Below are 210,709 nucleotides of genomic sequence, written 5' to 3'. Positions count from 1 at the left end.
TTTCTCAACTTTCTCTCTCACTCCTCTGTTTCTCTCCCTTTCTCCGTCTCACTCCTGTTTCTCCACTTTCTCCGTCTCACTCCTGTTTCTCAACTTTCTCCGTCTCACTCCTCTGTTTCTCTCCTTTCTCCGTCTCACTCCTGTTTCTCTCCCTTTCTCCGTCTCACTCCTGTTTCTCCACTTTCTCCGGCTCACTCCTCTGTTTCTCTCCCTTTCTCCGTCTCACTCCTCTGTTTCTCTCCCTTTCTCCGTCTCACTCCTGTTTCTCTCCCTTTCTCCGTCTCACTCCTCTGTTTCTCTCCCTTTCTCCGGCTCACTCCTCTGTTTCTCTCCCTTTCTCCGTCTCACTCCTCTGTTTCTCTCCCTTTCTCCGTCTCTCCTCTGTTTCTCTCCCTTTCTCCGGCTCACTCCTCTGTTTCTCTCCCTTTCTCCGTCTCACTCCTGTTTCTCAACTTTCTCCGGCTCACTCCTCTGTTTCTCTCCCTTTCTCCGTCTCACTCCTGTTTCTCTCCCTTTCTCCGTCTCACTCCTCTGTTTCTCTCCCTTTCTCCGGCTCACTCCTCTTTTTCTCTCCTTTCTCCGTCTCACTCCTGTTTCTCAACTTTCTCCATCTCACTCCTCTGTTTCTCTCCCTTTCTCCGTCTCACTCCTGTTTCTCAACTTTCTCCGTCTCACTCCTCTGTTTCTCAACTTTCTCCGTCTCACTCCTCTGTTTCTCTCCTTTCTCCGTCTCACTCCTCTGTTTCTCAACTTTCTCCGTCTCACTCCTCTGTTTCTCTCCCTTTCTCCGTCTCACTCCTCTGTTTCTCTCCTTTCTCCGTCTCACTCCTCTGTTTCTCAACTTTCTCCGTCTCACTCCTGTTTCTCTCCCTTTCTCCGTCTCACTCCTCTGTTTCTCTCCCTTTCTCCGTCTCACTCCTCTGTTTCTCTCCCTTTCTCCGTCTCACTCCTCTGTTTCTCTCCCTTTCTCCGTCTCACTCCTCTGTATCTCTCCCTTTGTTTTCTCTACCTGTATCTCTATCTGTCTTTTTCTTTCTACCGTCTTTTCATGTGTAACTTGCCTCTAACTCTCTCATCTGTCTGCACTGTAGAGTCGCAATGTTTACCAGCTGGAATGCACAGACTTGATTGGCTGAGTAGTATCACGTGGGATGGCTTAACTTGCATGCAATTGGTCTGTGCGTTTCTCATCCGCTAAACCACTACCGTAAAGACTACAAAAGCTGCGCTGATTACAAATAGAAGCGCCCCGTCAGGTTTTAAATCATAACCTTCTGTTTTGGCTGTAGGTCCGGGTCCGTACGGGACGGCTTCTGGGTCCGGACCCGGACCGCGGTCCGCCTGTTAGTGACCTCTGCTCTATATGGTCAAGTCGGCCTAACATTTCTACAAGTCAACACTTTGAGTTTTCTCAATTCCTTGCAATAGTTGCTCTGACAGCAACACAGTGTTCAGCCCAACAATCAACTAGACAAGCATCTCTTTTAAGCAGGTTCCTCCCAGTCCAACAAAGATTTTCTGTACAAACTGTACTTCCAGTGTTCCAGTGATAGATATTCAATGTTGAGAGCATGGAGCAAACCAAACATTGTCCCAAATGCTCTGGCATATAGTTGCTCGAGCCTTCAAGCACCAGTGTCCCTCCAACACAGCAGACTTCCGTTCCAGGCTTTGTATGCTGCTTTAACAGCTCCAGAAGTCTGACAGTCATCCCATTGTTGCTTCACATAGCCCAGCTCAGGTTAAACAAAGAAAAGCTTGTCAATTGTTGATTCTACAATGTACTGTCCCTTTTAATGGCCCTGCGCCAGAATGTGAACTGGTTCTCAAGAACACCTTCAGGGAAGTAAAAACAAAATTTGGCACAAACATTCACTTGAACTCAAGGATGAACGTTTTAGATGTTGGTTGTTATAAGTCAAAGATCAAGGTCACTGTGACCTCACAAAACATATTTTTGGCCTCTTGAACTTGAGATCTCAAGATTGGCCTGATGAACTTATTTGGAGTTCAAAGGTCAAGGTCACTGTGACCTCATAAAACCCTTTTTTACCTTGTGAACGTCTTGTTTTATCAAGAGAATCCTTTTAAATTCACACAAATGTTCACTTAGAGTCCCAGATAAACTGATCAGTTTCTGCTGATCAAAGGCCAAGTGTAAAAACTGTAAAAACAATGTGGGTAGTCATAGTTCCTGGCACAAATCTGAGCTGACTACAGTCGCTGCTCTCTGCAAAGTGTCAGACTGGAATTGAATCCTTAACCAAATCAATTTAGTTTGAGACTATAACTAAATGAATTGAGATTGAATGTGGAGATGAAAGATGGACACCTGACTCTCTTAAAATCATAATATTTAAACCAAAAACAATAATATTTATGATTCCCACACATGATGCAGGAAAGGTCAAGAACACTTGAAGCTTTTCCTGTTCCCATTGGTTCTTAATGCTGTTGACATCCTCAGCTAGCTCGGTCAGCAGGGTGCTGATCGAGGACAGCCTCAAGTCGCTCGCAGATAAGTGTTTATTTTGCCACTTCATCATAATATTTAAGCCAAAAATAATATTTATGATTCCCACACATGATGCAGGGAAGGTCGAGTACATCCCAAAGCCTTGTAATGAAGTATTAACTTTACAGATGGTGTAGCTGATTAGTTTTAAAGAATAGAATCTGAGAAATCATCTTAAGTATGTTGGTTTGGTTTAAATGTGCTACTGATTGATCCTCCGGTGTAGGTGAAGATTCTCTCCCAGCTTCCTCCACAATGATTTAGTAACAGTTGTACTTAACCTGTGTATTTCTACTTAATTCTCCTCCATTACACTCATCTGGCAACAATAGCTATAGAGACTTGTAGTGGAAAAATGACTTAGTGTAGTGGAAAATAACTAAGTGTGGTGGAAACCTATTTTGTAGTTGAAGAGTAACCCTTTGCATACCTGTCTAAGACTTTTATGACCTGAAACGTTTATGACCTGAAACCTGTATGACCTTTCTATTACTTGTTGACTGTCCAAGAACCTAATGGAAACGTATGCAAATCAGTTTTCTGTATCTTGATTCCAATTCAAACTGCGCCTACATAACCAGTCTGAACTGGCTCTGACAAACAGCCTTAGTTCTCCTATATAAGATCCTTGCATTTGACTGTTCTCCATCTTCACTCTGAGATCCCTGTGACTCTCTGTGTTAATCCTTTCTGCAGAAAGCCCCTATTAAAATACACGTAGATAAATTTGGTGTTCCAGCCTCTTGTATTTTCATCACAGACTTTAAATCCAAAACAGCTTCATTTCTTTTATATGATTATTATGCGATATCTCGGTGGTTGCAGTCAGTAGTGACGCTCTACTGCTGTCCTCCATGTACCAGCAGCATGTTGGGTCCTGCTGTCACTGCTAATCTTTCTCAGGAAACAGAACACTGTCTTCTTAGTTAGTGCAGCGCCCTCCTGGAAAAACACAAGACAAAAAGGAGTATATTTCAATGAGGCAACCAAAAGAGAGTGTAGAGCGGGGACACTAGGACCCAGGCACAATTTGGCAAATCAAGGGAGAACATCTCAGCAGTTAAAAGGCCAATTGAGCACAGGTGTATGTCAGCATTCATTCCTGCTCCGGTGATCATGCCTGTGCACATGTCCTTGGTAAGCCAAACAAACTTTTGTTTTAATCAGAAAAGTCTGATTGTTGGGGTAATGTAGGGGTGCAAATGTGCCCTGAGGTATTGGAATTTTAATGTAAATATTGAATGTGTTGAGGTTTTACTATTTATATTGTTTCTTTTGTAAAGGGTCATAACGGTCCAGAACAAGTTGCAGTGCAGGTATGAAACTGCATTTTACCTTTAAAATGTTAGGCGATTAGACTGAAAATAACATGTGCTGTTTATTTTACAGGCAAAGTGCTGGTTGCTGTTTATTTTATGTTTATTTTATATTTCCTGTATTTTAAGCATAGTGTTGATCTGCCTTTTTGTCTCTTTTAGTGCTATAGCTGTTGTTGGCCCCCAGTCACAGGAGTGGCTGGTGCAGTGGAAGTTCACTTGTTGATTTGTGGTTTGCTGTGGCACTGGTGTGTTTTCTGTTGGGGAAAAAGGGTTTAATGTGTATAGTTTTTGTTACTCACGATAGCATACTTCCAGTGCACTAGCCTGCTGACTGGTGTGCCACACCACTATAGCAACTTTTAATTAACTTTTGAATAAACCAGCCTGTTATGGCACTTTGACCCACACTGACTGTTGGCTTTATCATTGAAGTTCACCTGTACTGACATTTAAGACTAAACAGGAGTCACAAGAGATCTAAACAAGTTGTTGAAATCTAATGAGCCAAAGCAAAATGATCATAGAAAAGAACTGGCAGGGCCTCAGGTTTTACTTGCTGCTGTTCTTCACTCTGTTTGTGAGCATCCTCTTTCTGGCTCTGTAGCTGTAAAGCCTGCGGGTCCCTCTTCAAGTTCTTCATTTTCACTTATCACCTCTTCCTGCTCCTGGAATTTCTCCTGCATGTCCTGGAGCTCTGTGGTTAATTCTTCTACTCCACTCCACTTCTCCTCTGACTTTTGAAGCCTTTTACTCTTTATCTTCTCATCGTCCAAGTCCTTCTGCAACTGCCTGATCTCATTTTTAGCGTGGAGGTATTCACCCTCTACTCTCAGTAGACTTCTGTGTTCCTGCATCATTTGAAGCTTTCCCTGTTCCCATTCGTTCTTCATGCAGTTGCCATCCTCAGCTAACTCTGTCAGCCCGGTGCTGAATGAGGACAGCCTCAAGTCGATCGCAGATGAGTCTTTATTTTTGCAGTCAATCTAAATGGACATAAATATATAAGTGTTTTTTAGCTAAACTGACAATCGGCTGATCTAAGATGGCATGCAGGCTAATAGGGAGTTCGTAAACCCTTTACTTAGACAGGGCTTGGTTGCGCAAAGCCTTAATTTCTACTTTATGCTGACATCTGAATTGCTGATGTCAAACCATTTACTTACCTTGTTTCATGGATTTAGATTTAGAAAATCAGTGAGTGAAAAAGTTGAGTTAAATCGTGTCCATAAAGTGACACTAAAGGTTGTTGCCGTTTTGTGTATTTTTCTTACTTTCACACAAATCCGATGGAAAGTGCAAAACTAATAACACGCTCTACTCTCAGTAGACTTCTGTGTTCCTGCATCATTTGAAGCTTTCCCTGATCCCATTGATTCTTCATGCAGTTGACATCCTCAGCTAACTCTGTCAGCTCGGTGCTGATTGAGGACAGCCTCAAGTCGATCGCAGATAAGACTTTATTTTGCCCCTTCATCTAAATAGACAGAAATTTATAAGTAGTGTTAGCTAAACTGACAATCCCACATTTACAGTGAATGCATTAAAAAAATGTCCATCAGTTGTCAAAATAAAACTAGCTAGAATAACAATGAATCTGTCCTGAGAGAAGGTAAACCCATGATGACAAAATCTAACATGGCTTCTTCCCCCTCCCATGACGGTTGAACAAAGGTGTACAGTATATGGTCTGAGGAAGCAGAGTAAATGTAGGTGTTTTGGGCCACTTCTATTTTCTTTTTTTTCAAGAGTGACATGGAGGCGAAATTCTCAAATGCCCTGAAAACCTGTTTTTAACTCATTTTAATCCTTTTTTACTATTAAATATTCAGTTAATCCACAAGTAATCATTCACTTATTTGGAACTGACAACTAGTTCAGCACAAAATGTTGCTCAGTAGAACACGTACCTCTGCCAAGGCCCAGCAGTCCCCTCACATTCATCAAGCAGCACAAAATTGCACACACTGTCAGTTCTCACCGAAAATATCTTAACATTTTATCTGTATTTCTGAAGCAAATAGCAGCAACAGTAATATTTACGTGTTAAGTGTTTGCATCTTGTCGTGGTCACATAACTTGTTAATCAGCTAATATCTCTCCTCTGTTCCTTTTTAATGTCTAGAGTCTCAGATCAATGCAGCAACCTCTCCAGTAACCCCCTCAACAGCAAATTGTAGCTTTAAGTTATGTCGGCATATGAGCCTTTTTCAATGTTCCCCTTTTGAAATTTCAGCACCTGCCCCTCTAAAAGTCTCTGCACGGCCCTGGTGGATAAATGCTTCACTTCCTGTGCAAACCATGCACTCATCACACATTAGGGTCCATGCCATCAAGTGTAGACCACAGGATAAAAATGTTATGTAAATCAAATTGTACATTACATTTCACTTACAATAAGTGCATTCAACCATGAGGGTACAAACCCAGAACAACAAGAATCAAGAAAGTACAATTTTCTTCAAGAAAGCCAAACTACAAAGTGCTATATTTAAGTGCTACTAAATTTTTAGTTTAAACTAAAGTTTTTTATTCAAGGTATAGTCAGAAGAGATGTGTTTTTAGTCTGCGGTGGAAGATGTGTAGACTTTCTGCTGTCCTGATGTCCATGGGGAGCTCATTCCACCATTTTAGGAGCCAGGACAGCAAACAGTCGTGATTTTGTTGGGTGGCTAGCTCGCAGTGAGGGAGCAACAAGCCGATTGGCAGATGCAGAGCGGAGTTAATGGGCTGGGGTGTAAGGTTTGACCATGTCCTGGATGTAGACTGGACCCGATCCTTTCGCAGCACGGTAGGGAAGTACCAATGTTTTGAAACGTATGCGGGCAACCACTGGTAATCATCATGTATCTACAGGAACGGGTTGTTGCAGTAATGTTGGCAGTTGACTATCGAGTGTCACACCCAAATGAGGCTTACTTGCTGTTGCCTGTAGGTGATGCTATCACTACATAAAGACTAATAGATCTGATCAGGTTGGATGAAGCGTGAGCAATTTGGTGCCTATTGGACAATGTGCAATGGAATTACAACAACTTAATTTCCATGCTGATCAGTAGGTGGCGCTATCACTATTACGAAGGATCAACCTTTGCTTCACCTCAATGTTTACATGGTTTGATGAAAAGTCACAATTCCGACTATGAAGGTCTTCTGAGCTCATTTAAACTGTACATTGTATTATATTTATTGTAAACCAGCCAGGAGCAGTGCATCAAAGTATAAAACATGTCACCTCCTGTTGCCAGCAGGTGGCGCTGTGACGATGAGTCAATATTGACATACGGATCTGGTCAGGGCAGGACTGTGAACATGTGAAAGAGATTTGAGGCTGATTGGACAATGCACAGAGGAGTTAAAATAAATCCCTCTTTTTTGGCGAATCATCCAACTTTGACAGCACAGCAGTCTTTTCATGTAAGCCACAGTGTGAAATGACACTCACTGAATTTAAAGTTGATCTGATGAAAGCTCGTTCCAATTCAACATGTGTAAATGGTCAAAAATGGCCGACTTCCTGTTTGATCTAGCATATCGATCCAAGAGAGTTTTTTGTTTGTAATGATATGACACATGTCACTACCGATTTTTATACATGTTGGTCAATCTTGGTGCCGGGGCTGCACTTTAGGGGTCACTATTCAGCTATTTTGCCACGCCCATTCCATAAAACCATATGAATGGCTTCTGGGGCTGTTGTTACACAAATGTAGTTTGAGGGAGATTGAACAAAGTACACTTAAGTTACAGCAAAAAGACGAGGAGGAGTACATCAAAGTGTAAGATTAATTTAAATTGTCAACTACCCAAACAATATACAGCATAAAATCTATACAGAGAAAAATGTTATATTTATTGACCAAAATCTAGGGTTGAGCTTGTTGGGCCTTTTTTCAGGGTTGTTTATAGAGAGTTGGGTAGATTTTGTGTGAAGAGAGGACATGGAGTACACATTACAGCAGTTTTTTCGACTTTAAACCACTAATATATCATCTTAGGGGTACCAATTTTTTTCTGTCCAGTCATAATACACGTGTATACCGAATTTCGAGAAGATTGGTTAAACCAGACGGAATTGCGTCATTTTAGGGGGCGCTGTTGAGCCATTTTGCCACGTCCCATTTCCAATTACTCCAGAATACATACATTTTCACCAGGCCTGACGCGCCCGCAAAGTTTGGTGAGTTTCGAGTATGATCCAAAACATAGACATTTTTAGGGGCTTGTTTCCAACACTGAGCGCTGCGTCCTAACACTGTACAACTCATTTGTTTTCTCAAATACGTTTCAAAGGAAATGGTGTGTTTGCCCAAAGACTGTTCACTGGAAACAAAATATGTTGTGGTATATATGTTGTACAATGCAACAACTTCTTAAGTTAACTGGAAATAACATAATGTTGCATGACACTGATGGGACCACATTTAGGTCAGCCAAAAAACTCAAACAAGCAACTTCGTGTGTGTGTGTGTGTGTGTGTGTGTGTGTGTGTGTGTGTGTGTGTGTGTGTGTGTGTGTGTGTGTGTGTGTGTGTGTGTGTGTGTGTGTGTGTGTGTGTGTGTGTGTGTGTGTGTGTGTGTGTGTGTGTGTGTGTGTGTGTGTGTGTGTGTGTGTGTGTGTGAGTGAACAAACTGAATAAGAATTTACAGATGAAGAGATACATTTCCATGTGGCTTTTGAATCTATCAATATCTTTTAATGAAATATGTCCATCATGCCTTATAATATATACTACTGCAACACTCACAAAGTAGTTAGAAGATTTGAATATTGCATTGTGAGTCGCAACCTAACAATGACTGCTTAACGTCTACTAAATGAACTCAATATTTTTCACAACCTAAAAGCCCTCAACAAATGGCATGCACTTTAATGCACAGAATCAGATAAACAGTAACGGGAAGCATTCTCGAGATGTAATCTCACGGGAGGAAACTTCTCACATTTCCTTTTTGCACAGTGTCATATGGGTTTATCTGTGTGTGCATGTTTGTTTGCACGCACTCTCGTGTTTAGGTTTCATACACGCTGGATAGATGAGGGAGTTTATCTGAACAAGCTCTGATGCCATTTGTTTTAGTGAAAGGACATTTTAACGATGGACTGAAACCTGAGCACAAACACACAAAGCAGTAAAGGAACATCCGAGTAGATCTATATATCATATCTTTCCATGTACAGAGAAGTCTTGCCATGGTTGAACTGCAACTTTGAGTGCTTTTCCATTATCCATAATATTAACTGTGTACATATGCACTACATGTAATACAGGTTCCCCTGGCTCAAAGTGCACTTGTTTTTAAATATTATGATATTGCAACAGATAATCTCTACACATGCTTGAACAATGTCAGCAACCAGGAAACCACAAGAGTTCTCAGTAAGCTGTTTGTTTGCTTCAGTGCTGCATGTGCTATGGTCCTATGCTTGACCTCCTATGTTAAACATTTCAGAGCCAACCTGACCTACTTACACATCCTAGTCTGCAGTGTGTCACCAGCTCTGTCAAAGCAACAAAAAACGAATATCTGAATTACAGTAGATTTCAGTGTAAACAGGTGTTTGACTATAGGCCTGCTTTAATCTCAGCTCCATATATTGTGATAAATTTAAAGCAAATTACCTAAAACTAAAATGTATTTTGCAGTCCAGGGAGGCAAACAGGGATGGAGTTTACAAACTTTCTAACAAATACTCATTATGAATCAACACAGTGGTATGTGTGTGTGTTGGCTCTGGATGAAGACACACAACACCTCACTTCCAAGGAAGGACTTGTGTTTCTGGAATTCAGAGAAGCAACTGGGCCCAGGTCAAAAATGCAGGGCCAGTAAACAAAAGTGAACATGTTTTCATACCCAAACGACAACATAGGTGATGTGATCTGTGAATGTGTAGACAAATCTTGGAATGTGCACATAGATATTTGGCTGACAAGGCTATATGTCCTACTCCAAGAGCTGGATGAAAAGACAGGTGATCAGTTACAACCTTTTTATAAGCAGTCTATGGTTACAACTCAGGTGGGCCAGGCATTTGACTCTTGTTTTACACCACATTTTTGACTTCAGGCTCTCAACACAACCTCCATTTGTTCTGTACCACCTGTAGATGCAGATGTGTATGGAGGTTGTCATGACGGGAGAATGACGGGTCTCCACTTCCTCCAGAAATTAAGCTAAAATATCCCTGATGCTACTGCTCAGAAAGAGTCTGAGCAGTAGCAGTCAATCATCTCAGCTGTCAATCATGAATTTTCGCCTTGTTTTTGTGGCATCAAATAGCTATTTAAAATATAACTTGCATAAACATTTGACGTGCAATTTGACTTTTTAGTTTGGTCCATGTTCCATTAACTTACATAGAGTAGGCAGGGTTGATCACCTATATTGGCTTCAATTTTGAGGAGCTGTCGTCCATCTTTATATACAGACTATGGTAATTACCCATATTTGAATTTGCATAGAGTTATTTGTTTTAGTTACTGATTAACTAGATGAACTATTTAGTTTATTGATTAACTATCTAACTAGTTAGTAAGACCTCAGTCACTATACAATCAGTAAATCATTATGTCACACAGAGAAACTAACATGCCTAAACTCTGTGCTTTGGGGATTTTGGAATTACTCAAATACAAAAAAAATCACCTTCAGCTTTCTGCCCCATTGTCCCTGCAATCATTTTTATTTTGCATTTGGTGCTCTACCGAGCTGATAGTGTAATAAGTGCTCACACAGAGTCTGTGTTGTTGACACACACTGAGAGCCACTTGAATGTTGCCTTTACCAGAGTATATAACCACTAAATGAGTCACAGATGAATTATCCTGCCCTCCCACCACTAAGGCCTTTCATCGGCGAAAATGACTTTGCCATTTCCACTGAAGTAACCACATCATTTACAAACTGTATACTGCATTCATTAGCAGCACATGGAGGAAATGATGTTGGATCCTCTGTTAGAAGCGACTGCATTGGTTTACCCATGCATCTTTATGTCCCTTTGTTTTATCGTCTCATGCCATCTGATCTTACATCGCTCGTCCTTCACTTTCCAGTGAAGGACGGAGCAGCTACTGTCCCGGCAACAAACCCTCGGGGAGATCGTGTGTGTCGTGACATTCCCTCCCCCCATAAAAAAATTAAATAAATGACGCCTGACATGTAATAATTCTTATTCACACGTTGTCTCATTGAGTTTCAAGAAGTAAGCCACTGGTCTCTCACAACCATCCTCCCCTGCTTGAAACAAATCGGCTCCCACATCGCAGGCATCCACTGCAAGCTGAAATGGCAGACGGAAATCTGGAGCTCTAATCACTGGAGGACTAGACAACATGGCTTTGACCTGAGCGAGTGAAGATGAAGCCTTCGTCACCATCAAGGTCATCTACAACTTTGTCTCCTATCGACACCAACCCAAATGGCTTGGCTGGACCAAACCTGTCAATAAAGTTTGGGCACTGACTCTTCTTATGGCCCAAATTGTGACAACAATGGCACTGGATCTCCATCCTATGCATGGTACTGTGACCTGAGGGTGGAAAAGAACCCCCTTCCCGAGACGGGCATGATTGGAAACGAGGGTTCATTTCTGCAACTAGAGGGCGACATGCCCCATGATCACCTGGCCTCCCTTTGTGGGTGGTCTTCCCCCTGCTTCTCTTCAAGGGGCCTTCTCCTCCCAATCAGTCCCCCAGATTGGCCGTGGGCCACCTTGTAGCAATCAGCCTATTCTGCTGGTCGCATCACGTTCATTTAGATAGTCCTCCATCTCCCTTGGGACACTGACTTTAAACAGTTCCAGTAGCAGTAAGTCTTTCAGTTTAACATTGTCAAAAGCACTACAGGAATTAACCCACCGATCGAATGCAACCTCCTGTTTTCGTCACAAATCCAAATAAGATATACCCTGCTGCCGTCTTAAGTCATGGAATGAGCAGTCTGAGCAGTCTAGATCTCGGCCTGTCTCAATCACTTGATGATAAGGACACCCCTCCCTTTTTCAAAACTTCCCTGGCATGTATGACTAGGTAACCGATCCCCCTAGCCTGACAGCCATGCCAAACAGCCAATCAGGAGACTGTGTGACTGTGTGTGACACTACTAAAACTCAACAGATTACTCAACAAGGACAATAAGAAAATGGTGGGTGGCTGTAAAAGTTTTGTTTTAATGTCAGGGACATTATTGGTATGTTTTTGTGAACTTAGTTATTGTCAAGTACCAGGGGTATGACGTCTGGGTTATGGGATGTGATAGATCTCCTCTTCACTCTAATTTCAGCTCTGGGATGTGTATTTTATTTTACTTTACAATCTATCCTCACGATGTGGCCAAGTGGTACACCAACGGCCTGCCAAAGTCCCTTCACACTTACTATATGAATATCTGTCCCGAATTCCCCATATTTTTGTTTTGTTTTGTTTCTCTTAACTCGCAGCATCAGCATCTTTGAAATCCATTGAAGGAAACATTGTTTGGAGGATTGGGTTTATTTAAATTTTCCTATTAAACAATCCAAACATCTTCTTGGGCCAGTGGTATAATTTATATTATTGCTGTGGAAAAAGAGACTAAAACCACTCTCATATGACATATGACTCCAATATTTACTGTTCACTACTTACTGGGCAACTCCCATTTTTATCATCAACTATAAATGGTCGGGCAAATAGATCCATAGACCTGGAACACCTGCACTGGGCAAACATTTAAAACCACAATGATCAGCAGATCCCTTTTACACTTCACGTAATCAGTGCCAAGAAAAGTGCTTTACGCATCAGTGCCAAGAAAAGATTCTTAATGTAATTTACACTGGTCGCTCATGGACTAACACTAAATTATACACGTGTTGGGCTCATAAAGATGTTACTAATAAAGATTGTAAAGTACCATGCATCTCTACTGCATTGCTCCTTAATGATTTGTCCTGGCTCAACATTGAAACCTGTTTGAAACGCACCTTACCAGAATAATGTAAGATCAAAAATGAGTGGGTGGAGTCCTGCTCAGGGGAAAAATGGAACCGATTTCCCAGTAGCCCAAGGGGAGGGGGGCCCTTAAAAAGCCCAAATGAGTAAAATAAATAATGAATAGTATTAATTTAATTCAGTACTTAATGAAAATGGCTGAATAAATCTATTGATTGACTGAAGTTTGTATCCAAAAATAGTGGAGGCTTCCTGAAGTCACCTGTCTCACCCCTGCAAACAAATGGTTTAGTCCTTGCTGCTCGTTTCTTCTATAATCATAAGAAAAGTGAGTGGCTGACTACTCGAGAAGTGGTGTCTAATCAGGACAGCAAACGTAAAGTGAGGGAATCAGAAAAGAAAATAAAAATAAAGGAAAGAGAAAGAAAACTACCAGAGGGCAGACACTGCTGACAGATGTCTTTCCAAAGAAGGGTGAGTCAAACAATGAACCAGTTTATTACATCACACTGGCTGTGTGTGTGTCGCAGATTCGCAGTTGTATGATGTTCATGTAGCTGAGGGGTTTAATTTGCCTTTACTGAGAGCTAATGGTAAAATAAGAACGTGGACTTGAACCAGGACGACATGTCTTTTATTTTTCTGCACACAGTCAAGTCTCGGTCCCATACAGCTGCACTGCCAATGATGACAGGAAACACAAATTCACTGACCAACCTTTCACAATAAGGCAACTAAATAAAATAGCTTACATTCAAACTTGGTGATGTCCTACAGCGAGTTTATACAGAGGGTTTATCTTGTAAATTGCCATTAATGTGTCGGGGTGTGAGTGAGTGAGTGAGTGAGTGAGTGAGTGAGTGAGTGAGTGAGTGAGTGAGTGAGTGAGTGAGTGAGTGTGTGTGTGTGTGTGTGTGTGTGTGTGTGTGTGTGTGTGTGTGTGTGTGTGTGTGTGTGTGTGTGTGTGTGTGTGTGTGTGTGTAACTTTGTGTGTAACTTTATAGAGATCTATTTGGGGGTGTTGCGATTGTCTGTCTTTTGGTTTTAGTTAGGTGTATTTTACATGTTTTATTACACGTTTTGTATCACCAGTTCATCAAACATAACCTGATTTTATGTTTAAAAAAATATGAACACCAGGGATGAAAATACAACAGAATATCAAAGTATGAGAAGGGGAAAATGTGGGGGAAATCAAGCCAGTAGGTCTGTTGGTGCCTAAAAAATTGAGGACTAGGATGCATTTAGGAAAATGTATTAATGGAAAAGAATCAGTGAGAGCAGCAAAGTAACAAGAGCAGAACTTAAAAGTTTTTCCCGTAGTTGTGTGGTTTTTGTTGTCAGTGATGTCTGATGATGTTGTTGTGCTACATAGAAAGAGCGTTCCTACTCTGAATAAGCATCCAAACAACAGCTGAGGGTTGTGAAGAGGCAGCCACCTGCTGCAGTGTCCTCCCACCACTGCTGCAGCATCTGGCAGAGAAGTCAGAGAGGCGGAGGAGATTCGATCTGAGGCAGCAGAGACGATCGACTGACCTGACAGCAGACAGGACCTCAGCGGTAAGAAAAACTTGTTTTTTCTTTTGTTCAGGGGAAGACAGAGACGTTAAAGTAAAGCATGTAACTGTAATGTTTTGAGTAGTCTTTCACTGTTTGAGCAATGTAAATGCTTTCATTACTATAGATCAGTGGTCACCAACCTTTTCAAGCCCAAGATCACTTTTTAATTTCCGAATGTAAGCCGAGATCTGCCACCCTGATAGCTTCCAAAAAACCCACTTAGGAGGGTCATATTTATTCGTTTTTGCAATTTCTGTTAAAGGCTGAATGTACAAGCATAAATATACACAAAGAAAGGCAGTTGTGCAACTTTATCTATTCAATGCACAATATTCACATAAATATCAATTCATATTTACAGCATCTGTTCAGTGCACAATATTTAGCTTCAGTTCAACAATATGTTCTGCAGAGGAGCTGCTACTGTAGCACAATGTTTTTACATAGGCTTTGCCTTGAATATGGCCATAAATATGACTATTTCCTTGTATGAAAGTAGTTCTGTGTACTCAAATAAATACCAGTACTATACAGTATGCATCTTCTGCTCCTACAAATATTTCACAGTAAAAAACACTTTATAAACAAAAGAATGGATTCCATCAACAGAAATGCCGGACTTCTTTTATTTTGAAACGCATACAGAAAGTGGTTTTAATATTTTAAAATGCATGTTTGTGACATAATTTCAACAGGTGAACATTAAAACTCAGGTAAAAGATAATTGTCTCTGTTTATTCTTCAGTGAAACACAATGTTTGTCTGTCTATGACACAAATGTATTTACAACACTTCCCGAACCCGTTTCAAAGTGAAAGCACTCCAACGTTTCACTTTATGAATCCATTCATTTGTTCTATCGGGGCTTTGATTGTTATCGACAGACCGGAAGATGCACGTCTTCATTCCGTAGTGTCCTGGTGTTTAGTTTAGTACATAAACCAACTTGTTTTGAAGACAACTCTGCCGTGTGAACAACAGAAAACCGACACACAGCTGATAGATCGGGATCGACGGGTTGGCGACCACGGATTATATTGGATGGTGCGTGTTTATTCAGTTGCACAGAAAGGTTCACAATAAGGTGCAGGAGATCCCATTAAGCTGGATCTATTTTTTTATCATGACGGCAATAAAAATGTTCTAAATATTACCTTTGCATTGTCAATTGAGGCTACAGACATGTGATGTTCTTATTTAGATGATGGAATAAAGAATTGGATCAGTCCCAGTCACTGTCAGTTGCAACTCCAGCTGAATTCATCTTGTTAAATGCATGGAAAAAAACATTAGAAAAGCTGAATCTTTATCATGGAACCAGATAAGATCTAAAGTGTTTCTCAACATCAGTTTCCTGCCACATGTCAACACTCTGCAAGTTTCTGTGTTTTGCAGCATCATTTCTTTTATTTCTGTCCCAGCAGGAAGAGGTGTAACCACAAATGGAGCCGCAAAGCCTGACCAACAGCACGGGGGGCAACTCCACCAACTGCTCGTCCATAGATGACTTCCGCAACCAGGTTTACTCCATATCCTACACCATCATCACTTTGCTGGGCCTCACTGGGAACGGCTTAGCCCTGGTGGTGCTGATCAAAACGAACCGCCAAAGTTCCCCCTTCCACGTCTACATGATTAACCTGGTTGTGGCTGATCTGCTGTGTGTGATGACGCTGCCACTGCGAATTATCTACTATGTCAGAAAGGGCCACTGGAGCATGGGGAATTTCCTCTGTGTCTTCAGCTCCTATGCTCTCTATGTAAACCTCTACTGCAGCATCTACTTCATGGTCGCCATGTCGTTCACGCGTTTCCTGGCCATTGTCTATCCTGTGAAGAACCTGCAGCTGATGACAGTGAACCGTGCTCGCCAGGTGTGTGTTGGCATCTGGGTGTTTATCTGTCTTTTATCGTCTCCCTTCCTCATGTCAGGTCAATATGTAGACTCGAACACAAATACAACCAAGTGCTTCGATGCTCCGCCGGGTAAAATCGGTGATAAACTCAAAGTGCTGAACTATTTGTCCCTGGTGATAGGCTTTGTCCTGCCATTACTGGTGATCCTGCTCTGCTATGCCGGCATAATCCACACCCTACTGTCTCGCTCCCAACTGTCTCGCACCCTCTCTGCTCAACAACAGCAGCGGGCCATGGGCACCAAAGCCATTCGAATGATTGTCATCGTCTTGTTGACATTCACGATCAGCTTCATGCCTTACCACGTGCTGCGCACTGTCTTCCTGTCCCGGGATCACTCCAACTGCTCGGAGAGGATTCAAATGCAGAAGTCTGTCGTGGTGACACTCTGCCTGGCTGCTGCCAACACGTGTTTTGACCCACTGCTGTATTATTTCTCTGGAGAGGGTTTTCGCAGCCGCTTTTTCTCCTGTGCTACTCGGTCACAGCCCCAGAATCTGAAAGAAACCACCCGAAAGTCAATTAATTCACAACAGACAGGAGGTCGTCAGACATCAATGTCGGGATATGTTACAGGACAGAGTTCAGGATGACCTGTTGCCTCATTAGTCCTCAGGGAAAGAGTCAAGAGGAACAGATGTAAGATAACGTAAGACAGAAAGAGATTTAACAAATTTTACTTCGTCAGCTCATGAACAGAGTATTTATACATTTCACTTACAAGTCTCAGGAGACTGAGAATAATGTTCTAAAGAGGAGAGATTGTTAGATAATTATTATTATTATTATTATTATTATTATTATTATTATTATTATTATTATTAGGATACTTACCAGTATTCTAATGTCACTATTGTTAAATGACAATTGACGTAAACAGTTTATCAATGTATGTAATGTATCTTGGATTATGTTGTAATATTTCTTTTTATTTGGATTGCCTTTGCCTTGAATGGGTGGTTAGAACTTTTTTCCTACTTCTTCTTACATCATCTTTATTTTTATAAGTTTTATTTGTGGCATTGTTAACATTGTTTCTACCACAGCTGTATTTTTTATCATCAGTGTTTGTTATTGTGTTCATGTCACTGTTTTTCACTGCCTTATCTATTTAACCATCCATCCATACCACTTATCCTTTGAGGGTCCTTTGAGGATCCCTTGGCAAGTTATTTGTAATTTCCCTTTTTATTTTATGAGGGTTAATATAATTCCTCATGCTTGTTATGTTTACTTTTAACTAAATGGGATTGTTTTGTTTTGTGCTGCTGATTTTTGTTCACTCTGTATTATTAACATTATATAACAAACCTTTTATGTAAAGTAACAAGCTGGAGGAAAGTGTTGGGTGCATGTACTCTACAGGAATAGTTCAGAAAAAATTGTTAATTTGCTTTCTTTGCCATATTTAGATGTGTAATTGATACATATCACTCAGTAATATGAATATGAAGTGGCAGCCAGTGGCTGTTTAGCTTAGCACAATGATTTTAAAGAAGTTAAAATCCTTAAATAGCATGTTGTTTATCTAGCCCTATTCTGTATATAAAGTCAGACCAACTGTTTCCACTTATTGTTCCATGTTAAGCTAATTGACTGCTGACAGAAGCGTCATATTCATGTGAGTGGTAACAATCTTCTCATCTTACTGTATGTAAAAAAAGTTTAACTGCTGTGTTTCTCTGAACTGATCTTTATAATGACTGCCTTAATATGTAATGAAATATATGTTAGTTCCTTATATTAGGTCTGTATATTAAAAGCTGCAACTTCATTCAATATTTCTTTATATATGCTGACAATTATGTTTTATAGAGCAAAACACAACAAAATTGAAGCCATTGAAGCATTTAGCTGCTCGTTTGCCGCAAAATCTGAAAAATAGAATAGTTACCAGATTTTGAAGTTAAAGTTGGAGGGCTTCATGTAAATTATCTTTGCTGCATTTTTTCTTATCAGACGAATATATGGCTTTAAAATCCCTCATCAAGATCAATAAAGTCCGTAGCCAGAAAGGCTTCTTTTCTGAACAACTCGATTCTTCACACATTAGCTGGAGCTGCATTTCTAAGTCATTTTGATAATGCTGCCATCTCCTGGTACATTGGATTATCACAACACCATTAAAATACATTGACAAGGGTAAAGGTCCATCCTCAAACATATCTCAAAAAGCTTAACAAGTTAATGGTAATAATTTATCAAGTATAGGGTACCAAAATACCAATTATTTCTCAATGCTACTGACAATCATAACAATTTACATGAGGTAGCTTTACATTTTAATACATTACCTTTATGATTCAACTGTCATATGAGCAAAAAAAACTAAAACTTTTTACAGTGAAGCTGCAGAGTGGAAAAACACAGCATGAATAAAATCAGCTTTCAGAAATGGAAACAGTCAGTTCAGTCTGACTGTATGATGAGTTTTACACTTTGTCCACTGAGTGTCACACCAGCACATATTTATAATAGCAGCTTCCTTAAATGATTCAGCACTGATCATTTTCTCCAATGCTGCTCGCGTCTCTATTTCTCAACGAGCTGCTTATTTGATTCCTCGAAGTTGTGGTGAACATTCAGCAACTGAGTTTATGCTGAATGTATAAGATATACAATAGTTTTCAAAGATATGACCTGAAGCTATAAAACATTTGCAGAAAAAGACGTCAACTTGCCCTCGCCTTTCTGTATGTCACAACATTCAGACCCACAGTTAGCTTCCAGGTTAATTAGAAATACAAAATAACAGTGAGAAGAGAGGTCAACCCTGCCAGTTGGAACATAGAAGGCCACTGTATTACCACTTCATAAACAGATAATATCAAGCACATGATCGTCTCCCTCCTCCGTTTGCACAAGAACATCTTTGTTTGGAGCTGCAAAGCAGGGCTATCTTAGAGATGGGAATTTGTGGTCGCAGTGTTAGTGTACCTCATGGCGGACATACTCTCCATAAAGGAAGTAAGGAAAGTCCCTGCTGAATTCCCACTCGTTTGTTTTTAAAAAGGTTATAGACAACAGTGCTTCCCATTGCATCGAAGGAAAACCACTGATATTAAAATACTTTCATTCCTCTCTGCTCCACAATCTCACTTCCTTCTGAGATTTGGTTTTGGCATTGATCAGTTTTTGGGAAACATCAAGGATAGATCTTTTTTGCCTTCGGGGTGAACAGGTTGACCTTTGCAACATGTGTAAATGCCATGTGAGTTAAGAAACAGCAAGAAACATCTCAGAAAGAGTCGCTTTCATTGAAGCCATTCAGCCTTTCTATCATCTTTTATATCCACACTGTGGCCTATATACGTTGACAGCTGACTTCTTTGTCTTAGACATTTCAGATTTCCTTTATATGTGGATAACACATATAAATAAGCCTGTTTCTGTCAATACTGTCTTATTATACGTTAATTTTTCTTTTTAACTTTTAGTCTTGTAGTATGAGTCAAGCCTGTAAGACCTTTGTTCCTACATTACCAACAGTGCCACTTTACAGTCTCTTTCATTTCATTTGATTGATTAACAGCTTTGTTTTTCTGCTAGCTAGCTGGAATTGACTTAGTCTTGTATCTTGAAAGCTGAAGAGGACATCATACAAGAGCATGCTATGTTCTATTAATATTAATAAATTGACTTTGACATGCAACATGACAAATTTCCTTTTATGTTACTTATTACAATACATAAGTTTCACTGATTCCAGCCATTTTGGCCATGTGGTGTCCCCACAACGAGCTGCTGACATTTTATCACCTAATAAAGTAGATTTAGCGTAGAGAATATAAAATATAATATTCACTTTCTTGCTCTGCTTTGATCTCCACCAACTCCTGAGGGAAATATGCAGCGCTTTACCTTAAATGCACCACTGTGTTCACTAGGAAGCTGTTAACTTTATCATTGCTCTCTAATGCTGTGACGTATACTGTTGGTTTAAAGCTTTTCCATACTGAAAACAGCTGTGTACGACTGCTGGAGACGGCACTTGTGAGAGGTTAAACAACAATAATAAACTTACAGACCTTAAAACCCAAACTACATGAATGGCAAAGCAATGGTCTGATAACCTAAATTATTTTAGGTTATCAACATTTTAAGAACGTGAAAGAAAAATTCCAGGATCTACCCCTTGATCCAAAATTAAAAAGGCCCAGACCCCCTCCCTCCACTGAATTTTGTGGAATTCAGGTTAGAAGTTTTTGCATAATCCTGCTGACAAATAAACCAACAAACTAAAAACAAACATAACCTTCGTGGAGGTTATAACCTGTGAGATGTTTAAAAAGGTTCTGATGGACAATCCTCCATCAGTTACCTCACTATATACTTTACCACAACTATTACTACTACTTCTACATTACTACAATACACTATATATATTACTATAATCATATTGATTGTAGCAGCTTTAAACATGGAAACTATTCAAGTCTCCAGTTGCTCTCATGAATTACTTGAGTTGCCACTTCTTCCCAAATGGAAAAAAGAGCTACAGGAGGAAATAGCTGATAATTGTCCATTTCTTCATGCTCGTCGCAGTCAAGCTCCACAACAAATCTGATATTTGATGCAGCCTGAAACTGTCTGGTATATGAAACCGTGAAGTGCAACATTAGATCTTGTGTCTGTTTCATTTAGTATCCCTAGGTAAAAAACTATGCGTGCCCGTGCACATCATGTGACAACATTTTTGAATATGGCCATTCGACCCACATCAAAGGCCCCATGCAGATTGCATTTTCTTTACTTGCAGAGTTCCGAGGGGAAAGGTGAAGCTGCGGGGGTTATGGTTGTTGTTGAGGCCAGGTTAGATGAAAGTGAGGCAGGCCAACAGCGCACAGATGAGTTAATACCAGTCTGAAATCTGAAGCCAAGCTATGTCAAGCTGTGAGTCGGACATTTGTCGATCAGTCGTCCGTTCCACTTTGAAAACACACAATAACTCTCCCCGAACAGCCTACTGTTTCAAATCATGTGCTACCTAACATACCAACTCCCTGCTGCTTTAACCCTGAACTTGCTCACCCTGCAGACGAGGGACCTCTCCTATAGAGCCCTAACACAGAGCTTGTGAACTGTGCAACAGGGTCCACTACCTTGATTGCGTATTCTCCTGAAAGTATTTTGGCCATCGGTGTATTTTTGTCTGCGCTGTGACGCACACACAGAGAAAGGCTCTTCAGTTTGCCTAACTTTTGAAATGTTATCGCCACATCACTTCTCCAAGTTATATAAAGCCTTCTGGCATTTGTAAAAAAAAAAAATAGAATGCTGCTTTTTACAGGACATATAAACAAGAGTGCTTTGATTCAAAATCATTGAACTCTCAAAAACGAGGATTAGGTTTTGTTCTTATAATAAAAAACGATGCTGCATTTTCCAATCCCTACAGATAGAAATGTATTTATGTTCTGGTGGTTGAAGAAAGAAACTGCTATCAACATACAGTACATATGTTATAGTTACATTTTTTTCTCTGCACAGAAAAAATTATATCTGTCCCATCCCTCGCTGCGTTTACTCAGATATTTTTCATAAAACAATGTGGTCTTTCAAATTAATTTAAGCTGTTAATGTGCTGCCTCCTGTGGTTACAATGCAGCTGTTCATAACGGCAGCCATAAAATTGTCATTCCTCTCCTCCAACATCTTGCCAGGGGTGTTACGTACGAGAGCTTTTCTTCTTTTCTGAGCGAAACGAACAAGACTTCTCTAGAGAGTTTATGTAAAAATATAAGTGAGCAAAGAAAGCTGTAAAGAATGTCGGCAGCACCACCCATATACTCCAACGAGTCTGAATCTCGTGCAGCGTGTCCGAACACAAAGACCTGAAAACTGCTCAAAGACCGGGAGAGTCTCTGAGGTGCACATGTTGTTCCTTCACGATTTATCCACCCATGCAAAGTAATGTAATCTAAATGAGTTTCATCTTAGTCCACAGCTGGGGTTTCTATCTTTCCATGATACTAGATGCACAGTAGGAGAGGAGATAAACACCAAAACGGCAAATGGACATATTGCAGAAACTTTAGTTTGGGAATAACTATCCCAAAAAGTTAGTCTTTCTCTGACAACAGAGGCAGAAAAACTTGTAAATCAATGAGTTGAAAAAAAGAGGATTTAGAGGTTTATTGAAGCAGTGAGCGGGGAAATTGAAGCAAGGGAAGCACTCATACTGGTGATGTGGAGTGAAACTGGGTCATTCTGTTGATAGACGCGTTAAATGATTCTGTTCCTGGGTCTCTTATAAATTCTTCATTGCCTGCAGTGAGACGAATTGGGCTGTTTGGAATCTCTTTATGTCCCATGATGAGTTGACTGCAGGGGGCTGTATGTATACATAGTGTTTGAGCTGCAGTTACAGTTTATCAGGACCAAGTAGACTCCTGTAAGAGAATAGACCCCTGAGCGAAGAGGGTTGGCTGTAAACACCGGAAAACACAATTCACCTTCCTCTTCCAAAAAATGATTGTGATGAATTGTCTTATATCTTATGGAAATAGTAATTTTGAGTTAACAGCAGATTCATCATTTAATGGAAATGTAGTATCAACGCCAAATAAAAGTGGGAAAAACCTATTTTTTGTCTTGTACAGTTTATTGGGCTTTTGGGAGGTTTATAGTTGATGGCATGAGATATTTTTTTACCCTAAATGTTACATTTAGTCCTCCAGTTTATATGAACACTTAACTTTCTCCAACCAAAGAAATATGTCATGTTCACTGGAACAACTTACAATATGTTGTCAGAGTCAACCGTTGGCAGGTTTTCCACCAGTGGGTCGGTGGTTTGATCCACAGCTACCCTTTGTCCTTATGATGCCCCTGATGACTGTGCTGTTAATGCCATTATTGTGCAAACAGGATGTATGAGCAGAGTTGTGCGATACACAGAAGCAGTATGAATGTGTGCATGACAGAGTGAACGTGACTTGTACTGTAAGGCATCTGAGCAGCCATCAAGACTAGAAAATATAAATGGACTATATGGAATATAAAATATAATGGAATATAAAACATTTATAACAGCTAAATACATTTTATAAAATAATCTTTCACTACCAATCTCTGATAAAGAAAGGAAAGTATTTTGATTTAGTGTGGCTGATTAAATTGGAAGGTAATTACAACAATATAGTAAACAGATTTTATGTATATAGCATTTTTCAGTCTTATCGCCCACTCAAAGCACGTTATTATGACTATTACATGTCATTTGGCAGACGCTTTATCAACATCTATGAGGGGCCACTTAAGCCCAAGGACACTTCGGAATGCAGAATACTGAAAATCGAACCACCGACCTTCAGGTTGGAGGACGATCACTCTACCCCTCAGCCACAGCTGCCCCAGTACACTACAGTTTTGCCATTAAACTATTTACACACACATTCATACAGTGCATCTATAGCGCTTTTTCTATCACACGCCATTTACACATACAATAATATTCAATACACGGTCAGCACAGCCGTCAGGGACAATTTGGGGTTCTTGCCCAAGGTCACCTGGGCAGACTGGAGGAGCTGGGGATCGAGCCACAGATATTCTGGTTGGTGGATGACCCACTCCAACTCCTGAGCCACATCAGCTGATGGTTAAGAGTCATATACTGCTCCGTAATTACACAAGAGCAGGTTATTGTAACTATCTGTTTATTGTGTACTGCTGAAGAAGCAATGAAGCCAAAGTTCAGAACTTGAAAGTGAATAAATATATGGTAAATATAAAGAGTGGTTTGGAGATAAATGTTATTATTAACAAGCATCATTATCAATTTATTAATAATCAATAATAATAAATCATCACAACCATAACACACTTAATCTATACACGTTTTTTGAATGGTTGAAACAGGTTTAAAACATTGGGGGGCCCAAATAATACATTTTGTGGTGTATCAGGATGAATGAAATGGCTCTTTACGAGCCTGTAAAAACTGGCTCATAGGGGAGTAGTAATTCAGGAATCTATCTGGGGGCTGAAGTCTAAAGTGCTTTATAGGTGCTCAGTGAAGTCTTAAATCCATTATGTACAATGTTCCCTATAGATAGAGGTTAAAGAAGTTTAGAAATAGTAGAAATAATGGGTTTGCTCTCCATATTGACTTTTTACCGAAAACTATTTTGACTTCAGTTCCTGAAACACATGATTTCAACCACCTATAGAACACACCGTTTTTATTCCAACTGGATGTATTTGATTTAGCCTTCCCTCTGCGTTCATATGCATTCATACATTCAGTCTACATTTGACTCTTATGTGAGAATCTGTCAACTTTTATCATCAAAGGTGCAAGTAGGAGCTCTTGAAATGTGCCCTTGCATGAGAGAGTTTAAGGACAGCAGCGTCTGAGTCCAAAGGGCTGCTCCCCCAGTAAAGGAAGCAAAGCTCACATTCACATTGTCTAGGTTTAAGTATTGTTTTTCTTCTGGCTCCGAGTTTCCACATCGCTCATAAATTCAAGGATGGCTCTAAAATAACAGATGTTTTGGCCTCGACTGTAACAACAGTGTAAGACTGTCAGTGTGTTTCTTTTGTCTCCTCATATCTGTGTTACATAGCAATGCTACATTTATACATTTACCCCCAAAACCTTTGAAAACTAAAATCCTGGTCTTTGAGATGCTAATGGTGAAAACAGTATGAATTGAAAACTGACAATGGCTATTGTCTCCAAAAGGTTCATCACTAATTCAACAGAGGAAACCTTGAATTATACAGTACCATTCATTCACATTAAGACAAAACAATAAAGTGTACAGCAAAGCTAACATCCATAATATGTCCTCATCATACTTCCAGACACTGTTGCCTGCACTAGACAGTAGCCAATAAAAAAATCATCCCCACTATGTTTACAGCTGACAGGATTCATGACATCTGGAGTAATGCCCAGATATTTTCTGTTTGTTGAATCAAACTCTTTCCTGAAGTTAATTTGACCCAGAATCCTGAAAGAGTCCTTTAATCATCTGGTTGGAACCTCTATTTCATCCATTACACAATTTGAAAAGTTATTTCAGAGATGAACGTCCACATATGATGTAAAAGGAAACAACACCCCCCATGCTCTGTTTATTTGTCCCTGCAAAAGTCTTTAAAAGATTGAAATGATTGTAATCCTGCTTTCTCGAGGGACAGGGTGGAGTCTCACATGCTCCATAGGATTTTGATATAATGTAAACACTGCAGGCTTGAAGCAGTGGGTCATTGCATGAGGCAATAGAAAGCGCATGTAGTGCTGTGTGACTCTGTGCTGGTGGGTGAGGGGTCACTGAGGAGGCCCGCAGGCAGGCGAGAATACCAACAGGGGTTAATGTTGTTTACTTTCTTCTTCAAGTGGCGATTGTGTTTGCTTCCACCCATCACATGACACCTGGTCACAGTCTCCTCATCAGGGCCGTCCTCGACCCTCCACTTCCACTAACACACACACACACAAGCACTCACTCAGATGCACACAAAGGGACGCTTGTTATCCCGAGTGTACAGGAAGCCTGTCCTCCGCATTTGAGTTGACCGAAGGGGACCAAAAACATGATGCTGGCATGGTCCTGCATGTGCCCCACACTGAGCCGGAATCTTCATCAATACAGGCCATTGATGCAGCACTCAGTTCCTTTGATTAGATGACAACAGCAGCTCTTACTCTGCGGCCATTATTGGTGCAGTCAACACTGAAACACAGAACATGGTCACGCTCATTCAGGCGTTTCCACTTCCTTTTTATGTCTTAAATGCTGTGTAATTAGTGATTCATTTGTTGTCAGTGAGGTTTGGAACTTGATAGTTATTTGCAGCACACTCTCATGCACATCCTGAATGACATGGCACAAAGCAGGCTGCTAAAGACATATTTTCTACAGTCCACTGATGCTGCAGCTCTCCATAACCCACCATATCCATCCCCACACCATATACGGATATGAATGAATTATAAAACCATCATATGTTGCCAATGCCCAACCTTGCGGAGAATTTAGGCCTGTGGCCACTTGCAACCTTGCAGTGTAAAATCCCCCTGAAAGATAAACCTGTAAAACTATCAGTACAGTCAATTCCTGCTATTTTAAATGTGTACTTTTTAAGCCAAATGATGGAAAGACAGTGCATATCACTTAAAGAGAAGATAGTGTTTCATTGAACCTCTTTTAATAGCTCAAGACCTTATGATACATCAATGAACTTAACCTAAGGCTCAGCTCTAATTCTGAATGTAACATTTAGCTGCAGAGAACACTGAAGAATAGAGTAATTAATAACACTAATAGAAATAATACTTAACTATATCACTGCACTGACTCATTTTCCCAGTCACTAAATTCAGGCTCAACACGAATAAACAAATAAGAATTGTATCGTTAAATACTATCTTACATTAAGGAACATTCATTGCTGCCATTTATATAAATGCATCCATGGTTTCAAGCCCCAAGCAAGTCTTATTAAACATCCATATAATCCGCTAGCATAGCATTCAGTAACATCCACAACATTCTCATTGCCCATAAGCATGATGGGAGTAACACTACTGCACATATACAATGGGCAGCATTCACTCTGAAGTAACATAAGGAAAGACAGAGACTTTTCCTGGGCAACAGATTTCTATCCGACTAAAAAGGCATAGTCATATAAGAAATCAAGGAAAAGGATGCTAAGGATTCTGCCATATTTCTCTTTGGTTCACCTAGCATAGATTTTAATGTTGTTACCTTGGCGATCCACACCCATAAATTTGTGGCCCAGAGCTCTGAAGGGAAGGGTGGGTTTGTCTGTTGGGTTCGAATATCAACAGTCGTTCTCCAGAATCACTCCCTGCTGCTTTACAGGCTTTAATTGATGTCGGGTAACAAAATGTTATTTGAAAACATCAAATAAAATGTTCCTCATAAATTTTAAAATCCCTGTGTGGCAAAGGAACCTCTAACTCAAATCCTTTCTCCTCCTCCTTTTTCTGGCTCGGACTATGGTGATGATGTTACATGGTGATTTCAGGGACCACGAGTCAGCGGAGAGCAGCAAAGATAATGCAAATGAGATATCCAGCTGGGTCGTTGAGCCAAAAGAAAACCCCATCACAGCATCTTTAATGAGAAGCAAGGGCATAAAATCTGACAGGATCGACTGGAAGGCAAAGAGTGTACTGATTTAAAAAACAGACGCTGTTTCTTTTCTACTGGCTCTGTCGACCTAAAATCCCAACAGGTTGCTTTGACACCATCATGTGATACATTAACATGCAAAAACCGGCAATCAGAGGAGACATTTCACATGTTTTCCTGAATTGTGCATATATAGATGTTCAGATGTCACGGTAGAGTCTCACAACAACTTTTCTATAGTCTACCTTGTTGTTTACACCAGATTGCTTTTTTTTTTATCTGACCTTTCTTCTCTCGTTTTCTCCCCTTTAACATCCTTGTAGGTATAAGATTAATCACTGTAAAATGTCTGTGCCGAAAACGCACGTGTATACTTATCTGACCAAAAAACAACCGGCAGTTTTGTGTTTCCAATTACGCTGTCTGCCAGCCAGTAATGGGACACATGGGGGCTTCATTAGGAGAACGACTGTGAGTACCTCTGTTGCATAAATGACCCCTGATTTGCATGTGTACTCGAAAGCACTGCAAACACACTGGTAGCCACAGCAGACAAGCCACTTGTGGGCTCAACATTCCTCACTAGCGGACACACACACGCACACACACACACACACGCGCGCGCACACACACACACACACACGCACACACACACACACACACACACACACACGCACGCACACGCACACGCACACACGCACACACGCACACACACACCATCATTCAAGTGGAGGGCTAACGACTTCAACACATCTTTGTCTTTGAGCATCTGCCAAAAATATCCTCGAGCATCGCATCTGTCCAATGTGTGCTGTTTGATAGCTTCCTGTGGAGCATCAGAGCAAAAACTATTTAACACAGACAGACACATACAAGGTGCTATTGTAGGTCAACAAATATTAAGCTTTTCCAGATCTGTAAGTTAAATAGTTATATAAGGTAATATGGAAAAAAGAGATGAAATCAAGTAGAAAAACAAACTCAATCAGAGATCATAAACTCTTTAATGTGCAAGAAAACAACACAGAAATTCATTGCTTCACAGATGCTGCAGCTTAACGTGCATTGTGCCTGCAGCTGATGACCTAATCAAATGATACTTTCCAATCAGATTTACCAATAAAGAAGTACTTGTACTTTTAGCCCAGAATCACCATAATATAATAAGAATAAGCACAGACTTGTTTGGGAACATGGGCACCGGCTTATCTTGATGGTTGAAACAGGCCTGGTCACATTCTTGTCTGAGTTAGGACTTCTTCTTTCCTGCTGGGTATACATGACTCAGGGCTTTTTTGTGCTGATTCACTCAGAATCTCTACAGGGTCATCCCAGTTGGGCTGTAGGCTTGGTTGAATGCTGGTAGCTGGTTGGACCACTGGGTGACTGTGCCTGATGGGTGTCTGTCAGGGTGCTCAGCCTCAACATAGTCTGGTAATCTCTGACCGGCCCGTTCTCCCTGGGATTGATATGCTGGAGAGGTGGCAAAGCAAATTTATTCATGATGATTCACTACCGTTCAGTGTGAAATACCATCTTGAGGATTACGATCAAGGACTCCTCATCAAGGACTCGTCCCCCATTTAATGTGGCCAGGATCCATCCCAAACACAACATTCTGTGACATGGTCGAGGCTGAGAGGCTCAACAAATCCATTACGATACAAGTTAGCAGAACCCTAACAATTTGTCCACATGATCATCTTAGACTGGGGTGGGAGGATGATTGGTTTCTGTTGTGGTCATTTTGCTACACCCTCCTCCTGATCAGTGGACAACGTTTGGGATTTATTTGTCGATTTGTTAGAGTCATTTGCATTTTAGTATTTTCCAAATAGGCTGCCTCAGTGGGGTGATTGTCAGGGGTTCATCTGTGCTTTGAGAGATTTGTGTTTTGCTTATGAAAAAAAGGCAGCTTTTCAATTTCCTAAAGACATGAGAACTCCCAAAACCTGCCACATCAGACTTTGACAGAGAAAGATGGATGAACAGAAAAGCCCCTGCTGGCACTTGCAGCCTCCCACTCAGCCTGTGAAAGTGGGGGATACAGTATGCAGCATATTCCAGTGAACTCATAATACAGGTTTCTGTGTGCAAGGTTTCGTACTAGAACTGGGACCCAATGGCACAACTCGCAGAGAGAGTTCAGTTTTCAAAAAGAAGTGGTCTTCATTACAAGGCAGGGTTCGGTACACAGGAAGTCAAAATCATCAGGCAAAGGTATTCGAAACGTGAGGCAAAAAAATTCAGGCATACGTGGTCGGAAAAACATTAGACAAGACAAGACTTGGTGAGATCGCTGGACCGCTGCGTGCAATACGAGACGAACTGGCACCAGGCAAGGGGAAGCACAGAGACTTATATACACAGGGAAGGCAGGGGCAATTGAACACAGGTGGAACACATGAGGACTGGTGCAGACAATCACAAGGGCGGGAAACAGGACAAAGTCAGGAAGTCAAGATGGAAAACACACAAGGAGCAGAAACTACAAAATAAAACAGGAAACAGAACACAGAACACAGAGAGAAAACATAAATCTAAACACAGAATGAAACACAGTGGGGAATCATGAAACACAGGAACAGGTCAAATACAAACATTAACACAGGGATAGACATGAAACACAAGGAGGTAATAATCAAACTGAAAACGCTCTTTATAAAAGAATAAATAGCTAAGAGTCATAACCATGACACTTAGGTCCCTAAGACTGGCAGCAAATAGTGCAATCAAAAGCCCTGAGGATGTTTCATCCAGAATTTGAGTTTATTATAATTTTTTCATCAGTACAGCTGTGTATCGGCATGAAATCTTCAGTCGGGGAATACAGCACACACTAATGCTTACAGTTCCTGAAGTATGGCTATAACGTGGAGTCCCGCAGTCCATTTCTAGTCCCTCAGTCTCTCCCTCTTCCTCTGACTCTCTCAATCTGTCTCACTTTTTCAGTTCCTTCACTCCCACTCTGTCAGCGACTATTGACTTCTTACTTGTAAGTGCTAAAAATGGAGAAATTAACAGTCAGATAAGGAAATCTTTGTGTGACATTTATTCTCTGAAGGAATAAACCACATATAAGAGGAAGAGTAACTATAAAGTGTGGCTGTGAAACACCATTTAAAGATTAGATTCAACATTCCTTCTAAAGATAAGTACATGTCCAGCAGTGGCAGAACACATTATCTTACATGTATGTGGGAACAAATTTTTGGGTATTGTAAAATGTAATATTTTCAAAGTATGAACAACTGAACAACATCACACTTCCAGGCCCTTGAATCTATCTTCCTATATCCACTACTGCTATCTTTGTGCATCAGCAGTTTCCTGCATGTGGCCTTATAGGAGAGGAAGTATCCACCTATCCTGACGCTGACACTAGCTGTATTTTACTCCATATTGTTAGTAAACAGGGAAATCGGGAAAAAAAACCTTTGCCCTGACGCTAACATTGTGCTCCTTGCAAACGTTGCTCAGCCAATAATAAACCGGAATACGTGCAACACGTCTTCCAGTTGTTGATGTCAACTGGAAGTCACTGTTCCTGTTCCTGTTCCCAGGGTCAGGGTGGGAACTGTTGCATATTGTAGGGGGGTTGTGAAGGGCGAGTATGACTGGTGTCCAAAGAGTTTTGGGGATTATGACTGAACTGCTGTAAAGGGCCCATATTGTGTAAAATACATTTTCTGGGCTTTTACTATCTGTAATGACTTGAAGGGGGTCAGTAGGGAGCCTCAAAGTATGAAAACAGTCACTTCGCAGACTTTTTCACTCAGTCCATTCTAAGAAATATGTTATCAAAACGTCTTGTTTCGTACTTCCTCCCCCGTATGATGTCATTCCGGATCGCACTCGTCTCTCAGCCCCACCCAGCCGGCACCAGTCCAGCCTCCGAACCCACCACCCCCGCTCCCCATCACCTCCACCACCACCACCACCCCTCCTCCCCTCCACACCGAACGCGACACCAAGCAGACATGTTGCTGAGCTAGCAGCTAGTTAGCTACCAGAGGCTAACCACAACAAACAACACTGAAGAAACACTGCAGCGTGGAGGGATGCAAGGAAGATAATGTGTCCGTGCACATTCCTCCTAAGAACGTTACTGTTCGAGACCAGTGGTCATCGGTGTGCTCAACGTAGACGTTACTCATTACTCGGGACTGAAACTCTGTTGTGAAACTCTGTTGTGAAACTCCGTACTGTAACTCGGGACTGAAACTCTGTTGTGAAACTCTGTTGTGAAACTCTGTTGTGAAACTCCGTACTGTAACTTGGGACGTTACTCCTACATTGGCCGACAGTCCTGCTAAAACTTGAACAAACATGAGGACGGTGTAAATTACCGTTCAGAAACATCCTGTTGTAACCGACTGTAAATATGTGGCTGGTCTTCTATAGATGTATCCAAACATAACAACGTGACTTTCATCTGTGGCTACCAGAGAGATCATGATAGGCCTGGTCGCGTCACACTCAAAGTGCAGTCAGCCAATCAGAGGAGGGGCTCAAGAGGCAGGTGAAAACCGCCTGTTCTGTCTGCAGCTCCAGAGAGAGGCAGAAGAGAGGACATGGAAATACACTTTGCAGCAGTTTTTTCTTTAAACCACTGTAATATCATCTTAGGGGTACTAATACCTCAAATTACATCCCAGAAAGGTATAAAATATGGGGCCTTTAAGGGGAAGCCTCTCAAATACAACCCCTCCAAAGAATGAAAGTCCCATTCACAACATCGGATGCTTAACGGAACATGGGCAAAGATTAATTCAAATTGTCAACTACCCAAACAATATACAGCGTAAAAAATCTATACAGAAAAAAATTGTATATTTATCGACCAAAATCAAGGGTTGAACTTGTTGGGCCTTTTTTCAGGGTTGTTTATAGAGAGTTGGGTAGATTTTGTGTGAGCCAGCTGCTGGTTCAGCAGTTGAGTCAGCCCTACTAACGTAGGACATCATCATAGAGAGGCTCGTCACTCGTCCTAATTCACATATCAACCCAGCCGCTGGGATGCTTCTCTTTTGGGTTTTAAGTGACTGCAGAGGGAACCATGAACTGCATAATTTGAAGGCTTTTTGAAAATTAAGTTTTTAAATGAACAAACTTGAAAAATTGCTTAAAAGAGTATTGCATATAAGTAATTTAACTGTTCACCGTATGTAGTACATGTTCAGTCTAAAATAAAGCTGTGGCTCAAAAGTAGTTGACCTGTAACCAAAAGGTCAATGGTTTGATCCTGACCTCCTGTCCAGTCTGCAGGCTGAACTGTTCCAGTATAAGACTCAAATACCTAAATTTAAAAAATGGATGACTGGACTGTGTATGATTGAAGAATGTGAAAGAAATGCGCTATATAAATGTAGTCTGTAGAATTAATCCGATTTTACAGTTTCAAAACATGAAAATCAGCTTGCTCTGAGATGTAAAGCAGGATGTGTGAGCCCTTGCTGAGGATTGGAAGGTGTTGCTTGGAGGTGTGGTTTCTGTCCTGCTGCCGTTGGACCTGAGTGGATTGGCTTCTTGTCCGGCTCTCCAATCAAGAGGAACATTCAGGTCTGACAGACGTCCAACGTTGGATTTGCTCTTCATTCTGGGCAGCTGTCATCTTGCCAGCCTGTCAGCCTCTTTCTTTGTGTACCATCAAGTTTGGAGATTGTTACATTTTGTGTGACGTTGGTTATTAAACAGCACCAGTAGACACACCCTGGGGACTAGGACAGATAGTAGTAAGATGAACTGATTCCACAAACTCACCTAGAGACAATGAACTGCAAGGGCTGTTCCATTATTCCATGTTTTTTATTTTTTGTTTTGTATTTTTATTCGGAAATAGCTAGGTCTTGTTTGCATTTTGGAGTCCTCTTTTGGTTTTACAGCCCATCCTTTTCCCCTCTCTAAATTAATTCACTTGTTTTTAACAACCAATTTAATTTGGTTAATTTTAACCAACAACATCTGGTTTTATGGTGCTTCCCTCACCTCTCATAGGTTGAGTCATAGCATAACCTAATCTGTGAGGTAGATCCAACATTCAAGTTCATTTGAAACAACATTTTTACGTGCACATCTTGTTTTGTTAGATTAACCCAGCATGTGGTCGGTCCAATACTTACCCAGCAGTGTACTTTAAAACAACCCATATTGGTTTGCAATTCTTAGGGTGTTTGCAAAGGTTTCCTCTGCAATACCCACCAGGTTTCCGCCTGCTGCCAAATACAACAGCAGTCTCTCAAACAGTAGATGGGAAGCAGGGGAAAGTATCAGCATGTTAATGGTGCTTTCATAGCTGGGTCAATTTTTATTCAACTCATCGTCTAATCCTATTGGTTGTCTGCCTTTATCCTCTAGAGCTCAACTTCAAATTCAACCACACAATGGTCAGTCCAATCCATCTCTTCATTTATCCATCTGCTCCAGAAGTTTAGGGCTGGACCCGATCCCAAAATGGTTGTTGCATGCTGCAACAATGTTGCCTCAGGAAATTGCCTAATAATGTCACCCCCTACCACAACATAGAAACCACAACATTGTGTAAACTGTGCTCTGAGAGAGAGAGCGTAACTAATGTTGAGCCCACAGTGGATGGTAACTGCATCTGCTTGGCCACACATTGAATATGTAACTTTGTGTAGTTTTCAGAGTATCAGGGAAATGGGTTGACCATACTAAAACATGGCATCTCCATCTTCTGTCAGAAATCCTGGTAGTGAGCTAGGTAAGTACGTTAGTAAAGTTTATTTAATATTGCAACTTTCATAGAGCAAGTCACCATGAGTCACAAGTTAAAATTTGATAATAAAAGAAACAGAAAAAGCATTAGCACACAGTGAAATAAATCAATAAAATTGGAAAAAGAAGGCCAGTTTGAATAAATACGATTTTGGCTTCTTTTGAAGGCATCCACAGAGGCTTCAGATCTTATGTCAATTAGAAGGGTATTCCATGTCTGAGCGATGGTGTCAAATGCTTGATTACCATTTTAAGCCCTGGCCAGAGGACCTAAGTGACCTGCTGACATAAGGTAGCAGCAAGTCAGAGATGTTATAGGTGCCGGGTCATGGCGTGCTCTATATGTTAAAGTGAGTTCTGAATTTAAAGGGAAGCCAATGTAAGGGATATAGAATGGGTGCGATGTGGGTCATCTAGCTGGATATGATGCAGCAAGCCTTGCTGTCATGACATCCCAGTGGCAACAACCACAAATTATTTAATGTGGGCCAAAAAAACAATTCCCCATAAATGTTTTTCAATGACAGAGATATGTCTTTAAAACTGATGACTGTTTAAGGGGTAGAGGTAAAGACACTCCTAGAAGAAACTCGTAGTCATATAGCAAGCTTAGAAGACACTGGCTACTTTGTACACTCCTCACAGCTGGACACTCACAGGATGCTACTTTTTAAAAGTTACAGAAAAGGTTGGACATTGTCTTTCCTAATCCAAAGTTGGAAATGTGGGGGAATATGGTTTTTTTTACTGTTTTAAAGAGACATATCAGTAATGTGAATCCTTTACACTACAACATTTTCTGAATACTTATAGATCAGTGGTGGATCTAGAATTTTTCTAAATCAGGGGCCATAAAGGGGCCCATGATATGTACAGTGTCCATGCACGATTCCTGATTCAGTAAGGTGCATATTTAAGTCATTATTTATTTACTGTTAGCTCTATAGCTCTGAGCAAAGCCACACATCATTGAAAAGATTTTGAAAATTGTTCCTTGTTCAAGCACATTGTGTTCTTATAATAGCTTAGAAAATAAAAACTTTTAACAAACTGTCATATATATTTTTTGAATTGTCAGGAGGTGAAAAAGACTACTTACAAGACATTGGCGCTTAAGGGGCCAGTCAGATTTCAGCTGGGGCTATGGCCCCCCTGGGTCTGCCCCTGCATCTGCCCCTGTTATGACTCCAAAGAAATATGCACATTATCAAATGATTAGGAATCCACAAAAGATGCAGATCCAGTCAATGCCATACACCGTGAGAGTCTGGCATATCCAGACCTTGCACACATCTAGGAGCTAAAGATGGAGACAGAGCACAACTAGCCTGTGGGCATACAAACATCTCACACATTTTTCTGTGGTTCAGAAAATGATGACGATGATCTATCCCCAAACTGCACTTAACCAAAGATTACACACAAAGATATCTGGTTGAATAAGTCAGATCCTTGTTCAGCAGCCCTCTAGCTTCACAAAAGAAAACCATTTTTAACCAGAAAGTGTCACCAGAGCCAACACTCAACACCAGAACATCTGATAATCCCACATGCACCAACCTGTATCTCTCAGACTTTAATCCTTGAGAGCTCACTCATTACCGGGCACCGTGCCCATCATATCATGTCCCTGTCACAGGGCTTTCCAATATTTCTTTGCGCCGCACCGTGCAAGGAGCCGGTGAGTGTATGTGCACAATAGTGCTGATGAGCCGCAGATGACAGGATACCTTGTATGAATCACTCAAGCAGAGAGGAGAACTGACACAGGAGCGGAAAGGATCATGTACAGTGAATGTGTGGACTTGACATGTCAACACACATGCATTGGAATTTAGACCGTCCGGAGGGAACGGACTGACGTAGGCTTTCCACAGCCTTCACCATCAGTGATACTTGAATGCCGGCCTGCTTCTTTATAAGTCAATGCGCTCCAGTTGTTTATTTCTCATCCGTGACTTGATGTCATGCTGCTTTAACTTCCAGTGGCCTGATGTGGCAAAGCTCCAGTGGAGAATAAACTCCACCACACTGCAGACAATGGATGTCCCAAAAACATCTATGTGATGTTTATTGTATTTATAAGCTAATACATGTGGATTACAAACAAATATTCCAATGCCTGGGACATGGAGCTTATGGCAAATGGCATACAAAACGGTCTCTGCACAAATCATGCATTTTGTGTGAATACATCATAAAGAGTTCTCATGTCCCTCTTTTGTTTGGGAAGACAAAAAACATATACTGTGTTTGTAATGTCCACAGCTCAATGCCCAACTGTTTCCCTATGTTATGTTGATTCCTCTTCTTTTTCCTTTGACCTGTGACTGTGTACTTCAGAATACTTTGCTCGAATAAGCGGATTTTAGACATGCACTGAACTCCGGATTATCTCCTGACATTCTCTGGAGGGGCTTATGTGGAAATGCAAATGTCCAAAGTGAGAGGCTGCGGACAGTCTACCGAGTTTCTCCGGCCTGCCCCTAAGTAAAACTCCAAAGGAATACACGTGTCTCAGGATCAAAAAGCAGAGCCCTACACGTAGCAGTCACTGATGATGTGCTGTAAAGAAAAAGATTTGTGATCTCCCCAGAGGAATTTTAATATTATGTTGTGCCTCTGCCTGTTAAGCCAATGTCTGACTGGAGAATCTTCTGCTGCGTTGTTCATGTGTGAAATTCTGCGGACATTCTACGGAGCTAATGTCTACAGAGCACTTATATGACTCCCTAACTTGTGGTAACTTGCAATTGCTAGTTATTAGCAGACACAGGGACGCAGGGATGCTGCAGAGGAGGAGCAATCCCTTATCTTGAAGATAATAATTGGTGACAAAATAAGTTTTAAAATTGTGCTCACTGACGAAGGGCAGAGGCTGCTCTTCATCACTGCCAATGTAAACTGCAAGAGAGTAGAATGAACACTGACCAAGTCTGCACAGAACCTTAGTGAGAAAGAACAAGAGAACATTGTATTCAAGGCCACGTGGGCAATCACTCAAAATCCTTGTCTGGAGGAAAGAGTAAAAATAATGCTACACTGCACCTCGCAGCAGAGTGCATTGGAGGAAATCCTTGGAAGAAGACCCACTGATGTGAGAAGAGTTGGCAGAGGAAGAGGAAGATGGCCGTGCCTGATGCACTTCTGCCAGGGAGAATAGCAACTGAGACTGAAACAGGAAGCGCAGGACAGTCGTCAACTGAAACTGTCCTTGGCCAGACTGTGTTCATGGTTGTTGAAGAAAATGTCGAAGATCCTTCCCATTCAAGAAGACTGTTTCCTTGAGGTTACATGAGTTCATCCAGATTTACTGAGGCAGTTTTCTTTCAAATTTCAGAGCTCAAATATGTAAGAGTTGAGTTTACACCTACAGAGCCTCCTGTATAATCGACTTTACATACAGATATCTACAGCTTTGAGAATCAGACTCACAGAATCATAAATAAACGTAATACAGACATTATGGCTTCGGTCCAAAGGGACATCCGCAGCACAGAGCAAACAGACAGCTGCAAGGTTGCAACACTGGATATGTGTGTGTGTGTGTGTGTGTGTGTGTGTGTGTGTGTGTGTGTGTGTGTGTAGAAGCAGAGCAGGATGGGTGGTGATGGTTCGAGGAGTCAAATCACATTAAAATGTGTCTCTTAATATTTTTGTTCTGCTAACCCTAACCCTGCTTTCACTATGTGCAGCATTTGAAAGTCACTTGAATGCTTCCTTTAGACATGCACTTCACTGGATAGATATGTGAGAACACTAATGTGCGAATCAGTTGCTCTGGACATTTTCCAAAACTTTTCGTGCCAGCCTCCTAGTAAAATTTCCGAAAAATGTCCAAGTGAGCCAATATGAGAATGAGGAAGGACATTTTCTGGCAGAATTCACGGTGAGGGAGTGGGCCTGTTGATGACTTCCCTAACACACACAAAAAACTAAAATAATACAAATATCTCAGAATAAAGTAAAGGTGTCATACACAAAAAAGACACAAAAGAAGATGGTAATTTGGAAAGACAACAAGACTCGAGAGCTTTTGGTGATAAGGTCCGACACTGGTGTTGATGTGCTGTAAACAAAAACACTGTCCGAAGCGGCGTTCATACATCGTGTCCTGCCTCCTCCTCCTGCTCGACTCAGGCCCCACCCCTCACCTGAACGTTCCAGACATTTTCCTGTTGTTATGAACTTGTCTTACCGGGACAATCCCTACTGCCATAATCATATGTGAAAGGTAAATGTCCGGACCCATTTTAGTGGACATTGTCCGTTCATGTCTGAAAACGACTATCAGAAAGAAAGAAAGAGGTGAAGAATTCTTCAAGACAAATATGAGGTTTATCATGTTTTTTACCATTAAAAATAATGGTCATACCCGTTTGACCTGATTAATGCGTCTTTTCTCATTTGTTACAACCATCCTCCATATCAAGCTTTTCATATCCAGGTAATTAAAATGCAAATACCATTGAAGCTTATGCAGCTTCTTAATATCAGAATGTTATTTTAAACATTAATTTTGCAGCTCCTGTTGTTGACAGGCTGTAGAACAACACATGTTCGATTTGTAGCCAAAAGAAAAAAAATTCTCACACTTTTGAGTCACTGGGAAACATTTACAGCTGGTGCTGCTCAGCCTCAGCACATTGATGGTAAAAGTTATGTTTAACCGATACGTGTCTGGCAAGAGTCTGACGGCTAATGATTCCTTAAATTTTCTCCCATAAACCAAATCATCGGCCCGACTGTGACCTTAAAAGACTTCATTATCCCTGTGCTGAGATCTGTTTCCATGAACTCATATATTCTTTTTTTCAAAGATTCAAACGAAGAAAAACAGTCTTGTTTTGGGCCTCGATGCCTCTCGACCTTCTACAGTCAAGGTTCAAAGGTTTTCTTAAGCCTCTTAAAAGTTCAGTGATTTTGTTTCGACGCATGGCTGACCATGTAATCCTTTATTCAAGGAAAACATGAAAATGGGCAAAATTGTGAGCTGCACATGACAGCAGTCATACGGAATACAGAGACAAAGACAAAACTGAGATTGGATTTGAGTTCCAGGTAGTCCCAATTTCTCTGAATTGTAAAGAAAGTTCTAATGACTTCCACAACAACTCTGAAACACCCAGAGAGTCATTACAAGTCGCAGGACAACATCTCTGCGCCCCAGGGAGCCGTGTGTTGTGGACAAAGGCATCCTATGCTAGAAATGTTTGTCAGGTTCCTCCCTCTGGAAATCAGCCTGACGATGGAGCCCGTCCTTGTTCTTCAGAGTTTAGCTCAGTACAGAGTCATGAAGTGGGATCATATCTGCAGGCTCTTGTTGTCAGGGCGTGGTTTCGGGTGAGAAATAAACAACGTTTTTCCCATCATGTCCCTTCTTTATCAGACACAACTGTACGTACTGTAACGCAATGTGAGTCTTTCCTGTGAGGGAGGATGAAGAGTACTTACATGTCATGATGTTCCAAATCTGCCAAGGCCATGTAGACTCTCCCCCATCTCCCTCTCCCATAAACACACAAACACACACACACACACACAGTCGCGCGCACACACAGGTGCTGAGAAACACGTTATTGAGTTGTGAGGAGATAATGTGTATAACTATGTGTATAATGGTGATAATGTCTGATTAACTGCTTAATAATATGGGACTGTGTTAATGAGGATAATGATGCACCAGTAAATAGCTGCCTCCAAAAATAGAGCAGCAGAGGATGGGTGTCATTAAACAACACCCCACAGAAAGGCCCTTTGTTTGGTGTGTGTGTGTGTGTGTGTGTGTGTGTGTGTGTGTGTGTGTGTGTGTGTGTGTGTGTGTGTGTGTGTGTGTGTGTGTGTGTGTGTGTGTGTACACCCGCTGGGTTAATGGCCGAGTGACGGTGATGATGTGAGAGTGGGGATGTTTGACTGATTGTTCCTGTTTTTGGCATGTTTGGTGTCTTTGTTTGCACATCTGCATGTGAGTGTGTCACAAGCACTGCATAATTAAATGTCTTGAGTGGTTTTTTTTACTCTGGCAGTACTACTGAATGAAGTGGAAATGATTCAAGAAAACATATTTAAGAATTGTTGTTTTCTGTAGTACGTCTCTTGTGCTGTCATATTCATGCTATACGGTGATTGTGATGGACTGTCTGACAGCTGATGTGCAGGAAAATGAATAGACTCAGACGTAAGCAAAAAAAATGTCTGCAAGCCGATAGATAATCCTCTTCTTCTTTGTTCGGTTTATTGGCAGGTGGCAACCAACATCAACGTGCATTAATGCCATTATATTGATAACCTTTATTATATAGCCCCTTTTAAAACAAGAATACAAAACATCAAAGACACATATAAAGTAAGTTGTAGCTTCTGAGTGCTCTGCGATAACATCAAATTTAACACTTGCAACAACGTTGAAGACGAGAAAAGGTCGATGAGGAAGAAATTGATATGGTATAGATATAGTAGATGGTGGTAATGCACCTTGACGTACAAGGAAGTAAGGAACGTTGATGACTAAACCTAAAGAATGTGACATGAACATTCATATTGTAGGAGTTTATTAAAGGCAGATGTCATTGTGAGCGCCACTGTGGTCAGTCATTACCAACAATACCGTGAAATGCTGAACACAAGTAATATGCCATTGATCACATAGGAAATACTTAAGCCTATACAGTATATTCAGTTACAGAGAAACTACAGACTTCCTGTGTAGAAGAAGCCCTCTATCATTATGAGATACAGCAACCTGATACAAATGATTTACTGCTGTAGGTGATCCAGCCTTCACATATGGTTCAGACATCATTCGTGTGCCAGTCATATTTACATGCTTTTCAATAAAAACCCTTTTCAACAGCAAAAACTTAGAAACTAAAATGGAACTCATTGACAATGTCAAACCTCCCAAACAAGGTGTTTTATACAGATATAAAGGTTTGTGTGTGTGTGGGGGCGTGTGCGTGTGCGTGTGTGTGTGTGGGTGGGTGGGTGGGTGGGTGCGTGTGCGTGTCCGTGTGTGTGCCTGTGGTTCTTGCTCTTTTGATCTTACATCCTGCAGGGGTATGAACCCTGGAGGCTGAACCGTTCCCATGACAGCATCAGCATCCCATGTGTATAGGCCTACGTCATAAGCAGAATAACCAAAGAAGTAATTAATACAAAGGAGGAGAAAGTTAAAAAAAATAAAAGAAGAAGAAAAAAGTCCATGTATGCATTCGAGTCGCGTCCCGACAGCGGAGAGGGAAGGATGCTGTTGCCTGGGACGTGATTGGCTGGTTCAGCAGCTTCCCGGCTTGTGCCTATAAAACCCGTGCGCTGTCCTTTCCGTGCGTCAGAGCCCAGGCAGCCGGGAGCAGGAGGACACCCACAGTGGACACACAGTGGACACACCGTGATCTTAAACAGCAGGAGATCAAAAATACACCTCGTTTTAAATCCAGAAAGCGCAATCATCCAATTGGTGGAACTGAGCTGGAATATTGGATCGGAAAACTTTGGCAGTGACCACAGAACGGCCCCGCAGGTGGGTAAGTCCAGAAAACGGATGCAGTCAATGACCTTAACTTATTCATACACCTATCTATCTATCTGTCTATCTTGGTTTGAGTTTGAAGAAACCAGTCTGTTGTTTTTTTACAGGGTAAATGAAAAAGTGTTTATGGTTCTTCTTTCATCTTTACGCATGCATCGTGTCACAGTTTCAGTTGACTATGAACCCAGAAACTTTGCGTGTGAATTTGTGTTGTTTTTACCACAGAAAGTGATTGTCTGGTTGCCCACTTGTTGACCGCATTCTAACCTAGTTAGGGGCCCTGGTGTTCAAATGGAGGGGCTCAGCTTCTCTCACACGCGTGACAATGTCGTTTCCACGCGGTTACGCAGAGTGAAGGTCAGCTTCATGCTCATCACAGCCTGTCAGTGTTGATAAATCTACTGCAGTCCCACCAGTCACAGTTTGCAGTCCGTCCATTTCACGCCCTGCAGGTCGTTGCCGAGCCGCCTCCCGCTGCGCATCTGAGGGGCTCAGCAAAAACTTGGCTCACAGTGGCCATACATCGCTGCCCCTGACAATAACAGAATCACTCAAAGCTGTATTCACTCCACTGGCTTTCTTTATTCCCGCGTAGACAGGGATTTATTTAATCCTTTCACAGCAGAGACCACTAAATTCAAGGGAACTGGCAGAAGAGCTGTATTTCACAGTGTGACTAAGAATACAAAAATCTTAAAATGCAGCCATAAAATCAAACTGTCACATCAGGGCATTGAGATGTAGTGGAGCTGAGACTAACCTGGTATTTTTCATTTAGATTTGATTTATAAAAAACAAAACCTCATTGTTGTGGCATGGGTGTTTGCATTTTCACTTGCATGCAGCAGTCCCCCCTTGTGAGTATGACGTGATCCAGTTAATCCACAACATGGACAGAATAAGAGGAAAACTGCAAGATCACGATAAACCACAGAGCTGAGGCAAAAACATTGTCAATTTAGATCCATCGCGCATTTGCGTCACAGTAGACGTTCGTTGGTCTTGTGATTATGTGCAAATAAAAAAAATGATCCTGTAACTTTGGATGAGCGCTCTCTATCAGCATTTTCCAATTCTCCCATCTTATCATTGTTTTGCAGCCAGTCATGAGAGTGACCTGCAGGCAGGACCTCCAGGACGCTCTTATGACTCCAACCCCCTCAGCTGTCACTCTTTCCCCTCTTCTGACTTGGCCTTTCCTGTGCTTTCGTTTTCCTCCCATTGTTCCTCTAAATGCTAAAGTAGATCAAGCTGGCATTCATCCCAATCGTGGCCTCTTTTATCGTCAGTTTATCCCTGTATTTCTGCTTTTTTAATTCTTTTGCAATTTTTTTCAGAACACACTTGTCATATGTCCCTTTTCCCTCGCTTTCCTCCCACACATACATGCACATTTTATGACCACCTCTAGTAACCCCTTCACTTTTACTCCACCGCTTGCCAACTTTCCTCCTCCTCCTTCTTAGATCCGGAGCCAGCGGAGCTAAAGGTCGGAGATGGTTGCTAAAGTAGAACCTATTAGATTAGGAGGATCAGTCCAATTAAACCTCAGCTTTCCAAATACATCAGAGAATCCTGCTCTAACGCGGCCTAATGAGCAGCCCTGTTATACAACACAAAGAGATTATTCAGATGACAGAGGGGATATGTGTGGATGATGGCCAAATTTTTCAAAACTGATTTCTTGTGATATGTGTGTGAGTTCATCCATGTGATTTGATGTCTTTGTGTGTGGACAGAATGAGCCTCTGTGAGCCGAACACAGTCATGAATGCCTGCTTTGTTTGACAGCCTGTGTGCAAAAGCATAAATATATGTGTATGTATGTCTTATAAGCACATTCTTATATGACTATCAAACAAGTTAAAGAAAGTATTTGTTCCTTTCCCCAAACCATGGTGTCAAGAGGTTTGCACATCTGCTCAGAGATGGGCTTGTGGGGTTGTGTTCGCATATTAAAGATGTTGTGATGACATTTTGGGAATGTGAGGACATTTTGGTCAGTATGCACAACTTCAAAGTTTAAAGTCTGTTTGAGGGCTAGAGCTTGGATTTAAGGTTCAGGCTAGGATTAGTTTCAGGTTTGGGTTAGGCTAAGGGCTAGAGCAAGTCATTTAGTTGTAATGGTTGAGCTTAGGGTTGGGGAATGCAATATGTCAACAAGTGTCCTCGAAAAGACAGAAGAACAATGTGTGTGTGTGTGTGTGTGTGTGTGTGTGTGTGTGTGTGTGTGTGTGTGTGTGTGTGTGTGTGTGTGTGTGTGCGCATTTTCTCACAGAGGACCCTAGCTTAGCTCTGAGCGTCTCAAGAATCATGGGGACCCCCCAGAATGCCTCCAGGCGTCTTTTGGAAAAATGGGCTGATTGACGATGGCAACAATATCTGTAGACACATGCTTAGGGAGCACAGCCACACATACAGACACACACACACAAACACACACACACACACACACACACACACACACACACACACACACACACACACACACACACACACACACACACACACACACACACACACACACACACACACACACACACAATGGACACAGAGGAGCTGTTCCTAAATGCAGTCATCACTCTTCCATTGCTCTCCTCTCTCCCTCTCTTTCTGCTCATTTCTCTCCCTCTCTTTTGCTTCTCCGTTACACAGAACACGCTCTCAATATTGCAATTGTTATTTTATAGAAACTTTTGAACATCTGACTCAGAATTATTTTAACACCTGTTGATTGAGGACCATGCTCACTCGTGTATTGGGATCAAGTTTAATCTATTTGAATCAACTCTGTGGTACAGACAATGAAATTGTGCGCCTGCTTTGATCATTTACATGTTAGCTCTCCACGTGCAGAATCATGCTCAGTAGTTTAACAACTTCAGCTCCGTCAGAAACATAATGACTGGTATAGATTAAGAGATAACATTCTTTTGTTAGTTTTTTTAGTAAATGACTGATTGAATGAATCACATGTATTAGCAGCGTATTCATCAGGTTGGTGGTTGGGGGACCAGACACCAGAGTTCACATCCACAGTCCTGTCTGTGGTTAAGTTTAGGCAACAAAAGCACTTTGGTTAAGATGAGGGAAAGTTGGTTAAATGTAGATAAACTACAATCTTGCTCTAAACTTAGGGGTTAGGGTTAGGGTTAGGGTTAGGGTTACTTCAAGTAGATTTTCTACCATAAGATCAGAAATGTTGGCAGAAAACAAATGTAATGTCTGTGATTGTCGATTGTTGATTCGTTCAGTATCAACATATTTGCAACTTGCCAAATATTAATACATTATGGTTACAGTTACATTATGTTGCCTAGAAAATATATCTTTGCTGTTACAGTTTAGCTGCATAGAAACATTATTTCTATGGGGCACAGGTGCCCTGGGGTTTAGATGCTTTTATTCTTAGATGAGGCAGAACAACGTGGCTGGAAAGCAATAGTCTGCCCTGTGGAGGTTGGCTGCAGGGGTTTCATTGGAACATCCACCATCAGGTTGCTCAGAGATCTGGGAATCTACGCACAAGCCCCACACCAGACCATGAAAGAAATATCACAGACTGTAGAACAATGCAGCCAATGGCTCTGGATCAGGAGGAAAGATCCCAACTGGGCCCCAAGGTGCTAGAGACATGCACCCAGGTCTGATCAAGCTTTGGTGGGCCTTAGAAGAGGGTGTCTTGTGATTAAAAGGCTGAAACACATTATGACGCTAAGTTACACAACTGAAGACATGTCCCTAGGCATTAATTAGGGCAGTAGAACATACAAGGGATATTCTTCATCTTGTCCTATGTTCTAAAATGGGAAAGCGTTTAGTTCAAAAGGGATTGAGAATTGAGGTTATGATGTCTGATCTACTGAGCGGGCCACATGGCTTCCATAGTACTGCCAAACAAGTCAGTAGCCAGTCATATTTACCTTTAGCCTCTGCGTACCCTCAGGTTCGGCCTGTTTAGTTGATTACAAGGCCAAAACACTTGGTGACGCTATGGTGCACATCTGAGGCTATGTTATGCTGGTGACGCTAACACCTTATATGGATAGTCACCATCTTGTCCTGTTCTAAAAAAAAGGTTAAAAAGCTATCATAAAACTGATATTTGATATATTTTTTGTCAGTCTCCCCCCGTTTGTTAGTGACCCTGACAACACCCACTTAAAAAAATAAACAAAAGTAAAAGTCATGGTTGCAGCTTTGTTCCACTGTTGTTTTGACCTAAATTCTAACAATTTTTTCTTTATCATCAAAGCCATCAGGATTCATCCCGTCGGGATCATGAATGTCTGCACAAAATTGTGTGGCAATCAGTCCAATACATTGTGAGATAAAAGTGCAACTGTTTGTGTGTAACGTGATGGTTTGTCTGCTTCCTCTGCAGGACAAAGAACCTTGGACTTGGTCACACGTTGTCAAACCTGGAGCAAGACCCAGTGTCCGGATGGGAATGAGCACGTGAATGTGTGTGTGTGTGTGAGTGCCTTTAAGTGTGTAATTTTTCGGCTGCCACGTGCCTTTGAGTGAGCGAACATCTTGCTGCGTGAGTGTGAGGCGCGTGTGAAGCTCGTGTGAAGATGAGGGCCCTCGCTCTGCTGTGTCTCCTGATGGTGGCGGTGGTCGGGGCCTCCAGGTTCGCCCGCGACTCCCAAGGCGGCCCTGAGGCTTCAGAAACCTCCAAGAGCAACACATCTGTCCCGCTGCCTCCACCACAGCCAGGCCGACCGCGGGGCTCCTTCCCCCCCATGTGCATAAAGCCCACAGAGATCAAACACGCCTTCAAGTACGTGAACACCATCGTGTCCTGCCTGATCTTTGTGGTGGGGATGATCGGCAACTCAGCGCTGCTCAGGATCATATATAAGAACAAGTGTATGAGGAACGGACCAAACGTCCTGATTGGCAGCCTGGCACTGGGGGACCTGCTTTACATTATCATCGCCATCCCTATCAATGTGTTTAAGGTAGGTGTGTGTTTTCCTTTGTGTCTGTGCACAAATTGAGTTTACACTGGTATGAACAGAAAACCGCTGTATGACCACATTCCTTTATCCCACATTGTGGATTGTACTCTTGATTCTCGGAATTCTGCCTGCAGACGTTAAAGACTTGCTGCTGCAGTTATTGGGGCCAGTCAGTTTGATTGACTGCTTCGTGTTGTCATTTAAATACTTTTACCATCCCTGGGTTCTGATTTAGTGTCAAAATATACATGTAGCATAAACACAATTTTCACAGTGAGTCAAACAAAGACACTAAAAGATTTATTCTGCTCAATGTACCCTGCAGCTTCATATTTTGGGAGGATAAGGTTGCACATTGTTTCACTTCCACTTGATACCAGTATATCGTGACTTGAGGCCTGCAGTCTTGTGCACAACACACAATAATGAAAACTCAAAAAACTCACAGTAGTCAAAATGCTTGAAAAAAGATTGAACATGGCGGCACTAGTCTGTGCAGTGTTTCCTCTGTTTGTATGTGATGATCTCTGTCAAGTCTTTTTGTCCTACATCTACATTTTATAGCTACATCAAGTCATTAGATTGAATACATGTCTCTGTTTGTGAAGTATAATATGATGATATACAGCTTTTGCTGATGATATGAAAATCTAAATTAGGCATTTTACGCAAATGTAAAAAAAAAGAAGTAAAAAAAGAAGTTTAAATTAATTAAATTTCCCATCCAATGGTCTGTAACTAGTTTAGTATGTCAATCTAAAGCTATTCCTTCTGCACTGCACTATCACAGTTATGGCTGAGTCATTTGCAACGCATTTCTTGGCATATCCTGTGGTTAGCTGTGGTTTATTTATGACCTTATTGCTGCAATTTGTCTCAACTTTTCGCCAGTGTCATGTGGTTTTGTTTATTTACGTTGCACAATTCTGGTTGTGGCCATTAAACAGATTGGGTTGATTAGTGAGATTACATAAGTCTCATTTTTGCTTTTATTTGTTTGTTTATGTTAAAACCATGCAATACCAATGGACTGAACACTTTTTATTGAATTAAAACACAAAAATATGAAATATTGGAAATATAATTTTTTTACTTGGAATTTACTTGGAATTTCGGGCATTTTTGTCAACAGCCCAAATTGTTAAGTTAAGAGAGTAAATTAACTATATCTAAAGCTGATCATAAAAAAATGAAATAAGACAGTACAGACAAAACTGTGGATTTTGTATGAAGCCTTCCAAAAATCGAATGTGTAGCCTTTGTTGTTGAAAACATTGTCCAAATCCTGAACTGATTCCATCCTCCTGGGGAGAAGGACGCTTACGGCAAGGAAGAACACATTCTTGTTGGTTTTGGCTTTAGCTGCTGCAGCAATAGTTGAGGACATGATGAACAGATGATCCTTCAATGACCCTCAAAGGTCACATAGGTGACACTTCTCAGATTTCTCTCACCACGAATGTCTTCCCTCTCTGTCTCCTTCAATTATCTCTCTCTGCAGCTGATAGCGGAGGACTGGCCGTTTGGGGTGTACGTCTGTAAACTGGTGCCGTTCATACAGAAAGCTTCTGTGGGAATCACTGTCCTCAGCTTGTGCGCCCTCAGCATTGACCGGTATAGACCTCTGCCCTATACACAAAAAACATAAACACTAGTGTTGAACGCAGCTAATGCTTGTGTCTGTGTTTGTATGCTGTGTGTGCGTGCAGCTACCATGCAGTGACATCATGGAGCAGGGTGAAGGGGATGGGGATCCCTCTGTGGAAAGCCGTGCAGGTGACTCTGATCTGGCTGGTGGCCGTGGCGCTGGCCGTCCCCGAGGCGCTGGCGTTCGACATGTTGGAGATACCATACAGAGGCAGTAAGCTGCGAGTCTGCCTCCTGCACCCGGAACAAACCATCAGCTTCATGAAGGTATACAACACTTTTTTACCGACCTAAATAGTGTGTCTGTTTCCATCCAATAACTACTAAGCACTCAAGTAATGATGCAGTAGGAACCACTGAGTACTCATGTAATACTGTAGTAATAACAACTGAGTACTTATTTGGTTGCACTGTTATGAGTAATTTCACAGAAATGAATTGATTTAAAAGGAAGTGATGAAACTGGATGTGAATTGATATTTTTAAGATTAGAAAATATCTTGATTTGATGAATTTAAAGGCTATTTGATTAAAAAAAGTTGATTTAAAAAAAAAAAAATCATGAACACAATTACACTTTCAGGAAAGTGGTGGTTGAATTGCCAAATTGATTTGATGAACTTTTCACATTTTATACATTTTATAAATCAGCTGGGCTGTGTCTCTTTGTACTGTGAATCATTCATCAGCCACCGGACCCGAAGGATTTACACCGGTCACAGCGACCAATGTTACTTCCTCCTCAGCTGAGAGCCCAAAACTCAGCTAGTCTGTACCCATGTTATGTTTCAACGCAGAACAGAGAAAAACATTTTTGTATGAAGAAACCAGGATTTTACTGCAGAGGGCCTTGGAGTGGAGGATAGAGGGCTCCAGTAGTCGGAGGAGGAGGAGGAAGGCGAAGCGGAAAGTGACGGACAGCAGGACTGAGCTGAGCAGGGAATGAGGGAGTGGAGCTGGCAGTGCGAGGCCTGGGCTGGAGGGAAGCTTAGCGCTCTCTGCCTCTTGACAGTGTAAAGTGGACAAAGACAAGATGTGGAGGGTTTATATACTGCTTGACTTATAAGTAGATGGATTGCAGGTGTGATGGCCGATCGCCAGTCGAGCGACCGGAAGGGAGTGAGGAGCATCACGTGGACAGCACAGACACACACTGTACACACACACACACAGCGAGACATGAGACACAAGGGAAGCGGAACAAACACAAGGGAGGGCCCCGGGTCACAGCTGTGACCAAGACAGCCCACTGATTAGGATCTCTCCACTAACAAAAAAAAGGGTTATGTTCAGCCTGCACCTGATGATGTGACAATCAAATACACATGGGAACAGTTCGGTTTGCTTCAAAGCGAAGCGCCAGAGGGCCAGCCAAGTAATTGGTGTGTTTCTTTAATCAGGATTTCCTTCTTGCCTCTCGAGCTCAACTAACACATACTGTACAGTAATGAGTCAGTCTAATGAATGTAATGCAATACATGTACGCTGCATGCAGTTGATCTGAATGAAGTGTTTGTGTTCACGAGACGGGGCAGTGAGAAACTAATGATGTGTCAAATGTGAAGAAACTTCCTTTACTTTATTGAAACAAGAAGGGTCAAGAGGAACTGCAGCACAGAGCGGAAATACAGCGTCCTTTCAGTGATAAGAAAAAAGCAAGAGAACAAGTCTGAAGTAAAAAACAGACCACATTTATTTATCTATTTATAATAGAGCAAACATTTCCTTATGAACTGGTAAAGAAAATATTTCTGTATTATTAAACGCTTTTTGTCCTGTAGTTTGCACAAAAATATTGTATATACAATTGGATAGAACTGAAGGACACATAGGAAAAAAAGTACGTTCTTTCAGTGGAAAAAGGAAAAAGAAAGAATTGAAACAAGTCAAATGAAACAAAGGAGGAAACACATACATAACAAATAATTTTGACCAATAATTGAATAAGAACAAGATTTATTTGTTTGTTTATATATTTATAGTAAAATCAAAACAAACACTTTTCTTTTTGACTATTGATATTATGGATAAAATAAAGTCCCAGTAGGAAAAAACTGATAATTTAAACAATTTCTCTGTTTTTGACTTTTTTAGACTTTGTCCTGCAGTTTGTACAAAAGTATTTTTTATAGGAACACTTAAAAAACAGTGATCAAAGGGTTTGTGGATAGAAAACATACATAGCTATTTTGTCCGCCTCCTCTGTGTACGTGTACGTGTTGACAGGATGATTTATATGTATACATTGGTAAGAAACCTCAGTAACAGTTATATAATGCAAAACACATTCGGTACAGTGGAGACTCGAGGCCACATTAAATCTGCATGTTTTATTTATTGATGGACATTAAATGACTGGATCTTTGTTTTTCTCCAGTTCTACCAGGACGTGAAAGATTGGTGGCTGTTTGGCTTCTACTTCTGCTTCCCCCTGGCCTGCACAGGAATCTTCTACACCCTTATGTCCTGTGAGATGCTCGGCCGTAAAAAAGGCATGCGCATCGCACTCAATGACCACATGAAACAGGTATGTAAACAAAAATAGTCTGGCAAGCACGTTGTGAATCATGTAGCCATGATCTATGGGACCTGACGGCTTCAATATTTGTCTTTCTCTCTCTCTGTGCGTAGCGGAGGGAAGTGGCGAAGACGGTCTTCTGCTTGGTGTTGATTTTTGCTCTCTGCTGGCTGCCCCTTCATCTCAGCCGTATTTTGAAGAAAACAATCTACGACCAAAATGACCCCAACCGCTGTGAACTGCTCAGGTAGGCGTGCACATACAGCAGGCGACACAAATACACTGTGAACTTCATGAGAACCCATTGTTCTTTCCTCTGTGATTTCTTGTGGTCTTTACTGTTAACTTTGCACTTTTCCCTGCCAGCTTCCTGTTAGTGATGGATTACATCGGCATCAACATGGCCTCCCTAAACTCCTGCATTAACCCGATTGCCCTCTACTTTGTCAGCCAGAAGTTTAAAAACTGCTTCCAGGTATGAAACAACTGGTATAAACACGGAGGTAATGCTTTCACCCCTGTCTCTTTTGTCTGTTGGTTGGTTTGTCACATGGATCCAGGATTTTTTTTTTACTTTCTTACATTTCACCGATTTCCCAGGAAGCAATAAATTTATCAAATGAAGAAAAAAAAGACTCTGTGGACTGAGTGTGTCCAATTTGGTGCAGATGCCCAAAAAAATCTGGATCTAGCAGATTTAAATGTGGTTTCATCTCCAACAACGGAGATTACGATTTCATGATCTGTATTGTTTTGTTGGACTTTAAGGCTGGATTGAATTTAAAAGGGCTGTTGGGTCTTGGCGGAGGCCTGCGCTCCACTCAGTGCCATTTTAGTTATAATATCCAGTCGACAAAAACACACAAGTAACTGCATGTCTGTCTTCTCCTGTTGTAGTCTTGCCTGTGCTGCTGGTGCTACAGAATGTCTCCCCTGGACGAGCGAGGTTCGGGAGGGCGCTGGAAGGGCTCCTGCCACGGGAACGGTCTAGACCGCTCCAGCTCCCGCTCCAGTCAGAAATACACAAGCTCTTCATAAACACACACACACATGCACACACACAGGCAAACACACCTACACACACACACACATCACTGTACCTCTTCTCTCGAATCCGGGTTCATATCAACTTCCATCACAGAGAAACAGCATCGCTGCCAACAGATTGACGATCAGATGTGTGCGAGGAGGGAAGAATTGAATGAGGTTCTACAGGATGCACATCAGACTGAAAGACTCTGAGGTAGAAGCATTCACCCAAGGACTGTTCCTGTTCAGGCTGCAGCACTATACTGCAGAAACTATGATGAAACCAGGGCGGCATAGATCTATTCATACTCCAACACTGAGGCTTGTGCAGAGGGTTAAAAGTCTCTCAGTGGACCGTCACAGTAAATACAATTATAAAAAATGTTAATTCAAGCCACATGTAAATTGATGTACATTATTTACCTGTAGACTGCAGACGTATAGTTATATCTATAGCCGTAGTGCTTCATGTATGATTAATAGCCGAAGAGTACTAACTGTTCAAGCTTTAATACCTCACGGGGAAAGATAGAGGGAAACTGTGACCCGAGAATCAGTAGCCGATTATCTGAAAATCATGTGCGTTTTCTCACTGCGCCATGCCCATGTGCCTTGGTGACATCATACCCAACCAAAATGGGCCCCACTGTGTATCCTACAGTAATGTGGAGAGCCAAACAGCAGAAATCCTTCATCTGGAAATCATCGCAGTTTGAGTCATCTGGAGGAAAGCTGTTGTCCTCGAATGCTGACAAACACCAGATGATTCCCATCGTGTCACAAAGAAGAGGTCAATATTAGCTATATTATTATTGCAGTACTCACGCTGTTGTAAGTGGTTTCCACTATGTATAAAGTCTTAACTTGTCTCTTTACAATGTAGCTTCTATTTTTCTAAGAAAATATCACAAAACACGTGGAGCTCGTTTCATCTTTCCAACATGAAGTGTTCATTTACTATTTTCCAAATATCTGACCTCCGTCAGTGAGTGGTCAGGTTACACGAGCATTCGTGTGGCCGGAAAATTACTTCTAAGAGCTGCTGCCGGAACACAATTCCTATAATGGACACGTTTTAAAGCTTTAGGAAGGAAAAAATACATTTTTGTACAGCTGGATGTTTTTGAAAAGTGAATGTTTTTATCAGAGATTACATTATGGTCATAGCATTTATTTAGAAATATGTAGTTATTTCCTTCAGTGTAGGGACCAATCAATTTAGGTCAAATTCAGGGACAGATTGAATGTGAGCGATCGACATAATCTGTGAATGAGAGAGTTTGTCATAAAGAGATGTGAAGTATGTGGGGTCCAACACAGGAGGACTTTAGGACGCCTGAGATTGCTGAGCAACTCAGTCGTCACTTACTCGTGACAAATCTTGTGATACCAGCATCAAGAAAATACTTTTTACATAAATTAGGGCTCTTTAAAAAGAAAAAACTGCAGTTTGTGCCTTATTGTAAATCAGCCGTCTATCAGAGTGTTATCATTCAGTAAAACCCACATGGTACAATTTATTAAAGGTGAACTTTAAACCTAAATGAATCACAGTTTTTCACATTGGTAGAAGTGACCAAGGCTGGACGATATGGCAGAATTTATATCAAGATAAAAATGTTCATATCAGTCAGTATCGGTAATTTCACAATAAATGTCACATTATTATTTCTTTTGAGATTAAAGACGTAAAGGTTGACAAACAGAGAATGAAAAACATTTTACAAATCTGAGGTTGATTGTGTTTTCTCAACACAATATATAAAAACACATTGAGCCTTTGTTATATTGCTTTTGATGAAAATCATTTTGCGATAATTATTGATATATTAGCGATATAAACATTTATTTTTTGCCCAGCCCTATATAAGTGACAGCATACAGCCCTCCTGATGATATGCACATGATAAATCCATTTAATCTGGTGCTGAGATTGAGCTTGTTTTTTGAAATTTTGCATATTCAGTTTATTTTGACCAAACTAGTGGGTGAATGTATCCTCTTTTAAAACCAAAGTTATGCTTAACAACCAGATAGTGTGTCAAATGACACCGAAGCTTCTTATTTTTATGTTGTTTTGAATATAGACAGTATTTTTGTGTGTAATATATGAATGTTCAAACATAATATTCCTTTTGCTACTGTAATAAGAGTTTGCAGCAGTGCTCAGATCAGCTGATACAGTAGCAGAACATTAACTCATTGTGTGTAATTATCCTGTGGGAGGTCTGAGCAGGTTTGTGAGCATCGTTACAGAGGGACCTCCAAGAAACATTTAACAAGTAATTTGATGATAAAATGTGAATATTGGCCCTGGTGTTTTGGATTACATTTATATTGTAGCCCACTTGTTTGATGAGAGTATGCAGTAATAAAACATATTTTATAGCATATGTGTTGTTAAGAGTTATTTATTGAACACGCAGAGGAGTGAATGGATTTGTGTTGATCTCTGGTCACTGGTGGTGTCTGGTCTGGACATTAAATGACATGTTACAAAATGTATCTGTGGGTGCATGGTGTTTGGAAAAAATTTAGTTCTCACTGACTTTTCATGTAAATATTTAATGCCCTGTAAATACTAATCTGTTGTTTTATCAGTCGTGTCACTGTACTTCTTTTGCAAATGCTCAAGACTCTGAGTATAGTGATCCCGGTGAGAAACCAGTGCACTCTTGACTCTTTACAGGAGTGAACATAAACAGTCATCTCTGTTATTAAGAGCCTGTCAAAGGTCCTGTCCTCCACAATTTTCTTTTTTCCTTCCTTTTTCTTTTTGATGAGAAGTTACATTTGGTTTAAATCAGATTTCAAAGAAACATCATCTAGAGAAAACATGTCAGATGTGCTCAGGCCAGAAAAAATTCATGGATGGGGATCAAAGTTGTAAATTGGGCCCCTGATCCACTTCTAGCACCGCCTCCCACCCATCCTTATCTCAAATACTGACACGGTCACAGGTATTATTTATTAATTAATACCATGAAGCGGGGGCTCCACTACAAACGTTTTAATTGCCAAGTACCTGACAAATAAGTAACTCCTCATCCTCCACCCCCACATCTCTCTCTTTGTTTTCTACAGCTCTCCCTCCCTGACCCTCTCCTGCTGCACATCACTTGTCGGACTGTTCAGCTTTCCCATGTGTGTTTACACAAGTATCTAGCCTCTCTGTTTTATTTATACTTCCGGTCCATACGGTCTTCATGCCTCAGTGCAAATTCTTTTGAGGCAGCAAATGATCCAGCGTCAGTCAAAGATTCAAGATAAAAAACTGTCCACTTTCACGATTAAGTCAACAAGCCCTCTTCTGTGTTGGGAAAAGCATAACAACCCTTTTTTCCTGCGCATGACCATGTATTGATTCAGAGTGTGGACGCAGAGAAGAGGAAGAAGGGTTTGCTGTCAGTGTGTGTGAGAGAGAGAGAGAGAGAGAGAGAGAGAGAGAGAGAGAGAGAGAGAGAGAGAGAGAGAGAGAGAGAGGGGGCAAGGAGGGGCTGGAGGAATGAATCCGCTGTACTCTGCTCTACAATGAAATGAGGTTTTACTCATTTGAAAACTGCTGAGAACATTTCTCCCAAATTCCAAATTCAACAGATGCAGCTTTAAGACAAATCTGGGGTGGTCTATATACATATTTTATGTCATCATGTCTTGTCAGTGATATGAGTCAGCGTAAACTGTCATACACCTTAGCATAACCCTCGCATGGGCTCCGTCACCCTCCCACCAGAATAAAGATCTTATTTAGCAGTTATCTTGGTTATCTCTGTCAATCTGCTTCTTGGAACTGAGCTGTGGAGCCTTGTGTCTAGCTGTCTGAAGTAATACCAGGAAACGCCTCACGTTTCCTGGTATCGACATGACTTGGGGCCCAAGGTCCAGGTTGGCCCGGGGGGGGCCCTTTCAAAAGGTGCAAAGGTCTGTGGTTGACCCAACACTGGGATTAAGTTAGACAATTTATGTACCGACGTGTAGAAAGCACATTTAACTGGTCGTAACTTGTCACCCTGTTGTTCTGTGGAAACACTTGACCGGTCAAATGTGCCAACCACACATGTGCCATGAACTGACTGTCAAAATGTCACCAACTGGTTAAAGTTGAGCAGAGTGGCATTAAAAAATAAATGTAAAAAAACGTCAGTCATGATGATGGTGAAGCTAACATGCAGTGTTTGATTTATTTGCCTCATAATGATTGTTTTTATTTATTTTTCAAAGAGTCAAAAAGGTACGTACCTCTAATAAAACGGCTTTAAACTAGCAAACACGTGTGGTAAAGTTGAACAGTGGTAAAGTTGAACAGTGTGACCAGTGTGATCAGTTATTCAATTAATTAGTTTTGAATATTTGCAGGCTTCAGCCCGAAGCTGCTGTGACAGCTGAAGCAGCAGGAGGGGGTCAGGGAGGGAGAGCTGTAGATAATGAAGAGAGAGATGAAGAAGAGGAGGAGGAGGAGGACAGGAGCCAACATGTTGCTGGGAGAGAGCCAGAGTCTGACAGAAAACAGAGATACAGCGCTGTATATAGTGTTCCCTTAGTTATTTGTCACAAGGTAATTGACAGTGAAGTATTTGCAGTGGAGCACCGAGTAAAAAGGGTTTATTATTTACATGTCTGTGATGTATAAGACTGAAGTGTGTGTGGATGAAAGGCATGACTTGGAAAACTTTGCCCTCTGTTGATTCCTACTGGCTGACCTGATTTCCGTTCATGTCACAGATTAGTTGTTTGATTGAGTTCTGCTGTCTCTTGGAAAGTGAAGCCGTTTCTTGGAACAAGGCTAGGAATGTTATTTATTAGTGGTTATTTTATTTCCTCATTTTGCCCCAGAGTCATTTATAAAGATCGGATTCTGAGGTTCAGTGTTCGTGTTATACAGAAAACTAATTAGGGATAGTGCAGAGAACAATTTTGTTGTGGTTTTTCTCATAACAGCTCACAAACTGCGCAGAACGGACTGCAGTCATAGCTGAAGATCATTCGAATGTAGAATAATTAAATGAAATGAAATTATAAAATTCTATATTTGAAAAAAGAGAGAAAAATGGAAAATTCTTTTATGTAATTCAGTTCAGAGGAATTCCCAGTCAGACTGGTAAACACACTGAAGTTTCACCAATATGTTTCAAATAACAACCCTTCCCCGAGGTACTAAATTCTGAGCACCATGACACAGAGATATTTTGAACAAAACCACATCTAGCGCGGCGGCGCAATCCATTTGGTCACAGCAGTGATCCAGTTTCCTGCTGCTGCCGTAAATGCTTGATTTTCTGAACACATAATGATTTGAGTCTTCTGGCCATGTTTTTAGACTTTTGGTCTCTCTGTCCTGCTGCCAGCATCTTCCAATTTCATGTGTATTTGCAAAAAAGGTTTGAAATCATTTTCAACACTTATACTGGCTGTTTAAGTCCTGTCTTCATTGCTGATCCCAGGATACCTGTTACATGTGTGTGACTTGAAATGAAAACAACACACTCTTTGTCTTACAAGTAAAAGTTGATTCCTAAAAATTGTAATCTTTATTCACTTCAGTAAACTCAGAGGTTTTGCTGCTCTCGTCACACTCTTTCTGGTATTAGATGATCTAATATCACCAGAAGTGACAGTGGCTAATGTAAAATCAAACTGGGTCAGGTCGCTGACTTGCTGACACATGTTCAGCTTTACTACAAGTGTACTCTTCCAAATCAAGTTTGATTTATTGAATTCTCTGAGTTTTCACTTAGGTTGAGACGTTTTCAAATTTACATTTATAACTAAAACCAGTACATTTTTTTATATTAAAGTAACATTTTGACATTTTAGGAAACAGCTTCACATTTGCCTGACACCCCGGATATAGAACAGGACAGCAGAGTGGCACAGGTGAAACGTGCTGGGCCCATATCCCAGAGGTAGATGGATCAAAACCATCCTCGACTAGCAGCAACTAGCATGTTTCACACCAGATTCAGACAGATGTGTTTCCCCATTACCAGACCAGCTAAGCTAACTCCCTGCTCCACACGAGGGCGGTACCAATGTTTTTGTCCAACTCTGAATAACTACTTAATGACCGGTTCTGAAAGGAGAACAAGGAATTAGTGCCAACTTAATTTTAAATGCCTGAGTAGATATTACCTCCCATAGTGCAAACGGTTTGTCAGAGGAGATTCCTGGCGTCTTTTCCTTCACACTGGTCCGTCCCCAAGACGCAGCGCTGCATGAACATGAGACTGACAGAGGGATATGATTAACCAACTCATTATATACACTTCTCTCCCTTCATTTCCCCTCTCTGTCTTCTTGGCTCTGTGAGTCCCACGCACCACATTCCTCTGCTAATGGGGACATTCTAGCTTCCACTTCTTTCGTCATTCGTAACCCATGGTTTCAAAGGACAGATGAAAGCAATTTGGTGTTTGAGAAACTCCACACTTTAGCATTGGACATCCCTCAAACAGTGCTACATGAGTCGTACAAAAATAAGGCAGGAAGAAAACTATAGGCTAATTGCGCTAATTAAACAAAGAGCTCCACAGAAAAGAACTGGATCGGCTACAAACAGAATTTAAAAAATAAATAAATCAGACATTACTTGACACTGAATCATGGAATGTGAATGGAAATTGACAGGTGAAAGAGCAAATTAAAGGAAATTTACTCAGTTGACATGTTTAATAAAAAGCAATTAGGGGCAGGGGGATAAATTACTTTATTACTTGAAAGCAGAGAACACATTTTACAAAATCAAGGATCCTACAACAAACAAGATATGTAACAATCAGTTATAACTGTACAAAAACAATTTATATGCACGGTCAAAAACAATCTGATTCATACCTCCGCCAAGGCCTCCCTTAAAATTCAATCCAGCCTTATAGCTAAACCAACAAAACAATGCAGGAGATGAAACCATAATCTCCGTTGCAGGAGATTAAACCACATTGAAATCCCCTCGATCCAAAATTTTATTTGGACCCACATCAAATAGCTCAAACTCATCAACATCAGCCCACTGAATACGCCTGATTGTTTTCATCAACATCCATGAATTATTTCCTGCGGAACTGGTAAAAATGGCACAATGAAGGTCCTATCTCGCAATGTAGAAGAGAGTGGAAAAGAAAATCCCCAAATCCACCCCTTTGTCCGCATCCGACCCAAAATGTAAATATTACACCAAGTTTTGTTGAAATCTGTTCAATAGTTTTGACTTAATCCTGCTGACAAACAAACCAACAAACAAAACCAGCTTCTAATTTGTGACTCTAGGGCTGAAGAAATTAAAAACCAGACCACAGGGTTTTTCCACCATGAAGAACTGAAAGATTGAGATGAAAGATCTGCTGAGCCACATAATGATGCTCTAGGATAAAAATAAACTTAAATGTGGACTTTATTGGAATCAATTACTGAACTAAGATTATAAGATCCACATTCTGGAAAAAACATTTGAAATACCCACGGACAATAAGTCTAGATCTGACCGATACAAGATAACCTTGGCTGAGCATGGGTTGTATCACTGAGGCCAAATATAGAAATAAATGGAGCCACATCAAACTCATTTGGAACAAACAGGACTGTAAGATAAATCCATCACTGTAGCAAAGTTTATCGAAGCGTTTAATGAGGACATCATTCAGAATAACATTGCTGGTATAAAAATTCTAGGTCAAGAACATAACATTTCTTTCTAGACAGATGACACTTTAATGTAACAGGATGTATAGGAAGGAACATCCCAATAGATTGAACACATTTATAAGAAATTAAGGATAATTCAACTCATATTAAGCTTACATTAGCTTGACATTGAGTCATTAAATTCACAATTTGTTTAGCGTATTCCGTTTGTTTCAGACTCTCCCAGTTGAAATAACTGGAAACAAATTAAAATGTGGGATAATTTGCTATGTGGTACAAGGAAAGATCATATATTCGCCCAGTTGAGGATAATGTTTTGTTAATGTCCAATTCTGATCAAGTGAGAAGGAAATTAAAGAGAACTTGTCCAGGGCAGCTTCAACTCAGGCAAAGTTAAATGATAAAATCTAATGTAAACATGTCACAACAGGATCAACTAATCTCATGGTTAACTGCCCTCACTGTGTTAAATAAATAAATTGCTCTCCTGACCTTGACTTTTGGATGTGAGCTAAAAGAGATGGGATAATCACAGCCTCTCCCCATACTCTGTACTTTAAACAAGGGACACTGCGCAATTTCCAGATGTTGAAAAGCTTAACATTCTTTTAAGTTTTCCAAACAGTTCTATGTTTAGAGTCAAAAGGTGAAACAACATATTGAAAGGTTTTATTCGAGCTTATATGACAGATTTATATATTTCATATTATTCCAGGACTATATGTGGGAATTCAGGAGATTAAAATAACACCGACATAAAATAAAAATGGGAAAGGAGACATTCCAGAGGAACAAAATATTGTGAATTTCAGCAGTTTATAAGGCTCCACCTCATGGAGAGCACTAAACTTGAAGAGTCGAAGTATGTTTTACCACACATGCTCACTATGTGTCTCTCAGGAGACCAACCGCCACCTGCTGTTTTGGTCCAAATCCACTCTAATGGAAAACAGGAAGGTGAAAGTGATATGTGTTATCATTATCAATGTTTTGTTTTAAGATGTGTGACGAGTGGTTTTCCACCGAGGCCGTAGTCATGAAGTGAACATTTGGGGGGGACCAAACTCTCACATCTCATTAACACACGAGATGAATTTTCAGGTATTTTGTTATTTAAGTCATCTTTTCTCCTCCCCTCTCCTCCTCTCCTCCTCCCCTTCTCCAGTCTTCTCTTCTCTTCTCTTCTCCTCTCCTCCCTCATGCATGGACAACCCCACAAGCAACAAACTTTGTATAAAGCAAGCATTTTTATCCACTCCCATGTTGATAAGAGTATTAAAAGTTGAAAAATATCCCTTTAAGGTACATTTAGAACAGATACAAAAATTCCGATTAATCGTGAGTTAACTAATGACAATCATGCAATTAATCGCGATTAAATATTTGAATCGATTGACAAATTGACAAATACATGTAGGCCAAGTCTGTATATTCGGATTAGACTGGTATGATTTCCTTATTTGATTGCAATCATCCCCATTGGTTCCTTGTCTCACTCACCTCCTTGTCACCTGCTCTCCCTGCAGCAACCAAGTTATCTCCCTCTTTACTCTAAAGAGGTGGGGTTTTTGGCCATTATGTTCCCGGAATGAATCATTTAAAATTTCTGTTCTGAATAGCAATGATTATTAAAGTTAAATCAAGAAGCATTGACTCATTATCACTGTTCTCAACTCACTTATCTTGTTTTTAGAGACCCAAAAAACATCCGAATATCACCGGCACCCTTTCTCTTTGACATGATGACACTCACTTAAATCCTTGATAAAAACAACAATGTTAATATTTTAATTTATGGGTTTGTTGGTACTTACTGTTGGTCGCTGGGTGAATGAGTGGCTGCAAATACTCCCGGTGCAATATTAAATTATTATTATGACTACTGCCCTGTTTTCCCCTTTCGACTCATCCCAGCTGCACTGACCTGATCAGAAGTCTCAACACTGGGGCTCATCCAGCTGCTGGAAGAACTGTGACTAGCCTATTGTTTTGGTCCTCAATACGTTTTGTCATAAGATTGAAACAGAATTGTGTACGATAACCCTTACAGAGATTTCATTTAATCGGGATTAACATTTTATTTGAGCTTCTACAATTGACATCTAAATATGAACAGAAATATATTAGGAATATTGGGTTTAGCTGCTGGAAAAGCCATTTTATAAAGCAAAGGCTTATGCAAAACACCTAACTATAAGGACTCTTTATTTGGCCCTTGCACAACCAATCATTTTATCTGGACTGAATGAAATGATGGGCTAGCGTTCCTGTTTTGGAGGGGGTGGGACGCATTGGTTATATATTTTCCAGGATTACAAACCCTAGCTTTATATGAGAAACCACCCCCTGGATCAGTGTGGGAAGATATCTTACTAAAGATGATTGTGTTAACTGCTAACATTCAACCCTAAATTATAAAAAAAATAATTTAATGAAAATAAATATTATAGCATGGGTCAAATGGCCGAGTAATTTAGCGGTGTCGTAAAATCGTTCCATGAAATCCCACAAAGATTTTGTTGACTTAGTTTAATGTTTGTGTCACTAATAATTACAACAACTCGTGTAAGATAAACACAAGAACACACATTTATTATACATCAAAATCATTTGAGCGGATTAAAAAAAGAAAACTGTACAACTGTTTGAACGTGACCTGTGAACTAGTTCAATAGGTGGACTAGTAAACAAAACATGAAAGGGGAAATATCAAAGTAAGTCATTTTTTTTAACAGTTTTTTAGATGTCCACAGTCGCACATACGTGATGCTCTTCATTCCATGGGTGGCTCCTCCCTCTCTTTGAACGCATTAACTCTCCCCTGGAACAAAATAAAAGAACATGTCGTAAGTGTTGGAGCTGAAACAACACGGAGGGTGTTACATAAACTCTTACAGTCTCCTTTCACAAAGGGACCAGTTTATAAAAGCAGCCATATGACCCAGGGTTTCTTCCTGTATCCCACATGAAAATAATATTATTCCATATGTGAAAATTAAAGTTCACATCTTGCTTGTCTACCGCTGCAGGGAGGTCAGAGCCCGGGTCATATTCTGTATAAGGAGCCCTGTGATGAGCCTTGAGCTGCTGACTAAAGTCTTCCATATACTGTGAAACATCAGCTGTCATCCAGTAAACAGACTGTATGATCTGTAAATGGGTCAAAGCCGAGCAGCTGCAGCTACTTAAATGAAAATTACACTAAAACGGATACATATTTAGAATTATGTGTACTTTAGCTTGTCTGTTTGAACTGAAACTGGCCCATAACTCAATATCAAGTCATTGCAGTACAAGTGTGAACTGACCCAAATGCGTCCTTGGTGCATACTGAGATCTGATCACTCAGAGTGGAATGTATGCGACCATATTCTTTTGCTGTGTGAACACAAATGTGTCCTGGGCCACATGGATCCACAAAGATCGCCTACTCAGCTGACATCCTCTTATCTCTACAAACAGATTCTACGTGTGAATTTCCAGAATCTGTAAGCGAGGAATAACATTTTCAGGGTGAGAGTCTTCTGGCTTCTGTTTCTAGTTTGACCAATTACGTTTGAGCAGGCTTTGGTTACTCACAGGTAAACAGTCCATGTGGAGAGCAAAAGAGACGGAACACATTGACCGAAATACATCTGCTATCTTTTTATTTTATCTGCATTCATATGCAGATAGCTGTTGATAGAGATGAGCCAAAATGTCATCTGGACCTAAAAAACCTACAAAACATTTTGCAATTTGTGTTTTATGTGGAGAAACTGGTTTCATAAAAGAAGCTTGGAAGCCCCAAAATATTGGCTTTTGCCTCCAGAGGCAAATTCATCGTCAGATGATAGCTGATGGGTTCCAAGATTGAAGTCCTCTGACCCACTACAGTTTTACAATAATTCCAAAGTATCTTTACTAGGGCTGTCAAAATGAACGCGTTAATTTTTTTAACGCATTAACGCATGCACAGAATGTGTTAATGCATTCTGCACATCGAGGCAAATTACTCCGCTGGTCAACAAGAGATTCTTCTGCTCTTTTCTAATCACTCACACTTAGAGCAGATTTTTATAAAAACCTGCTGAATTAATATTTATGTTCCTGGATAAACAGGACAAGGCAAGAAGTATTTCTCGCCTGTCTGCAGCTGTGTGTCAATGTGTGTCTGTCCTGATCCGGAATCAGCGCGAAACATGTTTTGTCTCTGCATCGATGCAGTGTCGTCCGCATCGCGATGCATCTAAGAATCGAGAAATTTCCCCACCTCTATGATGACCACATAAAGACTCTAGAATCTTTTTTTCATAACAGAGCTAAGTGCGACTCGTGATTCATTCGACCCTCCTGGACACCGGTGGCATATGTGATTAATGGCATATTGAGCGGGGAACTGAGATCCGATCACAAGTTGTCATAGGAGACACATTCAGGATGAATTTCAATACAAACTAAGAGCTGAACACTTATGATTGGATCTCTCAGGATGGATGTTAATAGCAGGTCTGAACAGGGTCACTGTTCCATATGGACACACAAGCTTACCTGGAAGGTGTTGAGAACATGCTGACAAACATCATTGAGGTCATTCAGACCTCTCCGCAGAGGCTCTGTGGCTGCAACGCCCCCTGAAACACACAGCAGATACCTCATAATAACACCACCACCATTAATTAAATGTAAGTACAAAATGAGGCGTGACATATTTTAACATCACTATGTTCACGAATTATTTTATTTATTTGCAAAAATGAACGAAATGAATGAAGATTAACGACTTCCAAGCGTGTGCCCGTTTTCCCTGCGGTCATGGTGGGGAACGATAAATAACAATCAGTAGAGCACAAACCTTCCCGAAGGCCAATTCTACACATGTCTGTGTATAAAAGGAAAAAGGAAGAACAACATAATCATCTGCACCAAATTGTACAAACTCACAAATCTCAACATCATAAATGTCAGATTATTTTAACATCAAGATCCAGAATTTTTTTTCTAGCAGTGTGGAGCAATTCTGTGGGCCATGAATCACATTTGGAGAGGATGTCCCAAAGTGCTGCAGGGAGAAGGTCTCTACAGGCGGAGGAACAACTAGGTCCTCATAGATGATGCCTAATGGGCGGACCTGCAGAGGGTCAAGGCCAACAAACACCAGAATCACCACTCAAAGCCGTCAGGAACCCATCTGACTAGGAGATGAAGGTGGATCTGAGGAGGAGACTTGCATTTCTCAAACAGGTGGCAGTAAACTTATGTTGACCACACATGGTTCTTCTATCCAGGTCCACAAAACCATCGTACTAGTTGAAGTCACAGTGCCATGGGACGACAGATTATCGATCTCTCACCAACTGAAGAAAGCCAACAAGACCCGTGTCGAAGGAGTGAATTCTACAATACTCCCCGTTGAAAATGTTACACCTTCCCAGCAACAACTGAAGAAAGGCGAGATAGTCATGGCAGCTGAGATCAGCTCAAGAAGCCTTAGGGCACAAGAGACCACAGTTGGAATCCTTCTGCAAGTGAAAGCCAATTAAAGCTGCTTTCAGACATGCACCCAAGTTCGGACATTTTCCAGTGGGGGCCTGTATGTGAGAATGCAAATATCTGAGTCAGTTGCTCCAGAGAGCTTCAGGAGCTTTTCCTGCCAACCCCCTAGTTGCATGTCAAAGCAAGGTCATGTGAGAAAACAGAAGGAGAATTTCTGGAAAAGTCACAGTTAGCAAGTTGGTGAGTTTATGACATTTCTAACACGCAACAGACACAAAACTGGAGAAATTCAAATATCTCAGGATGAAAAAGAGGAGCCATAAATGTAGAAGACGCCAGAATGTATACGTCATGTCCTGCCTCCTGCATGCTCTACCCAGGCACCAACCCTCACATAAAAGGTCCAGACATTTTCCTGTTGTTGTGTCTGACCCAAACAATCACTTGACACCAGAAAATGTCCAGACATTTTCCAGATTTCATGTCTGAAAACAGCTTATGTCATGGAAGCCATGCAGGCTGAGGGGCGAAATGCTTGTGTCCTTTTGGACATACAGAAAGGTCTCCAACAGAGTGAATCTCCAACAGGTCTCTGCACGGCTACCACCATGGGACAGCCTCAAGCGGAGGACATCAAACAACATCCCTTACACCCAGCCCAGGCCCCACTGCCTGCGTGAGCGGCTCGTGAAGCAGATCTGCTGCATGCAGCGGTTGTCTGTTGTTCACAGCGACAGTGAGGTTTCTTGTATGCACTGTATTTCGTTGAGTAAACGTAAAGCTATATACTCAACTAAATGCCAGGACTCTACATCATGAGTTTAGGTTACGGTCCTGCAATAACAAGAAAAACCTTCTTAAAACAAATGAATGGATTCAGTCAACAGAAACGCTTTTACTTTGAAAAGGGTACTTGAAGTGTTGCAAATATTTGTGTTGTGACATATTCAACAGAGAGACATTAAAACTGTGGTGAAAGATCTTTTTCACAGTTTATTTAGCTGTGAACCAAATGTGGAGAAAATTGGCAAGACCTGGATTCTCTAGAAGTGTGAACAGGGCCTGAGCCGACATTGTGGCCACTCTTATCTGATAACATGGCCACAAAATGAAAAGCAAGATACGCCACGTCACACACATGCCGCTCATGCAGGCAGTGTAGTCTGGGCTTTAGTAGTTTCTGCAATGTCTGCTTGTAGCAAAGCATCTCAGATTTTTATTCCACCTGAGAATTGTCGAAAAAAAGTCCTTTCTCATAATATTAATGAAAGTGAACATTCTTTGATCTGCCTCTCAAACCACATCTGCACCAAAATTGAACTGATTCTTCCCCAGCCTGTGCTCAATTCCTAACACCAAAATTTTTTTTTTTTAAACTCAGGTAATAGCACAACTTCCTTGGTGGAAGTAATTACAGCTGAAAATGTCAACGCACAGTAGGAGCCTGGGTTTTTCCTGGTGCCTGAAAGGTAACTGTGTCTTGCTGTGATGAAGCAGTTAGGAATGATCCTCCAGGCATGCTGAAAGTTAGTTCAACAACAACAAACAAGTTGTTTTCTCCATCCTGCAGACTCCTTTCATGTGATGCGGCTGCTGCTTTCTGTTGGCACTTTGTTGTTTTCTAACAAGGCAAGTCGTTATAGTCTGTGGACGAGAGCAACAGGGTATATGTGCATGTGTGTCCCAAACTGGCTTTTCCTGTGCCGCTCAATGAACAAAGTGAATGCACCAGACTCTAATTAACAAGTTTAAGTGTTTGCAAGACGGTCCAGAAATAATAATTCTCAAGCTGTCGGACACACAAAAATTGCACGCATGAACAAGCCTGGTATGTTGGATGACGTGATGGCAGTGCGAATGGCTTCTCTCACCTCGTGTCTGAATCCGAAAGTTGATCTTGCTCTCAGAAGGGTGGGTGATGGTGTAGCCGCAAAAGTCCACATCCACACTAATGAAACACAGGAAGGTGAAAGTGAGATTTGTTATCATTATCGATGTTTGGCTTAAAATGGGTGGAGGCATCATTTTCCCACCATCAATTAATCCCAGCTGACCTCTCACTGACAGAACAAACAGAGAGAGAGAGAGAGAGAGAGAGAGAGAGAGAGAGAGAGGAGGAATCACAAACACACTTATGAGTCCATTTTTTATGTGATTATCATGAAAGGTCGGAATCAGTTGCAAGGAGGGGAAACATTCCAGCAAATGGAAAAATCCGTCACAGTCTTTGCGCTTCAAATGTGATACATGCGACAGAGGGAGGTGGTGCAAATGTTTTTGATGGAGTAAAAGAGGTCAAATGTAATGACCGTGACGTGACAAGCAACGGTTTGTTAAAACACTGACTAACTTTTTCATGATCATGTATCTGAGGGAGTTGCCCAGTGTATGGTCTTCCTCGTGCAGCACAAACGTCACACAGCCCTCATCAGCCCCATCAGCTTGGACCTAGAACACAAAATAACATTGATTAAAACATCACACATCCAACCCTGAACAGGATGAACACGAACACACACACACACACACACACACACACACACACACACACACACACCATCCTTAGGAATTAGGAGAATTGGTCACACTGAGAGGAAACTATTAGGCAATGACAATAAATACGTATCTGACTGATGCACAGTGACAAGAGTCAGTTTAGCAGATTGAACTAAATGCTGACAAACAGAGGCAAGGCTTGAGCACGACTGCCCCCTAGTGGACAAACACTGAGTCAGCTATGGACTGAGAAGGAAGCAGATGTCTGGTAGATAGACTGATTCACTTAACAGATCAATTATAACTCGACATAACACCACTCACCATACGTGTCCATAGATCAGCTTGTATTTGAGAAAGGAGGTTTCATTTTGTTTAAACTTTAGTTCAGGTGGAATCCAAGTCTTCTCATAGTGTAGCTCCCCACGTGAGGATTTTAAACGTGGTCAAAATGCTGCTTTAACCTGAATTTTTTTACAGACCGTGTTAAACAACAACAATACAATGTTAGCAGGAGACATTATTTGTATTAATACATAAAAGGATTTTCGCTTGTTACCATCTCCAGCACTGGTTTCTTTTCGCCTTCTGCAGCCATGCTTTCACATTCCCACTCAGCCAGTCAACAGTAATGAGGCAGCAGTTTCTCCCTGATCGCTGTCTGACAGGCAAGAGGAGGAGCAACGTGAGTTTGTACCTTGGCCAACAAAGGGTTTCTGTTCTTTAATATTGTTCTAAACATGTTAGAGTTATGACCGTAAACAAAAAATATTCATAAGTATAAGAACATTAGCATGAGATGCACAGTAGTCATTGATAGAAGTCAATAGTTTTTAGATATGTGGAAAACCTGATCTTGTCTGAAAGAAAGTCTATTCGGTGTAAGTTTTTAATGAAAGAAAAAAGATTAATCTGGATGACGGTCTGGGCTGACTTGACAACAATTGCTTGTCTGTTTATTGATCTGGATGTAAAAGATAAAGATGATCCTGGCGTAAGCAACATTGACAGATAGAGCAGCTATTTGATGCAAACATACAAAAAACTAACCAACATATATTTATATGTAAAATAAAACATTTATTATGGTCATTTCTTCACCAGAGATGTGAATCGTGAAGTAATGTATAAGCGCCTATTTATCAACCGTAAGCTCAACAGAAGAGCGATGTTCGCCTGTCAGACAAAAAACAGGGCTGAAGTACCCTGGCGTCGCCATAACGGAACGTCAGCATGAAAACATGTGACGTCAACACTACATAACAGGAAGTAGAATAACTTGTATTTCTGGAAGTGAAGCGAGCATAATAGAGTGAGACGGGTGAGAGAGGTGGTACGAACTACATTACCCAGCAGCAGAGTGATTGGCTTCCGGTGTGGACGGTTGGGCGATTTTGCAAACCAGAAGTCACTCGGAAGGGATTAGCTAGCTCGCTAGCAGCGGGAACGTCTTTAGATGTCGGAATCTGCGCTAAATGAGCGGCTTTGAACAGGGTTGACACATCGAGGTATCGAATTTATTATCACACTTCACTACGAACTGCGTTAGCTTCGTATACAGAAACGTCACGTGTTGCTGTGTTAAACACTCATCTACCGTATTATTTACATTGCTCAACAACATCATTAGCTAGGTAGCGAGTTTTCCTGCCACCGTTAATCTGTCTTTCGGTTTCATTTCTCGTGACTGTTTGCTGTCTACTGGACCTTGTAGACAGTGTTGATTTAGTGGATACTAGCCACTGAGTTTTTCATAAATGTCTGTGTTTCTCTGCTCCTTCCTGCTGGCTAACATCTAACATCTATCTGCTGTCAGTGAGTATTGGAGCTGAAATACCAGCTGTTGCCATGGCAATCCTGTTTGCTGTGGTGGCTCGTGGAACCACCATCCTGGCCAAGCATGCATGGTGTGGTGGGAACTTCCTGGAGGTGACTGAGCAGATTTTAGCCAAAATACCCTCCGAGAATAACAAGCTGACTTACAGCCACGGCAGGTAGGACGAGTGCACACGTCCATACACACCTACACGCGCATCACACAACAGTCATGTGACTACTGCGGTCTTCCATCTTTTCAACTTTAAGTAAGTTACTATCCTGCAGATTTGTAACAATGCTGGTCTGATCCCATATGTGGGACAGCAGTGAACATAAACACATCGCTGTTTACCTAACCAATCTGTCCATGGACCAGTAATGTCCAAAAGTTGAAAATATTTTCTACGTGGACTGGTATAATAACATGAGTGATGAGCCAGATCAGTAAAAAAGAAATCACAGAAAGGTTCAGCCATGGGAATTCACTATGTTAAACAGTAAAGTGGCATCACATGCCTAAAGGACACAGTTCGGTGTGTCCTTATTCAAATAACTTGGCAGCAGATAGAGTAAAATACCCGTGCCATTTAGATTTGCAGCCTCTTTACTGCTGTTTACTTCTGGTTTATGATCCCTGAGACTTTTTATAGTGCATATAAATTATAGTGCCTATAAAACCGATTAAAATTCAACTGTTTGCTTTCAATCGAATATATGTCATGTTGACTTTTTTTTCTTTTTTCTTTCCCAGCTATCTCTTTCATTACATCTGCCATGACAGAATCATATACCTGTGTATCACTGATGATGTAAGTATACAATTGGAAAAAAGGCCATCTGTAAATGATCAAGGTCCCTTGAAATGACAGAAATGGGCAGGATTTAATCAAGAAAGTCTATTTATAATTTAGATGTGAATATATGCCCCAGCCACTTTGAGTAGTATACAAGTATACAACTTTACTGCAATACAAGCAGTGTCACTGCTGTCAGGACCTGCAGATTGTATGAAAAGAGGCCAAATAGGTCTTTTATTTCATCCTGATTAGATTAGTGCAATTCATTGTATTCATTGTGGAGCCATAAAAATACCTCACGCCTTCAGCAGGTTCAAAACACACTCGGCTTTTAACGAGTACTATAAGACAAGATCACATCACTGTTGTCTTATCCTCTCCTCAGTTTCAGACGTGGTTTTAAGATTTTGCTGATCACCTTCAAAGCACTTCATGAAGATCACCTTTAAAACACTATAAAGCACTGGGGGCTGAGTCAGATAGATTGCTAAAATACTGCTCCCTTAAGAGCCATCGCAGAGCGTTCGGCAGGGCTTTGTTGGCTGTTACTAAATCCCGGCTCAAGACAGAGTGAACAGGCAGTTTTGTTCCTCAGCTCTGGAACTTCCTGCCCGAGGATCCAATGCTGCAGAATCAATCATATTTTTAAATCCCTTTTACACAAGCCATTTATTAATCCTAGCACACAATTTTTAATTACCTACATTTTTAAATCTATTTTATTGTTTTAATGCTGTATTTGATTGTTTTATTACTGTATTATTTCATTTCCTGCTCTTATTATCCCTGACTGAAATTGTTTTAATCCTGTTTCAACATATAGCACTTTGTAACTATGTTTTGAAAAGTGCTGTATAAATAAAGATTATGTTTACTATTATTATTATTATTATTATTAGTAGTAGTAGTAGTAATAGTAGTAGTAATATTAGTATTATTATTGTAGGGTTCAGCCAATCTTAATTTTTTTTATATTCAAATATTTGGCCTTAAACCAAAGTTACTTCAACAGTACACTCAAATACATTGTAACAATGTCGAAAAAAGCCAATGTTTGTTTCACTAGATCGTTAGATTAGTGTGTAGATTAGTGTGTGTTTCTGATTTCTGTATATTTATTTATTTCTTTCGTGTCAAAGGACTTTGAGAGATCACGTGCATTCAGCTTCCTCAGTGAAGTCAAGAAGCGTTTCCAGACCACATACGGGTCTCGAGCACAAACAGCGCTGCCGTACGCCATGAACAGCGAGTTCTCCTCAGCAATGGCAGCTCAGATGGTGAGTATGACAAGAGTCAGCATCTGCAGCTCTGTGACTTCTTTTCTTCTGTAGTCTATAATATACAGTTTCATCAAGTACACTTTTCATTTTCTTATCTTCCTCAACTTCTCTCCGTTTTTATTTCTCTGTAGAAACACCACTCGGACCCACGCGGATCTGATCGTCTCACCGAGAGTCAGTTGCAAGTGGATGACCTGAAGGGCATTATGGTCCGCAACATAGGTCAGCTGCTCACGGGTGTCTTCATACACAGATGCCTCATTTAAATTGAGTTATAAGATGATATCAGATTTACTTGTCTAATGTGATTATTTAACTCAATCAGAAAAAGTTTGTTGTTTAGACTGAAATTCCACTGGATGCACGTGATGTGGAGGAATCATTGACCTCTTCATCATACTGTGCCAGCGCAGCCCTGGTATTCGTGGCCATCATGCCCAAAGCAAATGTTATGGTTATAACTAAAATAAAAATATTACAATATTTTAATACACAACATTTTTTTGAAAGCTGTAGGACCACTGTCTTAGCTGTCAGTCCAATATACACCACAATTTGACACAAATCTAATTACGCTGGACCTTTTGTGCTTCCCAAGTTAAGCTGACTCTGTCTTTTTACAGACTTGGTAGCTCAGAGAGGAGAGAGGCTGGAGTTGCTGATTGACAAGACAGAAAATCTGGTTGATTCAGTGAGTTTGAATCCCATGGTTTAGTCCTATTTGATACATTTAATTTGGCACTGATGTTATTTTTCTCTCCGTCCTCTTTCAGTCGGTCACATTTAAGACGACGAGTCGCAACCTTGCACGAGCCATGTGTATGAAGAACCTCAAGCTGACTCTGGTCATTGTGCTGGTGAGCGTGGTGAGTACGAACAGTAATGATAATTGGTAAGAAGGTTATTTGCTACAAGGCAGTGTAATTGTTTAATCCAAGGGGGGTGGATTATTAATTAAGCGCCCTTGTGTTGAGAAAATGCACAAAAGTGGAAACAGTGCTTACTTTAAGATTGACTGTTGGAGTCTCTCCTGTATTGCTCACTATGTGATCAATCAGACAGTTGTGCAGGAAGTGAACTTTGTCCTTGTGCTCTTTTCAGGTTGTCCTTTACATTATTGTCTCTGCTGCCTGTGGAGGCCTCCGCTGGCAGACTTGTGTCAAATGAGAGGAGAGTAGGGACAAAAAAAGTGGGAGATAGAGGAAAAAAAAAAAGGACGAGGAGGGGAAAGCACCTGTTCAACTCTGCCTGCTAATGGACACAAAAGGAAACACAGCTTTCCTTGCTTTACCCCTTAAGCTTCATCATCCCTGGAAGACACATGCTGCTGCTCCTCCTCCTGCATCCTTCCTTCCCCCCCTTTGATGGTGTGCACATTGACTTGCCTGCTGGAGAGGGAGTCCCACTTCTTACCCACACTTATGGACAGCAGCTGTGTGGCCGCAAACTGATGTGGAACAATAATCTTGTCTTATTCTAGTCTGATATGTTCATCCTGTCTTATGCACTTAGTGGCCTCATGTATCAGTCTGTGATACTGTCCTGCACCGATCTATGTCCTTTAATCCATTGAGACTAATGCCAGAATCACAATGAGCAACAAAGATAGCAGAGATTACTTGGTTATTTTCCTGCATTTAATTTGATGACAATGAGAGATGTGGGACCTGGAGGTAGCAAGTTACATTACTGTGTCTGGTCATATAACTGAAAACTATTTTCTGTTTGTTTGACAAAACTGATGCAGTATACAGAGATCCTGATTTACATGTTTTAAGTACCAAGCACAGTAGTATCTTCCTAATGGCTGTACAAAACCAGATATGATCATACAAATAAACATTGTACATTTGATTCATATTACTGATTCTAAGACCTGAGGGTTCAGTCAAGACCGATTTATTGAGAAAGTTAGTTCCTTTTTTCCCACCAATGGATTTGAGGCTTGATTTGCCTTTTTACGTTTTACTAGGATTCTCAGTGTGCCCATATGTTCTTTCTGTTAACACAATGCACTTTTTACATTGTACATAAATTTGCTTCCTGGCATCATATGGTTTATATAATCATGTAATTATTTAATTATTGTAAATTCAGATTTGAAATAATAAACTCTGATGATCTGTACAGATGGAAAGCTAAATGTATGGCTTTTATTTCCACTGGAGCGAAATCTTTTATTATATATACATCCGCCAAGGAGGTTGTGTTTACGTCTGCATTTGTTGATTTGTTAATCATTGACACACTTTATTCATTAAGTTACAAACTGTTTCTTCAAAATCAATGTTGTAAATACTGTTATTTTGCTGATGTTCTCAGTTACACGCAGCATCTATTGCACACGTCTGTCCTGGGAGAGGGATCCCTCACATGTGGCTCTCTCTCTAGGTTTCTACGTTTTTCTTCACCTGTTAAAAGGGTTTTTTGGTAGTCTCTCCTTACTCTTGATGAGGGTTAAGAACAGAGCGTGTCACACCTTGTCAAGCCCTATGAGACAACTTGTGATTCGTGAATATGGGCTATACAAATAAAATTAGATTGATTGTTAGTTCGCAGGATTTGCGCAAAAACAACCCAATCGATTTCCATGAAATTTTGTGGAGAGGTGGGGCCTAGGGAGGAAGCTAATAATTTTGGGTGAATCCAGATCAGGGGATGCATTCAGGAAAAAAAAAATAATAATCTCACTTTTAACGTCGCAATATAACGTTTTAAAATTTGTAATCTTATTTTTTTTACATTTTCGTTGATTTCTCAAATATGAATCCATGGATCTTGATGAAAACAGTTTAGGGGACTGATCTCTCTGAGTGTGTGCAACCATGTGCAGATCCACATAAAACTCCACATCCAGTGGTTTCAGAAGTGGTGTCACGAGAGGCCTGTTGGGCCTGGGCGGAGGTTTACTCTCATTCCAGTAGTAACTCAAGCGTCGTGTGTGTGTGTGTGTGTACAGTGCGATCAGTGCGCTGTTTGATTGACAGCTGACTGCCTCGCTGAGGGTGCTGTGAGAGAAAAGGTGACACAGGTGAAAGTGTTTGCTCATCACCCCCTGAGCAGCGGCGCGCTCCCGTCAGTGCTGCGCGCTCCCCTCACAGGGAAACCATGATGATGTTTAAATGGAGAACTGTGCAGAGTCACTGAAGTGGGTCTGGAAGCTGCGTCCGGCGGTAAGACCGTTTACACGTTCACCCCCCCCCCACACACCATTCACCTGTTTACTTGACGTCCCCCAAAGGGTTCGCGCTCCTGTCACAAATGAACCCTTTTTCCTGCTCGCCAGATAACCAACATAAGCTAATTGCTACGTTTGGTCAACGGCTATTTGCTGTCCTCCATTTTTGTTGCTCAACCGTTGAAAGTCACACAGGTATGTTGGGAGTGTTTGTGTAGCCACTGTGTATGAAGCCATATTTAGGAATAAATGTGAGCTAACACAGGGAGGCTTTAACATAACAATATCTTGATAGCACATCTATTGTGCTGTAAAGTTGTTGTGTGGTCTCTTGTCTCTAAAACCATTTAAGGGCTTATCTATGGAGGAGTATTTTCATTGCTATTTGTAGCTGTATCCTATGTTTACTCCAGATCTAATTATAGAGCAAACTGGACTGGAGGAGGCCTCACTGGGATTATCTATCACACTCCTGGACATGCCAGTTGTTTACCAAGTGTCTGCATCACTGTTTCATGATCACACATGTGACCATGTGACCAGTTTGTTTTTCACTTGCCTTCAACATTTCTTCCTTGCCAGAGCTGACTGTCGCATATTCAGACATTTGAAAGACAGCGCTGTGTCATTCTTGTAACCAGGCTCATTGTTGTGGTTTTGCCCCCCCCCCCATCATGCTTTACAGAGGACAGCCTTGTCCCCGTGGTATGCTGGCTGGAATCCCCAAGTTTGACCCGCTGCAGTGTGGGGCATCTCTGTGCTTGGTCTTTTGATGGCCGCCCCGACTGCACATTACTGCTCACTGTGTGATACTGACATGTCCAGTCATCCATGCAAAGGCAAAGAGAGGCCATTCAAGTTTGTCTGCACACTGCCTGAGGGGCTTCACAAATGGTTCAGTTGCATTGTTCTGTTGTTCTCACTCTCGAGTTTTAAGTGTGCAATTCAGTTTGAAGGTTGTAGCTGGAATTGGGATTTCCTAAAGGTAAACAGACGTACTTTGTGAGACCCCATTAAGATCATTTTGAAAATATCATTTTTTTGTTTGACAAGGTAGAATTGTTATGACTCCCTAACCACATAGTCGAGGGTTCTGCTTCTTGGACTGGAGAGATGAGAAGCAGATTTTCTAATATTTGCTGAAAATGGACATCACTTCTATGTTCTTATTTAAAAATCTGGGCTTATTTGATAACTAGATACACTCAATTACAGATTGTACTTTGATTCAATTCTTGGAGGTGTGAGGAGACGGTGTGCACACTCTTTACTATGATTTACACCATGTCTCCAGTCAAGATTAGACTGTAGTTGCCAGGGTCAGGGGCCTTGTATAGATTAAGCAGAAATAGCGTGGGTCTTAGGGGTCTTAGACTGTGGTAACGTGTACAACTTGAGGCTGTGTCATTAGAGAGTGACGTTTTCAGTGGAGAATTTCAGAGAACAGCTATACTGACATTGGAGTGTGTAATACCATCTAGGAATAAGTGATTTTCAATGCAAGCTGTAGTTGTTTTCTACAATGTAAAGCAGTCAGTGAAACTCTGTAGGCCTCTCGTCATTTTGTTCCCCATTTCGCTTATCCCTTGCTTAAAAGCCACCTGATCCATTCCTTCATAAAAGAGGGACTTTGGCTGCTTAGCAACAGTGAATGCCAACTCAGCCTGGCAGGCCGTAGCCACTCCCCCTGCACTGGGCTCTGCATGGATAAAGTAACATGTTGCTCTCCTCCTCGCTTGCTCATTCTATAAACGTGGGAGGGGAAGGAACTCTATACTGAGTCGGACCTTGACGTGCTTGCAGTGTGCAGGAAAGTCAGTGTTGGTGTGGACTTCGTACTTGAGATAGTGCTGATCAACTGCTGCAGTAGGCTTGCTTGACATGTTACCTCAGGGAAGGGAGGAAAAAGCACGCCTACACAGAGGGCACCCTCATTCAGGCTCTGATGTTACTAATGCACGGCTGACTCTGAACACGAGGAGGACGGAGCAGCGAGATGGGGGCTGTTGGTGTCCTGAAGCAGAGTCGCATACCACTACCTACTCAGTTGGCTGGATTTAGCGCTTTGGAAGGAGCCTAGTAATGAGATTGTCTCTGAGAGAGTAAAATGAGCCGGTTGAACCTGCAAAAACTGAGTAATCTGAGTTGATACAGCAGACAACACTGCTGACCACAGAGGCATTTCTACCTTCCTCACTGCCATCAATTAATGAAGAGGACAAGAGCAGAGGTAGTAAGTTACCTCATACTTATAGTCCTTATTTCTTGTGTGTGAAACTTAAATGTTAAAGACATAAATTGTATTGTATTTTTCCTCCTGTTTGTCTCTGTATCTGTCGGCTCAGTGCCTTGTAGCTTAAATCTTGCGGTTTTATTTTTCCAGAAACATTGACATGGTTTTTCCTAGGTGCAGATCTTTACATAATACAGCACATCCAGTCACGATTAAACCAGTGGCATCGCTGCTCTGCGTCAGTGTTTTACGGGTGATGTACAACACTGCAGTGGTCTGGGAGCGACTGTTCTTTCTAAGGTTCAGTGTGCACAGCATTTTGACAAGGCTGTGTACACAAGGCTGATTTTAGAGATTGTAATGTAAGGTACGGTTTGTTTTTACATCACCCTAGTATTCATTCAGATTTGGGCTGTTGGCCATGTTGATAAAATAAGAGCTGCTTTGAGCTTAGCCACAGTAGATGATAGGAATAAGGCAGGTTGATATATTAATGATATATTTTGGCAGGTTGATAAATAAACACCTGCTAGCTCTTGTTGTATATTTATATATTCAAAATGGTCATTTTGAGCCAGATGTCATATAGAATAAAGAAGCAGTCAGAGGATATTCTAGCTCAGGATTTCTTGTATATTGTGGTTGAAGTTTTTACAGGCACAGCCCCAACCATTGTTGAACATATTTATAATCAACATTTTGAAGTCTGCATGTTTGGAAGTGATGCCAAAAATGGACGATACATAACTATGAGTTTCGAATTAATGAATATTGTTTCTAAAAGAAATTCCTCAATTACAGATTCTTGTTTCAGTCGATGCTTGTGCTAAAGGTGTCATTTGTAGGTTCTGTTGAAAATTCTGATTGTGGTCAATTTGCTAGTAGAAGTAAGATTGTAAAGGTGGCTGAGATTTTGACCAGAAAGAGTCAATGAAATAATAGTTTTGTGCATCTAAGGCTAGCCCTCTTGTATTGTCAGGTCTGTGGTGACTACATGTGTATTTTCCTCTTTAACTATTCAGTCATAGTTTAGGTATAGCCTTGTTTGCCCCTCTATAAATAGCTGAAGACAGTGTTTTGTTTTTACGGCCAGGTAGGGCTGGTCAATAAAACAATAGCAGTATTTTATTGCAACATAACTTCCATCAATATAACAAAGGTTCAGTTGTGCAAGCACAGTTAGGAGATGTAACACAATCAACCAGGAGCAAAAGACAGTATTTAAACTTAGAAATAATAATGTGACATTTACAGTCATAATTATCAATATCGATTAACATGAAATGTTTTATCTTCAAATAAGAAACTGCTGGATTATGTTTGGATATTACTTATATATTGCCAGAAAAACATACAGTCAAGCCTAAAGTAGGCAGGCTATCATCCAAACATGGGAACACGGGCATAAGATATTGCATATTGGTAACTGTCCTTCTCTCAGATTGCTGTTCTGTGTTGTGTTGTGTTGTGGAACTTGGTATAAGTGTCCTGGGAAAGTCATAGTCTCTAATCCTGTCCAATGTCCATCCTTCTATCAGTATGCGCTCTGTCTCATACATAATGTTTCTCCCATCACTCAAGATGTACAGTGTTATTTCATTCATTATAATGGTGATTACAACTAGGGCAGATGGAGCTGTGAAATTGTATATGGCCTTTTTGCCATCGAATTATATTTAGATTATTTATTATTCAGCATAGGTTTCCCTCAAATGTCAATGTTTTGTTCTCATGTGGATTAGAATGTCTGTGGTCTGCATAGTGGAACATTTTCAGGCTTTCTGTGACTTGATACCTTACACTCTGTTGGTTCGTATCACAATAGAGCTTTTGTTGTCGTTGTGGCTGGAAAGCTTATCAGTCCAGTCAGCTTAAGTTAACACAACAGTACACAACAAAGCAGTTAAGACTGCCATTTATTTCTCATGTGTAGCACAAGTTGTCTCAATTCAAAGTAGAAACATGACAGCTGGTCCATCATTATATTTGAGCTTTAATGAAACCATCATTTAGTAGAGGCAGCAGTGAAAAGAGTGCAATGGTGATAGTGATATTTTCTACTCACTCTTGGCTGCACTGTTGCGAACACTTCATAGAAAATAAAAAAAGGAAGCATGCAGGTACTTGGGTAACCTGATACAGACTTAATAAAAACATCTTGCAGCATATAGCTTGGAGATAATTTAATAGACTTGCCCTTTTAAATGAATTAAATAAGGTATTTACAAATGGTGTTTACACATTTTTAACCCTTTTTTCCTCTTCACAGATGTTCATGCCTGATCTTCAAATTCAAGGGCTAACATTACTGCTCACTGAATGTGAGGTTATTTAGAACTTAAGTTGTAACTCTCAAATGTCTAATAAGACATTCACCATGTCCACTGACCAAGTCAAGAGCACAGTTCCTGTGCCACACAGAGGCATGCAGCTAGGCCTGTCCCCTAAGAGTCATTACAGTAACTCATCCATGTCCCCGTCACCTGACTCCGAAAGTAGTATTTCCAACATGAGTGACAGAGAAGCCGGCAGCTCCCCTGACATCAACATGCTAGAGTGCTGCCTGAGTGAAGGATCCTTTGTGGATAACCTCGACAACAACACATTACAACAGGATGTGTTCTGTGATGTAAGCACAAACCTGAATCAAACGTTTATTGCCACACCTGTTAATGACAGCATGAATTTCTGGAATAAAAACTCCAATGGGATGAGCAGCCAAGAGACGGAGTTGGAGTACCACACTTTAAGTATGAACACAGAAGATGACATTAACACTGAAATGACGTCTCCAGACTCTGCTGCGAGGGAAAGCCACCTGAGTTCATGTGAGATCTCCCGTAGAGGCTCCACTGAGAATGATTGGCACTCTCTGAGTTCTTGCGAAATGGTGATGAGGAGAAACAGTTTTGGTCTGGAAGACCAATCACTCCTAATAGTCTCATCCCTGGATGGGTCATCAATCTCTCCAGCTGATGGCCATGCAGCATTTCCCACTGAATCTAACCTACTGTCAACCACTCTGCCAGACGTTTGTGAAAAATCTACAGAAATGGTCATGGGGGAAAACGCTGGCCATCCGTGTCTTGGCGTGACTTTCACTCAGGCGGACAACTGGGAGCTACCCGCTGAGGAAAATGATATAGCAACATGCAACGCTCTTGTAGCTCTACCAAGTGAGGATGAAGGATGTCTTTTCATGACCTTTGTCTGTGAACCATCCTCTGCAGATAGTGGAAAAGAGGTTCATTTTAGTAGTGTTGAAGCAGATCTGTTGGCCCATTTCCCTGGAGCAAGTACACCAGAACAAGGGAATACCTTTGTGTCCACTCTGTCAGCTTTGCAAGAAAATTACAAGGATATTAAAATGTCTACTCCAGTACAAAACATCGAGGACAAGACACCCAGGCTCCCCTCTTTTTCAGAGTCTCCCTGCACTGAAAATGCAATCAGTCCAGGACTCCAGCCTGTGAAACAGCCGACAGTCTCTGTGACTCAGAAACAACGATTGGTTGCAGGACTGTCGCCTTCATCCAGCAAAGTCAATAAACTGGTAATTAAGAAGTTTCCAAAGTCAGATTTTGGTTTCGTGAAATTTAAAGTTGTGACAAGAGCTGTACATCAGATGGTAGTGCCAGGACCTGCTTCACAACATAAACCATCACAGGTCAATGTGACCAATAAACGGACTGAATCACATACAGCAGCAACTGTCCGGATTAGTCCTGCCAAGATAAGGAACAGCACTGCAGTCATCTCCACCACCACTAAAACAGTTAGTGATACTCAGAAACGAGTAAATACAGGAGCTGCCAGCTTGGGTGTGAAAACGATACAGTCATGTGGACATAATGCTGTAGATGGCCAGGACAAGAGTAGAGCGTCCCCACTGGACCACCGCACAGCTGCCAACAAACATGCGTCAGTAATCCAAAGCAGTAATGGCAGCTCTGAAACAGAACAGGCAACATCATGCCAAGGAGCAGATACCTCAGCAAAGCATACTGGCAACCAGACCTTCTGCTTCTCATCCTTAGAAAAATCCCCTGATCAAAGTGGCAAAACTGATCCCAAACCAGCTCCAAAAAAGGGTATGTCAAACAAAATCCAGGTCAGGTCGGGCTCAGCTTTAGGTCAGGGCAAGCCTCTTTTCCAAAAGACACGGCCTCGCTGCTCATCGGAGGGTTCATCGTCAGCTACTCGGCCGCCCAAAGAGAAGAGAACAATTTTAAGGGTTTCTACCAGCTTTACCATTCCTAAAGCTGATAAGCACCTGGGCCAGACCAATCCAGGGAACCTGACCTGCTCCTCCCAGAAAAAACGGGACGTACAAGCTGAGGCCACGAAGAGAACTGCTGAAAGCGCCACTAGATCGCTTAAGAAGATCAGCCTGGTGGTAAGTGTGGATGTACAATGTAAAAAAAATTTAAGATTTATTAAGAATCTATTACTTATTTTCAACTACTGTTGATTTTATTTCCGTACAACTTTTTTCTTTTAGACACAGTAGCTCACACAAGATTTGGTTTGAGCTGATAGGGATCTGTTTCTTGTGGTATGAGCCTTCAAAGCGACAGAGCTGGGTGACCAAGTGACCGTTTACTGTCTTTGCAGGCTGAGTCCAGTACATCAACATCAGCTGGAGTCTCAGGGGATGAGAGCAAGGGCAGATTTCAATTGCGACCATCTCCTAGACAAACAAGAGCAGCACCACCAGCCATCTGTCCCAGAGCAGTCACTCTGTCAACCAGGCAGAGGCAGGCAACCCTGACACCCCAGTCCAGGCAGACGGGCATTGCAGGTGGGAATCATCATTGCTGGACAGATTAGAATACACAGAGTGCTGAATAATATTCACAGCTATGATGGATGTTCTTCATTTGTCTCATAGAGGGAAAATTTGACCTGAAAATGTCTGGAAAGAAACACTGACAGTAGGTCACAGTCTCATGGGTTCTGTGACCTGCCATTGACTCAGCAGGAAGCTAATGATTTCCTAACACTGTTGTGTAAACGGAGCAAATTGCGTAAGAAGTCTATTTAACCCTGTGTATAATGGAAGCATACAAAGCATAGTAGAGGATCGGTCATAGATGATCGTTACTGGAGGGCCGTCTAGGATTAAAGGGAACACCAGAAGTACGTTACAGCAGAAATACAGTGATGTCATTAGATAAGGCTTTATAGTCTATTTTTATATACTTACTATCTTGTGTCCAGCATTTCAGAAATAATGAAAATGACGTATACAAAAATTACTTCATTTTTAAAGCTGTGTTCCGCCAAGCCAAGCTGTGAACTTGAGTGATTCAGGTTGTAGTAAAGTTGTCTCCCCATCAGGGGGTGACATTGAGCAGTTTTTCCTCATAGCCCTCCTGATGAGCTCAGCATACAAGTTCAGCAATGTTCCACAGGAACAGTGTTGGATACAGATGTCACCTCCGGTCTCTTGTCCTGATCTTGGGGATAAACAGCCAACTCCCTCTGTCCTACTGCTCTTCACAGTAAGAGGAGTCCTGGGAAAGGAGGGGGACTCTTCCTCTGATAGGAGGCCATCTGTACGAGTGGAAAAGGCAGGGGAAGGAAAGGGAGGTTATGAGCCTCACCAATAGTGATTAAGTCAGAGCACAGCATTTGAAAGAAGCACACTGAGCACAGTAAAAAGTTGTAATCTCCTCTGGCGACAGAGACAATCCACTAGGATAACTTATTTTTGCTTAAATCGCGACTTTTTCGCTTTTACTTACAATTTTTGATATTGGATAAATGTCTCTAAAAGGGGGGTTTCATAGGTTTACTATTATTATTGTTAAATGACCCATGCAAATCACTTTTACTTCTTTATTAGGCTTGAAGTAATTTGAAGATTGTAAGGGAAGTGTGTGCTTGTACTTGATGATATTTGTGTTCCATTGAATCCCAGGTAATCAGAGAGGAGACCCATCCCTTGGAACTACCTCAGCACCAAGTGTTAAGTCCAAGCTAAATGGATCCCAACCTCCTCAGACTCCCACTCGTCTCTTTCATATGGGCCCTCCGACTACTCCTGCTTCTAGACTACCACGCAAGACACCAGAGCCATCCAGGAGCTTCACTGAGGCCAATAACCATGGTGATCTGGGCGAAGGTGCTGGCAGCACAAAAGGTGAGCCTAACAAGGATTTTGATTTTTAGAAATGCAATGCTCTGTCCCAACAGGATGCAGATAAAAAGATAAAATGAGTTTGATGCAAACTGTTGTCAGTGGTTAGGCCACAGTTTTCATTGTGGTTTATACGGACACATCTTTTCATGGAGGGGAGGGGCTGGTGATGGACATGGCGACCCAGTTCAGACCTGTCAATCTGCCCTGAGGCAAATCTTACTCCAATTTAGTGCCTCCACATCTGCCAAGACGCAGCTTGGCATCTTTAAACATTTTTCAAATTTCTTCAGTAAACGAGAACCTATGAGATATATCAAGAAAAATCTGAAGAAATAAGCTGAACTCCAAGACACGCATGACACTGAGCTTTGAATGGTTCGAACTTTGTGATGTCAATTTATTTCCTGACCTATAAAAAGAAATGGCACTGTTTGATGGAGGACACATTTCTACCCAGTCGCTTCAATAACTTGCAGGCCTGTGATTGGCTAAGAAGAACCTTTTTTTCCAAACTGGGGGTTGTGTGGTTGTCAAGGCAACGGGTTTTATTCCACTCTAGTTCACACACAGCGTTGCCTGGAGGAGAGAGAGCAGACACACTACAACTGATATTGTTTGAGGCGATAAAGGTTTTCTTGTTTTCTCTTACACATTGACCAACAATGGCTGGTTTCACTGGACTCCGAAGCTGCACTTGGACTGAATTTCCCAGTCATGTTTTTAACAACTCCTCTTTGATGGCATACGGCAGTGCAGCATCCAGCTGTGATCTTACCCTCATGACATGTCTGCTCATTGGATCCTATCGCTTTTGTATCATCCCTTTGTTAGCTGTATTTAATGGAAAAGATAGAATGCTTTGGAGAAGTAAGTGAGACTGAAAGATAATTCACAACTAGGGTTTCCGTGGTGATGCGTTTGATTTAATGAGCTTCTGGATGTCCTCATCCATTTTGTTCAGAGGACATTAACATTTGTTTGACATGCTAGATGCTCATTTAGTCAGTATTTTTAAATTTGATACTATATTTGCAGCATCTTATTATGGTAAATTTTAGGCAGTTTTTTTTATCTAATTCATTATATTTTTCCTTAATGTCTATTTTTAGTCACTTAATTACAAAAGCAAGGACTTTTTATTCCTGACCTGTTGCTCTAAAAGTATTGCTTGTTTAACTACAAATAATCAGTTAACATCTTTTTTTTTAGGTAGACGAACATGACTTTTTTACAAATTACTTGTGTTGACTGACTGAGGTCAGTGGTGATAGCAGACGTATGGAATGCAGAGTAAAAGAGTTTAGGTAACAAATTTAAACACTTTTACAGTGTCATGTGCTCCACTTAACCAGCTCTTCTCTACTTGACCCATACAGTTCCTGGAGGAGCTGCATATAAACAAACCCCATTCAAATCTGTTGTGCTGAAAGCAAGACTCTTCTCAACACCTGGAAAAAACACTGGACTAAGTGAGATCCTAGCTCTACATGCACACACACGTCCACATTTTTTATAAATTCAGACTTGGTATTACCCTTATCATAAACTATACAAGATGGTGCCTCTTATTTTTTTTGCTGGAATTCATTGAGCATAGATCTTTATCATATTTAAATATCCTTTTTTAATTCCCTTTGTAGAGTAACTGAGTGAGACCTCATTGATTTTTGCATCTTGTATCAATTCCTCACACCATGATTAGGAAATGGCTCTGTTGAGTCTCCCTTGGTTTGAAAGAGATTAAACCCTCCCAAAACCCTCTTCAAAAAAGAACTACTGTTAGGTCTCGATTATAGTGGTAAACTCATTTAATTTAGCCTGTTTGATGTTGATTTAATTAAATTACTTCCATCTTTGTTGGCCCTTGTTTAATCAAACCTCTGTGAATTAGGTTCTGACTTAAAAGCTGTCTGCAGTTCAGCATTTTTGGTCATTTGACAGCGATCCTGCTACATTATGGGTCAGATTAACACTGGCTTCTTTTCTCACCCGGAACTTCTGCTTGTAACAGCTTTGACCACAGCATGCAAACCTGCTGCTTCCACCAGCAAAGCAGCTTCAAACTACACAGTCAGTCCTCTGAAAAGGACGGCTTCTGCAAGACTTGTTCGTCTACCTTCAGGTGGAGCTGGTAAGAGTTTTCTCTTTGTTTTTTTTCCAACACAGTTCTAATATATCAGTTTGACTGGATTACATGCCTTGACTTAAGAGGTGAGGACTACACAAATATTGTTTATGTAACTGTCTCTAATAGTAGTATAAGAACAACAACAATTTAAAATGTTTATTCAACCGTGATTGTTAAAACAAAAGCCCCATTTAACAATCATCTAGTTTTCTTAATAGACCATATACATTGTGACAGACAATGTTAATCTCCAAAGAGCACTGTCCTCTTCCTTATCATCTTTGATTGTTTTACTCACATCTTTTTAGAAAAAATAATATTTACAATAAATAAAAAATATAGATAACATTTTAAACTTGTTGAGAATGTTTAAATGTATTTTCCACAGAAATGACAAATGAACTATTAATGTTATACTGTTGAGTATTGTACAGAACTGATGGTGATCTAGTAAATCAGATGTGGTTTCACTAATTTAGAAAAGAACATTCAGGTTCTGGTATCCTTGGTGTTTATTGTGCCCGCTCATTTTTTCATTTATTTGTAAACATAATCTCACTAAAGGTATGTCATACAGGCATTGATCTGTGTGCAATGTTATCTTGACCTTAGTAACTCCCTGCTCTACACACACGAGTCTTGATTCATATTTTTAGGCCCTTTTTAAATGTATTTTTGTCTCTTACAGTGTCTTTACACTCTGTTTTACTGAAATCAGATGAAAAATAGGCTGTGTTATATAACGCATAATTAACCTGAACATTGTTTTGCGTCTCGAGGCTCACAGTCATAGATGAGGACACATTTTTTGAGAGAGCTGTGCCAGCTAAGCTTTTTAAAGCATCAGACAAAACCTTGCCTTCAGCACACCGTCCTCTCTTGCCATGCCACTGCTGGTGACACAGGGAAACAGAGTAAGCTGGAGTAAGCGATGGGGGTGACATTAAATTCTCACTGGCTGCAGTGAATCTGTTAGCTCCTCCCATGCCCTTCTCTCACATCCCATCCCCCTCTGCTCCATTCCTAGCATCTTGGCTCTGCTACAGCACCGCCATCATCAAGCCTGGAGATGCTGTTTTGCTCTGCTGTGAGATTAATGTGTTTGGTGAATAGCTGAAGCCTTGATTTACCAAGAGGATTAAGGGATTTCTCCTTTTTTTTTTTAATTCCCCCTGCACCTATCAGATCTATCGGGCTGTTCCACAAACCGCTGGTCAGCCTTTCAACCTCTGTGTATTCCAGCCTTCACAGCTTGGAATTAAAATTTGATTTGGAAGACTTGCCATGCCTTCACTTTTTTCAAGGACTTCTCAATGGAATAACTCTTACTGCATTTTAGTGCATTTTATTGATTTATCTATTTTCTGCCTTTGCTCGTCCGTGCTCCTGCCATAATGCATTCACTGAGGCGCACCATTGCAAGTGGTTCATAGTAGCATCAAGCTCCAGCGTTTGGGCACCGATAGCTGTGATCATTATATTATTTTTAGCTAAATCTGTGACTGCCTTTGTTGAGAGATGTTATGGTCTCCGAAGCTCTCCCTGTCAAACATCCACGTGCGTCTGACAGTGAAGGGTTTACTCCGAAACATTCATCTGCTGTCAGGATGCAAGAAGAACACTGTGGTTTTCCAAGCAGGTCTGTGCTTTATTTCAAATTATACATTTTTGTGGTTTTTGCTCAGTATGATATTCATGCCAATCAGTTGTTGCTTCTAATCTAGACCTGAGCTGTTAGCTGTTTCTGAAATCTATTTTGAGTGTGGCTATTTACTAGTAAGGAAAGCAGGAGGTTCATCTTTCATTTACCTACCTTGGTCACTATCACGTGTGACCCCAGCCCAAAGTAATTAAGGAAACAAATCCTCAATTCAAAAACAACTTTATTTAAACAAACATTAGAGTTTCACCCAATTAACACATTTTCACATTTGAGGCTGGTTTGCTTTATATTCGTGGCCACCTGTCTTTTTCTACAATCTTTTTTTTCTACCTCAAAATGGATGTTGCCTTGCTCTCTTGCTTACTGGAACACCCAGTACTCCTGTTTCACCCTGAGAGGTACCAAGGTTATTTTGGTTCTTGGCTTCTAGATTGAAACATGGGAACCTTTTTGTGATTGTTAAACAATATTGGTCTTGTGGCTCCCAAATTATTTAGAGCATTTATCTCCATTTTTGAATGGTTATGACCAATTTTTTGTTTTGTTTTAAATTTTACATATGAACCAGAATGATCTCTTGCTTGTGCAAGATAACATTATGTAACATAAGATTTATGTCATTTTAAAAAATATTCAAAACAGAGACTCCCAGTAAGATTTCCTTGTATTTCTGCTTTGATTAATTGTAAAATGCCCCATACATCGGTTAAAATAAGACGTGTCCAGTAAATACTACTCTGATGTTGTCTAAACCAAGCACTGAAACAAATGAATGATTGTGTGGGGTCTCATCACCCATCATGCTTTGTGCTATGATGTGACATCTCCTTACAGCAGCAGAGCTCTGTGCTGTGCAGGGTGTCACTTAATCACTCTGTATTTCATATTAAGTACCTAAGTTGAACTAGTGCAAAATGATTCGTCAGGCCTGAGAGGAAGAATGAAATAAACATCTGCCATGTAATCTGTTCACATACTGCTGCAGGGCCAAGTTGCCAAGGAACAGCAGTCAAATCGCGAGATGGCCTGTTTGCTTAACGAAAGTCGGTTTCATTTAGTGTAGTGTAGAGCTCCGTGTTTAGGAAAAAGCAACCACATTACAGTTAAAAGTATGAGCCAATAATTCCAAACCATACTGTTTGTTTACTTAATTGTGAATATGTGTTTTCTGACTAGATTAGAATTAACAGGGCAGTCCTCAGAGGAAATGATTGAATTAAACAAATACAGGATCCTCAACGTCTTAGGTTTTCTCAGTGGTCAAGAAGCCAGAAGCCTTCATTGACCATTTTGAATTATTAAAATAAGAGAGAGCATACATTTTTAAATCAAGCCGACATCTCTTCCTCTATATATAGCCTACTATATGGACTTTAAAAGTGATAAAAGCTAAAATAGCTGTGACTCCACTTTATTATAATGAAGGGAGGCAGGGAAAATGCAAACGCAGATGTCATTTTTCTGTAAGTTTAAAATGTAAAAAACCATTATGGTTGATGAAAAATCTAATTGCCATTACATATGGTCACAGTTTGATATGCTGTTTTCTAGCAACTGCTTAATTTGACCATCATATCAAGTTTCACCATCACATATACAAATGTGACATTTTCACACCATGATGTGAACCCCTCTGTCACTCTGAGGAGCTTGACTTTGGTCTGTGTGCAGGCATGTGTGTGTGGTACATTTTAGCTGTGATACTGCAAGAATACACTGGGGGGCATCCTAATTTAGAGAAACAATTTAGGTCGGGTTCCCCTCCTAGCTGCAGAGTCATTAATATGAGGCTCTGTGTCAGATTAAGAGCTTCTATCTTAACATATCATCAATATGTATATAATGTAATAATTAAAATGTTTGATCAAAGCATAAACATACAAAAATGACATTAAATGGCCCATTAGCCTACATTTTAAGTAAATTTTAAATCTGAGGATACAGTCAGGACATTGAGATAGTGATCTGTTTTAGTTTTTTTTGGTCTCAAGTCCATATTTTCGTTGGAAAAATATATAAAAGTAATTCAATGTACAATTTTGAGCTACAATCGAAAGCTTGAGACTATGCACAATATGATTTTAAATGTTTCACGAATTTAAGCTTTAAAATTCATAACTTTTGAGAGCTTTTCATTCAATAGTACAGTAAATCGTGTTCCTTGTTTCGTCAGTTGTACTATCAATGTATTTACAATGCAGTATTCATATTTTGTTTGCTTTTAAGGCGGTGCCTTTCTTACTGAACAGTTTACTTTGTCAAACAGATGGCACCAGATGAAACCCGTGTGGAGTTGAAGTTCACCTCCAGACATGGAGCTGTATAAACTCTAACTAAAACTCTAACTAAACTAACTAAAAGTTAGTTTAGTGGACAGGCAGCATGTAATTATTCAAAAGAGATGCTTAATTATCCTGTTGTCTCATAGAAAGTGCTAGTTTTACTACTAGACTCCAGATTTAGCTTTTTAATCTGTTTCCCCTTACTGCTTCAGTTCATTTTGTCAGCCTTACCAGCCATGAGTGTTGATATCCTCTGCAGTATTGTGTTGCCTTGCTCAGGACAGTGTGCAGAGAGCTGTTCTCTCAGCAGCTCCAGGATCAACTGTATAATACACAGCAAAGAAAATTCCTCTGCTTAGACTCAATACTATTTTGAAAGGCATCTTAGTAGCCGAAGCATTATTTAGCTCAGAGAGTTGTGTAGATTTCATAGTGACATACTGGGGTTATTCTGGGATGATATGAGTTCCTCAGTTGATACCCTGCTCATTGCATCTAAATTTAACTAGATGATGTTTCAGGTTTGGCAGTTCATACAAGAAATTATTATAAACACCATGGACATGAGTGTGGAGTGTGTCGTGTAAAGCACCAAACAGAGCTGAGTATCCCCACAGGCTGCTGCTAGTAATGTTTATTCATGTCATTAAAGCTGGTAGTACTAATACTGTATTTCTCAGGCTATCCTCACTGCTGTCACAGAACAATCACTACACCTCATAGTCAAGCTTTTATCTCAGACAAACAACCTTTCTACAGATTTCCTATATCAATGATAAGACCTTTATTCGCTTGTCTCCAGTGTAAAGGTGCAATGTATTTGTAAAGCTATGATGTAAATCAAAACTACAGCAGCATGGCTTTGCTAAAACTCCTGTCCCCTCTACCCTGTATCTGCAGAACATTAGATTAAATTAGGATATGAAAAGCTAATTATCTCTAGAGGATCCATTTTTATGTCTTGGCTGTTGGTGAAGCAGCACTGGGAATCATCAGACTGACTGATTGGACACAACAGCTCTGAGCTGCAGTGTCCTGGTCTTTGACACCGGTTCTGCATCTGTGACACTGACATAATTGTATGGTATGGGTTGTTCTGCTGTTGGACCAGCTGCACTGGTTATGTAGGGTGTTATGATGATGATCAACATAATTACAGCAATCAACACATGTCCTTTCACAGTGGACAAGAGCAAACCCAAGGCCACCTCTCGCCAGCAACACCCTCAGCAAAAGCCATCCCAACCGAGCCGGAGTCATGGGCCTCCGGATGTGGTGCCACCGAGTGTTGCCAAAGGTGAACGAAAAGACCAGAGCACCCAGCAGCTCAGAGGACATCTCGCCGCCAGTAACTGCAGATTTGAGGCACTCACCATCGTCCTACAGCAAACTTTGACTGAGGTAAGAACATTTACCTCAAAAAAAGTACTGCTAATAGAGGCACTGTATGAATGTGTGTCTGTGAATGGGTGAATGGCAAACTGTAATGTAAAGCGCTTTGAGTGGTCATCAAGACTAGAAAACGCTTTATAAATACAAACCATTTACTTGAATACATATTTTTTTTTACTTTTTTTGTCACGTTTAAACGTCATGCACCTTTTTATGTTTAGTGAATAATTAAATAAAGATGATTTACTTTACACTTTTCTATTACATGGGATCACATGCATCACATATTTCCCCCCCATTATGCAGAACATTCAGGTTCTTAATTTTACAGGAAATTACAACTACACAGTGTAAAAAGAATATTTAGTCTTTGATCTCAGATACACATTAAAAACAGCCATACACTGAAGGTTATTCTTGATCTCAAAGTCTGAATTTATCTTTGAATAACTACAATGGATTATGTTGCAACATCAAATCCTGTGTGTTGATACAAGAGAAACCAAATGACATTTCTATTCGCAGCAATAGCATTGAGAGTGATAGTAAGGGTATGAGAGGCTACACACAAAGACATAATTGAACGAAAAAGCTCAGTTGTTGCCATCCACAGAAGTAATCGAGGAGAAATTTGCCTTCAAGTCTTTTAATTAATTCTCTGATTTTGAGCACTTCAGTAAAAATGTGTAATGCATCATACAAAGAGCTGTAATGATCTAGTTAAGTCTTCAGTATGTCTGATATCTACATTTATTTCACTTTTCATGATTGTTTACCATATTCAGATGGGCAATCTTTGCCATGACAGTTTTTAAATATGGATATTTAAGAGTTATGTTTGTTAGTGATTGTTTTTTTTTTTACAGCAGTGCCATGTGACTGGCTTCCAGGAACTAGATGCCCCGAGGGATTATTTTTCCCACAGTAAATTACAAACAGGCTTATCCCATCAGCTACCCCCCACCTTACCCCAGCAACAGTACATCTCACAGTATGATGCACTGTTGTCAAAGCCAAATTATGATGGTTGTGGATGACCATTAAGTGTCCGTGCATCAGCAGCCCTACAGTCTAAATATAAATTAATTATACAATTTAATTACGTTGACTTAATGTACTTAGTTAAACATATCTACAGTTTCATGTGAAGCTAGAGGGGAAAAAATCTGAATCTCTGTTGCCCTGATTGAGTAAATCAAATGTGAAAAGCTATTTCAGTCCTTCCAGTAACCTTGGAAATATTTTTTACACGATATGTGTTGTCAGTGGAACAAGTGGCTGGTGGCTCAATCAGTGTGTTCCAAAGTTCTTTTAAAAAAGTAGTGCACATGAGCTCTCTGCAGCCTAGAACTATCTCAGCTGTGATACACAAAGTCACTCGTGCATTATTTCCTTTGGCCTAGATTGCAGCAGGTCCCTTGGCTCCCAGCTTGCTCTGAGTTTGACACCAGACACATCTCTTGTGGAAAGCTCCAGTTGTGTGAGAGTTCATATCAGTCCAGTTTTGGTCTCAGTGATCGTCAGTGAATTCTGTTGTCCGTTAATTTCTACTGCCATTTGCACGGCCCATTGACGACAAAGGTAAAAATCGGTGCTATTCTGTTTATGTACTCAAGTGTGTAACTTATGTTGACATGTGCTCCTCAGGTTTTCAGGAGCCAATTTAGGCACATTTTGCCTGTTCTAACCAGTAGGAACTTGTTATATTTTAGACGAGTATGGAGGGAATTGATTAATGGTTATGTACAGTCCTTCAAAACAATGCTGGACGGAAGTTTGTTTAAATGAACCAGATGCTGGCCCATGTGATGTGGTGGCTAGTGTTTGAGATGCAGTGTGTCATCTCCAGTCCCTGATGTTAGACTCGCCTCCCTTTTTTTGGCTTGCAGGGTTGTGAAACTGATTACATCAGCTAAAATTAAAAACACTGCATGTCTGTTCCTCTCTGACGACCTCACTGACACAACCTTAAATACAGCATGTATTACTTCGCTACACCCCCACTTGGAAACAATGATTCTATTGGACATAATTGGGCACACTCAACATTGGCTTCATTCAATCTCAATAGATAATTTCAGAACACAAAATGTCTAAATCTGTGTATCAGGTGTATTTATGGTTAAGGGTTTGTATATAGCGCACAGTGGTATCAGTGTCGGATAAGTGGCAACTTGTCAGGCCAAGAATAGGAAACTAGATGTGACCATCACAGTATGAGAATGTCCCAGCTGTTGACCTGATATGGTTATGAACAGCAGTCAAACACAAATCCAGGACTACACTGAGTGTAGACAGAGACACTGGACCTGGTTTGTTCTCTCACACAGATAATGCTGTGAAACAAGTTGCACTAAGTATAGGAATGTAAGCACATTCTAAATGACCAGAAAAATGATACACTCTCTCTGTGCTACTGGCTTTCTAATATTCACAAGATCTCCAGGAAACTGGAACCTGATCTGATGCAATTAGTCTGACATGAAGTGCTCTTCTACAAGTGACATGATATTGTCATTATTTAAACTAGGGCTAGTTTAGTCTTTGCACCATTAAAGTGATTATTGATGCAGCCACAATGCACAGACAGGTGCTCATTTAAAACAGATACCTGCGAATGATCAGTTTACCTGTGGATTGGGAGCAGTTGCCTTTCAGTAAGATCTCTTGTAGAAACCGAACATGATCCCAGCTTTGATACAATATACTACACAGTTTAGTTTCAGGGAAAAAGATCATCAAAAAATAATCATAAATGTATCTGTGGTTAATTGATGCCTATACATTTTTTAAATCTGGAATATTAGTTGGTCAAAAAGTGTCTCATCATATTCCCCTGTTGTAGTGTCATAGTCTTACTGACACAGAAGCTGGGAATGTGATCTGTCACAGTATTGTATATTGTAATGGAGAGGTTACGTCATGCAGCCTTATGGTCTGACTGTATAGTAATGGTGCAGAGGGTAAGGGGGGTAATTCAATGTAGGAATGGATGAGTGGTTGGGGGTTGCTGGTAATGAAACCTCTCCATGTATCCCCTGGGAAGGTCACTGCACAACATAAGTCCCACTCCACGAGCCTGATGTCTGACAGGTCTGTGCAATTTATCTGTTTGCTCCACTCATATCTGCTGTCTTAAAGTGACATCACCTCGCTGGAGAGGAGGCTGTTCTTATGCGCACTGTAGCCTGCCCCTTTTGTTTTTTTAGGTGTATTACGGTAATGCACTCTGCAGTCACTCTACAGTCAGGGAAGCGGCTTTTTCAGTCCTGCCTTAGATGTTGTCAGAGCAGTCTAGAAGGAGGTGTGTGTATGTGTGGAGGTGAGGTGGTGTGTCCACCTGGACCACTGTCTGTCCTGGAGTACTGGGTCTCCATAGCTGGAGGGGGAGACTCCTGCACCCAAGCCTCAGTCTGAGGCTGGATCATGGGCTGTTCTGGCAGCAGAGCGTGCCTTAGTGCTCCCTGCGCTGCAGAGAGGGTAACTGGCTTCTACAGTGTTCTATTCTGCAGTGAGGTGTATATAGGTGCAGACCTTGTTAACATTAGGACAGGGTGGAATTTATTTTGTTAACTCATCAGCGAAGTGATGTTTGGCTATTTTTTTGTTCACACGTTTATAATTAAATAATGCAGGCTGTATGATTCACTCTGTAGTGTACGGGGTTGTTAATGTAAATCAGCATAGTAACAGAGGTAGTAGACCAAAAGTAAACAGTTTTTGGATAATCTATGCGTCAGTCTGAAGTCTATCAGGAGCACTGCAGCTGCAGTCTCCTCTTTATGGCTAAACTGAGACAGTAAAGAGGTAAGGCTGACAGAAGGCATGGGTTTGACTGAAAACATGAGTTGAATAATAAGTTTTATTTTAATCCCCCTACCCTTATCCTTGCTGATGGTTTGGTTCTTTGTTAGCTGCTGCTCTGCCTTAGATTATTTGCATGTGGCAGTTAAACACAGTATCCTAGCCAGAAAACTGGATTCATGCGATACTTATTTGTTAGGGTGTTGCCCTGACAGAAACTTCCCTTCTAAAAGTTAATTATATTTTCAATTTCATGATGCTGCAGCTGTACTGAATGTGATGACTTAAGTTGTGTTGTGTTAAAACTAAGACCCCTAAACATTAGTAAAATCGAGGATCTATAGACATGTGACAAGAAAAAACCTGGTTCGAGATTTACAAACCCACTTAGGGCCACATCTTTCACTCTGTGTAATGAACGACCTAAGTGTCTTTGCTCAGATCAATGTAATTTTCCCATCCTGCACCTTCATTGTTTAATGCACTCACACCCATCGGAGCAGCAGTGGGTGTGTAGGTGAGATCTTGAGGTGCTGTCAAGCACACTGTTTCTGCATTTAAATTTTGAGGTCTAAGTAATTTGCATGCTTGATCAAAACAACTCAACTCACTTTTTTTTAAGGACGCATTATGAAAATAGTAAATGTCTACAGGCAGGTGCACAATGTACACACACTGTTGTTAAGCACACGGATGCTCTTACTTGAGTACAGATCTCCAAGTGTTCTCTCTTACTCCCTGGCAAATATGCGCTTACGATAGTAATCCACGAGGTGCAAATTCACCAAGCTTTTTAAGGAAATGGAAAATTGGCCAAAACACAACCATCATAATTTTAGAGACTAAGGACAATCATTTTGAACCTTTTATTTTATTTTTTTTAACTTATTTTCAGCTGTTAAACTAGCGACAGTGGATTTAGACAAAGCCTAATTAAAATAGAGCCCTTTTTATGTTGGGTTTTGGTTTCATCTCATTCACCACATAAGTGAATTATTCAAAGAATAAAGGTTCTAAGGATATATAATTATTATGTACTGGTACTTGAGGCGGTTCTCAGGATTGTTTAGGATGGATTTTAGGATTAGATGTTTTAAGTGGTCTGGGAAGGTTCTTGGGGTCCTGTAGTTCTTGATAGTTTCATGAGGTTGTAGTATCAATAAGTAGCTTTCAGAGATCTCCAGATGATTAACAACATAAACGATGTGTTGGACAGTGTTCCTCACCACCATCAACAAACTGTTCATCCCTCCAGTAGAGCTCAGTGTTCTGAAGGCTCCTGGTAGAATGTTATTTTACTAACACTCTTTGGTTTCTTTTCATTTAATTCTTCCCCATCTGTATATGACTGTTCACATTTTTCTCTGCAGCGTGATGAAGCCACTAAGCAGTGCAGGGAGCTGTCGCAGGAGCTGGTCAACCTTCGAGGAGATCTAGGTAAGTAAGGTCACCTTGATCTCACACAAGCTGTGTTTACAGTGGTTATCAACGAAGTATAAACTCCTGCTACAGGGTTTGATTTAACTACATCTTTCGTGTTTTTGTCCTTTTGCGTTACTCAGTTTACATGACTAAGTAAAGAAACATGTTGGTTTTGATGCTATAGACACTTAGTGAAATGCATTTTTTTCAGTTTTTCCAACTCAGCTGTTGGGTTTGTCACTGGTATGTGGTTGTTTACTTGGTGCCCTTTTGTGGTGGCTGTGAGCTGATGCAGTTATTGATCTGAGTCATTGGTGCTTAAGGCATTATTCCACCCTAAATTTAATCAAAATTCCTCTGCACTGGCAGTCATGCTCTTCAATTGGTTAGATGAGGAAATGCAATCTTTATTTCATACCAATACAATAGTCATCAGTATTAAAGAAACAGTGCACTGCCTGACAGTGGTTTGTGCTGTTAGAGGTTCCCTTGTTTGATTTCGCTGGGATCTCATTTCTGTTTCAGGTGAGGACTTACTCGTGTTTGCTTTTACCCACCCTATAGATTTTCGTGGGGGTCTTCCTTCACTTGTTACTTAATTTGTCCTCTACTGAAAATCTATTTGATGAGGTGTGTGTGTCTGTGTGTGTTTTAATCGCTGCTGCGTGGTTACGGCCTGTTCCCCAGGGAGTGGCAGACTGACCTCTGACCCCACACAGGAGGGGCTCCCACTGGTGGAATTTCCCCCCACCTGAGGCTTTGTGACGGCTGGTAGACAGCAACACATGTTTTATGTCTAAGTGCTGTCACACAGCACATGCAGACAAATGTAAACTCACACATGCACTCACACAGCAACTTTCATCTGTGTTACTTGAGCGCAGTAGTGTTGAGACTCCTCCCCTCCCTCACAGCCTCGGGACTTCCACATGACTGCTCTTATATGCTGAGCTCTGTTATGTCGGAGCTTTAACACATTCTTCACCTCAGGAAGGCTGTAAGACTATACTGCCCTTAGATAGACCTTTTTGTATAATGTGTAGTAAAAGATGTATTGAAGTCCTGACGCTTTCTCATAAGTCTGCTTTTAGTTTATTTACCTTCTCCTGCCTGCTCCCGGATTCATCTTACTACTCACACAGCAAATATGGTCGAGGCTTTGGCCACAGCCTGAAGTCTGATTCAACAACACTCCTGTCATTATTCCTCAAATGTAAAATTACAACTAAACAGGGGCGATGGACCTGTTTTATTATCTGTGATGTTTCCAAAATCCCATCATCCTGCTGCCTGTGGGTTAAACTATATATTAACTGGATGCTCCTTTTTTGTGGAGTGGATTTAGACTCGAAAGGCTCATATGACCAGATCTCTGTTACACATGGTTGTGGAATGCCGGGCTCGGTTTGAGCTGTACATGCCAACGCATGATAGACAGTCTCCACATTAGCTTGGCCTCTGTCCCTGGATCTACTGCAGTTATTCCAGTCTGGGTATAGTGGATCTTAATGCTTAGAATGCTTAAAAAACTAACACAATGTGAAACTATTTGTGTGTGAAAGTTTTTCCGCATTGTAGATCAATGTGTTTCTCATTACATGGGGAAAAGTACCTTTATTTTGCCATGATTAGTTGTGAGGGCACTGAATGTGTAAATCTACCTACCATACCATGTAGCCTAGCAGAGCAACGTCTGGATTCAGTATTTTGCACCTGCTATTGAAGTTATATGCAGTTCTAAATAGTTGGGGTTTATTGTCAAACCTCATACAATAAACCCCTGATTTGTGGCACAAATCAGACTGTGACTGAGGCCACAGAGTTGCCAGCTGCTTGGCATCAAGTGTTGGTTCGCAGCCACTTAAACTAGTGACATGTTATGGAGTTGGTCACAGAGCAGATATTAGCACATGGTGATGGAAACAGTTGTGAAATGGTGAGAGCAGTGTCCAGGACTAAAACCAAACTTAAAATTGGCAAATTACCAGCTGTAGAAAGAAGATAAAGAGAGTCAGATTTTAAGAAATATGTTACCTATAACACCAGATTTGTCACTATCTCCATATTTATCTATAAATAACTGTATTGTGGCTATAGTTTAGTGCAAGAGACACCTCGCTTTAGGTTTGTCATTCCTTTTGGAGGTCATTTGTGTTTCATGTTTATCAATGATGACTTTGCTATACAGAGGCTCTTCAGTGGACATATCAGATTTCTTGCACAAGCAACTCCTAGTACCTCTTGTCCTCTGATTTATTTTTGTTTGTATTTAATATTACAGTCTAGATGTGGTAATTTTGTGACTAAGATAAAATGCTATCTCTTTTTTTTCTTCAGTTTGCTCCATCCATTCCTCTGAGTGTTTGGAGAGGGAGAAGGAGGCGCTGCGTCTTTCTTTGGATGATGCTGTGCAGAAACTGCAGGAGCAGCACCAGAGAGATGCGGCTGAGCTGGAGCAGAAGCTTCAGGCCTTCTACCAGGCTGAGTGGGACAAGGTCCACATCACCTACCAGGAGGAGGCTGACAAGTGCAAGACTCTCATGCAACAGCAGGTTTGTTACCACTTTTGTTGTTAACACTTTACAATAGGATTTTCTATGTGTAAATTATGTATGTTGCATTATTTTCTCTTGCCTCTGAGTCTATATCAATTTAATCCAATTAAAATAAGAGGCAGATGAAATTGTGAGACCTGAACGTACACATCTCGTACACAAGGCTCCGCAGGTGCTCTGTAATGTTGCAGTCCTCTGGATTGTCCACTCGAAATACCACTGCACCTCGCCTCCTTTTGCCAGATATCAGTCTCCATAATGGGAGTTATATACGTGGAATGTATTGAACTTAGACCAGACCAAAACTGTAAATACTTCTCAAGGAATTCTTAATCCATCCTGCAGTCATGTGAAAGGACTTGGGGGGAAAGGTAGGTATGTATATGTATGCATGTGTTGTAAGGACTGTATATATGGATATGTGTTTCTGTGAATGGATCGGTGTTTGTTTATGTGTGTATGTATACATATCTGTACTCCAGCTAGTCGTGCTGCTGTATAGATCGGTGTTTGTTTATGTGTGTATGTATACATATCTGTACTCCAGCTAGTCGTGCTGCTGTATAGGGTCAACAAAACACATTTTATTGTCTAATTCTAATGTGTTATTTTCTGTTAACCTAGAAAGGCCCCATTAGGGATGGGCATTGGAGATAAACTGTTGCTTCAATTGATGTGATGCATTGCATTCAATTTGCAGTGCAGTTGTCTATGTATTAAATTTCAACAGACTTTCTCTGCTCTAGGACAAAATGCCAGGTACTTCCTAATGATCAGCAGTGCTGTGGGTCAAAATAACATGTATCGTGTTTTTGTTTAAAGATGGGAGAGCTTAAGGCCAATCATGAAGCCATGAAGTTGGAAGTACAGAGCAGCCACGCAGAACAGCTGCAGTGTGTTAAACAGCAGTATGAAATATCACTGGAAGGTGAGTGGACAGGACTGACACCAAGTATTCAAACTATATCCTCTTATTTATTAGAAACTGACTCCAGCTGTGATTAACTTTGGATATACTGCCTCACTTAACTAATGTATGTACAGTATAAAAATATTTGTTTGCGTCATTACATTAAATTGTGTTTAACTTTGACCTTTGTTGTACAGACTTTTCTGAAATGTTTCAAATGTCCCAATACCTGTAAACTTTTCAGAACACAGGAACGTTCACATTCAGGAGCTGCAGTCTTTGGACAAATCTTTGAAAGATGCAGAATCTTCTCTGTCTGTAAGTTCATTTTTTTAATGCCACAAGAATAAATTATGATTTGTCACAACTAGTACATAATAACTCAACTCGGTGACTTTGTGTTCCTCCACAGAGACAGATTCAAGAGCTGACCATGGAGAAAAATGGCCTAATAGAGAAGCTAACAGCAGAGGAGAAGAAGAGGAGGGCGCTAGCTGAAAGGAGTCTGGTACTCTTATCTGTGTGCTTATTTTAGCAGAGGTCCACTTTAGTAACATCGCATGACTCTGAGGTTGTTTATCCCTGGGGTGGGAAAGCCATGACGCCAGTGATCCTCAAACAGATAGTTATCATCAGAAGCAAAAATCAATGCAGGTTTTCTTGAAAGACTTCATTCTTCAGTAGTTTTCTGTTAAATCAGTCAACCATTAACCTTTCTTTATCACGTAGAACGGTGTGAGCTGCAGCAGGTTCAAATCTGCTGCATCACTCTGCTGCCTCTTCTCACTGTCCACACTGTGCGTTTAAATTTCCCAGAATGCTGTTGTACAGCCAGGCTGCGACTCCTCATCACTGTTGAGTGGCCTGTCTCACATACTCAGCATTCTGGCCTAAAACGAACAGCGCTTGCAACAGATCAATGTTACATACTGACTTTGTGAAAACTAATGGTAGTCAAACATCATTTACATGTTTGTAATATGAGTCATTATCCACAGTTTTAATGTCCCTTTGAGCCCTGGGCATTAAATATTTTGTGAGTGATGCATGGCTCCTTCTGATGTGAGGTTCTGGATTTATGACCACATGACATTTATGCTGCTTGCTGTATTAATGTGCTCATATAATTGACATCATAATATTGAACATCTTGACTCTACAGAAGGACTCCCACACCCTGTATCTGGAGCAGGAGCTGGAGAGCCTCAAAGTGGTGCTGGATATCAAAAACAAACAGCTCCACCAGCAAGAGAAGAAGCTGATGGAAATTGACAAACTGGTGAGAACTGATGATTTCTGGGCATCAAGACGAGCACTGCTACTGATATTAACAACAAAAATGTTTGGATCAATCAATCATTCTCTTTCTTTTTCCTCCAGATGGAGAAAAATGTGAAGTTGGATGAGAACCTGAAAAAGGTCCAGCAGGAGAATGAGGACTTCAGAGCTCGCATGGAAAGACACGCTGCGTTGTCAAGGTAACCGTTCACCAGATGAGCTAATCTGAAGTGATGGAATCTACTTTTCTCTGACTCCTTATGCATTAATAATCTTTTGAATGACTGCATTCAATTAAGTGCTGTGCCACAGACCACCATTATTTTCCCAAAACTATTCATTAGTGATACACTGGGTTTCACTGGGTGACATGTTGCTTCATTATGGTGCACTGTAGCTTTATTTGACTTTTGACTAATGTTCAAGTCCTACATGCTCTGTCCTGCTGCTGTAAATACTCACTATAGAACCAAATAACTGGTGTGTAGCACCTTTCATACCTGTTTCTGATTCAGACTAAACTCAAAAGTCTGACGGTCCAAACAAAGTAGTGGGAAAGCGGCAGTCTGACCCCAAATCAAATCATTACCAATATACTGTTGAGCACTTTGTTCTGTCTCCAGATCATTTCTAAAGTTGAGTGTTGTGTTGTGCTTCACAGACAACTGTCCACGGAGCAGACGATGCTGCAGGAGACTCTGCAGAAAGAGTCCAAGGTTAACAAACGTTTGTCCATGGAGAACGAGGAACTGATGTGGAAGCTCCACAATGGAGACCTGAGTAGCCCCCGCAAGGTGTCCCCCACCTCCACCTCCCCCTCCCCCTCCTTCAGCCTCCAATCACCTCGCAGCTCCGCCTTCTTCTCCAGCCCCCCTGTCTCACCCAGATAACGATGGCCCCCTGCTTCCAGGAAGCGGACCATCACTTGTGAGATATCCCTCTCAAATATGGAGCTGTGTTTGTTTCCTGTCCGTTTAGCAACACAACAGCCTGACCCTAGCTCCTACAGGATTGGATGAACTCTGACACTTTCTGTGCAGAGACGCTTGAGACGTTAATTATTTAAAAAAAAGATGTTGCACAGAAGCACTTATAAGCAAAGGCGTCCTTGCTCTTTGCCTTTCACTTCTGAAACTATGGATGAGGGAAAAGGAAATCTCAGGACTTCTATGTAATCGAACACTATTTTTGTTAACTTTCCTTTCATTTCCTGAAGCTCACATACAGAACATGCTGTAAAAATGTATACGCCTGTGCAGATACAGCCCTGGGGTGTGAGAGGGGGCTTCTGTGTCTGTGGAGACCACAGCCATGTCTGAATAGAGGACACTGTCCCTCCTCAGAGAAAATATTTCTATCCTAAATACATATGCCGTTGCTTCTGTTAGATTCCTGCACCATTTCTCACAGCTTAGTGCTTAAGGGCAACAGATAACCTGTCATATTACTAACGTCCCTCTGTTAGTCACTCAGTACACCAGTGCTGCACATGCCCCTATCTAAACAGAGGAATGATCACACTCACATGCAGGCTGTTCTGCCCACAGTGTTCATTATCTTATTTTGAAAGGTCAGGATTTGTCTATATCCACAGTTTAAATATCATCTCTGACCTCAAACATCTTTTTTCATGTATGTTTATTTGTTTGATTGTTTGACTAAGGGACCAATTCAAGTCTTTGTGCATGTGTTTTGAGTCGTGTCAATCACCCGTCACTGAACCTTCCTCCTAACGCAGCTTTAATTCCAGGGTCTTTGCAAATAGTTGAGCAGAATAAGCCTTGTACATGTCAGATACACTGCATATTGGAAATGTCTCAAAAAGAGTATTTTGTGTGGAATTGATATTATTGGTGTGTTGAACCAGTTTGAAATATGCAAATAATAAAGTCTTGTATTAAACTTGAAGTTGGGCCGTTACATAATCTCACAATTAAAAAAAGAAAAAGCTACTTTTATCTGCATATGTTGTTAATTTATTCAGACTAAGCTCTGCAGGTTTGTCTTGAAGAGGTTACATCACAGGAATTTCCTGAGGCTGAAATACCCAAACTCAGCAGGTTTTACCTCAGCGGAGTTAATATTAATATTCAATCAGTCGATGCTCGAAATGTTTCACTAAACCATACAACATTCACATCTAAAGTATATCTTTCTAAATCATAACAACCAGCAATGATTCAGTGCAGCAAGTGTTGCATTGGACCACAGTGAGTTCTGGGCCTGCACATCACATTCCACATATGGAGCGCATTAGGACGTCAGCCTGGTGCACTGCTCAGCTTTAAACCAGAGTCTGGAGTGATTTGTTTTTGTGGACGTCCCTTCACTGTTGCACTGCTGCTTTGAACCTTAAAATTAAGCTACAACTTCATGCTTTTAAAAGTTAAAATTAACTCTCAAGTCAAGTACAAAGCAAATCTTTATTATTACCATGTGAAGTCTAAAAATACATCCATTCTTAAGTACATGTCGATTTCATGTGGTCGCACTGTTTGGTGTGTTACAATTAAATCTGAACAACATGAGGAAAACACTTCAACATCAAACGTAATACTCATCGTCGGACTATTTGGAGATGATGTTGACGGTCACGATCGTCTCACCGTGCCGGTTTTTGGCTTTACAGACGTAGTTTCCAAAGTCGATGGTCTCCATGTCCTCCACGGTCATGACACTTTGGGAAACCCGTGTGGTGTGACCCATTCCCCGGTTAACCAGCCGCCAGGAGGTGAGGATGTGAACGGGACGAAGGTCCTACAGAATACAACAAACATGGCCGCTGTTTAATCTGCTATCGAAAGTCAGAGCAGAGAAATAAATCATCAATGATAACTGGAATAACAGTTCATCAATAACTCAACAAACTAACTTTAAAGGTCTGACTGGTTATTCATCAGAATGATCATCACTGTTACAACTTATATTACAACTTACAGCTAATCACCTTGTGTTACTTAAATCATATGAGACAAACTATGTCAATCACAAACAGTCGACCTCTCAGGAGTTACACATTCAGTGGTTATAATTATCTAGTTGCATTCTTATAAAAATATTTAATTTGGCTGTGGCTCAGAGCGGGTCGTCCACTAACAAGACGGTTGGCAGTTTGATCCCCGTCTCCCCCATTCCACATGACGAAATGTCCTTGGGCAAAACACTGAACCCCTAAATTGCCCTTGACAGTGCGTGAGTGTTGTATGACAGATGCTGCAGACACACTTTATGAATGTGTGTGTGAATGAGTGAATGGCAAAGCTGTAAAGCTCTAGAAAAGCTCTATATAAAAACTGCCCATTAACCATTGATTCTGTCTTTAACTTATATCAACTTAATTATACTGGATCTGCAAAACACTTCCATCCAGTAAATATTGGAATAGAAACAACAAAAACCACAAAAACCTGAAATCATTTGAAGATGTAAAGTTTTTAAATCTTTCCAGTTAGTATGTATAATCTCTTATCAGTGGTTGATAGTTGGTCGTCTTGGGTTTATACCATCTGACTTAGAGTACTGTTCGTCTCACCTGACCAGGATAAGACCACAGGAAGCTCACGTCCACCTCGGGCTCCCCCAGCACGGTGCACGTTACGTTCATGTTGTCGCCTCCTCTCACAGACTCTGGAGACGACTGTAGGCTCACAAACGGTGGACCACTGGGAACTGTCAGCACACGAAAAGGCAAAGGAATTCCTTATCATGTCTCGTTTACACAGAGAAGTGTATCTATCCACAGTCTGTTGGGAGTTATTGTGATAGCAGCTGGTGAAAGCAACATGTAAAAGTTGATGTCATATTCAGATGTCAAACTTGATGCTGATGTAGTCAAACACTTAGTCGTCATGGCAGCTGAATTTACCCTAAATCAATTTCAATTCCACTTTGTCAAACCAAGACTGTTTCCATTTCAGCTGGCATGCGTCCACATACACTGAGCAGAGCAGCGAGAGGTGACGAGGCCTCTGAAAGCTCTGAGGTACAACCTTTTTCCTGGAAGCTGACTAAGCAGTGCGAGAACTTGATTCATGACTTTGTGAAAACGCCTCTCACAGTGGTTCCTGGTACTTTTGGTAAAGTGACAAGTTATATGGTTGTGTTTGCCAGTCAAAGGTTCAGGTAAGCTGTTGGGGCTAGCATTACACTGTGTGTTACTGTATTTATGAGCACATTGAAGTGTTGTGTGATTGCTGTGCTCCTACCCTCCACGTAGAGGAGCTGGTACTTGGTGGAGATCTGAGGGGTCCCCTTGGCCACAGCCTTGCAGTAGAAGACTCCCCGGAGCTCCGGATTGGGCTTCTGCAAGACGAAGCCCCTGGTGGGGTCGTAGGTCACCAGGGTCTCATTGGCTGGGATCTCCTCCGGAGGGACTTCTCTGTGCAGGGTCACCTTGGCCCCTGGGTCGGTCACACGACAGGGCACCACAGCAGGGATGACCGGGCGCAGGTACACAATCTCAAAGTGGATGGTGGAAGGGACGAAGAGGTTGTCTTTGTCTTGTCGGACAAAAAAAGATGCCAAACAATTACTGGTACATCAATGCAAATAGGTTGCACATGTATTTCTTCCTTCGTTATTGTGTAAAGATGCAGCTTAATAAAAATGGTTGGTAAAGCAGCAGCAGGAAAACATCTGCTGATCACTGACACTCCAACAGACTGAGAGTGTTGAAGGCTGATATACTACAGACAAGTTATGATAGAAGTAGCTTTCATTCATTAGCTTCCAAACTTCAGGCCTGGTCCTCCAGAGTTGTCTGAGATGGAAATCCTTGAAATCTTGGTGTCACTTAACTCTGATTTGAACTGATACAGGTCTTGAAATGTTTATATTTCTAACGCAGTCGTTACAGTGAATTCACTGTGTTGGCATTGTGAGATATTCACAATCTGCCAACATCTTCAGCAGCTGTGTATTGATACAAGACAAGACGTTAAACCTCAGTCGACTAACTCATTGTAAAACATAGCTCAGCTTTTCAGTGGGATATACTATGGGTTTCAAACAGAAACAGATGTTCTACAGCAGGGCTGATCAACCATGTTTCCTGGAGATCCACATTCACATATTTTCACTGCAGCACCGTAAGACTCAAATGACCAATAAGTATTTATATATTCTACTTTAAGAAATGCTTTCTCTGTTTATTGTTAACCCAATAGTGATTGGGCTTCATGGGAGTAAGTGACCTGATGTCTGAATTTGGATTTACTCCCATAACCTCCCACTGGAGTGTCATGTTATGGCAGGTCTTAACCATCAGTGGTCAGCATTGACTTAATTCACCCAGACTGTTTATGGACCCTATCAAACACATCACACCCAGCAGTCATGTCAACTACATTACCAGTAAACATAAAAACTTTAAACTATCCTGAGCACATAAACATAATAATCATATAAACCAAGTCAGAGCATAAAATCAATATTACTAAAACAACTACATTTAACTCTGACACTAAATAGTCCCATGAGCCTTTGTGCTCATACTGTCCAGTCAGAGCAACCAGCTAACCGATTGCTATAATATTGTCACTATAAAGTTGATTTTGCTAAAAGATTCATATCTAGTTGCTCCTGTGCACATCTAGCAGACCAAGGGGCTCATGATTATTTATTTGGAGTCATGTTTGAATCCACCTGATTAATGTTAATCTCTTTTTAGCTCTGTTTTTGGTCTCCAGCAGCTCCACAGAGAAATATCGGACTTCCTGGCAGCGACATGTGCTGTTGTTGTCCCCAGCTTCTCTCTGAGTGTGTCTGTGTGCAGGTCGGTGTGCAGCAGGTTGTGTACACAGGGTTTAATCTGAGCGTTCTTGTGTGTGTTATTGCTGGACATTACAGGCTGTACGTTTCAAAACATTGAGCTTTGAAGCTGAAAGGCTCCACAGAGGTGAGGGGCTGTGCCGGGTCAGGGGGGTTTGACACCATTAGAGCCACTGTTTACTTGTGCAGCTTTAACACTACATCCCTCATTGACTAAACGTGATGTGTACATGTATTTAATCACCTGTGAAGTAGATGTATGAGACGTAGGAGCGGTCGTGGTCCTTCTCGCACTCGGTCCCATCACACATTATCAACCAGCAGCTGTAGGCCCCTGTGTCAGCAGCAGAGGGGGACGTCAGGATCAGCTGACTGTACTTGTCACTCTGCTTGATGCTGGAGGCAGGAGACAACAACATTAGACCCTTGCATTCACGTCAGCTTATGGCTTGACATTGAGCTGATGTCTTGGTGCAGCACCTGAGGCGTGAGTCGTTGAAGGTGTCCAGGTAGGTCGGGTAGGACCATCCGATGTTGCTGCCTTTGCAGCGCAGCTCCATGTTCCTCCCGGGAGTCAGAGTCGTGGTTGGACCCAAGCGAAGGAAGCGGCCTTTATCCAAGACCTGGGTCAGCAGGGACGGACCTTTGGCCCCTCCATCCTTAACTTTCGGGGGTCGCGACTTCACCCGTTTCCCCCCCGGCCTGATGCGGTTGTCCCCTGCCTCTTTTCTTCGCTTGGCTTGTTGGCAGTCACCTGGATACACCGAGGCAAAGGAGAAGAGTAAAAAAACAGATAAAAAAATGATGTGTCAGAACATTAGCATGTCTCATTCCTTGCAGACTGGAAGTCGGCTCTCAGTAAACTGCTTCCCCGTGTTTCCTCCAGCTGCGACAACAGGAAGTGTGAAATCATTTTTACTGGCACAAAATGTCCAGAACAACCTTTGTTTCAGACTGTTTTCATCAGTGGGCACAGAACACAGAAACCAATGGGAGAAACTCCGCACTGTGGACTTTCAGGGTTTGTTGTTTTATTCCTGAGTGCAGCCTTACTGAGCACTCGGAGAGAAGGTCAGCAGCCAAGGCCACTTAATTAGAAACGCCTGTGGTTTGCCTCAGTTCCACTGAGTTTGAGTAGTTCTGCAGAAACACTCTGCAAAAACTTCATGCAAACCTTCAGCAAACTTTACATGCATAGTGGAAAAATTCCATACAGCAGATGTGTGGTATTTCATCTGCCTGGAGACAAAGAGAATGACTGACAAAGTCTTTATCTCGGCTATTTTTAGGGAATGCACCTCCCACTCTACAACCCCTCACAGGATTTACACAACGTCAGATTACCTAATCTCCCCTCTACCTCCAGGTTACACTCTCATGATGAAATCAACAGATTCACTCAGAAATCTACGGGGCAGACATGGAGACCTACTCACCACTGTGGAGCTCCAGCCAAAGCAGTGCCAGACAGAGAAGGACCCAGGACTTCATGGTGTGCTGATGGGATGGCCAGTGGCAGTGACAGCTCTACAGGGGCCGTAGGGATGAGGGGAGGCTTGCTTGGTGAAGTGGGAAAGGAGGTCAGGCTCGGAGCGTCGCTGGTTCTCTGCAGGCTCCAGCTGCCCTGTTCAGATTTCCAGCTTCATCCTCCTCTTCGCACGCTGAGAGGAAAAAGGGAAAATAACTTTTAAGAGAACCTTCTGTTTTCTCTCTCCCCTCAGACCCAGAGTGGAGGTTTTGACACATACACGGGAGCCCTCTGCTGGTTCTCTGTGTGAACTGTGCTGCTTTTTAAAAGGTAAATCCACACAGACTGAAGCGGCTGCCCTGGAGGGCTTCATGCCTTCACACGTGTTGCTCACCATCCCAGGCAATGATGTCACTGCAGGTGTTCAGATGCTCTTTACGAGGAACATGCTGTGACATAACTCAAGTAACCATCGTTTTTTTCATACCTACATCATTGTTCAGGAATGCTGAACAATAATTTTCGAGTTAGCAGATTTACTGTTTCAGAGGAGGGCGGTGCGGTGGTGATTGGCAGTGTCACTTCACAGTGAGGAGGTTCCTGGTTAGAATCCTGGTTCTGCTGGCTGGTTTCTGAGGGTTTTTCAATTTTCATGTTCTCCCCATGTCTGTGTGTGTTGTCCATAGGTGTGAAGGTGAGTGTGAATGGTTGTTTTTCTCTGTATGTTGGCCCTGTGATACAGAGGCGATCTGTTCAGGGTGTACACCGCCTCTCAGTAATCTTAGCTGGGACTGGCTCCAGCCCTCAAAGGGTAAGTGGTTTAGATTATGGATGGATGATGGATGGATGAATAACAAAGACGCCAAAAACAGGATGTCAATCGAACAGCTGCATGTTCTCAGGAAATGTTTGCTTTCTATCTGACAATGAGATTAAGCCACTGGCTCATGCCACCCAAGTGCAAAATTGAGTTCTTTGGGCTGGACAATATTACTCAAAATAATCAAGGTACTAATCTTCAATATTTATAATTATCACAATAAACGCAAACAACCGTACAAGATGATATTCACCATCTTGTCCTATATTCTTTAATGATTATATTAAGCTTAACAACTGATTTTTTCTCCTGATTAAAGGTTGTGGTTTTGAACTCTTCCTTATTGGAAGAGAGTGAAGAACACTGGACGAACGGATGGATGGATGGATGATCCAGAGAATCTGTAACCAGTTGTAGGAAAAATGTGTGATACTATGGAGGACGATACATGACTTAAGTATAAATAAATGCATAAATAAATAAATATATACAGAAATAAATACAGTCCTAACCTTAATCTCATGCAGGATTGCGCACAGCCCCGGGGCCTGTGTGTGTGTGTGTGTGTGTGTGTGTGTGTGTGTGTGTGTGTGTGTATAGGCTTGGGCATTTACATATGGACACAGAAATACAGAAATAAATAAATGTGGAAATAAATAAATGAGGAAATATATTTAAGACATTTATTTATACATTTCTGTATTTATTTCTGTATATTTATTTATTTCTGTATTTGTTTATTTATTTCCTTATTTATTTATGCATTTATATATGTATTTATTTATACATTTATTTATACTTAAGTCATGTATCGTCCTCCATATGATACATGACACAAACCCCAAATTACTATTTTGTCAGACTTGGTGGTCTATCAGATGTGAGTGATAATGTTCCTGATCTAAGGTAGAAGCAGGAAAGTTAAACACTTCTTGTGACAGGCTCACGCTGTCCAACTCATTTCCTGATATGAAGTTTTGTAGTGTGTCTTAAGTAATTGAAAAGTGAAAGTCAGCAGTGTGTGAGAATAAAGACCTCAGCTCTCCACTACCCGGGTCCCAAAAGCTCCTCGACTAAGGGGGTCCACTAGGACTTGGTGGCAACATTTAAAGAGAGTGCGTCTTCCTGAAGTTTGGTGGAGAAGTGAGCTGCTGGATTCAAATATGTCAGGACACCAATGACAATATTCAACTCCTGCAAAGAAGTGATATGCAATGACTGATGGGGAAATAAAAGTGCCAGGTTTTCTAAAATTCCCTTTTTTCCACAATTGGTCATAAACTTATTAAATCACCCCTCCTAGGTGAAAGAACGCGTGATGTGTTAAAAAATCAGGAGGTATGAGCAAGAATGTGAAGTGTTTTCTGATTGGCCATGTGTTGCTGCTATCGCCATAGCCTCTGTCCACCAGCATTCTTTCTACTACAGGACAAACATGATGAGACGCCTTTTTTAAGGGTGTTTTTTGAAAACATATTTATTGTATTTGTCTGTGCAGTTGGTACCGATGATACTACTTCATGACTACTTCTACGTACTTTCTCCTGTTACTTCACTGTTAATGTGGAGATTCAGTCTGGTAGAATACACACCTCTGTCTTGCTTTTTTATTTATTAAGACCAGAGCTCACTGAGCCTTTCAATTCATAGTACAAGTAGAGCCCAGGTGGCCCCTGACAGCCCAGAGGAACTGATGCCGTCTCTGAATCTTCCAGAACAAAAAGTCAAAACACAGACTCCAGCCGTTGAAGTGAGACACTGAACACAGAGAGGAGAAACCTGTGGAAAAAATGCCCATTTCATTTCAAATATGCTGCAGAAGAAACATTAACTTACTTAATACTTTCACTTGTAATTCATTTCTGTGCCTGTTGTTAGTTCAAATAATATCAAATAATATCATGAAGGTTATATCAACAGAGAGTCTGCGTCCATGTCAAAATAACACAAAATTATCAGACAGAAGAAAACACAGTGTCGTGATCTGACAGAGTGAATAAAAAGAAACTACTAATACTTAATGAGTAAAGTTCTGTCTGGATAGCAATCTTCATATTGGGATTTAACAGTTCACACATATACGACACCCGAGTAAGAGTAACAAAAAAAACCTGTGCAGAATAAAATCCACCACACCAGCTACAGAGATCTCAATAACTACAGTGAATGTTGCTATGATGTGTTACAAAGTACAGTATCTACACAGGCCTGTATTTACCACCAGCTTTTGGCCAAACGTTCAGGTCCCAGACGTATAATCACGACATGTTAAGTGCCTACAAAACTATTGTACATTGGTCTAAATGCCTCAGTGTTCTATGATCTTTTTTATACAGATATCACAATTTCACATTTATGCATATGAAACATCAATGCACACACCAGTTCTAATATTCTATAAATAACATTGGCCCTGTTTCTGCCTTAAACAAGTGCTTTAACCAATATTACGTACAATACAAATATATAAGTGACGTATCAAAATCTAGCAATATTCTGGACCTTGGAGAGGATCGCACAGATTTCACAGAGTAAAAACTGACAGGAAAGACCAACAGTGTGTCATGCATTAAAAACTGGAGTCCGTTATGAAACAGAGAAGTGCCACTGCAGTCTTCAGTGCTAAAGGTAATGAACGTCCCTCTCTGGTGTAAGTTCTGTGCTGCCTTCATGCTGTCCATGAAAGAGGGTGTGACGTACAGGATGGGGTCTCATCAGGTTGACCGTCACCCTGATGCAGAATACTGACACTGCCTTTCTGGCGGGCTGAATGTGCTTGTGACTGAAGCACGCACGGGGAAGCAGTATATACAGGTGCATGAAGGCAGAGCTGCTGTGTGCTTTTATGCATCTGTTGCCTCGCAGAGTCTGTGACCGAGCTGGTAAACTTTAACACTGGCTCGTCTTCTCTGGGGAGAGGAAACGCTCCTGGTCTTTTCCTGCCGCACCCACACCATCCTGCTTCTCCCTGCTGCTCTTGCTCTGTTCCTGGGTTGTGTTACCGCTGGTTAGAGAGCGCTGGAGTAGGCGCTGGCGCTCCACACTGTGCCACATGCCATAGCCAAAGTAGATCAGGAAGCCTGAGGAGGGGAAACGGAAAATACATGAGGTGATAAAAACACAGGGTATTGATAGAATAGCTGTTCTCTGGAAATAGGTGCTAGCTGAGAGTGAGATTCAGCCACCGGCTCATCTCCCCTAACACAGCCGTACACATTGTCATCAGACTGTACAACTGCAGTGGACACATGGAGGGTGGTCATGCTGACCAGTCATTACCCCACTCTTACCCCCACCACTCTGTATTAGACTGATTAGAATGAAATTTTGCACAAAAAACATATTCATTATCATCCTGCACCAATATGTTGTCGATTGCATTTGCACAAATGTATATTCCAGTATTTAACTGCTGGGTTGATTGATAATTGTTTTAAAATATTTAATAAAGTTATTACTTCCACCAAGGAGGTTATGTTTTTATCTGCGTCCATCCAATGTCTGGATTGATTGAGTACAAAAGTTCAAATCCAAAAATGACAGGAAACCTCAGAAGACAACAAAACTACAGGAAGTCTGTTTATCCATTAAAATAAGCACATGTCCCAAAATGTCTACGGCTAAAATGGCTGTTCATAACTTTAAAAGACACTCACCCACAGCCATCCACACAGAGAAACGTATCCACGTATCTCCACTCAGCTGAACCATGAGGTAAATGTTGACAAAGATGCTCAGAATGGGCAGATAAGGCAGAAGAGGAACCTGTGATGATGAGAAGTACAATATAGCAAACAACATGATCGATCAACCTTGTTCCACGATGTAGGACTTGGAGTGAAAACTAGCAGATGTGGCTTCTACACACCATGAAGGAGACCTTCTGGCTCGTCTGAGGCTGCCTGCAGACCATGAGGACGCAGCCGCTGAAGATGAGGAGACACACACACAGCAACGCCAGGATCCACACCTCCGCACGTAGGATGCAGCTGATGTGGTACGTGGTGAGATAGCTGACCACGCACACAACCGTCACTGTGGTTGAAGAAGACACGATGACACAGAGAATCAAATGTTAAACAGGCTACGTCTTTTCAATACATCGTCAAAAAAGAACTTGAATATGAGGCTGTTAAAGGCGGGCTGCCGACCGAGCACACAGATGGACATGTTGACCACACTGGAGGAATGTTCAGAGGGTGCGACAGGCGGGTGCAGGACAGTCTGCATGGTGGAGCTGCCACTCTTCAACATGTGGAGGTGGGACTCGGACTCGGTCAGGTCTGACTCGCCCTCTTCAGACGAGAGGTAATCCCTCTCACCTACACGCCCCTCCAGAGATCCCTCCGGCTGGTACCTGGACAACAAAGGTTAAAGGTCATAAATTGCTAATGTTCAAATGCAGCATTACAGATGACTCGTGAGTGAAGATTGTCTCGTCTGTACTTCTGCAAGGAAATTATATAAAAGATGGACGACATGACTGCTCTTCAAAAGTGAAGTCAAATCATTCTTGATGGCCCCCTGGTGGCTATCAGCAGTATAGATCAGAAACCCCACCTCCTCCGTTTTTGTAGGTAAGACATTGACCAAACTAAAAAGTCAAAGTAAACCTCAAATCAATTTATTCTCACGTGTCCAAGTGCAAATGTTTCCAGTATTTTTTTTAATTTGTGACTTGATGCCATAAAAACAGGGTGACACGTTGTGACGCGATTGGTCGAGCACGTGTATCTGCAGGACCTTGATACTGTGGCTCTGCACTACAATCACTGATCTGCAGACTCTGGTCCCAAATGTCATTATAGCCGGATGGCAGTAACTGTATTTGGGATATTTTAGCTGTATTTTTGTGCAGAGGGAGGAAGTGGAGTCCATCTTTATATAATTTGTATATCTGAAGTCTATGGTGTAAATCAATGTCAAAATACTACCTCAATATTAAGAGGTAGTAAATACCTTTGTCTATTTTTGCAAGGCCATGATTTTTGTGCATGTTTGGCACCATGCACCTCCAGGAAGACCTGGAGTTTGGAAATCAGAAATCTCAGCCATAAAATTCTGACCTTAAACTTAGAATGGAACTCAGCATAGCCTGAAACGCTGCACTGCTTTTTCTTTCTTTTTTTATAGCTTTGGGTCTTTTTTTTTAACTTCACAAAACAAGTGAGGCCTGTGAATCTGGTTCAAACCAGAAAAAGGAACACAGCGACAGTGTCTGCTGTGGCTGTGGTGATGAATCAGCCTGGTGTTACCAACAGAGGTGCACAGCAAGTACAGAGGTAGGCAAGTACACAAACCAAAGTAAACACCTTCATTCAGTCAAGCAGCCACTTCACATTCGTACAATGGAAGCATTCACAGCTCTTACATCACCGGTAACTGGGCATCATACCTGTGGGCTCAGAGAAAAGCTCAGGAAAGCTATTTCACAATACTGTACAAATACGTTTTCTTTCCTAATTTGTAGTGGCTTTCTATAAATGTACCCACCTGAGGATCAGTACACAAACAGCGACCAGCGAGTAGGCCAGCAGGGTTCCAATGGACATCATGTCAACCAGGGCTTTGAGGTCAAACAGGAAAGCCATGATGGCTGCAGCCAGCAAAAGAAATAAACACAAAAAGAATATCAAATAGATGAAACTAGATTTTAAATACTAGAACCAGAATTTTACATACATAAACAAAAGTGCAACAATAATATTCTTGCCAATTACAAAAATGCAACATCCAACAAATGCCCATCAACACAAACGGATGCAAATTAAATTTCATGCAGACATATTTTCACAAGAGACAGTGACGAGCTGACAGCTGTAATCGTCTCCATACCATGTGTGTTTTGATGTGAGACACTGTGGCCTCTCATGTATAACAACACATGACTCCAGTATGGAGCTGATCTCAGCAGTGCAGCTCAAACACAGAGCAGCTGCGTCTCACACCATTATAATCAAACAAAAATATCAAGGAGAACTCTCTCTGTGCAGTGCTGCCAGGTGTTCAGTACATGGCCTGCGGTGGTGTCCAACCATCCCAGGGTTCACATCTGCCAGTCCCTTCCCCAGGTCATTCACCCTGCAGGTGTAGAAGCCCCAACACCTCAGTGCAGTGAGCAGGATGTTACTATGTACTGAACGCCTGGGTCCTACTGAGCAGGAAGGCTCGTTCTGCACTGTATGAGCACCACCACAGTCACCACCGACCACAGTGTTTGAATCTCTCTCTATGTGTGTCTATGTGTGTGTGTCTTATGTCTTATCTAGGTCATAATGCCTTAGATGTTCACATAGTTTTTTTTATATTTTAGTAATAATAATTAACGAGAGGGGAAATTGGTCCATTGATCCAAACAGAGCAGACAGGAAACATTAAAGCCCGCCTCCTGCGAAGCCAGAAACATACAGTAATGAGGTAGTGGATGTTGCATTAGGGATTAGGATACACTCTGCAAGTACTTTTACTTTTCATACTTTATGTTATGTTTATAAGAAAGTACTTAGTTACTTTACTCAAGTAGAAAAGTCAATGTGGTACTTTTACTTGAGTATATGTTTGTCTCTTTGTACTTTTACTTCAGTAAAATGTTTCAGTACTTCCTCCAACACTGTTCAAGTATTCTGAAAGTACCGTTAGATCCATAGCAGCTCTGTGAAGCTGTGCTCAGTGGATTGGCTCTTATAGGTACATGCTACAGTATAATTTTCACAATGACAACGCTAACATAGTGATATGTAGCAGGAATAATGTTCACCATGTTCGCCAGCTCAGCATGATAGGTAACATTTTGTAGTACAGTTATTTTGACAAATTCGGGATGAAAGCTCAAAGGTGAACCAAAATTATTACAGTTAATCATGAGGTGCCAATAGTTAGCAACATCTCAGTGTGAGCCTATGGTGGACCAACTGACTAACTGACTTTGCATTCTTAAAGGTGCTGCTGCTAGCATGGCTACTCCACTTCACAGCACATGCTTCCAGGAGCTAAGTCTCTCGTTTTTATTATTTAGCCAGGTGGACTAAAGTATTTGGCACGAGATAATTCTTAAAAAAAGAAATAAGAAAACACAACATCCTCAATAATGACTGTAATGTTTTTGTCACATGCTTTTGAAATCATCATCACTTAACATGCAGCCATCACCACCTGACGACGTGTGCACAAATATAAATTAAAAACCCAAGCAAGGCCACACCACAACCCCAATTGGAGGCGAGTCCTGGTCACGGGAGCTTACCCGCAGTGGTACCTGCCGCCATGGTGGCAGCCACAGGTGACTGGCGCTTACTCACTTTGGACATAAATTTGAACAGTATACCGTCTCGTGCCATGGCAAAGAGAATGCGCGGCAGAGGGAACATGGAGCCCAACAGGCTAGGGAGAAGAGGGTTCATGGTTAAGATGAGGGCATTCTGGGAAAAAAAAACATGGCACCTGCACAACTGTGAAAGAACAACACGTCTACGGCAGGAAAACCTCCCATGAAATGAATAATTCAAAGCAGAACATTAATAAAGTAGTTCAATTTTAAGATGACTGTAGTTTAAGAAATTTAGAAACCAACAGATTCCTCTGCGTCTTTCACAGTTGATTGGTGGAGAAAGATTAGCATCTCACTTGGACGCTCCCCGGCTCTCACCTGCTACTACACCGGAGGTCATAGTGGCAATAAGTGGGGTCTTCGTCTTAGGATTGATTCGGGCTAAGGCTTTGAAAAGCACCCCATCCTCTGCCATAGCATAGATTACACGAGGCATAGGGAAAATGGAGCCCAGCAGGCTGCGTGAAACAGCAGAGACATGCAAGACCAACACGTTAGTCAAGAGCGCCAAACACAGACACACAAAACACAGACACACAAAAACACCACACATCAACAATCACATCTTTAAAGCTTAAGAGCATGATTCAAATCCATGAATGTCTTTCTTTCCTGTTGGCAATTGTCCTCTTGAATCATAATTGTTACCGTCCAGTCATATACATCAACTTAAATAGATGCAACACTTGATGGGGGAAACTAAAACATCACTGATGTCTTTCATCGTCTGTTTTTCTTGTTTGAAAGTAAAGTTCCAGTACATTTTAAAGGGATTCTTTGGAAACTGTCTTTTTGCGAAATAATTAAAACTGCTGGAGGGCGGCCAACTGCAGCGACGACTAATGCAAGATTTAACCGATTCGATTTAATTGGCTGGAGAAATTTGATAATATGTGTCGATCATGGGACGAAGAAAGTGACTGACATCCACCAGGGTCTGTTGACAGAAAACTTAATGGGAACTAAAACCCTCAGGAAAGAAAGATAGAACTAAGATGCACCAACATTTAGAGATAAACTTGCCCACATTATTTATTAGAGATGTTCAGATACAATTTTCCCTCGCAGATAACGATTCCAATACCTGGACTTTGTGTATCAGCCGATACCAAGTACAGATCCGAAACCAGTGCATTTAAATACAACTTATATAACGTATTTTAACAGCTGTATGCTACTAACCCTGTATGGAGGCTTTCATTGTTATATGGCATATTACTAGTCTTGTAATTGGCAACACTAGTGCCACCCCTCAAAATAGAAGTCTTGCATATGATATACGTCAGTGTTTTACTTGTGGGACTTTCCAGGGTGAAATATTGCCATATTACTGATATTTTAGCTAGCTCTGGCTAATGCTACACTACTGGATATCACTTTTCTTCACCGCTCTAAAAACAGTACTTGCCAGTGGCAGTACAGCACAACTGCTTTTCTGGAGTGGCGAATATGAAGTAAGTTGCGTGAAAAGAAAATTTCAGTTTTATCTGGGTGAAACTACTAAACTTTAAAGACTTAGTGTCAGATCGGTACGTAGATTTACGTACTTGCCGATGCCTGACCCTGTATTTTTGCCAGTATCAGAGGGCATTTCTGATGCTGGTATCGGAACATCTCTATAATTTATGATACCTGAATTATATAAAATACATTACAAAGACATGAAGGTATCTCAAGGGAGAATTAAGCGCTGCACCCACTACGCCCCACTTAGCAACAGGAATCAATCCAATACCAAGACAATGACATAGATACATGGTCACAGTTTAGACCAGATCTCATCACCATTATCACCATCTACAGCATGCACAGATTAAAGTAATACATTCTGCTGACTCAGTGAAACTAACATTCAAATGATTGAATCTGTCGTGAATAATGATAATTGGTTCTTAACTCAGTTGACAAAAACAGAACTGACGGTTACCTGGTAGAAAGGGCACAGAGTGAACCCACAGCCACCACATATTTGGCGGGACCCCACCCCACATATTCAAAGGCCATGGGCAGAGGGCTCTTCTCATCCAGCAGGTAGTAGGGCATCATGAGGGTGAGCGCAGCTGACACGCCAAAGTACGCCAGGAAACACACGGTCAGTGACACCACGATGCCGATGGGAATGGCCCTCTGCGGGTTCCGGACTTCCTCACCTGTCACACACAGACACACAAAAGCATTCACATTCAGCTTCTAATGAACGCAGTCAAACTAAATCACAGGCTATGTAAGGCTCACCTGTTGTCGCAATGCAGTCAAATCCCACAAAAGCATAGAAGCAAGTGGCTGCTCCAGCCAAAGTCCCACTGAAGCCGTACGGCATAAATCCTCCAACTCCATAATCACTGCTCACGTTGGCCGTGACTGACAAGTTCCTGAAACACGTCAACTGCTATTTCATAACGATATTGAATATATTTAAGTTACAAACTTCCTCTTTCTTCTTTATAGAAGCACGACACTGAATTTTAAACATTTTGAAAACTTTCATTTGATCAATTATAAAAAAATATAGATTTTTTTGGGCTATTAATCAATTATACAGGTGTTATTGTTGGCAGATGAATATATTACCTTCTTACTATGGTGACATTTATAAGGGATTCTTCAGTTATCTCCCAGTTGTATGTGTCTCCTTTGACAAAGCCGGAGATGATGACGAATAAAAGTACGAGCACGTTGACTGAAGTGAAAACTTTATTGACCCAGGCTGATTCCTTCACCCCAAATGACAGAAGCCCTGAAGAAACACAGAGACGAGAACCATGACAACACGCTGATGCTGAGCAGCTGCAACCATCACCGTTTTAACTTAGTGTATTATCATCCTAACATTTGCTATTCATACACATTTATTCATGGCAAAAAAATAACATTACATGCAATGTCATAGGTAACGCTTGTTTGTAAATCATTGGAAATTTGCACAGCTACAAGCAAAACTGATGGAACTGAGTGTAATAAATACTTTATGAAATTGTTTAAAAGGATTAACGTCCTTGTGAATTTGTTGCAGTGTCTTCCAAACACCAGTGGGTTCTTCCCCGGTCACACTGATCTAATGCATCCATTGCATTGGCAGGCCAATTGATAAAACACATGATTACTACTGATGATCCAAAACCCTCAGCTGCTAGACTGGAGCATGTCTGTGGTCTGAGGTTGTAAAGAAACTGGCGGTTCACAGCTGTGACTGTGGAAAAGAAGGCACTGCTGAAGACGAGAAGAATGATCAGGGTCTTTTTAAAAAGGAGCGTGCGCTCCGAGTGGACTCACAAAGCCCCGGCCTCCAGCATGCGCGTGCCTTGCCCCGTTAACCACCTACTCAACCAGCTCTTTGTTGGATTATGCCAGCTTTGGCTCATGAAAGTTGGCTATTTAAAACAAGATGTGACAATCCTAATTTGCTCTCTTTGTCTTCAGCGTGACTGCATTTTATGATTCTATATTTTGCTGCCTTACCAGAGAGCAGCAGTATCAGGCAGACGGCAAAAAAGTCAGGGTACTGAGCCAGACCAGGAGAGTTCATGCTGAAGTAGGTTTTACAAAATATCTCTATGTGTCCTCCGATCATCTCATCGAACGTGCCACTCCAAGCTCTGGCCACCGAGGAGGTACCTGTGAGGAGAACAAAGACCAGCCAGCATGAAAACACAGTATTGTCTTAGAGTAACATCGGTATCATTTTCAGTAACTCACCGATCACATAGGAGAGAATTAGATTCCAACCAGTGATGAAGGCCCAGATCTCTCCGACAGTCACATAACTGTACAGGTAAGCAGAGCCTGTTTTGGGGACGCGGGCCCCAAACTCAGCGTAACACAAGCCGGCCATGACGGAGGCTAGGGCGGCAATTAGAAAAGAGATGACAATGCTGGGGCCGGAGTTTCCTTTTGCCACCTCGCCGGCCAGCACGTAGACACCGGCGCCAAGGGTACTGCCCACTCCCAACGCAATGAGGTCGACGGTTCCCAGGCAGCGGCAGAGCTTGGAGTCTTCCAGGTTGTTCAGGTCGACCACTTTCCTGCGCACCAGGGAGCGGCCGAATGACAGAACTTGCTCCAGCATGTTGATGCCTTCTAAAGGGGGAGAGGGAGAGAAGAACAGACTGGAAATACTTGTGCAGCTCGCCTACTAATAACAGTTATATAATCTATAGTGTGTGAGTCTTCTGTAAACCGTCCTATCCACACATGCTGTTTCATGTCCCCTTCCACAAATGATTCTGTAATTTAATTGGACGAATGAAAATGTGCAGTTGCAAAGTCCGGCCCTCTGCGCTGCAGCGACTGTAGGTAGATCTCATCCGGTCATCACTTCATCTTATCGTTCACATTTGCACGTTTGAAAACATTTAATAGAAGGTAGAAGAATTGTGAAATCAGAGGTGTTTGAGCTGTGTTTGACTTGGCTCTACCTGCTTTGTGCAGCTTGTCAGAAAATATTTGTAAAAAATGTCAGTTGCATAATGAGAGAAGACACAAAATAAGGTGAGGTTAGGGCTGTCGAGAGGAATGTTAACCCTACAAACTATGACATGCATTTAGGAATGCTGCCAAGCACCATAGTGTGGTAAAGTTCATACAGTGAGTACCCCATTAAAATCTATTGTTTGGGTTTATGGCGCAGATCTAAGTACTCAAAGGGCTGCATTCATTAAAGCACCATGAATGCAATAAAGACATTCCAGCAGGTCTCTTTACTAATTACATTAAAAAAAAGATCATAAAAAGAGAAACTGCAAAGTCTCCTTTGTCTCTATTGTCTTGGGTCTTAAAATGTCTCTTTTCATTCATAGGATTAGTGGTGAGGCTGCCTAAAATATTTGCATGAATACAATATCATTAAGGATTGAAATATGTCTGCTCTCCCATGAATAGTTTCTAGCTGCTTTTGAAGTTAAGGCTCCATCTTTGAACCTAAACTTTGATTTTCTTGACCGTAAAAATTACACTGACGACCGTCCAAAAAAGCCCTGATCCCCATATAAGTGTGAATTATTAGACCAAGAGAGATGACAGCTCATTACCATGACAATGTGGGCTGTATTACAGCGTCTCCAAGAATAAGGTGGATTAAAACTGGACATCACAGAGAGTCGAATAAGATTTTGTCCGTTTTTGAAAAATAACAAAACACACTTGAAGTAATTTAGTTTGTCAGATTTGCTGTGAAAATGCATTCCAGGCTTGTTATGTGCTGTGACCAACTGCAGATTTCACACTGTACAGTGACAGCAGCATGAAACACATATCTAACACTGAACATACCACGTTTTTTTTCCTGCAGACTGCAGATTCACATTCAACCAACAGCTACTGCAAACTGTTACATTTCTAAATCCATGCACAATCGCTGTAGTAAACATGTTAGACCCTATGTTTTACATTAGAAACATACACCTACCTGTTGATGACTGTGTGTGGATATGACTGAAACCAGATGGATGTCAGACGTGCTTTACTTCCCGCTTGCTCCTGCAGGAAGCTCTTCAGCTGATCAGATGCTCATGAAGCACAGGTAAAAGTCAAATTACATCAAAGGATCCCATGAACTGCAGCCTCCTCCACCAGTCTGCTCCACACTAATTGACTATGCTGGCATGCACAGCAGTGTGCAGAGCAGTATTTTTACTCCTCCCCTCTATGTCCCCACCAGTGTTTCTTCATAGGATCAGCCCTCGCATTGCCCCTACACTCTCGCCTCAGTCAGGGGAGTGACGTCCCCTGAGGGGGACGTAAGGGGGGAGAAGGAGGGGACCCCAGGGAAATGTTTGTGCAGGAGTGTTTCACCTCTTTGGTTATGGTTTGGAGGAATATTACTGTGTGGAGGCAGCAGTGCACCATAAGATCTCACTATGGGATCACAGAGCAGTGCAGAGAGAGAGGTTGACGATAGAAATGGTGGCTTCTAATGTACACTCAGGTCAAATACATCCCAGCTGCCCAGATGCTTACTGACTACTGATAAATGGTTAGGCAACTGACAATGACAAACATTGAGGCAGATCACTGTTTACCCAGTGCAGTCCACAGGAGTGCTGCTAAAAGCATGGGTGCTGATTGGTCAATGGAGGGTGGACGGGCTATGGTGCTGTGGGGGGGGGTTAAGTCCCCTTAATGGAAGACAGGTATTGCTCAATGTCCCCTGAGCTATTGGACCCATGGACATTGCAAAATCAATAACACGGCTCACCACCAAAAGCCCGGACTCTCCATAGCAACTTTTGTTACAGGTTAGAGTGCCTCTAGTAGAAGAAAAAGTCAAAATGTTTCTGCCAAACACTGCCTGCGAATTACAACTGAGGCTGAGTTTGCAGCAGCGAGTGCTTCTGCCAAGACCAGCTCAAACCAGCTTAAGACCTCAGTGGGAAGGTGGCAGCTGGCCCCGAGAAACACCGTCCAATCCACAGACCGGAGAAGACACAGCATGGCAACAGCCAGTTCCCTCTGTTTGTCCATCCAGCCGACCGGCCAAATATCATGGCCGATCGCCCACCAAATCTTGGCTGCAGGGGCTGATTATCTGACCTGCATGCTGATGGCAAAGCAAATGCTTTCCTTGGTGGTGGACTGACTCAAGACACTAATGCTGACACACTACCTACATTTAATACAAATACAGCCAAAGGTTTACACCGAGACAATATGGCTCCTATCAAATGACTGAAAATTTAAAAATTAAAAATATCACATTCGTCACATTTTAGCTAGTCCTTCTTGTAAGAATCTGCAGGACATCAATCAATCAGAATCAATTAATCCACTTGTAAAACAAATATAGTTTGAGATAGTCATTGCGAAAAAAAACCTTTGCATTCCAACTATGACAAGTTCTCTGAACAAAATTGACTATATAACACTTTTACATTTTTCTAATAATGCTTTAATATCCTGTATCCTGTAATATAAAATACTTACTTTTGGAAGGAGCATTAAGTGTCTTAACATGCAGGTCGTCACTGTAACCATGGAAAGGTGGACAGAAGTCACTGGCTCACTGTATTTTATTGTTGACCTGCGCTAATTGTGTGAAGCCAATTGAATGCATTTGCCCTCCAATGGTTGAGTGACCTTGCTCCAAAAACGTGGATATGGTCAACAGATTGAGTGGTGTTTGCCTTGCGGACAGCGGGGTTGCACGCTCCAGTTAACACTGGTGTCACCAGGAAATGTTAGAGTGAACAATTACAGATAAGTCAAGACAGCAGGAGTGACCTCTGCGTTAAAAACAGACGTTGTTGGGACAGGAGGATACTTAGACCTCAGGTAACTGGATGAGCGATACACTACAAGATGAGCTGAAGGGCAAAGCCACAGATAACCTGGAACAATGAACAACAATAACATCCAATCCCTCCTGTGGATATTATTGAAGAAGAAACTACAGGCTAAATTAAGACAGTGGTTTCTGGCCATTTAAAAGGGAAACTAATTGAGATTCTGAGCTTGAAGTCATAATGTTACGCAAATATTTTCGTAGTCATTTAACTAGGATAACATCAGTAGATCCGTCTGCCACCTGTGTTAAAATGGAATTGTGGAGCATCTTGTTGAGTTTTACTTTGGTATAGGTTTTACAAGCAAGGAAATATTTAGTCTCCTGTCACATCAGCACCACATTATCAAATGTATCAGGAGTTTGAAACGAATGTGCAAGAAACTGTGTATATTCTGAAGAAAGACATTGCCTCTTTTATGGAGGAGATCATGTTTGGTAATCATCGACTGTTAGGTTATCCTTGTTTACATCCGGGTTCTAACTCTAACTTCATCTTCTTCAGTGTTACTAAACATAAAAAGTACAAAGACAGACTAGTGTAAAAGAAGTAATTTTATTTTGTGCTCAGAAGACCTGGATGAGCCCTGGTTTAGCTCCTGAATTTAAAGTCATGGGACAAAGCCTCTTCATATTACATTTGTGCCTGAAGCCTGAAGACATTACCTGCTCTTAGTTTGACTTAATACTCTTTTTATTAGTTCGGAGGATGAAGCATTATCTATGGACGTATTGATCGTAATTAGGGAAAGTTCCCTCTCCCTGCTCCTCTAAAAGTGATTTCCTGTCAGATCCTTGCATGTTTTTGTGTGGTGGGTCTGACTCTGGGAAAAAAATACTACATTTCAAAAAATTCTAATCTAAAACCATGACATTTCATTGTTTAGGAAACTAGGGGTCAAACATTTGAATGTGGGTGAATGGCTTAGATCTTGATCTTGATATGTATTGTGTATATATCTGGCAACCGAAACAGATTCCTTTATAAATGACCAAGAATCATTAGGCCTGTGGGCTATTTGTGGCCTCGGGCTGACCTCTAAAGTCTCTGGGGATATAATGACTCTTTCAAAAGTGAATTCCACAGATAAAACATGGGTTACAATAAAACTGGCTGAACTGGCTGCACAGGAAATTTCACTGGTTTAAAAGTCTAAACAAATATTTGTATTCAAACCATCCTTCTACCCTGTCACGTTCATTTCAGATCTTTTTTTACCCTTTTATATGAGGCAATTACTCGTACGACACATGTACCAGTGATAAAACAGACACAGTATGAGCCATAAACTTATATCACTTCAGTCATCACAATCATATATGATCTGGTTTCTCATCTAAGCAGGGGAAAGGTATTTGATCCAAGTGATCAGAGCTGTTGTTTATAATAAATCGTGAATACAGAACAGTAAGGCATCAGTAAGTCAATCACTTCTGCAAAGTTGAATTATTCACTGTTATTGTTTTTTTTCTGTCTACAACAGATGGTTGCTCTGCTCAGTGATGTGAAAAGAAATGCAGAATCAGATTTTTTTTTTTTAAATATGAAGTTCAACCAAATACTATGAAGATGTCAGAGGAACTTGATAAAATAAAACATGGATATACACACACAAAATGTGCGCGCATCTAATTCAAAATCATGTGGATTCATGTGTCTGCACAGGGGAGCCTCTCAAAATAGCTCCACACTGTGATGATCAGTGACATATGCTCAGTGCCAGAATGTACAACACTGTATCGACTTAAATAACATTTGAAACTCTCTGCTGACCAACTGAACATCTGGGGCTGGTTGTCTAAATTATACCAGGGGCACGTTCAATCTAAAAACAGTGTGTATTGGTTTTGTTATGTTTTATATGGTTTTCAGAATTAATAACATGTTGTTTCCCTGAAATTATGTAAAAGTACTATATAGTAAACCCTATCAGCGTTTCCCACAGAATTAATTCCATCTATGACGGTAACAGGGTATATGTACACATGCATGAAGGTCACTGTCACGCACAACAGATTAAGAGTGACAGGTACACAGGCTGAAGAGTGAAAGACAAGTTCTTACGTGAGAGAATAACCTGCACTGCTTGCCACAACTGAAGCTATGACGTCTGACTGCATGGATGGTACAAAAGTTACGGACAACAGCGCGATGTAGCGGGACAGCTCAGGTGAGCACGCTGCAAAGCTCTGCTTACACCAAGTTAAAGATCTCTTTTATTATTATGAGGTGTGTAAAAAAAAAAATTGGTTCATGATGAAACTATGGACAATTTAGAATATGGCAGGTCTTTTTACTTACCTCCACCTCAGCACTCTGAGACAAATCTATGGACTCACTGGCCAATCAAGGGGTAACCACTGCACAGAGCAGGCCACAACAGTTAGGCCTGCGGGGCTACACACATACTCATAGAACTTGAGTTATATAGTGACTACTATTCGTATTTTGTGCATGCTCCATTCAACCAGATAAGCTAAATCCATTATTGCCAATGTTGATCATGCAATGACCTATAGCCTGTTACATTGACGCTAATCATCAGTCTTTAAATATTTGCGTCACAACGTCATAGGTGGTTGCAGCCAATAAATAAGACAAGATCTGCTGATGTCAAAGCACATTCGAGGTCAGAGCACACACAAATAGAACAGTGTGTAACAGACTTTGAAGTACTCTTCCTCTAGTCTGATGGGTGTGACAGATTTTTTACCCAATCATCAACCCTGCGGCACCAGGTGTTCAACGCACAACCATTTCCAATTTGTCAGGGGGGAACACGCCCCCTGCCTCTGTAAAGGTGTTTCCTACCTACAGTATACTGCTCCAGAGGGCAGGACCCATCCACCATGCTCAAGAATCCCGAGCATGAAGCTAGTTATCACATTATAATGTGAATTGATTTCTGAAAAGATAATGACAAGTATGCACCGTAACAATGTGAAAATATCTTGATACAACACAAAAATATATTTAGTAACAAAAAAAATCACTCTTATTATAAAATTCACATTACAAGATACTGATCTGTTTTTTTTCATAATGACTGACTCTTTGATGGTCACAGTCCATTAACCTTTTAACCATTTGAACCATACACTCTTTATAAAAATGGATGACATGACAGCTCCCAAAAGAGAAGCAAAATCATCTTGACCTCTAGTTGCAGTGTAAGTCATAAACCTCCTCCAACTTAGTGGATGGGGCACGGGCCAAACTAAAAAGTCAAAGTTCAAGTCAAAATATTGACTTTAATTATGCAATGTTGTTATTGGTAAGCACCATCAGCTTTCTTAAAAATAATTTTATTGTGACTGGTCTGCTATTGTTTACTCTTCTATGATTTTAGTTGCAGCTGCTAGGGAAACCAAGGGGAAACAACTTAAAGAAAATCTTTGTTACACTCAGACTGCTGTCATTACCAAGTGGTTTTAATCACGTGTAGATGCATTCTGTTTTATTCATGTGGTGCTTTTACTTGTATCTTGTTCATTTTTTAATCTTTGCTGTAAAGCCCTTCTAATGCAATGCTTGTGTGAAAGGTGTATTATTATTATTTGGATTCAGCTTGTACCCCAGGTATGAATCTTGTCTTAATTTGACTACTGAAATAAAAACCACAGCCCTTACACTTCATCTATTTATTGTTCTAACAGTAAAAACCAGTAAAGCCATTCTCTTCACAAAGTTACTCCCACTATCACTAGCTCCTTTGAAACTAGCTTGATTAGCATAACAACAAACCACTTCCTTACTGGATAATGTGCTGTGAGGCTTGTCTCTCTGAAATGAGTGAAGTCAACATCTGGGATCTACTCACATTTGGGGAATATTTGATAGTAAACATATGTGGTCAGTAGCCTGAGATGACCTTTAGCATTTAGCTCAGGCTTGGCACCGGGCGGGCTCTAGGACCCTGCGGTGTGGCGAAGACAGGTCAGCCAGGAGCAATGTTATGGTGGTTTTTACCTTTTTTTATTTACAGTCTGTGTTTCCACCTGAGCGGCTGCAGGAACCAGATGAACCATTGAGTCTGAGCCACGACCCACTGACCACCCCGCCGTTCACATGCTGCACTGCTGCTAGCTGCGGCTCTTCTCTCTGCTGCTGATGGAGCACATCCGACTACCGAAGGTAAACCCGCGGAGCTCACTGCAGTGATTCGACACCATGTTACCACTGAGCCTCAGTCACACAACACGGACCTCCATGTGGGCCCGCAGGCCATTCAGCTTTAATGTGCATAATTAATACAACACAAACAGTATAATGGGAGACTGGTGTGTCGGGCCACGTAGGCAGCAGGCTCCTCCTGCAGCTATCAGCTACATGTCACTGTGTGTGCGTGTGTGTGTATCAGTGCATCTGTGTCACAAACATATGAGTCGTGTGCTGAGCATGTTTGATGCCGATCCTCCTCCTCTAGGTGGAGAATGTCAAGCTGCTGGACAGACTGTCTCCCAGGAGGAGCAGGGCGGGGACCCTCTACCTGACAGCCACACACTCCATCTTTGTCGAGAACGAGGCTGGAGTGCGCAATGAAACATGGGTAAGCGTCAGCTTAGGACACTGCAAATACCCTCTGTGCAGCTAAGCATCATGATGCCCACGTTAAGCTACAGTGGCACACCATACACAATGTACCTCCGCTGAGACCCGACAGTCCCTTTATGAAACCACTCTTAAAATTCACAGCATCCAGATTTCTAATTGGATCTACACCTAATTTCTCACACTCATAAATACCAGCTTCCTGAACAGGCCTGGTTGTTTTCATCCAGATCCATGAATAATTCTCTTTGAAATCAACAAAGAATTCAAAAAATGCCAAATTTGCAATGTTAAAGAAAGTGAAAAAAAAATCCCAGATCTGCCTACTGATCCGGATCCGCAACTAAATTGAATGGGTTCCTCCCTGACCTATACCACATCCATGCACAGTTTCATGGAAATCCGTCCTGTAGTGTAATCCTGCTGATTATCAGACAAAGAAACAAACAGATGAAATCATTTCCCCCTTGGTTGGGGTAATAAATCCTTCAGTCCCATACATGTTATTTCTGGCATTTTGCCGGCGACAGCCAGTGCCTAGAGGTATTTTGTTTTCGGGTTGTCCATCTGTCCGTACGAACATCCGTCCATCTATCCCATTCTTGAGAACGCAATATCACTGAGTCATGTCTTTAGTTGCTATTGTTGGAGGAGAAGAAGTTGTGTTAGTCATTGTATGATCAGCACCGCACTGTCATTTAGGACAAAGCTGTTCTACATTCAAACTATTCATTGGAGGGTTGTTGAAACACAAGTCACGCTTACGAGTGAGCGCTGTCCAGCTTAATCCTAACAGTCAAACAAACAAACACAGATGAAAACATAACCTCCTTGGCAGAGGTATTATTTCTATCATAATAAAAAGTATTTTCTTGTCTTTGTTTGATCTTACTCCAGGTGCTTCACAGTTTGGTGTGCAGTGTGGAGAAACAAGCTGCCACGGCCTCAGGATGTGCTCTACTCATCCACTGTAAGAACTTCCAGGTTCTTCATATTGTCATCCCTCGAGAGCGGGAGTGTCAGGATGTTCACCTGTCGCTGCAGCGTCTCTCCCAGCCAGGTGAGCTGTGGTATGACACCAGCAGAGGACTGGTTCTGGGATGTTCTTACATTAGAGCCCAGTCAATACGTCAGAGGATCATTATTATTGTGGCTTATTTAGAGCAACACCTGTGCTGGATTAAACATCCTGCCTCTCAAATAATCTCTTTAGTTATTTTCAGAAGTTGTTTACTCCATAGTATCTGTGTGAACCTCAAAATTCAGCACTGTTCAGCCTCTACGTTTCCTTTCTCTCTGTTTTGCAACACTTCAGTCTTTCTAATTGCAAATTGGAGCTTTTGCTCATCAAACTTAAACTGAGAGCCTGTGTTGTGTGTTGCAGTGAGTTACGCTGAGCTGTATTGCTTCTCCTACAAGCCCAACGTTGACGAGAAGGAGAGGCGGCAGGAATGGGACTTCTTGGACCTCAAGGCTGATTACAGCAGAATGGGACTCCCCAACTCTCTGTGGAAGCTCTCCCCCATCAATCGACACTACAAGGTCACTGAGCTGACATCGATGACCAGTTGCAGCTTTCCATCCAAATATGGACTTCTCTATCGTACTGAGACTATCTCTCAGCCCAGATACATATTCCATATGTTCAGGGAATGACCCCCACCTGACAGATAACATGGATAATTATTTAAGACACACCGGTAGAACTTGCACGCACCAGTATATAAATCCCAGGTGTGCGTGATTACTCAGATTTTTCGATCTCCACTGAGCTTTTCAGACGCGGGTTCAGCAGAGATTGGAGATACAATTTAGAGATCTATTCACAAGACAGACAAGCATTTAAATCTGCTGCCTGGTGCAGGTGAGAGCTGGCCTTCGGCTCCTCTCAGGGTTGCTGTCACCTCTCGTGTGTGGGTCGTTGACAGGAAAAAGGAGAAAAGTACTGTGAAGCTCTGGCAGTCATCCAGCACACCGAGGGCATATTGTGTGGCGGTGCCCGCTGACGCGCTCAGGTGTATCCCCGTTATGGAAACTGCCATTGTTTGGGGAGTTGGTTTTGCAGTTGTCAGTGGCAAGGATTTGGTTGCCACCAAAAACCTGTCACTAGCCTTGCGTCTGGCGGGCTAGCTTCACTGGCCCTTCACCCCTGTGGTTGCTGGCCTTGGCGTCTTGCAAAGCCAGCGACGCTCCAGGTAGAGCCTTGCGCCGGAGCATAAAATGGCTGCAGACAGTGTCTGACCCTCCTGCAAGCTCAGGGGTGTGTAAACAGTGTACGTTTGTAAATAGTTTCTTTGTAGCACTGGCTCATCGGGTACACGATTAGAGCACTGGTAATATGATTGGGATTCTGAGACTGCTCTGCTTCTTCGCGAGTTGTCTTACAGAAATCCCTGTACATATGAAATATTTATCTGGGTGGAGAGATAGTCTTGATATAATAGAGAACAACGGTTACAATGTAACCTACAGTTCTCGGTTGCTCACTTTTTTATAATGTCATGTTTTTAAAGGTGAGTGACACTTACCCTGCTGACCTCTTTGTACCGGAGTCTGCCTCACCTCCGATCATCGTAGGGAGCTCCAAGTTCAGAAGCAGAGGCAGATTTCCCACTCTGTCGTACTACTCCAAAGAAAATCATGTAAGTTGACAGCGTACATTTTCTCTTTATTTTCCATATGCTTCCCACGATAACTAATACTATGATTAACACAGGAATGGTATGAACTGAAGCTCATGTATTTGGTTTAACAATATCACTGACGGGGTCTTTACGTGTGGACTTTGCATGCTCTCCCTGTGGGTGTGTGTAAGCTTTCACAAAAGTTCCAAGTCAGAAAGTGAGATTTTAAAGTCATAAAGCCCCAAAGTGAACATGAAGCCACTGCTGTTGAGTCACTGATGCTGCCCGCAGATGTTTTCTAGCCATTTTTAACTGTTAGGCCATAAATATTTATATCCCCTCATTCCATTTTCCAACTACACATCCGATATAGACAGTGAGCCTGAAATGGTAAATGGTCTGCATTTATATAGGGCTTTAAACCACAGGTTATATTCATCCACTCACGTACACATTCATACAGCACTCCTCAATAACACACAAACTCAATACTGATGGTCCATCACAGGCAATTAGGGGTTCAGTGTCTTGCCCCACCTGAGCCCCAAACTGATATTGTACTGATGGTACAGAAGAATCACCAAGACTCTGGATGTGGTTTCTAATTTCTAGTCACAAGGGCAGTTTATCCCACAATATTTGATATAAGATATACTTTTTGTATGAAGCACAACATACGGTTTTAATAAATTTGTTCCCCATGAGCAGACTACTTGTTCTGTAGCTGTTTGTCTAAGACTGACCTATGATCAGGTGGGTCAAGAGGTCGGTGTTAATATTGTCACATCACATCAGAGGCACATGATAATATTTATGAGGGGCAAAGCGAGAGACAAATGTCCAGTCAGCGATTACTTACAAAATATGCATCATTGCCACCCTCTACAACTCGGCTACAATGATTCATATTTGTGTATTTGTATAAATGCTAAGCCTGAACATTCATCATTTGTCCTATTAATCCCTGAATGGGCAGTTGGGAGTGCTTTATGTGTGTAAGGTCAGATTCCCAGGGTTGATGGTCCTGGGTGTGGATGTCAGCTCCTACAGAGGGACTCCACTCGAGTTCATGAGCCAGAAGGGAGAGTCATGCAACAACCTCTGGCTTTCTCCCTTGTGGCTCCTAAATGTAGATGCGAGAAACTGTGGGGTTGATTCATTTAAATCAAACATTCAGGGAAAGATAAAGTACTGTGAATTTGTATTCGTCCTGATTCTCACATATTGAATTTTTTTTTTTTTTTTGCTCTAAATGTCGTGGAAAACAATAATTTGCTTAAAATCGACTGCCGGGCGTGTCAACATTCCTGCATGAAATCTCTTGCCTCCTCCCAGGCTGCCATCTGCCGCAGCAGCCAGCCTCTGTCAGGTTTCAGCGCTCGGTGCCTAGAGGATGAACAGATGCTGGAGGCCATCTTGAGGTCCAATCCCCGCAGCGACTTCATGTATGTGGTGGACACCAGGCCTAAGGTGAGCCCTTTGTGCCCTGCGAAAATGCAAGTCATACAGTACGATGCTGTGTGTTCAGGTGGGCTTTATTTTCCAAACTGTGTTCAGCCAGCTGGTCCTGCGCACAGCAAAAGTATTTGAAAACATCCTGGTTGTGTAAAAACTGAACCATGGTCAAAATTATATAATGGAAACTTGTGTGAAACCATACTTTTGTATAGTTTTACACTTTTAACTGCCAATCTTGTGTTTTTCTAGCTGAATGCGATTGCAAACCGAGCTGCAGGAAAAGGCTACGAAAATGAAGACAACTACTCCAACATTAAATTCCAGTTCATCGGCATCGAGAACATCCACGTTATGAGAAACAGCCAACAAAAAATGCTAGAAGGTAATTATCATGTTCTCACGCTGAGTTTAAATTTATGTCCTGTGGAAACCGTTTGGAGACAGATGTGACAGATGTGCATTTTATCACTGAGTCAGAAATGTCCTCATATCACACATCTCACATCGCAGTGCCTGTTTAAATTTGCTGCTTCTTCCATTACTAGAGCAAGGCAGGACCCATGCAACCCCTGTGGCTTTCATATGCACTCATGCAGACTGAACTGTGCTGCAATCAGACCTCAAATGAGCCCACAGGAGAATTTCTGGGTATTATGCCGGGGTGCTCCGAGGAAGACTTTGAATCCATCTGGAATTTATTTCAGAGCTATTTTGGCTTCCCAGAGTGGACAATCCGAGACCTTATCCCCCAAAGAGAGAAAGAGGGCGTGAGAATGATGTGATTTGAAGTCTGAAAAGTTATAGCTGTTCTTAGTTGTGATAACTCTTTGCCCCCTGGTAGCACAAGGGAAGTCTTAAAAGGCTGGAGACACAGCGCCTGCCCTTCAGAGCATGCCGGACTCTCTCTACCCCATCACCCACTTCAATAAGATTTAGAAGACCCCCCCCTGGCAGCATTAGCGCAAACATTTCTCCTGAGTGGAAGTAAACTCTTGTGTTACAAAACCAGAGGCTGAATGAACCTGTTCACCTGGCTGCCCTCCTGTCAGTGGCCTCACTGTGCTTTTACAGGTCAGCAAACTGATGCATTGTCAGCGAAAACCACTTTGTCACCTCTGTGAGCGCCTTAATGAGTGAGGACACAGTTTGAATTCTGAGTGTTAATGTGATAAATTGTCCAGAGCAAATACAAGTCCAGCCGCGCAGAAATGGTTTCATGTCATTCTGCCTCCCCGTGAACTCGCAAATATTTATGTTGAACCCTGAAGATGGAAAAATAAATTTAGGCTCTGCTTTCTACAAGATAAGCAAACATAATGCAGGGAGCCTTATGGTATAGAAATGGATTTGTATTTAATTATCTTTCCTGACTTGTGTTATTGTGTTTGAGTATGGCTTTATGTTGCATTAGTATTTTTAAATGCACAATAACAAGACTATGACTGCAGCACACTGCAAAAATATATTTAATGTGTACTTTTTTTTTGTTTGGTCTATGTCCCATCCACTAACACGGTGGAGACAGTGTTTTCTATGGCTCAGACTGAAATGGCTAATCTAAGCAGGCACATGTTTGTTTATCATGATAAACCATCTTTTTGGGGGCATGTCAGCATGTTCTGGTGGTCCCTAAATTCATTTTGATTTATCTTATAGGGACCATGAATGTCTCTAGAAAATTCCATTGCAAAATTAATCCTAAAAGAAGTTGACAGATATTTCAGTCTGGATCAAATGCGTGACTAAATTAATTGACAGGGGTCCAAATTATCCATCACATGAGAATCTGAGAGGAAGTTCGTTTTTGAAAAACCGTGTGACCCATATTTTCCACACAGATTCCCCCATGAATTCACCGTCATGGATGTTGTCTTTATAATGAAAGTGAACGTGTGGTTTAATAAAGTCCAGAGATCAGGTATGCTCCATGTTTCCTGCCAGTGAGACAGCTGTGTTGTGGTTACAGTGTGTGAGCTGCGTTCCCCCTCCATGTCCAACTTCCTGGAGGGCCTGGAAGGCTCAGGCTGGCTGAAGCACATCAAAGCTGTTTTGGATGCAGGCATCTTCATCGCCAAGGTCAGTCTGGAGGTTAATCCCTGCTGTCTGCTTCACCACTGCACTCAATATTAGCTTAGGTGTGTGTGGGTCTGTGAGTGAGTGTGTATTGTATCCTTCACGAGTTGTGCCGAGACAACTTTTATTGAAGTCTACTCAAAAAAAGAGCACAATTCCCCTGCTGCCAAAATTGACTGTAGCATTGAATTGTTATACAACTACTTGCTCTCAGGCTCCACCAGTCAATTACATTAGATAGTAAGTGGTTGAGGTCAATCAGTTCAACTGAATATATCGTCCAACAGAAAAGGTTCTGGTATCTGGGTCACCATCTCAAAAACTGCAATTCACCAGAGGGATTTTTATGACCTATGAAATACAAATCCATCGGCCTAGTTTCCCAAACTTCAGCAGCAGAGACTCCCGACCTTTCTCTGACACCGTTCTGTTACATCCATTTTCATTATTGAGTCATACACATGAGTCTACAGCTCGTTGTTGCATTTTTAACCAGTACTGGAGAAATTATAACATCTCAGGTATGAAATTTAAGAGTATCATATGTTTATTAATGGAATGTTGCCATCCAGATTTGCTTCCTAGCACTCTTTCTTGCATTTACTGACACGTTTGCGATGTTTGCTAAGGCAGGTTGTCGCCTCCCACTGTTCATCAGGGGAATAGCATAAAACCAGTGGCAGGAATTTGGCGTCACATGTGTGTTCATATACAACATATAGGGCTGGGCGATAAAACAATATAGATAATTATAGCATTATAACTTTTCCTCGACAGAAATTTAAGACATGTCGATATAACGTCGATAGAACTCATCCCGTCCATGTTTTGACAGACAACATGAACAGCCAATGATAATGACGTCCAGTTTATTCAGGAACATAAATATGAATCATAATGGTAATGGTAATAATGGTATATGTCTTATATGTGATAACAAGTTATTTTGCTTTCTAACCATTGTTTATCTTCACCACCCTGAGTTTCTTTTGGCACTGACTGTGTATGTGTGTGTGTGTCACAGGCTGTAGCAGAGGAGGGTGTCAGTGTCTTGGTTCACTGTTCAGACGGTTGGGACCGTACAGCCCAGGTGTGTTCAGTGGCCTGTGTGCTGCTGGATCCCTACTACAGGACCCTCAGAGGACTCATGGTACGTACGGAATCTTTCCCTTTGCTAGACTGTGACTGTCACATAACCCTGTGGTACACACTGTATCATATAAATATATCGTAGTTGGTAGTCGTCCTCACTGGGCCTGCGAGGCTCGTTTCTTTGATCAGCTGGATTTGTGAAGGATAAGATGGAATCCAAAAAGAGCCACTCTGGAAAGTAATTGGGAATTGCCCCTGAAGTCAGAATAAAATGAATCCACACAGAGGGTGAAAAGGTCCAGCCATTCTTCAGGGATTGACTGTGCACAATGTCTGATCCTTTAGTCATGAATAACTGAAATTAAAGATGTTCAAAAACTGTCATCTTCCCTCTGTTTTTTTTGCACTTAGGTCCTCATCGAGAGAGACTGGGTCTCATTTGGACACAAGTTCACCCACAGGTGTGATTCTAAACATTAGGCGATCTGTGGACGCTTTGTTTTGATCTAACTGTACCCAACTCATCTCCAGGTGCAACCACCTGGTCGGAGACCCTAAGGAGGTGTCTCCCATCATCGACCAGTTCCTGGAGTGCGTGTGGCAGCTGATGGAGCAGTTCCCCTGTGCCTTTGAGTTCAACGAGAGGTTCCTCATCACCATTCACAGCCACATCTACTCCTGCCAGTTCGGCAACTTTATTGGCAACAACCAGCGGGAGAGGATCGAGCTGGGGTGAGATTTAAACCTGCTGCTGCTGCCATCAGTTTCTTTTCCTTTTCACAGCTCAGACATCTGGTCTGAGGGAAGAGTGACGACTGAGGACAAGGGACAGCTAGTAGTATTTTATGTCACTGGGCTTGTACAAGTTAAGACAACTGGAAACAAAACAAAATTAACTGATTATATTGTCTTAATCTACCATTTGTCTCACAGAGTGCGTGAGAGGACTCACTCTTTGTGGAGTTATCTGTGGATGAACCGCACAGACTACATCAACCCTCTGTACAGGCCGGACCACAGCCAGACTCAGGGGCTCCTCCGGCCCTCTACTGCCCCCTACTGCTTTAAGTAGGTTGTCACTAACAGCAACTAAACCACAGCTTAGTTGGAAATCTGGTGTACACATGTTTGTAATACAATTCTGAGTTAAATACTTGCCCTCTGATTGTAAGAAAAATACTCACAATCTGAAAGTGAAGCTTCTGTAGGGGTTAAAAGGGGCTTAATCTCATACGTAAACTTGCTTTGTATAGATTTTGGAGAGGCCTGTACAATCATTTTGACCGAGGGATGCATCCACGTCAGTCTGTAGAGGATTACCTTCGGGCCATCCAAGAGGAGACGCAGCAGCTGGAGGAGCAGCTGACCTCACACAAACAGGTAGGACCAGCGCTGTCGCTTCTTCCTGCTTGTCCCTTCTCATGAGAAAAAGAAACTGCTCCAGTGGTTGTCCTGCTTATAGAAAATTACTGTTCTTTATGTTCTACGTTCTCAATAGAAAATTGCTCAACTGGAGCAGGAGCAGGTGTGGAGAGTCACCCAGAAGACAACCCCCTGTGATAAGAGCCCCACAGCGTGGGCCCTCCTTGATGATCTAACCATGGCCAACACCCCTCAGGACTACACTGGGGACTTCATCACCAGCAGCCCTGGTCATCTGAAAACACCAGACAGCAGCCTGATCCTCCTGCCGCAGGACCTGAACAAAACATCTGAAGCCAACCTCTCAAACGGCAGCGACCAGGAGTCTGGGATCGCTGACCTGAGCTGTCGCTCACCTCTCAGCGAGGACAGCACCAGGGATCCAGACTCAGATGAGGCTACCTACTCTGCTGCCTGAGCAAATGTAGCATGTGGTTGGAGGCCACAGAACAAACTCCACCTGTACATTCACCAAGTCATCTGGGTATTGGCTAACATCAGTGAAAAGTCTTGCACTGGGTTACACAGCTGACTTGCACTTTTGTTTGCATGTTGTGCGGTGGACTCTTCCTTTTGCCACTTAAATACATAATAGTTAAAGTTGTCTGCTGTAGCTGAAACATTTCATTCTTACGCCAGGGAAAGAAATTCTGAAAGTAATAGCAAAGTTGAATATTGTTCAGTGTCATGTATGTTGTTTGACAGCAAACTTGGCCCATCAACATAGATGGTTAAAAAAGAGGTGATGCTGATGTCATCTAAAAAAGAGTTTCCTTAAGTTAAAAGCAAACTAAGAACAATCCTGAACATTTGTCTCTGTGTAACATGATTGGTGTAGAAGTGTGACTGCTTTTTACTATGGATTTCCATACGTCATTTCATCATTTTGCTTTACAATGTAAACACTGTAAAAGTTAAACACTGCTTCAGTAGTAGATGACAACAGCCTTATTTCCAACTAGGAAAGCATTGTTAGCTATAAAAAAATTCAATTTTATAAAGCAATAAAAGTCAGTTTGCACAGCTCCAATTAGAACAAAATGCTAATAAATTATTAAATAGAAGTCAAACATGATAAAAGGGATGAAACACGGACAATAATGTAATAAACAACCTGTGGGGAGAAAAACAGCAAACTCAAGGATATATAACGTGAGAACAGCATATAAGCTGCTGTCACATTGTTCTAAAAGATTGATCTCCTTCTCCGTAGTGTTTTGATCATTTTGTCCGACCCCTGTTCTAAATGCTGTTGCACATTTTGTTCACTGCTGCTCATAGACAGTCTGGGTTCAGGATTTCCATCTGACCTGAAAGACGAGCCGTGATGCTCTTCGACACAAAGTTGAGTTTATACGTCAGTGTCGCCATGTTTCAGTCCCACAGTTCATGTTATAAACGCACTCCGCACACCACAGTGACCTCAGCTGGTGTTTGTAGTCATTACACTATAATAACCACTGGTTAGTTGTGGCTGATAAGCTCTGAATTTGTACTGAACACAGTGACCAATCTAAAAACACTTTCAACACCAGATTTGTTGTGATCAAACCAAATGTTTTACCAAAGGGAATCAACTGTCTGCAGGTATAAAGTGGAGTCAAGGATAGAACTACTGAACAGACGAGAGCATGTGAACATAAATATTCTGCCGTTTAGTGAAGCAGATTAGTGACTGTTTTTTTAATATGTGTGCCATTTGTAGAATTAGGTGTAGAGTTAGGATTAGATCTAGTGTAGTACACATTACTGTAGGTGCACTCCAATACTGCAAACGAACAAAGTACAGGTTATCCAGCGAGGCATGTTAAGAATATTTTTGTACTTTTGACCTATTTTTTTGACTACTGTAATCTTTCTTTGATGCATGTTGTTTTTTATTTGTACAAGAGTTTGACCTTGTATAAAAGAAAGAGCTTTATATTACTGTGTGTGTTTGTTCGGGTGGAGAAAGAGCCAAATTTGTCAAAATGACCTAAATGCAAAGTTGTATCTGTTGTGTCAATGTTCTTGTGGTAATTAATAAATAAATAAATATAATACTATCAGTCAAATAGTTCTATTTATTCATTGTGACCATTTATTCAAATATTAAAAACACATGTTCTTATATATATGTCCTGATATCCAGCCATGCAGATCATGTTGGTTTTATTTGAAGTTTCTGGATTATCTATTGATCACACTGAAAAGTGTTTTTGTTTGTTTTTTGTCGTTTTCAATTCTGCTTTTCTTCTGACCAGCTTTAAAGTCAAACAGGTAAACATGTGAGCGGCACAGTCTGACATGATAATAATGAAATGTTCTATTTACAACAGAAGTCTGGCTGCTCTACACTGCCCTCCTCGTTCCCTTTGTTCTGCTCACATCTGTATTACTGCAACTTGGTCTTTCTTTATCTGTACAACTAAAAATGAACTCAGTGTATTGTTGTAATTGTCATAATTAGGACTAAAACAGCTTATCTGGTGTTATCAGTTAGGTTGAGTCAGTAGCAACAAAAGCTGTCCCTCACTACAGGTTCAATCTCTGTTGTTGATGAACATCTGCCCAGCTGTTCTGACCTCTAGCTTCCAATTAGGTAATTAAGGGGAAAATTGAAAACTTGACTTTCTCTGCTGATCGACTGAATATTTTGTATAAACACAGTTTTAAAAACGTTTTTTTAAGTTACGTTTTTAAGTTAAGTTACATAAAACAATATCAAAAGACTGAGCCATTGATAACAATAGAAAATGCAGTGTATAATATACAATACACACATGTATACCTACAAAAATAAGAAAAGGGATAAACACACAAGTGGTTAATCTGTAATTAAAGTGTGTATGTTCTCACAGAAAGATTGTGCTTTTTAAAGTTTGAAACAGTTCAGATAACTTTTGTATGGTCAAATATGCTAGAAAAAGTTGGGAGTTTTTAGGACATTTGCTAAGATGATGAAATTATTATTTCCCCAAACCCTGCCTTTATGCTCTCAATTTAAATACCCAATTTTATGTTTTCATTTGATAAAGTGTCATATGCTTTCTGAAAGCGTTCCAACTTGTATGAGTCAAATTACAGTAAATGGAAATGTGGATTTAATATTGGAATCATATAAACAAACACATTAACATCGAAATGATTATCAAATGAACGTCCGTCATCTCTGCTGATACTCACACTCACGTGGAAAGCGAACATACACGCACAGCACGTCGGTCTTTACGTGCTGACGCAGTGTTGTAGGCTCGGCTATGATGGCAGCCGGGGGTTGACATCGATACAATACTCCATATAAACTATTTAAAAGTTAGCGGAACAGCCCCGACACAGTAACGTAGCACAAAGTACGAGTCTCCAGATAGCACACGCTTTAAACACACAGCCGCCCGGGCTGGGGAACGGTAAGTGATCCAGGCTCCTGGAGCTTTGCTGGAGCGAAGTGGCGCCCACTGCACACACACACACATAGAAATACCTGTGTGTGTATATATGTGTATGTGTGAGTGACAGTGTGTGTGTGTGCTGCTAGTCGTGTCTTTCACGTGTTGCACACACTCTTCTCCATGTGTCGAGCCGCCGGTCCGCTGGAGAAGTGCTGCTGAGGGGGGAGCCAGCCTCCGACCTGAGAGCCTCACTGTCCGGCTCATGTTCAGCAGCGCTCAGCCTGTAGCATGCTAACTGCTAACTGCTAACTGCTGAAGGGGAAGGGGCCTGTCTGTCTGTCTGTCTGCTTCTCTCTCTCCCTCTCTGTCTTTCTGTCTGTCTCTCTCTGTGTCTGTCTGCCTGTCTGCTTCTCTCTCTCTCTGTGTCTCTCTCTGTCTCTCTCTCTATGTCTGCCTGTCTGTCTGCTTCTGTCTCTCTCGCTCTCTCTCTCTGTGTCTCTGTCTGTCTCTCTCTCTTTTGCTGTTCCTCTCTGTGTGTCTGTCTCTTTCTCTGTCTGTCTGTCTCTCTCTCTCTTTTTCAATGTCTCTCTCTGTGTCTGTCCCTCTCTCTCTCTCTTTTGCTGTCTCTCTGTGTGTCTGTCTGTCTATCTCACTGTCTCTATCTCACCGTGTCTCTCTCTGTGTCTGTCTCTAATGTGTGTCTGTCTCTCTGTCTCTCTGTCTGTCTCTGTGCTAATGTGACGAGTTCATCTAGCACTATATAAAAGTGTCACAGCTGAAAGGAAGAGCAAACGGCTCAGAGACTCATTTATCCTCTTCACTACCCTCAGCATGTTGTTTCCTGCAGTTCTTATTATAAGGTTATCTATATATTGTTGACCCTGTGTATCTGGAGATCATGTGTTCAATGGCTGCCACTATTGGTCAATCACAGGTCAACACACACACACATACAGGGATCAGTCTATGAACTGACCGTCTATCTCTTTTCTCTTTGCATGGTGAAGTGGCACTATGCCCGCAGCTACTGTGGATCACAGCCAAAGAATATGTGAGGTTTGGTCCAACAACCTGGAGGAGGAGCTGAAGAGGATCAGACATGTCATCCGAAAATACAACTACATCGCTATGGTGAGAGGCGCCCGTAGACACAGTTAGTCTGACACAACGCCGTTTGATACATTTTCGTCCATTGTCGATGGACCAATGTATCGGTCTCACGGATTTTGTATTGGCCTATCACAGATGTATCGGTATTTGCAGGGGCGGACTTCTTGGGGGGAGAGTTTCCCCCCCCATCCAGAGAGTTGTCTCCTTCTATATTATTGCGAAGATAAGAAATGTGATATGTGATATGATGCACTGATCATGTTTACAGATTATAAGGCAGTAACAGGTGCAGGGTAAAGTATATAAATTGATATGCGTTGTACCATATATGACTACTAGCTAATTTACATTAGAAGTCTCCTGCCCAGTGACATGAGGGCAGAGACAATAAAACATAGAGCAATCCTATCCTCTCTTCTGCAAATGGCCAAACAGCCGACAACCTCTCAATCCACGGTAACGACATATATTATGAGGAGTTAGTATTGGCTGATATCAGTATCGGGAGTTTTTTTTTAACCACAGTCCAGGAGTTCATGTTTTCACCCCTGTCATTTGTTTGTTGGTTGTTTGTTTGTAAGCAACTACGGGAGAAATTAAATACCAAAAGGCTCAGTTGAAGGATGGAGTATGGTTCAGGGAAGATGCCATTAAATGTTGTTGCAGACCTGGATCAGGGGGAGGATGCAGGAATCTTTGATTTCACTTTCCAGGGATAGTCCCAGGGTGTGGATTGTTATGAAAAGAATCCGGCATGTCTAGGGGACTGATTTCTATGAGTGTGTGTGCAATTTGTGCAGCTTGATTGACTCTAAGGGGACTGTTGGACCTTGGTGGAGCTCCAGTGCCGTTCTAGTTTACTCCACTGTGCATAATATACTGTCTCTTTGCAGGACACAGAGTTTCCCGGTGTAGTAGCCAGACCAATCGGAGAGTTCCGGAGCAACGCTGACTATCAGTACCAGCTACTGCGCTGCAATGTGGATTTGCTCAAGATAATCCAGCTGGGCCTCACGTTTATGAACGAGCAAGGGGAATATCCTCCGGGGACATCAACGTGGCAGTTCAATTTTAAGTTTAACCTCACGTAAGATGATTTTCCTGTCGCGGTCACCTCTGATGTTGCAGTCAAACATATCCAGAATTTTAACCTGAGATTAGTCAAAATTTGCTTCAAGTGCAATGTTCTGCCTCTGTGTAGTCAAGTAGAAAACTAAAATTTGCTAGAGTACAGAAGTATTTCAGCTTTTTTTTACACTAACAAAACACAAGCCAACATTTTAAGCTATCTCCCGCCTTTCCATTTTTATCTTGTGTGTTTATAATATGAATACTAATTGTGTGATGCGTGTTGTGTCTCATCAGAGAGGACATGTATGCACAGGACTCCATCGAGCTCCTGACCACTTCAGGGATTCAGTTCAAGAAGCACGAGGACGAAGGCATCGAGACGCTCTACTTTGCAGAGCTGCTGATGACATCGGGGGTGGTGCTCTGTGATGGGGTCAAGTGGCTGTCTTTTCACAGGTATTCTGCTTTGGCAATGAATTTGTTTTTGTATCTCGACTGCAACATGTGAACTCTAGAAGCTGCCCTGTCAGCAGCCACACAAGAGAAGATTTTTTTTTTTGCTTTGCTATAATAAGAGCTAAGATGTTACGCAGAAATATGATTGTTTTGCCACAATTAAGAAAATAACTTAAGATGAATTTACTGTTAAAATTGCTGTTCAATTACCAGTATTTATATTTACAATCTGCTGCTTAACATCTTCATTTCGCACTCAGTTTCCCACTGTGTCTCCATGGCAAATTGAGGCTAAAGATAACCAGGCTCTGGATATTAAACAAAGCTTAGGTTTCAAACATCACTGTCATCTTGTTCAGGTATTTAGAACAAACTTTAACAAACAGGCTCTAATGTCATTGTTGTTTATATTCTTGGTTTTCTTGTTGAATCTGTATTTCTTTAATTTGTCCTAATTGTGAATTCAGTGTTGATCTTTTTGGAAAATCGCTCTGTTGTGGATGAACTTTCTTTTAACCACTGTTGATACTAGTTGTGGTAAAAGTGATATCTGATCTTTGTGTAGTTATTTGCCCTTCCATGTGTCTTGGTCTGCCATAAGAAAAAGAACCTGTCAGGCTGTCATTTATTATCTTTGTTAGACGTGAAAACCTCTTGAATCCCTCTGCTGTGTGTGTTTGTAACATGATGTTAAATTGTGTGCTTGTGTTGGTGTGTGTTGCAGCGGCTATGACTTTGGCTACCTGATCAAGTTTCTGTCCAACGCGAACCTGCCGGAGGAGGAGGTGGACTTTTTCGAGATTCTTCGCTTGTACTTTCCAGTCATTTATGACGTGAAGTACCTCATGAAGAGCTGTAAAAACCTGAAGGTACTTTGATAGAAATTACAGCAGTTTTATTAATACAAAGCTTGAGTGTGGCCCTCAGCTTTTCCTTTGACTTCAAGCGTTGATCTCGTGAGTCAGTGGCTGTGTTTTTTTTGTTTTCAGGGCGGACTTCAGGAAGTAGCTGAACAGCTGGAGCTGGAGAGGATCGGACCACAGCATCAGGCCGGCTCCGACTCGTTACTGACAGGCATGGCTTTCTTCAAGATGAGGGAGGTGGGTACATGCACTCCTTTACATTAATCTGACGACATTGTGGTCTCATGTCAGAACTGGAATGGCACTTAGTAGAGTATATACCTCCACCAAGGCCCAACAGTCCCCTAAACATGTCTGATTTGTTCTCACCGTGTTAAAGAAAGTCCTGGATCTGCCCCCTGATCTTGACAAACTGAATGTGTTCTTTCCTGAAAGTTTCGTGGTAATCCATCTAGTAGTTTTTGAGTAATCTTCCGACTACTAGACAGAAAAAGATATGACAAACAAACAGACAAAGACATATCCTCTTTGGCAGCGGTAAGAAGCTCCCTGGTCACTCTCTCTCAGTCTAAGCTCGAAATTTTATAGAATTGTAGATTGTAGTTTTGTTATTTTTCCACTTTTTATTCACTGAAACTTTACACACTCGTCAGAGTCAAGTCTGTGGTCTGATTGTGTAATGGTTAAAATGTTATGATCTACAGCGCAAACAGGAGCGCACAGTAGTGTGAGCATGTGGCATATAGCGCAGCAAATAACGCTGCACGCACCAAGTAAGAGATCTCTTTGTAATTATTATTATTATTATTATTGTTAAATACTGTGATTAATTTATTAGTATCATATGGAATGAACATGTGTCTGTTCTAAGTGTCACGTTCTTCTAACATTGTTTTCTACAGATGTTCTTTGAGGATCATATCGACGATGCAAAGTACTGTGGTCACTTGTACGGGCTCGGCTCAGGCTCCGCCTACGTCCAGAATGGAACAGGAAATGCTTACGAAGAGGAGGCTAACAAGCAGCAGTCGTGACATCACACCGAATACGATAAAAATGGAAGATCACAAAACTTATATACATCGTTTAGTGAGCTGTTTCTCATAGGTTCTGCTCATCTTAGATTATGATGGTCAAAAGCCAAAAGTCACAGCTGCCCTCACCACGTGCTGCTGTGCGTGTGTGTGTGAGTTTTGGTTTAGTTACATCTGACATGCTTGAAGAGATGGGATTTTAGTTTTCCTGAAATGTTCTGTAGAAATATTTTGCACTTTAAAAGCTCTAACCTGATTTTATATGGAAAGCTGAAAATGTTTCCGATGTCTCTCTCCTCTTTGTTGCCTTGTTTGTGTTCCCGTTTTACATCGCGAACATGTGAATCTTTACCATCATAATAATGGTTCTCACCATGCTCAGCCTTAATACTAGCTGCACTCTTATCTTTTAAAAGTTTTAATTTATTGCGCTAGTTTTCTGACACTGAACACTACACGTCACTGCGCTTCTTCTCTGTTGATGAGAAGGGGAGTTCTTCTCTGTGAGTGTGTTTACGTGCACATGAGTAGTTATTGAGATCTTTTTCATTTGTTAATAATATTGTTGACAAGCTCTAATCCCACTGGGACTCCTCAAGCTGGTGTATTGTGCTGAAACAAGTTTCCTCTGTTGTTGCTGTTTTTCAGTTTTCACGAAAAAGCTCAGAATAGTTGTATATTAATATATGTAACAAGATGCATACGGTGGGTTTTCATTGAGGGGAATGTTGAGTATTTTTATTTGTGCATGTAAACACCCTCATTGACACAAGCACATATGAACATGGAGGAAATTGCCTCTCGACCAGATCTATAAAAACTATGAAAAGGCATTAAAAGAAAAACAGTCAACGTGCTGAGGCTTCCCTGAACTACTCTGCTGAGAGTAAATTTTCATTTTTAATTGAAGTTAAGGATTTGTAGAGTTTTAGTGTTGTAATAAATGAAGAAAAACTATAACTTTTACTCATTGGGAGGAAAACTAACATTTGTTTTTAACGTTTCTCTCCAGTGCAGTTCATTTCACTTGTAGTTCTGGCCTTTGAATTTTGTTCTTGTTGCTTTCCAGAGTCATGCTTCTTAGACCAGTCGCATGTACTAAAACGTTTGAATAAATGCTGTGTTGTTTAATAGTATCCTGAACTTCCATATAGGTGTGTTGAAGTTGTAGGTTCACGACTTATTAACCCGCCTCAGCGTCGAAGCAACTGGGACACTTATCTTTCTCTCTGCAGCACATCTCACACTGCAAAGGAGTAAAAAGAAGAATATGCAATACAACAGGATTGTTTTCAGATTATTTTGTAAATAAAGGCTTGAAACTTTTCTACCATTAAAAAGGCTCTCGACCGTTACATTACTCCGTGAAGAAATGAGAATAGAGAAGAAGAGCTTGTTTTATTCTTGATAAGGCATCACAACTTTACAGTACATCGCCTCACACATCCATGTTGTCTCGAGTCAGACAGACAGAATAGAAAAATATAAATCGACACCAACGATCACCATGAAGCTTTTTTTTTTTAAACAAGCATACATTCTTTAAACTTATGTTTTGTTTTTAGTTTCCAGCCGGGGAAAGACAGAATCGTCAAAAGGTGAAAATACTGTACAGAGTGGCTGGAACTGGTTTCTCTTGTTCTTTTCTGAAGTACATCCACAATGTTGTGTGTAACAAAAACACTCATCAGTATCTGCTTTTTGATGGTGCTCTGGAAAAGGAAAAGTGTTGGACCAACTTAAAAAATGACTGCAATTGGTAACACACAAATTGATTATGTTTTTTCAAATTAAAATGTGCGATTGTGTGTGTATAACTTAAAGCGGAACAAACTTGATTCCTTTCTGTGTTACCAATTGAAGTATTTTCTTATTTCCATGTGAACAGATCTGCAGCACCATCACACCGAGGTTTCTTTTCGCTGGCAGCCGGTGAGCTGACCCCACAGAACCCCCAACAGTCAGGCAGGAGCTTTTTCGTCCCTCAGGTTGACGTGTACCGAGTGTCCACCAGGGGTGGCTGGGTGGAGGTTTAATGTGACGGCAACATCCTCACTCATGCTTTAATCATTCAGAAGAGCCCTTCATCAAACATGTACTTACTAATGACTTTACTTCTTGTTTTTGTTTTCAAGCAAAAAGGGGAAAGCATCTCGTACAGTTCACTACAACAAATAGTGTTTGCGTTGACATCCTGAGATGAGAGCATGCATCATTTCCACAACACAACATGTCGGGTGGTAAAAGAGAAATTTACAAAAAACGTAAAAACAAAGACTGAAGGAATGTTTTTACATCATATCAACACCATCACTACTGTATAATTAATGTGCAAATGTTTGGCAAACTTATAAAAGCATTTACTAATGTGCGAAGCTATTCAATTAACATAAAACTGTAACATACAAAAGCTCAGCTTGATTTACTAGTATACAAAGTGCAAAACATCTCTTCCTTTAACACTGCTCTGTGCTTATTCATACAGAAACAAAAGAAAATGGGATTGTTGGAATGCAGTTTTCATTTGAATCCACCCAAATGCGTCCAGATAGCAGCAGATAAATTCAGTAACCGTGACACTGATGATAATACGTGTTTGTTTTTCGCGTTTAAACCTCTCAGAAGAAGGGGGCGCAAAATGGAAATCAACAAATGCCGGCGATGTCACCAGCACGTCCTGTTCTGATAGGCACAAACACAGAAGGGGTCCAGCAGAGACCTGTGGGACGAAACACAAAGATATTAATTTCACATCTTCATATGTGAAGGATTCCTCTTTAAACGTAAACTTAGTTTAATGCCCTAATCAAGGCAGTTTTTAAATCCAGACTGAAGTCTTCTTTTTTATTCACAAATGGCTTTATCTAAACTATTTTACAAAATATAAGGGTCATACCATCATTGTATTTTATTCTGTTTTTATTCATTTATCATTTTACACATTTCTTTCAATTTTATCTGTATCTTTCCACTTATTTGAGATGTTTTATGAAGAATTTATCCTTTTTATTTCATGTACCTCTTTTAATCTCTTAACCTAACCCATCCCATCCACACCAAACCTCTGCATATCTGGTTACCTGCCTGTTTGCACTGCTTTATACTCATATCTAGAAAATGTGCACTAACTTATACATACATATTCCTATAGAGTATACACTTTGGCTTTATACTTGCATTCTCTTGTGTATATAGTTTTATAGAAATGTGTTTTACTTTTTATCTGAAGCTCTGTTTAGTTTGTTTTATTTAAATTTAATTATTGCTCTATTTGCACTGTCCCAACACATTTTACTGCAGTGTTTACCCTGTGTTGACAAAAAAAAAAGAAACTTTATTCTACTCTTTTTAATCTGTTTTATTTTGCCTGAATTTTTCTTTTAAAATATGCTTTTTTATTTTGAATTTGTGTCTGTGTTCTTTTTAGTGTCCCTGTATGAAATGTGCTTTATAAATCAAACTGCCTTGTCTTGAATTGAAGGTTCCGACTCCAGCTGGTTATGCCTCGTGCTCGATGGTCATCCCTTGGTTGCTGGCACCTAAACAGACACACAAGTGGAATGAAATTATTTAATCTAAGTTTTAAAACGTCTTATTGTTTGTATGTAGTCAAGCAGCTGAAGAAAAAGACACCCTACCTTTCCGTTCTTTCTCCGCTGCACTGTCACTGTCTGTCCAGGAAGGGGTGCTGGCGAGCAGTCGACTCTGGCTCTCCCTCAGAGGTTTGGAGGGGAACTGGCGGCCTTCTGCTGCACTGGAAACACAAACCTCCATGAGCAGAGATACAGCCAGGAATTCTGGGTCCCCAAATAACCTCCTCCATCTTGGAATACATGCTCCTAAATCCTGTGATCTGAAGGATTGATTTAGAACTGAAGGCCATAACTACTGCATCATTAAACTGACAGGTTAATAAACCACCAGGGGCTGCCTCCAAGTAACATGTGCACACACTGTTGTTTTCCCACACAGAACTTGAGTTGACGTTTGAAAAGTATGAGTGAATGTGTGTGTTTTTGTACTCACCCCTTGTTGGCAGGGTTGGATTCTGTGGGTGAGGAAGGCTGCTCAGGGTCCGCGTTCACCAGACAGGACGGGAACGAGCAGCCGTCACCTAGACTGAAAAAACAACAGAAAGAAAAGGAGGAGGTTCAGTTCGGTGTTTAAACAATGAGTGAATAACTCCTCAGTTTATATGAGATTATATAGATCAGTAGAATCTTATGAGTCAAATTTTTACCTTAATTTTTAATAACGAGATTGTGAGTTTTCTCACAAACCTTTGTTTGTCTGTTGGTCGGTTGGATTTGTTTGCAGGTTTATGAAAAAACTAGTGGGTAGATTACCATTAAACTTGGTAAAAGGATATATATATATATATATATACACATACATATTTGTCAGGGAAGAACCAATAGAATTTTGGTGCAGATCCAGGTCAGGGGACAGATCCAGGATATTATTTTCACTTTAGATTAGATTAGATTAGATTACACTTTATTGTCAGATTCTCTTCTGAAATGTTTTCGTGCATCCCGAGATGTCCATTGCCTCACATCAAGACAAACATATAATTACAGAACAAAAACGATTTCTACAAACATTATAAACAAGCAGGTGACATTGCATCGAACATTTAAAAACAAGTGGCTACAGTGCAATTCCTTCAACATTCAGTGCTTCGACTACACCGGAACTCTAAGGCCTACTTAGAGCTCAAGCTCTGATTTAACAGTTTGACAGACTGAAGAAAAAAAGAGTCCTTCAGTTCAGTCGAGCCTCTGAATCTTCTGTTAGATGGAAGAAGCACTTTCTGTAACGTATAGTGAGATTTTCAAGATTGTCCTTGATTTCCCACAGAACAACTCATGGATCTTGATGAAACAAATCAGGCATATTTAAGGGACTGATATTCTGTGTGCATTTTGGGGCGGATCCAAATAACAATCTGGTTCTAGAGAATTTAAATGTGGTTTCATAAAGAGAATGTTGGGTCTGTGAACTCTAGTTAAATATGTAACAAATAACTGCCCCTGAACCTTTCCAACTCTAACTGCACATTAATAGATGAGTTTATGTCTTTGTCAGAGCAGATGGAAGAGAAATGAAAGAACACGTCTGACATCATTTTTATACTTATTTCAATCAGATATTATCCTGCAGCGTTTCACACTGACAGCGCTGCCAATCTAAGAGACCATATAATTCAAATCTCAGCATCTCCACAGGTTACAAGTTGGATTTCATGCTTACTGATCTAAAATTAGTCCCAGCCACACTGCAGAGTCGTGGCTCTCTCAGCAGAGCCTCCAGTCTCTGACCTGACTGTCCTTCAGTCTAGACTCGATATTACACATCTCCGGGCTTAGAAATTGTAAAATAACCTGCAGGAAGAAGTTATGAATAATTTCTGGAAAAACAAACTTGCTTTATTAGGTTTGTTTTCTTATGTTGTCCACCTTGAATCTTATTCTGCCTCTTTTTTAATCTTATAATCTTTTTATTTGACTCTTTGACTATTTTGACTCAGTTTTCTTTCGAGTATATTTGGCAGATGACCTCACCTGGAGAAAATGGGAATAGGCCAGTACTTAGCTTCATCACCAAAGACCTGGCCGAAGTTCTTACTGCAGCCCAGACTGAAACCGTTCTTGTCTATGCCGTGACGAAACACCGGCGCCCGTACAGCTTCTGAGGGGACACACATGGAGAGGAAGAGTCAAGATAATAATATAATATAACAATACCTTTTTTACATAGCATCTTTAAAACACGGTTTACAAAGGGCTATATATATATATATATATATATATATATATATAAAACATGGCATTTTAAACTCATTCATTTTACCCATACATGCCTATATACTTATATATAACAATCTATATAGGTATGTATGTATATATATGGATACATCTATTTCTATATCTCCTCATACTAATATAATTCTCTTATACATCCTCATGCAATATTCGTGTGCCATTGCGCATTAGGTAAATTTCTCCACCAACAATAGGTCCATAGTGAAAGGTATACAGTATATCATGTTGATATTCTTAGTATTTTTTATTAGTTTTTTATTCTTATTATTATCTTTTCTATTCTCTTGTCCACCTCATTCCGACTATCTGCTGCTGTAACAAGTGAATTTCCCCAGTGTGGGATTATTAATATTGTATCGTATCGAATCTTATGGCATCGTATTGAAATGAAACGTATCCTACTCTATCCTATCGTATCATATCTTGACAGACAAAGCAAACACAGGACACTCTGGGGTTATAGCAAAAATACCTTCAGAATAATAAAAACAATGAATAAATAAAAGCAATAAAAAGGACAGCACATAAAGACACATAAAAGCAATAATAAATAATAATAAAAAGAGTAACAGCAATTAAAGATAAAAAAGAGACAACATCACACAAGGCCCAGTCTGTAAACATGGCTTTTAAGACGCGATTTAAAAGAATCCACTGAATCTGTGAGCCTTATTGTTTATAGAGCTTTCACCGCGGCTCATTCAGACCACTGAGCAACACATGAACGTGAATGAATGAGGCAGCACTGAATGAAAGTGCCATTGTGGTACAGGTGCAGCACTTCTCGGACCTGTTCCTCCGGGTGTGACTTCTCTCCCTGCCGGTGTCCGTTACTAAGCTGCTTACTGCTCTGAGCCTCGTGTCTTTGCATTACACTGTAACAGACTCCTGCATATGGATAATCCACCCCCCTCAACACACGCAGACAAAGTGCGCTAGTGTTCACACATAATGAGAAACTGCTCCATCTGATGAGGGCCCACAGAGGCTCGTCAAATCACTGCGCTGATGAGGACGGTGACTGACGGTGGGGGAAAATGCAGTGACACATCCTTCATCATTAGTAGGATATTTAGTAAACAGTGAGCAGACTGGAAGAAGATACTCAGGCAAACAGAGAGAGCTGCTGTCCAAAGGCACGCTGCAGCTACTGATGGAACACACAACAAACACGGGTCTGAAGTACGCCACCTACCGAGAGTGGATCTGTTCTTGCACACGAGCCAGCAGTGGTAGATGAAAAGAGAGGCGAGGCTGACCGAGAACATGGAGGCCGAGAAGAAGAGGAAGAGGATGTGGAACTTGGCCTGAGTGTCTGGGAGGCCGTTCTGAGGGGGAGACAACACATCAATCACTGATACGCAAACACACAGTCGACACTAAAATGAACTGTGGGGGTGGAAATCTGGGCTCTGAGCTGGATCTGACACATTTCTACTCAGCTAGTCTACCAGGGGCTTTTTAAATCACTTCTACTTTAGTGGCACTAACTAGTTGTCTGGTTCATACCAGGTACTCTCTCAGACGGAAATGTGCTCTACCTCCAGCCTTGTGAAAGAAAAATCAAACACCACACAGCATGAAACACAGAATACATGATATGTCACAACCACATTAACATTTCATTAGAGATCTGTGCCGACACAACATAAGTTATATTTACCATCCAAAATTTAATGAAGTATTGAAGATCTGTAGCAGTAATAAAAAGGCAGTAGAGCAGCGAGTACGCCAAGAACAGCATGAAGTACTTGTAGTTGGAGAATCCCACACAGTTGTTCACCCTGAAGGAAAGAAGGAGACAAACAAATGGGGAAGAGTTGGTGTCTAAATATTAAATATAAAAATCACAATATTCATTGTATCTACTCAAATGAAGTATAATACTTAAACCAAGTAATTTCCCCTAGTCAGTACATTGTATCTGTATGTTATTACACTTGTTAACTAGAATGGGATTCTATACCTCCGCCAAAGTTCAACAGTTCCACATGGAACCACATTTAAATTCACTAGATCCAGATTTTGATGTGGATCTGCACCAACCCTCATTTATATCAGTTCCCTAAACATGTCAGATTTGTCTGATTCTGTAAGAATTTTAAGAAAATGTTGAAAATGTCCTATTCCAAAATGTAGAAAAAGACAGAAAGTGAAAAAAACTAATCCTGGATTTGCCTCCTAATCTAGATCCACACCAAAATGAAAAATGTCCCTGACTCATATCACATCCTTTTACCAAGTTTTGAGGTAATCTGTTCAGTAGTTTCTACGTAATCCTGCTAACTAACAAACAAAATGAAAACATAATCTCCTTGGTGAAGGTAAAAATAGAAGAAGTATCCACACATTTGAATCTGAGCTCCCTTCAGTAACTTTCCAGTTTGTGAGAACACTTTTATTGTATTTATGATAAGTGTTTTGTGACCAGCACCGATCCTGTTCTGTACATCTGCATTTGATTGAAACTTGGTGGAGCTGTGGGTTATGGGCCAAGGAAAAACGATTTGATAATGGGGACAGATCCAGGAATTTATTTTTACTTTTGTAAACATTGCAAGATAGGATGTTATCATTATATTATTACCATCCTTTATATTTATTTGAATAATGCAGAGATCTTTATGAAAAAAAATCTGGTACACTGTATGTGAAGTGGTAATATCTATGAACCTCTGACATTGTAAACAGTTTACAGACATTTCTGTAAAATGGCGGATCCCAACCCATGAATATGCAATATGGTGATAAAGTGGCCGACCAGCAAATCAAGTATGTGCTCTCTGAGTATATTTAGATGAACATGGTTACCAACATGTTTACAGCAGGAGAAGAGTACAGGCAGAAAACAAATCCTGGAACCTATTGTTTTATAAATCAGTAGAAAATCTGTGTGACAACTGATTCTCATGTTCAGTCATCTTTTTATTCCTGGTTCCCCCTGGGTTTGAAAACCAGACGTGGTGCAACAACAACATGACAACGAATGCAGACGAACAGAATGAATGTTCAGCAAGAAGAACTGGAAGCAGATTTGTTTTGTCTCCCTCTGCTGCCAAAATCTGTCAACTGGCAGGATGAGATGTTCAGTCCTATCCAGTCAACAAGCTGTTTGTCTATTCCATGTGTACAAGCACTGTTAGTTTGAATGTGACCGGACAGTGTGAAAACCACACATCTGAATTCTGAGGTGTCTCAAATAAAAAAGTATATCGGACAACACAGCATGTGAGTACAGCGGCACAGTGTCACTGATCTGAGTTTTAATCATGTGAGTGTCACTACGTACCAGGGGCAGTGGTGATCCATCTTCAGGATGCATCTGTAACACAGCAGGGTCAGACGTCAGTGTAATCGAATCTCCCTCCCTCTGCCAGAATGCAATACATCGTGTTGTGTTTTCTCTAAAGGTGCATGAGCAGAGAGCCGTACTTATCACACACTGAACAATGGTGACATCGATCAGGCTTCAGCAGCTGGCAGCGGTCGCAGAAACGGATTGCTGAAGGAGACACAGCCAGGTCAGTCACACAGCAGCAGCAGCCTCTCCTGACACCTGACCCCGGACTAACAAGCTGACGGGGGGGAACTGAGCTGCTGTTCTGCATCTGCACTGCACTGTACTGTACCTCCAGAGTTGGTGCGGGTGTAGATGGGCAGATCCTTGGCTATCCTCCTCAGGATCTCCTGCTGGGACTCTCCACGATCTTCACGCTCCAGCAGCTCCTTGTCAGAGAAGGACAGGTGGAACTATGTGGGGCAGAACAGAGAGAGAGAGAGAGAGAGAGACGGAAGACAAACAACACCTGTGATTTATCAAGAGCTCGACTGGTGAGCAGCAACATTTGATTCTAATGATTTATCTCAAACAGTCAAACATGGATAGATGGATGGATGGATGGATGGACAAATAGACAGATGGACGGATGGATGGATAGATGGGTGGGGCATATGAACGGATGGACGGATGGATGAATGGATGGATGGACGAGAGACGGATGGATGGATAGACCGATGGATGGAATGGATGAATGGATAGATGGGTGGGCAGGTGGGCAGACAGACGAATGGACGGACAGAGAGACAGATGGAAGGATGAATGGACAGAAAGATTGATGGACAGACATTTGGATGGATGGATGGATGGATGGGTGGGGCATATGAACGGATGGATGGATGGATGAATGGATGGATGGACGAGAGACAGATGGATTGATAGACCGATGGATGGAATGGATGAATGGATAGATGGGTGGGCAGATGGGCAGACAGACGAATGGACGGACAGAGAGACAGATGGAAGGATGAATGGACAGAAAGATTGATGGACAGACATTTGGATGGATGGATGGATGGATGGATGGATGGATGGATGGATGGATGGATGGATGGATGGATGGATGGATGGGTGGACGGATGGACGGACGGACGGAGACGGACGGACGGACGGACGGATGGACGGATGGATGGACGGACGGATGGATGGAAGGATGGATGGATAGATGGGTGGACAGATGGATGGATGGATGGATGGATGGATGGATGGATGGATGGATGGATGGATGGATGGATGGATGGATGGATGGACGGACGGATGGATGGAAGGATGGATGGATAGATGGGTGGACAGATGGACGGATGGATGGACGGACATTTGGAGGGATGGATGGATGGATGGATGAAAAGATGGATGGATCGATGGGTGGGCATATGGACGGATGGATGGAAGGACAGACGGACGGACGGAAGGATGGACGGACAGACATTTTGATGAATGGATGGAACAAAACTAAAGAAATCATAAAGAATAAACATTTAGGCTCCTTGTGCACCAGCAGATAAATGGAGGCAAAGCAACCAGAGCTGCTATTACTTTCAGCCACTTTAGGCCATTTATGATCAAACACTGGAAACAAATAACTGATAACAAGCAGAACAGCACCCATGACATTTGATTCATATTAAAATCCCAAAACCTCAAGTCATCCACTGATCACATCTCATAAACAGTATAAGCTTTCAGTGTGAGGTGTGTATGCATGTGTGCTTAGTCTCAATGGAAAGCAAAAGGAAACAGTGGCTTTTCTTCAGAGATGCATGTGTGTGTTCAGCCTGCTGAGCTGAAGTGCTGTGGTCAGGATCAGAGCCATTAGAGTGCAGCTCCGAGCACTTCCACCGGAAAGTATTATTAGTCTAAATGCAGCGTTCAATCACTCTGCGAGACTGCATTTGTCTGTACCCTGCCTCATCGCCCCAGACAACCGTTAACACTGCGTCACCGAGCAGACACACTTACCTCCTTCAGGGGGTTCATGGGCCTGGTGAAGATGGTTTGCCAGTACGCCCACACAAACATGATGAAGATGGCATGGTACACCAGCAAGAACACCACTGAAGCCAGGAAAAACGAGACATAAATAAGTTGTTTGCATTTAACCATTTATTTACAGTTTGCAGGTTCATCTAATGTAACTAACAAAATGTATATAAGTGTTAGATATCAGGCCGGCCCTCTGTATACACAGTGGATAAAAGCCTGTCTTCAAACATATAACTTCAGTATTGAAAGATAAATCTGATGACCCACTTCCTCTTGATCCTGCAGGTCCAGTGGCTCAGGGCTTGACAGATGTAGAACAGCTGGAGACACTAAAGTCAAAGTTAAACAGCATCACAGAACACTTACCCTTTTTTCCTGTGTCTTCAATGGATTCTGAAAAATAAAAAAGACACAGTCATGTCTGTGCTGAACTACAGACGGTGAAACACTGTGGAGGCCAGTGGGGAAAATCGAAAGTTTTTCTTTTAAACCCTTGACACGGGCAGCGCCTCCTTGTGGTGATGTATGTGTGCTGCATGACAGTCAGTCTGAATTCAAATCAACTAGGCAGAAAAATGCTGACACTGCAAACCCTGACTATTCCACACCATTCACAAAATCAATACACGTGATCCCTGTCCAACAGCTCCACACATTGTTCCTCTCATAAATATTTATATATATAAGAGTGCAAAGTGAGGACATTTTGGCCAGTCCTCATTGTCTCACTCTCTGTCAAAGGTCAGTTTGAGGGTCAAAAACAGTTTTTGGGGTTAGAATTAGGTTTAGGTCAGGGTTAAATATTTAGTTGTGATAATTAAGGTTAGGGTAAAGGGCGAGGAAATACTTCATGCCAATGATTGTCCTTACTTAGATAGAAGTTCAATGTTGTGTGTGTTTGTGTGTGTGTGAGACAGAGGGAGACAGAGAGAGAGAGAGACAGAAAGAAAGAGAGACACCTAAAGATCTGGACTCAGACATAAGAGACGAGTGAGACCTGTTGGAAGATTAGCTGATGCTGTTTATATTGGTCCTGATGTCTAATCAATAGTTAACTGAAAATACACAACCATCCATCTTCCATAATTAGGCTGTAAAGCAGCACGTGCACACACTCACACACTCACACACACACACACAATCATACACACACACACATTGTCATATGTCTCTTTTGAGGACATTAATTTGACCTCTGTTCCCAAAAATCTGATTTTTAACAAGTAAGGACACATATCTTTTCCCTGATTGGACGCGTTGTCCCCAAAATAACTGGACTTTAGTCTAAAATGTGTCCTCAAAGGTAGCATATGATGGATTCGCACACACACATGCACACACACAGCAGGAACTGTGGAAAGGTGAGCCAAGGAGCTGAATCAAGGCATGCAGCCAAAAATCGTGTGCTGCACATTGCCAACATAAAAACCCCAGAGTCCGTCAGTGAAGCTTAAGAGTGTGTGCGTATACGTGTGTGTGTGTGCGTGTGCGTGTGCGTGTGCGTGTGCGTGTGCGTGTGTTTGAGATTAAATGCATCTGCAAGGATGTATAATCTGTCTATGAAAACGTATCAATAAGATAAATGCCTTGAAAACACACTGACTCCGAGACAACGAACACCTGATCTCATATTTTTAACAATGTCGGTCGTACGAGGAAAAACATTTGGTGCTTAAAAGAAAGTGGGTCAACCACAGATGGCTTGGGGTGAATTATGTAAACCAGACAATGGGATTAACTGAGCTGCTGAACGAGAGGTATCAGCTGACGATTCTTTCACACAACTGTCTCTGTGTCTGTCTGCGGAACACATGCTGTCCTGCATGCTGCTGCTGTTTTCATCCTCCATCCCATGTGACTCCAGACCATCACAATTTAGTTTTTGTTCTGCAGGACGCAAAACAAGAAGGGCAAAAGAAATCCCCTGATCAAGCACTGCTGTTGTTTTTGTCGCCCCGCAGAAATCAAAGATGTCTCGATGTCTCATGGACGCCAGCAGACAAAGAGGTGACTCTGGGGTCGGATGCTCTCCTGACCTCTCTGCTGGACAGGAGTGGGTTTGGATTTTTGAATGGGAGGCAAGACAGAGGCACATTTGTACCATGAGTAGAAATGTATAAATTAAAGCCCCCATGGTTCTCTGCAACAACAAACTCCACATTATTGATACTCACATGGTTTATTCAGAGAAATAAAACTGTATTAACTCCAAATAGCCCACAGCCATTCAGTTGTGAGAATTATTATTATCTCCCTGAACAAGGACCTGTTCGAAATCCCCACCCCTTATTGCATGTTGTGAATATATTTTACAGTTTTTTATCTATTTGTGGTTATTTTTTGTCTCTTTGTGGCTGTTTCTCTTTCCTGATGGACATTTTGTATCTCTTGATGTTTGTTTTTTGTCTCTATTGGCTTTTCAACCTTTTTGTTAACATTATAATTTGGTATTGTTTTACTTCTCTTTGTGGCCTTTTTATGTCTCTTCGTATTAATTTTTTCTTATTTTTTAGGTTTTGTGTGTCTGTGGTAATTTTTCTAAATCATTTTGTTGTTTGTGGTCACTTATTTATCTCTTTGTGGTTATTTGGTGTCTCTTTCAGGTTATTCTTCGTCTTTTTGTTGTTTTCTATCTCTGTGTGGTCGTTTTTTGTCTCTTTGTGGTTGTTTTTTGTCTTCATGTTGATGTTTTTTGTCATACAGAGGTTCCAGTCCAGATACTCTGAGTGCCAAGTAAACCGGCTGGGTTCCATCCATGATGTATACCGCCCTCTGATGGGCGGGGCATGGAATGGGATCAATCAGATCGTATGCCATCCACGTGACCCCATCTGACCTCACCCCTGCTGGTGCACCCATGCAGTAACATGGCACTACGCCCCCTGCAGCATCCGTACCCCTGGCTGATCAGATTTAAAGACAAACTTGAAGGTGTATACTTTGCTTCCCCGTTAGGTTGGGCTATAGTTGAATAAGAGAACACACAGTCTGAAAATGGAAGACTCACTTCCTGTTTTTATCTCTGTTAGGTCTCATTAAAACCGTCTCTCTTTCATCCCCCTTTTTGACGGAGGAGATCTTCTTTCCCAGGGAACTGACAAGCTGCCAAATGGAGCAGGGGAGTATAGGCTGCTGAAACTCCTCTGAGACATCCTAGAAACCATTACTCACTATCCAGGTCAACTCTGTTCACCGCTCACCGAGGGGGGTTCACCGTCTGCAAACACACCGTCCAGCGTACAGAGCAGCCAGAGCTGGAGTGTGAAGGAGGGGAGGCAGGGCCTGACTGAAAATCCATTACAGTCAGACCTCTTGCCAAAAGATAATGCTGGTCTTGTTGTGGTGGCGGATATAAATTAAGATAATGAAGCTGGGCGACTATATGAGCCTGAGGCTAATACAGTAAGTCCTCCAGATAGTGCTGATGGGATGGTAGTGGTGGAGGCAGATAATGACTGAGACACTGTGGTCTGATCTAATCCCATTCTGCACAGCTTGTGATACTGTGCCATAAGAATATAATCAGACCTCCTTCACAATAAAAGCAGACGGTCACATCTAATTCTGACATGATTTGAAAATAAAGAAAATATGCTAAACAAATACACACTTCCCCATAACAATACACTCAACTGTTATTGTCATGTGATCGACACTGGGGACACACTGCATAAACAACAAGCCAGACGTAAAAAAACAAAACAATCTGAATCACAAACTGCAAAAACAGAAACATCCCCCACCCCATCATCACACACACACACACACACACACACACACACAAACACACACATGCGCACACACACACCAGTTAGAGCCCCTACTACACACACATGCACACACGCAGCCTGCTCATACTATAACCCAGACAGCTGATCTCTTACCTATGCACAGCTGCAGGACATATGCGTAGTATGACCAGGCCACTATGAGGGCGATGAAGAGGACTGGGATCCAGTACAAAACTCTCTGACAGCCCCGCTTGATACTACGCGAGCCCGACGGTGCCATAGTCTAGGAGCGGATCATTTCTCGTGCGCATCCGCGTGTTCCTCCTCTCCCTGCCCTCGCTCAGTGTGTGTGAGTGTGTGTGTGTGTGTGTGTGTGTGTGTGTGAGAGTGTGTGTGAGTGTGAGTGTCTTCCCGTGGACTGTCACTGCACCGTAGCTCCGGCTCTGATCAGTATAATCGGCAGCACAGACGCAACATCCCACCACCAGCAGCCTCCCTCCCTCCCTCCCTCCCTCTCTCCGCTGCTGCTGCTGCTGCTGCCTCTGCTGCTGCTGCACCGCTCCCCTCTGATCGTCCTGCTCAGCCGCTGGCACAGACTACAACCAAACATCAGACAGCACTCTCACACACACACACACACACACACACACACACACACACACACACACACACACACACACACACACACACACACATTTACGCACACACGTGCACGCACACACACAGGAGTCATGCAGCGCCCCCACAGGTTGCCATGACGTCCGCGGGATGCTGCAAGCCTGGCACATTTTTCAGCCGCCAGCAGATGGGTTCAATAAGTTCATACTCACCAGTGTTCACACAGCAGGGTCTGTTCACGCTCAACACACACACATACACACACACACACACACACACACACACACACACACACACACACAGGTTTGCACATCCTTTCTTTGCAATGACTTGTTTGTTGTGGACAGCCTAAACATAACTTTATCATGCCTAACCCTAACCCAAGTCTAATTCTAAGCCTAACCCCAAAAGCACGACTTAAACCCCACAGCCCCAAATTAAAGATCAGCCAAAATGTCCTCAATCCGAAAGGTATGTGCTCAACATGGTCTTCACGAAGATGTAAGTATAAGTAGCCACACTGCAGATACACAGAACTGTGTTGCATGTTAGAGGAGCTCTGAGTGCAGTTATAGCTCTGCCACAAGTTTCAGTGTTTCTTACACTCTGTCCTCGTTACTTGTGTCAATGTGATGTGACTGATTTAATCAGATTATTCACATGTATATAATGTGGTTCCAGCAGGTGTCAGGGTTGGTGCTGACAGCATATGGCAGTGTGGGTGGAGGCCTGCAGGATCCACCTGCTTCTGCAACTTTCACACCCAACTGCACCTGCAGGATCATTCTGCCGTCCTGCGGTACATCCTGCAGCCCTCCTGCAAGGCTGCAATCTGTAGCCGTTGGTTGCTACCATCACATTTAACTGAAACCTTTCTGATGTTTGATTGAAAATATGTTTTACATTTTCTGTTTGAATGTGAGAAAACGGTAAGATGGGATTTAACACCTGTTGTCTGTTGTTGCTTGTGTGGGTGGCATTCTGCAGCAATCTGACACCGTGCATCACAATGTGTCCATGTCAGTCTTTAGAGAAAGGACAAAAGGGAGTCGCTTCAATGAACTGCTGAGAATAAGTGCGACTACAGTGACTTAAACCGACAACTGAACCCTGACATGACAAGGACAGTTTTAATTAGAAAATAAATAGATGTCATCGACTACATAATGACTAAAAACAGCATTTAATACAAAACACATATAGGTTAAAGACATGACGTAGTCAAGTATACACCTCTCTCACTTTTCACATTATTTATTGTAATTGTCCTGTTATTTTAAGTGTGACTGTCTGAAAGGAATCTAATTCTATTCAAATTTATTTTCTGCACCACTGGCATGATTTTAAAATGTTCTGTAATCCTGTAGAAAATGCAAAACAGATGTATTTTCCAACATTATATAAAAACAAACTTTGTATTGATGTGTGGGTGGAACGCTGCAGCAAACTGGATACACACATCACAGTATGCACATCTCAGTCTTACAGAAAGGACAAATGGAAGACGCCTTAATGTTGTTTTAAAACTACTGAGCAACTATGTGCAACTACTGTCAGTGACCAAAACAGACAATATAATACCTCGAAAAGGAAAACCATCACTGTTGATTAGAGACTAAATATATGTTTTTTATTACATATCAAACTACCTACACACAGGTTTAGCATGTTATTTATAAAAAAGAGCCTTTAGTGACTTTTTTAGTTCTGATTTGGTACACGTTCCAAAGATCATTAGAATTTACACCAGTGTCTTTACAATAATAATAATAATAATAAAAGACACTGCTAAGTTGCATTGTGGGAGTTGTAGGATCCAGTTTCTTTTGATTTTCACCTACATCAGGGACAAAAAACAGCTCTGCTACCTCAGTTTTTACTGGAGTATCTATTTCAGACGGTACACTGTTGTCCTATATCGCATGGATTGTTCAAATCAATAAAAAGGGGATACTGTTTATCAAAACAGCAATGAGTGGATATGTTGAGCAAACAGAAACGAGCATTCATTTTTCCTGTCACTTAGCTGAAAAAGACACTTGCATCACTGAGGTTTTTATGTACAAAAAAGACAAAACAATTCTTAAATACTTAACCACACAATGTCTTGAAGTGATTATCTAAACCATTAAAAGCACATGGTACTGCTACATTACTTAGATAAATAGGATCAACTGTTAAGGACTTTATGGCTACAAGTAAAAGGCGTATTCACAAATAGATCTCCGAGTGGCCCGGTGCCAACTTTGGCCTAGAATGAAAAGATGAAATAAAACTTTTCTTTCTATTCCAGGCATCTGTTCCAGACTTCGTAAAGAAGCCTCTGTAGGTGCAGGATCAGAGTATATACGACTGCAAATGATTAGCCCACTGAATTAACCATTCCAAGATAAAAAGTCCCTGATTAGAGTCTCGTACACCCACACGGCCCCAGGTTCCTGATGATTAATACTGTTAATGATTCGCCTTCTGGTTAAGGATGAAACAGCTAATTTTATTCTACAGTGATCCTGCCATCAGTCTGCAGTGGTTAAAAGGAAAGAAGAAGAGGTTTGTCTGGTGAGGGCCACTCAGTTTATCAGCTGACTGGTGTGAAAACAGCAACTGAACAAGCAGTTTTCAGCATGTGTGTAGTAGCAAGAGCAGAAAATAACAAGGAAGCCAAATATTTCATCTTATGTTTTATTGCGCCATGTCATCATAAATGCTTCTGCGCTGTAACATCAGCCATGGAGGCCTAATCTAAAAGAATGACCTATGGAGAGAAGTTTCCAAAACTCTTTTGGAGGTAGACTAACTAATCAGAACATTCAATATTTGAACAGCAGAAATACAAATACATTGGTCTGGTTAATATTAGAGCCTGTAACATGTGGATATCTTCAGTCTATTTCAGTACATGATTCCACCCAAAGCAAACACGGGACCAGGAAACAACAGTCATGAAGAATTCCTCAGTAACGCACAGTGCGAGTGTAAAGAAGATCAAGTGTAAACTCTTCCTCACAGAGCTTAAAGGGAAGGTCATGTTACTCCACTGCTCATTAAAACCAACACTAATTTAAGCTGAGTGTCCCGAGAGCGGAAACAAACATATGGCTTTGATATTTTTCTTTTTGCATATTCATAAAGAGGTCATCCCTGCCAGTGGCATAAAAATAGCTCTAGTGTTTACTAGCCAAGAAATGATTAACGCTGTTAGCTGCCTGTAGTTAAAGAGTGGAAAACGCCACAGACGGGGTGCGTGCTTTCAGGCCTGCTGGCTCTGAGGGATTCCTGCAAGATCTTTAGCTGCAGCGCTTTGGGAGAGGGGGGGACGGGGAGGAGGAGGAGGTGGAGGAGGAGGAGGAGGAGGAGGGGTATGAAGGGGGGAGGGAGGTGCTGCTGTCCTAAGCTGATCTGAGCAGGGGGCTGCAGAGCCAACAAACAACGCACACTGGAAAAGCAGCAATAAGATTTTAGGATAAGGGTTTAGATAAATATGTAAAATCTGTGCTAGAAATCTTACAACCAATAAATATATTTACATGTAGATAATTCAATAAATAGTTCTGAACAGGCAAACAGTGGTTAGGCACCCGTAATTAGTGCAATTTAGAGTCCTGCAGCACACCAGTTCAATGGATGTTCTCATTATGGGTCACTTGTGTTTGTTAAAGCACTTGCAAGAGCTTCACATTAGCTCGACCACTTCCTGTTTGTGCCACATCCTGTTTATTTGAAAACTTCTAACTCAATGCATTAAGACGCTGTAGCATGCATGGACCCTTTTGCCTGATAGGAGAGGAGGGAGGAGGCGGAGGTTCATTCAGTTTGTAAGACATGCTGCTGATGAAGGGATCTTTACCTGGGGACAAAACAGAGAGAAAATGTGAAGTCAAGTGTGTTCGAGTGTAAACCAACAGAGTGTTGTTGGGAAGGCAGACTGGGCTGCATCATTTTTATCTCTGCAGGCAGTTCTTTCTTATTTTACACAGCAGAAGTTAGATAGAGAGGAAGTAGAGTGCGAAAACCTCCCTGCACATCTTAATCGTAGCGATCAGTGAGTTCAGCAGCAGTTCTGCAGAAGTGCACAGAAACAGTATCAATCCGTCAAATGAGTATCATCTGTGTGAAGAAGTTAGCAGGCTGGTTACATAATGGAGGAAATGCAAAAGTTGCATCATGACAGAAGGAAAAGTTGAAGCCATTGGGAATATCAGTGCTTTCCTCAGACATAAAGTATCATAAAATTTGAAAAAAAGCTCTTTACAGTGTAGAAGGAAAAATTATCCAATAAAAAACATCAGCAAACCAGAACAGCTCAGAGGATGCAGAGGTCAGAGGTCATGAACACCATAACAGGGGAGCATTGATACAGACTCATTATCTCTAAAACTAAATCTCTAAGTTGTCATTTTTAAACTTTTAGGTCATGTTCTGGTGCAGATTAAAGAAATTACATATAATGTGTTAATTACTATGCTTAGAGGTGCTGTTTCTTCTGAACAGAGAAAAACTAGACTCTGTACTAGAGAGGTATCGATACCAGCATCAGAAATGACATAGATACTGTTGAAAATGCTGAATGAGGCATCAGCACACACATCTATGTACCAATCTGAACTAATACCATGTCTTTAAAGTATATTAGTCCTCGCCAGATCAAACTGTTCTTTTCCCAGAAATTACTTCTTCTCTGCTGCTGCAAAACAGCAGTTACGCTTTACTGTCATTACTGGTACTTGGCTAAAATGTCAGCAAACTGGCAATAGTTCATGCTGGATGTGCACTTGAACAGATATTTAAATGAGTAATTGTTGTGTATCACTAGCCCTATTTATTCATGCTCTTTTTCAGTTACGGCTGTCTAACTAGATAATAATAAAAGTTCTATAGCATTCATTCTCTGTATTTGTTTGTTTTTCAAAGGTTTTAATCTGAGTCAGGTCACACAACAATGAGAGCAATCATCACTTCCAAACAGGATTAGTAGCAAACAGCTCTTAAATTTATTTATATATACATATATACATTGAGGCTATTTTATTTCTTTTCTTACAAAATTCCCAGATTTCTCAAACGAGACATTTTCATATTGCATCCCGAGAGATTCAGATCCAGTCCTTTCCCAAGTGTTACGAAGGCAAATTATCGAGCCCTGCGCAGAGAGGTGCATTTCCTTTGAAACATTTATACGGCTTTAGACTGCACTGCTCACTGCCCATGTATGCAGACTTAAGCTGGTATCTGGTGGCAGTTGATCAGGCGTTAATATTACAGTGTAACTTAATGCTCCGGGCCGAGGAGAGCGTGGGCCTCAAATCACATGTGAAAAGACTGACTGTATCCTGCAGTATGTGTGGCTGGAAACTGTGCTAGAGAATTAAAGCTGATTATTTACGCCTCACACTGACAGTGACAGAAGACTTTTACCTATTTGCCTGAAAGCTCCTTCTTCATGCAGGACTTGAAAGACATGAACTTCTCCTCCACTCTGACACCCTGCGAGCATGTGTGTGTGTGTGTGTGTGTGTGTGTGTGTGTGTGTGTGTGTGTGTGTGTGTGTGTGTGTGTGTGTGTGTGTGTGTGTGTGTGTGTGTGTGTGTGTGTGTGTGGGACAGAGAGAAAGAAGGAGAAAGATGATTAGACCATTTTCCTGATGTCCCACTAGGTGGCAGTATGATTTCACAAACATCACTAATCCCAGACATTGAGGTGAGATGTGTTTCAGTAATAAAAAGTGGCAGCAGTGTAATTTAGACATGATGGCATGGAGGTGTTTAAGTGTACCATTACCTAAAGAAAAAAAGAGACATAAGTAGTGCCTACTTAAAGTTGTAATTAAACAGGAAACATGGTGTTTGTGTTGGTAATAGTTGCTTAAGCGGACCTAATTGTGTTAAAGCACCCTGTTTTGAAAACAAACATGCATTTCCGAGCTCAGCGTAGACCCACATTTGCCTGTTTGTCCTTCTTCAGATTAAATCTGACGTGACTCTGCAGCCATGAGTCCATCTCTGAGCTCTTTTTGGCAACTCTACACAGATTACACATTGAGAAATAGCCAACAGAAAGAATGAGAACACGTCTGAGGCTGACGAGGGAGGAGGAGAGAAGGTCGAGCAGGTTCTTCTCTCCTGCCTCCTTCATTAAACTGTATAGATAAACGGTATTCATGCTGTCTCACCCCTTTGCCACGATGCAGCCGGTTCTTCATGACGCCGATGAACTCCTTGTGGCTCAGTTTGTCGTCGTGATCCTCGTCGAAAATCTTGAAGACGGTGTTGACCAAGTGGCGGGTCAGCTTGATGCCCGTGGCCACGTAGACAGCTCGGGTAAACTCCTCTGCAATATGACATTAAAAGACACGATATAAGAAGACTTTTTTAATCTCTCTGCTTGCAGGCACCGGGTCAGCGTCACTCAGTTCATGGATATCTTTGAGATCAGAATTAAATCATAAAACTGTGGCTACACCTGCTTTTTACAGGATGAGGACTCACAGACACCAAATATTGTTCCTGAGTGAATGGCAGCTTCTGAGATGCAAACCAACTTAAACGAATGAAGTGGCTCTCCATTGATCGGTGGAGGTCAGGAAGGTCAGTTCACTTGGAAGGACTCTGAGGCTGTGAAAAGAAGTGCATCATGTCCTCTGTGGCTCTGAAGGAGCTTTTCCAAGTTTGACAAATGACCCTGATGATTCAATCAGATTCTTTTACACTTGACAAATAAATGATGAAAATAGATGCACCATACCGCCGAGGAGTCAGCGCCCCTGTGGACAAAGCCAAGTCTATAACGAAATGGTTTCCATTTGGTGTGGAAGAATGTGACTGTTACAGCCCTGACCCCAATCCAACCCCTACAGGAGGGACTGGAACAAAGACTGAACTCCAGGTTTTATTGTCCAACATCAGTTGGTGTTCAAGGCTGAATGAGATCAAATCCTTCAAACCAGGTTTCAACATAAAAAAATTTAAAAAAAGGTTTTCAAAAAAGATGCTGTTTGTAGAGTATGTTCCACAAACACAAGTGGGTGTAATATTCAGGTGTCCACATACCTTTGGCCATGTAGTTATAACATGTTATCACCAATACTTACTCAAAGTAAGGGCACAACCGTCCCCTTAAATTCAATAAGCTGCACCAAATTACACACCCTCAGTCCCCTAAATGTGTGAGATCTTTTCATTGAGATCCATTCATAATTTCCTAGGAAAACTATAGAAAAAGAAAAAAAATACGCCTTATCTGGCAATGTTAAAGAAAGAACCTTTGTCCAGATCTATGGCCAATTTGAATGTGCTCATTCTTGGCCCATGTCCAGTCCTTCCACCAAGTGTCATGGAAATCTGTCCAGTAGTTTTCGTGTAATCATACTGACCCTCCAACAAATCAACAAACCAACAAAAAAAAATAACGAACAGGGGCGAAAACATAACCTCCTCAGTGGACGTAAAAAGCCCGCACCAAAGAGTGGGTCTCAATATGAGGAGAAAAATAGTAAAACACTCAAACTATCCAATGACTCAAATTTATTTTTGCTCTGTTCGTCTTTACCTTGACCAATGGAGCGGTTGGCGAAGTTGTACATCTGCATGGCGATTTTAAAATCCTCCAGGTTGTTTAAGAACTGAAAGAAGGACCTGAACTCGTCAAAGGTGATTCCCTGCGGAGAGATAACAACATGAAAACTACGTCTTTATTGATGAAACATTAACCTTGTGAAATGTAAAGTGCCTCATAAAGCAAAGGGTCGGAACATGTGTCAACACTCCAGCTCAGGATGGTTCTCCGATTCACACCATACATAATAATATGCTTGCTTTCATCCTGCGGGGGGGGGAATCCTTTATGTGTGTGTGTAGCCATCAGATAGATAACACACCCAAACACTTAAAGTATACACTGCTGGATTTTCCCTGCGCCGTATGGACACGCTGGGCTGTCAGCAGCGGGGGGGAGGCGGTCGCTTTTGGGAAGAGGTCAGGCTGTTTTGCAAACTTTTCTAAAGCAGATTAACCTGATACTTGCACAAACAAAAACAAAAAGTGATGAATCCCCAAACATCTCAGGCCTGGCTGATGACTCCAACACGGAGCCCATTGATGTCCACTCAACCGTCCCACAGCTACCAGTTCCTCCTCCCGCCAGGGCCCCCGCTGAACAGGCGGCGCACACAGCCGAACAAACGGAGCAATGACTAATCTGTGACGCTTTGCTGTTTGGACAAGGTGAGGGCCATAAAATATCTCTCAGCCTAATGATGAGACCCACTTGATTATCAATGGAGATCTAGCAACAGGCTACTCGAGGAGGATGAGGAGGTGCTGGCGTCTTTTCACACGGGTCAGCGTGACGAGAGGAAGAACACATTACAGCTCAAAATGAGGATGCTTCACTCAACAGCTTATTCACACAGTGGTAAAGAAAAGAAACAGAGCAGTAAAATACTAATAAGCTACTATAGTATATATATGTGAGTGTGTGTATATATATATATATATAAATAATTCTGTTTCTATGTTTTACACCCATCTGTAGCAATATTAACATTTATTTTTCTATTGTTTTCTATATGTTTGTTAAAAAATAGTTCCGAATTTAATGGAAGTGTATTGCAATCACTTGTTTAAAAAAATATGTGCTTTGTTTTTCTGAATGAATGAGATTATTCAGAGAAAAAATTCAGCTCTTGTTTTTTCTGAATTAACAAAATAGCCTACCTCAAAATATAATTGAGTTACTTTGAGAGCATTAAAGCAAGCATGTTAAGCCTGTGTAGTTCGATTCCTTTTATTTTGGTTTGGGTTAGAGACCTTGGAAGATATTTGTGTCTTTTTATTTTGTTGGCTTTGTGCAGGCACCTCAGGACTTTGGGACTGTTCAGACAGAAAGTAGAAGGAATTTGAGTCAATCATCCCCTAAAATCACAAGGTGTGAGATTAGCTTTGGACAGAGCCAGGCAAACTGTTCTTCACACTTTATGTGTCATGAGGGGAGTGTGTGGGGAACCAAGAGGGTGTTTTGGGGCTTTTTATTGGATTACATCTAGAATAACACAAAGGGAATGTGACGGAAAAGCAGCGCACCTTTTCATCCGGCATGCTGTGTCGCACGTTCTCCAAGTATCCGCTGACGTCGGCCACGTTGGTGTAGCGAAGGAGGATCCGGGCGAAGTCTTCCTCGCTGATAGTGGGCATGCCTTTGGAGTAGGAGAGGAACTCGATCTCAAGCACCTCTGTCTGCAGGTTGTCCATGAACCTGGAGGAGCGAGACGGGCGGCAGCTGCTGAACTCACATGCACAAAGCAACACTAACAAGACTACTGAAGGTTGAGCTGTTGGGAGGTTATACATGGGGTGAAACAGAGAGAGTAGAATGTTCTCAGGGACATCATAATCAATAACAAAAGGTTTCTCAACTCACTTGTAAAAGTCTTCAAATTTCAATTCAGCTTTGCCTTTTTTCCCAAAGAAATGCACCAGCAGCGTCGTCTCTGTCTTTTCATCCACCTGCTCAGAAGGACCAAACATTAGCTGCCTCATCACCCCTCATAGCTTTAAATATCCACCTATATTTTGATTTGTAAAATAGCAAAAACAATTCACAAAAATACAATGCACTATGCATTTTGTCTACAGCCAGGATACACTGTTGTGTCAGCTAAACATTAACAAAGACATTTATTTCAACCGGCTGAAACTTGAAGTAAAGATGTTAGTTAATAGCCAGATTGAGCTTTTTAATAATTACTCAGAGTTAATGGTTAATTTTCAAACAGTGGGCCAGCATTTCTCTAATTTCTTCACGATACAAACATGCAGCAGATTTATTACACATGCTTCCCCCTGTGTTGCAGATGGTGTTTTACATTAGAGGAGCTCAGTGAGCTCTCCTGATAACAAGAAGACAGATGCACCAATCATATGCATGTTTCACTGTGGTTGCTAACAGTAAAGAGAGTCACATGGTACAGAAGGAGATGCTGTGTAGTATTACTGTATAAGTGTAATAGTCAAAGGTGAAGAGGCATCTTAAAAGCCGCTTCACTACCTCGGTGAGATCAGAAAATAGGACTTGACTTGTGCCACGTCTGAGAACATCCCACATGCCCCGGGCCTCCGCATGCTGACTGTCTCTTTTAAGAACCTGTGGCAGCAGTTGAAGCAAAACTATTAGAAGACAATTTACATCTTGTTAACAGGATAAGGGGAATGAAAATGGATTGGAAGGTAGAGTCAGGGTGAGGAGACGGAGACACGTAGCAGAGGACAGGCAGACAGGTGAGCATGCAATCCACTGAGACAACAATCTGACATCCATCTGTATGCTCAGAAAACAGAGCAGAAACAGAGCGGGGCTGACACCAGTGTCTGTGAGGCCCATCAGCCCTGACATGAGCCTGCTCTGCAGCGATGCATGCAGCCTCTTGGCAGGACGACGAGCCAACACAGCTGACACATGTCCAAAGCATGCAGGTCGTCGCAAGATCTGAGGCGTGATTCCTGCCAGGTTCACAATGCATCTGAACCAACCCACCAGCAAATGCAATACTTGTCATCCAAGGAAATGTTGTGAAAAAGATTCTGATATTCATTTTTTATTGGAATTTTAGTCTTTTGTCCGCGTCACATTTCCTGTTCGATGCTGTCTGGAACAATGAAAGCCACTCTGTGCTATTTTCTCTCTGAGGTCACGCTCCTGCTCTGGGATTAACCAATCATCATTATTATTATTATTATTACAGTTTACACTGCTCACTTCATTCTCTCAGCCGCTGTGGGTGTAATATAACTACAGCTACACTCAAAAACAACTGTCAACAACACATTGCTTGTAATTGCTTGCTTGGTGTCGACGCTGCTGCGATAAAAAGATCACAGACCATCTGTCACCAGAGAAACACTAGGATTTCTCACTCCCAGGTAAAAACCAACCCATGCTTATATCACTTATTCAGTCTCACTGCCTCGATGTCAAGTGTCGACATCACCTCACTGAAAAAGGTCGACACGTGTTCTCATGTACTGCTTCACTTGGTTTCACAATATTTATTTATCTATTCAGTTTTCTTTTTATTTCATCTCTCGAGCCCCGAGGGGAAATGTGAGAATGCTGATAAAACAGCTTTTCCTCTGAGCCTCGTAGCTTTTCACCAGAGAGGGGGAGATTTACGACATGATCCCACAGCTAATTACAGAACAACTCTTTAATGCACCACGCTTGGTCCCGTGAAAGGATCCGACACACTTGCAGGCAGAAGATAGTGGGGGAAAGCCCAACCGCAGCACTGAAGACATGCCTGTTATGTGTTATTGAAAAAAAAAAACTGACTTTTGAACTTGTTGCTGGCGAGGTACCTACAGTACGGTGGGAGGAATCAAAACAAAAGAGACACACCTAAAGGCACAGCGTTCAAACAGTGCACTGAAAAGGTGGCTCTCTCCCTGTGTTAGCTGTAGGCACCTCTCTGTGTGTGCTGAGTGCTCTTCCCACCGCTGCGTCTCCTCTCTGACGGGCACCTTCATGGTCAAACCCATCTCAAAAGGAAACCCGAGCCCAAATACCGCTCCTCAAGAAACTGTAAAAATAAAACATGGGGGTCCGGGCGAAAACGTTGTCAGTCTTCAGGTAAGTGGAATCTCTCTCCCGGCGCTGACAAAAGACGAGTACATAAATCATCTGCGCTGCGGCCCCTCCACACACAATTTGTCAGATAATGCTGAAGTAGTGATGCATTTCAATTTCACTGAATGTGAATGAGGCTGTGTGGCGTTAACAGTGACAAACACGGGAGATGTCAGCCCCTGAGACATGTGTGTTTTTTCACCATGCAGAAACATTCTCAGGTTAGAGAGACCTCATGCCAAAAACACATGCAACAAGCAGAACAGTTCATTTTCCTCCAGGGAAAAAGAACAATACGCACAGTGTGCGGCTGGGATTTGCGTTGACCGTAAAGCTGCAGGATCTGAAATGCAAAAAAAAGAGGGAAGGTGTATGCATGACAGAAGATCCATTCATAAATCACAACGTATTGTAGAAGAGGAACATGGATCCAGATGAGTTTGTAATTTAAAGTCGTCAAGTTTAAACCAGGATTAATCCTCCTTGCCTTAAGCTTTCATGAATGCACCCAGTCTTCATCCTCAACTTGTCTTCTTGCAAGGCATCATTATACTTCCAAATCTAGAGTACCCATTCTAATGATCTTTTTGATGGTTATACGGGCGTCAGATTAATTCAAGACTGTCCCGAGATGCTAACATTTTGTCCCTGCAGAGTAAGCTCCTCCATGTTGTGTTTGTGTGATAAGACCTCAAAGAGTCGCTCTTATCGCTCCGTTCAGCTCTGCCTGTATACATCCACCTGCACGCGGCACAAGACGTCCCTGCAGAGATGAAAGCCTCAGACATGTTTTACCCTGTATGACCACATTCACCCTACGCCTGTCTTCTTTCGAGGAAACCGCAAGTGTTGCAAAAACTGTAGTCCTCTGCTTCAAATTCAACATTCAGGGTGGATGTCTGCATTTGAGCAACTAAACAACATCATCACCTTATTAACTTGATATAAAAAAAAGATCTTATTTACAAATTTCAAGCAGACACAGAAAAACCTGAGCATTCAAGTCATGTTTCTGACCCTATTCCCTCTGCTTTGGTCTCCACCAGCTCCAGACACAAATATCTGCCTCTTTAGCTATGAATTGCTCCACTGTGTTGAGCAATTAATTGAAAAACAGATATCTGATGCTTCTTGGTAAATCTGTTCCTCTTCAGCTCTCCATGTGTGGGCAACCAAAGCCTGCTCAAACGTGATTGGACAAACTAGAAATGGAAACCAGAGGCCTTCTGGTCCCAAAATCTTGTCCCTCGTTTACAGATTCTGCAAAGTCACGTGCAGAATCTGTTTATAGAGATTTCCCTAAATCTCTATAATCCCTAAATCCCTAAATATGTTTGACTTTCTGCCCCTGCAAGTTGCTAACTTTGTCTCTGTTGGTTTGAATTGAGCCTTTGATTTGAATTTGTCAGAGCCTTTTATGCTGTGACAGTTGCTGCTGCTAGAAACAAGGTTGATGAGAAAACCTTGCAGAGTGGAAAACCAAAACAACAGAGCTGAAAGATGCTAGAAAGTTTCTTCAAGAACTGCAACATTACACACATTCATTTGGTCCATTGTAAAGTTCTGAAACTCATACCTTCTGGTCCAACCTTTGCATGTCTTCACTCACTTCCTTCCTGTCCTTTTTCTTGCGGAAGATTTCTTCAAGCTGGAGTGAGGCCGACACGTTATTACGCAGATTGTAAAAAGCAATCAAATACATTTCAATATAACTGGTTATCAAGAAGTGGCTCATACCACCAAGAACTCCATTTTGTCCACCATCTCATTCCCATCTGCATCGAACATGTTGAAAGCAATCTTGAAGCCTGCATGGGGCTCTGAGATCACACAGAAATCAATTTCAAAGTCACCTTTATAATCTGCTTATAATATTTCAAAAGTGGGTTGAACTCTTTACTTACTTGTTAAAATGCAGAGCAGGAAGAGGTACTCTGTGTAACTGATGACACCTGAACAAAAGAAAGAGAAACAAAAACCAAGATGTTCCCTTTTCCACACAAGACGGCATCAAATAGCATTAAGGACAAGCTGGTTACAGATGTTCAAAGTCATGCGGCCGAGGTGAATAAGCCGTCCACAGAAACAGTGCACGCCTGCAGACAAGAGTAATCTCCTCGCTCTCACTGATAACATCTTAAAAGGTGCCTTCTCCTTCATGCTTGGTGTTCCTCTCACACAAACACAGGCTTTACAACTGAGCTGACCTATCTGGACACAAACCCAAACAAATTTGAAGCCCACGGCCTCTGATCGTGTTTGGGTAACAAGGTGTAATACATTCTCAAGTGATCTGTCACTGATTGAGAATGGCCGATTCAGGTTCTGTGTCCCGTCCTTCAGCTCCCTTTGTTGTGGGACACGGAGAGGGGAAGAGTAAGTGTCGGGAGACATCTCAGCCGACTCGGGAGGCTTCTCCCCTCTGCCTCTGAAAGCATTCCCAAGCTTTTGTTTGCTCGGGGAAGATAGAGAATCCAGCTCAGATAGTTCTGGGTGACTGCTCCGGGTGTTATGGGAAAAGAATTCAGGTAGAGGCTTCGCTGCAGGGAGATATTTTCAGAAAGAGGAGCATTTAAGTGACAAAAAGAAAACTGGCGACAGAAGACAGTTTTATTTACTCTGTCTTACATTTCCTCTAGAGGCGGTGTGTATCCAGCTAACAGGATGATGTAAAACCCACTGGAACACATGTTCAAACTGAGGTGTGAAAAAGAGAATTAGTGCTGCGTGCCATTAGACAAAGTTCATCGAGAAATTCCCCCTGACAAAGTGCTCCATCTTCTCTCGCTGTTTGGCAGGTACGGCCTTATAATGACAACAGATCTCTGGCTTCAAAGCCTCTAAAGCTTAAATGGGTTGAGGAGGGTGAAAAAAACTTTTAAGATTCCAACCATGTCTCACCAATACCACACACCTTCACTCCTGGAGGGAGCCCCCCCCCCCTCCTCCTCCTCCTCCTCCCTGCAGCTCAGCCTCTGAGCTCGAGTAGATGTTGTTAGACAATACAAAGAATTCCACAGAAACACTTCATGCAGAGTGGCAGTCCCACAGATGTAATCCAATGCCATTCTTAGGCTTCATAATGTCCGCGGTGATCAGGGGGGTGGCCGGTGGGACATGTCTCAACATAGCTGGGTTCAAACAGCTCCCTCGCTCTCTAAAGCGACGCTTTGTTCGCAGATCAATCCCGTCCTTTTTCCCCCTGACAAAGCCGCAAAGTTTAACAGCAGGATTAAAAGCCCCAAATCCCAGCGTTGGCACTTAGCTAAAGCAACAGAGGAGAGAGAGAGACAGAGCAGAGCAGTGAGATCTGATGCTCCGCTGGCTGGTCTGACACACCGAGCCGGAGTGTGCAGGCCCAGGTGGGAAAATTAAAAGAGACCTATACGCTCACAACGGCGACTTCATTTTCATTAGTTTGAACGGAGGTTTGCGGTTGAGGAGGGGGATAGTTTCACTGCCCGCATCAAGTTCAGTCAGATTCTCTGTTGAAACCCAATCATCAAGACTCCTCGTGTGCAGTGCTCATATACAGAGCCATCACAGATGTTTACTTGTTGTTTCTGTATGCTAATTTACTGGTATTTTAAAATTACTTAGGGGGAAGTTTTAAATTAGGCCAATTTTCTGCCTCTCTTTGGACTGCATATTATTAGATATCTTATATCTTTTAAATGCACAAAAATCATCATAGAAATTATGCAGAGACAGGTTGAGATAATTTTCAACAGCCTGAGGTAAAATCTTTTTTTGTCAGACCAAACCTAGAAATACTGAGTGAGCTGTCACACGCGGCAAATACGAGACACAAACAGCTCCTGGATAATTTAATGATGATGAAATGTATCATTATGCTTGAAAACATCACTGAAATAATTAAAGTTACCCAAGCTATAGATACATTTCTCAAAAAATTGTTCACCCTCTGAAAGGTTTTCTGAAAGTTTTTATTGTGCATGGTTCAAAGCACATAACAAAAAAATTGGGGAAAGAAGCAAATAAACAACTGAACGTTTCTTTTCCTATCAAACAAATGGAGATTTGTTTTGCAGAATGCTGCTAAAAACTTTACTCAAGTCTATTCAGTGCCATTTGTAGCCTTTTCTTAAGGCTTGATTTTATGGCCCCATAACTTTTGATTAATTTTTACTTTCTTTGCTAAATCCTTTGCTTCTTTTATTAATTATTGGGGAAATAGAGAAGGTTAGTAGCACACTTTCAATTAATTATTTCTAATTAATTTCATTAAAAAATTCATGATTTATCTTCTTACTTTATTATTTTCCCTTCAATTAGTACAAAACCATAAACTGTTCTTTACAGGAAACTTCATTTTGTTACTTGATTTTTGTATTAAAGAAACAGGGAGGAACCTCCTGTATATTATAAATGGACTAGGCCTTCCAGCAAAGGTTACCTGAGAATAAATCTACAACGGGCTGATGGAGAGATAAGATAGTATTTACAGCACACCCTCTCTGCTCTACATTACACCAGGCTGACGTGCACAACAGGGCACACTGAGCAACACAGCCTTAAAAAATAAAAGGGCAATTACGTATATTGAAGGGATTTATGTAAACATCTCTAATACATCAAGCAGGTTCCTTACCTCGTTCACGAAGATTCCTAAACAAATTGGATGATCCTTTCCAAACAGTTGGAGTGTCAGCCAACATCTTTTCTAATTCCTGAGAGAGAAAAGGAAAATCCCTGATCACTCATTCATTTCTAAGTCCTGGGTTTCCACAACACAACACAGTGTTTGCTGAACATTACAGGCAGCACAGAGGTAAAACACAGAATCTTCCCCAAGAGTATTTTATTAAAATTGAGTGTTTATTTAACTGGAGTAGCCTTTTCATTATAATATATCTTGTATTAATAGGAGTTGTAAACTGTAAAAAAAAAAACTAAAGAACAACTCACCTTTTTAGTAAGTGACCTCCAAGCTCTTCTACCTAAAGAAAACACAGTTAACAGTTAGCAGCTGATGTCTTTGTGGGTTTTTCATTTCGATACTTGTATATATGTCGTGAAACAGAACTGGAAAACAAAAGTGAAAACCGGTGTTTACGTGGACAGCAACATAAGTTGCATATCTCGCTGGACAAATTCCGATGGTCAATAAAGCAGCAGATAAGATGGATGCATTGTAAAAAACACCTGGCTGGGTAATCACATCGATAACAGTGACAATAACCCTCCACTGACACATTTTAAAACCTGCGTATAAAGCTGGGATTATGATTTCTATTTGATGGCTCGCTCTCCACCAAAATAAGGAAGGAGGGGTGTATGCAGGTATGTATCTGATTCTTTCAACTAATGTCTCATATATTAATCATTTACATGACAGCACTTTAAGTTTTGACTTAATCTTTCACTGCATCGGACTGTGCTCCTTCTGTTGAGTCTGGAATTAAAACCATCTGTGATGCATAACGTTCATGTCCAAGGTCATCCTAAATATCCACAGGGATGGCAAAACTCTCTTTTTACAGCCACAATATAACCATAAAACACCATGATTACCATTTTGCAACACATTAGCCTTCATCAACCAGAGGATAATAACTGAAGGAGTGCTCCTCCACAAGTGCTGCTTGTTTTCCTTCCTCAATGTACGTTCAACACAACAATCGCAACAAATCATAATCAATCGCTCTCATCACAACGTCTCATCATTACGTTCATGGAATCCATGTTCAGTTGTTTGGTCTTTCTGGGTCCCTGCGAGTTTTAGTTGCCACATAAATGAGCCATAAAAGTGGGGTTGCTGGTAAAGATGTCTATCTTTATGCAGGTTATTATGACTGAGGCACTTCAAGCTGCAACTTATTGTCTGATGACACTTCCCAGGCCCTCAGCAACTAGACATGTTCCAGGAAACAACAGTGAGGGGCCTCTAAAAAAAAATCTGGAGTAATAGGAGGATGAAGGAGCGGGGGTTTATCCCATGACTTGATGGAAGAGTAATTAAGCAAATGGCCGCCGACGAATAAAGCTGATTCCTCTGCAGAGCTGCAAAGATTACGCAGGCTGAGCTACATCTGCAGTGCAGCACCTAGTTACAGTACAAGCAGAATAAAGACAAGTGCATCTTATAATGTGAGTGTGAGTGGTTGTTTGTCTCTATATATCAGCCCTGTGATACAACCTGTCCAGGGTGCACCCCTCCTCTTGTCTGATGTCAACTGCCCCCAACCCACAACTCGTAAAGGATCAGCATGGATAGGAATCTGTTGCTACTACAGATGGAAAAATAATGAGTGGATAAATATATTTATCTTTTCTTTTTATTCATTTTTTAAGCAATTATAAATGTAATCTTTGTTGGTTGGTTTGGAACTTTGGAGATATTTCAAGACATCACACTGAAAACTCTATTATGTAATTTATCATGTAATGTTAGTCTGAAGTCATTTAGTAATATTATGCATTTTAAACTGACTGAATGCTTGTTTCCATCCTCAGACAGTTCTGCAATATACTGTCACTTTTTATTATTTGATGGTGCAGAGTGAAGTTACAACACTTTGTGTTTATCCTACCTGGTTTAACTGCAGTGAAGATTTTATAGTCAATGTTTTTCATAACACAAAACTTGATTTGCTTTTTTACTGCATATGTGGCCTTATTTTTTCATACATTGGATAACGGCTATTTCAGGTGTCTGTTATGCAACCGACACAATCTACAGACCCAACTTTACAACTTCTCAAAATAAAAGCTCTGTAATGAAGCTCGATATAAACCATTTCAGCTACAAAACGAACCTTAGGCTTTTACTTTGTAGATAATTTGGTAAAAAGTAAGTTGTTCTATTAATGTTGTTGTCATGAAAGAGCACCCGTGACTCTCGTGAATGTCTGTGTCAGCCCGAGATAATATATACAATAAAAACAACTAGATTATCCAAACGATCAGGTGGTTATGTTTACCTGCAGTTACTGTAGTTTATCAGAGGACATAGAAGAAGGCAGTCGAGTCGTTCTGCAAACTAAAGGCACACTGCCCTGCCCCCACTGACTGGTTGGCGGTTTATTCAAATTTTATTAAAAGTGAATGCGTTGCATGTCCAAATCGCACCAAATTCAACACTGCACTTCCCTGTGCCATTAAGAACACATATGCCAAGCGTGACGCCATTAAGAGAAATGGTTTGTGACATATACACTCCCTATACAGACAGTTTGGAGTTAGGTGGATACATTATTTAAACAAAGAATTAATTATCAGCTTAACAAATGACTTACTATGAATTGACCTGTGTGACCTGATATAGCGGCTGTTAATAGGTTTTAAATAATATCACAAAATCCTCCTCTGCAGATGAAGTTTGCAGGAATTGTCGATGTCTCAGTCCTCTGGGCACTTAAAGAACCTAGTGTGTGTGTTTAATGTTTTTGAGTATCAGGAGCACACTCACTTTTAGGTTCATTCAGAGTGACGGATTCAATGAAGTTGAGTGGAGTCATGTAGAGCTGGCCGTCGTACTCCACTGAGCTGAACAGACGAAATCTGTTTTCATAGGACGACATGTACACGTCTCCATCATCCAGACCGTAGCTCTTGGCCTGTGAACACACACACACAGACACACACACATACTGTCCTGAAATATTGCAAATCATATCAACAGTGATAATACTGTCTGAAAGATGCTTTTCATGAAATCCACGGAAGCTTTTCTTGTCACGAAAAGCCGCCGCGCTCACATGGGACAACAAAGAGGCCCATGCTTTAATTCAGTAATGGGGCGCATGTTATGTCAGCCGTATTTTTCATCCCCGTTCACCAGATAATGTCCCTACAACGGTTCAGATAAGGAGGCTGGATTGGTGAAGACAGAGTGGATCTCTCCGTCAGGTGGCGTGGTGCCAGGTCCACTGGGCACCGAGCAAACACCCAGGGAATGTGTGCCCCCCTCTGCTTAACCATTAAACCCCCTCTAACCACCCCCACCTCTCATCAAATGTCAGCCCCTCCGCCAAGCCCCAGTGTCCAGTTTCCTGCGTCCCTGAATTCCTGCTGCCTGTGGACACCAGTCAAGTTTACCCTCCTCCTCCTACCTGCAGATATCGCACAAGGAATCTCCTGTAGCTACAGAGGCGGACAAGCCAGGTCTTATTTACATGTTTGTTTATTGTGATCTGTGAAAGTCATGTCAATGTTGTCAACACATGTCACATGAAGTGCTGTTCTACTGGCTAATAGAGCCCAATACACTTTGAACAGGGAAGACAGAATAAGTAAAATAAATCTCCCTGTTTCCTGGAAATATTGTCACCACTTGGATTAATCTGCCAGTTAATGAGAAAGTGCAGATCACAAGTTCCTAAACTCCACAGATGTATTTTCAAACATTGAGTTTTGTCAAAATGTTGCTCAATCTTCTCTGTATTGTGAAGTTTGATGACACTGATTAAGCAATAAACTGAAACACACCCATCTCATTATAACCTTGTGGCTGGATTTGTGAAACCTTTTACCTCATCCCACCTTGTGAGCAGTAGATTAAAGCTAGGGTTGGTAATCCAGGAAATGTTAGCAATAGCAGGCTACACTTTGAAAATATACACACCAATACATTCCACCCCCTCCCATCGGCCCCTTTCACTTCTGGCTATTTTATCTCCTTTAGCAGCGTATGCCTCACCGACTGAGGACTCCAGTGACAGGCAGCTATACCAGCCAGTCTTTTCATTAGGACCAAATTAAATTAGTCATGTATATTACAGTCCTGCGAGGGGCTAAACACACCTGCTTTATTTATTTGTTTCTTTTTTTTTACTTTCTCTTTTGATGGCTATTGGGACGTGACGAGGATTTCAGCAAATTAAGGAACAATTTAGCAAATTGACTTAAATCTGAGCTTTACAATAGACACACTTGTGTACCTGCTTCAGCTTCTTGGGTGTGAGGATTTGCTGCTTCACTTTTTAATATGATTAAAAATGAAATTGTAATGAAGTGTGATGTGCTCACTACTTTCTAATGAGGTGAAGAGTGACAAACTACTACAATTTTGGAATAAATGATTAATGGATTATTAAAATAATCCTTAGTTTTAGTGATACAAAATAATTAATCTCAGGGGACATTTGTCTGTTTTGTCCACAACTGTAGCTCCATGAAGTGGCCAAAAATAATGACAACGTTAAAAATAACATCATGTATAATGACCTCGCAAATGGCCATGTTGCTAACCACAGCTCCAGGTCATTACTTTTGCATTAGACCACACTCAACCTAATTCTGTCCACCCCTTAAAGAACATAAATGCTCTATACTATATTTATTCTCTCTTAATTTCATAAGTATTATGTAATAATTCTGAAGCTGAAGCAGGCGAAACACTTAATAATGGTAGCCATCAATAAGTCACGTGATAGGAGATGCCTTTGGTCGTTTTGCCATTTCAGCACCAAAGGTCGTGGATAGCTCCTGATGGTGACCTCGTCGTTATTATTAATAACATTAATATGTATATTACTGTTATCATTGTAGTTGTACGTGCGTAGAGACGTGAGAGAGGAGAATGAACGGAAATGCAGATTCTCTCTGGTCATCAGCGTTGTGTTCCTACACGAGAAACCGAAGCTCGCATTGAGATTTATGCAGTTTTTACACGATTGCTGACAAAACGGTGTTGTCACTAAAGCCCCACTGCTGGATAGTTTGCTCCAATGTACCTTGTCGGTGGCAGAAACTGACGGCAGCACCAGATGCGAGAGTCGAGCCTCGACGCGGCTCCTCAGTCCGGAGCGCCTACCGACCACCGGGCCCCGGTAGTAATAACAATAATAATAATAAGAACAAGCAGCTCCGGTGACGCACGCTCCGGCCGCGATCACTTTGAGCGCCTTGGCCGCAGGAGAGGACGGCTGCTGCCGCCGCGCTGCTGTTCTGGAGCCGGTGGTGAATGAAGGGATCAGCCTGCGCAGGGCAGCCATGTCTGTTTACACACAACCACACACACACACACACACACACACACACACACACACACACACACACACACACACACACACACACACAGACACACACACACACACAGTGCAGAGAGCTCGCGAGAAACGCCGTGGGTATAGCTCTGCTATTCCAAGACGCTCCAGGATTAAAGGGCGTCACATTCATGACAGCGCATGAAGGAAATATTGGATTATTATTTATTAAATTATTGTAAAATCATGTCTCATCACTGTTTTTTATTTAAGGTGTCACACATTTACTATGAGGAGGTTTAGAATTTAAAGTCAGAGCTCAGAGGTGGAAGCCCCCATGCAGCCCAACCATCGACCCTCTCTCTCTCTCTCTCTCTCTCTCTCTCTCTCTCTCTCTCTGCCTCTCTCTCCTACCGTGTCTCCCTCCTGGTTTATGTCTTATAGGAGAGAAGGGGGGAGAGAGAGAGAGAGAGAGAGAGAGAGAGAGAGAAGAGAGAGAGAGAGAGAGAGAGAGAGAGAGAGAGAGAGAGAGAAAAATCCCTGCCAGGGCACGTCTGAACTGTGACTGCCCCGCCCATTACTAGTCCTGTGGTTCTGCACCTGCCTCACCACCCCTGCCACTTTGAGCGCAAAACCTCCCCGGAGCTGCTTCACCTGCACTGCAGCGTTTCTCCAGCCCGCACCGCTCCATCCGCCTCTGCTGCAGGGGCCGAGGCATCCCCGTCCACTGCTGCACAGGTAATGCAACATGAGGAGCAACCGCACCTCCAGCTGATGAAGAAGACGCAGCGGTAGAGAAGGAGGAAGAATAGGGGGAGAAATCGGTGCAAGATCCTGGTGAGTGTTTCATGCTGGATAAGAGGAGGAGAGGAAGCCCGTGCGTCCACGCGTCCTTGCACCACGGGGTCGTGCGCTCAGTAACGCAGGAGGTGGACGGAAACATGCACTATAAGTGACAGTGGGAAGCAGGTAGCCTACTAAGCAAGAGCGCGCTCCCTCCGGACCTCCTCACTGAACTTTACCCGCTGAGCTCTGACGCGATGGCTGCTGCCGCCGCTTCTGCTCCTGTTCTCGGGGAAGTTGGAGGCGTCTTGCACGGCATCGACGGTGTCGCACACGTCGGGTCCCATTTCTTCCTGAGCCCTCTGGGGGACAGTCCCACGCTGCTGCTGGGGGATCACCTGGTACCCGGGGACAGACTCTCCCGGAGCACCGCAGCGGATTTAACGCACCTCAAAGGGATCCTGAGGAGGAGACAGTTGTACTGCAGGACTGGATTCCACCTGGAAATACTTCCGGATGGCACAGTGCAGGGGACGAGGAAGGACCACAGTCGTTTTGGTAAAGATCAATATTTTATTATGGCAATATAAATAAATGAAATAAAGTATTGTAAAGTAAGCAGCAGCTATAATAAAACAAATGATGTAGTTATGATAAATAATCATCGTAAAGGAAAGAGTAAATAACACTTTTAGATTAACAATGACTATAATGCTGTTTATTGAAATGTATTAATTTTTGCTTTAATCTGCTGAATCAGGATGAGTGATCATTTTCTTTCATCTTTCACAAAGTGTGTACAGAACAACTGTGTTATTCTTCTCCAGGTATTTTGGAATTCATAAGTCTTGCTGTTGGGTTGATAAGCATTAGAGGGGTGGACAGCGGACTCTATCTAGGCATGAACAACAAAGGAGAGCTGTATGGTTCTGTAAGTATCCTCTTTGATTATTCACATCTCCCCAAAATCCACATTTCTGTCCTTGGGATGACACCGGGCCTCTCCCTTGTGGAGGATTTGATTCCTCAAGAAGATGTCTCTGAAGAAACGATGACATGTGTCGTGTGTTGTTTCCTTTGTTTTCAGGATAAGCTCTCGGCCGAATGTGTCTTCAGGGAGCAGTTTGAGGAGAACTGGTACAACACATACTCCTCCAACCTCTACAAGCACGGAGACAAAGGGACGCGTTATTTTGTGGCATTAAACAAAGATGGGACACCAAGGGATGGGACTAAATCCAGGCGACACCAGAAATTTACCCACTTCCTGCCCAGGCCCGTGGACCCTGACCGTGTACCGGAGCTGTACAGAGACATCCTGGGGCACAGCTGAGACCTGCAGGGGAGGCCTGGTGCAGATCAGGAATAGCTGCTGAAAACCCTCGCAGGCAGGGAGCAGAGAAGAGAGAGAGGGACACAGGAGGGGATGTGGCCGGGGCAAGCTGGTGGACAGCAGCCCGGCCGGCAGGGGATAAAGGTACCGGGGGCCTCTTGTAGGAATGCACGGGCCATCTCTCAGCAGCCAGGACGACAGGTTAGAATGTCTGCACGCTTGGCATGAGGGGGGTCATTTGTTTCGGAGGCCGGACGACCCTCACAAGTACCTGCGCGGAATAGGAAACGGAGCTGGATGGTCAGTGAGCATCTCCTCTGTCGTGTGTCGGACAGAGACGTCAGTCAGTCGATGTGGCATCTGTGGGAATCTGCAGTATCACAACTTGGTACTTTTTATTGGGTGCCGTGTCAGAGAGCCACATTTTGTTCAGAAGGACTTTGAAGGAATTCTGTTTTGTTTTTCTTACCTGTGTCTAGACCTGTTTAAACAGAGCAAAGTGTAACAATTTATTTATTCCTTTTTAGATACATATATTTATGTTATATATTTATTTATTTGAGAATATATTTTTACAGTTAGACAACATGCGATATAGAGAAACCACTAGAAATTGTATTGATTATATAAAGACTGATACACTGTACCATTAAGTCTTTTATATTGAAAAAAGCTCATCCAGTGATATACTGTAATATGACCAAAAATATGAAACATAGCAAAATATGGAATACACCCCTAATTTTGAAATGTATTTTATCACAATAAGATAACTGTGAATCAAATTTTAAAGAAATTCTTTGTCTTTTTGACAGTGATTACAACCAAACTACTGTTACTTGTGTTTTAAGCAGAATCTGAAGTTGACGTACTGACAATTCAAACAATAAATTGCTCAAAATGTGACTAAAAAGCCTTTTTGTCAGCCTGTATGATTAAAGGGCACTTTGTTATATACTCCTTTAAACAACTTTTGACTTTTAACAGCGCAATATTTGAAAAGAAGTTTACTTTACTCATAGCCTTCGTCTCTTCAAGTTTAAACGTATAAACCTGCTTATGAGATCAATGTTGTCTTTCTTTATGGACATCATTATGCCAAGGGACGAGTCGTAGACCCCGACGCACGCATAAAACTTCAAAGCGTCCCCTCCTGAATGCTGCGAGGCTGCACAGTGACACGATCAGGACCAAATAAAACCTGACCTTTTGCTCAGGCCCTGCAGCTTTAGCAGCTGTATAAAACTGGAGGTCAGAGCGATAAGGATTAAGTAACCTCTGCTGACAGTTTGAGGACTGCAGACTTGTTGAAATGTCTTATTAAACAGTGGAATGCAAAGGTGGCCAAGGTATCTTTAAATCTACAAGTGCAGTGCCTGTTCTAACCCTGCCGGTTTGGAATGGGCTGTTTGTTTGGACTGTGTTAATGCCCCGGAGCAACCTCAGAATTATTCTTTGCCACTAGTGAGTCCGTCTCAAACAGTTCTACAATATACTGTCATTTGCAATGAAGAAATTTATAGTCAATGTTTTTAATAAGATGACACTGAATTTGCTGTATTACTGTTCACGTGTATGGTTTTTATATAAGTTTCAATGATATACTGAACTGCTGTTATTACAATCTTCAGATCCAAGTTCACTTATTTTCAAAATAAAAGCTCTCAGGTTGATATAAAGCAACACCGCAACAAAACGAACATTGTGCTTTTACTTTGCAGACCAATTGCTATAGAGGAAGTGATTGCGGTCATGACGGAGGTCACCAGCCGCGACACTCGTGAATGCCTGTGTCAGTTCGATATGATGAATTAAAAAAATTTCAAAATGATCTGGCATTGATTTTGACCGGCGGTTTGACCCAGTTGCCAACCACTGCTGTAGTTTACCCAAAGACTTAGAAGAAGAAATGTTCAACTCTGCGCGGCCTCCACTGAGTGTTACAGAGCACTGTTTGCCTGTTCATTACATTTTTATTAATATTGAACGTATTGCGTGTTCAAATCTCACCAAATTTAACAATGCACCTTCTCGGGCTGTTAAGACTGCACATACCAAGTGTGAAGGCGATAAGGTGAAGAGTTCACGAGATATATACGTTCCACATACAGACAGACGTTTGTGGAATTAGGTAGATGAGTCTTATTCTGTTATGTCCAGACATTTCAAGGCTTTTGTTAGATTGTTGAATAGAAAGGTTGTTTTAATGTTGGAGCCACAAAGCCGCTGAATTTGAAATGTTTTTTCCAAAAGCCACTATCTCATGTGTCTGTGCACAGTTTCCTCCACGGTTGGGAGCAGATCTGTGTTGAAGCATGAAGGCTGCAGCCTGTGATCTTGGCTCGTGTGTGTGATGGTGAGCCAGTTGGGGGGTGTCTCGATACGGGGAGTCAACCCTGCTGCCAACTCTCTCCCCGTCTGCAGCACGATACGTCGGGACTTTCCCACCTGCACACCTTGAACATCAACTCGCTTCTGTCGTCGATTAATGACAGCATCCCAGAGTGTATAATAACCTGCGCGCACATGGACATCCCCTGTCCACTAGGTAAACACACGCAAGCCTATTGCAACATGAAAAAGGGTTCTGATGTTTGTTTGTTTTTAAAAAGATACTGTCACTGCTCGTCTTTCTTTAGCTTCTCAGGAAAGTTAACAAGCATGAAAGTGACGGACGGGGTGTGCTTCATTCCTGTCTCGTCCCATCTCTCCAAGGTAAAGAATGTGTTGCCATAATAGTTTTAAGGTTTTTTTTTTTTTTTGTAAAACTTCTTAAGAGACTAAAGTTTCATCCCCATTGCCTTTGTGGACATGAAAAGCCGACTTTGTGCGGATCTAAGAGCGTAACCTCCTCCGCTCCCCCCTTGACATTTTCAAGGTCATGTCTCTAAACACACTGGAAATCCTGGCCTGTGATACCTGATGCCCAGAAGTACTCTTTGGCACTTGTTTAACCGAAGTTTTTTTGTCTGCCGGGCCCTCAGACACACGCTTTTGTTCCAGCTACCCGGTGTCCTCCAGGTGGTCTGCGGCCCCTTGCTGAAAACACTTAAACCCCTCATCCGAACCCACTCTGGAGGGCCGTCTGACACGTTTAATGGACACTCCCTGACTTTCACCACCTCCTCAGCAGCAGCAGCAACCATAAAGGGCTCTCGAGGAAACCCAATCAAGTGTGTGTGTGTATGTGTGTGTGTGTGTTTGTGTGTCTGTGTGTGTGTGTGTGTGGCATGGGTCCACGGGCAGGTGTGGAAGTCACTGATCTTCCATGTCTATCCTCACAGTCCAGTCAGACAGCGCAGGTGTTCCCTCAGCTCACACACTCTGATCTCGGTCCTGCTGTTTGTCAGCTGGGGATGTAACTTAGCAGCAGGAGGAGGACGAGGAGGAGGAGGGTGGAAATGCAGCCGGCTTTGTTGTCTGCCCCCAATTATCAGAGAGCATAATTTCTATATTTAGAAGGCTGCATCGCAGAAGACGAGGGAGGTGCCGAAGAGCTCACCTGTTGCTCTAAAGCTGTGGCCACTTCTAAGAGTGTGTTTGCGCAGGGATGGTGCCTGCAGCTTTGTGTCATTTGAATCCTGCAACTATTGATTTCAGGCTCTTTGTTGTTTGTATATTCCTTAGTAAATTGCCGTGCGCACAAATTATGAGCTGCATGTGTGTTTACAGGGATTACAGCAGAAGTGTAAGTATAGCGTTATCCACTTGATACTTTTGGGATTCATCTGAGTCCAGAGAGAAAGAGGGAGAGAGGACGAATCTGCAGCCAGTGGTCTCAAATATCATCCATTCATCTATTCTTCCACTCATCCATCCATCCATCATCCATGTTTTGTGGCTAAATCGTCTTTCACACCTGATGCATTGTACCCGTTTGAGTTCAATCATTTTTAGTGTCATACTAAGAGGATTTTGTGGTGCGCTCTCCACAAGCAGCAATTAGACCAGCATACCTGATTTACTGACACTCCACATCACAAGCTGTCAGCTCCAGTGGAAAATATGCTCCTCTGTTTGCATCTCCATGGAGACCTTAGCAGGAAACAACAGTGTTTAGGTGTTGTGGTGAAAAGCAATGGAGGAGAAGAAGAAGTGGAGGCACTGTCACTCCTGCAGTGTTTAGTCTCTCGGTTCTAACAAGGCCCGCACAGTGAGGACTGCTGTTGTGCGTCTTCAGTGACTGACAGTGTTCTGTTTTATAAAAGGGATCTGAACACGCAGTGGAGACTGAGCAGAAGAATCTGCACTGGTACAGCAAACACATCTGTAGCATCTGTAACACAGACGAGCAGGTCGACGAGAGGTGAGACGGGATATGGAGACATTTATAGAATATGCATGATGTTCTATTCATTTATATCTAACAGGGTTTTGAAGGGATCTGAACACACTGAAAAGTTTTTTGGATAATGAAATGACAAAAAAACTATTTTTACAGTATTTTTCTAAAATTAAAGATACTTAAAAAGCACAAAAAATATAGAACTGTGAGGTATTTTACTTGAGTATTTACTTTTTTTGTTACTTTTGACTTTCACTCCATTATGCAGAGTATATATATATACTTTACTCTTTCATCCACATTTTTAACAGATTTACTTACAAACATTCATATAACTTACATATATTAAACTTATTTTTATATATAGATTACATTTTAACTAAATCTGTCAATATACAAAAAATATTAGTATAGTACATAAAGTTGTATAAATTTGCTCTGTTTCAACAAGCCAAACTAATTAGTTTCAGGTTTTAGGTAAAATGCTTATTAGCCTCCTTCCCCGAGAGTTCGATCTCTTCCAGCCTCTAGTTTCAACTCACAACCAGCCCCTCACATCTGCTGACCAAACCAGTGTGTGAGCGGCCGTGTCACCCCATCCTCTGGCCCACGGCCCCACATTACAGAGTCACAAATTAGGTCTTGACATTTGGGCGCCATAATTGCCCCCTGAAAAGCATGAGGCATCAATTATGCTCTCAGCGCCATGACAAGTTATCCCTACAGGACATAATCGCCCTGCTGGACTGCCCGGCTGGACGGCCCCGCCACTGCACACACACATGCACACAAACACACACACACACAAACATTCATACACACATAGACAAGCATAGAATCAAGCCAAGAAAGGCCACAAAATTAGCCAACTATAAATAGTTTGACAGTGGTCAATATAAAATTAAGTCCTGGTGGTGAAATCTAAGCTGTGTGACAACAATGTGTGAGTAGAGGCCATGCTGTGGAGGAGTGGCAGAGGGTCTCAGGGTGCTGCTGCACTAATAACACCATAGGTCCCTTTGATTTCCCGACTCTGGTGCCGCCTGGCAGTTTCTGCTCCCACAGGGCGTGGAGATCTTTGGGGTCAGAAAAAAGGTCAATTGGTTCATTTCCATAGCTCCCACTTTAAACATTCTTGTAGGCTTTGGGAGCAATTCAATCAGCAGCGAAAACACTGGTTAGTGGCGTGGAATTACCCGCCGTCGTTAACGATGCAGCATATACTCATAAACAAGATGGATGTATCCCACAGAGACATGCACCGTAAACTGTGTGAAGCTCTGCATGCTGAGAAATGAGTTGGAGGTCTTTCAATGCTGAAACATATAAGACATATTTATAACATAACATAACACTTGAATAAAAAGCTTTGAATATTATAGATGCATAATTCATGAGTGGCCAAGTCCTACAATAAGCTTTCTGACATTTCTTTTTGTTTGTGAAGATGACAAACTTATTTGTGTATCAGTGTTTCATAAACTGACTTTATAAAGGCAGAGTCAGAAAATAATGATCTAAAACAAATGGAATTTGGAGAATACATTTTATCATGCATATTATCCATTTATAGTTAAATGGTTAATATTCAAAATATAGTAAAAAGGAAGTTAATACAACCATATAAGCAGCAATAAGTAATAAGTCTAATTTATGAAAACTTTAAAAAACAGAATGTCTCTTTCAGTAGAGGGTATACCTCTGTCGAGGCCCAGCAGCCTCCTTAAATTCAAACTGCACCAAATTTCACACAAAATATCATTAAGATCCATGAATTATTCTCAGAGAAATTGGTGAAAATGTTTAAATTTACCACAAGTTGCAATGTTAAGGACAGTTAATTAAAATCAAACTGGATCTGCACAAACATTTTATGGGATCTCCCCTGACCCACACCACATCTTTCCATAAAGTTTCAGGTTATCTGTTCAGTAGTTTTTGTGAAACTTCTTCCTTACAAACAAACAAACAGGGTTGAAAATATAAACTCCTTTGTGAAAGTAACTATGTTAAAACTACAACTGACAAAACAACCAGGTATCTCACATTGTTTATAAGTTGCACAGTTGTAAGCACAAAGACAACACAGCTTGAGACTATACATGGTTTGAATCCTTCACCTATTTGTTTTTCCTACAAAACCCTATCAAGTGAATTATTAAAACGATGGCTCCCACAAATGTGGAGAGATTCAACTTTAAAACTAGACCTTAACAACCCAAATGATGCAGATTCATGACAATCAGTCACATAAAAAGGTTAATAAATGAATGCATACTTTATATTAAACTAAATATCAAAGATTCCCTAAGTTGAGGAGGACTTGAGAAAATTTGATACAGTAGAAACAAGGCTCGCTCTCTTCATCCACAGCTTTGTGTAACGCCTGGTTAAAGAGCATGACAGAGAAAGACTGTACTCTTTCTGCCTACAGGTGAAAGTGGAAATGTGCTTTGTTGCCCCTCAGTCAGGCGGAAAATTGCAAACCCATTTGTCATTGTGTGCCAAGATGCAGAGGTCAGTCAATAGATTCCTTCATGACAAGCTTACGGAATCGAATGTTTTTCCACGGCCTCACCCTTTCACACCTGCACCTCCAGGTAAAATAACAAAACAAGGGGAGAAGGAGAGAAAAGAGGGCTTAGAGCGAGCGACTTAAAGACAGGGGGGAGAAAAACGATACGTGAGAAGAATGTACCGTGAAACCCTCGCATGTCTATTGGCCATTTCAGCTCATTTGAACCCAATATACATTTAAACTCACAGTGGCAGATGAAATGCCAGGTTTTGGCCAACGTCCAAACAGGGAGAATACCTCTAATTATTGCTGCCCGCGACCACGGAACATTCTTACAGGCTCAGAGGGATGTTGTTTGTTATCTCCTTGGCCTAAACTGCAACTGCTTGATTTGTAGTAGCAACAGAGACACTTAACAAAACTTTTCCACTAAGATTTCCAAAGACAGATACCAAATAATTCTGAAAGCAGCAGCAACTTGTTTTAACAGTTTGAGTGGGTCTCTGTGTGTATTGCAGGTCATTGGAGAACAATATTAAAGACAAATAGTCCTAACTGTCTTGCTATTTGAGAGTGTAGTGATATAACTTTTTATGCATACATGGTTTCGTGGTCGATATGTTGAAAACTATTGGAAAATTGGTCAAGCTATTCAGATCAAATAATAAACATTATTTTTAATAAATATTAAAGTGAGACAAATTAGGCTAACTTTTGGTAGCGCAGGCGCCCCACAAACGTGGTCTGCGTCGATATTTTCACACTCTCTCTTCCCATTTCACACTTACTGTCCCATCAATAAAGGCGAAAGGCCTAAAGATTAAAAGCCTTACATTCTTTAAAAGAAAGGTATCTAGCTTTAGCCAAAAAGTGGTAACTGTTGAATTTCCCCTCATTCTACACATCCTTCTTGAATCACTTTAAAGACTCACAACTTGACTGAGAGGAGACGAAAAGGACTTCAACATGGAAGGATTACTGAAGCTGTATGATGCAGCAAGTCAATTCTGCTGCCAGCTTGTCTCTGTGGCCACCTGCAGTAGTGCAGCAAGGAGCAGACCAAAGGTGTTCAGACCTTAGACTGTCAATAAAGATGGACGACACAACATCACCACAAAAGTGAAGCCAAAACCTCACGATCGGCCCCTGGTGGCTGGCTGCTGTTTAGGTCTTACATCCCACCTCCTCCATGTTAGCAAAAAGTCAAAGTACTGGCTTCAAATGCAAAGGATGGCGGTGTTCATATCCAGGATACTTTGGCTTCATGTCTGGATAGTGGGAGGAAGTTGATCATCGTCTGTCTTTATATACAGTCTATGTTACAAGCAAAGTGAAATTTGGCCTCACATTTTTTACAAAAATGTAACCACTGGACCACTGTCGTTAAAACTGGACATTAGCTTCAAATGAGCAGATTCATATAAAGCCTCAGGACTGTTCACTCATTTCATCAAGTCACATATTTTCATTGACTTTTTATACAAGCTTGTTTGCCCAAACTTGACTTTGCACTCGGTCTGAACACATAGTTAAATTATTGGGCAAATTGGTGAGCCACATGGGTGAGCAACTTTCCGTGGTTGGTTGATGAATAGATGCCAATTTTGAGTCCAATATTCCGTTCTTGCATCATATTTATGAATCTCAAGCAGCAAAAAGATTATTGGTCTTATGGTGAGGGATGTTGTGTTTAATTCTTGTTTTAATTTTGTCAGTGACATGCACATACAAACAGAGTTTTAAAATACTTTCTAACTTATGAATTCAGTTTTTCAAGTGCAATTGGAAGCCTGTGTTATTAATTATATAAAAATTGATATAGTCCAAGTGTGATATTCCTTTTGCACGGTGCACCGATCAGTTTGTGTCAAATAATCCTTAAATTAAACATGCAAAAATAATTTTCCATTTAAGTGTGACTAGTAACTGTGAACAGGAAATCTCCTAAGACAGCAACACAGCTAGAGTTTAAACAAGGCTTTGCCCTATAGTACATTAATCTGTAGCTCTTACATGGTTAAATTGTATAAATCACAGGGCTAAACAGAAACAAGTCCCGGCGAGTTCCAAGGCACGAGTGATCCAAGAGCACCGCATGAGCTGCAGTTGTTTTGGAGAACAGAAAGGAACCTGAGCCAACACACAAAACCACTTCAGAGGAATCAATGTGAATCAATAGACCTGTAATCTGTTGAACTCTAAACGCAACATTCAATCCATAATTACATCACTTATACATATACTGTGGATGGGTCTATCATATAAAATGTGGATGAAAGTGAATTCAGAGAGTTTATACAAACTATTGTGATGATTGTAACCTCTGATCACATTAAATCCGACGTTTATAAAGGGTAAAAAGATGCTATTGACTTTTCAGTGTGAGCTCACTGCTGCCGCTGTGATCTCTGGGAGCGTTAGCGCTGTGAAATGTTGTGGGGAACTTCAAACACACGTAGCAGCGGAGCTCAGATCCTCCTCCACAGTAATAACTCTGAGTGCTTCTGGAAGGAGGAAATCCCCTGGCCAGGAAAGACACATCACTCCACTACAGAGGCAACGAGCCGGGTGGTTTCACACAGCCAAGCCACAGCATTCACCGGGAATTAACATCACATAAGACGACTGAAGGGTACAAAACCAGTGTTCCAGTAATGGAGTGTGTGTTAATGTGTTAACACAAACATCCAAACAATAAAATATCACTCGAAGGGTATGCAGTTTTTTTATTCTTGCCATCTTAAGGTGTTTATAAGAGAGCATTCAGGCCAATAAGTCATGAAAGTTAAGTGTAAGAGAGTGTTTAAGAGAAGCTTTACAATCTGTAGAAACCTTCTCACGGACCCATATAATCACATCTCATCCCAGGTGCTGCTGGTGACTGCTGATTTCTCCAGCTTATCACATATACAGAGGTGAATCAGTTTAGCCAGGAGCAGGCCTTTATTTTGCTAAAGCCGGCATTTCCTCCAGTATCAAAGGCACCGGGAAAAAAACCTGAGCACGAGGAGCAGCGCAGGTGATAAGCTGAGACTTATGAGGACCATTTAACACAAAGAAGATCCACCTTTCAAAGGAAAGTTAAAAGCTATGATATTATATTGTTAATGCAGTTATTTCAAGTAGTTACTCTGGATTTTATTAGATCACAATAAGAAAGCTATATCACATGCATTTAGTCCCAAATAAAAAAAGGAAATTAAGAAGCAGCCCAAACAGGAGTCTTCAACCATGCTAGCTGCTCTGTCACAGTGAACTTTGACACATTTCTTACTGCTACATGCTAATGTCAGCATGCTAACATGGTTACGTCATACACTGTAATTAAAGATGGACGATGTGTCTCCACTTCCTCCCATCGCACAACAATTAAGCTAAAATATCGCGGATAAAGGTGCTGCCATCTTGTGGATTTGACATCATTTGGAGCCAGAGTCTTTGCTGTAGTGACCGCGGTAACGAGATCCCATCGATACACATGCTCAACCAAGCGTGAGTCAGTCTCAGCTGTCAATCATGATATTTAACCCTGTTTGTATAGCATCAAATAACAAATTAAACCCAAACGTGATCAACAATCAGTGCGATAAGAACTTCCTACTGTAAAAGACAAAAACAGGATTTATAACCTATACTGCAGCCAACCGCCAGGGGGCGATCAAGATGATGCGGGTTCACTTTTGGGGAGGTGTCATGTCCGCCATCTTTATATGCAGTCTAAATCTATTTTCAGAAAGGACCTGCGGGTAAAATTGGCTGAGGAGTTTATCCGCAGTTTGCCTTTGACACATGCACAACACAGAGGGAGGTTTTTGCACAACAGCAACAAATCCTCTGCATTATTCAGGCAAGAGGTGGAGCAGCCGGGTGTAGCAGACACAGGCAGGTAGTAACGTACTAATCCTGATGCATAGATCACACAATTTTCTTCACAGCACACAGACACCAGTGTCGGCTCTTATCACCACAAACTCTCTCGACATCTTTGTCGGTGTTGTGTCTGTCGCGGGTTAGAAGCATTATCAACCCCCCCAAACTTTTAGCGATCAATTAAATAGCCATTGAGAGAAATAATAGTATTATGTCAGAAGTGAACCTTTATTCTTTCTCTCAATAGCCTATTCAGAAACTTTCATTATTCAACGGCTGTTATAACAAGAAGACATAGATTACCACTTGTTGGACTCAGGCAGGGGGTTGATGATGCTTTGGCCTCCTCCTCTTCCTCCCGCTCATGCATACCTCTCCACGTCCCACTAACTAATCAGCCTACAGATCTGGCCAAGAATAGAGTGGCTGAACACACAGGAAATATCATATTCAGGCTTTCTAGAGTTTCACCTGTGCTTTCCAAGTTCATTTCCCATGCTTTGACCGAGAGGATATCAGCACTGTCTGCTTCAGTAGGCAGAAATTAAACTTCAAAGCCCTGAAAGCCAACAGAATAGTTTGGGGAGTTGGTCAGATGTTCCAGTGTTTGAGTGCTGAGCCATTTATTTCTTCACTATGGGTTTTACTGTGCTCGCTCACATTATTCTGTCTGCTTGGCTCTTGTCCTCCACTAACCCAGGTGTGTTTTTACTGGGTTCAAATTTATCAGTGAGGAGATCAGGAGACCTGCTGCCAACAAGGCAGTTCAACCGCTCCATGTTATGAAACCAGAAACATTTGTAGGGGAAAAGAAAGACTATACCCAGTTTGATTAAGAAAAGAAGTAAAAAGTATCCGCATAGTTATAAAATTGGGGTCAGGAGTAAAATGATCATCAAATATTGACTTTAAGCTTCAGTCCTGTATGGTTTGATGTGACAAGTACCCTGAGGCTACATGCATGCTACTATGCTTTTGTTTAGTTTTTTTTAACTCTGCCACAGATATGCCTGGCGCACACACTAGTCTGGGGTTCAGAGCCCTTATGGCGTAGAGGTTTGGAAAAGCTGCTGGCCCCGTTTTAGTTAGAAAATCTGCTGCGTAGTCTGGACGGGCAGGAACTGGGATGTTTGGAAACAATGATACTGCCCAGAAGGAATCAGCTGGCTTTGGCCTCGGCTACCAGTGTAGAACTCATTTTGGACAACCAATTACAAGCGTTGCTGACCCTGTTGTCTTTGCTAACAGCTGTTGTGCAGTTACATTCTGCCTTGTAGAATGATACAATTGCTTTCATGTGTAGGAGACAAGTTATTATTTGAGAAATCTGTGACAATTCCTGTGTCCTGTTTACACCAGCATGCCCATGCCCAGTGTGCGCGCGGGTGGTCACATGATATATGTTTTCAGGTGTGTTAGTGTGGACGGCGATTCAAACTGATACAGAGCCAAACCGCTCGTGTGGACAGAGATTGTTTAGTGTGAAAATGTTGTATTCAAATGAAAACATAGTAGTATGGATGTGGCTTGAAGTTGCCTTGAAGAGAAATGAGTCAGGGCGAGCCGTAGCCCCTTCTCACAGAGAGTTGACACCCACCTGCTCGGGAAGATCAAAGTGCTTCTCTGAGCACATTAGGAAAATACAGGGGACTCATCCCAAGCGCTCAAAGTGCCACAGAGATGCTTAGCCACACATTCCCCCTGTCAGAGACAAACAAAGACAGTTTTCTTGCAGTAGAAAGGCACGCTGTATCCCCAACATGCCTCACCTGTGGTGACCAATCACAACAGACGTTACAATCCCGAGCCCTGGAGGAAGATAGGTGAGGGTTTATGTTGTCATAGGTGGATGTTTTACTGTCGGTGTGTAATACATTGTGCAGTTAATGTTTATTTTCACAGGGACAACCTCATTCCTTTGGTCTGACCCAGAAAGATGAGATGTGTAATCATAACAGCATTGATAGGAGCATGTTTAAATGTCTGCAGACATTACACATTCATCCACAGCTTCTGCTGTGTCAACAAGCAAGCTGTCAGGCTGTGAACTGGAAACGCTAGTTGTAAACAACACATGCAAAAATTTAAACCAAACAGTTCTACATTCTAAATTTCTAACTTTATATATATGTGTACAGTGTAGAAATAGTCAATTAGAAGTAAATGTCCTTCATTCCTATTCATGCAAAGTTTCAGAAGCACTAGAATCAAACATTGAATAGCACAGACCTCCACCAAGGCCTAATAGTCCAACACAGGACTGTCTAGCTCTTAAATCGTTTGAAAACCGGCACCAAATCACACAAACTTATACATTTCATAACTATAAATATATATAGGTCTAAATATTTTTACAAGATCCGTTTCTTGTGAAATTGACAAAAATGTCCCTCCTGGTTTAAGAAGTGGAGTAAAACAAATAGAATACTGTTTAAAATACGATCCAATCCTGAATTACATCCAAAGCCAGCCCGTCCTGTCTGGTCCTGAGGGGCTTGCGTGTCCACACTCAAATGCACAACTCCTTCAATAAGGTCATTCCTTCTTTGCAAACACACACATCATTGAATATATTTAACAAACTGTTTCTTGTTTGAGCACTTAGTGGACTTCAAGAAAGCTTATGAAATAAAAATTCTTTACAATTTTCATATTCCTGTTTTATTCCGGGGTTCAAAGAAAACACAAAGCAAATTATACTTTTCCAAATAGTGTCTCAAAATGAATGTAAGATTTACAAGAGCTGCTGATATTGCATTGTAATTTAAAAATAAGATGAAACAGGCCCCTCAGTCTGACAGGGACCTCAACGCTGCTTCAGACACATAAAGTAAGACTTTGAAGAAATGCTGTTTTAAGGGTGGAGAGTGTAAATCTACCATTCTGGGATCGCTGCTCAGGACTCAGATCGATAGGTAAAGTTCACTGATAGCCACGAGCTTTGAGGTGTCCAGAGACTGTGCAATGGTGAATGTGGACACACACACACACACACACACACTAACACACGCACACACACGCACAAGTACACGCACACACACACACACACACACACACACACACGTTTTTTATGGAGATGAAAGCAGATGAGCCAATGAGGCAGATAACTACGGGAGTAGACGTCTGCAAACATCATCCTTCCTCATTAAAGCCACCATGTTTCTATTTTACCTCTGAAACATGCAGAACTATTGTCAGAACACCCTGTTGTGATGCTGAAAAGAGGAAAAGAAATAAGCTGATGACAGGGCACTTTCATCTTACTTATCGTGGCGCACTATCAGGCTGATCAAGATGGGCCAGACAAAGTACCACCAGGTCCCGTAGCTCTGAGCTGAATTTGATCTGTTTCATCATATCTCGCCGTCTTTACTCCTGTGGGGAGGTGAGGTTGGTGGTCCGTGCATCTAGACCACAGGGGAAAAAGAAAAAGGAGCCTGAATGACAGATAAGTCTCGTCTTATTCAAGAGGGGGGCATCTGTGTTTTATGAAGAACATACAAATATGGAGCTGGATGAAAAGAGGGTAGAGAAAAGCTCTGATAAACAACACACATGCCGTCTCACGCAACACTTGTCAGGAGGTGATAGTGTGCTCATCCCTTCAATGTAGCCTCAGCTTTGAGATGGCACACAGATCCAACAAAGATGTAAGAGGAAACACCCAGAGACAGTTGAACAGCAACACACCACTTCCGAAACTACACATTATAAGACACAAACTATCATTATATTTTATTATATCTTATAAGTCCTCCTCTGTGTCGTCTGTGAATCTCTGACTGTGACGTGGAATAAACTGATGTGGTTCTTTCTTGTCCGAAAGTGCTGATTCCTGCACTGCACACTGCGTCATCTCCTGTCTTGGCCCACACAGCCCTTCAGCATGCACTGTCATGATGTTTCGGACGTCACTAGATGCATCACAGACAGTGAGGGAGACATTAACATCAGTGAATGTGCAGGCCTTCCTTGAGTTGAAGAGAAAGTTTGCAAAGCCTTGTCAGTGTAAAATAAATCTAAAATCCATGTGAGTTGGTGTGAATTGTCTGTGGCACCAATCAAAACAATATTAAACCAAAGCAGCTCAGTCTGAGGCTGTGGTGCTTTGAGTCCCTCTGTTATCGTGATCACAAAGACAAGCAATCATAATGTCAACCATGGTCACCAGTTTTAGCATCTTAGCATGAAAACATTGCCTTATATTCACTTAACTGAAGCAGATTTTTTCGTCACAAACCAAAGTGCAGAACATTTAAAATCTAGTCCAGACTTATGAGATGACAGGATGTCATCATTTGATTTGTCAGCAAAGAGATAGCAGAACATCCTGAGGGGAATACGAACTACTCCCGTCTGCTCGTGAACCCGCTGACCAACATCGCCCTCCCTGGTATTCACATGATTAGCTCTGCACAATGGGTCAAGTGGGGTTGGCCTCCGAAATTCAAAAATTTGACATAACAAGTACTGACCTTTTTGGTGACCAATCTTCCATTCACTGCTTTAGCTGGAAGATGGGTGTATTATTTATTATTATTTGTATTTTAGATTTTCTATAATTGTTCTAATATCACCAGACAAATATTGTATTTCGCTAAATCTTTTTTTATAGCTTGAGCTTGGAGCTACAGCTACAAGATTAGTTACAAAAACAGTTTGACCTGCAATACAAGCAGTGTACCTATGGGTGGGGCTGTTTTGGAGGATTAATGCAACACTATGGAACTTTAACTGAGCAACAGCGCCCTCTGCAGCCACTCATTATTTTGGGCTCCGTGTCAGAGCCAAATTGGTTTTCATGTAGAGAAAAAACAAAGATTATCAACCTAGTAAAATGAATAAGCATGATCAAGTGTTAGTTCCCTGTTGTTCGTCCCTGCTCAGAGTGACATCATAAAACCCCTCACAGCGCTCCTAATGGTGACTACCAGCACAGAAGGGTGCAGGTACTGGCAATGCAGGTATGTAATTTCCTGTTATAGCTCCTGTTCACAGCTTGTTCCTGCACAGAGCTGCAGCGGGAAACCCCGGCTCCCCAACACAGAGCACAATGCTCATCTGCAACAGGCCTGCCAGGTGTCAGCTCATGACACTGCAATAAAAAATAAATATTTTCCACTCTGGTAATGCTTCAGAGATAGATCCAAAAATAACATGTGTGCTGGCTTGATTTGTTTGTTCATTCGGGAACATCAGTTTCGTTTTTTTCCTGTGTGGTAAATTTGGAATCTATGCAGTGAAGAAAAGTACCTGTCCTCTTTTATCACACGTCTTTCATATTAAATATATTGCAATTACGGTAAATGAGGATAAAGTCAGACACAATCACAAAGGAGACTAATTTTAGACCTTTCTTACTTTTGCTCTACATTGTTAAAAATCTTGTTTTCAGACGCTGCAGAGGTGGAATTCTTACGTGGTGGAGATAAGGACAGACTGCTCTATTTGTCAGTGCATGGGGCCCCTTAAGGGCCCCAGAGAATCTGATGTCCACTCTGACATTTTCTCAGCAGTATGAGGTTACATATGAGGAAGACGAACGTCCTCATCATCAAGCCTCCACTGAGAAACAAAACGGCCTCTCACTCCTGTGTCTGGTGACATCAGGACAAAATGTCAAAAGTTCCCAAATGACTCCTGGTGAGACAACGTTTTCTCAAATGAGAATGGACAGGAGCGACCATTTTTAGATGACCTATATGTATCAGTTGCTATTTTTATCTGCAGCTTCTGTTTGGTGCGATGACCTGCGACCTGTCGGGGTCCTGCTGAATTTTAGAAAAGGGCAAAGAGCACAGTGTGTAGTGAGGTACATCCCAGGGATTACAAGCGTTGCAGGGTGAGAGTCAGTAACCTGTGGTGGCTGCAGGCTAGCGAGGGTCACAGCCCACCCATGGGGGGAGGGAAGATAAGGTCAGAAAAGGCTGAGGAGGATGCAGTTCCCAGACACAAAGTAGACAGATCCAGAGCTCAAACACAAAATAAGAAAACACACGCAGGAGCAGCGTGATTCTTGAAACCTTTCAGTGAAATAAACAATAAAAGTTGGCTTCATCAGAGCAAAGGTCGAAAAGAAGTTGCAATTTGATGAAACCATGAGAGAACCTATTTTTTGAATTTTGAATCCAAAGATATCTTGAAGCAGCGCAGAAAAGATCAGAAATAAGCGAAGCAAAGGAACAATAATCACAATACGCTCTTGAATACTTGATTGCAGCGACCTCCCTGAGGAAGAAAAAGGTCACAGGATCTCTGAAAAGGCGGCCATTGTTCGTCATTTCCTACGAGATGACTTAGTAAAATTGAGAGGAAGAAAGGCACACTGCCGGACCAACGTGATAGCAGCCCCTGAAAGTGGAGAGCACTGATGCATGAGAGAAAAGCGCCTTATGTCAAATATAATTGTCCTGCCCTGAAAAACAAGCTTGCAATGTCTGATTCGATTCCCTCCTGTTTGGCTCAGGTTACTTCCTGTCTGCTTTAAGGACGATGGTCACGGCAACGAAGCTCCTGGGAAGATATTTTGTGGGATTTTCTGATTTCTTTGTCCACAGAGGGGCTGAATTTAATGACCTCTCATGCACCATTATGTGTGTCGTTTAAAGTCCATGGAGGACTTAATACTCTAAACTAATAATCTGATGTAAAAAAACATATATACAATATTTCAATTTGGTGCAACAACCAACACTGTCATCCACGAAGCCCTGTAAAACAAATAACTCCAATGGAGCTCAAACCTCTGTCAAGACCCAACAGTCCCCTAGTTTAAATCAAATCAAGCTGTACTAAATTGAATACACTAATATCAGTCCCCTAAACATGTCATAGTTTTTCATCAAGATCAATGAATTATGATAAATATGTGAAAATGTTGGTATCTTGCAATGTTAAAGAAAGTGAAAAAAAATAAACTGGATCCAAGCCCTGATCCAGATCCACACACAAATTGAATGGGTTCTTTCCCGATCTGTGCGACATCCTCCCGCCAAGTTTCGTTGAAATCTGTTTGGTCGTTTTTGTGTAATCTTGCTTACAACAAACAAACAAACAAACGACAGGGATGACAACATAACGTCCCTGGGGAAGATAATAACAAACCTTCATCCTCACGACCTGCAATAGATGATCATGAAGATGTGAGGCCTCGTGTCTAAAATTAGATTAAAACAAATCATTTCTATATTTAATTTCAAGCTCCATGATCGAGATTCAAGCTGTTGAGATGGAGGAGGCGAGCGCTCGTCCCGCTCCAGGTCCGCTGCCCTGCTCTGTTGTGTTTGCAGACGTCTGCAGTGGCCCTTTGGTTTCTCTCCTGCCCATTGCCTGGAAGCTTGTCCAGCTGTCCCATCATTCTGTCAGCGCCGCTGTCTCCCTCAGCCCCAGATTAAAAACGCCAAAGAGGCCGCCAGGAAAAGTGGCTCGCCCTCGTCTCTCAGGACTTATGTCAAAAATGTTTCAGTCCTCAGGTAATTTGCTACAGTCTGGGATCCTTTCACTGTTTACTTCAAAGCAGCTCCCAAAGAGAGGGAGCGAGATAAAGAGAAATGAAAGAGAGGAAAAAATGATATTTAGTTGTGGGTAGTGACAGATCCACATTCTTTGGTATTGTCATGCCATGAGAATGAGGAGTGCTTCTCTGGGGATGCTGACTGAGTCTGCAGCAGTCCTTCAATCGTACTGATAAAAAGCACTGAATCCATGGATTGTCTTTCTAAACAGAGCTTAGTCAAACAAATTGACTCAACTCCAGAAGAATGCGCGGTCACTCCAACACAAATACACAGGTTAGAGACACTTTGAGTGCAAAGTTTAGAAAATCACTCGAGCAGATTACAGCCATTTGCTTTTGTAAAGACAAACACTGAACGTGGAGGTTTCTTCAATCTCGCTCTGGGTAGTTAATCTGGAAAAAGGATAAATTATCTAAATTATCTAAATCAGTTTGGAATGATCTTGTAAAGTTGCTCTTTGTTTAGACGTCGGTAAATTCTGCCCTCTGTGTAAAATAGTCCCTGCTGTCGAATCAATAAGGCCTGAGGAGGGAGGAAGAGAGCGAGGAAATGACAAATAATTTGCTTCCCTGCTTCTAAACCTTAAAGTGAATTTGTATTTATTATTATTATTATAATATAAGTTTATTATTATTATTATTATTATTATTATTATTATTATTATTGTTAAGACAGATATGTAATATTTATGTTCACTTATTACATAGTACATTTTCTGTCTTGTTTTCCTTATGTAAAGAGCCTTTATTGTAATACAATAATAACAATAATGATAATAATTATAAATTTATCAGAGAAATCAAGGAACATGTTGAAAACCCCCCTCTTGCGATGTTAAAGAAAAATGTATCCGCCCCCTGATCTGGATCTGCACCAAAATGTGATGGGTTCTTCCCGGGGTCGTGCCCCACCCCTCCACAAATGTTCATTGAAATCTGTTGAGTAGTTTTTGCATAATCCTGCAAACTAACAAACAAACAGTTGCAGATGAAAACACCCTCCTTAGCCAAAATAGCATTAGATTTATCATACTGACACTTTTATCTGAATCAAATATCGGTAGTAAAACAAAATCTGTAACTGTAGTAATGGTAACTTAGGTATTGATGAAACAAGTATTTTAAAAGTTAGGGGGGAGTCAAATACCTTTTTGGTATATTTGCTCACATTGTGTTCACTATGGCCTGTGAAAAGTTCACAGGCCACCTGGTCAGAGCTGTCTCTAAAAGTTCTTATTTCTAAGTAAATACAACATCAGATAAGACAGATTAGTGGCACCAGCCCTGGAAAGTAAAGCAGTAGATCTTTGAGGTCTGGAACAAGCCATGATGATCACTTGTCCTGTGGAACATACCAGCACAGTACAATGCGTCCTCTCGCTGTTTGGCGTGTATACTTAAAAACCGTACAAGTGTGCACATGTGTGATGAAAAACGTTTGACACCAGTCCCGTCTCAGCGTTTGGATATTTGAAATGCACCAGCACGAAAGAATTCGCAGGGCCTCGGCAGGCCACGTCAAAGCCGTGACATCTCTGCAGAACAACATCTCGGGGTTTTCAAGTCCACATCAGGAATGCATGGGCGCATTCATGGCAAACAAAAACAGTGATTAAAGAGGGTAACAGGATCAGCTCTAATCAGCGTGTCCTGAGAAAATGCCAAGGAGTTTTCAGCCATTGTCAGGTCATTCCAAAGGGGGTGATCTCTCTCCCTATTAATTATGTGGCGTGCCGCAGCAGCCGTCCTCTGCAGCCTGAGTGACCTTCTCTGCTTTCATACGTCTGTGCAGAGCGATCAAGACATGCAGAGACAGTGTGGGGCATCAAGCTTCCCCCACCATGTGTCTGCCCTCTCATTTCTCTGACAAAGAATAATGGCCGCCTCATAACTAATGGCACTGTTAGACAGAGAGAGAGGGAGCTTCTTCAGTGCAAAGAGGGGGGGTGGGGGGGGAATAATCATTATCCAAAGACGTGTTCTATCATGTGATGAATTCTGTTTTGTCAGGCCCAATGCTTTGGTGCCTCTGTGCTGGAGATGTTCAGAGCTTGTAATGGAGATGTGATCATGAGATAAATATGAGCTCAGCACGCAGAAGATTGATGATGGTGAATCTTGAGCTTATCTTTGGTGCAACAGCTCAATGACATCCTCTGTTTAGTCCCCCCCCCCCTCTATTCTACTCACAGTGAGAGGTCAGTGAGGGATAGAGATCACCACACCAGTCTACACTGTGTCAATGCTGCCCTCTGTTGGTCACCTAAGTTAAAATATCTCAACAACCATGAACTACTTTCACATTTGATGATTCTCACTTCATTTTTTATCTTCTGCAAATAAAAGCCTTTAATTAAAGTTTATCACTGACTTTTAGTCAATGACTTCCATTGTAAAACAGTTATGTTTATAGTAAACTTCTCACTACAACTGACACACACAGAGACAAAGGGCCCTAATTTACTCACTTGGAGAAGGCCTCCCCGTTTATGGTAGTTTTTAATTAAGCCCTGTCATTATTTATGTATTTATTTATTTGTGTGCCGTTTTGTATGGTTTTAAATTTGTTCAATTGGTATGTTTTTAGAGATATGTGTTATTTGCAGCCTTTTAAAAATGAATTTTGTAGATTTGTAGGCTAACTATAACACTTTAATTCCGACTTTGGTTGAAAACTACTCTTGAACGTTAGAAGCTGACGACAGTGATAAATCCTTCCCAAAGTTTCCTGCCACATTCACACGTCATCCTCTAAACTACAGAGTTCGATTAAAAAATGTTGTAGGACACCGTCAAGGGAAACCTTTGATACAGATTGCATTATACTAAGGTTGAATTGTCTTGTTATGAAAAGTGAAAAATGTCATGAATGTTGGATTTGGATCAAATGCAAAAGTGTGACCAGGTCATTCTGATTTTAGTTTGAGCTCAATGAGAAAAGACTGTGTCTCAGGGACCCCTGGGCCCATGTGCCTGGTATGTGTGCAATCTCCTACATCCGTTGCGTGAGATCTGACACCTTGTGGGCTCCTTGTTCAATTTTGTTTTTATTTTTTAAATCTTTTGCTCACTTTAAAGGCCTTAAATGACCTTGCACACAAATACCTTTTAAACGTATTGATCTGCCGACAGAGCCCTGCTGGTCACCCCCAGCTCTCACCTTGTAACAAAGGGGGCCTGAGCCTTCAGAGTAAGAGTTCCCACATTATGGAATTCACTCCCTGTTGAATTTAGAAGGACAAGCTTTTTTTAAATCCCTTCTTAAATCATTTTCTGAAAGCTTTTACAAATGATTGACATTGGCTCTCATTAACCCTGACTAATCCTATTTGTCTATTTATACAATCCAATCAATTTTTCAGTTCCATTTTCTCTTCTTTGTAATATTGTTTAGAAAAGTGCCATATAAATCAAATGTATTATTATATTACTGTCTGAGGTTTGAGGTTTGACACGTGCAAAGCTAACACAAAAGAAATCTCTGGTTGTAAAGAATAATGTGTTAACAAGCAAAAGATGGAATGCTGCTGAACAAACACACTGACAGTCAAAATGCTGTGGGGCTCATTCTCCGCAGTTGGGATGTCAATGGTTTATTAAGGTTTTTTATTTTCTCGTCCTGAATAATCTGCAGCAGCTCTGTGGAAACATGAGTCAGTGGCAGGAGCTCCCAGTTTGACTGCTGTCTGAGGAATTGGTGAGAATCTCTTTTCATTTACCACCTTCAGTATTGTGGGGATTGTTTGAGAAACTTTATTAACTATATTATTTATTAATTAACCATTGGTCATAAGGTGAAGTCAAACCAACACCATGCTGACATGAATACGGGGCCAAACTTCTGCACATGCCACGTATTTTTCATTTGAAATAAAAAATAAAAATATGAATTTATCAAGAGATATATACAGAATATTTTCTCACTTGACCTGAACAGCTAACCTTTGCCATAAGCCAGTGATGTTTTCAATGATATGGGCGACTGCTTTTATAAAGTTTTAAAGTTGCACTAGAACCTGGAAAGCACTTATTGGCAGCACATTTTGACAATGAAGAAAATGTGTGGCGTCAAAGATTGACTTTAGTATTATATTACCCACAATGCAACTTGACTGCTGACATTTGGGTATGAAAATCAGGCATGTTGTCCCAGGAGCAGCAAATGGAGGGGGGGCATATCACTTGAGGCAGTTCATCAGACCTAGAACAGCTTTACAAAACCTTTTCCCACATATGCAGCAGAAGTCTTTAACACCTGTAAACAGACTCTGATGTGCAAATTAGCTGGAGTTTCCCTTCAGTGCCTGAACTCTTTATAACAGCTTCTTCACACAAGATGAGATGTGTATCTCCAAACCACCAAGGGATTAAAGAAGTTTTTCATTTTCATTTAGTTTTTTTTAAATGTCTTTAAATTGTATCTCCATATATTGTACTAGTTATAAAATGGTCATCAGACACAGAGCAATGGGATGTGAATGAGCAGATCCACAGAGTTATTGCTTTTATCTGTTGTTTTTCAGCTAGGAAACCTAAAGCCTAAGTGAATTAGAATTGTCTTTTCTCTTGTCTGAGGTTTCTACATTTTTCCCCCTGCTAAAAGGTTTTTTTTGTCCATGAGACAAACTGTGATTTGTTGATATGGGCAATACAAATAAAATTTGATTTATTGATTGATCGATCGTCTATGTATTTTGGAGCTGTCCAGCCATTTGGTCGCACTGAGGTAGCATGAATAATTCAGAACATCTTTGTTGATGGAAGTGACTGCTCTTCTTCAATTTACTTTGGCAACATTGCAGCTCATTTATTGGTACAAAACAAATGTTTGTTTTATTGGCAGCCAGTTATAAATATGTAATGGTCACAGTCTGAGTCTCCAACAAGGACTGACTGGATAGGTATCAGGACTGTGCCTGGAGAGAATGACTTTTTCACTATATATACACAGGTTGACAAATTTAATATTGGTGAAAATGGATTGTGTCCGACCTTGTCGAATACTGATCTGTGGGCCTCAAACAGAATTTGTCACAATCGTAAATGTCAAAGTAGTCCCATCGACAGTCATGTGGTGAGGGCGTGATCATTAAACCTGCAATGTGTTCATATGTTTGCATATATATGTGACATAGATACAGTAGATACATGCAGAAACTGAGACTTTGTAAGATTCAAATACAAATTTTATTCACAAGAGAAATATAAAATATATAACATTTTGATAATATATACACTGTACATTGCAGAAGAGTAGTTCATCTTCTCATCCACACATTCAAGTTTAACTCTGCTGTTCTCAGATTGTCAGTCTCTGCACCTCCTCCTCAAAACCAGGGTCTCCACACGGACGAAGAAGAGTTCGGTGTTGACCCCTCCCTCGGCACAAGGTGTGGAGAGGGTCTCGGGGCCCAGGGTGGTGGGAAGTGGGTGCCAGCAGGGCTGGTGTGAGGGGCCGTGGGCGAGAAACTGTAGAAGGAGGTGTTGGAAGATGGAGGTGACAGGCTAGGGGGGAAGGAGAAGTGAGAGGAGAACGACGGGAACGGAGGAGAGGTGGCATATGTGGAGAAAGAAGGAGAGAACCAGGGGGAAGAGGGGGGGGAGAGGTAGTCGTGGGATGGCGTGGAGCAAGAGTGGGGCTGAAACGGAGAGGGGGACGGAAGCAGCGTCCGGGAAGGCTCGTCCACAGACGTGACTTCCTGTTGCAGCTCAGACGTATTCTGGTTGAAGTCTGGTCTCTGCTGCTTCTCTGTGTGATGCTTCAGCCCCTCGATCAGGCTCGTTCTCTGTGCCGGTGTGATTCTGCTCATGTAGCTGCTCAGCTGGGACATGCACTGCTGGAAGCCTGCACTCTGGATGCTGAAGAGTGGAGGAAGACTGGACTCTGAGTGACGAAGGCTCAACACAGGAGCACGAGTCTTCGTCTGACCATTAGGAGAATCTGCAACAAGTGACAAGACACGAAGGCGAGAGGGAAAACAGGGGTGTAAGATTACAACGCTGATTTACATTTCAAGTACATTTCATGGGGCTGATGAATCATTACATTTGACTAACCATTGCTCCTTTTCTTTCCATCTGTCCACGTCTGAAGATATTCCACAGCCAGGTCCAGAATCTCTGCTTTCTCTATTTTAGGATTCTGCAGTCGCTGTGAGCGATAACACACAAACATGGGGAAAAAATTAGTTTTCATCATTGAAATTAAAGTTTTTTTTGTAAATACGTGCAGCATCTTTATGTGATCTTTTGACTTGACTCACTGGATCCGATGTGTGATTCAACAGCAAACTCCTCAGCTCAGCGAGACTTTGGTTTATTCGATCTCTTCTCTTCTTTTCAACAACTGGCTTCAGGATCTAGAAAGAGATTAGGAGATAATAAAGTTGAGGTCACTCATCAAGTCATGAAATGAATGTGTAATGATGATGCATTTATAACAGTTACACTCAAAAGACAGAGCCCTTAGGACAATCCTGCTGACAGCATGTGATATAGCAAGTTGTACGTGTGTGAAGCCCAAAGCTCCCTCGACTGAGGACTGGATAAACATGGTGCATCAATTTTATACGATGGAGAGGTCGACATATCCCCCAAAATGCACCAAGATAAATTTAAAACTGGTCGAGGTGTATTCACTTAAAAAGCCCCTAAAATTAGATTTTACATGACAGATACAAAACTTGAATTCTACAATTCCTTCCAGCTGTGGTGTTTTGTGTTGAGAAATTTACACCTATGAAATATGCAACTTTTTTTGCTGTGATGTATGATTAGAAAACAGGCTTGTCTTTGGTAAAACCTCTAAAGCAAAATGAAAAAACAACGAAGAGAATATAAGAACCAGTTTTGGTTTCTTGGGTTGTATAAAATAATCTTGTTGATTGTGATTGCTGTTAAAGTGATACAATGCAATAATAAGGAGGCTTTTTTTTTTTTTTACTCTTAAAGAAAATCCATAAAATCCACAGTTTGGATTTTCCTCCACTGATTCCTCCTGATGACTTAAAGGCAAAGAGAAAGATAAACACCATGATGCAGCCAGGAAGGGATTTTCCTCAACCTGTATGGTAACCTAAAACTAATCTACAGAGGGCTACTCCATCATTTGTTCTCATAAACAAATGTGTTAACTTATAGGTACAGTTAGCAAGTGTCCCCAGATAAATGAAAGAATGAATAGATTCTTACCCTTTTTCTGCTCCTGCCATCCTCCACACTGGGGTTTTGCAGTTTTCTGGTCATGTTGCTGTGTTTGGTCCAAATGTCCAGACTGAGAACTGCAGCTGCTCATAAAGCCTCCTGCTCCCTGTGGGTGGGTTTAACTGGGCGAGGTGCGGCCTCTGATTGGCTGACAGGTGTCAGTGACGGCACTTGAACAGAGAGTGGTTTTATTGGGTCTATGGGGCTGGATAAGATCGAAACTAATAATGTAACGTGCTGGCTAATGATGAGAAATTAAGATTATAATCATAGGCAAAGTCAGATGATCTTTTTTCTGACACAAGATCAGAAGTGTTGTTTTTTATTTGTCATGTCTGAATGGTTTTACAATATATATATAAATATATATATAAAAAATAAAAGCTTTTTAAACGAAATAATTTGGCTGCTGAATAAAGGTTTTATTAACGTTGTCATTTCTGTATGACATTCGTAATAAACAGCTCTGGGAAAAGCTATATATACTGTAGCTATGTGTTAGAATAAAATGAATATTTTTGTCTCTATTCTTTAAATTACTGACTAATTAACTTTAATCCCAAATTCCAACAGACACTGGAATAAAAGGTCTGCCACACATGGAGCTCTACATTACAAATAAAAGGTTTTTAGTAGCACACATAGAGTAGATAGCAAACATTGTGTAACATCAGCCACGTTCTCGATTTACACTCCTCTGCCCCACTAATTGTATTAGTAGAGGTGACACATTGTCTCTAAGGCATCAGAGAAGTGAGAGCATGGGAACCTTGGGGATTTCTGGTCGTGGGAACAGAATTGAAGTGAGAGAGTGAGCAGCTCCGAGGAGTTTTTATGAAGTGTGAGACATCAGCACTTTGCACTAAGTGATGAAAAAGACCAAATGAGAGCACGTTACGAGACTGATGGTGCGAATAAAGAAGTGCCACCATTACGCGCGCACATTCCTGCATCTATTTATATATTTGGAGCTGCGCATGTGGATTAAGAAAACTGCGTTAATCTAAATGATAGACTATTATGAACGTGGCAGTCAAGGGATGTGTGGGAACAGTGGGCAAAAGGGAGCACATCAGGTCACATGGTGATGATGAAGTGTGAGGGTGATTATTACACATGAGTGTTAAGTGTGCGAATCATCATACCTGACCCGACATTCGGATTCACACACACTCTTTTGTGAGTGTGTGGCTGATTCACTCGAGGAGTCGTGATATTAGGAGCGAACGGCCCGTCTCTCCAACACCAAAGACTACGTTTAAAACTCATTAGTTTCCTTCACAGGCTCAGGAGAAGGAATTATGGGACTTATTTACGGGGCGGGTCCACGTGTCTTAAATCCCTATACACACACATACAGAGAGAGAGGGGGAGAGAGAGAGAGAATGCTAAATCTGTGAGATAGAGTATTTTTTATGTTTGGCTATAGACTTTATCATATAATTGTCATAATTTAATATAAAATGTATACTATGTTAAACTCGATATAGTTAGTTGAGCCTCCATATAGTTCTCCATTGTCATGGTTACCAGGAGCGACCCCTGAGCCTCCACTGATCGCCCTGTCTTTGATTTTAAACGGAAGTATCATTGCCTCTGAAAAGCCTCTTAATCTCTCCGTGATCCGATCATCCCTGTGTTATCTCCACACTTTAGCCAATTATGGGGATCAGTGGTGAGCAGAAATCCAGTGCCGAAGAAGCTGCCCCCCAAAAAAGCCTAAATCCCACTCTCACCCTAAACCCCACACATCTTTAAAATGAGCATGCAACATCAGGTTGTTCATGCGTCAAGGCCTCACACCAACCACACCCTCTGTAGATAAACACAACTGCTTCACACACACACGAGCGCCAAGGTGTGAAGCAGGGCAATTTGGCTGATGGGTGTGTAAGTGTGTGGGGGACTGGGGGGTGGCGGGGGGTTGATAAACAGAAGTGGCTTTACTTACATCTATCTACATTATCTGTCGGTCAAAATGTGTCTGCGGGCTGATTTTATTGTAACAAATATATTTGGTGATGCTGTTACGCGTGCGTAAAACTGTTGATGTAAAATATAAGTGATGTAAAAAGAA

The 210,709-nt window shown here is 41.5% G+C and overlaps 13 protein-coding genes and 1 long non-coding RNA gene across 25 annotated transcripts; 8 read left to right on the top strand and 6 right to left on the bottom strand.

The window, feature by feature from the left end:
- Positions 1-3,421: 3,421 nt before the first annotated feature.
- On the top strand, positions 3,422-4,213 carry LOC124852094. The gene is made up of 3 exons (XR_007032841.1): positions 3,422-3,652; positions 3,799-3,831; positions 3,994-4,213. It is a non-coding gene; the product is annotated as an uncharacterized LOC124852094 (long non-coding RNA).
- Positions 4,214-13,104: 8,891 nt separating this feature from the next.
- Positions 13,105-18,020, top strand: cysltr1 (cysteinyl leukotriene receptor 1). 2 transcript variants are annotated; one of them, XM_035160558.2, is made up of 3 exons: positions 13,105-13,243; positions 14,145-14,329; positions 15,754-18,020. In XM_035160558.2, the coding sequence occupies exon 3, from the start codon at positions 15,772-15,774 to the stop codon at positions 16,837-16,839; it is 1,068 nt and encodes a 355-aa protein (XP_035016449.1). In that variant the 5' UTR covers positions 13,105-13,243; positions 14,145-14,329; positions 15,754-15,771; the 3' UTR covers positions 16,840-18,020. The 2 variants fall into 2 exon arrangements, with proteins under 2 accessions (XP_035016449.1, XP_035016450.1); XM_035160559.2 differs by having other exon boundaries at positions 15,751-18,020.
- Positions 18,021-41,410: 23,390 nt separating this feature from the next.
- Positions 41,411-54,175, top strand: LOC118112311 (endothelin receptor type B). Of its 2 annotated transcripts, none has more exons than XM_035161518.2 (8): positions 41,411-41,617; positions 46,011-46,590; positions 48,092-48,204; positions 48,300-48,504; positions 50,615-50,764; positions 50,869-51,002; positions 51,122-51,230; positions 51,653-54,175. In XM_035161518.2, exons 2-8 carry the CDS (start codon positions 46,204-46,206, stop codon positions 51,791-51,793), a joined length of 1,239 nt encoding a protein of 412 aa, XP_035017409.1. In that variant the 5' UTR covers positions 41,411-41,617; positions 46,011-46,203; the 3' UTR covers positions 51,794-54,175. The 2 variants fall into 2 exon arrangements, with proteins under 2 accessions (XP_035017409.1, XP_035017408.1); XM_035161517.2 differs by having other exon boundaries at positions 41,411-41,621.
- Positions 54,176-61,988: 7,813 nt separating this feature from the next.
- polr1d (RNA polymerase I and III subunit D) lies at positions 61,989-68,070 on the bottom strand. Of its 2 annotated transcripts, none has more exons than XM_035162124.2 (5): positions 67,953-68,070; positions 67,248-67,345; positions 66,769-66,845; positions 63,953-64,035; positions 61,989-62,243 (listed from the first exon to the last, which is right to left on the bottom strand). In XM_035162124.2, exons 1-5 carry the CDS (start codon positions 67,989-67,991, stop codon positions 62,196-62,198), a joined length of 345 nt encoding a protein of 114 aa, XP_035018015.1. In that variant the 5' UTR covers positions 67,992-68,070; the 3' UTR covers positions 61,989-62,195. The 2 variants fall into 2 exon arrangements, with proteins under 2 accessions (XP_035018015.1, XP_035018016.1); XM_035162125.2 differs by lacking the exon at positions 67,953-68,070 and adding an exon at positions 67,718-67,864.
- Positions 68,071-68,723: 653 nt separating this feature from the next.
- On the top strand, positions 68,724-73,425 carry sybl1 (synaptobrevin-like 1). Its single transcript, XM_035162031.2, has 8 exons — positions 68,724-68,901; positions 69,210-69,387; positions 69,963-70,020; positions 71,148-71,285; positions 71,420-71,510; positions 71,912-71,979; positions 72,062-72,154; positions 72,390-73,425. The coding sequence occupies exons 2-8, from the start codon at positions 69,242-69,244 to the stop codon at positions 72,453-72,455; spliced, it is 660 nt and encodes a 219-aa protein (XP_035017922.1). The 5' UTR covers positions 68,724-68,901; positions 69,210-69,241; the 3' UTR covers positions 72,456-73,425.
- A 2,781-nt stretch (positions 73,426-76,206) lies between these two features.
- Positions 76,207-102,186, top strand: mtus1a (microtubule associated tumor suppressor 1a). 4 transcript variants are annotated; one of them, XM_035161327.2, is made up of 15 exons: positions 76,207-76,696; positions 78,969-81,095; positions 81,314-81,500; positions 82,623-82,844; positions 84,221-84,313; positions 84,856-84,975; positions 90,101-90,318; positions 95,484-95,550; positions 97,873-98,087; positions 98,913-99,018; positions 99,245-99,318; positions 99,413-99,508; positions 100,163-100,279; positions 100,381-100,478; positions 100,940-102,186. In XM_035161327.2, the coding sequence occupies exons 2-15, from the start codon at positions 79,056-79,058 to the stop codon at positions 101,166-101,168; spliced, it is 3,882 nt and encodes a 1,293-aa protein (XP_035017218.2). In that variant the 5' UTR covers positions 76,207-76,696; positions 78,969-79,055; the 3' UTR covers positions 101,169-102,186. The 4 variants fall into 4 exon arrangements, with proteins under 4 accessions (XP_035017218.2, XP_035017219.2, XP_035017221.2 ...); XM_035161328.2 differs by having other exon boundaries at positions 76,207-76,699; XM_035161330.2 differs by lacking the exons at positions 84,221-84,313; positions 84,856-84,975.
- A 496-nt stretch (positions 102,187-102,682) lies between these two features.
- Positions 102,683-107,743, bottom strand: pdgfrl (platelet-derived growth factor receptor-like). Its single transcript, XM_035161331.1, has 6 exons — positions 107,484-107,743; positions 106,528-106,801; positions 106,292-106,443; positions 104,484-104,777; positions 103,811-103,947; positions 102,683-103,035 (listed from the first exon to the last, which is right to left on the bottom strand). The coding sequence occupies exons 1-6, from the start codon at positions 107,536-107,538 to the stop codon at positions 102,847-102,849; spliced, it is 1,101 nt and encodes a 366-aa protein (XP_035017222.1). The 5' UTR covers positions 107,539-107,743; the 3' UTR covers positions 102,683-102,846.
- A 2,040-nt stretch (positions 107,744-109,783) lies between these two features.
- Positions 109,784-121,370, bottom strand: slc7a2 (solute carrier family 7 member 2). 2 transcript variants are annotated; one of them, XM_035162030.2, is made up of 12 exons: positions 121,067-121,370; positions 119,359-119,739; positions 119,122-119,277; positions 118,234-118,399; positions 117,898-118,034; positions 117,590-117,812; positions 115,579-115,715; positions 113,829-113,931; positions 112,487-112,692; positions 112,204-112,370; positions 111,992-112,100; positions 109,784-111,415 (listed from the first exon to the last, which is right to left on the bottom strand). In XM_035162030.2, the coding sequence occupies exons 2-12, from the start codon at positions 119,726-119,728 to the stop codon at positions 111,225-111,227; spliced, it is 1,965 nt and encodes a 654-aa protein (XP_035017921.1). In that variant the 5' UTR covers positions 119,729-119,739; positions 121,067-121,370; the 3' UTR covers positions 109,784-111,224. The 2 variants fall into 2 exon arrangements, with proteins under 2 accessions (XP_035017921.1, XP_035017919.1); XM_035162028.2 differs by lacking the exon at positions 115,579-115,715 and adding an exon at positions 115,981-116,120 and having other exon boundaries at positions 121,067-121,366.
- Positions 121,371-126,733: 5,363 nt separating this feature from the next.
- On the top strand, positions 126,734-138,207 carry mtmr7a (myotubularin related protein 7a). Its single transcript, XM_035161987.2, has 14 exons — positions 126,734-127,073; positions 127,366-127,488; positions 128,388-128,550; positions 128,875-129,032; positions 130,004-130,132; positions 131,450-131,584; positions 131,822-131,954; positions 133,539-133,648; positions 134,670-134,795; positions 135,149-135,198; positions 135,269-135,469; positions 135,671-135,805; positions 135,991-136,117; positions 136,236-138,207. The coding sequence occupies exons 1-14, from the start codon at positions 127,050-127,052 to the stop codon at positions 136,575-136,577; spliced, it is 1,956 nt and encodes a 651-aa protein (XP_035017878.1). The 5' UTR covers positions 126,734-127,049; the 3' UTR covers positions 136,578-138,207.
- A 1,145-nt stretch (positions 138,208-139,352) lies between these two features.
- Positions 139,353-145,404, top strand: cnot7 (CCR4-NOT transcription complex, subunit 7). The gene is made up of 7 exons (XM_035160809.2): positions 139,353-139,548; positions 140,538-140,661; positions 141,534-141,727; positions 142,006-142,167; positions 142,892-143,036; positions 143,157-143,267; positions 143,933-145,404. Exons 2-7 carry the CDS (start codon positions 140,545-140,547, stop codon positions 144,062-144,064), a joined length of 861 nt encoding a protein of 286 aa, XP_035016700.1. The 5' UTR covers positions 139,353-139,548; positions 140,538-140,544; the 3' UTR covers positions 144,065-145,404.
- Positions 145,405-145,447: 43 nt separating this feature from the next.
- On the bottom strand, positions 145,448-159,440 carry zdhhc2 (zinc finger DHHC-type palmitoyltransferase 2). 3 transcript variants are annotated; one of them, XR_004697162.2, is made up of 14 exons: positions 159,094-159,440; positions 155,576-155,602; positions 155,186-155,280; positions 153,519-153,639; positions 153,322-153,391; positions 153,179-153,211; positions 151,553-151,673; positions 151,399-151,437; positions 151,085-151,217; positions 149,629-149,755; positions 148,091-148,183; positions 147,703-147,813; positions 147,529-147,603; positions 145,448-146,783 (listed from the first exon to the last, which is right to left on the bottom strand). XR_004697162.2 is itself a non-coding variant. In XM_035160807.2 (14 exons), exons 1-13 carry the CDS (start codon positions 159,218-159,220, stop codon positions 147,563-147,565), a joined length of 1,143 nt encoding a protein of 380 aa, XP_035016698.1. In that variant the 5' UTR covers positions 159,221-159,439; the 3' UTR covers positions 145,448-146,783; positions 147,529-147,562. The 3 variants fall into 3 exon arrangements, 2 of the variants coding, with proteins under 2 accessions (XP_035016698.1, XP_035016699.1); XM_035160807.2 differs by having other exon boundaries at positions 147,703-147,818; positions 159,094-159,439; XM_035160808.2 differs by lacking the exon at positions 151,399-151,437 and having other exon boundaries at positions 147,703-147,818; positions 159,094-159,439.
- Positions 159,441-162,226: 2,786 nt separating this feature from the next.
- On the bottom strand, positions 162,227-181,175 carry micu3b (mitochondrial calcium uptake family, member 3b). 3 transcript variants are annotated; one of them, XM_035160804.2, is made up of 15 exons: positions 180,873-181,175; positions 178,607-178,754; positions 176,104-176,135; positions 175,787-175,865; positions 173,079-173,126; positions 172,912-172,994; positions 172,751-172,822; positions 171,476-171,517; positions 169,600-169,695; positions 168,973-169,058; positions 168,636-168,807; positions 167,104-167,212; positions 165,728-165,885; positions 164,974-165,042; positions 162,227-163,405 (listed from the first exon to the last, which is right to left on the bottom strand). In XM_035160804.2, the coding sequence occupies exons 1-14, from the start codon at positions 181,131-181,133 to the stop codon at positions 164,974-164,976; spliced, it is 1,455 nt and encodes a 484-aa protein (XP_035016695.1). In that variant the 5' UTR covers positions 181,134-181,175; the 3' UTR covers positions 162,227-163,405. The 3 variants fall into 3 exon arrangements, with proteins under 3 accessions (XP_035016695.1, XP_035016696.1, XP_035016697.1); XM_035160805.2 differs by lacking the exon at positions 171,476-171,517; XM_035160806.2 differs by lacking the exon at positions 169,600-169,695 and having other exon boundaries at positions 180,873-181,174.
- Positions 181,176-181,637: 462 nt separating this feature from the next.
- Positions 181,638-184,146, top strand: fgf20b (fibroblast growth factor 20b). The gene is made up of 3 exons (XM_035161590.2): positions 181,638-182,465; positions 182,735-182,838; positions 182,995-184,146. Exons 1-3 carry the CDS (start codon positions 182,165-182,167, stop codon positions 183,238-183,240), a joined length of 651 nt encoding a protein of 216 aa, XP_035017481.1. The 5' UTR covers positions 181,638-182,164; the 3' UTR covers positions 183,241-184,146.
- A 22,559-nt stretch (positions 184,147-206,705) lies between these two features.
- her11 (hairy-related 11) lies at positions 206,706-208,677 on the bottom strand. Its single transcript, XM_035161848.2, has 4 exons — positions 208,621-208,677; positions 207,693-207,788; positions 207,487-207,580; positions 206,706-207,370 (listed from the first exon to the last, which is right to left on the bottom strand). The coding sequence occupies exons 1-4, from the start codon at positions 208,672-208,674 to the stop codon at positions 206,757-206,759; spliced, it is 858 nt and encodes a 285-aa protein (XP_035017739.2). The 5' UTR covers positions 208,675-208,677; the 3' UTR covers positions 206,706-206,756.
- Between the last annotated feature and the right edge of the window lie 2,032 nt (positions 208,678-210,709).

The sequence above is a fragment of the Hippoglossus stenolepis genome, chromosome 7 (genome assembly GCF_022539355.2).
Source record: "Hippoglossus stenolepis isolate QCI-W04-F060 chromosome 7, HSTE1.2, whole genome shotgun sequence".
NCBI lineage: Eukaryota > Metazoa > Chordata > Actinopteri > Pleuronectiformes > Pleuronectidae > Hippoglossus > Hippoglossus stenolepis.
This window is presented reverse-complemented; position numbering and strand designations above follow the sequence as displayed.

Excerpts from the sequence above, each read along its gene's own strand:
- cysltr1 (XM_035160558.2), top strand. The coding sequence starts at position 15,772 with ATGGAGCCGCAAAGCCTGACCAACAGCACGGGGGGCAACTCCACCAAC.
- LOC118112311 (XM_035161518.2), top strand. The coding sequence starts at position 46,204 with ATGAGGGCCCTCGCTCTGCTGTGTCTCCTGATGGTGGCGGTGGTCGGG. Across the intron at positions 50,765-50,868 it reads TCAATGACCACATGAAACAG|CGGAGGGAAGTGGCGAAGAC; the intron begins GTATGTAAACAA and ends CTCTGTGCGTAG. Across the intron at positions 51,231-51,652 it reads AGTTTAAAAACTGCTTCCAG|TCTTGCCTGTGCTGCTGGTG; the intron begins GTATGAAACAAC and ends CTCCTGTTGTAG.
- polr1d (XM_035162124.2), bottom strand. The coding sequence starts at position 67,991 with ATGGCTGCAGAAGGCGAAAAGAAACCAGTGCTGGAGATG. Across the intron at positions 66,846-67,247 it reads AGATACATGATCATGAAAAA|TGTGGATGTGGACTTTTGCG; the intron begins GTTAGTCAGTGT and ends GTGTTTCATTAG. Across the intron at positions 64,036-66,768 it reads CTTTCGGATTCAGACACGAG|GGGGCGTTGCAGCCACAGAG; the intron begins GTGAGAGAAGCC and ends TGTGTGTTTCAG.
- sybl1 (XM_035162031.2), top strand. The coding sequence starts at position 69,242 with ATGGCAATCCTGTTTGCTGTGGTGGCTCGTGGAACCACCATCCTGGCC. Across the intron at positions 71,980-72,061 it reads CAGAAAATCTGGTTGATTCA|TCGGTCACATTTAAGACGAC; the intron begins GTGAGTTTGAAT and ends GTCCTCTTTCAG. Across the intron at positions 72,155-72,389 it reads TCATTGTGCTGGTGAGCGTG|GTTGTCCTTTACATTATTGT; the intron begins GTGAGTACGAAC and ends TGCTCTTTTCAG.
- mtus1a (XM_035161327.2), top strand. The coding sequence starts at position 79,056 with ATGTCTAATAAGACATTCACCATGTCCACTGACCAAGTCAAGAGCACA. Across the intron at positions 90,319-95,483 it reads TACAGCAAACTTTGACTGAG|CGTGATGAAGCCACTAAGCA; the intron begins GTAAGAACATTT and ends TTTTCTCTGCAG. Across the intron at positions 95,551-97,872 it reads CAACCTTCGAGGAGATCTAG|TTTGCTCCATCCATTCCTCT; the intron begins GTAAGTAAGGTC and ends TTTTTTCTTCAG.
- pdgfrl (XM_035161331.1), bottom strand. The coding sequence starts at position 107,538 with ATGAAGTCCTGGGTCCTTCTCTGTCTGGCACTGCTTTGGCTGGAGCTC. Across the intron at positions 106,802-107,483 it reads TTGGCTGGAGCTCCACAGTG|GTGACTGCCAACAAGCCAAG; the intron begins GTGAGTAGGTCT and ends CGGTGTATCCAG. Across the intron at positions 103,948-104,483 it reads CCAGCTCCTCTACGTGGAGG|TTCCCAGTGGTCCACCGTTT; the intron begins GTAGGAGCACAG and ends GTGTGCTGACAG.
- slc7a2 (XM_035162028.2), bottom strand. The coding sequence starts at position 119,728 with ATGCTGGAGCAAGTTCTGTCATTCGGCCGCTCCCTGGTGCGCAGGAAA. Across the intron at positions 119,278-119,358 it reads AATTCTCTCCTATGTGATCG|GTACCTCCTCGGTGGCCAGA; the intron begins GTGAGTTACTGA and ends TTCTCCTCACAG. Across the intron at positions 113,932-115,980 it reads GACCTCCGGTGTAGTAGCAG|CCATCATGGCTTTCCTGTTT; the intron begins GTGAGAGCCGGG and ends TGCTGGCTGCAG.
- mtmr7a (XM_035161987.2), top strand. The coding sequence starts at position 127,050 with ATGGAGCACATCCGACTACCGAAG. Across the intron at positions 127,489-128,387 it reads GAGTGCGCAATGAAACATGG|GTGCTTCACAGTTTGGTGTG; the intron begins GTAAGCGTCAGC and ends ATCTTACTCCAG. Across the intron at positions 129,033-130,003 it reads CCATCAATCGACACTACAAG|GTGAGTGACACTTACCCTGC; the intron begins GTCACTGAGCTG and ends ATGTTTTTAAAG.
- cnot7 (XM_035160809.2), top strand. The coding sequence starts at position 140,545 with ATGCCCGCAGCTACTGTGGATCACAGCCAAAGAATATGTGAGGTTTGG. Across the intron at positions 140,662-141,533 it reads AATACAACTACATCGCTATG|GACACAGAGTTTCCCGGTGT; the intron begins GTGAGAGGCGCC and ends GTCTCTTTGCAG. Across the intron at positions 143,268-143,932 it reads CTTTCTTCAAGATGAGGGAG|ATGTTCTTTGAGGATCATAT; the intron begins GTGGGTACATGC and ends TGTTTTCTACAG.
- zdhhc2 (XM_035160807.2), bottom strand. The coding sequence starts at position 159,220 with ATGGCACCGTCGGGCTCGCGTAGTATCAAGCGGGGCTGTCAGAGAGTT. Across the intron at positions 155,281-155,575 it reads TGAAGACACAGGAAAAAAGG|TGGTGTTCTTGCTGGTGTAC; the intron begins GTAAGTGTTCTG and ends TCCTGGCTTCAG. Across the intron at positions 153,392-153,518 it reads CACCCGCACCAACTCTGGAG|CAATCCGTTTCTGCGACCGC; the intron begins GTACAGTACAGT and ends TGTCTCCTTCAG.
- micu3b (XM_035160804.2), bottom strand. The coding sequence starts at position 181,133 with ATGGCTGCCCTGCGCAGGCTGATCCCTTCATTCACCACCGGCTCCAGA. Across the intron at positions 178,755-180,872 it reads CAGTTTCTGCCACCGACAAG|GCCAAGAGCTACGGTCTGGA; the intron begins GTACATTGGAGC and ends GTGTGTTCACAG. Across the intron at positions 165,043-165,727 it reads GGCTGCATCGTGGCAAAGGG|GGTGTCAGAGTGGAGGAGAA; the intron begins GTGAGACAGCAT and ends ACATGCTCGCAG.
- fgf20b (XM_035161590.2), top strand. The coding sequence starts at position 182,165 with ATGGCTGCTGCCGCCGCTTCTGCTCCTGTTCTCGGGGAAGTTGGAGGC. Across the intron at positions 182,466-182,734 it reads GAAGGACCACAGTCGTTTTG|GTATTTTGGAATTCATAAGT; the intron begins GTAAAGATCAAT and ends ATTCTTCTCCAG. Across the intron at positions 182,839-182,994 it reads AAGGAGAGCTGTATGGTTCT|GATAAGCTCTCGGCCGAATG; the intron begins GTAAGTATCCTC and ends CTTTGTTTTCAG.
- her11 (XM_035161848.2), bottom strand. The coding sequence starts at position 208,674 with ATGACCAGAAAACTGCAAAACCCCAGTGTGGAGGATGGCAGGAGCAGA. Across the intron at positions 207,581-207,692 it reads TGAATCACACATCGGATCCA|CGACTGCAGAATCCTAAAAT; the intron begins GTGAGTCAAGTC and ends TATCGCTCACAG. Across the intron at positions 207,371-207,486 it reads TGGAAAGAAAAGGAGCAATG|ATTCTCCTAATGGTCAGACG; the intron begins GTTAGTCAAATG and ends CACTTGTTGCAG.